Source organism: Bos mutus, chromosome 13 (genome assembly GCF_027580195.1).
Source record: "Bos mutus isolate GX-2022 chromosome 13, NWIPB_WYAK_1.1, whole genome shotgun sequence".
Taxonomy (NCBI): Eukaryota; Metazoa; Chordata; class Mammalia; order Artiodactyla; family Bovidae; genus Bos; species Bos mutus.
This window is the reverse complement of record NC_091629.1, coordinates 47272863-47501289: the sequence shown is the minus strand read 5'-3', so window position 1 is coordinate 47501289 and position 228427 is coordinate 47272863. Positions and strand designations below refer to the sequence as shown.

Genomic DNA, 228427 nt, shown 5'->3' with positions numbered 1-228427 from the left:
TGTCTCTTGTTGAAGTCACCCAGTTCATGGTATTTTGTTATGGAAGCCCTAGCAAACTAATACAGCAGGTAAGATCAAAAAATGGAATAAGGGGCTGGATTCCAATCATTTATTAGCTAAATCATTTTAAGCAAGTTACTTTGTTTCTCTGTTTCAGTTCCCATAATTAGATGAGAATGAATTGGTTAATAAAGCCATTAGGAAATACCTCCTAACATACAGCAAATAATCTGCAGGTGCTCATTAAATAAATTCAGTTTCACAGAGCAAAGGTGAAGAAATAGGACAAACCCTGAGGAACTCAGAGTTACGTACCAAAAAAGTGTCACTGGGCAATGATAAGTGTCCTCATATGGCAACTCTTTACCCCAGGCTCCCTGATGGCAGAAACTTACTAATCTCTGTGAGAAAGGTCTATTTGCTGGACCAAACAGTTTGCCAACCAAATAGCATCTCCTGTTGCCGGGCCATGTGTCAGAGATCAGTGGCTGATTCTTCATGGGAGTAGCAGGTGATATTTCCAGAAGTCCTGTTTGGTTCCTTTCCAAATTTTCTATGTTTTTAAAAAAATTAATTTTCTGCTTCCTGTAGCTATTATCTAACTTTAAGTCTTGTGTGCAAAAGTTTTTAAAACCTGTCTGTGAATTATAATACCTGAAGTTTGTGTTGACCTGTTCCTCCCATATGTTGTATTTGTGTTTTTCTTCATGAAGTCTTGGGTTCCTGGTTATCTCTGACTGTGTGCTGGTGTCACCTTGAAAAATTATTTGTGGTGCTTCCCTGAAGGCAAAGATAAATGTGCCCTCTTCAGAAAGACTTCCCATTTGCTTTTGTCCAAGGTTTGGGGGCATTACCAATCACTTCCAGTGATAATTAGGGGCAATCCAGTTATCACTTCAAACTGGTTTCCCAGTTCATGGCTTGAGAATTCTTGGGCTACCAGACTCTATTCCTTGGGACACAAAAGTACTCATCAATGTTTTCAACTCCCTAAAGAAGGGTTTTTAAAATATTCCCTGCTCCTTTTCCTTCAACTGTTCTGCTCAGGGACTTCTCTGGTGGTCTGGTGGCTAAGACTCTGCACTCCTATTGTAGGGGGCCCAGTCTTTGGGGAACTAGTTCCCACATGCCACAACTAAGAGTTTGCATGCTGCAATTGCTAAAGATCCTGCAAGTCACAATTAAAAGATTCTACAAGCTGCAATGAAGACTGATGATCCTGTGTGCTGCAAGTAAGCCTGGCACAGCCAAAATAAGTGAAAATAATTAATATTAAAAATTAAACCTGTTCTGCTCAGTATCAAGGGAACCTTTTCTTAACTCCCTTCAGGTTGGAGGTGTAGGATGTGTAGCATGTTCACAAACACAAGGGTGAAACCCTTAAGCCTAATGTGAGGAGAGTCTTCTGTTAGGCTCCCCACTTCGGATAGGCCCTGGACTTTTATTTTTGTCCCTCTTGCCCTATGTGGCTAGAGAACTGAAATCCACAGGTTCAACATTGGCAAAAACCCTCAAGTCATAATAGCTTTGGTGCTCCAATATTCCAATCTTCCTGTTAAATATCTGGTTACCAGCTTTCACGTAATAATTGGCCTAGGAGTTCCCCCAGGTTTTTCAGATTTGGTGTTTCTCAGAGCATATTTTTTTTATATTTTATCCAATGTTGCTATTTTCAGAGGGAAAATTAATTGAATAAATTAGCCCACCATTCCCCCCCTCCCCATCCAAAAAGAAACTCCAGTTGTAGTGATAAAATATGCATGCATGCATGCTCAGTCATGTCTGACTCTTTGCATCCCTATGTACTGTAGCCTGCCAGGCTCCTCTGTCCATGGGATTTTTCCAGCAAGAATACTGGAGTGGGTTGACATTCCCTGATCGAACCTGCATCGCCTGTCTCTTGCTTTACAGGCAGATTCTTTACTGCTGACCCACAGGGGAAACCCCAATGGTAAAATAGGGCCAGCATAGTTCCTTCTCACCGACCTCTGACATCATCCTCTGACACTGACCTAGGCAATAATGTTGCAGATAAATACCAGATGGCCCAAGTACCCGGGGAAACCGTCACAAGTCACAGCTACCACTCCGTGTGTAACCGCTATCCAATGACATCTCCACACAGTGACATCATACATAAATGTCACCCCTCAATGTTCTGAGATATCTAGGAAGACCTCTCTGAGGAGATGGCATTTGAGCTGAAGCCTGAACGTTGAGAAGGAGTTAGCTATGGGAAGAACTTGGGGTGATGCATAGGAAACAGGGAGATAAAGAAAGGCAAAAGCGCTCAGGCAGGAGCGTCAAGCTCAAGGAACAGCAAGGAGGCTAGTTTGGCCGAAGAGAAGTGACTGAGAGGGACAAAAGGAGATTGGAGGTGTGGGATTAGAGAGGAAAGCAGGGGCCAGATCATACAGTCTTCTGCGGACCATGAGAAAATGTTTGGTTTTTAAGAACATACGGAAACCAAAAAGGTAAAGGTGCCAAGTCATTTATGGTCTGAGAAGATTGGTAGTCCATGTTAACCAATCAGAATTGTCCTGTGTACAGTTAAGGCCTGGCTCCTCCCCGTGTCACCATCCCTACTCTCCCGAGGGTGGCTCCTCTTTCAAAAAACTTCCAAGCTCACAGGTGACACACCTCTTCTAAGTCCCAGGGAAACTGCTTTCTGATTGGACAAATCCAGGAATACGTTTCTAACCTTTTTGCGGTCTAATTGGACGGAGCCCATTGTAATTGGCTACGAGCTTTCCCTCTCTTCCAATCAGACCGCTCTTCGGGAGAGTGCTTGCGTCCCATTCCCCTGGTGAGTTGAGTGAGCTCTGTGATCGGCCCTGCTCGTATGAGTGACAGCAGACACATCCTATGGGCTCAAAGACCCGGCTGCAATGTCCGGCACCATCCGGCACCTCCAGCCCTACTGAGGGTTGTGCAATAGCACCCCGGCTGTCAGGGCGTGAGTCCTGCTCCGTGTCTACCACCCTCAGCGACGCCTGCATTATGGTCGCCCCACCGCAGCTGCGGGCTCTGCTCTTTGCGATCAACGCACTATTGCGCAAGCGCCGCTACCACGCAGCACTGGCCATGCTTAAGGGCTTCCGGAACGGGGCAGTGTGAGTGGGGTCATCGGGCTGGGCAGGGGCTGAAGGATCGATCTGGTGGGGTTGGAGAAGCTGCCTCTGGGACCGGCGCCGCTGCGCTGTGCGCCCTTGAGCAGCCCTAGTGTGTCTCTAGGTCTTGGTGTCCACTGTCGGCGCAGTGGGCGCTGGATTTTGGGTTCTGTGCGCCTTCTGAGCCGGGGGTCTAACTACGCTTTTTCTAGGCACTCCGTGCTTTGCAGCCTGGCCCTATTGTCTTGACTATTTCCCATGCCAGCCCCTGTATCCCTTCATTTGGGTCCAGTTTCCCCCTCCCGCTGCTGTGTGCCCTTGGGCCTATCTGGCTTCCGTGGCTCCATCTGGACAGTGGGAAGCTGGACTCTGCCTTCTAGCAAGACTTGCGGCTCTGCCTCTCTATGCTCCCCTCATTAAGCTGCCCTGGACTTTCATCCCGCTTCTCATTCTTTTGTAAGATTCTACTGCTAAAAAAAAAGATTCTACTGCTAAGTCCTCTTCTGATAAGCCGCAGGTGTGACCAGTGTAACTGAAGCTGCAAGTATTTGCCAAGCAAACTGATTACAATTTGGTCATCAGACCTGCAGAAGAGGAGGTCATTTCCTCTGGTTGGCGCCAGGACTGGAGCTCATTTTCCTTTAAACTTTATGCATAAACGCTATCATTTATTGAGAGCCTACAATGCCAGAACTGGGAAGCATCAAAGAACAAAGGGAACAAAAATCTGCATGTTCTTGGACTTGGCATTTTAGTGGCAGCATGGCGTGGTGGTGTGGATGTGATCACCTCAGTTTGAGTACTGGTGCCCCTTACCTGCATGATCTTGTGCAACTCATTTAGGCTCTCTAAGCCTCAATATTTATAAAATGGGGCTGATAATAGTACTTATATTGAAAGGTTGTTGCTGAGCCATGAAAGACGCCAGGATTCTTGGCCTCCGGAGGAGAGGAATTCAATCCGGGGCCAGTGACGAGGCTTGATCACTCAGAGCTTTTGTGTAATAAAGCTTTTTTAAAGTATAAAAGAATTAGAGAAAGCTTCTGACATAGACATCATCATCAGGAGTGCTCCCTGCTAGTCTTTAGTTGGATGTTATGTAGCTACTGCTGCTGCTGCTAAGTCAATTCAGTCGTGTCCGACTCTGTGCGACCCCATAGATGGCAGCCCACCAGGCTCCCCTGTCCCTGGGATTCTCCAGGCAAGAACACTGGAGTGGGTTGCCATTTCCTTCTACAAGGAAGACAGAGTCTAGGGTAGATACGTAGTTCATTAACATAGCTTAAGGCAAAGATTTCCATAAGAAAAACCGGATCGGTTAGATCTAGGTTTGAGAAAAGTTAAGTTCTGGTGGAACCAGGTGTTGTCATGGCAACACAGAATTCTAAAAGAAACCTTTTTAAATTTGTATAGAGGAGGGGAAGAAATCTAACACTTGTTTGTTTCCTCCTGCCACTTAAGAGATAGTTTAAAATGTCTGACACTTGTAGTCTGTCTCCTCCATTTGGGGACCCCTGGCCTTCCTGCCTGTTACCCTCTCAATATACTGTTGGGCTTTCCTGGTGGCTCAGAAGGTAAAGAATCTGCGTGCAATGCAGGAGACCCAGGTGCGATCCCTGGGTTGGGAATATCCCCTGGAGAAGGAAATGGCAACCCACTTCATTATTGTTGCCTGGATAATACCATGGACGGAGGAGCCTGGAGGGCTACAGTCTATGGGGTCACAGAATTGGACAGACTAAACAACGAACACTTTGACTTCCATCATACTGTCGAGAGAATTGAATCAATATGTGTGATCAGATCAGATCAGTCCCTCAGTCATGTCCGACTCTTTGCGACCCCATGAATCGCAGCACACCAGGCCTCCCTGTCCATCACCAACTCCCGGAGTTCACTGAGACTGACGTCCATAGAGTCAGTGATGCCATCCAGCCATCTCATCCTCTGTCGTCCTCTTCTCCTCTTGCCCCCAATCCCTCCCAGCATCAGAGTCTTTTCCAATGAGTCAACTCTTCGCATGAGGTGGCCAAAGTACTGGAGTTTCAGCTTTAGCATCATTCCTTCCAAAGAAATCCCAGGGCTGATCTCCTTCAAAATGGACTGGTTGGATCTCCTTGTAGTCCAAGGGACTCTCAAGAGTCTTCTCCAACACCACAGTTCAAAAGCATCAATTCTTCGGCGCTCAGCCTTCTTCACAGTCCAACTCTCACATCCATACATGACCACAGGAAAAACCATAGCCTTGACTAGACGGACCTTTGCTGGCAAAGTAATGTCTCTGCTTTTGAATATGCTATCTAGGTTGGTCATAACTTTCCTTCCAAGGAGTAAGCGTATTTTCATTTCATGGCTGCAGTCACCATCTGCAGTGATTTTGGAGCCCAGAAAAATAAAGTCTGACACTGTTTCCACTGTTTCCCCATCTATTTGCCATGAAGTGATGGGACCAGATGCCATGATCTTCGTTTTCTGAATGTTGAGCTTTAAGCCAACTTTTTCACTCTCCACTTTCACTTTCATCAAGAGGCTTTTTAGTTCCTCTTCACTTTCTGCCATAAGGGTGGTGTCATCTGCATATCTGAGGTTATTGATATTTCTCCCGGCAATCTTGAGTCCAGCTTGTGTTTCTTCCAGTCCAGTGTTTCTCATGATGTACTCTGCATATAAGTTAAATAAGCAGGGTGACAATATACAGCCTTGATGTACTCCTTTTCCTATTTGGAACCAGTCTGTTGTTCCATGTCCAGTTCTACCTGTTGCTTCCTGACCTGCATACAAATTTCTCAAGAGGCAGATCAGGTAGTCTGGTATTGTGAAATGCTCAGCATAGTGCCTGGTATGTATATAACTGTTGGCTGCTGTAATCATGGTTGTACTGGCGTGAATATCTGCCTGGCTCACTCCTTCACCTTCAGGCTTCTGATTGTTACCTCCTCAATGAGGCAATCTTTGAACTTCCACCTCCTTCCCTACTGACTTTGCCTCCATAGACCTTATCACCACCTGACACTTAAGTATTCACTTACGCATCCCTTATGCATCACTTACGCATTTTCTACTCTCTCACTAGAAAATGAGCTTCATGGGGACAGAAGTTTTTATCTGTTTTGTTCCTTAGTATAAGTAGGCTTTTAAATATTAACTGAATGAATAAGCGTATAAGGGAGGAATTGCCACTGTACCCATTTTCTGGATGAGAAGACTGTGGCTCAGAGAGGAAAATTCATAGCTCAGTGGTAACGAATCCACCTGCCAATGCATCAGACACAGGTGCGATTCCTAGTCTGGGAAGATCCCACATATTGTGGTGTAACTAAGCCCATGAGCCACAGCCATTGAGCCTGTGCTCTAGAACCAGGAAATGTAACTACTGAGCCCATATGCCCAAAAGACCATGCTCTGCAACAGGAGAAGCCACTGCAATGAGAAGCCCACGCAGCAACAAAGACCCAGCACAGCCAAAAATAAATTAAAAAAACTTCTTTTAAAGTACAAAAATGTAGGTGTATACAATTTTTTTGATTAAAAAAGAAATGAATCATAATCCTATAATGTTGACTGCTGTCTAGTTAATAGACAGATGGTCCCAGTTGTCCCCTAAATGTCCTCTACAGGAAGATAGTCTAGATAGGGATCTTCCAGGATATCCTACTGCATCTGCCATGGTCCTTCATTTACTTCTCTTTTATATGGAAGAGGACTGAAGGTCTGTATTCAGAGCTGCTCTGACGTTTCCTTGGTCATGACCATTTTGTTTTGTTTTGTTTTTGCCACACCACACGGCACATGTGATCTTAGTTCTCCAACCAGGGGTCGAACCCTCACCTCCTGCAGTGGAAGCGCAGAGTCTTAACCACCGGACTGCTGGGGAAGTCCCTATCATGTCCTTTCAGTCCTTTTTAATGCAGAGCATTCCGTGTTTCAGGACACACAGAGGTCTTGTGAGTGGCAGTAGCTGGCCCCCACCGGAGTCTGAGTTTGGGAAGGGGCCAGGCACATGTAGGCAGTTGGGGGCACTGCTCCATTTGTGTCTGAGGTGTAAGGCAGGGTCCTGTTCACCTTGGCCAGCTGGAGGAGGCCAACGGCCTCTTTATTCAGGGGAAGAAGACATGCCTTTGGAGAAGGCAGGGCAGAAAACTTGCTGGGGGCCAGAGGAGGGTCCTGCCCACCCACCGCTAGGCAGCGAGGAAATAAGCCGTTCAGCCTGGCCACCACATGCAGTAACGCTGCTGTCATTTGATCACACTTTTTATTTGATTTTTTACAAAATGAGGTAGCATATTCACAAAAGGCATAAAAAGTTAGAGCTTTTTAGAAGTTTACACACCTTGCTTTAACCAAGCCTACAGCATATCTAGAGCTTCCTGGTTCACGTACAGCTCTGTGTATGCCACTGGTTGCCATGGGTCCATTATGTGTTTACCTAGTAGCCCCCTGTGGATGGACACAGGCTTCCTCCCAGTCTTTTGCTGCTTCCAACAAGCCTCACAAGGACCTGCCTAGCAGTCCAGTGGCTAAGACTGCATGCTCCCAATGCAGGGGGCCCAGGTTTGACCCTTGGTCTGGGAACTAGACTCCACATGCTACAACTACAACCCAGTGCAGCTAAAATGAATAAATACTTTGGGGGGGGGTTGGGAAACAAGCCTCACAGATACTCATATGACAACAATATGGGGCTCATGACCATTGTCTGAGGGAGACTGTCAAAGATTGTTAGACCTCGTAGCCTGGAAAGGTCAGGGCCAGACAGCTGGAGAACTTGGTGGAACGAGGGCAAGTCCAATAAAGAAAAAAAAAAGAAAGGTAGCGACATTAGTACTGGTTGAATGAGGAACTTTTACATGTGCTAGGTCCTTAACTGCCAGAAACAACTCTGAAACAGGCAATACTTTTTACTAAAGGAAGAAGGGAGACTCAGACATTCAATGATTTACCCAAGTTTATAGAGCAAAACCAGAGAAGACAATGGCACCCCACTCCAGTACTCTTGCCTGGAAAATCCCATGGATGGAAGAGCCTGGTAGGCTGCAGTCCATGGGGTTGCTGAGAGTTGGACACGACTGAGTGACTTCACTTTCACTTTTCACTTTCATGCATTGGAGAAGGAAATGGCAACCCACTCCAGTGTTCTTGCCTGGAGAATCCCAGGGACGGGGGAGCCTGGTGGGCTGCTGTCTATGGGGTCACACAGAGTCGGACACAACTGAATCGACTTAGCAGCAGCAGCATAGAGCCAAACAGGGCAAGGCTTTGGTACCAGATACTATTTACTTTGTATGACCCACTTGGAACCCAGATCTAACTCAAAAGCCAGCGTTAGTTTCCCTCCCAAAATGATATTAGGATTAGGGAAGGGGAGGAGGGGGCACAGGGAGTCAAAGAGAGAGCTCAGAAAGAAACAGTGGTGCAGTGGTGCCTTAACCATTTTCTTTTGTTTCTACAGCTATGGAGCCAAAATCCGGGCCCCTCACGCGCTGGTCATGACCTTTCTTTTCCGGAGTGGCAGGTACCTGTCCCCTCTGCACACCTTTCAAACTGGGCAAGATCGTGCCAGGACTTGCCCAGTAGCCTCCAGGTTGGGTCCAACCTGCCCACACCACCATCTCCTAGAGCACAAGTCTGATTCTACTATCCCATCTTGAAAATTCGCCAGCTCCTGGCTCCTTGATGTTCTCCAGAGAAGCCAGCTTCCAGGTGTGGCATTCAAGGCCCCCTGCAGTCTGACCTCAGGGACATTCCCCCCTCTCTCCAAAGCCCAGCATGGGGAGCCCTTGGCACCAAGACTCGCTGCCATTCATTCATGTGCAACAGGTGGTTCCACCTCTTTACATTTCTCATGAGTACCCACCACACACACACCAGGAATCCCCTTTCCTCTTCTACCCCATCTTTATGCCTTCCTAGCAACCCATACCAGTTCTCTGAGGATCACTTTCTCAGGAAAACTCTCCATGACCTACTTTCTTTCCTTGTTCAAACTTCTTGGCCTTTCTCTGATCTTCCATAACTTCCCTCAAGGAGCTTCTCAAAAACCAACTTGTGTTTTAGTTTTTAATGTATCTAACTTCACCTGGAGTTTATAAGAATCACACATGGACTGCCTGCTGCTCAAATCCAGGTCGTGAAGATTGCTTTCTTTATGTATTTTTCTTTTTTAAATTTATTTTTGTTTTAGTTTTTGTCCTCCAAATTATTTTTTTTCAATTAAACTCATTCATTCCTTCAGTAAATATTTATTGAGCATCTAATATGTGCCAGACACTGTCTTTAGGTGCTGGGGATACAGCAGTGAATAAAACAGAGAATGATCCCTTCCCTCGTACAGCTGACAGTTTAGCAGAAAGGCGAGCAGAAAATAAACATAATAAATTTAAAAAGTATGTGGTATGTTAGAATATTATATGGGCTGTAGGAAAGAAAATGTAGAGCAGGGAAAGGGGATCCAGAGTGCTGGGGGAAGGGCAGGCTGCAGAGCTAAATAGGGAAGGGCTCATTGAGAAAGTGACATTTTAAGTAGAGACTTGAAGGAGCTGGAAGAGTTGGCCACGTGGGTAACAAGGGAAGGAGTGTTTCATACCAACAGAACAGCCTGTGCAAAGGCCCTGAGGGCTGATCATACCTGGTGAGTTTGAGGAGGCTGGAGCAGAGGGATTGCAGGGGAGAGAACAAAGAGAGGAATATTGTGGGGGTAACCGGTTGGAAGTGGTCAAACAAGAGATGGCAAGAGTGAATGTCGACATTCTAGGAACCAGTGAACTAAAATGGACTGGAATGGGTGAATTTAACTCAGATGACCATTATATCTACTACTGCGGGCAGGAATCCCTCAGAAGAAATGGAGTAGCCATCATGGTCAACAAAAGAGTCCGAAATGCAGTACTTGGATGCAATCTCAAAAACGACAGAATGATCTCTGTTCGTTTCCAAGGCAAACCATTCAATATCACAGTAATCCAAGTCTATGCCCCAGCCAGTAACGCTGAAGAAGCTGAAGTTGAACGGTTCTACAAAGACCTACAAGACCTTTTAGAACTAACACCCAAAAAAGATGTCCTTTTCATTATAGGGGACTGAAATGCAAAAGTAGGAAGTCAAGAAACACCTGGAATAACAGGCAAATTTGGCCTTGGAATACGGAATGAAGCAGGGCAAAGACTAGTAGAGTTTTGCCAAGAAAATGCACTGGTCATAACAAACACCCTCTTCCAACAACACAAGGAAGACTCTACACATGGACATCACCAGATGGTCAACACCAATATCAGATTGATTATATTCTTTGCAGCCAAAGATGGAGAAGCTCTATACAGTCGGCAAAAACAAGGCCAGGATCTGACTGTGGCTCAGACTATGAACTCCTTATTGCCAAATTCAGACTTAAATTGAAGAAAGCAGGGAAAACCAATAGACCATTCAGGTATGACCTAAATCAAATCCCTTATGATTATACAGTGGAAGTGAGAAATAGATTTAAGGGACTAGATCTGATAGACAGAGTGCCTGATGAACTATGGATGGAGGTTCGTGACATTGTACAGGAGACAGGGATCAAGACCATCCCATGGAAAAGAAATGCAGAAAAGCAAAATGGCTGTCTGAGGAGGCCTTACAAATAGCTGTAAAAAGAAGAGAAGCAAAAAGCTAAGGAGAAAAGGAAAGATATAAGCATCTGAATGCAGAGTTCCAAAGAATAGAAAGAAGAGATAAGAAAGCGTTCTTCAGTGATCAATGCAAAGAAATAGAGGAAAACAACAGAATGGGAAAGACTAGGGATCTCTTCAAGAAAATTAGAGATACCAAGGGAACATTTCATGCAAAGATGGGCTTGATAAAGGACAGAAATGGTATGGACCTAACAGAAGCAGAAGATATTAAGAAGAGATGGCAAGAATACACAGAAGAACTGTACAAAAAAGATCTTCACGACCCAGATAATCACGATGGTGTGATCACTGACCTAGAGCCAGACATCCTGGAATGAGAAGTCAAGTGGGCCTTAGAAAGCATCACTACGGACAAAGCTGGTGGAGGTGATGGAATTCCAGTTGAGCTCTTTCAAATCCTGAAAGATGATGCTGTGAAAGTGCTGCACTCAATATGCCAGCAAATTTGGAAAACTCCGCAGTGGCCACAGGACTGGAAAAGGTCAGTTTTCATTCCAATCCCAAAGAGAGGCAATGCCAAAGAATGTTCAAACTACCGCACAATTGCACTCATCTCACACGCTAGTAAAGTAATGCTCAAAATTCTCCAAGCCAGGCTTCAGCAATATGTGAACCGTGAACTTCCTGATGTTCAAGCTGGTTTTAGAAAAGGCAGAGGAACCAGAGATCAAATTGCCAACATCCGCTGGATCATGAAAAAAGCAAGAGAGTTCCAGAAAAGCATCTATTTCTGCTTTACTGACTATGCCAAAGCCTTTGACTGTGTGGATCACACTAAACTGTGGAAAATTCTGAAAGAGATGGGAATCCCAGACCACCTGATCTGCCTCTTGAGAAATCTGTATGCAGGTCAGGAAGCAACAGTTAGAACTGGCCATGGACCAACAGACTGGTTCCAAATAGGAAAAGGAGTACGTCAAGGTTGTATATTGTCATCCTGCTTATTTAGCTTATATGCAGAGTACATCATCAGAAACGCTGGACTGGAAGAAACACAAGCTGGACTCAAGATTGCCGGGAGAAATATCAATAACCTCAGATATGCAGATGACACCACCGTTATGGCAGAAAGTGAAGAGGAACTAAAAAGCCTCTTGATGAAAGTGAAAGTGGAGAGTGAAAAAGTTGGCTTAAAGCTCAACATTCAGAAAATTAAGATCATGGCATCTGGTCCCATCACTTCATGGGAAATAGATGGGGAAATAGTGGAAACAGTGTCAGACTTTATTTTTTTGGGCTCCAAAATCACTGCAGATGGTGACTGCAGCCATGAAATGAAAATACGCTTACTCCTTGGCTCCTTGGAAGGAAGGTTATGACCAAGCTAGATAGCATATTCAAAAGCAGAGACATTACTTTGCGAACAAAGGTCCGTCTAGTCAAGGCTATGGTTTTTCCTGTGGTCATGTATGGATGTGAGAGTTGGACTGTGAAGAAGGCTGAGCGCCGGAGAATTGATGCTTTTGAACTGTGGTGTTGGAGAAGACTCTTGAGAGTCCCTTGGACTGCAAGGAGATCCAACCAGTCCATTTTGAAGGAGATCAGCCCTGGGATTTCTTTTTTTTTTTTTTTTTTTCTATATCTTCTAATTCAGGGAGATCAGCCCTGGGATTTCTTTGGAAGGAATGATGCTAAAGCTGAAACTCCAGTACTTTAGCCACCTCATGCGAAGAGTTGACTCATTGGAAAAGACTCTGATGCTGGGAGGGATTGGGGGCAAGAGGAGAAGGGGACGACAGAGGATGAGATTGCTGGATGGCATCACTGACTCGATGGACATGAGTCTCAGTGAACTCCGGGAGTTGGTGATGGACAGGGAGGCCTGGTATGCTGCGATTCATGGGGTCGCAGAGAGTCGGACACGACTGAGTAACTGAACTGAACTGATCCGGGGCCCATCCTGTTCAGCATTAGGTCAAAGAGAAGAGTTTGCCTTTTCCTCTTCTTTTTGTTTAATTTTCTAAATTTTTAATTGGAAGATAATTGCTTTACAATGTTCTGGTGGTTTCTGCCACACAACAATGCTAATTAGCCATAAGTATATGTATGTATGTATATATACTTAGATTTATTGAGCATATACTATATATTTGTGTGTGTGTATATATATATGTATGTGTGTGTGTGTATATATATATCTGTCTCCCCTCCCTCTTTAACCTTCCTCCTACCCCTGTGGCATTTCCTCTAAATGGAATAGGAAATTGTCGTTAAGAATCTGTTTGTGGACATGCCACTATTTGACTTAAATTTAATAGTGAGAAAGTGAAGTGTTTGCTGCTAGGGGTCAAGGGCAGAAATAGGTGTAAAGTAGGAGGCAGTGGCAATAATCCAGCTGAGCAACTCTGGTGGCCCAGACCTTGATGGTGGCATAGAGGTGAGAAGTGTTCAGATTCTAGAAACATTTTCAAGGCAGTATTAGTGCCTACGCTTGGAAAGTAGGAAATGCAGCTTGCCTTAGAACTGGCAGTGGTAGGCCCGTGTCCCCGTGGGGTGAGAGCTCCTGACTCCTAGCTGTCCCCCCTTGCCTGGCAGACTTCCCAGGCCCCAGCTGACACACTTCAAGGCCCTCCTCAGGCCTCGAGGGCACATGTGGTTGCTGGGCCTGAATTGGTCTCCTGGTTCCTCTCCTTGGCTCTCCTCACTGCCCCCTAGCGATTGTGAAAAGATAAGTCAAACCACGTGCCTTACTAAAGGTTCACTTCTCAAGATAAAAGACAAAGCGTAGGACTTCCCTGGCAGCCTGGTGTTTGAAAAGAATTTGCCTGCCAATGGGTTCAGTCCCTGCTCTGGGAAGACTCCACATGCCTTGGAGCAACTAAGCCCGTGTGCAGGAACTACTGAGCCCACACACCTAGAGCACATGCTCCCCAGCAAGAGAAGCCACTGCAACTAGAGAGCAGCCCTGGCTCTCTGCAACTAGAGAAAGCCCTCGAGCAGCAACAAAGACCCAGTCCAGCCAAAAATAAATAAATAACATTTTTTTTTTAAAGACGCATCTTACCATGGTCCCACCTCTCCCTCACAGCCTTTGCCTTACACATTTTCTGCTCAGGGCTTAATGACCTGTCTTTGTTCCTTTACTCCCCACTCTCTGTCCCTCCTCGGGACCTCTGCTCGTGTTGATCCCAGTACAACTCCTCTCCCCTCTTGACCTCTTCCTTCACGTCCTGGCATCATTGCTTGTCAGGGCAAAGTTTGACCTTTGTTTTATGAGTATTCATTTCATAATTCCCTCTCCCACTAGATCATAAACCTTGTGAGGGCAGCAAGCAGATCTACTTTTTCTCAGACTCACATCCTCAGATCCAGCACATAGTATGTAGTCATTCATTCACTCATTCATTCCTTCACATGTTCACTCCAGAAACAAATGTATTAAGCATCCGCTATGTGCCAGGCCTTGCTCTGCGCACTGAGGATGAGTGAGTGAGGTATAGACACCACTCTCTGGGAGCTTCCACTGGGATGAGGTGGGAGTGGGGGGAGGTAATAAACAAGTATGTAAATGTCAGGTGGTGATATGAGCTCTGAAGGAAAAGAAAAGTTGGATAACGGAACAGAATACAGTGGGCATTCTTATACGTGGAGTAGTCAGGGAAGACCTCTTGAAAAAGGTGGCGGGGTAGTCAGGGAAGACCTCTTCAAGGAGATGGCGTGAAGTCAAAGCCTGTATCCAGGGAGGGAGCAGCCCTAAGGGCATGGAGGGCAGAGGCCCGGGGTTGAATGAGCGTGGGCCCGTGGGCTCCTTGCCTGGGCCGGTTTTGCATGCCAGGTGGGTGGATGCCCCGGAGCGGCTGGGCCTGCACTCACGGTGGCTCCTTGTGTCTGTGCAGCCTCCGGGAGAAGCTGCGTGCCATCCTGCAGGCCACGTACACCCACTCCTGGAACCTGGCCAGGTTTGTGTTCCTCTACAAGGGACTCTGTGCCCTGCAGTCCCACGTCCAGGGCAAGACCTACCAGGCACACTCATTCGTGTCTGCCTTCATCGGGGGCTTGCTGGTGTTTGGAAACAACAATAACATCAACAGCCAGGTAAAGGTCTTCCCAGAACGGGGGCTGGGGAGAGGGCTGAGGGATGGGGCAGGATTCAGGTATAGAGTTGGGGATGGGAGTCAAAGACGATGAGCTCGTGGCTCCCTGCCATATCTGAGGGTCTGTAGTTCACCAATCCCTGTGTGACCTTGGGAAGGTCACTTCCCCCTCAACTTCCCCCTCTGTTAACCAGGTACCTTGCTGGAGTACCATGCAGCTCTCTGGGGCAAAGATTTAAAAATATAAAACAAAACACGCCCCCAAACACTACTCTGCAGTGAAATGAGAAAAAAAAAATGAGTAAGATTTTCATAAAACGAAACTTACTACATTTGAAGAATTATCTCTTATTCTGCAACTTGCCCTTTTTCTTGGTTAAAAATTCCATTTTTTAATGAGATAATGATAAAATGCTAACTGTTGCTGCTGCTGCTGTTTTAGCATCCTTCTTGAGCTATATGAAAAGTTGGCAGTCTTTCTAATTTGCCTCCCTCAAATTTCTTAAATAGTCTTAAATTATAAAAATAATTGTTTTATTTTCACATTTTAAGTAATGCAAACTAAGCACTCATTGTGTGCCTGGCACACTTCTGGATGCTTAGGATACATGATGCAATTAGAAAATAAATTGAAAAAGAGTCTCTCTCCCCCTCTAACTGTCCAGCCACTGCCCAGAAACACTTTTTTTTTTTTAATAATTTTTATTGCAGTATTGGGTTTCCCAGGTGGCTCAGTGGTAAAGAATCTGCCTGCCAATTCAGGAAGATGCAGGAGATGTGGGTTTGATCCCTGGGTCAGGAAGGTTCCATGGAGGAGGATGGCATGGCAACCCACTCCAGTATTCTTGCCTGAATACCCCATGGACGGAGGAGCCTGGAGGGCTACAGTCCATAGGGTCGAAAAGAGTTGGACATGACTGAGCACACACACACACATACATACAATTGGAGAATAGTCGATTTACAGTGTTGTGTTAGTTTCTGCAATGCAGCAAAGTGAATCAGGTATACATGTATATAGATGGTCATTTTAACTGTGTTTTGTATAGCCTTTCAGAACTTGTCTGTGCTTGTATCAGTGGTCATAGCAGCAGTTTTCCACCAACGAGATCATAGTACGTTTTTCTTTTTTTTCATGTAACCGTGTATCTTAGGGGCCTCTCTTGTCAGTGCCTCATCCTTTATAACGTGAGCAGAGCTCTCTGCTGATGGCATGGACCAGCTTTGATTTCACAGTGTCCTCTGGATGGACGTTTAGGGGCTCTTCAGTGTTTGACCTCACACATCCACTGTAGTCTACATCTTTGTTGAGACACCTTCCTGCACTTGTGTCGGTCTGTTTGTAAGTTCCTAGACATGGAGTGGAAGAGTCTATGGATATGAGCATTTTGTATTTTGGGAAAGTTTCCCCAGTTTTTTTTTGATAGAAATTTCACTTGTCTATGAACTTCCAAATTCTAGGAATCCTGGATACACCCATTTCCTTCCCCCTTCCCTCCTTTCCCTGACCCCTGGCAACAGCTGCTCTGATCTCCATTCAAAAATGTTACATGATGGACATACAGATGGCCAACAGGCACAGGAAAAGGAACATGAAAAGATGGTCAGTTTCACTAATTGTTAGAGAAATGGAAATCAGAACTATAGTGAAATGTCACCTCACACCAGTCAGAATGGCCATCATCAAAAAGTCTACAAATAATAAATGCTGGAGAGGGTGTGGAGAAAACGGAATACTCATGTACTGTTGGTGGGAATATAAATTGGTGCAGTCACTGTGGAGACCAGTATCGAGATTCCTTAAAAAACTAAAACTAGAGTCATCATACAATCCAGCAATCCCAGTCCTAGGCATATATATGGAAAAGACAAAAACTCTTAATTCAAAAAGATACATATACCCCAGTGTTCATGGCAGCACTATTTACAAGCATGGAAGCAACCATCGACAGATGAACAGATAAAGATGATGTAGTGTACACACACACACACACAGGAATATTATTCAACCATAAAAAAGAATGAAATAATGCCGTTTGCAGCAACATGGACGAACCTAGAAATTATCATACTAAGTGAAATCAGACAGAAAAAGGCAAATATATCACTTACATGTGGAATCTAGAAAAGATGATACAAATGAACTTATTTATGAAACAGAAATAGACTCACAGACATAGAAAACAAACTTATGGTTACCAAAGTGGGAGGCATAAATTAGGAGTTTGGAATTAACACATACTACTATATATAAAATAGATAAACAATAATTAGTAAGAAGTATATTCAATATTTTATACTTTATAATATAAAATTTTTATAATCTGAAAAGAATATATGTACATATATGTGTGTGTATAGCTTAATCACTTTGCTATGCACCTGAAGCACAACATTGTAAATAACTATACTTCAATTAAAAAAAAATTATGTAAATGGAGTCATTATAGTATGTAATCTTTGAGGGTTGGCTTTTTTCACTCAGCATAATTTCCTGGCAATTCTTTCAAGTTATTGTATCAGCTGTTCATTCCTTTTCACTGCTGAGTAGTGTTCCATGGTATGGATGTACCTATGGAAGGACATCTGGGTTGTTTCTAGCTCTTGGCTATTAGGCATGCAGCTGCTCAGAACCTTCTTGTATATGTATTTGGTGAACTTAAGTTTTCACTTCTGTGATAAATACCTGGAGTGCAATTCCTGGGTCATATGATACATAAAGGGTTTTCCAGATGTCTCAGAGATAAAGCATCTGCCTGCAATGTAGGAGACATGGGTTTGATCCCTGGGTTGGGAAGATCCCCTGGAGGAGGAAATGGCTACCCACTCTAGTATTCTTGCCTGGAGAATCTCATAGACAGAGGAGCCTGGCGGGCTACAGTCCAAAGGGTTGTAAAGGGTCAGACACGACTCAGGGTCTGAGCACATACACGCGGTACATATATATTTAGTTTTAGAGGAGACTGACGAAGTATTTTCCAGAGTGATTGTCCTATCTTACATTCCTATCAGGAATATATATGTGATCCAGTTGCTTCACCTTCAAGCTGGCATGTGGTTTGTTACATTTCAGATTTTTGAAATTTTGATAGGTGTGTAGTGCTTATTGTGGTTTTTAAAAAGTTATTTATTTATTTTACTGTTCCAGGTCTTAGCTGTGCCATGCAGGATCTAATTTCCCAACCAGGGATGGAACCTGGGCCCCCTGCATGGGATGATTAGAGTCTTAACCACTGGCTGCCAGGAAGTCCCTCTCATTGTGGTTTTAATTTGCATTTCCCTAATGGCTAATGAAGCTGAACCTTTTTACATGTGTCTATTTTCTTTTTGTGTTAACCTCTTCAGTGAAATATCTGTTTGTGTCTTTTGCCTATTTTCTAACTGGATTGTCTTTTTTTTTTTCACTGTTGTGTTTTGAGAGTTTCTAAAAATATTTTCCAGACATGAGTCTTTGTCAGATATGTATTTGTAAATATTTTCTCTCAGTCTGTAGCTTTTCTTTTCAACCTCTTCACATGGACTTTCACAACTGAAAACTTTTGCATTTTGTTGAAATCCAGTTTATTAATTTTTTTTTCATTTGTGGACTGTGTTTTTTGTCATTAAGCTACCTTTTAGTTTTGAGCCATGTAAATATATTCATTGTTCAAAATTTTTAATTAAAAAGAATAATAAAAGACATAAATAGTGGGACTTCCCTGGCAGTCCAGAGGTTTAAACTGGGTGCTTTCATTGCAGGGGATATAGTTTGAATCCCTGGTTGAAGAACTAAGATCCTTTTTGCCATGCAATACTGCTAACAAAAAAAGACATAAACAGTAATGTTCAAATGCCTGCTGCAAACCACTTCAAATCACCTTGCTCATACTCTGCAAAACCCTGATCCAGTGCACAGGCAGCACTCCAGGGTGGGGCGGGGTCGGGGTCGGGGTCGGGCCCAGTGGCTGGGCCCACTTCTAACCCCGTCCTTCCCTCCCACAGATCAGCATGTACCTGCTATCCCGCGTCCTATTTGCCCTGTGCCGCCTGGGCGTGGAGAAGGGCTTCATCCCTGAACCCAGGTTGGACCCGTTTCCATGGTTCACAGGGCTGGTGTGGGGGCTGGTGCTGTGGCTCTTCGAGTACCACCGGCCAACCCTGCAGCCCTCGCTGCAGTCGTCCATGACCTACCTGTACGAGGACAGCAACGTGTGGCACGACCTCTCGGACTTCTTTATCTACAACAAGAGCCAACCCTCCAAGTAACAGGGCCCCCAGGTGCTCAGGAAGGCTCCTGCACCCCAGTCGGGTGACAGGGGTATCCAGCCGCGGTTTGAGATTGGCTCCACCTGCTAACCATCCCAGAGGCTCCTACCTCTTCAAGATCTGGGGTCTCAGACTAACTTTTGTTAGCCCAGGGCTCCATTTGGCAAAATGGAAGCACTGATTATCAGTTCTCATTAGGTACTCTTGAATAGTGAAACGAGCCACCGAATCAGGCTGAGGAGCCTTGGGCACGGTGATGGCTGCTGACTCTTGAGAGACCAGGGAAGGTCACACCCCACCCTGGGCCTCAGGGATCATCGAGCCCAGACGAGGGCACTGAAGTCTCTTTCTGGTGGGTATGTTCTCTGACCATTCTTCTGTAAAAGAGGGCTTCTGGCTGATGGGCAGTGGGTTGCAAAAATGCATTTTTAGACAATACTCAGTTCCTTGCCTTGGGTGTTCTATTGTAGAAGCTCCAGTGTTTCCACTGTCCAACAGAAACACAGTGTGAGACATATGTGACTGAGCTTTTTTTAGCAGCCACAGTTTTTAAAAAGTGGAGGGAATTCCTGGTGGTCCAGTGGTTAGGACTCCACTGTCACTGCCAAGGGCATGGATTCTATCCCTGGTTGGGAAGCTAAGATCCCACATGCCACGAGGTATGGCCAAAAAAAAAAAAAAAATGTGGGGACAGAAAGAAGCAGAGATTAACCTTAATTATATCTTTGAACCCAGTATTTCTCAAATGTTATCATTTTAATGTGTATTAAATATAAAAATTAATAAGATATTTTACATTCTATTTTTCTTATACTAAGTCATCAGAATCAGGTGTGTGTTTTACACTTTCAGCATTTTTCAATTTGGACCAGTCACATTTCAAGTGCTCAGCAGCCACAGGTGGCTAGTGGCTGCTGTATTGGACAGCACAGATTAGAACGTTCTATCCTCGCAGAAAATTCTAGTGGACAGTGCAGATACAGAGCTGGAGGACCTGGGTTTGAGTCCCCACTGGACTGCTGTGTAACCTTGGGGAAGGTTCTTCTCAGAGGCTCAGTTTCTACTAAAGTGAGGATAATCATAGTAATACCTGGTGTCTACATTGGACTTGTGTAACTATGACGGCTGCTTCAGCTACTAATGACATCCACCTGGTGAACTCCTCCTTCCTCCTTCCTGGGTGCTTTGCACATTATTATTTTTAACCCATACAGTGACCTTGCAGGTACATATTTTGATCTCCATTTTACAGATGTGGAAACTGAGGATCGGAGAAGTAACTTGCCAAAGGCAATACAACTCGTGTGACAGCCAAACCAGATCTATGCTATTTCAAAGCTCTTTTTTTTTTTTCAGTGCCTTAAATTTAGAAACCTAAACTATGCTATGCAAAATTAGCTAGTTATTGGGGTGCACACTCAAATGCCTATAGGGGCCTGGGAAGAGGCATAAATGATGATGTTCTGGGTGCTATGCAGTCGGGAGGGACGGGGACCTGGTGAACTGGAGACTTGTGTGTGTGCCAGAACTGATTTTTTTTTTTTTAAACCACCAAGCTGAACAAATCAAACACATTGGAGTAGGCATACTTTAATTTCTTTTTTATATTTTTAAAATTACTAGTAGAAATATCCACATGAGTCACTGGAGATCTTATTAAAATGCAGATTCTGATTCAATGGGTTTGGGGTGGGGCCTGAGATTCTGGGTTTCTCACGGCTCCTGGGTGATGGCTGCTGCTGTTCTGAGCTTGAGTAACAAGGTGGTAGGGAATGACAGGGTCCAGCCAGTAGTCCATGTGACAAATGAGGAAGCTATGTCACAGAACTGTTAGGTCATGAAGGTGGGACTGGATCTGAGTCTAAACGGTGTATTCTCAGGCACGATGTTGTACTGCCAGCTTAGAGAAGGTAGTCTTGAAGTTCCCTTAGTTCACTCTGTGGAGGCTGAATGAGGCCCTGAGGTTATGGGGAGGGGAGAGGGTAGCAACCAGCAAGTGGATTTTAAAGCAGATGCTGGAGTGCCCCACCCATATCCTGTCTAACTTACCACTTCAGTGCACACCAGCCACCCTGCTGCCACCCTGAGTCTTTCTGCCTGAGGGCTCTTCCCTTGCTCTCGGCACCTGTTCTGTCAGCCTGCCGCAGACCTGCAGTGCTGGAGATGAGTACATCCTGGGAGCAGCTATCAACCAGGGACGGGTGGAGACCCCCACTCCTGCACTCTGATTGCCCCTGGGTGGGATAACTCCCAGGTGCCTGCTCCACGCTGGCTCCAGAGCACCCGGCAAGCCTGAGCTCCGGCCGCCCACAGCGGTCACTCGTGTGATAACACCTCCTCCCTTGTCTCCTTCCTTGTGCCCCTACCACTGCTTCCCGGGACCACTTCCCACAGAAACTGCTTGCACTCAACATCCTCATCTTGGGGTGTGCTCTTGGGGGAACCCAAACTAAAACTGCCCCCGGTGCAGCAAGTTGAGGGGCAGCAGAGCTTGGTGGTTAAGGCTATCAGCTTTGGAACCCAGAGTGTCTGGGCTCAGTTCTGGCTCCGCTGGTTCCTTGTAAGTGACTTAACCATTCAGGGCCTCCGTCTTGTCATCTGTTAAACAGCCATTCTCACGGCACATGCCTTGGAGGGTGGTGTGGAGGATTAAATGATACGACAGCATATAAAGTAAGCACTCGATAAATGCCTGCTGCTGTTTCCAATGTATCTTCCAAATGTAAAAGGAAGCTTGGCCCCAAAGACTACGGACACTCTGCTTTGAACCTGGCCTGCCCCACCCCTCAGCTGAAGGTAAAAGCCTTGGCTGCCTGCCCCCCATTCCTCCCGACGTCCCCCCACTGCCGCTGGGGGTTGGCTGGCTCCCCCACCCACTGTCTCTGCTCTCTAAGAATAGGTTCCCCTCACAGATGGCATCTCTCTGGATCCTGCCAAAGCATCTGGTGCCTCCAACTGCTCACTCCAGGGAGGGAGGTGGTGTGGTCCTCAGGCAGGACTAGAGCCCCGGCTCCTGGGAGGAGTTCCCACTCAGCTCCCTCCTGGCCCAGCCTCCGTGTCTGTAAGACCTGGAAAACTGGGATTGCCAGAGGCCCTTGGCCCACAGTAGGCGCTCCGTAAATGCTAGTTCCTGAAATAGCAGTGTTTTAATATGTGTCAATTAAGCTCCTGCTACTTTCCTATGAGGTCTCTAACTTGCAAAGCTGTAAACAAAAATTTTTAAGCAATAATGCATACACAATAGTGCAAAATGTAAATGGGTACACAAAGGTATAATAAGGAAGAGTCAAGTTCCCCCTGAACCTCAGCTCCACCTACCCACCGCCTCCCCAGCCAGGGGCGCCCCCATCCATTCTAGTGCACCCTTCCTGAGAAATTCTCTGCACAACCACCCATCTCTGTCCTCTAAGAAGCTTTTACATTGCACTGTCATCTCAAGAACTCTTGGACACTCCTTCCTTGTTCTCTGCATGTTTGGTTTCTCTTTGATCAATAATCTGATACAAAAGTGAGTCCTGGAATTCCCTGGCGGTCCAGTAGTTAGGCTTGGTGCTTTCATTGCCAAGGGCACGGGTTCAATCCCTAGTCAGAAACCTAAGATCCTGCAAGCCATGGGGCGTGACCAAAAAAAAAAGTCAGTGTTAGTATTATTTTTTTTTTTAAAAAGGGAGTCCTTTCTTTGAGGCAGTTCCTGTCCCCCTCAACCCCACCCCCAAGTCCCCAAATATCTCGGGCAGATCAGCATGAAGATGAATCATCCTAGATGTCCTGAGTCTTGTCGTAGATGACACCCAACATGAATGCCCACGGAACTCCAACTGAAAGGGGAAGGACAAAGTTGAAGTGAATTTGGGGCCCTTCTGCTGCTCCTCTCCCAAATTAGAGGTTGTTCGGGGAACCCACGTGAGAGTGATGATTCACAAACCCAGGCTCCAAGAAGCTGCCTCCTTGGCTTCTCACGACTGCCGCCTTCCTCACGGCAGGCTCCAGAAAGGATCCTGGAGATGGTGTTTCTGTCCACACTGTTCGCTTCTCCCACTCTCATGATGTGTGTTGGGTTTGTGAGAATCAGACTTTAAACCTGACACTCTCCTAAACCAGCACGTCGTGCTGTGTCTACCTCTTGGAACCAATCTGTGACTGCAGGTGGGTTGCTTTCTATGAGGGTATTTATAAAAAATTGTTTTCCTTCCCTTATCTTGTTGCAGATTCATAGGGATAGAGAGGGTCTTTTTCAGTCTTGAAAAGCATTTTGGGTGCGTGCGTGCTGAGTCATGTCCAGCTCTGTGTGACCCTATGGACTGTAGCCCACCAGGCTTCCCTCTCCATGGGATTCTCTAGGCAAGAATACTGGAGTGGTTTGCCATGCCCTCCTCCAGGGAATCTTCCTGACCCGGGGATTGAACCTGTGGCTCCTGCGTTGCAGGTGGATTTTTTACCACTGAGCCATGGGGAAAGCCCACATTTTGGATGAGAGTGTGTTAAGTTTAACCAGAGGCCTCCTGCAGAACTCACTCTTGGGACTGGAGGCCACAGGGGCCCAGCTAGAGGATAGAGGGAAAGCTGGGCTCCCCTCTGAGTACTGATTTTCAAGAGGGCTTCCTGCTTTCTGTTGCAGGGCTGTGTGTTCATGATTTCATGAACAAGACAGGACCAGGCAGCAGTGAAATGCAGGTCATGAGGTTCCTGTTGGAAGCCTTGCTCTCCTGCTTTTCTGAGCTCTCCCTTCAGCGTCTCATGGGCTGGATGTCAGCTGAGAGAGATCAAAGTCATACGTCATCAGCTCTTTTTTTTTTACCCACGCTCCCCAGCTTGTGGGATCTTAGTTGCCTAACAAGGAGTTGAACCTGGGCCCCCTGCAGTGGAAGTTTAGAGTCCTAACCACTGGACTGCCAGGGAACTCCCTACATCAGCTCTTTCACGACACTCCTTTTTAGGGTGTCTTTTTTATGTGTGTCATGAACCCTTTTGGCATCTGGTGAAGCCTCTAGACCCTTCTCAAGAATTCTTTTTTTTTTTTTAAGAATGCTGTTTTTTAAACCATAAATAGAATTATAAAAGACAATAATTATATTGAATATTGAAATAATAATATTTTTTATATTTGTGACTTAGTAATATTTTTTATGGCTGTGCTGGGTCTTCACTGCTGCTCGGGCTTTTCTCTAGCTGTGGCAAGCGGGGGCTACTCTCTAGGTGCAGCACGCAGGCTTCTCATCGCGGTGGCTTCTCTCGTTGCAGAGCATGGGCTCTACGGTGCGCGGGCTCCAGTAGTTGCGGCGCCCAGACTCTCGAGCACAGGCTCAATAATTGTGGCACAAAAGCTTAGTTGCTCTGAGGCATGTGGGATCTTCCCAGGTCAGGGCTCCAACTTGTATCTCCTGCACTGGCAGGTAGACTCTTTACTACTGAAAGAGTACAGGGCACCAGGGAAGCCCTGTGTGTTCTTTTTTAAACACATCAGATAAAAAGATGGAGTGGCAGGTCCAAAGCTACCAGGATGTCACAGGTGTCATAAGCATGAACAGTATCTTAGGATCCCTGGGGCAGCTGTGATAAGGAACTAGCTGTGATTTCTCTTGGTGATAAAGTCCCAAGTTGCTGCTAATTGGCCTCTGGATTGTTGCCTACATTTAAAATGGAAGGAAATGTTACATTTCAGTTAGAGACTAGTGAAAATATAGGTGTAATTTTTTTTCCTGTCCAAGTTCATGGAACTTGGGTTCATGCATCACAGTTTCAGAACTGCTTGAGGGTGGCTGAAAAGCTATGACAAACTTAGACAACGTATTAAAAAGCAGAGACATCACTTTGCCGACAAAGGTCCGTATAGGCAAAGCTATGGTTTTTCCAGTGGTCATGTATGGGTGTGAGAACTGGACCATAAAGAAAACTGAGCGCTGAAGAATTGATGCTTTCAAACTGTAGTGCTGGAGAAGACTCTTGAGACTCCCTTAGACTTCAAGGAGATCAAACCAGTCAATCCTAAAGGGAATCAACTCTGAATATTCATTGGAAAGACTGATGCTGAAGTTTCAATACTTTGCCACCTGATGCGAAAAGCTGACTCATTGGAAAAGACCCTGGTGCTGGGAAAGATTGAGGACAAGAGAAGAAGGGGGTGACAGAGGATAAGATGGTTGGATAGCATCACCGACTCAATGGACACGAATCTGAGCAAACTCTGGGAGATAGTGAATAACAGGGAAGCCTGGCATGCTGCAGTCCATGGGGTCACAAAGACTTGGATACAACTTAGCAACTGAACAACAACAATCAATATTGGCTGAGTTCTTGCTAGGTACTATGTACCTGGTGATATGGGAGGCTAGGGTTTAGCAATGAAAAAACCAGTTCCTGCTCACCTGGGGTTTACCACCCAGGGAGGGAAGACTAACGAATATACAGTTCAGAGTGGTAGGTGCCAGGAAGGCAGTGCAGTAGAGAGCAGCAAGGTCTGTTTTCCAGGGAAGGCCTCTCTGAGGAGGTGTTGTTCGCTCTGGGATCAAGCCATGCTGAGAGGTAGAGGAAGGCTGTTCCTGGCATAGGAGCTGCAAAGTGCTCAGGCCCTAAGGAGGAAACAGCTGACAGCATTCCAGGGCCTGCAGGAGGTCTGCGAGACTGGGACAGAGTGGCAGGTGGGGGCTTCCTGGAGTGTCGGAGATGGAGTCCCAGAGGCTGGCTGGGCCCATCAGGCCGGCTTTGTGGGCCAGAGTGAGGGGTTTGGGTTTTCTTCTCAGTTTGACAGGCAGCCTTTGGCAGGTTTAATCAGGAGAGTGATGTGGCTGTGATGTGATTTACATTTTGGAAAGATCCTTCTAGCTATGTGTGGGGAACAGAACGTAGAGAGCCAGGCTGGCACCAGGATCCAGTGAGGAGGCCAGGCAGGGGTCCCAGTGAGAGACCATGGCAGCCTGGATCAGGGTGGGGCCTTGGGGTGGAGAGAAGTGGGCAGATCTGGGGTATCATTTGCAAAGTGGCTCAGTGGCCCGGGACTTTCTGGAGGTGGGGATGAGAGAGACGGGTATAGCAAATGACCCCCCCACCCCCGCCCAGCTGAGAAACAGACCTGGATCTTGCCGCCTCCCCTCGCCTCTTCAGCCCCCTGCAGCCCTCCACGGCCCCTCTGGGGCCAGCCACCCGCCCACGGGCCCCTGGCATGCGAGCTTCGCAGCTGGCCTTGATTGTTGTCACTCCCCAGGGAGTCATGGGAACACACTCCCCCTGCCCCCTGCGCCCCCCTCTTCCCAGACAGGGCCAGGCCCTAACAATGCCCCTCAGCCAGCCAGTGGCCTGGACACAATGCCCCTGTTTCGGTTCATTGCCAGCTCCAGGAGGCCTGCTGGGTTTCCTGGCCTGTTTGGCATATATGTAACTCTGGCTTCCAGCAGGGATTTTTTTGTTGTTGTTCAAAAAAAAAAAAAAAAAGAGGAGAGGGAGGGAGAATATCTCAGGCTCCTCCTTTCTGAATATCTTAATATATTATGAAAAGCCTTTCTCTTCTCTTCGTGAGCTCTCGCTACTCCCCTCCCTGACCGCATTTGCCATGTGCTGTCAACCCCGGGACCAAATGCAGGTCAGCAGGTGTCAGAAAAGAAAACGAGCAAAATGAGAGAAAAGCGACTCGCTCCACCGTGGCCGGCCTCAAATGTGCTGGGGAGGCTGGAGGTGATGAGAACAATGAGGCCTCTGAGGGCGCAGGCCCCGGGGCCCGTGCTTTTCAGCCACCTTATCTCCAACTTCCAAGACACCCTCCAAAATGAGGCACAACGTTTTATCTTGAGCCCCTAGGAAAGAGAAGAGCTGCTGACTAAAAATGGGCATGCCATTGATTGTATGCTGCACCTCACTTTCAGAGCTGTTAAATACGAAAAAAGAAAGTTTGAGAGAGGACTTCCCTGGCGGTCCAGTGGTCAAGACTCTGTGCTTCCACTGCAGGAGGCACGGGTTCAATCCCTGGTCAGGGAACTAAGATTCCCACCTGCCCCCTGGTGCAGCCAAAAAAAATATTAATCAATTTTTAGAAAATGGTCTGAGAATCAGTGGAATATAGGATTGTCTCATCTACACACTTCATTGCTGTCCAAGTGTGTTTTTCTCCTTGTCTCTGAGCCTAATAAAATTTGGGAAGCAGTGCATGGATTGCTGCTTGAAAACTCGTTCTGCAGCCTAACAAGAAGTTTTTTTCTTTTCTCATTTGGAAAAATTAGGAGGAGATGTAGGCAAGCTGCTCCCATAATTCAGCCTTCATTCTTAGTAACTGCTGACATTTATTGAGGGCTCTCTACGCGCCAACTACTGCCCTAAGCGCTTTCATAACTCAGTTAATGTCCCAACAGGCCTATAAAGTGAACACTGTGATCGTTATTATTACCATCCCCATTTTACAGGTGAGAAAACAGAGCCCTTCTGCTTTGAGGGCTCCCCAGCCCCTCACTGCAGCACTGGTCAGGGCAGGCATGGCCACCCTGTCAGGTTTTCTTCCTTCTGCTTGGAAAAGCATAATCCCACTGCAGAGGCTGGCGTGATACAGAGAAAGGAAGAGGCACTGGGTGGGCCTTGGAGAGGAGAGGGGGTCCCCAGAGCTGGAGCTCATGGAATAATGGGGGTGCAAGGGAAGGGAGGCTCACTTATGGACTAGAAGCCTAGCCACTTCCACTGACCTTGGACCCTCCGGCTGGACATTTGGACTGGCTGATGACCAAAGACTGAGCCAAGGCCACATAGTCAGGCAACTGCTGGCTGGCACGAAGCCCCATGAACACCCACTCCCCTTCCCTTCCACATCCATGTCTTCCGCAAAGAGGAGCTGTGCTGGTGCTCTAGTAATGTTCCTAAGAGTAGTTAACATTTATTGGATGCTTACTCAGTGCCGGGCACAGGCATTAGGGATTGCAAACTCAGAGTGGCAGGGCAAATAAGGTCATCATGAGAGGCAAGCCAGGCAGGGACACTGGTTGCCTGGAGGGCCAAGGCTCTGGCTAAATGGGGGACAGCACTTGCTCAGTACCCTGATGGCCTACCTGGCATTGCCAGATATTACTTTTTTTTAAAGCCAAACATTTGGGCGTTCCCTTGTAATCGAATGGTTAGGATTCCAGGTGTCAGGGAATTAACATCCTGCAAGCCATGCAACACAGCCAAAAATTTTTAAAAATCCAAATATTTAAAATTTTCTATGCTGCTGCTGCTGCTAAGTCGCTTCAATCGTGTCCAACTCTGTGTGACCCCATAGACGGCAGCTCAACCCAGGCTCCCCCGTCCCCGGGATTCTCCAGGCAAGAACACTGGAGTGGGTTGCCATTTCCTTCTCCAATACAAGAAAGTGAAAAGTGAAAATTTTCTATAGCATGTCCCAATTTAAAATTTGTTTTAAAAACTAATTCATAATTCAGGGGAAGAATACCCTGAGCAAATTAAATCCGGCCTGCGGGCCAGTTTGCAAACTCTGCTTGTCTTGTTTTCTCATTGAACCCGGACACCCATTCTGTTGAGGAGCCCCTGCCCCTTGTTCTACCAAGGAGGCAATCAGAGCTCTTCATGGGGGTAAATCACTTACCCATCTGGCCAAGCCACACGGTAGGGGTCTGCCCAACTCCCAAGGCTTGCTCCTATGTGAGACAGCCTCCCGAATGGGTGAGAGGCCTGTGTTCAGACACAGCCAGGACTGGCACCGTGACAGAACATCTCCAGAGACAGTAAACCGTCAGTCAAACCATTCAGCGTAGTGACAAGGGATCATTCGAGACGAATGTAATGTTGCAGACATAAAACTCCCCACCTCCTTCTGCCAGAACTCAACAATGGATGTCTCTGTGCCTCTTAATAAAATGAAGTCCCCACAGAATCATTTCTCCCAATTATGTATTCCTTATAATAATGGGATGTTCATGTCTGGAGTTTTTTTTTTAAGCTATGAATGTACGTTTAGGGGAGTTGGTGTATGCGGAATAAATAGCTTTGAACTATTTGTGTCGCTTGTCAAACTTCTTAATGAGCATATTGTGCAGATACAAAGAAATCTGACTCTCCCATTGGAGGGTGAGCTCCAGGAGTCAGAGATGAGTGTTTTGCTTTCAGCTGTCCCCCAAGCACCTGGCACAACGTCGGATACATAGCAGGGGCTCAGTAAATATTGAATGGAGACTGGGGAGTGGATGAATGAGTGAGGCTCAGAGGAAGTGAATTGACTTGTCCAAGGTCACAGACTCGGATTCTCGTTTACATCCACCTGATTTAGAAACCCAGGCTATCACTCCTCCACCAGCCTGCCTCTAGGAAAGAGATCTTCAGGCAAAGGATCGTGGCTCCAGGAGCTTCTACCCCTTTGGACTTCTCTTGAGTTAGGACTTGAGAAAGGTGGAGATGGACAGTGAGCCCCTGTTAATTAAGCCACTATCCACATAATACCTTTTGGAAACCACACATTGTACTCTTAACAGCCCTGAGGCTGACCCTGAGGTATTTACAGAGGGGTTGTACATGAAGGGCAGGCCCTGGGTTTTACAGAGGAAGACTTCTATTTTGCTGTGTGACCTTGAGCAGCGAGTGCCCCTCTCTGAGCCTCCTTCCTGAGCCATGTAGATAAATGAGCTTCACTTATTTATCAGGTCGAAAGGAGATCATCAGTGGAAATGGCTGCCCAGTAATTGTGGATTTTTTTTTGAAGCCTGAGAACTGTTGAGAACAGGCTTATCAGGATACCTCGGGCTTGGGGCTAAGAGGCTCTATCTTAGAAAGCCTTTGCGGCTTTCAAGTGGGTATTAATAGATGCAGAAGGCCCTTATCTCTGAGTTCACACTGGAAATTCTGCTCTTTACTCCTTTTTGCTACAGAAGGACAGGAGAGCTTGTGGGAAGGAGGGCACCTGCTTTGACCTAGGAGATTGTGTACTGGAATACTTTAGGGAGGGCAGGGCGTTGAAAATCCCCAGGCTTTGGTCTTATTAAGTCTGAATAATAAGCTTTTTCATTGGCTAGGTAAGCTCATGCCCTTTAGGTCTCAGTTTCCTCATCCTAAAATGGGGCAATAATAATGGTATCTGTCTTCCTTCACCAGCAACCAGTACAGTGCTTGGTATATAATAGGTACCTGATAAATGTTTGCTGAATGACTGTTGGGGATGAAAGAGCTTCACAGAATGAATGCTACTGTTGTTGAGCCCCTTTGGGAATGTGTGAAGGAAGGGAATTCCCTCTGGAGTGGGAATGTTGCTGGCTTCTCTCACCCTCTTGTCAGGATCTGGCTTGGCTATTTAGAGTGAGACCTACCATTCTAGTGGGAGCTTCTCGAACTGAGGAGGGAGGAGGGGGACAGGCCAACCCTGGGGCTGGAAATCCATTGCCTGCCAGATTGTGTCACTGGCTGGTTCACTCCTGAATGGGCTTCAGTTTTCCCTTCTGTACTGTAAGAAGCTTATTTAGTCTCTCTGATCACTTCTAGTGCTCATATAGTCTGGGATTTGCGATGAGTAATTTCACAAACTGCTTAAGAAACTCCTGGTGTGTTCCTAAACCACCTCATCTTAATGGTTTTTGAAACACTTTCAGATTCCTTGTACTTTTCATCCACATGGCAACCCTGGAAGGTGAGGTGGGGGAATGGCAGTGAGCCCATTTTATAGATGAGGAAACTGAGGCTATGAAGTGTCTGCAAGGTGCTGTTATTTGAGGCTGCCCCACACATTTTGGTTATACAAGTACACTGATTTGTTCTCCAGTGTGAATGTACATGAAAACCACCTGGCATGAGGGTAGAAGTTTGCTTGTGAAAATGATTCCTGGGCGCTTAGATTCTAAATTGGCAGGGATGGGGTGGGCCCATAGTTAACAAGCACCCAGGTGATTCTGAAACCTGGGACATTCCAGGTAGCCTCCAGTGTGAGCTTGTTTCTTTTTACAGCCCTTCTCAGCACCTCCTGTGGACCAGGCCAGTGTTGGGAAGAGGCCCTATTGGAGCTCCCAGTCTGATAAGGAAGGCAGATAAAGAGATCCAGTGTGCCCGCTCAGTGCTGGAACAGAGGTTGGGGTGGACAATGGAGGAAGCCAGTAACTTCAATACCTGAGTGCTCCCTGGAAGAAGTGATATTTATATGGGGCCTAGGAATCTCATTCTTGATTGCGTCTTAGCTTTCTTTTTTTTTCCCCTGATGGGTCAGTCCCCACCAGATGGCAGGCAAGTTCATAGAAATCATCAAGCCTTTTACATCTCTGCCCTCAGTGCTGGCACAGAGCCTGGCATAGAGGAGAGGACAGTATTGCTCAAATCAGCTGATCTGAGCAATGAGAAATGGCTGATGGAGAGGTCCCAGGGCCTCCGGATTAAATGCATTTTCATGCTCAGCATACTCACCTCCTCCCTTTGTGAGATCTAACATGGAATTAATAGTGAAAATTCCACATCATGTTGTAAATGCTTGTACCTGTTTCCCTCTTCCCTTTTTCACTATACTGTGAGTTCCTTAGCGCCAGGAGTCAAGAATGGGGCTTAGAGCCAGCTCTCAAAACGTTTGTTGAATGAGTGAATCAGTTCAAGCAGAAATTGTGCATAGGGTACTGGAGTTTCCAGCTATAGGAGGGCTTGTAGAAAAGCCCAGAGCTGTAGTAGGCCAGACATTCCTCCCCATTTTCTGACAGCTCCCTTCTGCTTGGGCTCTGGGTGAGAGGAATAGGGTGGCCACACGATTTGAAAGTGAACGGCTTTGGTGAGGAAGTTGAGGGAGATGGGCCGGAGCTTGGAGGTGGGCCTGAGAACCCAGAAGAGAGGAGGGGCAGTTTCTAGAGATCTGGCCGAGGGTGTTGGGGCCACAGGTGAGAGTTCTCGGAGTCACGTGGGGTCTGCTGACGTTGATATACTTAATGCACATTCTGTCCTCAGTGTCTCCACTTAGAGGCATCGGGCAGATGGGGGTGCGTCGGGGAGGGGGTGGGGCCACCACGCCTCGGACAGGGGCCGTCCCCTCTGAGGGCGGGGAGTGCGAACGCGCCTGGCACCGCCCCGACAAAGCTTGCGCGCGCCCCGACCCCCGATTGGCCGTGCTGCCTCGCGCCGCCGCCCCGTCCCGCCCTCCGCCGCCGGCACGGTGCGCTGCAGCCAATGGGCACCGTCGCCGTCGCCTCCGTCACAGCCCGAGCAGCCAATGGTGGTAGCGCTCGGCGGCTCGTGGCTCTTTCGCGGCAAAAAGGATTTGGCGCGTAAAAGTGGCCGGGACTTTGCAGGCAGCGGCGGCCGGGGGCGGAGCGGGATCCGGAGCGGGATCTAGCCCTCGCCTCGACCTGCCGCCATGGGCCCGCGCCGCCGCCGCCGACTGCCACCCGCGCCGCGCGGGCCGTGAGCGCCATGGCCGTGGCCGGGGCCCCCGCGGGCGGCCCTTGCGCGCCGGCGCTGGAGGCCCTGCTCGGGGCCGGCGCGCTGCGGCTGCTCGACTCCTCGCAGATCGTCATCATCTCCACCGCGCAGGACGCCAGCGCCCCGCCGGCCCCCGCCGGCCCCGCCGCACCCGCCGCCGGCCCCCGGGACCCTGACCTGCTGCTCTTCGCCACGCCGCAGGCGCCCCGGCCCACACCCAGCGCGCCGCGCCCCGCGCTCGGCCGCCCGCCGGTACGGACACCAGGGACACTGGGCCGAGTGCATGCCTTGGACCCCCGCGCAGACCCGGGCGGGGCACGATGTTTGGCCCGGCGGCAGCGGGGGCGGGGGAGGGTGGGCTGAAGCGCCCAGGCTGGGCGGTGCCGAGCCTGGGTTGGGCCTCAGGGCTCCGCCCTGGGGTGCGGGGTGACCTCGGGCCAGTCCTTGTTTGCTGCTCTGTGCTCTGGGCCTCAGCTTCCTCGCCGGAGCAGACTCAATGATAATAATGGTCCACGTGTATTCAGCTGTCGCTGACTGCATGCCAGGCCTCTGGCTGACTTCAAGGCAGCTAAAACTCACATCCATGCTGTGAGCTCGGTGTTGTCACTGTGCCCATCTGAACTGTGCCCAGAGAGGGGAAGTGGCTTGCCCCCTGGTCACAGGGCTGCAAGTGGGATTTAAACTGAGGCCTGCTGGCTTCAGACCAGAACTTGTGGCTGGGTGGTGGGCATGGCTGCTTGGGGAGGTCAAAGGGGGGTGTTCTGGGACCAGACCATAGAAGAACCATTGAGGAGACCCTCCTTCCTGCTTCTGGGACTGCCAGGTGCAGGCCTGGCCCTCTGGGCCTCTGGGGACAGGCTGCCTGGCTGGGAGGCCTTCTCTGCAGGGGCGGGGGTGACTGGGCCAGCTGCTGATCCCCTCCCTCTGCCTGTCCTTCCATCTGCCACCCTCCACCCTCCCAGGCCCTGGTTGCCATGGAACCTCATTAATCAGGCAGGCAGACCCCCGGGCCCCAGTGGAAGTCCTGGGTGGGCTAGGCCTCTGGGAGCTGGAGAGGAGGCCCCCAGTGCCAGGAGAGAGTAAATGCTCCAGGGAGATCCCTTGATAAAGTGCTCCCTGCACAGCAAGAGGCTAAAGACAGTTGAGACTAGGGGGCCCAGAGAGGTGTCTGAATTAGGGGGAGGGGGGAAGGCGGGGGCGGAGGCCTAGAGCTTGGTCCTGTGGGCTGCAGGACAGGGTGTGGAGACCAGTTTGACTGGTGCAGCCTGTGGGTAGAGTTAGGGCATGGATGGGCAGGCAGGATGGGGTCTCAGCACAGTTGGCTGAGCAAGTTGAGGCGGGAGGCAGGGCCCAGGGCAAGGAGGTGGAAGCCCAACTGCTGACGGAGGCCTGGGTAGCAGCTGGTCCCTGAGACATCCCAACAAGGTTCCCCCGACCCCTTTGGCCCCCTGCCCAGTATGTCCGTCCTTCGGAATCACTGAGATGCTAATAATAACAATAGGAGGCACCATTGTTTTGAGACTGTTTTGTGAGTTCGGCCATGTGCCAAGCACTTTACCCAATTAACTCGTTTAACCCTGTCAACAACTTTCCCGTTTTACAGATAGGGAAGCTGAGGCTTAGAGATGTTAGAACCTTCCCTGGTGAGTCAGCTCATGAGTGGTGGGACCAGTCCAGATTTCCTGAGTGGTTAACTGCTGGCATGCCTTACTTCCTGGAGGTGCTACTAGAGATGAAGGAAGCCCAGGGTCCCTTCCTCCTAATAAGTGAGAGGGAGGGAAGTTGCACAGGGTCAGTCCGCTGATTGGTCTCCTATACCCCAGCAACCTGTCCCTCCAGGTACCAGCTTGGAGCCTGATCCAGTAGCCTCTATTTAGCTGATTGACAGGTGCTTAGGCCTAGGGCTGCTCTGCCCTTGGGGAATGGAGCTTCAGGCTTAGAGGGACAGCCAGGGACTGGGATCAGGAGGTTTGCCCTCTGCTCCACACCCCGGGTGTCAGGGGCAGCCTCATTGGGTCTGAGCATTCCATTCATTCAGCAGTTGTTATTGAGTGCCTCTGAGGTTCTAGGCACAGAGGCACGTAAAGAGCCTCTGCCATCACAGTACTTAAGGGCTAGTACGCGTCTTCTGCCGTGAGCAGGGTTAGGGCCTGGTACCACCTTGCTGCTGTTCAGAAACATGGGCTCAGCTTTTGCTGTCCAACACCCCCTAATGTGCCTGTGAGTAGCCGCTGGCTATCTGAGCCGTGGCCTCCACTCTCTGCACTAGCATCTGTTTGGGGGCAGTCCTTGAAACAAGCTGCAGGCTCAGCTTCTGCACAGTGAGCATTCATTGAGTACCTCCTGCCTTCAAGGCTCTGTGCAATTCACCCATTACTCCCGGCTCTTTCTGTCCACGTCTCCCCCGTTGTCATGGCTCTTAAAAACAAACTGAATATAATACATATTTACTATAGAAGAAGAGATGAGAAAGTTGAGGGGGACAAGATCCCCAGCCCCATTCATTTTTCCTTTTTTCTCTTCCAGAGTCTGCTTTTTTTCTTTTTTTAAGGTGGTTATGACATCTTTCTAAAGTTTTAGAAATTGAAGTTTTTCCTTTACTTCTGTGTTCCAATAGCGCATCATCCCCGCTTTAGAGACAAGGCAGCAATTCCTCGTGGTCCTTGCCCTGATACCAAGGTTACTACTGAAATGGATTCTATAATAATACAATCTGAAGCCGAGAAAATGGTTTCATGAGCTTTTTAATCCCCAAAAGGGATCACATAAATGCATTGCTTCATAACCGTGTTTTTCTTGTCAATATGTCTTTGGGAGAGTTTTGTATCAACCTGCCCCCATCCTTCTTGACAGCAGTGTGGTATTCCAAGGGCTGGATGAACCAGTTTTTGTGGCCTCTCCCATGGATAGGTATTTGAGTCATCTGGATTTCTTTCATCCCTGCTTTTTGGGTCCCTGTGCCCGCATCTCTGGAGAACAGCAGCAGAGATGGGCATCCGTCTGCCTGAGTGTGGCATGGATCCACCTTCAGCTTGGGCACCCTTTTGAGGGAGCAGGAAGGAGGCAAAGGGTGCGGTTGGCTGGAGCATGCTAGGGTTCAGGGCTTTGGGGCGAGGCTGGAGAGCGGGTACATTGTGGTTTGGCTTGTGGGAGCCTGGCTTCCGGATGAGCCTCTGCCCAGCCCACTAAGGTTCGAATCCTGACTCCACCTCTCACTGTGTGACCTTTGCGAGGTGCAGACTCCTCAGGAAGTGGAAGTCATCAGAACCCCTGCTGCAAGGCGGCTGGAGGTTGTGGGTGATCACACGCAGGTGAAGCAGTTACCTAGCAGTGCTCAGGACACAGGAAGCACTCAGCATGCATTAGCTCTGATATTGGCAGATACCTGAGAAAATCTATGGGTGCCTGCGTGAGAGGGTGTGTCTGAGTCCGGCAGCATGTGGGGCGGTTCATTCAGCAAACATGCTGATGCCCAGACCTTACGTGCAGAGATTATTCAGACCCAGTGCCTGCCTCTGAGGGGCTCCCTGGCCTCTGGGTGAGACAAACACCTGCAGAAATTTCTGGCGAGAGACCATGTGGGAAACGGTTGCGAGGCTCAGTTTCTATTGCGCGATTGATTGGAAAGACTGAGGTGATGGGTAAGGTGCCTCTCTGGAGGGGGAAGCGTTGGTGTGAACTCGGAGGGAGGGAGGCGAGGGCCAGCCAGGGAGGGACCAGCATGGGCTAAGGCTTGGCGGTGCAGGTCTGTGAAGAAACTCAGAAGCTCAGCAGAACTTCCTGTGGGAGAAGTGGTGGCAGATGAGGATACTAAGGTGGAGGGGACAGACGGAGGCAGGGAGACCAGCGGGAAGACAAGCCGGGTGGTCCAGATAGGAGGTGCCAGTGGCTGTGGTGACGGGAATTTTGGCAGCTAGATGCGATGAGGGCAGTGGGTGGGCCTGAACCAGGTTCTAGCTCAGGAAACCCTGTGGGTGGCAGAGGGGCAGGTATAGCTGGTTTGGGTCAGGATATGAGAGAGATGCCTGTGAAATCCCCAGGGCAGTCTCCATTCTCGTGCGGGAATCCTGGCTCTGGCACTTCCTGCCTGTATCACCTTGAGTCTTTCTGGGCTTCAGTTGTCCTACCTGTAAGATGGGGCCATGATTCTGCTGCCTTATTCACAGACAAATCAGAAACCAGAGAGAGGTAGTTACTCACTCAGGGGATCAGTATCCCAATGGCTTAAAACATCAGACATTTGTTATATGGTTTCTGAGGGTGGGAAATTCAGCCGTGACTTGGCTGGGTGCTTCTGGCTGAGGACCTCTTCTGAGGTTAATGCCAAATGTTGGCCTGGCTGCAGTCATCAGAAGGCATGACCAGGGTTGGAGGATATGCTTCTAAGCCTGCCCGTGTTGCTGTTGGGGGCGGGGCTTTAGTTTCTTGCCACTTGGGCTTCCTTAGGGCTATCTGAGTGCCTACGTGACATGGCCGCTAGCTCCAACCACGAGGGAGGGATCAAATAAAGAGCAAGGAGGAAGCTTTAGTGCCTGTGTGACCCTGTCTCAGAAGTGACATACCGTCACTTCCACCACATTCTGTCCATTAGAAGCGAGTCACCAGATCGGGCCCATACTTAAGGGAACGTTAGGCTCCATCTGTTGAAAAGAGGAGAAGCAAAAAAGTTTGCAGACTACCATAGGTCCCCCAGGGAGGTAGTGGCGGAACTGGGGCTTGAACTTCTGCCTTCCAGTTGAGTGTTCTGTCCTGCGGGGTAGGATCATGCTGCCTGGGACCTCCCCCTCACTCATACTCTTGGGCATCCTGGTAGAGTGACTGGGGCAGGGGGCTGCCCAGAAGCACCTGGTCTTCAGCCAGGTCTCTTGTGGCCCCACTCTCCTGGTTACTGGGCATCCTCCCATTGTTTTTGCCATAGGTGAAGCGGAGGCTGAACCTGGAAACTGACCATCAATACCTGGCTGAGAGCAGCGGGCCAGCTCGGGGCAGAGGCCGCCACCCAGGAAAAGGTACCCCCAGGGCTTGGGCTCGGGCAGGCCCCCTGGCCAGACCCACATTGAGGGGGCGTGGACAGACAGGCATGCTTGCAGAGTAAGCTCTGGTCTGTCAGGCCTGGGTCTGATCCAGGCCTCAGGGGGCCCCAAGGGGCAGCTGGAGTGGCCGCCTGGCATGGCTTCCCCAAGCCCTAGCGGGTGGGAAGTTCCCCAGCCGGAAGAGGAATTCTGTGATTGGCAGGCAGCAGTCATGGGGCCTCCCTGCTTGGCCTCACCAAAGGGAAGGAACCATCTGCCCCCTCCCACCCCCACCCTACCATCCTCCTGCCCTGCCGTTGCCAGGGAGCCCAGTGTGGCTGGGGGTGGTGCTAAGGGACCTTGTCCTGCCTGGCCTCCAGGTGTGAAGTCCCCAGGGGAGAAGTCACGCTACGAAACATCATTGAACCTGACCACCAAACGCTTCTTGGAATTACTGAGCCGCTCGGCTGATGGAGTGGTCGACTTGAACTGGGCGGCAGAGGTGCTGAAGGTGCAGAAACGGCGCATCTACGACATCACCAACGTCCTGGAGGGCATCCACCTCATCGCGAAGAAGTCCAAGAACCACATCCAGTGGCTGTAGGTACCGGCCGGACAGGAGGGTAGGCGGAGGCCCAGGGTGGGCCGGGCCAGAGGAGCTGAGAGCCATACCTGCTGTGGCTGCCTGCATCCCCATCTTAACAGCTGGGCAAACCGAGGTTTAGAGAGGAGAGCTGGCTTCCGTGAGGTGATGGATGCAGGAAAGAACACAAATCTTACATATCTAGCGCAGCTCAACTTTCCATTTCTTCACCTGGGTAACCACCATCTGGATAAGGATAAGGAACATTTCCAGCACCCCAGAAACTTCCCCTGTGCCTCTTCCCAGACACTGTCCCTTCCTCATACCACCCAGGTGACCACTGCTCTGGCTTGTGTTGCCGTTGATGAGCTTGGCTAACACAGCTGTGTTTGTTTTTCCCGTTTTCACCTCTTTCCCCGGTCATCTCACTCCACTCTGACACGTCTGCGTTCTCAGTTTTGGGTAGATACTCCATTCTACATCGATGTGTTCATTTCTTCTCACTTGACATGTCTTACAAATGCTTCCACTTTTGTATCCGATGCGTCCATGTCTTTTTGCACAGCTACAGAGTGTTCCACGGCATGTCTTATCCTTGTGCACTTACCCAGCCCCCTACAAGGGCCACGTGGGTGTTCACAGACATTCAGGCCCAACTCTGAACCCAGCCAGTCTGCCTTGGAAGCCTGGCTGAGGAGCCAGGCCGTGAGGGGCAGGGGGCAGCAGCAGACTGGTCGCTGAGGGTCACAGCTCCAGGGAAGAGGGGCTGGGAGCTGCTGACCCCTCCTGTTGCCTCCCGGCAGAGGCAGCCATGCAACGGTGGGGATCAGCGGGCGGCTTGAAGGATTGACCCAGGACCTCCAGCAACTGCAGGAGAGTGAGCAGCAGCTGGATCACCTGCTCCACATCTGCAGCACCCAGCTGCGTCTGCTCTCGGAGGATGCTGACAGCCAACGATATCCTTGAACTGCCTGGAGGGTCATCAGGGCCCCATCCAAGTGGGAGTGGAGGGCCTTACCCTGGGCCCTGGATTTAGGAGAGGGTTCTGGCTTTGGATACTGGTCCTGGCTCAGCATTCACTCACGATGTGACACTGGACAAGTTATTTAACCTCTCTGAGTCTCAGCTTCCTCTGGAAAAGGGGAAAAACAATCCTATTTCAAAGCTGTACAGATTAAAACCAGAAACGCTAGTATCAGTAATAACTGATTTATTTAACACAGGGATAACATTTAATACAGGGATTCAGTACCTAGTTGTAGCTTCAAGGTTAGAGTTGCTTTTATTTGCAAAAATAGAAACTTTATTTTGAAAGAAGTTATGTTTATACATTTTGGAGATAACGGCTCAGACGGTAAAGAATCTGCCTGCAGTGTGGGAGACCGGGTTCCATCCCTGGGTCAGGAGGATCCCCTGGAGAAGAGAATGGCAACCCATTCCAGTATTCTTGCCTGGAGAATTCCATGGAGAGAGGAGCCTGGTGGGCTATAGTCCATGGGGTCACAGAATCGAACATGACTGAGCAACTTAACACACACACACACACTAATTGACATCAAGGTCATGGGTCTGAATAAATTCTTAGGACTATACCTGGATTTAAGTAATTTTTATGAAATGATTATAGGCAGCTATCATTACCTTGAGATTCAATAGGTAGAGTGATCTCATTGTACAGATGTAGAAGCAGGCTCAAGGGCATGAGATCTGCTTGAGACCATGTGCCAGGCCCTGGAGTGGGCGATGCAGAGGACAGGAGTGACTAGGCAGGGATGGGCTCTGCCTTCTGAGGTGTTCTGGGTGGGTGGCCCCCAAAGGCCAAAGATCATATGGTCCTTGACTCCACCAACCCTGGCCTATGTGACCTGCCAGGACCTTCGTAGCATCGCAGACCCTGCAGAGCAGATGGTCATGGTGATCAAGGCTCCCCCTGAGACCCAGCTCCAAGCCGTGGACTCCTCGGAGGTGAGACCTGGGAGTCTAGACTGGACCAGGGTGGACTGGGCTGGGCTGGTAGTCCAGCTGAGTCTCAGTTTACCCTGCCTGCTACCTCCACCCAGAACTTTCAGATCTCCCTTAAGAGCAAACAAGGCCCCATCGACGTTTTCCTGTGCCCTGAGGAGAGTGTGGGTGGAACCAGCCCTGGAAAGACCCCGTCCCAGGGGGCAGCTTCGGGGGAGGAGGACAGGACAGCTGACCTTGCCACTGCGGTGCCACCACCACCATCATCACCCCGCTCATCCCCTGCCACAGATCCCAGTCAGTCCCTGCTCAGCCTGGAGCAAGGTTGGTGAAGGCTGGGTGGGCGGGGTAGGCTGGGCCCCTTTCCCGGGTGGGTGGGCAGGTGTGTCAGCCCCTCCCCGCCGGGGGTGTCCCCGGCCTGTGATGCTCACCCGTCTCCCCAGAACCTCTGCTTTCCCGGATGGGCGGCCTGCGGGCCCCCGTGGACGAGGACCGCCTATCCCCGCTCGTGGCGGCCGACTCACTCCTGGAGCACGTGAAGGAGGACTTCTCCAGCCTCCTCCCCGAGGAGTTCATCACCCTGTCCCCCCCCCACGAGGCCCTCGACTACCACTTTGGCCTCGAGGAGGGTGAGGGCATCAGAGACCTCTTCGACTGTGACTTTGGGGACCTCACTCCCCTGGATTTCTGACGGGGCTCAGGGGGACCAGGGCCTCCTGAGATGCCCACCCCGTCTCTGCAGCCCTGGAGCCCCCCGCCCCTGGCCGTCCTAGCCTAATTGGAAACGTTTAATTTATGCCCCTCTCTCCTACCTCCAGTGGCTTCTAGCTCTGGAGTCTGGCTCCTGCCAGGAGGCTGAGCAAGCCAGGAAGGGAATTCTGTTTGTGGTGTGTTTGTGCATGCACCCAACCCCCGACGTGTGTGTCCATGGGGTGAGTGGTGTGTGAGCATGTGTGTGTGCATGTCCCGGGGAATGAAGGTGAACACATCTGTGCGTGCACTGAAAACACGCCCCAGTGTGTCCACGTGTGTGTGCATGAGTCCATGTGTGCGCGTGGTGGGGGCTCTAACTGCACTTTTGGTCTTCTTGCTCCAGGGGCCCCACGAGGCCCAGGGTGGCCACCTGCCCCCAGAATCCTGTCTGCTGACCAGGCCAGGTGGCGAGGCCTTGGCCTGCTTGTTGGCAGGACAGCGAGAGCACTTCTATCGTCTTAAAGGTTTTTCTGATTGAAGCTTTAATGGAGCGTTATTTATTTATCAAGGCCTTTTTGGCAAGCTTGGGGCATCAGCAAAGGGTAGGAGGGATGTGGGACTGGTGCCGCGACTCCCTTACCCCTGAGCGAGGGCAGGGGTCCTTGAGCTGTTTTTTGCCCCACTCGGAAGGAGCTGAGGCCTGAGTGGTTTATTTATTCGGAAAGTGAGGGAGGGAGACACAGACTGACTGACTGACAGCCATGGGTGGATTGAGGGGGTGGTCCCTCCCCATGGGGTCACTGCAGGGCCCCAGCTGCCCCCAGGATGGATGTGAGATGGGAGAGGTGAGTGGGGGACCTTCACTGACAGGGTGGGCGGGAGGGGTGGGGTGAAGGGCCTCCCCCCCCAAGCCCAGACCACAGGGGCCCTTCCTGTGGCATTTGAAGTGCCCCCTCCACCCCACTTCTTGCTCTGCCCCACCCTCCAATCTGCACTTTGATTTGCCTTCCTAATAGCTCTGTTCCCTCTGCTTTGGTTTTAATAAATATATTGATGGTGTTTGGGCCCAGTTTGGGGACTGTGTACTGGGAGCAGGTCTGTGGCGGGGAGAGGTCAAGGTTGCTGGCGTGATGACCGTTCCCTACTTTCCGTTTCCCTGTCCCTGCCTGGCTTCATTTTATTTGAGCCTCACAGCCCCAAGAATGATCGGTTTCATCACCTTTTTTTTTTACCCTAATTAAAAAACTGGTCCGCTAAAGTAAGCAATGAATTCCCTTTTTTCCAGCCACAGAGAGGCCACCCTGATCAGTTGGCTATGCTCCTTCCAGATGTTTCTGGACATTTGTAAACAGGCAGCAGATAATTACAACCAGCTGATTCTGTGTCAGATTCTGGGGACATGTGTTCCCTCCCTTTGTGGAGCTCTCAGAATCTGCTGGAGGAAACTCAAATAAATGAGAAAATCAGGGAGAGCTTCCTGGAAAAGGTGGTGTCTGACCTAGAGCTGTAGGATAGTAGAAATTAAGAAGGAAGCAGAAGAATACACCAAGCAGAAGGCAATATGGGCCCAGGACCTGAGAGAAACCAGGGTGGCTGGAGCCCTGAGGTGAGGGCCAGAGTGGAGAGACATTCAGTCTTGGGCTTTATTCAGGGGGAAAGAACTGGTGAGTGTGAGAGGAGTGATGCTCCCTTTTTATATTTTAAAAGCTTCCTCTGGCTGCAGCGGGGGATGATAGATTGAAGAGGGGGCCCCATGGTGGGGGAGGGAAGTCTAAGTTGAGCTTGAGAGTGGAGGGTGACTGGCAGACTGTCCACACGGATCTATTTAGCATGCTCTTAGGTGGGCTTTCTCTGAGCCAACCCCTTTTTTAAGCCCTCACTGTCAGTGCCCACAACAATGTCTTCCCTTACTCCCATTTTGCAGAAGATACTCTCACAGGGGAAGGTGCTTGCGGGTTTTGCCCACCAGGTGGCGCACCGGTGCTTCCGCAGTTCACTGGACCCCGTAAAGATGTGGGGACCCGCCCTCAGCGGGCACGCGCAGCCCCTTCCCGTCCTGTTCGTAGCTGTGTAATATTCCACACCGACCATCATTCGCTCAGCCCGTCCCCAGGAGGGAGTGACCCCTTGGGTGACTTCTCCCCAGTGGCTGCCACCCCCGGAGAATGGGGAGTCGCAGAGGTGCATTGTGTTGGGGTTCTGCATCGCGCGGCTCTTGCCGCCCTAAAGGCTGGAGTTTGCTCCCCTTTTCCAGACGGGGAAGCTGAGGCCTTGGAGGCGGGCGGGCGGGCGGAGGGCCGAGCTCTAGCGCTGGCCGGAGCTGGGCGGGGAGGGGGCCGTCGGCGGCCCGCCCGGCGGGGGCGGAGCTGCGGGGGGCGGGGCCCTCAGCCTCCGCGCCGGCGCCGATGGGCGGGCGCCCCCCCTGCGCGTCCCCCCAAGTCCGCGGCGGCGGCGGCGGCGGCGGCGGCGTCCAGAGCTCGGAGCCGCAGCCGAGCCGGAGCCAAGCGGGTGGCGGCACCATGGCGTGCGCGGGGCTGCTCACTGTGTGCCTGATCCGGCCGCCCGCGCCCGAGCCCCCGCGAACCCCCGCGCCCGCGCCAGCCGCCGGGCCCGCCGGACACGCGCTTTTCCAGGACGTGAGTGGGGAGCGGGCCGGGGGTGCCGGCGCTGTGGCCCTGGGGGTGGTCATTCTCCCGCGGGGTCGCTCCCGGTCTCTGTGGACAGCCTCTCACTGTTTCTCCTTGCCCTCGCTCATTCTGATTTTCCCCGTCCCCATGTCCATGTGTCTCCCTCCAGGTTTGTTGGGGTCTCTGCCTCGGCCTCTGGGTCTCTCACGATTTCTCTCTTGCTCTCTGCTTCCGTGTGTCTCCCTTATCTTTATCTCGCTGCCTTTGTGTCCCGTCTTCTGGCTCTCACTCTTTTCTCTGCTTATATCTCCTTGCCTCTGGTTCAGTGCCACTGCCCCCGCGGCCCCCCCGACCCCAAACCACCCCATGTATGTGTCTGGCCGGGTGGGGGCTGTCAACTCTTGGTCACGGGAGTGGCCACGTTGCCCGTCTCTGGCAGCCCCAGGCTGGACTGACCAGGCAAGGGGGCCTGGGAGAGGAAGCAGCCCCCCACCCTTGACTCCTGACCTAGTGCTGACCCAGATCCCCTCAGATCCCACCCAAGGGCTATGGGATCCCAGAGTTGGTTGGCGCTGCCCACACTCACCCTTTGTGGTCTGTACACCCTCCCCTTGCCTGGCAGGTGGCCCTGCAGCCCCTATGAGCACCTACCTGGAGCTCCCTGGCCTGGCCTGGGTCACTCACCTGCACCCCTTCCCCACCTTTCACCCCTGTGCACAGCCTATCCTGTTCCTCTTGCGTCCCCACTCCCAGAGGTCCCTTTCCGGTGGGAAAGGCTGTTCTCCTGCCCCCTCCCCACTGTCCCTAGTGACTCAGCACCTTGGCCAGAGCCCTCTCAGCTGGAAGGGACCTGACCCTTCCATTTCCCAGATGGAAAAACCGAGGCCTGGAGGGTTAGGGATGTGTTCCAGCTCACACATGGAGGCAGGGGTGCACTAGGGTGTGGCCCTTGATGTCCTCAGTGTTCACTTAGAACCCCTCCCTCTCTCTCAGCCCCCACCCCCACCCCCAGTATGTCTGTCCCGGCCAGGCCACCCTGGGTGGCTCTGTGATCCCGAGTGAGCTGGTGGCAGCCTTCTGTGAATCAGGCTTCAGGCCAGGGAGTACATTCATCCCCGAGAAAGCAGCCCGAGGGGAGGGGCACTCTGAATCTGGAGCAGACCAGGGCTCTCTGTCCAGGCTTTGGCCTGCCCCTCCTTGCCAGACCTGCTGGTGCCCTTTGCTGGGTTGTGTTGGGTGACCAGGGAGTCTCTGGTCCCTAGGGGAGACGGGGACCATGTCTGGACTCCACTTTGCTACCTCTGTTGTCTTTCCTGTCTGTTTCTCCATAAATACCATCTGTCCGCCCTTGCTTTCTGTGCCTCTTACTCCCCTTGCATGTACAACACACACATGCACGTGGGCCTGCCCAAGACCCTTGTACTGAGTCGGCCTCATAGGAAGACCCAGCCCTGGAAGGGTTAACCCTGGGCTGTTCCCCGATATGTTACTGAGTAAACAGGCACCCACAAAGGAAGGGCTAGCCACCGCCAGCCTGGAGTGGGCAGAGTCTGGGACGAACCATGCAGAGTTGGGGTTCAGGTCTGGGATGCGTGCCCGGGATCTTTCGGCCGCATCTTGGCCCGTCTCCCCACCTGCCTCAAGCTGGGACCGTTCCAAGGGCTGATGTATCAGAAAGAACTCAGGATCGACTCGGGGGTGTGGGAGGTGAAGGTGCGGAGAGCCAGCTTGGAGCACCCCCCACAAGGCCAGGCCCTGCGGGAGAAGGGAGCAAGCCGCGGGGCCTGCTGTGCGCTCTTCCCCTTGTTGGAAAAGGCCCTGGAGGGCTGAGCTGGGCAGGGGGCTGGGACCAAGCTGGGCAGGAGGAAGGGAGATGCAGGGGGCAGTCTGGCCAGCTGGGGCTCTGTGGAGCTGGGGGGCGGTTCTGGGCTCCCAGCTCCCAGCTCCCAGCTCTGCCCTTTTGTCCTCTAGGTTTTCCGCCGAGCAGACAAGAATGGTGAGTGTGGCTTCCCCTGAGTCCCATGCTGGGGGTTGAGGGGCATCAGAGAGGCTCCGGGGAGGGTTTGGGGCACAGTTGAGAATGGAGAGAAATCTTGAGAGGACCCGAATCAGAAGAATCAACCCAGGTGTCCTTCTCAGAGGAAATTTTTGTTTGAATCCAGTTTGGCAGGAGGGAGAGTGGAGGAAATGTGGTTTAGCCAGAGGCTGGAAGTGGGGGCTGACTTTCACGCAGTGTCCTGGCCTGCGTGACCTCCTGTTTTCCTCACCACTGCCAAAGTCTTCACCCCATTTCACAGACAAAGGAGCCGAGGCCCAGAGAGGTATAGCAGGCTGCTGGAGGTGCTGGGCCTTGAACCCTGGTCTATGCGATGCCTGTTTCCAGGCTTCCTCTGTGAGGGGCTTGGAAGGGTGTGGTCACGGAGCCAGGGCCATGGGGGATTTTATCGCAGATTCTTAGAGAGCTCAGTAACTTTCCATATTACCAACCACCTGGTTGCAGGGAGGGCGTGGGTGGGACAGAGCTAGGTCCAGGGAGTCAGCTCCCCCAATGCCCTGAGTCCTGGGCAGTCTCAGATGCTGGCCTGGCAAAATCTGGAAAGCTAAAGCATGAGCCATCAGGGGACCTTGCAGGCAGGTTGCTGCCCACAGATGACTCAGAGCAGCCCACGGTGCCCTGATGGGCCAGTGGAGGGTCTGAGCTGAGACCACCTGTCAGCTTTGACCTCACCTTCACCTGGCCTCCTTGAGAGAGGACTGGGTCCCCACCTCTTGCCTCTTCTCCCTGGATCTCCTCAAATTTGTTTCAGCTGGTTGAGCAGGGCACGTGGTCTCATTTGGCTCACAGCATTCCGTCTGGGGAGGGAGGCTCAGGCTCCACTTTCCCACTCCATCTGCTTAGAGACCTCACAGGCCAAATCCCCGGTGCCTCTGGCCAGTGCTCTTATGCTCTCAGCCTCGGTGATGGGGAGGCAGCCTCTGTGATGGGGAGGTCTTTCCCTCCCGAGCCAATCTGCTGCTTCTTACTGGGGCCCTGCTCTTAGGAAGATCTCATCTGACTCCCTGCGGCTTCTCTGTGAAGGGCCTGGGTCCAGAGCACGGAGGTCCCCTCCACCCAGGAGCCATGCGGGCAAAGACCCAGTCCTGGTTCCTCCAAGTGACATCTAGGCCCTGCCATGATCTGACTGTGCCCCAGGCTGTTGTTCATTTATTTCTCCATTTGGCAAACATTGAGTCCCTGCCGAGTGCCACATATGCACTGCCTTGTCCCTTGGGTGCCTGCAGAGTGGGCCCTGTTGCTTGAAGTGGGCACCTCTGGGGGCCCCAACCCTTTGGTCCCCAACAGCCAGGCCTTCTTTCCAGCCCAGAATCCCATTTCACTTGGCTGGGTGGTTATGAGATACTGCGAAGCCTTCAGGGGGTCTCCACTGGGTGGCAGGGGTGCAGCCAGGGCACAGAGATACTGACTCTGCTCCCTGTGCCCACCCCCACCCCTCAGATGACGGGAAGCTCTCATTTGAAGAGTTCCAGAATTACTTTGCCGATGGGGTTCTCAGTCCCGGGGAGCTGCGAGAGCTGTTCAGTGGTGTTGATGGGCATCCTGCCGAGTGAGTATGGGGGTTGGGGTGCACACGCCGCGTGTAGATGTGAGCCCAGGCCGTCCCTGCCCCACTGTGTCCCCTTCTTGCTTGGGTTCCTTATGGAGGATTGGGGGAGCACGGGGAAAGGAGTGCCAGGGCTAAGTGCCAGCTTTACCCGCCTACCTACCCCTTCCTTGGCTCCAGTCCTGCCCATCACACTGCTTCCAGCTGGGACCCCAAAATAGCCAGGCCTGAATCACCACCTATGGTTCAGCCCACAGGCACCCCCCCCAATACTCCCGCTTCCTGCTGAGCGACCAGTGGATGCCTGGGGACAGCTGGGCCCTGCCTGCTCCCACCCATGGATGCAGGTGCTCCCACATGTCCAGGCCTTCGTGCGAATTTGCTTGCCTTCTCCTGCTTCTTCACGTGGGTGCACACGTGTGTGCAGCTATCCCTCCCTCTCCCTTCCCCCTACTCCGCTCTCCTTAAAAGAAATTCTAGGCTCCCATGCACTCCCATTTTCTGAGGCTTGGGCCAGACCTTTGTCTGCACTGCTGCTACCTTACCACCACCAGATACGCCAGTCAAATTCCTTGTCCTTCAAAGCCTAGCTCAGGGAGCCTCTCTTCCAGGAAGCCCTCCCTGACCTATAGATGCTCCATGCCTTTTCTGTGCTTCCACAGACCTGACTTCTCCTTCCCAGATCTAACCACTCCTCTTTGGCCTGTGTCTACATCTGTCTCCCCCAGCCTGAAATCCGCTTGGAGGTTGAGAGTGGGACTGAATTTTCCTCCTTAGACACTGTTTGGTAGGCTGGTAGTACCCTGTCTCTGTCCACTGAGCAGCGTAACGTGGGGTGGAGTCAGAAGTCGCCTCCATGTCAGGCTGAGCTGGGGAGGGAGAGGAAAGGACCGCTGGCTTCAAAGTCAGTCCTAGTTTACCAGCAGGGTCTGAAGGACGCCTTTTCTTTTCCCTGCAGCAATTTGGAGACGGAGAAACTGTGCGGTGAGTAGGCCCATGGGGGTGTTTGTCTCCTGGGCAGGTGGGTGTTGCTGGTGTTCTGATGGAGCAGACTGGGCTGGGCTCAGAGCATAAGGCCTGGTTGGCTGCTGGGGAATTCTAGGTTGTAAATGGGGGGATGTACCCCAGGAAGCTTTGAGTATCTCCTCTGCCCTCAGACTACTTCTCTGAACACCTGGGCGTCTACCGGCCTGTGCTGGCGGCGCTGGAGTCGCTCAACTGTGCTGTGCTCACTGCCATGGACACCACCAAGCTGGTGAGTGGAGGGGCTGATGATTGCGGGGGGGCGGCAGGATGAGGGCTGGGGGTGTCTGCTGTGCTGTGGGAGCCTCCATCATTGGACTCAGGGCTGTGGGGCTGGAGGCCTGGCTTCCACTTTCTGGCTGTGCATCTTTACCTCTCTGGGTCTCAGTTTCCTCATCTGTAAACTGGGCATATTAATAGAACCCACCTCCAGACATTCGTTGTGACAATTAAAGTAGAATGAAGGCAGAGAGTTGTGTCTGTCTTGCTCTCTCTCTGTCTGGCTCACAATAGTCACTTCATATGTGGAGCTGCTGCTGCTTTTATTACTGACCAGACCTGATTGTTGTGGGGTGTCAAGCCCAGCTCCCAACAGGGATGGGTTGGGGGTAGGGCATGCTCACACACATCCCCAGGCCCATGCCGGTGTGTAGAGCTTGGTGGCAGGGGGTGGGGGACAGCCTGAGGGCATGCGTGAGCAGACGGGCATGTGTGCACCATGTTTGTGTACAGTATGGACACGTGCACAGAATAAACGGTGCTCACAGCCAGGGCTCCAGGCCCTTGGATGCTATTTTTAAAAACACCGAAAGCTACCCTTCCCTTTCTGTGTTCCTTGTAAGAGGTGTCTCCACCTCTCTTTATCCCGTAGCTCTAAGTGAGGGGGTGAGGAGGGAGCAGTGAGCAGGCTTGGGATTGTGTCTGACCTCATTTCTACAGAAGGAGAAACTGAGGCTCTTTGTGAGTTAATGATTAGCTGAGGACAGGGCTTCCCCTTCTGGTTGCTTTCACATAGGGTCGAGTAGGTTTTCTAAGGGTCACCTTTGGGGCCTGGCACAGGATAGGGATCCGAATGCTACATGATGGGGGGTTGGTATGCTATGATGACTTACATATCTGTGGCCTGGACACCAGTAGGGGCAGCACCTTCCTTGTTGCCATGGAAACAGGGCCTGGGGGTGGGCAGCTCTACTGGCATTCTCTGAACTGGCACTGGTTAGTGGGAATTCACACTGCAGCTCAAAGTAAGAGCCCCAGGGTTCCTGATCACCCCTTCCTGGCACAGAAAGGGGTAGAAGGTGACCCATCACCACACGACTCTGCCAGCTGTAATCACTGAGGTTTTTATCTGCCACTCGATGCCTCGGACAGCTGTGCTCAGCCTGCCCAGCGTCTGCCTCTGCAGCGCCCCCTTTTATGGCACCACCCCTTCCAGTCCAGCAGGACTCAGTGGAACACTTCGTGCACCAGCCTGGATCCACATTCCTGGTACATGGCCCGGGTCATCCAGCGGCACTGGAAGGTGCGCAGTGAGGCTACCATGGAGCCGCCCGTCCATACCGCTGTCCCGCGCCCAGGCTTGGCCACCAGGCGCGGCTGCAGTGTCCCACAGCCGTGCCGCTGGCATTGGGCCTCCAGCTCCAGCTCCAGGCGCTCAGGGAAGCCAGGGAAAAGCGTGGAGCCACCGGCCAGCACCATGGTGTTGGCCAGCCGTGTCTGTAGTGTCGCGGGCACCCTCTGCAGTGCTCGGAAGGCCAGGATGGGCAGTCCCGGCTCAGCCTGGCCTAGCAGACCCGGCTGGAAGAGGGGTTCTGGGCAGCAGAAGCGCTCGCGGCCAAGGCAGACAGAGCACCCACTGCCTAAGGAGAAACTGACTGGGTGGTGGCGGGCAGGATTACAGAGGTCACCCTCAAAGTCTAGCGACACGTAGCAGCAGCGCTTCTTGAGCTGTGTGATGATCTTGTGGGGCAGGGCCTGCAGTCGGTGATCAGGCCCTGCTGCCACCAGCAGGTCCCGCAGGTAGCGCGACAGGGTGCTGCCAGCCACATCCAGCCGGAAGGTGGCCTTGTGCCACGAGTGGCCTGCATAGACGGGCGTGGCATGGCACACGCCCGCGCCCGCCTCCAAGGCCAGCCCGCTGAACGCGCCGACGGAGCAGAGCGCCAACAAGGCGGTGCTGGCCAGGTGGCACGCGGGCACTGCCAGGGCCTCGAACAGCAGCTCGGCCACCCTCTCGCGGCCCACGGGCGGCGCCGATGGGGAGTCGCTCACGAGCACCGGCCACTCCTCCGGGCACACCCGCAGGCCGCCCACCAGCAGGCGCTCCCACAACCCCTCCAACGCCTCCCAGTCCACCACCACGCCGTGCTTGATGGGGTGTGCCCGCGCCACGCCGCCCGCCAGCTCGCAGCCCGGCGCCCCGGGCAGCACGGGCCGGTCCCAGCTGGGCACCAGGCTGGAGCTCTTGAGTACCAGGCGTGGCTGCTCCTCTCCCGCGAAGCCCGCCTTGGTGAAGCCGGAACCCTGGTCCACGACCACCGCGACGTGGCCCAGCGAGGACAGCCGGCGGACTCGGCGACTATTGGACAGCGAAGCCATCTTCCGGCCGGCAAGCCGTGAAGTCAAAACTTCGGCCCCGAAGGCTCGGACCCGCCCTCGGCCTGAGAACCGAGTCTCAGCTGGCCTCGATGGAGGCCCGCCTTTCAGCTCGCAGCTCTACCTCCTGGGCCCACGTCCCCCGCCTTTCTGGGCTCAGTTCCTCTGGTCCCGAGGTCCCACTCTTCTGGCCTGAGGTCTCTTCAGCCCTTGACTTGGCTCCGCCCCTGGGCCTGAGGGCCGGCCTCTGGTTCAAGAGTCAGATTCCGCCCTCGCTGGGCCCTAGCGGCCTCGGGCCGTCTTCCCCCTCTTCCGGCTCAAGGCCCCACCCTTTCTCTGAGGACCCGCCTCAGGGTGCGGCTCCGCCCCCTAAGCCCTTGCTTAGACGGATGATGAGAGGGGTGGGCCAAATCCTTGAAGAGATTTGAGAAGCCTCCAGGAGCAGCTCTGGGAATAAAAGGCCTTTGTGGCAATATTATCCAGACATCTGTTCCCCTTGGGAACCCAGGAGTCCAGCCCGACCCTTGCGCCTCCAGCGGTCTCCTGGCACTTCTCAACTGGGCATGACTGAAGTACTGTGGTTCCTAGTGGAGGTGGGAGGGGGTGGTCAAAGAAGCAAGGAAAAGAACTTGGATTGGATTCATTGTGACCTCAGTTCTCAGCATCTGCTGTGCTTCCATAGCCTCTACCCAGATGAAAACGCCCAGACCCAGCCTGTCTCCTGGGACAGGGCCAATGGTAATGATTTTGACATTAAGGGATATGGCCTCAGCCACCCAGCTGTGCTCAGTGTTTATGCTCAGTCGTGTCCGGCTCTTTGCGACCTCATGGATTGTAGCCTGCCAAGCCCTTGTGTCCGTGGAATTTTCCATGGAAGAATACTGGAGTGGGTTGCCATTTCCTACTCCAGGGGATCTTCCCAACCCAGGGATTGAACCTGCATCTCTTGAGTTTCCAGCGTTCTCAGGTGGATACTTTACCACTGAGCCACCTGGGGCCAGCACAACCAATTTAATTGCTTCCCCAAACCACTTTGATGACCTCTGGACAAACGTGCAGCCTCTCTCCAAGAGCAAGCTCTTAATCATGGATCTCCAGCCACTCTGAAGATCTCTGTGAGCTTAGCTTTCAAGGGCCCAGGTAGCCCACAAAGGGATCCTACCTTCGGGGCTTACAAACATGGGTCTGAGTTTGTGACTCAATTCTGAGGCTGCCTTCACTGTGTACTGAGTCCGAATCTCACCCTGGGCTCAGTTACTTCCTCTAAAAGGCGGTCATCCCCCAACACAGGAAACAGGCCATGTCATGTCTCTGCAGAGTCTCTTTTTTCTCTTTAGGACCATTATGGTTGCAAGTTGAAGACCTATTCAGGTGAGCTTAAGTTAAAATACGGATTTTATCACAAGAGCCTTGTATGTTTTATATCTACTAAGGGCAAGACTGAAAGCAGGTTTTAGGGAAAGACTGGAAGCAGGGTCTGGCTGCCAGGCTGTGGGGGACTCAGAGGTGCATTGGGCTCTGCATTGTGTTTATATTCTTCTCAAGACTGGCTTCAGCCTGTGCATGTTCCTGTAGAAAAAACTGTCTCCTACATTTCCTGAGGAGGAGAAGGGGACAACAGAGGGTGAGAGATGGTTGGATGGCATCCTTGGCTTAATGGACGTGAGTTTGAGCAAACTCCAGGAGATAGTGAAGGACAGGTAAACCTGGCATGCTGCAGCCCACGGGGTTGCAAAGAGTTGGACATGACTGAGCGACTGAACAACAGTTCCTGAATTACAGACCCAGGGAAGGAACTGATAGGACTGGGCTTGGGCCTGTTGCTTATGCCAGGAGATGTGGCCACATTGAAGAAGGTGGTTACCTTGATTGCAACCATGTGGATGGTAGGAAAGGGTCAGTTCTCACAGAGCAGCGGGGGAGATGTGATGGATAGTGCGACCTCCAGCCTGATGCAGGCGATGTGGTGTTGACACTGACAAAAGTGTACCTTCAGGAGAAGTTGTACCTGTGGTTTTAGTGAGCTGGGACCTTCACCCCTCTGCATCGCGCCCCCCTCCCCAAAGGGGCATTTTGAGATTGATCGCCAGCGGAAAGCAGGCTGCAGGTTTGGCATGGCTGGACGGGACAAGGATGACTAGGGTCTGGTGCTGAGTTTGGGACCCAGGAGTGTGAGAAGCAGCTGGGTCCTGCCCACAGAAAGCGTGCCGGGCCTCTTGTGGATGAACTAGGGAGGTGAACCTTGAATCAAAGACCACAAGTGGCAGTATGGCCAGAGCAGGAGTGAGAGTGGAAGTCATTAAGAAGCCCCAGAGGGGAAGACTGGGGCTGGGGATCTGGGCCTGTACATTCTAATAATAAGTTTGGGTGTTTCTCTGTGGGCAGTGGAGAGCCAGTGTGAGCTTATGAGCAGAAGTGTGAATTGCCCTATAGATAAGTGGTTTGGAAGAAGCCTCTTTGGCTGCAGTGTGGGGAAGAGGATGGGGTGGGGTAGGTGGGGAGATTGGTGATTGAGGTGCCTTGGGGGTCATCAAGCACAGTGGGGTAGGATTGAGGGGTCAGAGGACCAGGGACCCGTCTCTCCTCCTGGGTGCTCACACAGGCAGGATGTGAGTCTAAGGCTCAAACTGTGCTGACTCTGGACCTTCTCAGTTCTTCCCCACGGTGGTGGCTTTTTGCCTGGGACTTTCCCTCAGTTAGGAAAGATTTGAGTGCTGGAGACTCTTGGACTTGCCTGGCCTCTGCTGGAAGCAGGCCCCTCCTCCTCCTAGCGTGGCCAGGCCTAACTTTGCCCAAGCTCTCTTCCGTCGGATCTGCAGGCCTGGTGGCGGGATCTGACCCCGGCCAGGAGTCGCAGGGAGAGGGGAACCCTCGCTCCACTGTGGTAGGGTGCTCCCTCTCCAGGGCGGCACAGGGGCTCTGACACTTGGGTCAGAAGAAAGAAGAAAGCAAAACCAGCCTTGGCCCCAGGCCACGGCCATGGCTCTGCGCCCCGCCCCCCCCCCCCCAACGCCCCCCATTCGCCTTTCTTCCCTGTCTTGCTCTGGGCCTCAGTTTCCCCGACCCTGTCTCGACGCCCCGACGCCTCAGACTGGGTTACAGACGCCAGCGTTGCTATGCGCTCTTTATTGGGCCGGACCAGGGTACGGGGGTCCGGGCCAGGCACTCAGGGCCGCGGGCGGGGACAGCGGCGCCGCTTGCGCGGCTGCTCCTCGGCGGCCTCGGCCTCGCAGTCGGTCTCGCTCTCGGTCAGCAGGCGCGTGTAGAGCCGCTGCCAGCCCTGCGCCGCCTTGGCCCCGCCCCCGGGGCCGCCCGCCGCGCGGCGTCCCTCCTCCTGCAGCCGCGCGTCCAGCAGCAGCAGCAGGACGAGGATCTTCTTCATCTCTCGCGCGCGCGCGCTCTCGCGCCGCTCAGCGCCGTCGCCAGCTCCTCGCAACATGGGTGCCGTCGCCGGGGGCCCCGTGGGGGTGTCCGCCGCAGCCTCGCTCGCCCGCTCCGGCCGCGCTCCGGGCCCCGCCGTCGCCTCGGCTAGTTGCTGCCGCTTGTCCAGGGGGAAGAGCAGCACGATCTTGGTCTGGGGGTAGGGCGGGGGCGTGAGGGGAACGAGCTCCGCACGCCTGCCTCCCGAGGACCCTCACCCACCCGCGTCCTGTCTCCCAGAAGCCCGCCTTCTCTCGTTTCCTGGGTACCCGCTGTCCTCCCAGCCTGGGTAGGGGGAGGTGGGGGAGGCAGGCACCCTTCTCCATCTCCCAAGACCCCTGCCTCCCGCCCTGGAAACCCTCACCCACCCCAGGCTGGCTTCCTGAGATCTGACTCCGATCAAGTTTATGAGATTCCCTTGTCTGCCCTTCCAGCCTTGATGCTGGGACCCTTCACCCACCCCAGGGCCTCATGCCTAGTTGAAGAGAGGGGAAAGTAACACGTTTTGAAGCTGGGGAATGGAAAGCGGGGGATAAGGGAACTCCCTGTGCCCATAGCCCCAGTGGCAGCCGCTAGGGCTGATTCACCATGCTGGGACTTCCCCCCATCTGTCCCGGGTTGGGAGAACCGTCTCCTGCACACCCTCCTAGGCTCCCAAGTCTCATCCACTTCCTGGTTTCTGGGATACCTGTTCTCCCTTCTGGGTTATTAGGACCCCATCCACACCCACGTGGGTTCCTGAGACCTCGGCCTCAACAGGGGTTCTCTAATGCCTTCCATAGGGGCCTCCCAGGTGGCGCTAGTGGTAAATAACCCGCCTGCCAACGCAGGAGACAGAAGAGATGTGGGTTCCATTCCTGGGTTGGGAAGAAATCCCATGGTCAGAAGAGCCTAGTGGGCTACAGTCCGTGGGGTTGCAACCAGTCAGACAACTGAAGCCACTTAGCACACACATGCAACCCCTTCAATTCCCTACATGGCTAGACCCCCAGCATCCGCTCCTGCCCACCTACCTGTCCAGGTCCGCCAAACCCCCCTGCCCCTTGTTCCCTGGACTCACACTGGGCTTCTTCCACTTGAGGTGGTTGAAGAACTGCCGTTTGCGCCGGGCCTTGTCCATGTCAGGTGGCTTCTCCTTGCGGGCCTGCTTGGGCACTTTGGTTCTCTTGTGGGAACTGTTGTTTCCCATGGCAGGGCTGGTCACCACTGGGGACCCCAGCACGTGCTGCCTCTGCCCTGCCCTCTGGCTGGGGGCCCCCTGCCCTGGCTCTGTCCCAGGGACCACATTGTGACCTCATGGGTTGACCTCATCAGCTCCAGGCTCCGAGCTGCTCCTGCCAGAACCCACAGATGAATCTTGACTCCATTTACTCTGTCTGTGACTTCCGGCCTTGGTTTCTCAGTGTAAAACTGGGCTAAAGATTAGTGAGGTGATGGCTGGTAAGGTGCTTAGTGATGGTGGTGTTAGTCACTAGTCATGTCCGACTCTTTGCAACCCCATGGACTGCAGCATGCCAGGCTTCCTTGTCCATCACTATCTCCCAGAGCTTGCTCAAACTCATGTCCATCGAGTCAGTGATGCCATCCAACCATCTCATCCTCTGTCTCCCCCTTCTCCTCCTGCCTTCAATCTTTCCCAGCATCAGGGTCTTTTCCAATGAGTAAGTTCTTCCCATCAGGTGACCAAAGTATCAGAGCTTCAGCATCTGTTGTTCCAATGAATATTAAGGGTTGATTTCCTTTAGGATGGACTGGTTTGATCTTGTTGTCCAAGGGACTCTCAAGAGTCTTCTCCAGCACCACAATTCTAAGCATCAGTTCTTTGGTGCTCAGCCTTCTTTATGGTCCAACTCTTATATATCTATACATGACTATTGGAAAAAAAACATAGCTTTGACATACAGACCTTTGTCAGTAAAGTGAAGTCTCTCATTTTTAATGTGCTCTCTATGTTGGTCATAGCTTTTCTTCCAAGGGGCAAGCATCTTTTAATTTCATGGCTGCAGTCACTGTCCACAGTGATTTTGGAACCCAAGAAAATAAAATGTCACTGTTTCCCCATCTGTGCCACAAAGTGATGGGATTGGATGCCATGATCTTAGTTTTTTGAATGTTTTAAGCCAGCTTTTTCAGACTCCTCTTTCACCCTCATCAAGAGGCTCTTTAGTTCTTCTTCACTTTCTGCCATTAGATTGGTATAATCTGAGGTTATTGATATTTCTCCCGGCAATCTTGGTTCCAGCTTGTGAGTCATCCAGTCCAGCATTTCACGTGATGTATTCTGTGTATAAGTTAAATAACCAGGATGATAATATACAGCCTTGTCATACTCCTTTTCCAGTTTTGAACCAGTCTGTTGTTCCATGTCTGGTTCTAACTGTTGCTTCTTGACCTTCATACAGGTTTCTCAAGAGACAGGTCAGGTGGTCTGGATTCCCATCTCTTTAAGAATTTTCCAGTTTGTTGTGACCCATACAGTCAAAGGCTTCAGTGTAGTCAATGAGGCAGAAAATTTTCTGGAATTCTCTTGGTTTTTCTATGACCCAATGGATGTTGGCAATTAGATCTCTTATTCCTCTGCCTTTTCTAAATTCAGCATCTGGAAGTTCTTGACTCATCTACTGTTGAAGCCTAGCTTGAAGGATTTTGAGCATTACCTTGCTAGTATGTGAAATGAGTGCGATTGTATGGTAGTTTGAACATTCTTTGGCATTGCTTTTCTTTGGGATTGGAATGAAAACTGGACTTTTTCTAGTCCTGTGGCCACTGCCGAGTTTTACAAATTTGCTGGCATGTTGAGTGCAGCAGCTCTTTAACAGTATCATCTTTTAGGATTTGAAATAGCTCAGCTGGAATTCCATCACCTCCACAAGCTTTGTTTGTACTAATGCTTCCTAAGGCCCACTTGACTTCACACTCCAGGATGTCTGGCAGACAGAATAAGCAAGAGCTACAGTCCCACATCCTCCAGGACGAAAACCACAATCACAGAAAGCTAACTAAAATGATCACATGGATCACAGCCTTGCCGTGGCAAAGGGACTTGCGTAACTCAATAACACTGTGACAAAACATGGTCCACTGGAGAAGAGAAGGCCAACCTGCTCTCGTATTCTCCCTTTGAGAACCCTGTGAACAGTATGAAAAGGCTTCGTGGTGAGGAGAGAGGAATTTCTGTGACCTGAGTTTGTACTCTGACACTCGTGTGACCGTGGCCAAGGTAATCCACTTCTGTAGGCCTCAGTCTTCTCATCTGCAAAATGGGGTCAGTGATGGTTCCTGTAAATTACTATGAGGATTAAATGAAGCTGCTTGGAAACAGGGCCTGGCACGCAATGGTGCTCGTGTCAGCCAGGGTCTTTGTAAGCAACAGAGACTGATCAGTCACCGTAAGCACTAGAAAGGGAATTTATCGGACGGATTTCAGGAAGCTCAAAAAATGGCCAGGAAGTCCAGTGGCTCGGAGAAACCACTGACCCGTGTGAGAATGAGAGGTCCCTGCCGCCACTCTGTCTGCCCGTCTGACGGCTGAACTGAGGCAGGTCACAGGCGGGAGACAAAGCTGCCTCTGAGGCCCCTTGGGGAGGGGTCACCTCAGCTCCCTGGGACTCCCACCCTGGACCGAGTGTGTATATGGGGCTGAGGGAGGTGTTGGTGAGGAGACCCTCAGGAAATCTATGACTGTCAGATGTACAAGTGGGCAGGTTTCTTGTTAGTATTACGTTTGACTAAAAACAATTGCAGTGTGGTATGTGGGGTCTTAGTTCCCCGACTGACCAGGGCTTCTTAATCACTGGACCACCAGGGAAGTCCCGTGACAGCAGTTCTTTATTAAGAACTTATGTACCAGATAGCAGGCTGAGCCCTATGTAGGAAATAACTCATCGGAGCCTCTCAGCAGCTCAGTGAGACGGCTGTTACCACCCCTGTTTTATAGGCGAGGCAGGCACGAGGAGATGAAGGTAGCTGGGGAGTCTGGGCATTCCGAGTGGGCAGCACAGGGCCTGGCAATGCTCGGCCTCCTTGTCTCTGCCTGCCTGGGCAAAGGCTAGGGGAAATGGCAGTGTAGACAGGGATCAGCGCTGGGGTATGTGACCCGCTGTCTTGTATCTACAGCTTCTTGTAAGAAGTGCTCAGTAAATGTGGGGTGCGTGGGTGAGTGATTGAATGAATGGATGAATGCCAAGATTGTGAGCTTGGGGCCAGCTGGTGAGTCTGGGGCCATATCACACCGTTTGGCCTCATGTGTCAAAACTGCCTTGGCCCAGCCCCTACCCACACCCAGTCTAGCTATGCCTGGGGCCTTACTGGCTGAAAGTGGTGGCCCCAACAGGGATGGGGCCTTGAGGCCCAGAGAATGGGACACGCTTCTCTGGGCATTGGCCTCATCCCTCCTAGTGAGAGGCCGGGCCCAGACAAGGACGGGCTCTGGGGTTTGCTTGCCCCCCTGGAGTCTCCGGGCCCTGTTAATGCCAAGTCTGCAGGCCTCTGCTCTTTACGTTGCTACTGGTGCTCTGATGGGTAGGGGGTGGGGCGCAGAGGTCAGCTCCCCATTCAGAAATACATGCTTGGAGCCAGGAAATGCCAACTATGCCCCCCTCTTCCCCAGGAGTATGAGCGGGCCTCCAAGGTAGACCAGTTTGTGACACGCTTCCTACTGCGGGAGACGGTGAGCCAGCTCCAGGCCCTGCAGAGCTCGCTGGAGGGGGCGTCAGACACTTTGGAGGCCCAGGCCCATGGCCCGCGGTACGTGAGGCGCTCGGCCGCCTGCACCTGGACCTGCGGGTCCAGTTCATGAATGTCCGTTATCTCCATGTATCGGGTCCCTCAGCTCCCATCACATTCCACAGTTCTGGCATCCCGGAGCCCAAGTTCTTGTTCTTAGGGAAGGAGGTCAGGAGAGGGCGAGAAGGCGTGGCTGGCTTTGCAGCTGGACCTCAGTGTCCTGAAGCTTGGGGCCAGGCCTGTTCTGGGGCCCCAGTGCTTGGCCCCATGGGTCTGGGAGCAGTGGATTGACCCTCCACTCCCCTCAGATCAGATGAAGAGAGAGTGGAGGTGCCAAGCCGGCCCCGAGGCAGCCGGCGGGCAGGGCGCAGGGCCCTGCGGAGTGTCAGTCGGTCGTCCACCTGGTCTCCTGGCTCCTCCAACACAGGTGTGTCTGCGGCGGGGTGGGAGGGCACGGTATCCCCCGGGGCCCCAGCGTTTGCTCCTCCACTCGCCCTCAATCCATCCCGAGAAGCCCCCAGCCTGAGGGGCTCGTGCCCGACCCCCAGGGCAGAGCTCCGAGGCTGAGATGCAATGGCGGCTCCAGATCAACCGCCTCCAGGAGCTCATCGACCAGCTGGAGTGCAAGGTGAGCGCTGTGCGGCTACCACCCTGTGGTGGGGGAACTGTCTGGAACCCACACAAGGCAGGCTCACACAGGGGACCCGGCCCACGCTCTGCATCCCTCACAGGCCCCCCGGCTGGAACCCCTGCATGAAGAGGAGCTGACCAAGGGGCCCAGCTCGGTGAGTCTGGGAGGGGCAGGCAGCTGGTGTGGGGCTGGGAGGAGGCCGTGAAGCAAGGAGGTTCATGGGGCTACCCACCCCTGGCCTCTGTCTTGTACATACAGCCCCTTCTCCAGGCTTGGCCCAGCCTTTGTTCCCCAGGCCTGGAGGGCAGGTGTGGGGTTCTGGTTGTTGCTTCGTGACTCTGCAGCACTCTGTCCCTCCATGGGCATCAGCATCCCTTGCCTACAGTTCTGAAAGCTGGGTGTGTGGAGCAGTGTGGACAGAAACTGAAGGGGGCAGTTGGAAGCGGTGCGGTGCTGCAGGAGAGCCGGCCAGTGGCTGGAGCGAGGCAGTAACCTTGGCAACAGGAGGAGGATGGAGCCAGGAATGCTGGGGGTTGCGTGGGGGCAGGAGCCCGACCTCAGGGCTGGCTGGGTCTGGTGCAAGCCAAGAAGGGCAGGGCCCTCCTGAAGGCCACAGCAGGCCCTCACCCACTGCCCTGCCCCACCCCAGCTGACCAGGCTGCTTTTCTTGCCAGCACATCCTCGTGGCCCAGAGGCAGGTGCAGGTGGCAGAGGAAGCCCTGCAGGACTTCCACCATGCCCTGTGCTGCTACGTGGACTTCACGGGGTCCCAGAGCCACTGCCTGCAGTGAGTCCTCAGCTGGGTGGTGGCCAGCCAAGGTGGGGGGTGGACGGGCAGGGAGGAATGCTGGGCTGGGTGTCCTGGGCCAGGGCTCTCATTAGACACCCCTGGTGAGGCGGGTAGGGGTGGTGGCAGCCCAGGCCTGGCCTGGCCTGGCCGTCTCTTTGGCCCTGCAGTGTGTCTGCCCAGAAGATGCTGGACAAGGCTTCCTTCACCCTGTACGAGTTCTGGCAGGACGAGGCTTCCTGGAGAAGGTAGGAGCGGTGGTCTGACGTTTATTGTGGGACCTCGAGTGAACCACGCCTGGGTTCAAGTCCTCTCCTAGTCACTGGCTCTGTGACGTCAGGAGAGCTACCTAAGCCCTCTGAGCCCCAGTGGCCTCCTTTTGAAAATGGGAGCGATGCTAAGTCCATCCTCTTGTCACCCTTACGAGCTGGCATGTAAAGAACTGAACACAGTACCCGGTGCCAGGTAGGTGCTCGGTGCATACACACAGCTCCCACCACGCCACACCCCACGCCACGTGCCTTGTGTGTGACTGCATGTAATCCTCATGGTATGAGTGGACACTGCACCCCATTTCACGGAGGAGAAAACTGAGGCTCAGAGCCACTACGAGGATGGACCGAGATCTGAAACCAGGCAGCAGGGCCGGGCGGGAGTGGGGCGCTTCTAACCACGTGGTCCCGGTCACTGGGACCAGCTCCGGCCTCGGTCCCCTCTGCGGCCCTCCCCAGGCACCAGCAGTCCGCTTGCAGTAAGGCCTTCCAGCGCATCCTCATTGACCATCTGCGGGCTCCAGACACCCTCACCACTGTGTTCTTCCCAGGTGGGCAGTGGCCACCAACCCTCTGAGGAAGGGCAGTGGGCACCTGATGGCCTCTGACTCCCAACCTCTGACCCGCAGCCTCCTGGTGGATTATGAATAACAACTGAGCCTGATCTGCACAAGCCAAGGACCCCAGAGCCCTGCCTGCCTCCTCCTGGAGCTTCTGGACTGGTCAGCTCCACTCAGCTCAAGACCAGGATGCTGCCACCTCCATAATTGGGGCCTGGCTCTCAGAGCCTCCCAGAGCCAGCTGGTGGAGAGTCTCACAGCCCAGGAATCAGAGACTGGGCTGCTTGCTTCCTCTTTCTTTAACAGTGTGTTTTATTGCTTATAGCTTCGGCCTCTGAGATACTCTGGCCTCAGGAGGCCTGGATTCTGGTCCCCTACGCCCCTGCCTTGCTGTGTGACCAGGGCAGGTCCCTTCCCTCTCTGAGCTGGCCTGGGGCTGTCTGGCTACCTAGTGGGTGCCTGCTTTCTTCTTGCTGTTTTGGGACTAGGCTTCTGCTCTTCCCCAGCCAGCAGCAGAGCCAGGGCTGATGCTCAGGAACTGTCCTCCACCCCGCCCCCGACCTCGATCCCCAAGACTGGGCTGGATCAGTCTGCTGTGTGGGCAAAGGACCTGGGGGTCCCCACCCCCTTCCCGGGCCGGCAAGCTCCTGACGCTTTCAGCACCCGTGGCTGCACCAGAGCCCTCCAGAGGATCCTGGATTGGTTTGCATGTTATTTGCATATTATTTGCATGCTTATTCCCACCCTTACTCAGGGCACTATGGGAAGCCCCAGGGTGACCTTGCTAGGTAGCAATAATTTGGGCCCAGAGTCACCTGCTGCCCCCAGATACCTCTGAACCCCAGCCCAGAGGCAATAAAGGCAGTGGTCACCTCTGGCATTGCTTCCATTCTCTCTCTCTCAGCAAGGCGGCCTGGTCCCCGTGCCCGTGGATAGTGGGAGCTTAATCATGGCCAGTCCGGGTTCCCTCAATTCAGGACCTTCTCACTCCACAAAGCCTAGCTCTGAAATCTTTCCTGGGAAAGGAGAGTGGACATGGGCTCTGCCATAACCCCCCTAAAATCCTGGGGGTTCTAGCTTCACCCCCTTCCTTTACCAGCAAGGTGTGGTATGAAGGTGGGGACAGACCACAGAGCCCTCTCAAGGCCTAAAGAGCACGGCTGGTCCCTGTGAGAAGGCCTGTCCCTAGACAGAACCCCCCCCACCCCCGCCCTTCCCGGCTGGACTTGTCACCAGCCCTGCTGCCTGACAGCGCCAGAGGGCAGTTCCCGGAGAATACTGGATGAGTCAGTCCTCCAGCGACATGGACCTCCTTCGAGCCGTCCTGAGGGAAGGGACTTGGGGCATGGAGGGAAGTGACTGACATGAAGAGGGGTGGGAGAGGGCTATCCAGGTCGTGGGCTCTAGCGGGGAGGCACATGGCCGCACAAGAGCACAGGTTGGCCTCTTGACCTGGTCTGGAGGGTGTGGGGTCAGGAGCATTTAGGCAGAAGAAATGTACAAGTTGAGGTTCAGAGACTGGGGAGAGCTTGCCTCACTGAACGGAAGGGAGCCCAGAGGTGGGCTGAGGTCAAGGCCAAGGCAGGGAGGCAGCCGGGCCTCAAAAGCACTGCATCTTGCGGAAGCTGCGGTAGGCTTTAAGGGGTGGCTGGCCAGTGGGCTGAGTGCCATTTCACCAAGGCACCTGGCTGCCCTGCTGGTGCCAGTCGTGGCTGGGCACTGAGGCACGGCCAGGAAGGCGGTTTGGATGGTGCCAGCTCAGGATAGATGCCCTAGGGTGGGAGGTTTTTCTACAGGGATCCCTGTAGGAGTTCAGACTTGCAGGGGACAGACAGCTGCTCCCACTGGCCTAGCTGCCCAGGCCAGGAACCAGCACAGGGGTCTCTGGGGGCCCCTGGCCAGCAGGCTCCCACACTTCCTGGACTCCAGGCAGTTCCTAGAAAGTGCTGCCAGCACCTGAGTCACTCAGGTCTGGGTGGGTGGAGGAGAGTCAGGGTCTATCTTGTTAGAGAAGCCCATCTAGGAGGAAGTAATCTGGCTGTCTGCCCAGTTCTGATTCCTTCTGTTTCCTCCACGAAAACGGCACCAACAGCAAACCCTCAACACTAAAAAACTTCCCATTGCCTTTGAACCAGAATGCTGAAATTCTTCAGCTCAGGCTGACATCTCAAGTGGGTGCCTGTTTCACCCTGTGATGGAGTTCGGAAGTTAACACCTTTTTTATTTAAAAACAAGAAAAAGATGGGTTGCATCCTTCCTCCCTGGCTGAACGTTTGGAGTGGGGAGGGTCCTGGCGGGGGAGGGGAGGGTCAGTCCTGCAGGGTCTAAGGCCACTTGGAAATGGTGATGTTGGGTTAGAGCGGTGAAAGATGAGTATGGGTCTCCAGACAGAGGTGAGGGGTAGACAGGCAGGGAGAATGTTCCAGACAAAGGGAGCAGGAGGAGGAACAGTGGAGTGCAAGGGATAGGAGGGGGGCAGGGAGACCAGGTTAGCAGGGATGGGGGGCAGGCAGGGAGACCAGGTTAGCAGGGATGGGGGGGCAGGGAGACCAGGTTAGCAGGGATGGAGGGGGGCAGGGAGACCAGGTTAGCAGGGATGGAGGGGGGCAGGCAGACCAGGTTAGCAGGGATGGAGGGGGGCAGGGAGACCAGGTTAGCAGGGATGGAGGGGGGTAGGGAGACCAGGTTAGCAGGGATGGGAGGGGGGCAGGGAGACCAGGTTAGCAGGGATGGGAGGGGGGCAGGGAGACCAGGTTAGCAGGGATGGGAGGGGGGCAGGGAGACCAGGTTAGCAGAGATGGGAGGGGGCAGGGAGACCAGGTTAGCAGGGATGGTGGGGGGGCAGGGAGACCAGGTTAGCAGGGATGGGGGGCAGGCAGGGAGACCAGGTTAGCAAGGATGGGAGGTGGGCAGGGAGACCAGGCTGGGGGGACTCCGAATGATCAGTCTCTCAGGGAATGGGGAGCTGGGCGTCACCAGACAGGGGAGTGCTGTGGGCAGGGTGGAGCTGGACAGGAGGAGTTGGGAATTCCAGCTACAGGGAGAATGAAGTTCTGAGCCGGGGCTGTGGGGGCACGGAGGGCCCCAGGCCTTCTCGTGTGTCTACTGAACTCTCAAAAGGCCACATTCATTTCCATCCTGCCCTCCCTCTAGGCCCCCAGGTCTTGACCACCTTCATCTCTGGTTGGGATGACTGTGGCAGGTTTTTCTCCGGGTTTCCCTTCTGCAGTTCCTTCCCCAGAAAGGAACAGACGGGTGGGGGGAAGTGTTTTCAGACATTGCTGTGGTGACCACACCCTTCTGGCTAAGACCTTTCAGTGCTTTTAGCATCAGATCAAGTCTGATGTCTCGACTTGGCATTCAAGGCTCTTAGCAATCAACACCCACTCCCGTTACGTGCAGCCTCCTCTCCCTAAAACACTCCAGCTGAGCTGGGCTGTCTGCAACCTCGGCCACTCCCCTCGAGGCCTTTGCTCCCTCCCACTCCCCTACCCGTCCACTGCCTCCTTAGCCTTGGAGCAGCAGGTCAAAGCCATCAGGTCTGACCTGCTTTCCCACTCCTGGCCCTCAGTGCCCCACTCTCGTTGGCTCTTCAGCTCATTTCAACAACCACTCGGCCCCTGCTTTGGGGATGGTGAAATGTCCGAGGCTGGTGACAGCACCCGGGGCAAGAGCGGGCAGAGCAGTGAAGCTGGGAGATCCCAGCTCCTCCTGCCAGCTGCCACACCCACCCTTTCACCCACTCCCTGCACCTGCCTCCTCACCTTCCTCCCACCTGTGGTGACTCACCTTCACACACCAAAACCTGGGGCCTGGCTCGGGGCCAGGCCAGGTGCTGGCGAGACAGCAGCAGTCTGGGTGGCTTCCACTCCCCTCCAGCTTTCAGAGAGAAACATGCACACCAAGTCCCCTTAACAAAGACTCGGATGGCTCACAACAAAAGGCCTTCAAGAAGGAATTCCCTGGCTGCCCAGTGGTTAGGACCCTGTGCTTCCACTGCAGGGGGCATGGGTTCCATCCCTGGTCGAGGAACTAAGATTTCTTTGCATGCCTCGAGGCGTGGCCAAAAAATGCTATCCCTGAAAGGAATACGACTTGAGGAAGACATCAGCCTTCAAGAGGGATACTGGGACAAAGGTGAATCCTCAAGGATGTCACATATTGGCAGAGAGAGCAGGTTGTGATGGCAGCCAGCATTCACAGGGGCTTCCTGGGTGGTGGGCCTTGTGCTGGGTAGTGGTGGTGTAGTCACTAAGTTGTGTCTAACTTGTGACTCCATGGACTGTAGCCTGGTGGACTCCTCTGTCCATGGAATTCTCCAGGCAAGCATGCTGGAGTGGGTTGCCATTTCCTTCTCCAAGGGATCTTCCCAACCCAGGAACAGAACCCAGGTCTCCTGCATTGCAGATTCTTTACTGACGAGCTTCGAGAGCTGGGGGTGACTCCCATTTGATCACATTTCACCTCACAACAGCCTGGTGGCGAAGGCAACATTAGCTTCCCCGATTTACACGGGAAGAACCAAAAGCTGAGCAAGCAAGTGCCTGCTGTGAGTCACACAGCTGGGTCTGCTCCCTGGCACGGAGAGCTGCTTGCTGTCAAACGTGAACATCGCTGAGCTGAGTGAAATCTCCCACTTTCTCTGGTAACGGAAATCAGGCTGGGGCTGGAGGACAGTGGCAGCTTTGACGAGGAAGCGAGGCCAAGCCCTGGGGCTGCAGGACAGCAGAGGAGACGGCAAGATCCATGGAAGCATATCGCGCGAGGTGGAGGGGGCATCTGATGTGGGTTTTTCAGAGCTCAGCCCTTGGAAGGTGGGGGTGCCGAGTCCTGATCATTTCTGGAACTCTCTAGGCGGTGCCCAGAGAAAGTCAGCTGAATTCATGGGGCAGATAGGCAGCCTCAGAAAAGGCTTGTGCGAACGGGGAAGGGGAAGGGTGCAGGGATCCGCTCCCTGGAAAGGAAGCCGGCTTGTGGAGGGAGGTAGCAGATCTGACTCTAGCCACAAGGGGGCGCCTGGCACCAGGCAATGAAGCTGCTCCGGAGAAGGTGGGAGTGGTTTGTTGCTGGTTCCCCAACGGTCTTGGGAGGGAGGATGTGGAGGAGGGGATACATCGAACTCACTACCATGAAATTCCAGCATCAGGAACAAGCACAGACGAACAGGATGGTTTAGATCAATGCATGTCTGCTCATTCTGAGACTGGATCATCTCAGGCCAGCTATTTCCCTTTATACTGAGTCAGTAGGGTTCTTGGCTGCATTCTTGGTAAAATTTGGAAGGGCTGTTTCCTTGAAACCTACCTTCCAAAAGGGGAACAACTCTTTTTTCCATCTCCTTGTCTCTCTCTGTCAAGGACACGTACAGCAATGCTTCACTCATTTTGATTCATTTAATCTGCTGTTCAATAGTGCACAGAGTATTTATTTCAATGATTGTATTCCCCTATCTTCAAAGCCATGAAATTAAAAGACACTTACTCCTTAGAAGAAAAGTTATGACCAACCTAGATAGCATATTGAAAAGCAGAGACATTACTTTGCCAACAAAGGTCTGTCTAGTCAAGGCTATGGTTTTTCCTGTGGTCATGTATGGATGTGAGAGTTGGACTGTGAAGAAGGTTGAGCGCCGGAGAATTGATACTTTTGAACTGTGGTGTTGGAGAAGACTACTGACTTGATGGACGTGAGTCTGAGTGAACTCCGGGAATTGGTGATGGACAGGGAGGCCTGGTGTGCTGTGATTCATGGGGTTGCAAAGAGTCAGACACGACTGAGCAACTGAACTGAACTGAACTGATCTTCAAATCTACCTAGTCAGTCTCTTACTTTCTGCTATTTTTTTCCCAGCACGATCTTAAGGTTCCATAGTTATTTTATATTCTGTATCTGATAATAACAGTATCTGAAGTCCCAGATCCCAGGGGTCTAAATAAAAATTTTTTTTTTCTGTTCAGGAAGCACTTTATTGTTTCTCCAAGATTAAGAATTAAAAAAAAGAATTTCCACTGACAGAAAATCTGCATTGCTTTGCTCAACTTCTGAATGTTGACTTTTGCAGACATATTTCTCTCCAATCATTCCACCCACGACTGACGGATCAGTCTTAACTTCCAGTTTCAATACTTGGCCTTTACTTAGAAAGCTCTTCAGGACCTTTCCTTCTTTTTTTAAATTTAGGCTATGTTGGGTCTATGGTTTTTCCAGTAGTCATGTATGGATGTGGAAGTTGGACTGTGAAGAAAGCTGAGCGCCCAAGAATTGATGCTTTCCTTTGAACTGTGGTGTTGGAGAAGACTCTTGAGAGTCCCCTGGACTGCAAGGAGATCCAACCAGTCCATTCTGAAGGAGATCAGTCCTGGGTGTTCTTTGGAAGGAGTAATGCTAAAGCTGAAACTCCAGTACTTTGGCCACCTCATGCGAAGAGTTGACTCATTGGAAAAGACTCTGATGCTGGGAGGGATTGGGGGCAGGAGGAGAAGGAGATGACAGAGGATGAGATGGCTGGATGGCATCACTGACTCGATGGACGTGAGTCTGGGTGAACTCCGGGAGTTGGTGATGGACAGGGAGGCCTGGCGTGCTGCGATTCATGGGGTTGCAAAGAGTCGGACACGACTGAGCGACTGAACTGAACTGACGTTGGGTCTTCATTGCTGTGCATGGGCTTTCTCTAGTTGCAGCGAGCAGGGGCTACTCTCTAGCGGTGTGCAGGCTTCTCACTGCGGTGGCTTCTCTTGTTGCAGAGGGTGGTGTGCAGGCTTCAGGGGTTGCAGCTCAGTAGTTGTGGTTCACATGCCTAGCTGCACCTAAGCGTGAGGAATCTTCCCGAACCAGGGATGGAACCCATGTCCCCTGAGTTGGCAGGTAGATTCCTAGACACTCGACCACTAGGGAAGTCCCTAGGACAGGTTTTAATTCAGTAAGAGTAGCTTCATCTAAGGCAACGGCACCCCACTCCAGTACTCTTGCCTAGAAAATCCCATGGACGGAGGGGCCTGGTGGGCTGCAGTCCATGGGGTCGCTGAGGGTCGGATACGACTGAGCAACTTCACGTTCACTTTTCACTTTCATGCATTGGAGAAGGAAATGGCAACCCACTCCAGTGTTCTTGCCTGGAGAATCCCAGGGACGGGGGAGCCTGGTGGGCTGCCCTCTATGGGGTCACACAGAGTCGGACACGACTGAAGCGACTTAGCAGCAGCAGCAGCAGCTTCATCTAAAGGAGTTGCAGTGGAAACTGTATAAGGTCCTTCTCTGCAGTGGAGACTCATCATAGTAGCAATGGCTCCAGGGAGGATTGTTCAAGCCTTTACTGCAAGCAAGTTGACCCAACTGGTTGAGAGGGGAGAAAACCTTTTTTGCTATAGCATCACTTAGGCTTTTTACCTTAATGTAACGCTTTACATAAGGATTCATAATAGAAGCAGCCTTTTCAGGTTCCTTCAAGGTTTGTGACAATCTCAACAATTCTTTTGCTACTCACTCTGATTTATTGTTTACATGCAGCAGAATAAAGAGCAGTGGCGCAGTGACCTTCGACACCATACATCTGAGCAGGTGGCCTCATAAGCTTGACGAATGGCCTCAGCACAGATGTCCTGGAGCATCGCCCCTGCCAGGAAAGTCCAGACACTGCTGGGGTGGCTGTCCTCTCCCGGGCACCTCTGGGTCAAACCCAAGTTGTGTGCGTGTGTGCTAAGTCATTTTAGTCATGTCCGACTCTTTGCAACCCCATGGGCTGTAGCCCACCAGGCTCCTCTGTCCATGGGATTCTCCAGGCAGGAAGTGGGTTGCCAGACCCACCTCCAGGGGGTCTTCCCAACCCAGGGATCGAACCCACGTCTCCATCTCCTACATTGGCAGGCGGTTTCGTTACCACTAGCACCACCTGGGGTGAGCACTCAATCAGTTTATTGTTCGTGCTGCTGTTGCTCGTAACAGCTCATTTGCTTGGATACGAACTTTAGTTCATGGACAACTTACACTTGGTTGATATGTAATAATATGATTGTAGTTTTAATATTCTTCCCTACAGGATTTGCATTTTTGCTTCTGCCAGATCCCAGGAAATACAAACCTGGAATCATCTTAATTCTTCAGTCCAGGTATTCTTTGACCTCTGGAGTAAGGAGAATCTGACCTTAGCCCCAGGAGATAGCAGACATTAGAGGCTCTGGTCAGTTTCCCCTGCTCGCCTTCTCACTGAGGCCAAAGCCAGCGCCCTGGCTTCACGGAGAGGTCCCGGTGGTTTTGTTTCATTTTGTACAGACTCAAAGCCGAGTGCCACAGTCCCTTAAACTTCTGACTTTTTGGAATTTCTTTTGCCCTCATGGAGCAGTTTTCCTCTACTGAATTACTACTGTGGTTTTAACTTAACAGTCACAGGCTTGAGATCCCCTGGGTGGTGGAGGACAGTGCTGGGCAGCTGATGAGAAAGACTGGCAGTTGGCACCATCTGCATGAAAGATCATACAGTTAAGCCCCCATCTTGCCTTCTAGGGCCAAGACAATCCTTTTCCCAACCCTGAGATCTAGTAACCAACTCCTCCCTTTGCATTTCGGGGGCCCGTGAAGCTGATGGCGCCAACAAGCCTCTAGGGCGAGGCTGCTCAGTAGGAGTTCTAGGGCTACTTACTTTCCAGAAATGGATATCTGGGTGACAGGAGTGAGGCTGGGGCCAGTCGGGCCCATGGGAAATGGTCTCTGGCCAGGAAACCGGACAGCCCAAGACCTCACATGCACAGGTGTGCCTGCAGCAACCTTCATGGCTCAGCTAGTCAGGTCACCTCAGAGCCATCGGACCTGTTGGAGGCACAGCAAGCTGGTGAGCTTTCAGGGGAAGCAGTCTGGACACAGAGTCAAACACCCAAGAAATGTCCAGTTCCAGAAATCCCACTGGAAAATTACCCCAAAGAAGGAAATCATGCTTAGGAAATGTTCACTTTAGTACGTGAGGGAAAACCTGAAAGCAACCCAACTGCCCCACAGGAGGTGAGGCGTTAAGGACAACCATGACCCTGAGGGAACTCTCTGGCAGTCTGGGGGTTAGGACTCCATGCTCACAGATGAGCACCGGGGTTCAGTCCCGGGTAGAACTCAGATCCTCCGTGAGCCGCGTGGTGTGGCCAAATCAGACAAACAAAAACACGGCCTTGATTAGATCATACAACTAGTAAGCAAATAAACATGAAGGCAACAGTGAACTTATTTATGATTTAACATCAGTGTAAAAAGGAATATTCCCAAATCCAGGTATGTTAAAAAATGTTTAAGGAGCTTTTCCAGTAAGCGGCCTGAGGTGACCCCTAAAAATGGTGCGCTATTCACTTGACCCAGAAAATCCCACAAAATCATGCAAATCAAGAGGTTCAAATCTTCGTGTTCACTTTAAGAACACTCGTGAAACTGCCCAGGCCATAAAGGGTATGCATATCCGAAAAGCTACCAAGTATCTGAAGGATGTCACTTTAAAGAAGCAATGTGTGCCATTCCGTCGTTACAACGGCTGAGCTGGTAGGTGTGCACAGGCCACACAGTGGGGCTGGACGCAGGGTCGGTGACCCAAAAAGAGTGCTGAATTTTTACTGCACGTGCTCAAAAATGCAGAGTAATGCTGAACTCACGGGCTTAGATGTAGATTCTCTGGTCATTGAGCACATCCAGGTGAACAAAGCCCCCAAGATGTGGCTCAGGACTTACAGAGCTCACGGTCGGATCAACCCCTACACGAGCTCTCCCTGCCACATTGAGATGATCCTTACTGAAAAAGAACAGATTGTTCCTAAACCATAAGAGGAGGTTGCACAGAAGAAAAAGCTATCCCAGGAGAAACTGAAGAAACAAACTCTTATGGCCCGGGAATAAATGCCGCAAAAAATAAGTGCAAATAAAAGTAAAAAAAAAAATGTTTAAGGAAAAGTTATTGGAAAAGAAAAAGGACCTACAGAGCCACTATCCTACTCTTCAAACGTTCTCTGGTTATTTTCCTCATTGAAAGATCACTTAATGGTGAAGGGCTGACACGGAGCTGGGAGATCTGTGTGCTGTTGTTGGCACTTGGCTTCCCACAGTTCCAGCAGCCGGAACCACCTCCTAGCAGATCGAGGAACAAGGCAGAGGGGATGTAGAAACCTGCGGGCAGGATGTCTTACACAAGTCCACGCACCACCTTCCCTCTTAATCCCATTCCAGCTTGAGTCAGAAAAGGAATATAGCCTTTTTATTGACTACTTGAAGTAGAACAAACTAAATACATATTTAACAGTTTTGGTTCATTTATACAGTACCTTAAATAAGTTATGCACAGAGTTAAGTAACAAAAGTTCCTACCAGAGTAAAATGACAAAGCACAGAAAAAAATCAGCTCTACCGCATCCTGTGGGTGGTTTCACATTCATCATCCCCCTTAAAAAAACCACGCTTGGAAGCTCAGTTTTGGATTTATTTACATTATTGGCTTTCTCTGTGGATGGAGCTTTTGTAGCCTCATCAGGAACTTGGAAAGCTGTGAAAGTGGACTGAAGGCCTCTGAGCCAAACAGCACTTTCAGCCATCCGCCTAATGCTTATTGCCGCTTCTCTCTGCCAACTCCAACGCAGGCCCGGGGCTGTCCCTGCCAGCCGCCAGCCGCACATGCCCTATTTGGTATAAGCATCAATGAGTGTACACTGGGCAGTTGTGGGTCTGACCAGATGGGGTAGCAGGGGAAGCGCCATCTCTGGGGCTATGGAGGCAAAGCGGGAGGCAAAGGCCGCCCTCAGGCCTCAACCTTCTCCTGGCTCATGATGGAAAAGGTTGCCTGCACCATCGTCTTTGGAATTGAGCACGTCAATGCATGTGGGCAAAGAGGCAGGTAGTCAACATTTTGGTTTCACAAGAACTACAGACACGCAGAGTTGGAAAGGGCCCTATTCAACAGCTTGCCCAGTAACCCCCCCACCCCACCCCAGACGGAGTCCCAACAGCTGGCTGGTTGGCCCATGCTGGAACAGTCCATTTCTCTCTGGTTTTTCTTACATTTGGTTTTTCTTACTGCTACCACCCAGTTCTCTGTAAATTGCTTAAGGAAAAAAAAAAAATCTAAGAAATCTGGCTTAGTCTATTGTCCTGGGAGCCTGGAAATCAGTTCTGAAGAAAGCCTCGAAGATGAGTTCTATTTTAAATGATTTACTCAATCCATAATCTCATCTACAGTTTCCAGGACAAACAGCCATGTGGTCATTATTCATGCTTTCATCCTGAAGAACTCATGACCACACAATTTTAATTGTGCTGTTGGAACTTCAAGCCCACTTGCTGAGATCTCTTCTGGAACTGCCCACAAGGTCTGCCCTTTGCAAGCAGGTGACAGACAGCACTGGGGATCCATCTGACTTTGGGACAAGGCTGTACAAAGTGAAGTGTAGATTTTCTGTCTAGAAGCTGAAGATGCTCACGTTGACACCAACAAGTGAGGAGCTCCAGGTGGAGCCACTGGTCCAGATGTGCAAAAGTCATCTACACGGCAGAGGGCCCGCAGCAGCCAGCGCCAGGCATGGACCTTTGCCAGGGTGATGGGTCTTGTTTCCAGACTAAAATCCACTGAGACACACACAGGACTCAGCACTGTCCAAGAGAAGGTGCATTTGCTCTGTGACCTCAGGGTGGCATGACTGAGCCCCATCCTGAGAGCTGCAAGGATGCCCCCAGGGGAAGCTCTCACATTCAGGAGGAGGGCTGCTCACTTCCGAGCAGGTGGAATGAACCTGAGTCTGTTTTCACCACTGGGTGGAGCAGGCAGTGGGGGCCCAGAGGATGATTGAAGCTCTGAGGATCCGGCCCTAAAGCTTCCCTCAGAACATTTAAAACAGCTCCCATGCTGGCTACTTCCGGTCTTCTCTGGCTCCTGCAGCCATTCCTCACTAGGCAGAGGAGAGTGATGTGCCACCGCTTGTCACACTTGCCTTTGATCCCTAGGATAACACGAAGAGCCCAGGACCACTCGGGCAAGACCTTCAGGACCACCACTATGTCTTGTCTTTGCCCCCTTAAACTATAAAGGTTGGTCATCTAAGCAGTCTGATTACAGTAAGATACTTTAAGTCTAACTAGATGAAAGGGGGAGCCTGAATTTGCACCATCAATATGGTTATCAGCAGACACGGAAAACAAGTGGGGAACCTGGACTCAGCCCTGGCCCTCCAGTCCCCTCACTGCATTCCAAGACAGTGTCCCTTCTCCTCCCAACTCCAACCAGAGCTGAGACTTTCAGAAGAGAGGCAGCTGGAGAAAGGGATTCTTTACATATAAATAGGAAGTTCTGGACAGATGCCCTAGCAACCGACATGTGAAACTGACCAAAATGAATACAGCACCAGGCCTGAGATCTGAACCACAATGTGGAACACTGCAGAAATCTTTAGCTTCGCCTCTGGGTGGCACATGAGCTGTTCTAAAGCAGTTTAGAACAGCATTACAGAAATTCTGAAAATAAAGCTGTCATTGGATCCACAGTCCACAAAAGTCAGCTAGGACCTACCTGCACACTAAACCTAAACCACAGCTGTAGAGACTGACATCCAGTCTGACAAACAGTATTCGGTTGGCTTTGGCTCTTTATTCCAACCCGAAAAAACCTGAGCTACCCTGGCTCAGCCACTGAAGACTTACAGGACACACCTAGGTGTTCATCTAACTTGCTGACAAAAAAGGGAGCTGAGGTCAGACCCAGTGGACACTGTGAGACACCCTCTTGCTGCCACCAGATTTATAGGCTCAGTGACCGCCTCTCATGGGACATCTCTTCTCAGGGAAACGCAGGCAACTCCTGTCTGAGGTTCTGATTTCATCTGTTAGGCAGGATACCTCGACTGCTGCAACTAAAGGAAAGCTGAACAATAAAGCAACTATTCTGTTATTCTTTCTCTGGGTATACCTTACTTTACACAGCAGAAGTCTGGGTATTTTAATGGTGCCTCATACTGAGTTTAAGACAGAAAATCCTTGAGTAAGATAAATTAGGGACTTACCGTTTTTATTTATTTATTTACTTGGCTGCTCTGGGTCTTAGTTGTAGCTTGTGGGATCTAGTTCCCTGACCGGGGATTGAACCCTGGCTCTCTGCATTGGGAGCACAGAAGCATAGCCACTAGACCACTAGGGAGGTCCTGGGACTTAGTGTTTAAAGTAAGATATACCTGTACGTAAGGATAACGGTACCTATGCTGATACCTTACTGGGAGCCTTCGATTCACTCTGGGCAATGTGCAGAAAATGGCCATCTAAAGTGGAGCTTTCAAGGGTCGGCAGGAGCAGGGCCAACCAACTCATTCCTTGGTGCAAGTGGGTGCTAAAGGCTTGGAGTTGGACAGGGGGAGGGTCAGGGTCCTTGGGCTCCCAATAAAACTTGAATGGCAAGGAAGAACGTGTGTGGCAATTCCTAACATTTTAAAGGGAGTACAGGTGGTGTCATGTTTGGAGAATCAGGTAAGCAGCTGGAAAAACTCCCTGAAGACAGGAAGAAAAATTGGTCAGGCTCTCACAAATGGTTGTCACATTTCAGGAAACTTTTCTTAGCTCAAAGAGGGTAGGTATCAACAAAATTAGAGAAGGGAAACAGGATTGTATGCCCAATAATAAACTGACATAGGACACATAATGACAAAGTCTGAAGAATTCTTTCAGGTCCAAAAGGTTCGCTCAGAAGTGACCAGGCCTTGACTGGTGAGGCAAGTCATAGCCACACCACATCACATCCTATGGGTCAACTATGGCTTCAGAGGCGCCAGACAGAGACCATGGGAAGAAGATCCACCCAGTGATCTGGACATGCGTGGTCTGAGAATAAAAGGACACGGAACAAGACGACTGTGCAAAGAGCCAAGTGGTGACAAAAGTTTCTGCATTTCCAACAGATGATCCATTCAATAATGTGATGACACTAGTTTGGCCAACATGCTCAGAGAGAAGAGACAATCCATAATTGAGTCTCATTCTCCCTCAGACCAATCCATGCGCTGAAAACTATTTTCTGCATAAGCAAAATCAAAAAAGAGAGAGAGAAAAAAAATGGGTCCCAAACTAAAACAGCCAGCCAGGCTGGACAATCTTGTCCAACATGATCTGTGATGCTTGGTGGAAGTTTTATTTTTTATTATGGGTGTTTTTACTGAAATGGTGACTTCTTCCTGTGGTTTCTGAAAATCTTATGTCTGAACGGCAGGGCCGACGAGGGTGTCCTGAGTGCTGCTTTCTGCCTGCCCAAGTCCCCAGGGACTAATCAGTGGCACCTGCTGAGGGTGGAAATGGGCTCAGGGAACTGTTCAGGGGCAAGAGGAGCCACTCGCTGTGGGAGAGAGCCCTCCTTCCCAGCTTGCTATCAGTCTCTAGGCCTCTGTTGCGGGAGGACGTTGGAGCAGCAGACGGTGAAGGGGTGAGCTGCTTCCAGCCTGACTGGGCACACCTGACAGTTGGCTTGCTCACAAGGCAGGGAGGAGCTGGCAGTCTACATGGAAAAGTGGCTGGCCGTGCCAGCTTTAGCTGGGAGAAGAACAAGCTTGGAAGCTATGGAGGAGTCAGGTCCAGCCAGTGGCCATGCACACACAGGTGGGAAATGGACAAGTGTGTGGACAGGCTGGGGCTTCAAGTCTGCCTGCCTCCACTTCTCTTCTGGATGATGACCCAACAGCGACTGGCACTGCTTCACATAGCCAGCCTTCCGTGCGGAGTTCTGTCGTGCTCTGAGGTTGCCGGGGGAAGTGAGTCTGGGGCTCAGAGTCCGTTGGTGTCGATGGCTGTCACAGAGGCTGGTGTGGAGGAGCGTGAGGTGGTTGCCGAGGTCTTGTCCAGGGCTGGACTGGGGACGCTGCAGTCGGCGGACCGGGCTGAGGAGCCCCTCCCTCCAGGAAGCAGGGGCCGGCTTTGGCTGTGGGGACTCTGGCCGTGCAGGTTCTGGCCACAGAGGCGGTGGTGCCGCTCCCAATCCTTATGCTGGCAGAAAGAGCCGCAGTATCGTGCGATGTTGCAGCCACTGCAGGTTTCACTGGCTTTGCGGCCACAGTTCCAGCAGTTCTGCAAGACACAGGCATCGGTCAGCTGCTGGGATCCTGGGGGGCACACTTGTCATCACGTGCCAGCTCCTCTGCAGGAGAGGCGGCGGGGCTGTGTGGGGAGGGTGTGGGCTCTGGAGCTGCGCACACCTGTGCCTGTGCTGCCTGCCCTGCTGCTGCTGCTGCTTACTTCTTCTGTGTTACAGGAAGACCACCTGCCCTGGGCTGCGGGGACAGCGACATGAGGGGATGTGAAGACATGTGCACACAGCACTGTAGGGCAGGAGCAAGTCCTGCTGAAGGCAACAACTCCTCGTTTTGACTCATATTTTAATCCTCAATGACCAAACCAAACCAGGCTCCCACATCATAGCTAGCTATTCCAAGACCACAAATGTGCTTGGACAGTTTTCCTTCTTACCCTTTGCAATGCAGAAATGATCTTGACTGTGTTCACTGACAACACCTGAAATCTTTAAAAAAAAAGGTCACCTGCGTGGGTACTAGGCTGGGTGACCATGAGTGTGGGAAGCTGTGCTACTCGCTGTGCCCATTCTCCGTTCAGTGATACATCCCATCAGAGGTGGGCTGGGGATCATGGGACTACTTCCGGTCTGTTTACAGGAGCCCCTGTAATACCTCAGAACCTAAGGCCCCAAGGTCTATGTCAGGGAGTTTTCTTTCTATTTTTTGCTCCCACACCTGCCCCTGGGTACTCACCTCCCTGACACACGAGTGTTTTACACCGAAGGTCTCCACGACCCACTTATGGATCTCATCAGCCAGCTGCGCCCTCCCCTGCAGGCTCTGCAGAATGGCAGAAGCCAATTATGAGGCCTGGCCTGATGATCAAGGAAGAAAGATGCTGTCTCTTCCTCAAGTGTAAAAACAACTAACAAACAACAACAACAACAACAACAAACAACTGATAAGAGCAAACAAGGACCTTGAGGTCCCCCACCTCTTGCACTGTATAGATAGACGGGACACTAAGGGCCAGTGGGCAGGACTTGTCTGAGCTTGTAAAATGATCACGTGGCTATGCAAAGCCTGGGACCTGGACCTCCTGGCTCTACTATTCTCAAGGGACACACTTAGTTTCAAAGAGCAACAGAAAGGACTGAAGATCCCTTCCAACACTACAGGCTTCTCAGGAAATACACTCCAGGGACTTTCCCAACCTTGCTAACACCAACACTGGAGAACCAGAATCAGGGACAGAAGTCATTCTTAGGATCTTCACAGATTCTTAAGCAAGCTGTATTCCTGAAAATTACACACTCTGGTAGGTTGACTCCAGACAATGCTTTGGTCAAACAGTATTGTTTGTGGGGAATGTGTTTCATGGAGCTGCTGTGGAAACATAGGCCTCTACTTCCTCTGTCCAAGTCTGCAAGAACATCTCAAACTGGGCCAGAGGATTAAAGCAATGGTGCTTTCACCTTGACCACCACTGAGAAGCCAGGGTGAAAAGGACAATTTGCATTCCCTGTCTCTGTGGCTTTGCCCTGACTTTACCAAAAGGCTTTGCCAAGAAACATGATGAAAGGTTTACTGTGGTCATCACCCTTCAAATCAGCATTCCTCAAAGATGGAGCAAAGTACATGGCCAAACAGGCCTTATAATTTATGGGGGAAGGTTATAAATCTTCTGAGTTACTGGCCAGGGAAGTCAGAGATGGTATTCCAGAATATCCTTTGACAAGCAGGGGCCATCAGTTTATGTCAGTTACTACTCCACGTGTAGCCTGGGGAACACCTGTATCAGAATGACCCAGAGCCCATCCCAAAGTTTCCTGACCTTATTTCAAACCTGGCTCCAAGGAGAAATGATTCTTATCTTACACTCAACTGCTAGCCCATCACGTTTGCCAGGAAATCTAGGCTGGGGACAGAAGGGGACCTCTACCTGAGATGTCATTCCAAGGGAGATGCTTGGGTCTGGCCTCAGAGGAGGCAGCTGCTCTGCAAGAGTAGGAGCTGCCACACCGATGGTGTTAACAACGTTAAGAAAATCCTTTCTGTCTGAACAGTGCACTGCAGTTTAAAAACACTTCCACAACTGTGATCTAATTGTATCTTCCTTAAAAAGTATGAGCCCAGCAGGACAGGGGCTGCTACCCACCCACTATACAGAGAGGGAGCTGACCCCTGAAGGGAACGCTGCTAGTGTGAGGGGAACTGGGACGAGTGCTCAGGGCTCCTGGGCTCCTTCTGCTCTACCGAACTACCTTTCACAGGATGACCGAAAAACTCCAGGGGTTACCTCTAGATATCAAGCAGAACTTTCTGAGTGAACTGGAGGAAACCAGCCCTCTTGGTCCAACATAAACTCACTCAGAGCATACGCCCTGCTATCCTGCCTTGTTTTGGAAGGAAAGTTTGCAGGGATGGATGCCAATGTGTGCCTCACCTGCAAGTCACTTTGTGCCCTGAATATAGATATTGATATGGGTGGCTATAATGAATCCAATACACAACAGAAACAAATAGGAGAGGAGAAGGGAAAGGGGAGAGTCAGAGGAACTACTTTCTTCCAATTCAGCTGGAAAGGCTGCAACAGGACTTGCCCACATCCTTTCTCAACGGCCACATGATAGGCATGTTCATCTTCACATCATCATGCTTAACACTGTTCTTTGAAAAAGATTTAAGGAGGATGAGACAATAAAATTTCTGTCGTTTAAAAAACAAACCACCACCAACAAAAAAGCTCAGTTCTTTATAACCTTAGGAATATCCCAGAGAGTACATGGGGTTTACCTACTTATAGAAACAGGCTTGTTTCAGGACTTAAAAGTTTGCCTTAAACCTGAAAAGTAACTGAAATCAAAGTTACAGAAAAATTTCATTACATTTGAAAGGGCTGTTAGGATGTTTCTGTCATGTGCCTTTTAATTATTTTTTTCCTCATAGTAGTACAAAGCACCACCATGTCCCAGGGCAGTCAGGCAGGCCTTCCGGATCTATCCCCTCAATCCATGAAATAACTAGCCTCTTTGTAAACAGACTGGATACTGCAGGACCCTGCACTGCCTTTCTCTGGCTTCAGTGATGTGGGATTAGGTCAGTTAAATTCCCAAAATCACAGTTTCCTCACTGGTAAAGCCAGATTCCAACAACACCCACATCCCCCTGTGAGGATCACAGAGACCACACACACGCTGAGCTCTGTGTGTGGCACCACTCAGGCAGTGGTGGTCACTGTTGTCACGTAGTTCCCCAAACTTGAGAGAGACTTCTCGAGAGAGACTTCTCGTAACTTAAACCCATATAATGAGCCAATATGTAAGAATATAATAATTGAGAAACAAACCTCTCTGAAACTGAATAAAAATTATAATTCTCTAGTTCAAGAGAGGACTGTTGGCTCTTACTGCCCAGCACCTGAGAGGAAAGCAGTGGGCTTGGTCCCCTCAGCCCCAGCCCCCAGCGCTCTGACCTCTGTTGACTCTTCCTGCTCGTTTATGACGAGAAAGGCATCCTCTGCAGCCTGCCGCTTGACGTCCGCTATTGTCTGCTCCATTCGAGCTCTCTCGGTTGCAATCACTTCAAAGGCTTTTTGCTCTGCCTCAGCAACAGCTTTCTGTACTTCTGACATGGCCTGAATTTTCACCTTATTCACAGCTTCTTCTGGAAGAAAGTGACAGTAAAATCAACTGGCCGAGAAATCTCTCCCCTCCTACTCCACATCATTTCAAAGAAGGGACAGAGGTGAAACATGATTTTTCTTCTAAAAATACTTATGACAATGGCATTCACTTTTATTTTTATCTTCACTTGTCTATTCATGCGATCATTTGTTGGGTCTGCAGACCCAATCACTTGTCAGCACTGTGCAAGGTGCTGAGGAGACCTTGGCAACTGAGATGTAACATATTTTCACAACCGTGATCAAGTGTAAGTGTGGCTGAGGGGATATGATACTTGTCATTATCAGGGACAAGAATTCCAAGGGGAAAGGTGGTCAGGTCTGTAGGTGGCAGAGGAGGATCAGGAAAATGTGTCATGGTTAAGATGGTTGGTGGAAAGGAATCTTCTAGTCTTGCATTTCAAGCTAAGGAATTTGGCCCTTCTTCTAAAGAAAATGTGAAACCCTAAAGGGATCTACACACAATGAAAAGAGTGAGGGCAGAGACACCAACTGAGAAGCTGGTCAATAATCTGGCTGATAAGTAGAGATTCTGAATGTAGGTGGGAGCAAGTAACACAGAGGAGGGGGTGAGATAGAATGAGGCTGGTGCACCTAAGGGTCTGGAGGTGAAGATGGAAGTGCTGTGCATTGAAACAGATAATGAGCAAAATGCTGGTGTGGAGGTAAGCAAGAAGGCTGAGGTGCATCCAGGTACCAATCACCAGGAGGCAGTTAGGTACAGAAGACTGAACTCAGTGGAGAAATGCTGCCTGAAGATATAGTTCTGGGAAGGTTGCTAGGTGCTCTGGGCTACAAAATCCCCAGCTGCCATTACCCCAGCTGGATCCTGATCAGTTCTTCCCATCAAACCCTGCTTAGTTTACACAGGAAGTATACTCCAGGTGACATACGGTATGCACCTGAGCCTCAGTCCTGGGTCCCAGCGTGAATGATGTTCCTTCCGAGTCCACAAGACTGGACAACCGTGAAGCCTAAGGAAACTCCCTTACTGCTTGGTTCTTGCACATGGCCGAGGCTCAAAGGGGGTTCACACAGTGTTCTAGGCTGCCAACCTAGAACTTTCCATCATATTGCTCCAGCCAAGAAAAGCTTTCACCCCAAATGTCAAGGGTGATGCTGATAACTATTTTCATTTCCCATAATTCTACTTTATGTCTTGGTAATATAATACACACCTCCCCACTGCCAACTGCAAAGATTTTTCTGAAGTGCTATGTAGTTTTCCAAATTAGTTTTAATGGTAAGATAATATTCCGTGGTGCCACACTGTAAATTCAAATAATCATTCATTGACAGGTGGGCATTTCCTAGGTTGCCTTTCCCTTGCTCCAGTTCAGTTCAGTCGCTCAGCTGTGTCCGACTCTGTGACCCCATGGACTGTAGCATGCCAGGCTTCCCTGTCCATTACCAACTCCTGGAGCCTACTCAAACTCATGTTCATTGCGTCAGTGATGCCATCCAACCATCTTATCCTCTGTGGTCTCCTTCTCCTCTTGCCTTCAATCTTTCCCAACATCAGGGTCTTGATTTTCAATGAGTCAGTTCTTCGCATCAGGTGGCCAAAGCATTGGAGTTTCAGCCTCAGCATCAGTCCTTTCAATGAATATTCAGGACTGATTTCCTTTAGAATGGACTGGCTGGATCTCCTTGCAGTCCAAGGGACTCTCAAGAGTCTTCTCCAACACCACAGTTCAGAAGCATCAATTCTTCGGCACTCAGCTTTCTTTATAGTCCAACTCTCATATCCATATGTGACTACTGGAAAAACCGTAGCTTTGACTAGATGGACCGTTGTCGGAAAAGTAATGTCTCTGCTTTTTAATATGCTGTCTAGGTTGGTCACAGCTTTTCTTCCAAGGAGCAAGCGTTTTTTAATTTCATGGCTGTAGTCACCATCTGCAGTGCAGTGATTTTGGAGCCCAAAAAAGTCTCTCACTGTTTCCATTGTTTCCCCATCTATTTGCATTGAAGTGATGGGATGAGATGCCCTGATCTTTGTTTTCTGAATGTTGAGTTTTAAGCCAAGCTTTTCACTCTCTTCTTTCACTTTCATCAAGTTCTCCTTCACTTTCATCAAGTTCTCCTTCGCTTTCTGCCATAAGGGTGGTGTCATCTGCATATCTGAGGTTATTGATACTTCTCCCAGCGATCTTGATTCCAGCTTGTGCTTCATTCAGCCCAGCATTTCACATGATGTACTCTGCCTATAAGTTAAATAAGCAGGGTGACCATAAACAGCCTTGACGTACTTCTTTTCCTATTTGGAACCAGTCTGTTGTTCCATATCCAGATCTAACTGTTGCTTCTTGACCTGCATACGGATTTCACAGGAGGCAGGTCAGGTGGTCTGGTATTCCCATCTCTTGAAGAATTTTCCACAGTTTGTTGTGATCCACACAGTCAAAGGCTTTGGTGTAGCCCTTTTTTATATCACTGCTTCTTTAACAATTTGTGTCTAAATCTGGATCATTCCTTACAACCATGGATTGTAGGGAGTCATTCCATATCGTTACTGTTATTTAAAAACTTATTTATTTATCTCTGGTTGCACTCGGTCTTCGCTGCTGTGCACGGGCTTTCTCCAGTTGTGGTGGGTAGGCTTTTGACTGCAGTGACTTCTCTTGCTGTGGAGCATGGGCTCAGGGGTGCGTGGGCTCCATAGTTGCCATCTTCGGACTTAGCTGCCCCCACCGCATGTGGAACCTTCCTAGACCAGGGATCAAACACATGTCTCTTGGATTGGTAGGCCGCTTCTCAACCGCTAAACCAGTCAGTCTCCTTTTTATGATCATTTTTAAATTCGTTTTAATTCTTTTGGCTGTGCCATGCGGCATGTGCAATCTTAGTTCCCCAACCAGGGATCAAAGCTGTTCTCCCTGCACTGGAAGCTCTGAGTCTTAACCACTGGACCACCAGGGAAGTCCCTGGATCATTTCCTTCTAAAAGGAAAGAGTCAAAAGCATGCAAGTGAGAAATGATTTCAAAATACCCATGTCTTCACAGGTGGTAATACTTAATAATTCATTAAGTATTATTATTCATTAATTTTTAATCATTAATCTATTAAGAATTATTTAGTGAAATTAACAGGGTCCTCTAAAATTTTGTCAATAATTAGGTGTTAAAGACTTTGGGGGCTAATTGGTCAGGGTTGCATTATCTTGTACTTTCTTGACTGTCAGTGAAAATAAACATTTTGCAATAGAGTTATCTGTATTTCTCATAACGTGATGTGTCTGTCCATTTGTTTATATTATGGTCTTAAAATTAAGTGGGTATTAATCTTTTTGTAGAAATAAATTTTTTCTCAGGGAGAAACCCCAAAACTATTAATTTCACTGAGAAAGGGAGGCAAGAAGGAAAAAAAGACTAGTATTTGGATAAGGTAATAGGAGGTTAGCATAATCCCCGTCCTTCCACAACAAGCAGTTCCTACCCTCCCTTATTCTTGTAGAAAATGACACCTAGCAAGAACAGTCTTGATGAAGCTAGAGACAGTGAAGGTGAAAGGAAGAGCAGACTGAACCAAATGTGGGAATGTGAGAAGACAGTGATGAGGACAGGCAGAAATGAATTAAGCTATACTTCCAGAAATGGGGCATATAAATAGGGAAGAGTCGGTTACTTAATGCCTCCCAGTAGAAGCGATGAAAAGGACTTGGGTGGACTGTACAGAGTCACTACAAATTCTCAACCAGCAAGGAACACAACAGGCAGTCCAGAAGTGGGGACACCTAAAGGGGGAGAAGCAGGGGCCTAGAGCTTTTTGCAGAGGGAGTTATGAGAAAATCACCTTTTCACAAATATGTACTCTACACTCAAATCAGTGAGTACATGTGACCCCTAAGCAGACAGACATACCAGTCTTTTTCCAAAACTCCACAGGTACATATCCTGTTCCCGGCCTACTGTTGAATTCCCGCTGAGAATCTACAGAGAGAGAGAGAGAAACAGCATAGAGCAGAACTGTCTATAATTGGCATGTTTTACTTTTGTGGAAAACTCTCATTTACCACTTAGATTCAAACATATACACTCATTTACTGGAAAAAATATTCTGACAAGAAATAAAATCAGGTTATAATAGTACACTTAAATTTTAAATGCTCACTTGCTAATCATTGGAGAAAAGCAAATTAAAACCATGAGATGTCACCTCACACCTATCAGAATGGCTATCATCAAAAAGACTACAAATAACAAATGTTGGTGAAGGTGTGAGGAAAAAGGGAATCCTTGTACACTGTTGGGGGGAATGTAAACTGGTACAGACATTATAGGAAACAGTATGGCAGTTCCTCAAAAACCTAAAAACTGCCATATGATCCAGCTACTCCATGCCTGGGTACATATCTGAAGAAAATGAATACAGTAACTCAAAAAGATACAAGCACCCCAACGTTCATAGCAGCATTATTTACAATAGCCAAGATATGGAAGCAACCTAAGTGTCCATCAACATATGAGTGGATAAATATGTGGTATCTTCATGGTATTTCCAGAAGTCAAAATTTTCAGCTCATTTACTAAGAAAACTAGAGTTTCAGAAGCTATTAATCAAAGGTCAGACAGAGAATGCAAGTATTTGGATCAGAAGTGCGGGACAGAAAGAACTGTGGTTCTGTAAGAGGATGCTCTAGTTCTTAGGAGAAACAGAATGAAGCACTTGAGAAAGCCAACATGGCCAACGTGAACTAATGGTGAACTGAGGCACAGGGCACCTGCCTGGTCACTGTGCTGCTGCTCTCTTAGTACTTCTACGTGTTTAAAAAACTTCAAAACAAAAAATTGAGAAACAAATTATCTTTAAGCATAGGCATACAAAATTTCTTAGGAACACTAATTTGCTAATAAGTGGAGGAGGTAAAAAGTGGGATAGGGAAGATTTCCACATTCTATATGTTTCTGTACTGCTTGACATTTTTGCAACGCAGTTCATTCTTTTAAATTCCATTAAAAAAAAAAAAGAAAGGATATACCCAAGAAAATGAAGGGGATCTAATATTACCAGATATTAAAACACATTCTGAAGCTATAATAATTAAGTTTGATATTACACTGGGAAGCTATCCTAATTGCTAAGCCTGTATGCTGGTCTGGAATAAACTTAATAAGCTGTAGGACTATTTATGCCAAGTTTCTAACTTATTTAAGCCTCAGTTTTGCCATCTGTAGATGAATCTAATGGCAGTTCCTATTATCTCCATGGGCAGGCTTGAAAACACATATAAAAGGCTTATTAGCACTGGCAGGAACACAGTAAGAGTCCATACAACTATTATTACCAAAAGTGATAACTAACATAGTCAGAAAAACTATAATACTTAAGAGTATAATATTTAAGTATTAACAAAATTATCATATGATAGTTATTTCATTTTAACAGGTAAAGGATGGGTATCAATTGATGGTAGGAAAATTTAAACTATTTGGAGAATTTAAAGTTGGATAGCTAATATGCAAACACATAAAAGTTGAATATAGATGAAATTTATTGTGCCCTGGGAAGGGATCAAGTTCAAGGAAAAACTACAAATAAAATGTTAGATTTGACCCCATATTAACTATCTCATCCATTAAACAAAACAAGATCAAGTGAACAAAACGCCTGTATCCATAACTCATTAATTTACAGCTAAGGGTATCCTGAAGGAAAAATTCCCACCTATAAAGATTTTATATATTATATCACTTACCATAAAACAAAAAATAAGCAAAAAACCTTTAGTTCAACAATAAGAATGGCTTAAAAAAATAATAGTATATTTACATGGTGGAATATTGTAGTAGTCATTAAAATGTTGTTTATAAAATCTTCAATATGAGAAACATGTTTAATACACAGTTATGTTTTCAAAGAAATCAACAGAAAGTTGTAATACAGAATTCTCAGATACATTCCAAAGTTCTTCAGTGTGGGATGATGAACTAGTAAATTCTTTATATGTTTCTGTATTTTCTACAATGAGCCATACAGTTTGACTGTTAAAAAACAAAAAACAAAACAACTTCATGAGGTTGCTCCAAACAAAAAGAAATGGTTCTCCACTGTGGGAGACCAGGTCCCATCTCAGCCAAATTAAATCAGAACCTCTGGAGCTGGGGCCATGGCATCGGGAGTTTTCCAAAGGTCCTTAGATGGGTTCTGAGGGGCATCCAGGATTAATGACTGAAGAGAAGTGCCTGGCCTAGAACCCACTGTTCACAGTTAAGGTCTCCCAAACCACACTAGGAGCATCACCTCTCTGTAGGTCATGTATGTACACATATATATACTTTCTGCTGTAACAATGGTAAAGTCCTTTTCAGCTGATTCTTTCAATATTGGTACACCTTGATCTTTCAGTTGCAAGCATTATTAATTGATTAAACTTTTCAGTGGGAAGGAATTTCATTCTTTTTTCAGCCCACCAGACATAATAAAAATTTCCTTCTTCCCCTCCCCCAAATAAATATACTCAAATTCTGTTACATCAATAATTATAATTGAATTTGTAATTATTTCAAATTCAATCTCAAACTCTATTCCTGTGGTGTCAATACATTATAAATTCCCTTTTCTTGAAGAAATCTCCAGCCAGCTTCTGGGCTATTCTAGTCTGAACTGGCTACTTTCCAGGCTATTTCAGCCTGGAAAGTCCCACTGTTGTTTGGGATCCTCCCAAGTAGCCCAGGGATTCCCTTCCTCCATGTCTTTCCACTTTATGGTTTATTTCCTGTGTTAGGACACATATGCCTAAAGGCACATCCTACCCAGATGTGGCAGATACCACAATGAAGGCATATGGGAGGTGATTCCCCCCTCACCTCTAAATCGTGGGTTATTAATCTAACAATTGTTTTGTTAGAATTCTAGGTGAAACAGTCTGATCACAGGTGGCCCCTCATTTAGCCATGCCTTTGGACAGGACACTTTTTCAGCCACTAGGTGAATGCAAGGGAACATTTTTGGAGGAATAGTTTCAGGTGGTATCCTGGATATATCCTGGATTGAGAGCTCAACAATTTTCATCTCTACTGCTTCAGGAGTATGGGAAAAGGCAGGAAGGGACGACCCAGCTTGGTACAGTAAAACTACTTGGTTTTTTGTCCAGGCAGAGGTTGATAAATGGTTATTTTTCGAGACAGGGAATGGGGAAAAGCAGACGGAAGCTGAGGTGAATATTTTGAGGGCTACTATAAGGAATGAATGAATGTGATATACATGAGATGTCCCAAATACATTCAGCTAGTAAGTATTCTTGCCTGGAAAATCCCATGGGTGGAGGACCCTGGTAGGCTGCAGTCCATGGGGTGGCGAAGGGTCGGACACGACTGAGCGACTTCACTTTCACTTTTCACTTTCATGCTTTGGAGAAGGAAATGGCAACCCACTCCAGTGTTCTTGCCTGGAGAATCCCAGGGACGGGAGCCTGGTGGGCTGCCGTCTATGGTGTCGCACAGTCAGACACGACTGAAGCGACTTAGCAGCAGGCTTAATTTAACGTTCAAACACTCTCTGAACATCACCCCATACTTATATACAGTATAGAGTTGAAAACAGAATAAAACAGAATAAAATCATTCTATGTGGGGAAGACAACATTTCTTGAACATATCAGATACTGACCAAGTTCGTGACATATTTTGTGATTTACTGTTCATGATTCCCAAGGTCTTTATAATTCCACAATCAAGTACCATCTTCCTTTTAAAGAAAAATATAAAAAGCCTCAAATATAAAAAATAGCAACAAGAACAAAAGATAAATATAAAAAGCCTCCCTTGCCAACTAAAAAGACTCTCCCCTTACCATTGCTGAGAGAATCTGCGCTCCCAGGACTGTGCTGCCTGGAGACCAACTCACTCCCTGTTTTCCTCATCTCTGTGTTTTCGTTGAATCGTCTTTTCCAGTAGTTGAGTTCTTCACGGTCAGATTCTTGACAGCGCCGCAGGACTGCCATGGAGCGCCTTGTTTTCTCTACCATTTCCATAATGCAGTTGAGGGCCTGAGCCAGGCAGGAGGTCAGGTGGAGCCACAGAAGAAGGACATCCAGACAATCAACATTGAATATCGAGGAGAGGTAAACAAAATACACAGAGTAAAGGCTTGAGAATCTTACGGATTTAGCAACAGAGTTTACATTGGAAAGCCTATCTTACTGTTTCTCTCTAAATATATACACATACTTTTCTTTTTTTTAAGATTTCAAACTAGTATTTTTTTTATTCTTCATGGTTGAAGCAGCCAGTCTCATTATAATATGATTCTTCAGAGTATGGTGAAAGCACAGTATAATCTTTGCCCAGAGCAGCTTTATGTAAGAAAGCAATCAGAGAAATTAGGTTCAGAGACAACATCACTCAGAAAGAAGCTACTGTATGTATATTTTAAGGAACTATTACATCCTCTCTTCACTTTTAAGTGAGAGGGGAAACTCTCTTTTCCAGTGGAGCAGAGAATTTAGGTTTACATTCTGTGCCAGTGTACTAATTCTCATTTGTATTTAGAAAAGCTCCATTTACTATACCAGGCCCTGTGACAAGCACCTTGTATATCATTCTAACTCCCCTGTAAATTCAAACATAGCATTAGTTTTTTTAATATATAAAAATTAAGCCTAAAAATGGTAATGGGCAAGTTCCTTCACCATTTTTAGACTTAATTTTTCTATCTTCCTACCATTGCCAAGGTAGGATGTGGCAAAGCTGGGACCTAACACTCATAAACCTATATTTTTTACCATTATACTACAGAGTTTCACTTGGTTATGACCTAAAATGAAAACCCACCACAAAGATTTGGGACTTATTCTTCACACTTTAGCTTGGGGAGTAGGAGATAAATCAGCTACTATTGCAAAGACATTGGAGCTCTGGTTAAGTTCACTTCAAGCATATACACTCTTACTCTCAGTAATATTTAGGATGAAAAGTAGTAAGTAGTTAGGAAAATTATACACTGTAGAATTCTTACATGATCAAGATGTTTCCATTCATCAGCCCATTCCCTTTCTGTCAAACGGTGGTCTACCAACTCATCTTGATAGCCTCCATTTAGACCTATTAGAAATTAAATTAGAAGATACAGGGAAGAATACAGTAAACAGAATTCTACCAAGTAAATACATTGATTCATACTAGCTATGAGCACACTGTTAAGGCAAATGATTCACAATGACTTAAAACCACAAAATGACATAAAACCAACAAGAAATCACTATGCAGAGTATATTAAAAACTCCTACAAATCAATTATGAAGGACAAGTAGGCCAAAAGAAAAGTAGGTAAAAGAAAGAAATGGTACGTCCCAGACAAAAAAAGCAGAGATGACTTAAAACCACAAAATGACATAAAACCAACAAGAAATCACTACACAGAGTGTATTAAAAACTCCTACAAATCAATTATGAAGGACAAGTAGGCCAGAAGAAAAGTAGTTAAAAGAAATAAATGGTTACGTCCCAGACAAAAAAAGCAGAGATGATTTATAAACATATGAAAAGATATTCAAACAGTAGTAGTCACATAGTGTAAATAAAATGTTCACGAAGATAATTTGACATCTCTATTGGAAAAATTGTCATCCATACTAAGTACTGGCAAGGTTGCAGCACAATACACTTAGTCGCCATGAACAGAGTTGGTGCTGTACCAAGTATTATTTGTCGCATGGTTTTGCAAGAACGCCATGACTGTGTGAATCAAGGGTATACTGAATTATCCACTATTTTGAAAAATCATGTCATCTATGTCACCACTACTCCTGGTCTCTGAATCATCAATGTAGCACAACTGTGTGCGTGCTAAGTCACTTCACGTGTGCCCAACACTTTGTGACCTGTCATCAGTCTGAATTTACAGGCGTTGTGTTCATAGTGAATCTGCATTTGTGCAACCATCTGCTGACTTCATCATATCTTTCTGTGAAGTCATGCCTGAGCACTAACATATTATAAAATACTCTGTTACATATTAATATCCTACTTTAGAATACTGATCCTAAAATTATGGCACTAAGGCAGGCTATGTAGTAGTAGTGGTGCAGTTGTGTCTGTCTCTTGCTACCCCATGGACTGTAGCCTGCTAGGCTCCTCTGTCCATAGGATAGTATCCATAAATTTTATTTTAGGAGAATAAATTAGGGGAGTGTTACAGTTTATTTGTTTAAAAATGAGGGGTGGGAAATGATTAGGTACGAACTATTTTATTATGGCATATGTTTTCAAAAGAGGACTGGAGAAAATTACAGAATCTGCCACAGGACTGGAAAAGGTCAGTTTTCATTCCAATCCCAAAGAAAGGCAATGCCAAAGAATGCTCAAACTACCACACAATTGCACTCATCTCACATGCTAGTAAAGTAATGCTCAAAATTCTCCACGCCAGGCTTCAGCAATATGTGAACCGTGAAATTCCTGATGTTCAAGCTGGTTTTAGAAAAGGCAGAGGAACCAGAGATCAAATTGCCAAGAACCGCTGGATCATGGAAAAAGCAAGAGAGTTCCAGAAAAGCATCTATTTCTGCTTTATTGACTATGCCAAAGCCTTTGACTGTGTGGATCACAATAAACTGTGGAAAATTCTGAAAGAGATGGGAATACCAGATCACCTGATCTGCCTCTTGAGAAATTTGTATGCAGGTCAGGAAGCAACAGTTAGAACTGGACATGGACCAACAGCCTGGTTCCAAATAGGAAAAGGAGTACGTCAAGGCTGTATATTGTCACCCTGTTTGTTTAAATTATATGCAGAGTACATCATGAGAAACGCTGGACTGGAAGAAACACAAGCTGGAATCAAGATTGCCGGGAGAAATATCAATGACCTCAGATATGCAGATGACACCACCCTTATGGCAGAAAGTGAAGAGGAACTCAAAAGCCTCTTGATGAAAGTGAAAGTGGAGAGTGAAAAAGCTGGCTTAAAGCTCAACATTCAGAAAACGAAGATCATGGCATCCGGTCCCATCACTTCATGGGAAATAGATGGGGAAACAGTGGAAACAGTGTCAGACTTTATTTTTCTGGGCTCCAAAATCACTACAGATGGTGACTGCAGCCATGAAATGAAAAGACGCTTACTCCTTGGAAGGAAAGTTATGACCAACCTAGATAGCATATTCAAAAGCAGAGACATTACTTTGCCAACAAAGGTTCGTCTAGTCAAGGCTATGGTTTTTCCTGTGGTCACGTATGGATGTGAGAGTTGGACTGTGAAGAAGGCTGAGCGCCGGAGAATTGATGCTTTTGAACTGTGGTGTTGGAGAAGACTCTTGAGAGTCCCTTGGACTGCAAGGAGATCCAACCAGTCCATTCTAAAGGAGATCAGTCCTGGGATTTCTTTGGAAGGAATGATGCTAAAGCTGAAACTCAAGTACTTTGGCCACCTCATGGGAAGAGTTGACTCATTGGAAAAGACTCTGATGCTGGGAGGGATTGGGGGCAAGAGGAGAAGGGGACGACAGAGGATGAGATGGCTGGATGGCATCACTGACTCGATGGACTTGAGTCTCAGTGAACTCCGGGAGTTGGTGATGGACAGGGAGGCCTGGCATGCTGTGATTCATGGGGTTGCAAAGAGTTGGACACAACTGAGCGACTGATCTGATATCCAGATTGGAAGACAAATGGCTGATTGTAAAACAGAACCATCAAGGTAGAGGATTAAAAGATCTTTCGAGCAGAACACTTCAAGATGAAAAAAAAAAAACCTCTTTCTAAAACTGGTAGAAATATAAGGAAAACCTGACCAAAATGCACTTATAGCTAGTTTGTGGCATACTTCTCTCTAACGGATTCAAATGGCAAAAAAACTTGTATGAATATAGAAGAAATCAATAGGAAGTCTCATTTTTAACAAAATGAAACATACAGAACAGCTGCGAAGGGAGGCATCATAGCATACTGGGAATATAGCCAAGCTCTCAGCATCAGACAACTGGGGTCAGAATCTTGTTTTTGCCACTTTCTAGCTATTTGATTCTGGCCACAGTTCTGTCTATTTTCATGTATAAAAAGATGTAAACTCCATGGAGCCCCATGTGTGAGGATTAACTGAGACAACCGACATATACCACAATCTAAGTACTTAAGACTCAGTAAATGTTGGCGGCTGAGAACATCACTGCTGTCACGGCCCTCACCATTCAGCTACCACTGCATGAAGCCAGAGCCCTACTGTGGTTCAAGTCTCTGAAAGATGACAGGGGACAGGCAAATGTTTCGCAGCTTTTTACTCCACAGGGCAACCCACAAATGGAAATGTATGGGCAATCCTGGAAGCTAGTAGCCCTCTGGTTCTCTGCTCTGACACACCTCAGCAGAACAACTGCAAAGAACCTTCTGCAGTAAAGTTACATGAGTACATGACAAAGAGCTTTGTTCAAAACTGATCTCACTCTGCATTTTCTGAGTCTCTTGTAAATGTTATCATACTTTCATAATTGAAAAAAAAATTTAATTAAAAAAAAAAACAAAAAAAACAAAACTGATCTCAGGTGAGGTTTGCTAGGGGACTTTTTGTTTTTTTCTTAAATTTAATGGTTGCTGAGGACGCATATGCCAGGTATTCCTGGCACATGACAATGACCCAGCACAGGGGGTGGTTTTCTCTCCATTTTAGAAATGAGTAAGCTGAGGCACAGAAAGCCTATGCAACTTGCATCAGATCACACAGCTAGTTATAATGCAGAATCAAGATTTAATTTCAGGTATGCCTCACCTCTGACCTAAATGTCTCTGTACCTTTCACCACGTTTTACATCTTTGTTGTTTAACTTCTAAAACATTTCACTCTGTAATAAACTCAGACTTACAGAAATGTTGCAAGAGTAAAGAATTCTCATATACCCTTCACCCAGATTTCCTAAATGTAATTTTATCTCTTTGCCATTCTCCATTTCCCTTCTGAAATGTATCAGAATAAATAATACCCCTTTATTTTTAAATGCTTTTCATTGTGTATTTCCTAAAATATGTTTAGCCCACTTCCACCCTATAATGATAATAGAAACAAAGTATGAATTGAGATAAATTTCAAATGAGAATACTGTAATTCTAACATTCTTTTCATGTATGATATTGTTTTATCAGTGGGAAAAAAAGCAATGATGATAGTATTTTATCACTAAGAAGGAAAGAAAACCACGAATTCAATCTGAATTTAAATCATTATCGTGCTGTTTATGCCACTTACTAAGATTGTGGTGTCTATCACGAACTTCTCGATGTTCTATCATCTTGCTGGGCTCACGATATAGGTGGGAAGTTGCGATATCTTCTAAGGTGTAGTGCTGAAGAGGCGGAGGAGTAGGATGGAACTGGCCCCCAGGATTCATGAGGGGCACAGTGAGGGCAGGACTGTGCCGGGGAGCAGGGCTAATGGTACACACTCTCTTGGCAGGAGGCTCAGGAGCAATTGCGTCTCTTTCAAAACTGCTCTCTTCCCGCCTGTAGAAGAACGGGCAAGTACACGTCTGAGCCTGTCAGTGAGTGTTGGTGCAAACATTTCCTAGGCACCTACTGTGTGCTATGTATCGTGCATTTTCACAAACAGGAAGATGTTAAGAACAGTGTGAGATGAGGCATGAACTGAAATGTCTTCAGGGGCCAGGCAGATAAAGGCAACCACTGATTTATCCCAGCATAAGAGGAGAGGTCAAACCCATCCACACCAAGCAGAAACATCTCAACCTCATGAAGCAAAGGAGAAATTAAGGAGATGACACATTTTCTTACTTGACAGGACTATCGAAGATTATGGGTTCAACTATGTTTAGAAATGCTGTTCAATGTCAAATTTGCTACTGTGGAGGTCAGTATTGGAAAGAGACAATTCTCCACACAGGAGGAAAAAAGCTCACATAATTAATATACTTGTGATTTGGTAGGATTTTTAGTCATTTGCTTCAATTGTAGCAAATTTTCCACTGTTATTAAAATGTTGCTTCCTCAACAAACCATAAAAAAGTGTTAGATACTCATACATAAATTTCCAGGATAAATTAAATTAATATAATTTCAATTTTCAAAGTAAAGTGATTACACGTTTATAAGACTTTACATCAGAAAAAAATGCCTTAAACAAGATTATATTTTCTATGGTTTTGGAACAGTGGACACACAGAATACTTGAGAGCAGAATTTATCAGCAGGGGTGTACAGAGTCATTTGAAGAGTTGAAAAGCATTCTGCTGCCTGATGCTGTGACAAAGCAAAACTAGCCTTAGAAATTCTGAGTCCATACCTATATATAACCACAGTCATCCAGTTCTTTTTCTTTCACAAGAAAGGGAAAGCTCAGAGCCGTTCCACAAAATCAAGGACAAAGCAGCTCTTCTCGGCTTACCTTTCTGGACTGGGCCTTTTTCCATTTCCATGCACTTCCATGAGCAGCTCAGAAGAGTCAGCAGGAGACGCAATACTTGTGTTGAGCAGAAGGTGTTCGTGCTGAGCCAGGTACTGGGATGGGGTCTGCTTGGCGGCCCGAGCACAGTGCAGCAGTTCTCGCTGCAGCAGAGGCAGGTTGGCCTTGAAAAGAAGAGGCAGGGGCTGGAAGGCAGTTTTCCCAGTGTTGGGCCCTACACACAGGCCTCTGTACCTCCAAAGGCTTTCACAAACAGGATGACACAAAACAAAAGCCCTTCTCTCCTTGTCAGTCCAATTTTCATATGACATCCATTATACTGAGCTTAAATTATTAACTTGTCTACTGTCCCCACAAGATCTAAATCCCTTTAAGCAAGAAACTGTGCTTTATTTATCTTTGTGGCCCCAGTACAGAGTCAAAGCTCAATAAAGGTTTGTTGAACATAATAGTTGCAAAACTTAAACATTTTTGAACACTTTGACCAGTTAGAGAATTAGTAATGCCTACATGGAGAAGGCAATGGCACCCCACTCCAGTATTCCTGCCTGGAAAATCCCATGGATGGAGGAGCCTGGAAGGCTGCAGTCCATGGGGTCGCTGAGGGTCGGACACGACTGAGTGACTTCACTTTCACTTTTTACTTTCATGCATTGGAGAAGGAGATGGCAACCCACTCCAGTGTTCTTGCCTGGAGAATCCCGGGGACAGGGGAGCCTGGTGGGCTGCCATCTATGGGATCACACAGAGTCGGACACAACTGAAGTGACTTAGCATATACATAGCATATACACGGGAATAGGAGGCACTCACTCTTTCCTTTCTCATTTTAAGTCCTGGTTCCTACAATGCAGGAGACCCAGGTTTGATCCCTGGGTTGGGACGATCCCCTGGAGAAGGAAATGGCAACCCACTCCAGTACTCTTGCCTAGAAAATCCCATGGACCAAGGAGCCTGGTAGGCTACAGTCCATGGGGTCGCAAAAAGTTGGACACAACTTAGGGACTTCACTTCACTCTTTTCTGAATCCTAGGACATTCTGATAGCACAAAAACCTTGCCTTCCCGTTCTCTCTTAGAGCTGCCATGGAATTCTGTAAACAGCAATTATTCTGGCTTAGTTGGAACATGGGGTCTTGAAAAAAGTAACAGGAGTGACAGGAACGGGGCAACAAGCCTTAGACTAGTGTAGTATCTGAGTATACACAGGTGTCCCACGGGCAGAATCTATTTCTTACTGTGCTGCTCCATTGAGCACATTCCCTTATTTTGTAAAAGGATAATTCTTGATGTACTGATTATTTTTCCTTCTCCTCACACTTAAACCTCTAATGAGACAAATCATACAAAAAACCCTGTGCACCTTTAAACTTAACTATAAGTCCTTCATGTACAAAATATACTTTCCCCATACTTAATTAAAAAAATAATTATATTTTCCCTCAAATTTTAAAACAACTCAGACTGAGCTCATAATAAGCCTTTATCCCAAGGGAAACAGACGAGCAAGTGAAAGGAGAGTTTAATACATGCAAGTACTCATCCCTTTACCAACAGTTAATTTAGCAAGCACCATAATTAGTGACTGTTTTAAAGCAGAAATAAATTGACAAAAACCCAAATGCTAGCCAAAAAGCTGCCAGAACAACCTACCTCATGCTGTTTTCCAAAATAACTAGTTAAGAATAGAGAATTTGATGATATAAAACACTTTTAAAGTTTTCTATTTTATAACTTCAATCTTGTAGCAACTGTAAAAACTTAATTGGAAAATATACAATGTTAGATCTCTACGCTTATGACATGTGCCCTTTAATGAATTTTTTAAAATGTTAATTGTTTCCTATTAACACAAATTTCCAAAATCTCTCTGATTCTGGAGTCTTGGGGGAAATAATTATCTACTGGCTCTGATATACAGAAAAGAGACCAAGATAGAACTCACACAGCTGTTTCAAGGCTGAAAAAGGCATCTCAGACGGCTCTGAGAGCCCAAGGCGTCAATGCCATCAGAAAAGAGCCCAACACAGGCTGTGCATGGAGACCTGTGCATTTCCTTGCGTGTCTCTAACGTTCTCATTTAAAAAACCCCAAACACTAGAATCAGTACTTCAGTAAGTTGACTCAACCTTTTGATGCTATTACATTTTCTTAGGAAATAAAGAAGGTACAGGGGCATATTTATTTTGTCGAGACAAGAACTGATATTATGTGAGTACTCACATTGTGATAAAGGAGAGAAATTAAATTTCCACAAATACTGTATTGACAAAAGTCAAAATATAAAAAATTTGAGTTCAGTTTTTTTTTGTTTGTTAATAGTCTACTATTAATGAAAAGAATGAAATTCATTTGCTAGCGATGGACTGAGGATAACATTTTTAGCTTATTTGGGGTTGAAAATAAGTATTTCCTATCATCAAACCGATCCCAATGTTCATCTGTAAAAATCATTCTTCTTTCTAGCGCTTGGTAAAACCATGTAGTGGGCTGGATACGGGTCATTAGTTTCCAAACTGTGCATGGTCTAGAATACAATGGTGTCTGACCCTAGCCTTTCATTGCCTTTGACCTATTTTATAACACTGTCAACTTAACCTTTCGATGGCAATGCAAAAACTTGCTGTCTGTGAACGTGCATAAAATTACACGCAGCAAAGGTTCTAGGGACTTTTCCCTTGCCCCACTGTAGAAGCAGCCAATTTTACTTTTGTTTGCATTTTTTATTTTGGCCACACCTTGTGGCATGCAGAATCATAATTTCTGGACCAGGGACCGAAACTGTGCCCCCTGCAGTGTGGAAGGGCAGAGCTCTAACCACTGGACGGCCAGGGAATTCCCTGTTTGCATATTCTTAGCAACAATCCTGATCTATAATGTATATTCTTTGGCTTCTCTCCTGAACAGGTTATAACACTTTATAGATTCCCTCATTAATAATGAGTTGAATTAAATACAATTCAAATTGTGTCACAGACACAGGTTCAGTTTTTAAACATCTTTATGAGTTATAGTATCACTTGTTCTTTTTTTAATTTATTATTTAATTGGAAGAAAACTGCTTTACCATGTTGTGCTGGTTTCTGCTATATAACCACTCTAATCAGCTGTAATTCGAGGTCATCAGAGCATCAGGCTTGGCGCCCTGTGTTATACAGCAACTCTCCACCATCTATCTATTTTGAACATGATAGTGTATATATATCAACACTACTCTTTCCATTTGTCCCACTCTCTCCCTTCAACTGTGTCCACAAGTGTGTTCTCTACGTGTGCACCTCCATTCCTTCTCTACAAACAGGTTCATCAATACATGTATATGCATTAATGTGTCTCTTGTTTTTAAAAATTACTGTTTAATAGGGAAAAATAGCACCAGTGGCACAGCACCTTTACCAACTAATCAAAATCAACACCACCAATTACGAGACAAATGAACATCTATGTCTCCTGACAGCATGCAGTGATAAATGCATAACCTTGTTGTAATCATAAAGCACCATCAGAAAAACCCAAATTGAAGTATATGCTATAAAATCACACACTCTTTAAAATCCAGATCATAAGAGACTGAGAAGCTGTTCCTGATTAAAATGAACTGAAGGGAGACATGACAGTGTAATCCAACATGTGATCCTGAATTAGATGCGGGACCAAAAATCAGGACATTTTGCTAAAAAGGACATTTGTGGGACATCTGGTGAATATGAATAAGATCTATAGATAATACTGTATCAATGTTACTTTCTAGATTCGATAATTATACTAAAGTATTCATATGTATCATGCTTGCAGCTTATTCCAAAACATTTCTGTGGAAAAAATTATAGAATAATAATGATGTGATAAAATATTAACATTCAGAGAATCTGAATTTTACTGTACCATCTTAAAACTTTTTTGTGAGCACAAAATTAATTCAAAATAAAATTGTCATCTTTTATATGTAAATTTAACCCGGACTCACATATCAGGGATGCACAATAATTTTAAACAATGTCCCCAAAAGGTATGTTCCAGAGGACAATTAATTTCAGAGGACATAATTAGAAACTAGACTAAATGGGGGGAAGAGAGAAGCAAATAATGACTTCCCACATGCTCTTCCACATACCCTTAGGATTAGTCCTAACTGCAAAGGCCTCTGTTTTGACAGCCTCCACTGATAACACACACTCTTTACCCGGTGGCCACAACCAAGAGAGTGTTCAGTTACTTCTTCTGCCAAGAGCCCAACCACCGTGTCATGCACACACCTCTAGCCCACCCACTCCTGTTCCCCACCTCCCACCTGCTCCTTCTGTGTGTCATCAACAGTGTCTGCATATAAACCACAACTCAAGGCTTTTGCAACTCTCATCTCACCAAACATGAACCTTATCTGAAAACTGCACTCACATTTTCTCTAGCAGCCTCCAATAAAACAAAGACATGAAAATGTGGCAAGCTGCCCTGATGGAGATCGTAGAAGAAGGATCAGTAGCAGCTTTGAAGAAATGCTGAAGATAATTTACAATCAGTAGTTATAAAAATTACCTTGAGGAATGGAATAACAAAAGGACGAAGAGGAAAGTTTGTAGCCTCCTGGAGCTTGCAATGGAATTCTTCAATTGTTACTGTTGAGTTCTGAAAAAAGAAAATAACACTGTTCAATTTCAAAAACTGGACAGTGTTATCCTAACATAAATCTGACAGTGCTGAGCCCTTTGAAATAATGAGGATAATTCCAAGAGCACTATTGTGAACCCAGATCCCTCTCAAAAGTTAACCAGATTCTGTTTCCTTTATGAAAGAAATCCAGCCTCTTTGATTTTCTTCTCAACTGTCCCAAATCTAGTAAGTTCCCCATAAGGTTCAGCAGCCTAGGCAAAATAGGGCATTGCATTCCTCCCGTGAAGAATGGCACTGAGGTCCCCTGTCTTGAGGGGCTCATCACAAGTCACCTTAGGTACAAGTAACCAAGGGTACAGTGTTTCCAGTTGAACAGTTCCCAAATTAGTCCACAGTATCAACTTAATGACTTGGAGCCTCATTTCTTCAGTTCGTTTCTTCATTGGTTCTGCCTACCTCCTAGCATCAGTTCCCTAAATCTTCTAAGCTGGAAGTTAATAACAAAAATAGGTGCTCTTCAAGTGGTCTGTTTACAAATCAGAGTACCTCCAAGTGAGCAGACTTCCACTAGCTAAATTTTAGTATTCCCAGGAAACTTTTCAGCATTTCCCCAGTATTTTTTCAAGTCTTTCTTTAAACTAGGATTCTCAGCTTCTCTAAGAGGAATATAACAATACAAATATTTTCTTCAAAGTTCACAAACCATTTTTATTTTTACTTCAATTCCTTAAAACACAGCATACTAAGTTAAAAACAAAACATTAATCTGAATTCTTGCTTGCCTAAAAGAACAATGACAACTTCAAGGATTTATTTATATAAAATCATCAAGTGTTCAAAGACGTAACATGTACCGCACAAATTATTCATCAGCAAAGTATTGCTTCTTAATAAGAAGAGATGGAAAATATATAGGTCCACCAACACAATACTGCATTAAAAATTATAATGCATTTATTATTATTTATTATTAATAATGCATTATTATAATGCATAATACATTAGAACACTTAGGGTGGTAGATTTGTATGCATAAATGAAGCAAGATACCTATAATATACTAAGTGAAAAACCGGTAACATAGAGGTATATTCTAATAATACATTTTTGAAAAAAAAAACACACATTTATATAATATTTTAAGTATCTGGAAGGAAAATTACAACAGTAGTTATTTCTAGATGTGAAATTATGTTTGATTTTCCAAATATAGCATACAATAGAGTAAAAACTAAAATATTTCTTTAGAAAAAAGAATGTATCAAATTTAACCAGGTTAAATGAAAATGTTTGAACAGCTTATCCCATTTCATATAAAAAAATTCCTTTTAAACCTGAGTGCCTGATTTTGTAAATGACAGGTATATAATGCAACCAAATCTACTGACAATCAGGGAACAAAAATTAAGTATAAGAGAAGGGCCTCCCCGGTGGCTCAGACAGTAAAGAATCTGCTTGCAATATGTGAGACCCATGTTCAATCCCTGGGTCAGGAAGGTCCCCTGGAGAAGGAAATGGCAACCCACTCCAGTGTTCTTGCCTGGAGAATTCCATGGACAGAGCAGCCTGGCGGGCTACAGTCCATGGGGCACAAAGAACAGGACATGCAGCTTGTGGGGTTTTCTAGTTCCCCAGCCAGGAACTGAACCAGGGTGCTCAGCAGTGACAGCATGGAGTCCTAACCACTGGACCACGAGGGAATTCCTCAGATGTGATGTCTCGTTTGAGGTCTACTCAGCTGTTGAATCTATAGATACAGGTCTTTTGTTATATTTTCAGCCTTTATTTTAGCCCCACATTCTTTCTTTCCTCCTACTATGACTCAGACCTCTTTCGAATCTCCAAGGTTCTATTCATTTTTTTTTAACTTCTCTATGTTGTATAGACTGGGTAGTTTTTTCAAGTGCTCTAGCTTCAAGTTTACTGATTCTTTCCAGTCTATTGTTGAGTCCATCACTGAATTTTTATAATTTCGTTATATTTGTCAGTTCTCCAATTTGCATTTAGTTCTACTTTATACCTTCTATGTCCTTGCTGAGACCTTTGTATTTCTTCATTTGTGTAACTGCTCACTGAAGCATTTTTATGATGGCTGACTCAAAACCCCTGTCAAAAAATTCTGTTTTTGAGGCATCCTCCATCACTGTGCTGTTGAGAACAGGAGAATCTCTGAAACTGCCAGCTGCGGTATAATCCCAAGTTTCCCACTCAACCTGTTGATCAGAAGAGGAAGGAGGGGTTCCTTACTGATGGGCAGTGGTGGGAGCTCAGACTCCCCACTAGGTCTCTTATGGGAGAGGGAAGGTTGTACATTATTATTTTTTTTTTCCTGAGCTGGTTGACTACAATAGAGTGATTTTTTTCTAAAAGTTTTCTACCTTACTTGGAAGATCCTTTCCTAGTCCTTTGGCTAGAAAGAGGTGGGTTTGTTGTGGTGGTGGTTTTTGGTTTGCTTTTGTCTGTGCTCATCAGCATTTCCTTGTTACTGATTTCCCCAGACCACAGTCCAGGATATATGATGAAAGCATAAAACCAAGGGAACTCACTGCTATGTATTTCCTCGGGTCTCAAGGTCACTAGCCAATCTGCTTTCTTCTATCTTCAAGAGTCTTAATTTTGCTTTATGTAACTGTTCTTTTTTTTTTTTGCTGTATTTGTCAGGAAGAATAGGTATACTTTACCTTTCTGTTGGAGCTTCCCTGGTGGCTCAGATGGTAAAGGATCTGCCTGCTAATGTGGGAGACCTGGGTTTGATCCCTGGGTTGGGAAGATCCCTTGGAGAAGGGAATGACAACATACTCCAGAGTTCTTGCCTGGAGAATTCCACGGACAGAGCAGCCAGGTTCGACTCGCAGAGTCGGACTCAACCAGAGTGACTTACACACACCTTTTTTTTTACATCTCTGAATCAGACTGGACATGACCATATCATATTCCATTAAACTGAGGTACTGTCATTTACTCAGGCATTTATAGAACATTTAGCTGGTTCTAATTTTTTTTGGCCTTATAAATACTGTTAGTGCACACTGGTTGTCATTTTCTTAGGATGAATGTCAAGGAGAAATACTGCGAAGTCAAAGGAACTGTCTAGTTTAAGGCATAAACTACCTTCCAGAATGTGTATTTTCCAGATAAGTAGCCAGAGTAGAAAACATTTATCTTTACCTTGCAGTGGAAATTGCCACCCTTGCTTCCTGGTATAGTTAAGGACAACCAGGACCTTACCTCTTACACAACAGAAATACCAAATGCACACAGGTGAACTAAACTCTGGCTATGCTACCTATGTGATCTTTTCTGACTTTGCTAAGCAAGCTTTCTCCACATGGAATGACTGTGCATTTATATATGCTTGCCAAAATCTTAACCATTCCTTACGTAAATAGAAGATCAAATAAGGCTTTCATGGATTGGGGAAATATAATAATCTAAAGGTGTTAATTTTCTACCAAATTAGACAAGTTTTCACCAAGAGGGTAGAAAAAAAGAAAAAGAAAAGGGAAAAAGGAAAAAAAAGACAGGAAAAAGAACAGACTGGTAAGCTCAAATGCAACATGCATAAGACAATCATTTTATTTACAAATAACGACAGTTTTGTTTATCTTTTTCCAATCCTTATATCTTATTTACTAGGCTATAATGTTCAGGTTTACAGAGAATAGACTTTCTATCTGGTTCCTATTATCTGAGGGAAAGCTTTTGAAATTTCACCATTAAGCAGAGGTCTGCTGAAGGTTTTCGGTTTATACATACAACTGTCATCAGATTAAGGAAATTCCTGCTAGGTGTGCATTTTTTAACAACAAATAGATATTAAATTTAACAAACATTTGTCTCCAAATATAGTTTCAATACCAATTACTATAGATTACATGTTTCCGTAAGCCCTCAAAATTTCTACACTGAAACTTCATTTCCAATATTTGGAAGCACAGCCTTTGGGAGATGACTAGGTCAGGAGGACAGAACCCTAATGAATGGCATTAGAGCTCTTATAAAAAAGATCCCAGAAAGCTCTCTTGCCTCTTCCGCCCTGTGAGGACACAGTGAGAAGACCATCTATGAACCAGGAAGTGGGCTCTCACCAGACACCTAATATGCTGAACTTTGATCTTGAACTTACCAACCTTGAGAGCTGTGAGAAATGAATATTTGTTGTTTATAAGCCACCTATTCTTTAATACTCTATTATAAGAGCCCAAAAGGACTAAGACACTCATCTTTTTAAAAATCTATTTTAATTAGAGGATAACTGCATTATAATCTTGTATTGGTTTCTAATGTCCGACAATGTGAATCAGCCATAAGCAGATATATATCCTCTAACCCTTGAGGCTCTCTCCCCACCCCCGCCATCCTACCCCTCTAGGTTTTCACAGAGCAGCAGGCTGAGCACCCTGTGTTATACAGCAATATCCCACTAGCTATCTGTTTTACACATGGTAACGTATGTATTTCGATGCTACTAAATTTGTCCCACCCTCTTCTTCCCCCACTGTGTCCACAAATCCATTTGCCTATGTCTGCATAAAATGCTGATCTTTTTTTTTTTTTTTAAATAAGCTTATTTATTTTTATTTATCTATCTATCTAGTTTTGGCTATTCTGGGTCTTTGTTGCTGTGTGGGCTTTTCCCCGGTTGCAGCGAGTGGGGGCTATTCTCTAGTTGCAGTACACAGGCTTCTCATTGCAGTGGCTTCTCTTGTGGAGCACAGGCTCTAGGATGTACCAGCTTCAGCTGCTGTGGTACGTGGGTGCCACGTTGTGGCTCCCAGGCTCCAAGGCATATGTGCAAGAGTTGTGACACATGGGCTTAACTGCTCTGCAGTGTGTGGGATTGTCCCAGATTAGGGATTGAACCCGACTCTCCTACACTGGGCAGGTAGATTCTTTACCACTGAGCCACCAGGGAAGCCCCAAGATGTTAGTGAAAATCTCAATATGTGAGAATATAAACTGGCATAAACTTGGAAAAACAATTTGGCTTTATATACTAAATTTACATACACGTATACCCTATGATTCTTGCCTGGAAAATCCCTTGGATGGAGGAGCCTGGTAGGCTGCAGTCTATGGGGTCGCTAAGAGTTGGACACAACTGAGCGACTTCCCTTTCACTTTTTACTTCCATGCATTGGAGAAGGAAATGGCAACCCACTCCAGTGTTCTTGCCTGGAGAATCCCAGGGACGGGGGAGCCTGTTGGGCTGCCGTCTATGGGGTCGCACAGAGTGGGACACGACTGGAGTGACTTAGCATAGCCTATGAAATCACAATTCCACTGTTCAGTGCAATGCTTGCATACATGTACTATACATAAAAATGCTCATTATTTACAATGGCCTTTGTACAGAATAGACAATATAGTTGGTCAACAACTGCTAACCTTAGGAAAGCCTGCTTGCAAGGTTGGGGCACTGACTGGTGTCTAGGAACTCATAATTTCCTACACTGATACAAAACTTTTCATAACTGAAAAAGTGAAAGCATCTCAAGTATTCATCAATGGATGAAGGCATAAGCAAAACATAGTGTGTATGTGTGTGAGTGTGTGTATAATGAAGTATTAACTCATAACAGGGAGAAAATTGTAAGACATGCTACAACATGACTCTAGACTAATAGGGTGAACTTTGACAATATTATATAAGTGAAATAAGCCAGCCACAAAAAGATAAATACTGTGCTTTCACTAATATGAGGTACCTAGAGTAGTCAAGTAGAATGATGGCTGACAGAGCTGAGGAAAGAATGAAACAGGGAATCATTGCTTAAGGGCACAAGTTACAGTTCCAAAAGATAAAAAAACTTCTGAAGGTAGATGGTGGTTGATGTTGCACAACAATGAGTATATTTAGTACCAGTGAACTGTGCACTTAAAAATGGTTAAGATAAAAAAAACAGTTAAGGTGGTAAATTTTGTGCTATGTGTATCTTACCACCTCATGATCAAACAATTAAAAAATCTGAAAGAGAAAAAAAACGAAACTTTAACCCAAGCACAACCATTTAAAAGAGACAATTGGCTATATCTACGTTTGGCTCAGATGGTAAAGAATCTACCCACAATTCAGGAGACCTAGTTTCGATCTCTGCGTCGGGAAGATCCCCTAGAGAAGGGAATGGCACCCTACGCCAGTATTCTTGCCTGGAGAATCCCATGAACAGAGGAGCTTGGCAGGCTGCAGTTGATGGATTTGCAAATTCAGACATGACTGAGCAACTAACACTTTCACTGTCGAGGACTAGCAAACCACTCCACTGTATCCTCAAGATGTTTTCTCTTCAAGTCTTCTCTGCTCTCCTTGAGATAGAGACTCCAAACAAACAAACAAAACGTATATTTTCATAGCTCATAGCTGGAAAAAATTCGTTTTGTGTGTGCATGCATGTGCAAATGAGCTGTCATTTTTTCCTTTTACTCTTGAAATTAAGCAGATGCTACTTAAAGTAATTTGCTGCTGGAAATGGCATCAGACAAATTCTGATGTCTACTTTGCTTCCAATTATGTTCAAACTCATTTTGACATTTAAGGTAAATTTTATTAGTTTAGAGTCAGAAAGACTTTTCCATGGTACTCTAAAATCTGACCAATAAACAGACCCCCCGTCACCCCAAACAAAGAAACAAAAACACCTTCCCTCAATGGATGACAGTACTATTTTTACAAGCTCTGATTTATGCTCAACACTAACTTTCCTTCTAGGAGTCTGGAGTTTCATACATGCTGCACAGAGTGCCTATGTGCCCACTCATCGAGTGTTTAATGGGGTTCCTTGGGTAGAAACATCACACATATGCTGCTGTTATCTTCACAGATGGGATACAGGGGAAAAAGGAAGCCTACACATGGATTCCTCCAGATCCTGACTGTGTCTCACCTTTCTGATCCAGCTGTGTATTCTTATTATATTTCTGTATTAAATCTCAGCTCTGGGCACAACAATATGCCAAATCCCGAGAATTCTAGCAAATCTCGAAACGTGGGAGTGGTGTTGGGGGACGTATGATGCTGCCTCAAAATGTAAGAAACTCAAATGTCCATTGAAAACTATAAACTGTGGTTAAGCTGCCAATGCAGGGGACACAGGTTCGATTCATGGTCCAGGAAGATTCTACATGCTGCAGAGCAACTAAGCCTGTGCAAGACAACTACTGAAAGCCTTGCTCTAGACCCCATGTTCTGCAACAAGAGAAATCACAGCAATGAGGAGCCCATGAATTGCAGATACAGAGTAGTCTCCACCTGCTGAAACTAAAGAAAGTCCTTGTGTGGTAACGACAACCCGACACAGCCCCAAAAAAATATTTTTATACAGTATAAATTGTGGTATATTTCTACAATGAAACATTATACAGCAATGATAATGAACCACCACTAATAACCACAGTTGTACAAAACAACAGGGATAGAATCTAACATGATAAAGAAGTCATTTATTACATTTTGCCTTGTATGAAAGTGGTTTCTTCTACACAATACTGAGTAATGTTTTAAAGCAGCAGTTCATAAACTTTTATAGTCTCGTAAACCCTCTAATTATTGTGGGTTACATCTATCAATAATCACTATCTCTGAAAATAAAACTGAGAAGTAAAAACAATTGTTATGGATACAAACTTTTGTAAGGAAATAAAAACCAAGTCTGCAAACGCATGCCAGACACTACCGTAGAACAGTTGGCCCCTGTTCCTTGGATGACGAGAGGGGAGTGCACTCCTGGGATGCATAGGATATCTCCTACAGAGAGCTACTTCTCCAGAATCAGGAAATGTAACTAACCTACCACATACAAAAAAATACAAATAGAAACGTAGACAAAATGAGGCAACAGAAGAATGTTTCAGACAAAGGAACAAAATAAAACCCCAGGAGAACAGGTGATGTAGAGATAGGCAATCCACCCAAGAAAGAGTTCAGAATAATGACTGTAAAGATGATCAAAGAATTTGGGAGGAAAATGGATACACAGAGCAATAAAGCAGAACTTTTCAAGAAACAATTAGAAAATAATAAAAAACAACCAAAAAGAGGTGAAGAATACAATAACTGAAATGAAAAATTCACTAAAAGGAATCAATAGTAGACTAAATGAGGTAGAATTATCGATAAATGAGCTGAATGACAAAGTATGGAAATCACTGCTACCAAACAGAAAAAAGAATGAACAGAAATGGAGACAGTGTAAGAGACCTCTAGAACAACATCAAGTGCGGTAATGTTTGCATTATAGGGGACACCGAAGGAGAAGAAAGAGAAAGAGACTGAGAAAATATTAAGAGTTGATAGCTGAAAACTTCTTTAACCTGGAAGCCCAGGAAGCACTGTCCTATACAGGATTAATCTACAGAAAAACACACCAAGACACATTTGTAAACAAAATGACAAAAATTAAAGATAAACAGAGAATATTAAAAGCAATAAGGGAAAAGTAACAAATAACATACAAAGGAACTCCAGTAAGGCTATCAGCTGATTTTTTAGCAAAAACTGCTAAAAAAAGAGGAGTGGCACAATACACTTAAAGTGATGAAAAAATTAGGAAATGGAAAAGCTTACTGGTAAAGGCAAATATAAATAAAGGCAAGAAATCATCCATACACAAAGCTCCTGGAGGGTGGGGTAGACTAAAGTAGCAACATTTCCATATCCACAATAAGCAGTTAAGGGACACATAAAACAATTAGATGTAAAATATAAAACCCAAAACAGTAATCATGAGGGGAGCAGAGTACAAAATGCAGAGTATCTAAAACTCTTCTGAAAGAAATCAGCAACTTAAAACAAGCATGTGCATATATATATAGAGAGAGAGAGAGAGAGAGAGACCACTATACAAAAACCTAATGGTAACTGCAAAACAAAAATCTGTAATATATCTACACACAAAAAAGGAATTCAAACACAACAGCAAAGATAGTCATCAAATCACAGAAGAGAACAAAAGAAGAAAGGAAAAAAAGGACCTAAAATACAAATCCAAAAAACAATGAACAAAATGGCAATATAAGCATATATACTGATAATTACCTTAAATGTAAATGAACTAAGTGCTCCAACCAAAGGACAGACTGGCTGAATGGACACAAAAACAGGACCCATATATATGCTGCCTAAGCCTGGCGGGCTACAGTCCAAAGGGTTGCGTACAGTCAGATAGGACTAAGTGACTGAGCATGAGGTATGTGTCAGATCTCGAGACACATATAGACTGAAGGAGAGGAGATGGGAAAAGGTATTCCAAGCAAATAGAAATCAAAATAAAGTCAGAGTGGCAATACTCGTATCAGACAAAATAGACTTTAAAGACTGTGACTGGGAATTACCTAGTGGTCCAGTGGTTAGGATACCATGCTCTCACTGTCGAGGGCTCAGGTTCAATTTCCGGTCAGGGAACTAAGATTCCACAAGCTGAGTGGCATGGCCAAACCTCTCTCCCCCCGACCAAAAAAAAACCCCACCAAATATAATGATCAAAGAATCAACCCAAGAAGACAGAACAATTGTAATATATATATGCACCCAACACAGGAGCAATATAAAGGCAAATGTTAACAGACACAAAGAACCTTAATACTCTGTTTAATCAATGAACATATCACCCAGACAGAAAATCAATAAGGAAATACAGGTCTTAAGTGACAAATTATACCAGATGGACTTAATTGATATTTATAGGGCATTCCATCTGAAAGCAGCAGGATACTCACTCTTTTCAAGTGCTAATGGAACATTCTGCAGGACAGATCACATGCTGGGCAATTAAAGCATCAGAAAACTGAAATCATATCAAGTATCTTTTAAAACACAAACACACAGAGGTTAAACAATATGCTACTAAACAACCAATGGATCACTGAAGAAATCGAAGAGGAAATTTAAAAAAAATACCTGGGGACAAATAAAAATATGACACCCCAAAACCTATGGGTTGCAGCAAAAGCAGTTCTAAGAGGGAAGTTTACAGTGATACTAATTTACCTCAGGTAATATGAAAAATCTCAAATAAACAACCTAAGCTTACACCTAAAGCAGCTAGAGAATGAAGAAAAAACAAATCCCAAAGCTAGCAGAAGGAAAACAGCATAAAGATCAGAGCAGAAATAAATGAAGTGGAGATTTTAAAAAATGATCAATGAAACTAAGAACTGGTTCTTTGAAAAGATAAATAAAACTGATAAACCTTTAGTGATTAATAAAAAAAGAGATGGCACAAATCAATAAAATAAGAAATGAAAAAGCAGAAGTTACAACCAATACCACAGAAAAATGAAAGGCTGTAAGAGACTATTAGGAGCAACTATATGCCAACAAAAGGGACAACCTAGAAGAAATGGACAAACTCTTAGAAACATACAATCTGCCATGTGAACTATGGAGAAATAGAAAATATGAGTGGGCCAATTACCGGTAATGAAATTAAATACGTTATTAAAAAACTCCCAACAAACAAAAGTTCAGGACCAGGTGGCTTCACAGGTGAATTATACCAAACATTTAGAGAAGAGTTAACACATATCCTCCTGAAACTATTCAAAAACTTGCAGAGGAGCGAATACTTCCAATACATTCTATTAGGTGACAATCACCCTGATAAAGATATTACAAAAAAAGAAAACTACAGGTTAATACCACTGATGAACATAGATGGAAAAATCCTCAACAATACTAGCAAACCAATTCCAACAATACTTTAAAAGGATTATACACCATGAATAATTAGAAATCAATCAATGTAATACATGACATTAACAAACTTAAGAATAAAAATCATATTATCATCTCAATAGACTCAGAAAAAGCTTCTGATAAAATCCAATATCTGTTTATGATTAAAAACTATGTCTACCAAAGAGGAAAGTGGGAGAGGGACAGATTAAGAATTTGGGGTTTACAGATACACACTATTATGTATAATACAGATATACAAACCTCTCTGCTACATAACTTAATAAAAGAGAGCTGGATTCTTCTGCATTTAATGTGTTGCAATATCCTACATCATATAATCTCTAGAAAATTTCATTGAACAGTCATGAGAGAATTAAGAGTCAAAACGTAAGTAATACTTTAATATTATTATGAAAATGCTTTTGACCTCCTGGGCTTCCTGAAAGGGTCTTGAGAAATCCAAGGGCTCACTAATTACACTTTGAGAACTGCCAAGTTGTGTGAATCATCTTTATTACATAAGAGGCTAATATGCAGGAGCACAGTGTGCTTTTAGTTGAGGTAAATCTTGAGGAATTCAATTTACAAACATTAAGAACTGGTAGCTCTTCTCTTACATATACTGAGAGTTGAACCCTCCCAGGTGTCAATGTAAGAAAATCTCTAACTTATAGTATGGATTCGTCCCTCAGTATAGGTAAAAAAAAAATTATGTGTACCTTGAAAATCCTAAAGAAACTGTATTTGTATGAGGAAACAATGCACCAGGCACTGAATATATTATTAAGTAACAAAACTTAGTGGAACCTCAGTGGATCTCTTGAAACTTAGTTTTAAGACAAATTCAAAGTTGCTTAAAGGAATTAAATTGATAAACATTATCCACAACTGAAATCCATGATTCAATACTATTCTACAAATTAATCTAGACTGAAGAATTTACCACACTGCTACAAGTTTGGGAATGAGGAGAAGTATGCGCAAATTTCTCTGCTGGCTTCAGTTCTGAGCCACATACTCAAAGCAGTCATTGACAGTGATGCCGTACTTACCACCAGCGCTAGAACAAGAGTCCGCACCTTCTCCCCAATCTCAGGTGAGATGTCGTTGCCAAACTGCTGCAGAGTGGTGAGGAAGCGTTTCAACTTGCTGAGCTGCCGAGCACCACAAGTGGCTGGCAACTGTTGGTTAGTTAGTGCAGATGATGTGGAAGAGGCAGGACCATTGCTGAATCTTTGTGGTGGTGATGGGGCGCCGTTAAGGGTAGGAGGAGAATGGTTGATGCCATTGCTCACTAAAAGAAAAACTTGGTTTAAGTGCAAATCACAATGATCCCTGTTAATTTCTTATTTTTGCATTCTCTTTCATTTATTGATTTGAATTTTGTAATTCACATGATAAAAGCATATAGAAGACACTGATTCAGCCCTCAACAACACTGCTTTACAATGAGACAGACTGCCTGATAAAAAACGGTAACAGAGTAACACAGACATGTTGAGAGGAGTGTTGAGAGCCACAAGAGCAAAGAGAAGGGACATCTAACTTCTGCAGGTGTTGGGGGTGGGGAGGAAGGGTAGCTTTTAAGACTTCTTGCAGTGGGTTGCATGAGCAGAATCTGGTAGAATCTATTTCCAACAGGAGATTGATCCCAACTTCAGACTCCCAAAGAAGCAAAGCGGTCAATTAAATATATAGCATTTGAACAAGATTATCAGAAAGCAGAGAGTTGCATTAATATGATATTTTTTTTCCTACCCCATAGGTTTATTGATTTATTCCTACAATGAGATATATATGTATCTCTTTGACCATTCAGAATATTCACGTTCATCAAAATCTGTTTTTCTCTGCCTTGATAGTGCCAAGCGTCTTCTAGATACCGTATGGGATACTTCCATTCTATATTTCTGCTCTAATGATAATATATGTGATTAATTAGTTTTCCTATTTGCCCATTGTTCTGAACACTGATTTCTTGTAGTTTTAATCTGGAACACAGCTCTAGAGCTATGGTCTTGGAGGCAAAGTCCCTTCTTCCCTGATGAATGAAATAAATATGCCTAAGTGTCAATAGATTTTTATTTAGTCATTTCCAAGCCTGAAAATTTAGCAAAATAAAACAATGTCTAAAAACACATCACCTGTATTAAGAAGCATTATTTGACAGACTGTGTGACAGAGGAGCCTGGCAGGCTACAGTCCATGAGGTCGCAAAGAGCTGGACATAACAAAAGCGACTCAGCACGCATGCATGTTGCTCCTACTAGATTTCATAACTTTTCTGTGCTATGTACATGTGCCCCTTATTTTACTTACCAAATTATACTTAGTTCTTGCTATATTTGCACTGCCTTGAAAGACTGTCCAATTCTTGATAAATATACATCTGTGTTTATCATAATTAGCTATCAAAGCATATATTAAAATGTTGCTAAAAGGCTCACTGCATAGAGGGTTAACAGGCTGAGAAAAAAGATGGTAATCTTTCTACTGTCTTCCAGGAAAGGACATTAGAGCTACTACTGGCAAGGAAGGTTTAACACTCAACCTCAGCAATTCAGAAAATTAGCTGCAAAGGTGTTCACAGAAAGGCCCACTGCTACTGGAAAGCTGCCCTCTTTTGAAGCAACTCATAAATATAATACATTACCATGCTTTTGGCCACTCTGATACTTACTTGGCATGATCACATTTTCTGAAATAACACATATTCATCCCTAAACAGTCAAGTATGGAGGTCAAAAGGGCTCAATTTAGTTAAACATACAGATACACATAGAATTCTACAGCGTGTATCTTGAAATCTGATAGTCTAGATTTAAATCTGCTTCACTTCAAAGATAGTACCTTTATCTAAGGCTGTTTAACTGTGAGATAAAATTACAGAAATTAAGGGGAAAAGATACCAAACTTCATATCATAAATTCTGGCTCAAATTGCTCCAGTTGCCAGTTACTTAACTTCAAATGTTTTGGGACTATAAATAATTAAATCTTCTTTTTAAAATTGAGGTTTTAGGGCTAAATTTGTTACAGGGTTTGGGGAAATTCAGCTTTAGTAGATAGTACCAAAAAACGTTCTTATAAACAATGTATTGTTCAAGTTGCTTCACACATACTCTCACCAAGACTTGATGTTCTATTTCATTCTGAACGTTCTTGGGTGTACACAATACTACACTGGTTTTAGTTCCTTTTTGACTAATAAGGCTGAGCAACTTATTATACATTTATTGTCTTAATAGGATTGTTATGGACTAAATTATATCACCCTCTCAAATTCCTGTGTTGAAGTTCTGATCACCAGAGTACCTTAGAACGTGACTGTATTTGGAGACAGGGACCTTAAAGGTTAAATGACGTCATGAACCTACGTCGTAATCCAACATGACTATTGTACTTATAAGAAGAGGAAGAAGCATCAAGGATGCACACGCACAAGGAAAGGCTATGAGACGACAGAGCAAGAAGGCAGCTCTCTTCAAGACAGAGAGAGAGAGAGCCTCTGAAAAAACCAATCTGCTGACATCTTGATCTTAGACCTCTAACCTCCAGACCTGTGAAAAAATAAGTTTCTGTCGTTTAAATCACCCAGTCTTTGGAATTTTGTTAAAGCAGCCCTACTAAACTAATAAAACAATCATTTTCTTTTGTAAAAATACCTTACCATGACACTCGTGGAGTAGTTCAATAATTTTATAAAATTTACTTTGAATCCTATGAACCAGTATAATAATTGAAAATTCATCCTTTTAGAGTCAAAGAAATTAAAATAGATACTTTTAAGTCAAAAATATGAAAACAAAATATTTATACTACTAAATTTCCAAGTACCTGAAAGAGTTATGTACTATTCTCTGAGGGAAAAAGAAACAACCAAATATATGTGTGTATTGTTAATAGCCATTAAGAAAATGTTGAGCAGTGAATATAGAAGACTTAATGACATTCATTTAGATCCAAACATCACTGTAAACCACAAACCCAAGCAACTAAGAGGTCTCACGTGCTGTAGGAGTGAACGACACAGGCCTGGGTCCTCCGGGATTTATTGGTGGAAGGGGCGGCATGGTGGGAGGGGAGGATCTTGACTGTATCTTCACTTCCACAGGAGATCCAGGCATCGCTGGCACCCTTTTGTCAGCACCCACTGTAAAGAATAAAAGGAATGGAAGTCAGAATTTTCTATAATAAAAACAGTGACAACAATCTGAAATATTATGTTGGTGCAAATGTAATTGCCATTTTTGCATTGTTGAAATTTGCTGTTTGATAGTGGAATACAATGGCACCCCACTCCAGTACTCTTGCCTGGAAAATCCCATGGATGGAGGAGCCTGGTTGGCTGCAGTCCATGGGGTCGCTAAGAGTCGGTCACGACTGAGCGACTTCACTTTCACTTTTCACTTTCATGCATTGGAGAAGGAAATGGCAACCCACTCCAGTGTTCTTGCCTGGAGAATCCCAGGGACGGGGGAGGAGCCTGATGGGCTGCCGTCTATGGGGTCACAAAGAGTCGGACACGACTGAAGTAACTTAGCAGCAGCAGCAGTGGAATACATTCTTAAATTAATGAACACACAGTGAGGGGGTGGATCAAGTTTTGCAAAGCAGACGAAAGCCTTGAAGATGAGGAGTGCAGTGGCCAGCCATTGGAAGCTGACAACGACAACCGAGAGCAATCAGTGAAGCTGATCCTCTTGCAACTACATGAGAAGTTGCCCAAGAACTCAACGTCGACCATTCTATGGTCATGTGGCATTTGAAGCAAATTGGAAAGGTGAAAAAGCTTGATAAGCAGGTTCCTCATGAGCTGACTCCAAGTCCAAAAAAATCGTCATTTTTTGAAGTGTTGTCTTCTCTTATTCCACACAATAACAATGAACCATTTCTTGACTGGATTATGACATGTGACGAAAAGAGGATTTTATATGACAGCTGGTGATGAGCAGCTCAGTGGTTGGACCAAGAAGCTCCAAAGCACTTCTCAAAGCCAAACTTGCACCAAAAAATGTCATAGTCACTGTTTGGTGGTCTGCTGCCCGTCTGATCCATTACAGCTTCCTGAATCCCAGCCAAACCATTAACAAATCGATGAGATGCACCGAAAACTGCAATGCCTACAGCCGGCACTGGTCAACAGAAAGGGCCCAATTCTCTACAACTTCCGACTGCACGTTGTACAACCAGTGCTTCAAAAGTTGAATGAATTGGGATATAAAGTTTTGCCTCATCCTCCACTGACCTCTTGTCAACCAAATACCACTTCAAACATCGACAACTTTTTGCAAGGAAAATGCTTTCACAATCAGCAGGAGGTAGAAAATGCTTTCCAAGAGTTGGTCAAATTCCGAAGCACGGGTTTTTCGGCTACAGGAGTAAACAAACTTCTTTCTCTTTGGCAAGTATGTGCTGATTGTAATGGTTCCTATTTTGATTAATAAAGATGTGTTTGAGCCTGGTTACAATAATTTATATAATTCATGTTCTGAATCTGTACTTACTTTTGTGCCAACCTAATACCAACATATCTACCTAGAGGACTAAGAAGTTATGAAGATGATTACTTAGTATAATAGGCTGAATGGTGGTTGCCCAAAATATGTTCACCTCTTAATTCCTTGACTGTGAATGTTTCCTTATTTGGAAAAAAAGGTCCTTGAAGACATAATTAAGGATCTTGAGGGAAGGAGATTATCCTGGATTATCTGAGTAGTTTCTAAATCCCATGTCCTTATAAGAGGAGGGAAAAGACAGACAGAGGGAAGTCTACCTGAAGACAGACCTAGGCTCACAGAGAGAACACCATGTGACAATGGAGGCAGAGATTGGAACAGTGGCATCTGCAAGCTAAGGAATGCCAAGAACTGTCAGTAACTACCTAAAATTAGAAGACAAGGATAAAAAAGATTCTTTCTCTGAGGCCACGAATGAATCAACCCTGCTGATACCTTGATTTTGGACATCTGGCCTCTTGAACTGTAAGAGAATAGTGTTGTTTTAAGTCACTCAGTTTGTGGTACTTTGTTATGGCAATCCTAGGAATCTAAGACAAGGCAGCGAGGTCAAGGGATTATGTGACACAAGGGTTAACAGTGAGAACAGTGGCTGGGAAAGAAAGAAACCAGCTTATGAATTCAGCTTATCTCAACTGCATTCTTTCTTGACTTCTAATAAATTAATCAAAGTAGTGGGGAGTGGATAGCTAATTTGGGACTATCCAGACAAGTGAACATCAACTGCAATAGAATGGAAACAGAATCATAGTCAACTGTATATAAATTACTATGGATGATGAAATACATGTTTATATATATCAACTATTCTAAATATGAAAAAAGAGTGGAGATGTTGTCTCCACTCCAATGTCTCAGACAACATCTCTGATACCAGGCATGTCATTTATGACGAGTGTCCAAAAAATAAAATAAAAGTAGCTGCTGCTGCTGCTGCTAAGTCACTTCAGTCGTGTCCAACTCTGTGTGACCCCATAGATGGCAGCCTACCAGGCTCCCCCGTCCCTCGGATTCTCCAGGCAAGAACACTGGAGTGGGTTGCCATTTCCTTCTCCAATGCATGAAAGTGAAACGTGAAAGGGAAGTCGCTCACTCGTGTCCGACTCTTCACGACCCCATGGATTGTAGCCTACCAGGCTCCTCTGTCCATGGGATTTTCCAGGCAAGAGTACTGGAGTGAGGTGACATTGCCTTCTCCAAAATAAAAGTAGAGGTGATCCTAAACACAGGCTACTTCATCCACAAGGACAATTTATAGCTGTTTGACAATACTCGATGGCAACAAATCCCAGAAAATCAGATTGGGTAGATTAAACTTGACATTAGAATTAGGTCTGAGCTAATATGAATAGGACTTGAAGAGTAATGTTCTAATACCTTCAGAGGGTTATTTTTCCCATTAAAGGAAACTTGTTACCTACTTGGTTAAAATAGGGTCAGGGCTACCATAATATCCTTTAAGTTGAGCTATGTTCCTCTCAGCCATTCCAAGCTTTTCACTTAAGTACCATGCACTTATTCTCCAATAACTGCTAAATTCAAAGTACAAGAAATAGAAAAATGAGAATATTACATCAAAGTTTTCCTTCACTGAGATCGTAGTTATAAATACAGTATATCTAAAAGCATTCATGACCCTGGCAAAAAGGCAAATCTTTGTACACTGAAGGGCACGTTCTCATGAGGAAAATATCCCTCCAAAGAATTTTTCTACTTTAGTTTGCAGTGGCCACATTTTGGGGAGAGAGAAAATGAGTATGTACAGTCAATCAGGGTAGCAATCCCAAGTTACAAATCCCCTGACAAAAAAAATCCTCTTTGAGAGCCATGTGGGCAACACTCTGCCAGCCCTTCCATCTCTCTGTCCGGGACATTTTCACGATGAAATTGATGGTAGTCCTGTCTGATGAGTGGACTAATTAGCTATCACGTTTGCCTTTTTCTTCCTGACAGTATTTTCTCAATGCCCTTCAGAGCGCAGTTGACATGCTTCCAGCTCTTCCATCTGGGCCCAGCTTTCTGGAGGGTGAGAGGAGAGAAGAAGGGAGGAGCTGACAGTTGTCTCGCACTGTTGTGTGTTGTGTACAATGTGCAACAACCTAGAGGGAGCCTTTCTTCAAACCACCTGCCTCTACAGCAAGGGCGCCAAAGGCCCGAGGAGGGCTTAGCAGTGAGATGTGTTTTAGCACTAAGCACTTGGCAGAACGAAAAACTCAGAGCAGCCCAACTGCAGAACACTGAATTATATACCAAGTGAAAGCTTAGACAATGGGAAAAACCCAAACTCCAGAGTATTGTTTATAGGTTAAAACTACCTATCCTTTATTCACATCACTACTCCCAAACCTGCAACACTAGTGGTATGCCTCAGGTTTCAAGCAACAACACTGTCTAGTCGGAAGAGTGTGGGTACAGAGATGGAAAGGTTTGGTGTGAACCGTCATTCTAACAGCCTGTGTGAATTTTATTAAATCACTTCACTTTTCTGGGCCTCATTCTGTTGTAAGGATTAGAGATAATGCTAGTGCTGGATATAAAGAAGCTATTTTAAGAAAGAATACTAATAATGATTAGAAAACATGAAGACTAGTGCCTGATTTTATCACTTAACTCGTCTTGTGACTATGTCCAAGTTAATATTGACATTTGTTCCCCACAGAAAATGAGCATACGATCAACAGTCCATGCGACCTCAGTGATATTGTATGGAAAAAAATCTAAGAATTAACAGTTGCAAAAGTACCAAGTATAATGTAAGATGATACTGTGTTGGAAGCTGGGCAGCAAGACTGCACCTGATAACATGAGAGTTCTATCCTGGTTCATAATCTGATAAATGCAACAGTTGTTCAGATGGTGGATAAGGAGTATATTCCAAAGTAGGCATTTTAACCCTCTGCTTGGTGGCCAGTCGCTTTTAGAATGACATCATTTCTGAATTTTTTTAAAACTGATGTTTTATAAAACATCTAGCTGGATCCCTTGAAAGAATCAACCATATTTTGAGCTCTTTTCAATTCCAGAGAACGTTAAAGTTCAAACAGAAGAAATTCTATTTTCTTAAGCGTGACTTGAGCCCATAAACACCACTGCCTGAACCATTAAAGAGACAAAGTATTCAGTCCTAGAAAATTAAATTAACCCTTAGTTTTATCAGAAAGGTTCAACTAGATCTTAAAACACAGATTCTAAAGTTCAAAGTAATTATTCAGTCACTCTATGAGTTTGTGCTTTGATTATTTAAAATATCTGGATATATTGGAAATGTGATCACATGAATTTGCAAAACCACTGATGGTTCACCACCTAACAACATAACGCCAAACAACTTAAGCTAAAGAAGAAGGACAAACACGGGAAACTATGTCTGGGTAATGATTTTACCCCTCCACTGTGAAAGGTGCTAAGCGAGTCACGAAAACAGAAAACTGACAGAAAGAAAAAATGATGAACAGTTCTCTGGGTGAGGGTACTGTGATATCCCCCACATAAGAAGCTGAAGAATCAAACATGAAACTAAAGGGCAGAAGTATTCTGTAGCTTTAAGAGAAAGTAATGCTAAACACAAACATAAACATCCTGTGTAACTAAGTCCTACTTGGGAAGAATCTTGTATGATAAACTGCCCACAAATGAGGGCATTTACAAGTCATTATAAACTGCTTTTCCGTTAGTTTTTTTTTATTACAGTTTTAAAAAAATTACTTTCAGGTTGATGAAGGAGCAACAAATACAAGAAGTATAAATAAGAGAGAAGACAAATGCCAACTATGCGAGGGGAAGGAGTGCCCACAAACAACTGGAAAGAGGTGGAAACCCCAGAGCTGCAAAGGGGAATGAACTTTAGCTGAAAGAAGGTGAGCTTGATATGAAGGATGCTCTATCACTTACTTGCTGTGTGACTATGGTTTCTGACATATCCCCTCCCAATAACCCTGTTAATGATTTTACTTGGCCATTGAGATGTTAATCTATGCTAAGTTCTAGAGAGAAGAAGATATGATCAAGTGCTCCTGATTATCATCTCTGAGAAAAATAAGCTGAATATAGATCTTACTATACTATAGTTATACTTTCTTACCATAAAGAAAGCTGAGCACCAAAGAATTGATGCTTTTGAACTGTGGTGATCGATAAGATTCTTGCGAGTCTCTTGGACTGCAAGGAGATCCAACCAGTCCATCCTAAAGGAAATCAGTCCTGAATATTCATTGGAAGGACTGATGCTGAAGCTGAAACTCCAATACTTTGGCTACCTGATGTGAAGAGCTGACTCATTTGAAAAGACCCTGATGCTAGGAATGATTGAAGGCGGGAGAAGGGGACGACAGATGATGAAACGGTTGGATGCCATCACCAACTCAATGGACATGAGTTTGAGTAAACTCATGATGTTGGTGATGGACAGGGAGGCCTGGCATGCAGCAGTCCATGGAGTCAAAGAGTTGGACACGACTGAGCAACTGAACTGAAATGAACTGATAGATCTTTGAGATGAATAGCACAGGAATACTGATCATTCCAAACAGGGTGAACCAAGGAAGTCATTACCAATTCTTTAAAACAAATCAGATTCCTAACTAAGAAACAACTGTCATAGTTTAAACAGAACTATGGGGGTGGGGTGGGGTGGGCAGAGGTTAGGTAGATAATTTTCTTTTTTGTATGAATAAGCATATATTTGTATTGTTCAAAAATTAATATATGATATAAAAAGAAATACTCCCTGCTCCTGTCCCTATATACCCCACATCTCACTCAAAACCACTTAAATCTGTTTCTTGTATATCCACCCATTCTTTCTCTCTACAAATGAGCTGATCCCCAAACATCTAAGAGCCTAACCTAATGAGTATGATCTGTAGGTAACTGCTTGCAGACATATGAATAAATGAGCACGAGCAAGAACAGAACCTCTTGTCTCATGGATTTATAAGCCACTAAGGTTTAGCATGGTTTGTTGTAGCATAAAACAACAGGCAACTGATCTATACTACATACAAACTGTATTGCTCCTTGTTTTTTTGTTTCATTTTCTAATTTAACAGCATGTCCTGAAAGTTCTAATTCCACAACTTTTTTTTTTTAAATAAACAAATGAATGATGGGTGGGGGAGGGATAAACTAGGAAATTGGGATTGACATATACACACTACTATATATAAATATATATAGTATATTTAAATATCTATGGTATATAGTAAATATATATTGCTAAGTCACTTCAGTCGTGTCCGACTCTGTGTGACCCCATAGACGGCAGCCCACCAGGTTCCCCCGTCCCTGGGAGTCTCCAGGCAAGAACACTGGAGTGGGTTGCCATTTCCTTCTCCAATGCATGAAAGTGAAAAGTGAAAGTGAAGTCGCTCAGTCATGTTCGACCCTCAGCGACCCCATGGACTGCAGCCTTCCAGACTCCTCCATCCGTGGGATTTTCCAGCCAATAGTACTGGAGTGGGGTGCCATTGCCTTCTCCGGTAAACATATATAGCATAGTATAAATATATACTGTATAACTAATAAGAACCTACTATATATAGCACAAGGAACTCTACCCAATACTCTGTAATGATCTATATGGGAACAGAATCTAAAAAAGACTGTATATAAGTATAGGTATACTTATTCACTTTGCTGTACAACAGAAACACAACACTGTAAGTCAACTATACTGTAATTAAAAAAAAATCAATTCATGACAGTTCATTGTGGGAGTGTACCACAGTACATTTGTATTGAAACAATTCTCTGATATATAACTGAACTATTTGCAATCATTTGTAGCTGAATTTTGAGGTGCTCTAGTTTCCACAATACCAACTGCCCTGTATCTGCAAGACTCTGGGAGAGAGAGAAAGAAGACAGGACCCTGAGTCACAGGAAAGACAGATATATTTAAATGTGTACAAAATACTAAGAAAATAAAGAAGTAGAAGCATTACTTAATTCATGAAGGCCAGGGAAGTCTTTATAGACCATTAGGTAGTTTACTGGGAAGGCTACATGGGCTGTCCTGCAGCACATCTGGACAAAAAGCATGAAGTGTACGGTTTGAATGCTGTCCCAAAAGTGGGTATCAGACCAAGGAAAAATCAGGAAAAAGATTTTCTTGACCACAATTTCTCTTTAACAATTGCCAAGGATAGGTAAATGTTCTAAATGTGTAACCATCAGGTAAGAAGCATCTCCAAAACTGACTATTTTAATCTTTTAAAGATCATGGAAAGAACATCAAAATTACTGTCGCACTTATAGGCTTTATAAGGATAAGCATTTCCCGTTCTTGTAGCTCTGCCACAAACCTGACAACACATTCAACTTTCTAACAACATGCAGGCTTCATATGCAGTGATAGCCAGGAATAACTGTTTACAATGAGAGATAATTTATTATTCAACAAAAACAGAGGCATAAGTATTCAGGTAAAGAAACTACTAGAAAGTATTTTACAAGGGACTTTGAAAACAGAACCCAACTGAAACAAAATAAATGCTTTACCATATACTAATGATAAGGATTGAAAAAAACAGATGTTTCCATTCCACATTCATAAATACATTGAAAAATTAATTTAATACATTTCTACAGTTAGGGATCAGCAAACTTTTTCTGTAAAGGGCAAGACAGTAAATATTTTTGGCATTTTGGGCCATATGCTCTCTGTCACAACTATTCAACTCTGCTGTGGTGGCACAGTAGACAGTATACAAAGAACTGGGCTGTGTTCCAATAAAACTTTATTTGCAAAACCAGGCAGTGGACCACAGTTTACTGATCTCTACTATGGTTGATTAAAAAACTGGAAAAATTCAAATGCCTAATTCTTAGTTTATTTTTTATTTTATGCCTATAAACCTTTTGGTAAAAAACCACATCCACCAAAGTGGCTCATCTGAATAATGTTTTATTTTCTAAAGCCTGGATGTGAAGAGACTTCTACTATTGACAGTGAAAGAAAATAACATATAAAAATTATTTTAAAACAGAAAAAAAATTATTTAAAGACAAAACACTAACAACATGAAGCTGAAGAGCTGCAAAAAGGAGGCTAGTTATCTGATGTTCTTCCAAAATTCAGACAGATCTAAATGGAGAACCTCAAAGATGACCAGCATACCTGTGAAGGACCACTTGCTTCATGACTATGCTCATTTCCCTCTTAGTCATCCCACCTTTCCCTGTCTTCAACTAGTGCCATCTGACACCAGAAACAAAGATAACCCAGAACATATAAATAACTCTAACAACTTGATGATAACAAACAACCCAATTTTAAGAATGCACAAAAAGATGTGAAGGAACAATTCTCAAAGAAGATATATAAATGGCTGGTGAGGACATAAAAAGGTGTAAGACATACTAGCCATCAAAGAAACACAAAGTGTAACATATCAACGAAAAGGAACATACTACCATCCAACAACATGGCCGAATGCCAGAAGCATTAGGCTAAGTGAAAGATGCCAGACACACAACAAAACTATATACTATAGTATCCTAGTTATATGAAACTTTAGACAAGACAGAACGAGTGACAAAAAACAGATCAGTGCCTGGTACCGATGGGAAGAAACTGACCACAAGGGGCACATTAGGAGGCATGATAAATCTTTTTATGGTGATGGAAATATTCCACATCTTGATGGTAACGATGTTAAAATAACTACATACAATAGCTAAAACTCAAATTTTTTATATTAAATGAGTGTATTTTATTATATATAAATTATCTCACAATAAAGCTAAGAAAATTAGCAAACCAAATCCAGTAACGTATTTTTTAAAAATTACAATCAAGCTGAGTTTATCTAAGAATGTAAGGATAATTTAATATTAGAAAGTCCAATAATTCACCACATTAACAGATTTTTGAAAAACACCTTAAAAAGAATGAAATAATGCAGTTTGCAGTGACATGGATAGACCTAGAGATTGTCACAGTACTGAAGTCAAATATCATGATATCGCTTATATGTGGAATCTAAAAAATGACACAAATGATCATATTTACAAAATAGAAATAGTCACTGATGTAGAAAACAAATTTATGGTATCCAAGGGGGAATGGGGTAAATTGGGATACTGGAACTGACATATACACACTACTAAACATAAAACAATGGCACCCCACTCCAGTACTCTTGCCTGGAAAATCCCATGGATGGAGGAGCCTGGTTGGCTGCAGTCCATGGGGTCGCTAAGAGTCGGACACGACTGAGCGACTTCACTTTCACTTTTCACTTTCATGCACTGGAGAAGGAAATGGCAACCCACTCCAGTGTTCTTGCCTGGAGAATCCCAGGGACGGCGGAGCCTGGTGGCTACCATCTACAGGGTCGCACAGAGTCGGACACGACTGAAGTGACTTAGCATAGCATAGGTAACTATGGGAGAAGGCAATGGCTCCCCACTCCAGTACTCTTGCCTGGAGAATCCCATGGATAGAGGAGCCTGGTAGACTGCAGTCCATGGGGTCTCTAAGAGTCGGACACGACTGAGTGACTTCACTTTCAGTTTTCACTTTCGTGCACTGGAGAAGGAAATGGCAACCCACTCCAGTATTCTTGCCTGGAGAATCCCAGGGACGGTGGAGCCTGGTGGGCTGCCGTCTATGGGGTCGCACAGAGTCGGACACGACTGAAGCGACTTAGCAGTAGCAAACATAAAACAGATGACTAACAGGAACCTACAGTATAGCACAGGAAACTACTCAATACTCCGTAATAACCTAGATGGGAAGAGAATCTAAAAAAGAGTGGATGTATAAATGTAACTGATTTTTTCTGCTGTATAGCAGAAACTAACACAACTGTATACATCAACTATACTCCAATAAAAATCACTTTTAATAAATCCACCTTAAGATCTCTCTACAATTATAGAAAACCAGTCAATAAAACCCAATTCCATTTATAAACATGAATAAAACTAGAAATAGAAGATCAATTCCTTAACTTGATAAAGGGTCTCCTCTAAAAACCCATATACTTATTGGTGAAATATAAGCATCACCTTTCAACTCTCAAAGAAAAAGATGTCCATTATCAATGCTTCTTTTCAATATTTACTCAAGAGTTAAGCCATAGTAGGAATCCCTGGTGGCTCAGCAGTAGAGAATCCACTTGCAATGCAGGAGGCCACCTGCCATGCAGGAGAAGTGGGTTCGATTCCTGGGTCAGGAAGATCCCTTGGAAATGGAAATGGTAACCCACTCTGGTATTCTTGCCTGGGAAATCCCATGGATAGAGGAGCCTGACAGCCTACAGTCCATGGGGTCGCAAGAGTCATACATGACTTAGTGACTAAAACACCACCACCACAAGTCATGGCAGCAGGACTGTTAGCCAACCGTAACAGGTATAAGGACTGGAAAGAAATAAATAAAATGATCCTTTTGCACACACAAGATAACATTCTATGTCGACCCAAGAGACTCTACCACCCAGTATTAGAAAAAAAAATGCAGGTTTAGGAAGGGTACTAGATAAAAGCCTAGTATTTTAAAAATTAATTGCATGGAGAAGGAAATGGCAACCCACTCCAGTGTTCTTGCCTGGAGAATCCCAGGGACGGGGGAGCCTGGTGGGCTGCCGTCTATGGGGTCGCACAGAGTCGGACACGACTGAAGTGACTTAGCAGTAGTAGTAGTATACTGTATTGGTGTTTTTCTTTCTGGCTTACTTCACTCTGTATAATCGGCTCCAGTTCCATCCACCTCATTAGAACTGATTCAAATGTATTCTTTTTAATGGCTGAGTAATACTCCATTGTGTCTATGTACCACAGCTTTCTTATCTATTCATCTGCTGATGGACATCTAATTCTTTAAAATCTCTTGCCCTCTGATCAGCAATGGGGATTTGGTTTTTTGGAACATGAGTCCAGCTTCTTCCCAGGATTGTCAGCTTTCCCAATAAAGCTATCTTTGCTTTTGCCCAAAAAAAAAAAAAAAAAAAAAAATTAATTGCATTTCTGGGCTTCCCTGGTGGCTCAGTGGTAAAGAATCCGCCTGCCAATGCAAGAAACACAGGTTTGATCCCTGGACCAGGAAGATCCCACGTGCAACAGAGCAACCAAGTTCGTATGCCACAACTGTTGAGCCTGTGCTCTGGAGCCCGGGAATCGCAACTACTGCAGCCACATGCTACAACTACCAAAAGCCAGCATGCCCGAGAACCCAGAGTCTGCAACGAGAGAAGCCTTTGCGCCGTAACCAAGAGTAGCCCCCCGCTCACTCCAACTAGAGAAAACTGTGCAGCGAAGATGACCCAGAACAGCCAAAAATAAATGAACAGCTTTAAAAATTACATTCCTATGTACCAGCAAATAAACAGTAATTTCAAAAAGATACGAATACACAACAACAATTATAAACCACTTAGAAATAAATATAACTCAAGATACATAAAATCTTTATAAAGAATATGAGTAGACTGAAAGACATGAAAGGAGACAAATAATCGGAAAGATCTGTCGTACTTATGGGTGGAAAACTCACTAATATTTTCACTTCACTTTAATTAATAAATTCAACGTAAATCTTACTACATGCCCGCAAGACTTTTGGTGTAACCTGATGAGCAATTACTAAAATATACAAAATTTACATACATAAATGTCCAGCAACAGAGAATAGACAATTGTAGCTTATTCATAAAAAACAGTGAAGACTGTTAAAATAAGTAAACTAATTAAAGCTCTGTGTATTGAAAAGTTAAATCCCCAAACAGTGTAGCCATACTTGCTAAAGAGTATGTTGTATGGAAAATAGGGATAGTAGGATACTTCTATAAAAACCATTTAAAATTATGTGATAAGGGACTGATTTACATTTACATATGTATATGTAGTAAAGTACTTTTTTAAGCCAAGGGAATAATAAACATCAAATTCAAGATAATGATTACTGCAAAGGGAGGAAAGGTATGGAATCAGGCACAGTCACAAGCTGTAGTTCTAACATTTCACTTCTTTAAAAGATCTGAAGCAAATTATAAGACAAAACATTAAAATCTGACAAACAGTGGGTACATGGGTGTTTGTTATACTGTTTTTTTCCTATTTTGTAAACTTGAAATATGTCCTAAGAAAAGAAAGATCACTAGCTACAGTTGGGGAAATGGTGAGATCATGATACAGGAAGAGACTAACTTACAAGGTTATTATAGTGGGAGACGACTGTGGCCTTGGATAGGAGCAGCAGTAGGAATGGAAAAATGGGGATGGATTTAAAAACTATTTAGTTACAATAAATAAGATTTGTTGACTGTTTAGACAAGTATCATATGACAGCACTTATACGTGGAATCTAAAATATGGCACAAATGAACTCTTTTATGAAACAGAAACAGACTCACAGACACAGTCCACAGACTTGGGGCCAAGAGGGAGGAAATACGGGGGAGGGGTGGATGGGGAGTTTGGCAGACCACCGTACAGAGAATGGATACACAACAAGGTCATACTGTATAGCACAAGGAACTATATTCAATATCCTGTAATAAGAATACGAAAAAATATTTATGTGTAAAACTGAATCATTCTGTTACATAGCAAAAACTAACACAACACTATAAATCACCTATACTACTAAGTCGCTTCAGTTGTGTCTGACTCTGTGCGACCCCACAGACGGCAGCCCACCAGGCTCCCCCGTCCCCGAGATTCTCCAGGCAAGAACCCTGGAGTGGGTTGCCATTTCCTTCTCCAGTGCATGAAAGTGAAAAGTCAAAGTGAAGTCGCTCAGTCGTGTCCAACTCTTAGCGACCCCATGGACTGCAGCCTACCAGGCTCCTCCATCCATGGGATTCTCCAGGCAAAAGTACTGGAGTGGGGTGCCATTGCCTTCTCCAATATAAATCACCTATACTTCAGTGAAAAATAAATTTAAAAACAAGACAGTGACTATTTATACACTATATACTCATTCATACTTTAATAGTTTACGCACATCCTCTTCTTCAAGTTACTAATCAGTTTCTTTGGATTAGTCATAAAGTCAAAGGTTTATAGCATGTTTACAAGCTCCTCACTCTCACCATTTCCCACGTTCTGCAATTTGTCCATACTGTTTCACAGAACATTCTACTTTGCATTTCTCTGGTGATATTTTCAGCTCCCAGTTCTGGACAGCCACGATTAGTCACCCATGTCCATCTTCTATTTACCAAAGCCTTTTCAGTGCAAATCGATTCTCAGGGGAAATATGAATAAGACAACAAAGGAGGGCAGAAAAAAGGACGTGGTAAGAAAGGTGTTATTTCCCTACACTGGAATATTAAAAAAAGCGTATGCATGTGTGTTAGGCCACTTCAGTTGTGTCTGGCTCTGTGCGACCCTAAAAAAAGTGTATAGCTGAATTTTATGGAACTGTTCTTTTTGGCATGTTAGTTTGGCTGTCATAACACAGTATCACAGACTGGGTAGCTTTAACAACAGAGATTTTTCTTTTCTCACAATTCAGGAAGCCAGAAGTTTGAGGTTTTGTCAGGGTTGTTTTTTTCTGAAGCCCCCCTCCTTTGTATCTTTCTTCTCCATGTGTCTTCACATGTTCTTTCTGAAGACATCTGTGTTTCTGAATTCCCTTCTTATAAGGAGAGCAGTCATATTGGATTAGGGACAACCTTAATAGTCTCATTTTAACTCAATTACCTCCTTAAAGACCCTACCTCCAAATTCAGTCACGTTCTGAAGTACTCGGGGTCTGGACTCCAACAAATACATTTTTACAGTTCAGCCCTTTAATAGTGGAGGAGGTTGAGCAACTTTTCCTGATCTGAATTTTAGTGTTCTCTCATTCATTCATTTGAAAATAGGTGAGTATCTATCCACAAAGTATCCTACTGCTGAGGACAAAGCTCAAGGAACAATTTTGAGATTTTTAGCCTGTGCAACTGAAGAATGGAGTTGCTATTTTCTGAGAAGGGGGAAAATGTGAAAAGAAGACGGGGTGGGAGGTATAGTTTGAGATCATAACTAACTTAGACATGCCTAGTAGATATTCAAATGGGGATGCTGTACAGGCAGGTGGATATAAAAGTCTGAAAATGAAGTGGGAAAGTGTGAGCTCGTGATTAAATGTTGTCAACTGATGATACACAGATGCTGTTTAAAGCTTGAAACGTTATATTAGAGTGAGTGAGTAAAGAACAGAGGTTCAAGGACTGATTTTTAGGTATTCTAATTTGGGGGATCATGCAAGATGAGAAGAAACTAAAAAAGGAGACAGAAAATGAGCAGCACTGTGTTGTCATTTTGCAGAACACCTTAAACTTATACAGAACTGCATGTTGATTATATTTCAATAAAAATGAAAAGAAAATTAAGAAAAAAAAAGAAAAAAGAAAATGAGCAGCCAGGGAAATGGGAAAAACACAGAAGCCAAGTAAAGACTATAGTCTTTCAAACTGTAGACATTGTGAGTTTCAAAATTAAATATACAAATATTCATGTAGGAATATATTCTTTTAATAAACAAGAGGGCCCTAATCAAACTTAAAAACTCATACATAGCAAAGGAAAACTTAAGCAAACTGAAAACACAACCAAAGAATGGAAGAAAATATATGCAAACAATGAAACTGATAAGGGATTAATTTCAAAAATATACAGACAGTTCATACAATCTGACAACAAAAGAACAACCTAACTGAAAAATGGGCAGAAGACCTACAGAGACATTTCTCCAAAGAAGAAATACACAGATGGCCAATAGGCACATGAAAAGATGCTCAACTAATTATTAGAGAAATGCAAGTCACAACTACAATGAGGTGCCACCTCATTCCAGTCAGAGAGCCCTCATTAAAAAGTCTACAAATAACAAATGCTGGAGACGGTGTAGAGAAAAGGGAATCCTACATTGTTGGTGGGAATGTAAGTTCAAATGTAAGATGCTGTGCAAAAACAGTATGGAGCTTCCTCAGAAAGCTAAGAGCAGAATTACCATATGATACAGCAATCCCATTCCTAGGCATATATCCAAACGAAACTATAATTCAAAAAGACACATGCACCTCTGTGTCCACTGAAGCAAGGAAGCAACCTAAATGTTCAGTGATAGATGAATGGATAAAGAAGATGTGGTGTATATATACAATGGAATACTACTCAGCCATAAAAAAGAACCAAATAATGCCCTTCACAGCAACATGGATGCAACTACAGACTCTCACATTAAAGTGAAGTAAGTCAGAAAGAGAAAGTCAAGTACTATACGATAGCACTTAAATGTGGAATCTAAGAAACAGAAATGGGGACATAAAGAGTAGACTGGTGGTTGCCAAGAGGGAGGGGTGTGGGAGAGGTTTGCATCGGGAGTTTGGGATTCGCAGATGCAAACTGGTACAGAATAGACAACAATCAGGTCCTCCTATAGCACCGGGAACTACAGTCGCTATCCTGTGATAAACCATACTGGGAAAGAATATGAAAAAGCATGTATATATCAACATGCCACTTGGCTGTACAGCAGCAACTAATACATTATAATTCAAATAGACTTAAATAAAAAATAAAAAAAGAAAACACCTTTCAAAACCGAGTATTTAAAAACTTCGCCTTTTGTCAAACCATCAACAAACAAGAAAAAATTACAAAGAAGCCTAAAACTAATGTAGTATTTGTAGCAAAGATACAAAGGCATTTAACAGACTGTACATAAATCTCATTTCAAAACTTAACTGGAACAAGTCAAGCACAATGGTTAGTGCTTTAGGCCATATCAAACAGTTAATATATAATCTTCCTTCCTCTCGCAAATTAAGACTCTTAGTTGAATCAGAATATATAACAAAGACAAAAAGGCTAGTTTGCAGCAAAGGTAGGAAGAAAAGGACAGTCTGACAAATGGACCAAATTTCAAACCAGCTGGAGATTTAAGTCTTTGTAGAGTCAAAAGCAGGCTATTGTAGCAGAAAGAAGACTGGGCATGAAACTACAAGATGTGGCTTTGAATCCTAATTGTTCTGCCAATTTATCAGCCATGGGACCTTGTACAATTCACTCCAGAATCCAGTTTTCCTCATCTGTAACATGGGAGGGAGGTGTCGAAAAGCCAAAGAAGTAACAACTAAGAAAGTGCTCTGTTACATGACTCATGTATGAGATATCATTAGACAGCTATCCATCAGCAATGTATTAACAATCATTATACCACTACATGTTGAAAGTAACTGAAGGGTGTCTTCCAATGCTAATGATTTAAAAAATTTAAGGATATGTTTTAATTGCCTGCCAACATCAAAACTGTGTTGATAACCTTAATGCAAGTTAAAAGTAGCAGCAACACAGCTGACTTGATAATGTAAATAAGGAAAAGTGAAATATGGATTGTTTCTTCTCAGCCTCCACAAATGTTTATTTGGAATAATAAAGTTATCTATTTCAACGGCACACCATCTGTTTCAAGTCTCGATCAAGTTAATATTTTTCACATGAACAGAATGACTTAAAATTACATTTGATCAGCATCACGCCTTGAGGTGAAGGTTACCCCTACTATATACAATCTAAAACTCAACCTCTCAAGCTGGAATCAAGATTGCTTGGGAGAAATTTTAATAACCTCAGATATGCAGATGACACCACCCTAATGGAAGAAAGCAAAGAGGAACTAAAGAGCATCTTGATGAAGGTGAAAGAGGACAGTGAAAGGCTGGCTTAAAACTCAATATTCAAAAAGCTAAGATCATGGCATCCAGTCCCATCAGTTCATGGCAAGTAGATGGGGCAAAATGGGAAAAGTGACAGATTTTAGTTTCCTGGGCTCCAAAATGACTATGGACAGTGACTGCAGCCATGAAATTAAAAGATACTTTCTCCTTGGAAGAAAAGCTATGATAAATCTAGACAGCATATTAAAAAGCAGAGACATCACTTTGCCAACAAAGGTCCATCTGATCAAAGCTCTGGTTTTTCTAGTAATCATGTATGGATGTGAGAGTTGGACCATAACGAAAGCTGAGTGCTGAGGAATCGATGCTTTCGAATTGGCTAAGTCAAAGATCTTTCTTGGTAAATGTTACATTGCACTTGCAAGTATGTGGGTTCTGTTCAAATACATTTTGATATTGATTTCTAACATAATCCCACAGTGATATGAGAACAGACACTGAATGATTTTAATACCTTTAGACCAGAAAATTTTTGCACCTTGTTTTATGTCCCTGGGTATGTTCAAGTGTCTCTGAGTTTATAGTCTATGAGAACTTGAATAGAACTTGTATCCTACTGTTGCATGAAAATTGTATAAATCTTAATTATGCTAAATTGGTTTATAGTGCTCTTCAGGTCTACTATATCCTTCTACTTCTCTGTATACTCATTCTATTAATTTTTGAGAGTTTGAGATTGAAGCTCAAAGTCTTCATTTATCTACTTAAAAAAATAATTGTAATATATAGTAGAACTACATGTAACATTGTTCTATACTTTCCAAGTCTCCTGTAAATGTGTTATCATATTTAAAAATATGATAATTATGATAATCTCATAATTTAAAAAGAAAAAATGAAACTAAATAAATTTAATATTTTTTTAATGAAATTACCAGAAAATTTTACATTATGTGCCCCCTATTATAAGCCTACATGGCATGCATTGTATTTCAACTGGACAGCTCTGATGTAGAAATATGACACACCAAGAAAAAACAAACATGGTCTGTGGATTCAGACAGATTCATATTCAAACTGAGGTTCTGTTACTTTTCTAACTCTTTAATAGTAGGAATAGTTCTTCCTGTAAAGTCTCCGTTTCCTTGTTTATAAAATGCTGTCAATACTGTCCAGCTGCTGGGCTGCCGCTGACAAGCGAAAATGAAATAAAAATAGAAAAATCTAGCACAAACTGCATGCCACAAAAAGAAACTCAATTAGAGAGAAATCTGAACAATAATGAACTAGCACTGTTTGGGCTGATCAGTTAAGGGCAGGATAGTTTTGGGAATTCCCTGGTTTGATCCCTGGTTGGAGAACTACAATTCCAGCCCGCATGCCACACAGCATGGCCAAAAAAAAAAAAAAGCAGGGGGGATAGTTTTGATTTATTGTTCCTTCTTAGTTCCTTTAAGCTCAAAATAAAAAGAATTTATATTAACTCATCATTTTATGGGCCTAAATCTTAAAAAAATGCAATAAGATATATATATAAACAAGATGCTTTATTACAACGCATCTGGCAGAAACAGAATCAAGACTAATAGCCCCACAAAGGATAAAGATTAAAGGGGGTGTTTCCTCAGCCTCCTCGTGATATTTGTGTCTGGGCATTTGACTTCTAACCCTGAAGTTCTACATCAGTATTCATTTGTGTGTTTCCCATGGCCCCAAACTGTCCTATGTTTGTCTTCACCATCATTAAGTTTCAGTTCTAGTTAAAGCCATACATTATACATTTACACCCTTTAAGTTTCTATCAACAACAAATTTCCTTTTTATTTGTTTCTATTAGAAATAGGTCTTCAGTTTAATCGAACACTTTTTTTATGTGGGGAAAGGATCTATTTATAGAATTTTTTTCCCTCCTTGAAGGCCTTAATGTCGAACCATCCGTGCATGATGCAATCACTTTGCTTGATTAGGGTGTACTATTATTACTCTTAAATACAGTGTTGTTCTTAATAATAAACTGAGGAATAAAGAAAAAGATCAGGCAGTATAAGCCTTTCAAACAGGCCAGAAAAAAGGAACAATAAAGAAATATGAGCTGAATGACAATGGTAATATTTTAAAAATGTGTGTGTCTATTTATTCACACCTAGATTTCTATTGAAATTACAGACAACACTCCCTTTCAATGAGAAAAAATGGTTCACTCTAAATTCCTAACTTCATCACTATAAAAATTTCTAGTGTAATTTAACCTACATGAATGAAACAATGTTTGGAACAAATGGTCCAGATGTGAGCATCTGCCTCTCATTTGCCTTGGGATACAAATGTTAAGATTAATGGCTTTAAATGCCAAAACAGCCCAGACATAACAAGTTAAAATGAAATACATGTAAAACAATTCAACTTTAGGTCTTGGAAACATCTAAGATATTTTCCATACAAGTTCCACTTAAGAGAATGTAATTAAAACTAATTCCAGTAAACAAAGGCAAAGAGTATTAATCACAGTTTAGTAGTGAAGTTTAGACTTAGGTAGAGACAATTCTATGAGACTATCCCATATACTTTTACGAAGCTAGCAATCAAGTACACAGCTTCCACACTGAGATAATCCTAAATTTATGTGCTTTAATTATGAATATTCTAAGGAAAAGAAAACTTTAAAGAGTCAAAATACATACCATTGTGGGGACAGGACAGGACTCTGTGGGGACTTTTTCCTGACTCAGGGCATCTTTTCTATTTCTCCTTCTCTATATCAGTCCCTATGGCAAAGTACTTTTGATTTTAGAAACTCCTGACTATGAAGGATCTTAAGATTTTAACAATTTTGAATCCATGCCCAATGAAAGGATCTGCTGTAAGATATGAATGACTTTCATGAGTCCAGTGTCTGCTTAAAACCTTCAGAGAAAGATATGATGAGCATTTTTTCACTGTTTTGGGCAAAGAGCCAATACCAATAGGAACCTCAGTTTACTCTAAAATATGTACAAAAATAATAATACTTAACTGCAGTGTTGATAGGATTACATGAGCGTGTGTGTATATATACCTGCAGTCTGTCTGCACATGGTAAAGTAAGATACCCATTAATATCGACCTTTTTAGGGAAAGGGGGCAAACAGTCAAATAGAGTCTTACACGCAACGAAGGACGAAAGGATTAAATCTGTATTTCATAATTAACCATGAAGAGTAATCATGCCTTTCTTCTATTGTTAAGCTTTTCTTCTAAAGTTAACTTTCAATTTGCCACAGGCAAGGTTTTAATGCCAATTTTCCACGTTTCCTCAGTCAGCCAGTCCTCCATCACTCTGCCAAAGTGTAAGAAAATGGCTAGTGATGCTGGGAGAAAATACTGATATATTTCCAGCTCATACTGTAAGGCTTTCTGGACTATCTATATGCTTGTTATCTTCCTCTAGTTCCAGTATCTGATTAGTAATGTACTAGAAAGAAAAAACACAGAAATAAACATATTTCCAAGTACCACTTCAGCTACTGGGGTTAAAAAATGATTTCTTTGCCAGAAAAATGTTCATACCATTTGACTGTGTGACCCCACTCCTGGGAATTTGTTCTTAAGAAAATAACTCAAGGGATAAAACAATCTATGCCACAGAGGAATGGTTAATTAAACAATGTGAATTATGAAGCCATTACAAATTATAATTATAAAGATCATTCAACACTTGGAACATGAGTACAAAATAAAACTATGGAGGGGGAAGCCTTCTATAAAGTTATATATGCGGTATGATTACAATTATTTATTTTAAAAATTGATTCACATGGACACAGAGTATGTAAAGGAGCATGAAAATGAAACAGAGGATATAGCAGGCACAGCAAGTAAATACCAATTTCTTGAATTCTTTTGGAACACCGCTTATGAAATATTTTCATTTACTCTCCTCACTAGATTTTCTTTTCTACAGAGGAATCATAAGATACCCAATGAGCTGCCAAGCATTCCTAACATATTAAGTCTTCTTTTACACACAAGCAGTATGATCTAGTTACAGTGACCTAATTACAGAAACAAAAATTTTGACAAACACTTAGGGTCAGGGAACAATGGGACAGATTACCTGAAATAGGAAGCATGACAGGAAAACCAAGACTTCAAAGTCAGAAGCCCTAGATCCCAGTCCTTCTCCACATGAGCAGCACAGATGGGTAAAAATAGGTTCTTAATTCAGACCAACTGCCCTAGGTTATAATCCCAGTAATTTGGTTGTATGACCAAAGGCATGCCAGTTAACCTGTCAAAACTTCACTGTGGATTTACAGGGTATCATTTTCCTGTACACAGTAACCGCTTAAACAAATAAGCACGCCTAAAACAGTAGTTCACTGTCTACGTAAAACCGACAATGACATCTGCCCCTCTCTACAACCTGTTTTGTCATCAGGAAATGAAGTGAGTAGTCCTGTTCTAAATTGCAAACCATTTAACAAAAACACCAACATTGTCATCATCAATATCATCCACTATTATTGTTGTTACTAACTCTACTGTTCCTACCAAGAAGCCAGCTGAAGAAGCTGGCTACAGTTTACCTAATGGGTTGAGAAGAAATCTTCTAATCCAAAAATGATACTTAAACACCTCTCCCCTCAAAAAACAACAACAACAACAACTAAGACTAGAGTACACAATCAAGAAGGGGAAATAGAAAGTTCATAACTAATGCATGGTATGGCTGGTGGAAGAGGGAGTACAGGAAAGTGCTTATAGCATTTTTCACAGTTGTCCTCTGCAGGTGGAAATAAATGCATACTACAGCAGAACTCCCTGCAGAAAGAACACATCTGATGAAATGGTTTCAAAATGCATTGCTGGTGAACACTTGGTTGCCACCTAAATCCAAAGAAGGTGACTTAGGGCTTTAAATATATCCAATCAACATCCCTCTATGACTCATTATTTAAATCCAACAAATAATTCATTCTCAATTATATGTAATTTTATCTTTTTTTAGAAACAAGGTGATTTCAAAATATTTACTATGCTTTATGAAACATAAAATATGAAGACATTGTATAAACATACTCAACTCAAAAAGAAATATCCTAAAACCTTATTAAACATTGTATTCAAATTATTGATTCATAAAAATAGTTCTTATACTTGACTTGGCTCAGCAGTAAAGAATTCACCTGCAGTGCAGAAGCCATGGGTTTCACCTCTGGGTTGTGAAGATCCCGGGGAGAAGGAGGTGGTAATCCACTCCAGTATTCTTACCTTGGAAATCCCATAGACAGAGAAGCCTGGTGGGCTACAGTCCATGGGGGTGGACAAGACTTAGCAACTAAAACAACAACAATAAAATAGTTACCCCTCCCAAAATAAGGTGTACAAAATTAAAGAAATTTAAGCTAAAAAGCCATATAGGCAGGCTGTCCAGACAAAGAAAATGAGACCCAGACAAGACTTTGGAGCTTGTGGCTCTGACCCTGGGAAAAGCCTATTACCATGTGGCTAGAACAACTTTATGGTAATGACTAAACTGAAACAAAAGACTTCTCAAATTAGTACCATAGTATTCTTGTATAAAAGACTGGTAAATGGCAACAAGATTTCATGGAAATAATGATATGTGATAAAAACAAGGCACATTATGAGTATACTTTTCTACTGAAATAATGACAACATAGTAAGGCCTTAAGGTAAAGGAAAAGAGAATATACAATGTATTTATGGAAGTAACATAAACTTAAATAAACATAAATACAATTGTAGGCAAAACTGGAAGAAAATGTGGAAAAAACAGAACTTGTTTTTAATAAAAGGTAATGCTGGGCTGGAAGAAGCACAAGCTGGAATCAAGATTGCCAGGAGAAATATCAATAACCTCAGATATGCAGATGACACCACCCTTATGGCAGAAAGTGAAGAGGAACTAAAAAGCCTCTTGATGAAAGTGAAAGAGCAGAGTGAAAAAGTTGGCTTAAAGCTCAACATTCAGAAAACTAAGATCATGGCATCTGGTCCCATCACTTCATGGGAAATAGATGGGGAAACAGTGGAAACAGTGTCAGACTTTATTTTTCTGGGCTCCAAAATCACTGCAGATGGTGATTGCAGCCATGAAATTAAAAGATGCTTACTCCTTGGAAAGTTATGATCAACCTATATAGCATATTCAAAGGCAGAGACATTACTTTGCTAACAAAGGTCCGTCTAGTCAAGGCTATGGTTTTTCCTGTGGTCATGTATGGATGTGAGAGTTGGACTGTGAAGAAAGCTGAGCGCTGAAGAACTGGTGCTTTTGAACTGTGGTGTTGGAGAAGACTCTTGAGAGTCCCTTGGACTGCAAGGAGATCCAACCAGTCCATTCTGAAGGAGATCAGCCCTGGGTGTTCTTTGGAAAGACTGATGCTAAAGCTGAAACTCCAATACTTTGACCACCTCATGCGAAGAGCTGACTCATTGGAAAAGACTCTGATGCTGGGAGGGATTGGGGGCAGGAGGAGAAGGGGACGACAGAGGTTGAGATGGCTGGATGGCATCACCGACTCGATGGGCATGAGTTTGAGTGAACTCCGGGAGTTGGTGATGGACAGGGAGGCCTGGCGTGCTGCAATTCATGGGGTCGCAAAGAGTCGGACACAACTGAGCAACTGAACTGAACTGAACTGAAGGTAGTACTGCCATTTTTAAAGCAAGAGGTTACCATGATGATTCATCTTATCCATCACTGCTAAAGGCTAACATGACCCAAGTACTGTACTAAGTGCTCAGAATACAAAATGAAGTCACACTTCTAACCCAGAAAGAGTCCATGGTATACATGGATGACAAGAATGAAAGGAGGGAACCTCAAATAGAAAGAGAGTGGGTGGTGGTTTAGTTGCTAAGTCACGCCGGACTCTTTGCGACCCTTTGGACTACAGCCCACCAGGCTCCTCTGTCCAAAGGAATTTCCAAGCCAGAATACTGAATGGGTTGCCATTTCCTTCTCCAGGGGATCTTCCTGACCCAGGGATCAAACCTGGGTCTCCTGCACTGCAGGCAGATTCTTTACCGACTGAGCTACCAGGGAAGTCCAAGATGGAGTGGGGATGTACACAAAAAGGAAGATTTAGCTGAATCTTATAAACACAAATCATATTGTACTATCAGCTTAAGATCCTGTTTTGGCTCATGGTCACCACTGAGAATCAGCTAAAAATGAAGACTTCTGTCCACCAAATGAAGAGTATATACACATATATTAATGCTTCTACAACCAAATCCAGTGGTGTCCACATATAGATCCCAAATTACAAGTGTCTCTTCTAGAGATTTCATTCAGCCTACCTTCCTAATATACATCTTAGTTCAATGGTTTGAAAATCTTAAGGCTAACTTCATTCAGTGTTTGAGAACAGGGAACAGATGGCTCACACAGCATAAACTCTCCCAAGAACTAATTTTTACCAATCACATGTGGTTAAAACCCAGATTTATACCTACAGATTAGTGAGCAAAAGAAACCCTCAGAATGACTTGACAATTATTCAGTGTGACAGCTGTTTGTACCACTATCAAATGTGAGTTTTAAAACACAGGCTAACACCTCTGGTTCCTCTGGATTAAGACAAAACAAAACCAAAATTAAAAAAAATAAAAACAAAGAACCTGAGATACAATACCAATCACAGTATAAAACAAGTCTTTGTAAAGAGAATTTAGAAAGTGCAAAACACTAAGTAACTACATAATAGACAAAGAAAATTGTAGACATACACACGCACTCATTCCAATGTTCATGCTGTATACCATGGCTTCAGGCCTTATTTTCATTAAAAAACAAAACAAAAACACTGCAATGTTATCTATGCTGGATATTGTTCTACCCAAATGGCAAAAAAAAATCACTTCCTTAGGTGATGGTTTTGATGTTTCTATCAGCTGCCTGAAACAAAGAACATCAAAAAACTTCTGTTCACAGTCACACAGTCCCCAAATGCATAATTTGTCTTTTTTCCCCCCCCAGAAGAGGCCAGCCTCTGTCTCTTATACAGTAAGCCCCTTGAAAGTTGGGGCCCATGGCTGTCTCAATTACTGCTATATTCCCAGTGCCAAGTCCAGTACACACTTGCTTATTTAACTTTAAAAAACCTGTTTAAGTCAACTCTCAGGCATTTGTTAGTGGGTTACAAAGAATTATTGAATTTTCCTAATAATGGAACAATTAGGTTAAAAAAAAAAATCAGGATGGGAAATTAGAACCCAAACTTTTCAACTTGGATTTAAATCCAAATAAAAACAAGGTAAATGTTAGCTTTGCTTATAATGGGAGATAACTCAAAACACTCTTCTATTTTAAAATAATTTGTCATATGCCTTTATATTTTAAGCACAAAAGAAATTATACTGTGCAACAGCATTCATTACTCTACAACTTTTCGTTACAACCACATAAAAAGTATATTCTCAATTTTATAAGTTTTAGAAATTTAAGAATATCTCTGCATTAAAAAACAAAGACAAGAGGGATAGACACTAAGAACTTATTTACATGATATGTTATGCATTTAGAACAGTCAAAACAACCTCAAAAAAAAAAAAAAAAAGGTTAGAGGACAAACTACTCAAAGGCAAGTGGCTGTTAGAAAAGGTACCAAATCAATTCAGTGGGGGACACCCAAGTAGGAAAAAAAATAAAATCTCCATTTTATGTCAGTCCATTCACAAACACAAGTGCAACATGGAGCTCAGACTAACACCCAGGGTCACAAAGTTCCTAGAAAAAGAACAGAAGAATATCTCGGTGACCATACGGTAAGCAAAGAATCCTTAGGCAGGTCACAAAAGAAAAAAAGCACAAACTATAAAAAAACTATTAAAAAATCTTAAATTGATAAATTAGACTTTATGAAGTCAAGGTTTTCTATTCATCAAAAGATGTCATTAAGGGTTTCGCTGATGGTCCAGTGGTTAAGAATTTGCCTTGCAATGCATGCCACATGCTGGGTGATGGACAACTACGCCCATGCGCCACAACTACTGAAGCCCATGCACCGCAACTAAAGAATAGCCTCTGTTCTCTGCAACCAGAGAAAGCCAAAATGCAGCAACAAAGACCTAGCACCACCAAAAACAGGGAATTTTTTAAAAAGACATCACTAAGATAATGGACAGATGGGCCATGCATAACACAAACTATTTAAAGCTCACATATCTAACAAGGGACTCATATCTAGAATGCACACAGAACTCTGACAAATTAACAATAAAGACACAAATAATCTACATTTTGACAATGGGATTTGAATATAGATTGTGCAAATGGAATAGATTAATATATCTTCACAAAGGGAGACGTAGCAAAGTCCAATATATACATGTGGCCAACATCATTAATCAAGGAAAAGCACAATAAAATCACAAGGAGCTACCAAAAATAAACTCACTAAAATTGCTAAAAAAGATGAAATGGTAAGGATATGAAGCATATGAAATTCTCACAAATTGCTGGGAGAAGTGTAAATGGTACAACTACTTTGGACTACTAAAGAACTATTTAGCAGTTTCCTATAATGTTAAATGGGCTTCCCTGATGGCTCAGTGGTAAAGAATCTGCCTGCAATGCAGGTTAGATCCCTGAGTTGGGAAGATCCCCTGGAAAAGGAAATGGCAACCCATTCCAGTATTCTCACCTGGGAAACCCCATGGACAGAGGAGCCTTGTGGGCTACAGTCCACGAGGTCACAAAAGAGTCAGACAAGACTGAGCGACTAAACAACAACAAACATGCATACATCTACTCAAGAGTATATTTACAAAATTATATAGACATTTATAGGAGCCAGAACTGGAGACAACTCAAATGTCCATCAATAGGTAACTAATTGAAATCTACCCAACGGAATACTACATTAAACATTAAAAACAAATGATCCATTGATTTATGCAATTACATGTATGAAACTCAAAACCAGAATAATCAGACATAGAAGAATACACACTGCATGACTCCATTTAATGGAAATACAAGAGAAGAAGTGAGATACTGGTTATAGGAGATACATAGAAATTTTCTGGTAAATTAAAATGTTCTAAAATTGAAGACTATAGTTCCACAATGGAGAAGGAAATGTCAACCCGCTCCAGTATTCTTGCCAAGAGAATACCGTGGTCAGAAGAGCCTGGTGGGCTGCAGTCCACAGGGTTGCACAGAGTTGGACACGACTGGAGCGACTTAGCATGCATGCATACATTAGAGAAGGAAATGGCAATCCACTCCAGTGTTCTTGCCTGGAGAATCCCAGGGACAGAGGAGCCTGGTGGGCTGCCATCTATGGAGTCGCACAGAGTTGGATACGACTGAAGCGACTTAGCAGCAGCAGCAGCATAGTTACACAAGAGTAGACAACTATTAAAAACTCAATGGACTGAACACAGTATCTGCACATTTTATGTTAATCAAATCTATTTTAAAATCAGCAAGAAAGGATCCTACTACCTATTCCACTGCCCGCTCTAAGGACAGGTTCTGCATGCAGATGTTATGATATCTTCTTGGCATGTGGAAACCACTCAGACTGTCTCTGTACATCAAGTCTCTGTACATCTATCAGAGGGTCTTTCACATCTTTTGCTCAGCCAGCTTATGACACCCTTGCAATTTCCTTAAGTATGTCACCCTGAAGAGTGAGCCTGATAATCGGCTGCCACTCTTGCATTCTGACTGACCAGCATTCACTCCTAATCAATAACAGATGTGGGAATGGTGCCAAGATAGACCTTATGCCAAAGTAACAATTTTTTCTCCTGTTCAAGAGCAAATACCTTTCTTTAAACTCTAAGTCATCAAATGACATCTGGAAATAACACTACAATGCCATGTGTTTGGCCCCTTTGGATGATAGCTGTAGGCAATGCAAGCAGAGAGTTGCTATGCCAGCCTTGTGATGCTGCAGAATATAGCAACTCCACAGCCTTGCAATATGGATAAAGTGCTGAAAGCTCAAAGGGAAACTAACAAATGGGTGCACGCAGAAGTTCATTTAATAAAATTCCCCTGACTATGGTTCTTTTAACAAATAAATAGTTGTTGTTTATCTCATTTCCAATTCAACTTAGGCCCCAGTTATCTATTCTTAGATGTGACTTCTCAATTCTTTACTACTCTCCTAGGATCTATTTTTAAAAACTAATTATTTCCAAGGAAAGCAATACTCTTAAGTAAATTCAATCACATAAACTGCTTTGAAAACATTACAGTTTTAGAGGTGTGGAAAAACCTGAATTAGGTGTACGAACACCAAAGTAGTCAGCTATAAAGGAAAGGAGTGGGGCAGGAGAGAGGTCATGTACTTTTGATCTTACCTTGTTTTTTCTGTAACAGTTTGCATTATTCTTACATTAACTTGTGATATTTTGATGTTATTTGTATCATGCAGCCATCCACTTTAACAATGGATATAAACATAAGCAACTGATAACAAAGGAAAACTGATTTAAAAGCCTTCAGATGCCCATGTTCATGGGCATCTGATTTCTTAATTCATACTGATAAGGAATCAGGTTTCCAATTTATCCAATATATTGAGTTCAGCCAGGCTTTCTTGCTCGAAAGGAGAAGTCAGGAAGCAAATTTTGGCAACAATAATATCTCCCATTACCCTCTATTTTCATTTGTAAATGATAACATAATATTTATTATGTGCAAAGAATTGTACTGAGCATTCTATAAATATTTTCTTTATGCAACACCACCAGAATGACAGGAAAAACCATCATCATTACTCAATAGAAACTAAGGCTCTGGGGAAGTTACACTATGCTCAATGCCATATACAGTAGTTAGGAAGTGACAGCTTGGGAGTTCCCTGCTGGCCTAGTGGTTAGGACTCTGGGCTTTCACGACTGTGGCCTGGGTTCAATCCCTGGTTGGGGAATTGAAGTCCTACAAGCTGTGTGTCAAGAACACTACCCACTCCCTACCCCAAAAGAAACCATAGCTCTGCTGGACTCCAGAGACCATAACTATAACATAAGAAATCTAAACTGAAAGATGCTGGAAGAACGAATTATTAAAAGGCTCAATGAATTTTGCACACTGTAACAAAGTATTGAATACAATAAATGAACACTCATCACAGCACACAGACTTCATATTCTTCTAGAGTACTTGACATCCTCACAATTATATGATGGTAACTATAAAGCATCTGTAGCTGAAGTGGGTCCTGGGGAAGTGAGACTGAAAAGTAAAAGTTATTATGTAGGAACCCATTTACGTCTTCAGCCAAAATCAGAGAGGCTTCTGATAAAAGACGACCCCCCCCAAAAAAAAAAGAGCTCAAAGAATTAAGAAAAAATAAATGTCCTAGACCCTCATGTACTACCTGACATCTACTCATGACAAAACAGGAAAGAAATTGTTTTATTTCCATGTAACAAATTACCACAAATTTAGCAGATTAAAACATACGCACTGATTATCTCATTAAAAAAATTTTTTTTCAGGATTTTGAAACTGTTAACTCCACACCAAGATCATCCTTTTCCTCCTAAAACAACTCCTCAAAACTAAAAATCCAATAAGCCCTTTTCTTCACTATTTTCTAAAATATTCAAGTGTGTGTGTGTGTGTGAATCTCTCAGTCTTATATGACTCTTTGCAACCCCATGGACTGTAGCCTGCCAGGCTTCTCCGTCCATGGGATTTTCCAGGCAAGAATACTGGAGTGGGTTGCCATTTCCATCGTCAGGGGTTCTTCCCATCCCAGGGATCGAACCTGGGTCTCCTGCATTGCAGGTGGGTGCTTTTACCATCTGAGTTACTAGGGAAGCCCAAATTCCAAGTACCTTTACAAAAATGGATAAATACAATGTTCAGATACAAATATAAAGGGTCAACAGCCATTACCACTCATTGAAATGACTCTTTTATCAATGATACCCTAAAACATAACCAAGTATTGTGTTTTCCAAGAGAGCCTGAAAGATAGAACAGATCAAAAGCAACTAGAAAACAAAATCTCTTTGGCAAGTATCACAGTGATGCAATTAGCACCTACTCATCTGTTAAGATAGCTCAATCTTATTCTGGCATTAAACTAAAATTGGTACAAGGAAGATGGAATAAACATAGCAATAAATGAACTGGGACAACTACCAACTATGGAATCTCATGGACAACTCTACCTAACACAGAGTAGAAGTCCTAGTGACATATTCTTGTATATTCTTATATAGTCCCATTTCTCCTCCAGACTCAGTGATTCCTCACCAAGTGTGAGCAGGTACATAAATACACTGTGACCAATGACTAGAGCTGCAGCTTGCAGATGTCAGACTGTTAGCTCTGGGATCGGCAACCATGCCGTCTGCTTTGCTGACTCCCCCCTGGTCACTGCCCTAGCAGTCCGCACTCCAGCTGTGCCCAGAGGTTCTTCCTCTTGGACAGCACCCTCTGTAATTAAGCAAAGAACAAAAACTGTATCTAGGAACTGACAGTCATCACAGAGGGATTTCTCTTCAGGATTCTATTCCTGCTTCTTAATGACCTGGAAAACAAAAATGCTGATATGATGATGATGTCTCAGCTTTCTCCTCCATAAAAATAAAAAGACTACCACCTGTTTTTTATTTCCTGCCCCTGGGGAGCTGTTATGGGGGGATAAAAAGCTTTGAAAATTAAAAGCACAACACAAATATAAGTCTGGATTAGAGTAGGGACTGAATCCAAACAACATAAATGGAAAGTAAATGGGCATTTTGGCAGGGCAGATAACTGTATCTGCCATTAGAGCAAACTTCTTACGTTTCAAAATCTTCTTATACAGTAAGAGGAGCAAGATCTCTGACAGAAACTGAAGATGCATAAAGGCTGCAAACAGGCTGTCCTCTCTCCCTAAACTGCCCTGTCTTCCCTGTTCTCAGGAACTCTGTCCTCCCAGATACTCCTCAACTGCAACTTGACAGAATTAAACTTTCCCACAGCTGCACTCTCACGACTCCTTATAAACACTGATAAGATGTCATTTGTTGTACTGTACCACCTAACTTTTTTTTGTGTGCCCATCTCTCTCCACTAGCCCATGTGAGTTCTTTTGAGCTCTTCATTGTCATATCTGATACACGCTATAGACCATAACTCTTTCCTAACTTCAGCTAACTAAAATGCAGCGTTGGCGGGGGGGTAGGGAGGAGGGTTCCCTGGTGCCTAGGATCCTGGGTTTTCACTGCCATGGCATGGCCTGGGTTTAATTTCTGGTTGGGGAACTGAGATCCTGCAAGCCACACAGAGCAGCCAAAAAAAGAAAGAAAGAAAAGCAGTATAAGAATCTTTCTATAAGGCAGTTTCCCCAGCTGTGTGGCAAGGCACACTGGAGAGGTATGAATGGTCATGAGTGTACTGAGGTATGATTTACTCAGCCTGGGATGGCCAATCAGAATTGATCAGTTTCTCTGTGTGCTATGATGTGAAAAGGTTAGAAAGCACTATACAGATTAAAGATTTAATTTTTAAAAAGATTAAATAAACAAGTAGGGTTAAACATTACACAAAGAGTAACATCAACTGAGACATCAAGAAAAAATACAATTACTAGAGTAGTTGCTTCACATACTGTTCACTAGAAAATAAATGTTTCAGAACATGGCATCAGGTTAAGTATTATATCGTGAAAGAGAAAAATAATGCAGCTACCTTGTGTAGCAGTCAGTCTGTGTAAACACCATATGGTCTGCTAATTCAATCAAAAAGAACTCTAGGATTTACTTTTTCATCTTGCAGGAAAAAACTGAAAATAAAGTTGCTAGAAATATTTAGAAATTATTTTGCCACCCCCAAATATCTAACAAAATACATACAGTACCGAAGGTTTATTCACCCTTTTAAACCTCCTTTTTTTTAAAAATTTTTATTTATTTTTTTTATTTTATTTTTAAACTTTACAATATTGTATTAGTTTTGCCAAATATCAAAATGAATCCACCACAGGTATACCTGTGTTCCCCATCCTGAACCCTCCTCCCTCCTCCCTCCCCATACCCTCCCTCTGGGTTGTCCCAGTGCACCAGCCCCAAGCATCCAGTATCGTGCATGGAACCTGGACTGGCGACTCTAACCTCCCTTTTTCATAAAACCCTTCATAGGCTGCATTTAAAACAACAACTGATTGGCTCAGTCTTTTCATTTATATTTTAAAACCAATCATTACTTTGCATCCTCCACCCACTCCCTGCCAAGTTCAAATCCTCTGGCCCTCTCTACTCCATCTACAACAAACAAAATACAGACCTTCATCATCTCTTGCCTATACTACACCCATCATCTCAAAATGGTCTTCTCAACCCTAAGATTACCCTCATGAAATTCACCTTTTGCCCAGAAGTCTCCATCATCAAAAATGACAAACAAGTTATACTTTCCTGCTTTAAAATTTTTTTAAAGGAATCTTAATCTCATTTTCTACAGATTATGTTGTATAATCTAGACATCAGTCTTATATACTTCTGAACTCTAAGTTTACTGGGACTCTTCACCTTTTCCAAAAGAAGTGACCTGGGTATCATCTTTTCATGACACACCTTCCCAGATTCGCTAAGCCAGGATAAAAGGCTCTCCTAAGCATGTATCCTCTATCCAGATGATGAGAAGTCAACACCTAGGGGTTTTCCTTTTCCTTTTAGCTAAACGTTTAATGCAGCGCTGAGTGGCAAGAACTTAATTCCACTTAGGATACTTGTCCAAAATCCCTGGCTCTTAATCTGCCTTCTTTTTAATCTTTCATTGTATGCCACTTCAAACCCCATTTGGATATACATGAATGTCAAAGCAAAAAGACTTTGCAAGTTGTTTCTAAAGAAGAGTATATTTCTGTTATTAAATTACCCCCCAACTATTTATGAATGTTTCACACGCACCAAGACCTATACTTCTTAAAGGCTCACTCCAAATACTTTAGGCTCTTATTTGGTGAGTCCTTGCTGCTACTGCTGCTAAGTCGCTTCAGTCATGTCCGACTCTGTGCGACCCCATAGATGGCAGCGCACTAGGCTCCTCTGTCCCTGCGATTCTCCAGGCAAGAATACTGGAGTGGGTTGCCATTTTCTTCTCCAATGCATGAAAGTAAAAAGTGAAAGTGAAATCACTCAGTCGTGCCCGACTCTTAGCGACCCCATGGACTGCAGCCTACCAGGCTCCTCTGTCCATGGGATTTTCCAGGCAAGAGTACTGGAGTGGGGTGCCGTTGCCTTCTCCGTTGATGAGTCCTTGCCTATGCTCAAAAAGATGAACACAACTTCACAGAGTCAAGACTGTACTCCATAAACAACTATCATCTTCAATCTTCATGATAATAAGTACTCAAAAAGTGAGAGGCACAACGTGCCGCAAAAAAATGCTGAACTTTTATATTTATTACCTTTGCATTCTCAAAACCGTTACCTTCTCAGCAGGGACCTTCCTTAACTACCCTTTACACACACACCCACACCCACTCTCCTTAACTACCCTTGACACACACACACACACCTGCCTCAACTTAGCCTGGATCTTCTTAAACTCTTTCCCTTATTCCTTAGCACTTCCCATTTTTGTAACATATATTTCAGACATTTTAAATATATACAACATATATAGTTGAGGTCACATATATTACTTATTAAACAACTTTACCATTTGTCTCTCCCAGTAGAATTTAATTTCCACAAGGGCAGGGTCTTTGCTTCATTCACTGATATAACTTTAATGCCTAGAAGAGTCCCTGGGCACACGATGGGTACTTAATAAATATTTAAATGAATGGATGAATAACAATGAGAACAAATGTGACAATTATTTGAAAGCACTCTTCTCTCAAAATTCAATACACTGACAAATTCAGAAAACTCAATTTACATCCAAATCATAATCAAATCATCTCCTGTCTATCTCCCAAGTCATGAACATAATCCAAACTTATTTTTTACTTCTGGCCTTGTTGCTTTCAGTCATCCCCCCCAGATAGCTCCTTCTCCTTATCACAGGAAGAATAACCCTCATAAAGTATAAATCAGACCACATTACAACCCCACTGATAGCCCTTTCACTATTACGAACAAGATCCAAATTCCTCACCCTGATTTACAAAGTTCTACAGGAGCTGTCTCCCTATTTCTCTAACTTCTTTATCCTCTTCTCTTCATCTGTGCGTGCATGCTCAGTAAGTAGCTCAGTTGTGTCCGACTCTTTGCAACCCTAAGGACTACAGCCTGCTGGGCTCCTCTGTCCATGGGATTTTTCAGGCAAGAATGCTGGAGTAGGTTGCCATTTCCTTCTCCAGGGGATCCTTTCAACTCGGAAACCGAACCCATGTCTCATGTGTCTCTTGCATTGCAGGCGGATTCTTTATTGCTAAGCCATCTAGGGAAGCCCTTCTTATCATCTACTCCATTTTAACTACACTGGCCACTTTTCTACTCTTTAAACGTATCAAACTCATTCACTAAGAGTTAACTCGCTGGAAAACACCCTGATGCTGGTGAAAGATTGAAGGCAGGAGGAGAAGGGGATGACAGAAGATGAGATGGTTGGATGGCATCACCAATTCAATGGACGTCAGTTTGAGCCAACTTCAGGAAATAGTGAGGGACAAGGAAGCCTGGTGTGTTGCGGTCCATGGGCTCCCAAAGAGTCAGACACAACTGAGCAACTGAACAACGTTACCAAGTAAGAGAATATTTTCAGATTGAATTCAAACAAAATCTGCATATTTGATATTCATAAGAGTCATGTTAAAACCATAATAATACTGAAAGGTTAAGAAAAAATCATTAAAAAAAGACAAATGAATTAGCAATATTAATACTGGAGAAAACAGATTTTAATAAAAAAGACTATTGGGGACAAAAAAGATCATTATCTAAATGATAAAGAAATGAGTCCTAAGGAAAATATGATGATCCTGGACAAAGTATGTACACAACAACACAGGTTCAAAAACAAAATCTGACAGAACTGCAAAGAGAAACTGAAAACACAGTGGAAAGTGTTAACACATCTTTCTAAAAACTAATAAAACTGGGAAATTACTACAGCTGCAGTATACTTGAGCAACACAGTCAGCAAGTCTGCCATGTGGAAACAGTCATGAGGCAGCAAGATGAGAGGATCCTGGAGTTCAAAAGACAAACATGACTTAAAGTGTAACTTTAGGAGTCATCAGCATATAGATGGGAGTAAAGCTACAGGAAGATGACATAGAAGGATGCAGTTAAAGGATATTAAACAATCACCCTCAAAAAGGCAGGAAATATGCAGCGTGGGATATTCTCTCATGTCTGTCCTCACACTGCCCATAATTTCAGTTATCCTATTAACTGTATATATTGTGTATGCAAAATATGAGGGGAAAAAATTAAGTGGTACATTAAAATGTAACAAACCAAGAAAGCTGAACGACCTTCAAAAACGTGCACGAAAGTGTTTAAAACAGACTCCCAAAATTAAAGTTCCCAAGGCCAATCACAGGTTCTCTTGCCCCCCTTCCAGATACACCTTTAAAAAAAAAAAAAAAGATTCTGGTTGCACTGATTTTCGGTGCTGTGTGAGGGCTTTCTCTAGCTATGGCAAGCGGGGGCTACTCTTCACTTTGGTGCACAGGTGTCTCATTGCAGTGGCTTCTCTTGTTGCAGTGCACAGGCTCTAGGCAGCCCAGGCTTCAACAGTTGCAGAACTTGGGCTCAGGGCCCATGCGGCACATGGGTCTAGTTGTTCCGTGGCATGTGGAATCTTCTGGACCAGGGATCGAACCCATGTCTCCTGCTTTGGCAGGTGTATTCCTATCCACTGTACCATCAGGGAAGTCCCTGATACATTTTTTAAAAATTAGGTGTAAGAGTTTGTTCCCTTAGCTGAGTGCCTCCCTTAGAGAGTGCCTCATATTCTTCACCTAGGCATCTCAGTTGCCTTACCCCAATCCCAGTCCTGTTGAAGAATCTCTATCATAAATGTGATCTGAGCAATACAAGCATACATGGTCACTTGCCATGCTTTTCTACTTGGGGCAACCCAAGAACACTGCTTTTGAAATCACAGTTCTCATTCAAAAACAAAGCCAGTGCCAGCTTCATCATGGCATTGGACCCGTGAATGGTATAGGACAATTTACATCATTAAAAGGGATGAACAGAAAATTTATCTCATACTAGACTGCAAATCTCTTTTATTTTTTTATTGAAGGATAATTGCTTTACAGAATTTTGTTGTTTTCTGTCAAACCTCAACATGAATCAGCCATAGGTACGCATATATCCCTTCCCTTTTGAACCTCCTTCCCATCTCCCTCTCCATCCCACCCCTCCAGGTTGATACAGAGATCCTGTTTGAGTTTCCTGAGCGATATAGCAAATTCCAGCTGGCTATCTATTTTACATATGGTTGCAAATCTCTAAGACAGTAGAAGAAGAATCATATTTCTCTCTTCAGAAAGGCCACTAAAGGAAAATTCTGTTCTTCCAGAGCGTCAAGAAGAAAAACTAATAAAGGAAGAAAAACTAAGAATACATACGCACACTCCAAGACAGTAACATCTGCCATGCTTACAATCAGCCTTAACTTTTACTAGCCCCACACTTAATCTGGAGTCAGAAGACTCAGTTTCAAACCTCAATCCTCTCCTTTCTTGATCTCTCTAACCTTCTATTTCTTCATTCCTTAAGTGAGGGACAAATCTAAACGCGCTCCAGAGACTCTTCAAAAATGACAAATCGTAAACCATTCTAAACACAATCATACAGCTTGACTTGGAGCCTTGCCTCCAAAGGAGCTATCCGGTAAAATGTTGGCTGCCAGGGCCTCCAGGAACTTTTCAAGCTTCAAATTCCTGAAGAGAAAGGAAAAGGAAAAAAGGAAGAAATGCAAAAGGACACTTCTCCAACAGAAATGGCTTTATGTTCTGTAATTACTTATGTTATAAGCACCACAAAGCTAAATTTGAAACACTGAAATTGGTACTTTATATATCAGATTAAATAACTTAATTTGAAATATTATAAACTCAAGAGTTTACCTTAAGACTGAGTTGACACATCTAAATAATCAGCAGTCAAAATACCTTAGTCAATTATCCCCGCCTTGATTTTTCTGAGTTGTTTACTTGTAAAGGCCACCAGGACCAGATTCTCTTTACTGATAAGGGTAGTGACTTTGTCCATGTAACAATTTTGATTTAGAGTTTTAAGTCTGGTAACTTGTTATACATTATAATCTTGATTTAGTCCAATAACCAAAATAGAACACTTAATTTATTGATGAAGGAAGAAAAGCCCAGGAAGCCAATCTCCCCTCTGTGGTATTTATCGGAGTAAATAAACTGGAATAAAAATTTGTGCAAACATAGTGGGGCAAACAACAAAATGATACAAAATTAGAGGACTTAGCTAGTTCTAAATGTGTGCAGTTTTCCACAAAATATATTATTATTTAAAACTAGGTCCCTTTACTAACATCCTGCCTGCCCTGACTAAATTTAATAAACCAAAGAGCAGATGACCAAAATGTTTGTGTCCCCCCACCCCCACCCTAGGGGCCTACTGGGCCATGGTTTGCTTGAATGTTATGGGTGTGGTATGAAATATTTAAAGCAATGACTAAAATTTTCCATAAAAGCCCATCCAAAATCTAAAAGCTTTCCTACTCAGAAAGATTCTTCTCCAGACATTTAAAAGATTTACTATTCCACAATGACATTCTGGTTTTTTACATTTAATATTTACGTAGGAGGTGGTAAAGGGGGAGAAAGAGGGCATAATTAGTTTTGCTTGTAAAACGTTCATCACAGTTGTAGTGCCAACTGAGCTATACAGCCTATTGGGGGTCTGATAGATTTCAGGGTATTACACTTTGAGTAATAGAGGTGGGGGTTGTGGTGGAAATCAATAAATGGCTACTACTTCTTTGCACAGACCCATATGGAAGTAATCAAGCGCAAGGGTGGCAGCTGGGGCCAATAACAGTCACCTGCAGTTGAGGGACATGGGGGTTTCAGATGGGTTTTTAATGCTAATTTCCTACAGAAACAATGAGCTAGAAAGAGCAGAGTAACAGACGAGGCCGGATGAAGAGAGACCAGCCAGAACAATGGCTGCACCTGGTGTTGGGAGCAGAGGGACAGAGCCGGCACGCGCCCGCCGGCAGCAGAGGGCACATCTGTCACCCTCAAAGAGGCCCATCCCCCAGCTCTTCCAGCAGGGCAAGTAACCAAGGTCCCTAAGCACTAACAGCTTGCCACACAGCAACAGGTTTGAGTTAAGGCTGATGCATTCTCTCTACACACCCTTCTCCCATGACTAAGAATTAGTTAAGGAAGCAGGGCTGGCTCCCTGTCAGCTTGAAGCGAGGCTTATTAAAAATGCAAGAAACACATTTTAACTGCAACTTCAATGTTAGGGGAACTGAGAAAAATCACATGGTAAGGTAAATCTGATTGAGTATTTATGCTGCTAGTATCATGCTTGCTACTTTCTAACTTAATTCTTACAGCCCACAATAATAGCTACCTTTATTCCCATTTTACAAGGGAAAAAACTGGGGGTCAGTAGTGATGGTTAAATTTGCTCATGGTTACACAGTCTAATGCCAAAGCCTACATATCTTTTCACTGACTTTCCCCCACCTCTCCTAACTAGCATAACCAAATGAAAATACATACCCTAATTACTCCAGAACTTCAGCTATGAGAAGCAACTGCAGACATATGCACATATATATTCCATATAGACCTGCACTCCACCTTGCCAGGCGTCTCTAACAAGCTGCTCAAGACTGAATGATAACAGGATTTCTGCTAGCCATTGCTTTAAACAAAACACAAAGAGTGGCTTTTGCAAGTTTTGGCATGCTTGAGAAAAGTAAATCCATATGCATTTTAAGTTTCCCAGCATAAATATGACGCCACATAGATCTTAAAAGGCAAACACTGTTTGGAAAGCCCATCAACCAGTGAGAATATAAAAACCCAGTTATAGTGGGTTGTTTTTCTGCAAGACACAGCCACTCCTAATTCCTGTATTTATTGACTTGAACTTGGAGGGAAAATTAAACAACTCACACAGTCCACCTAAGTAGAAACCTTTTAAATTATAGAGTTCTTGTATAAATCTTAAGTTTAAAAAGGGGGTAGGGGGTATCATGTATATAGATAATTATCTCAGAAAAAAACAATTACTCTTGGATTTGGAAAGGCAGCAACAACAGCTAGGCAAATTGAAAACACAGTAGAAATTAACACTGTGTAGTTATGTATCTGACAAAGTCTGAGTTAATGCACTTGGAGCTAATGAAAGGTGAACTTTTTCATCTATCCACTGTGCTTCTTCCAAAAAAAAAAAATGAGGAGTCCAACTTCTTCCTGTCCTTCTAAATTCTAATCAAACGCTAACTCTTCTTGAAGATTCTCTTGATTGCCTGAGTTGGCAGTAATTTCCAGGACTTACTCATTTGAGTTCATTTTACTTCCTCTAGAAGACTTTTTATCTCTTACCATATTATCACACACAATGGGCAATGAAAAACTGTAAAATCAACGTCCTGGAAACTCAGGATACAATGCCAGTCCAAGCTCAGTTACCAACCAGGGTAATAAACGCTGGGCCAGGCTGACTTTTTACCACTCTATCACCCTTCCTCAACTTGCCTTATCTATAAAATAATGCAACTGACTAGATTATCCTTAAGATCCCTTTCAGTCCTAGCATTCTCAATAGGTATTCACTGGGGACTTATGAACATTACTGGCCTTAAAAAACCTTCAATGCATGATCCAACTAGACTTTCAGATCAACTTGAATTTTTCCAGTTACGTATAAAGTATATTCATTCAAACTTAAAAGCACTCTTCCTTTATGTTCCAAAGATGCAATTTAAATGTCATTATCTTCTTCTCTAGTTTACTGACATTATTGTTGTAAATACCTTCAACCCAACATGGCCCCTTGCTATAAAATAAGCCTTGGTTGGGTCATTCCCGGGGCTTCCCTGGTGGCTCAGAGGATAAAGCGTCTGCCTGCAATGCAGGAGACCCAGGTTCGATCCCTGGGTTGGGAAGATCCCCTGGAGAAGGAAATGGCAACCCACTCCAGTACTCTTGCCTGGAGAATCCCATGGACAGAGGAGCCTGGTAGGCTCCAGTCCACAGGGTCGCAAAGAGTCGGACATGACTGAGTGACTTCACTTTTTTTTTTTTCAATATATATATATATTTTTTTTAATTTAAATTTATTTATTTTAATTAGAGGCTAATTACTTTACAATATTGTATTGGTTTTGCCATACATCAACATGAATCTACCACGGGTGTACATGTGTTCTTTTCTTTCTTTCTTTTGGGTCATTCCTGGAAGCCAATTTAGGTGGTTTCCTCTTTTTACAGTAAGAAAGTTTCTTGAAAGCTTTCACAGTCTTCAGAAAGATGAACATCTTCCATAAGATGTTACCGAAAAACCCAAATGAGCTTTTTGGCCAACCCAATACTATAATTTTCTCTAATATTCAAGTCAAAAATATTGGTTATTGCCTTAGTAAGAAGCAGCTATCCTCCTGAACTGTGTTGGCCCTAGCAGGGTATTTAATAAGCCACCCTTATTTGCAGTCAGAGTAACTCCACATATTAAAATGCATATTATTTATCGTTTCATATGCTTCTTGAAACTCTAGCATCAAAAGCATCCCTGGTAAGGACATGCGGCAGTATGAGAATGACTTCACAGTAGACCCTAACCTGTACTACACTTCAGCATTAAGTCTTTTTCTCTCCACTCAACCTAGGAGCACGTCATTTAGAGTACAATGAAAAGAGCTTGCTCACTGAAAGAGTATCAATTAAATTCAATATAAATCCTATACCCTCTCAAATATTCAAACAAGTCTCCAAAGATTCTGAACACCGGAACCTATCAAAAAAAGAAACTCGAAATTTGTTACTAAATCATTTAATCAACTGGGTGTAAGAGAATATGCATTTTAAAAGTTCATTTACAAAGTCTCCCCCCAGCTAAAGAAATCTGACTGCAAAACTGAAAGAAGAAAATGAACAGTATTGTACTAATACTGTGCTCTTAAAATAATTACCCAACTAACGTAAGTGAAGACTGAAGAATTTTTAAGGAATAAAGTGCTTTTTTAAGTTCCTATTTGCATTTTGAAAGAAAAGAAATACAATTTAAAGTTTTGTTCTGATATAATAAAACAGGTTCATTTGCATTACAATATTTAGAATACTTTCCAAATCATTTATAATCACAGTGAGAAAAAAAGATGGCATACAACATTTGTAACAGAAACAAATGGTCTGGAAGGTAAGTAAAGTGAGAGGAAAGTACCCTGAAAACTACATAGATAAGATCTATTCTTAGTCTAAGAGCCTGAAGTTAAAAATGCAGAAGATTTAGGAGACAATCACAGCAAAATAATGAACATCTAGAAAGTTCTGAAACTAACTTGTATGCCTTCTATGTGCCAGACAAATCTCGCCAATAATGACATAAGGCAGGAATTTCAGAAAACAGACTCAAAGAGAATAAGTAGCTTGCTTGAGATTAGAGAACTAGCAAATAAGAGCTGTACAGTATGTCTAATTCCCAAACCCATGCTCTTCTCATAGTTGTCCAAATTAGGGGGCCTGGAAAAACATGAATACAATGTACAGAAATAGCCAAAAAAAAATTAAATTATGGATCACAAACTAAAAAGGACTACAGAACACAGTAGCTAACTACACATGAATTTACTGCATCACAAAACTACTCCAAACTTACAATTCAAATCAGGTTTGTCGATGTTATTTATTTTGCATGTAGGAAGTAAGCAGAAGAAAACAAGATAGGAAGAAATTATGAGAGGAAAACAAAGAGCTAAATACATTAAAATTATCTTTTAGCTGTAATTCACCCAAATATGTTGAACTAAAATGTGACAATAAGAAAGTATTTTATGAGTCATTTTTTTAAACACTATTCGTATTATGCATACTAAAGGAGAAAAAAATTTCCCTCAAAATATCACAGAAAGACTCAATGTAGAATACCTTAAAGAAATATTTGTGGGACTATATCTAGCCATAGAATTCATATGTAACATCTGATTAAAGTTTCCATTCAAGAAAGCATGGCATTCAAATATAAAGGTGGAAGTGAAAAATGATACAGTAAAAATATGAACTAAATGAAGTATCAAAATAACAGTAGCTAAAGGCTAAACTCTCATCAAATATCAAAAGATTCATATCATCATAATCTGAAATAAATAATTGCCCAAGTTAGCCCCCAAAACTAGAGTGTACTTACCCCAAATGCCCAGATTGTAACAATCCAGAGTCTTAAAATATACCAAATTTATTTGAGATAGATACAGAAAAGCTCCTCTTTTTCTCCTCCTAATCTTCAAAGCCCAATGTGAGACCAGCCTTCTTCCTTCTTTCATTAGCTGGACATGTGTCAGCTCTCTCACATCTGCGATTTCTCACTGACTAGAGCTGCCTGTCCCATTCCAGGGAAACACAGATGGATCCCAGATGGGAAGGTCCTGCCAAACAGACCAGCTCTTCACCTTGCCAGAATCCCCAGATACAGTCAGTCTCTCTGTCTCTCTCCTTTTCTCCCTCCCTCCTGCTTCCTCTCCCTCCACTACCCTTCCAACCCTCCCTGTTACCAGGGCTCTTTGCCAGCTGATGTCACTAAGTACACACCTCCCAGTGGCTCCTGGCCAATCTGACATTAACTTGTTAAATACGTGTAATTTGTTTATGGCTGACAATAACAGCAAGGATATTATGCAAAACCTATCTGTGCAAGTCCCTAGTGGAATAACATGTAGAAACACACACTGACACAGAGACTCATATTTTTGGGAACATTCAAATGTTTAACAATTACTATTTAAAGTCCTACATATTGTCTGGTTTCTGCTATTGTTTAATAGCTTCTGCTCTTTGAACCAGTTTTAAAATTCTACATATGAAAAATTCCTTCTTAAAACGAACATGTAATTGGATGTAAAATGCAAAGTTGAAAATTAATTTGGGGAGCTATATTAACAGAAATATATGTAAATGAATCACACAAGCCGCCTCTCAGATCCAGACTTGGTAGCACTGCAAAACTGGCACGTGATTAAAATAAGACAATGCAGGCAACATGGTTCTGATGCTGTAAAGATTATAAATGAAAGACGGAGACACAATTCAAAAAATTGTTTTAAAACAAGGCAAATATGAATGTGAGAAATAACATAATGCTTAACACTAAGGAGCCGCTTATGCAAGCTTCAACAATGAAAAGACAAAACATACATTTAGAAATATTAACAATGAGAACCCAAAGAGAAGGACTGAGCTGCTCAAGGTCAGAGTTTAATCACTTATACCTCCAAATACTTAGCATATAACAGCTGCTTAGTCAATTATTGCTAAATGAAAATTGATCATCAAAAACTGACATTGTACTCGACACACAAAATATTACCATTGAGGTAAACTGGGTGAAAGGTCCACGGGACCTCCTTTTCATTTTTTTAAAACTCCCTGAAAATCAGTATTTTAAAACAAAAAGTTACCAGGGGGAATGTTTGGCTGATTCCTGGTCACATTACATCAACACGTATCTGCACTAAAGTCTCCATGAACACAGATTAAGAATGAAAGATCCTCCATGTACATAATCAAAACAGGTGTGGCTATGATTCTCTAACCCTTTTCTATCATACTTGGAATATCTGGAATCTGTAAACAATTTTTCAGTCATGGCAATTTTGGGCAAAGAAGAAGAAAGACTATTTCTGTCAAGGGCAACTTACTGATTAGGTTTCATGTCTGTAGTTCCATCCCAGTGGGGGTGGTAATAGAAGCAACAGCAGCCGGCTGAGTGCTTACCATGCGTATTAAACGCCAGAGACAGTTTTAATTGTCTGAATCTTTACAAAGACCCTATATTATAAAGTTTCTAAATATTATCATTATCGCAAAGTTATAGCTAAGGAAAATAAGGCACAAAGAGTTACATAACTTGGTTATTTAGCCCACAAAGCGAGTGTCAGCACCAAGTAGTCTGGATTCACAGCCAGAAAACTATAGCCTATTGCCCAGTAGAAAAATGAATCAAAAGATGCCACTGGCTATCCTGGATCACTAGCTCTGGGAGAAGCCAGCCACCACGTCATAAAAACTTCAGCAGCCCTAAGATGTCTATATGGTAAAGAACTGAAATCTCTTGCCAACGCCAGCATTAACTTGTTCATATAACTAACCACAATCACCCAATTAAAATACCTTGGAATTTTGACCTATAATAAGTGCAGGAGAGAATAAATAAATCTAGTATTATTTTAAAAAGGAAAAAAAGATGGTTCTTTCACTTCTAGCACCCAGACTACAGTTCCTAAATACCATTTCCCACTAAAAGGAAGCAGAGCTCTTTAGAAAAACAGTTGACTCCAGGTATAGGGCAGGAAATATACAAAACTTGTCATATCAGAAATCAATTAAGCTATCCAAGTCTTTTGGAGTTAGGTCCAAGGGACTTAGAAGCCAACCTGAAGAGACTCCCACTAACTAAAATGTGATAATTTGGGCATCAGTAAAATAGTAATAATAACTGCAATGGATTGAAACAAAGCAAAATACTTACATTCATGACTTTAGAATAGAACTTAGAAAAAAACTGATTTTTCACCTTTTTGAGGATACTAGGGAACCAATTCATTATTCTGAAACCAGTATATATCAAGCATTTTACCTGCTTTCCTATATGAGCTGTACCTCTAGGAAATGAAAGCTGATCCCTATTGAAATAGTCCAATTAAAATGAAAAAATTATATACAGGCATAACTCATTTTATTGCACTTTACATATACTACTCTTTTTTTTTAAACAAAGTGAATGACCGGCAATCTTACATTGTCAGGTGATGTTAGCATTTTTAGCAATAAACTATTTTTTTTAACTTATATCTGCTCTTTTTTTTTTAATTTAAATTTATTTATTTTAATTGGAGGCTAATTACAATATTGTATTTGTTTTGCTATACATCAACATAAATCTGCCATGGGTGGGAGGGGGGGTTCAGGATGGGGAACATGTGTAAACTATTTTTTAATTAAGGTATGTACATTTTTTAGGCCTGATACTCCACACTTTAAATAGACTACTGTTTAGTGTAAACATTAATATGCACTAAGGAACTAAAAAATTCATGTGAGTCACTTTATTGTGATACTCACTTTATGGGAGTGGTCTAGAACTGAACCGAAATTATCTCTGAGGTACGTATGTACTTACAATACAATCATTTTGCAAATCCGTGTTGAAAAAAATTAATCTAGGTAATAAATCAATTGCCACTCATATGAGATGAGAGATATATGGACATTGATGGTCCATTAATACTTCCTAGAGGAAGTATACCATCACCTGTGAAGCATTCATGATTAAAAAAAAAGTAAATACAGGGACTTCCCTAGTGGTTCAGTGGTTAAGAACCCACCTGCCAACGCCAGGGACATGGGTTTGATTGACAGATGGTCTGGGAAGATCCCACATGCCATGGAGCAAAGAAGCCTGTGCCCACAACTACTGAAGCCCACCCAGACTAGAGCCTGTGCTCCACAACAAGAAAAGCCACTGGAACAAGAAGAAAACGCACCGCAACTGGAGTAGCTCCCGCTCGCCACAACTAAAGAAAGCTTGCACGCAACAACGAAGACCCAGCGCAGCCAAAGAAAAAAAGTAAGTCTGAAGCTGATTAAGCCTTTGGATCTAACAACAGATTTGCTGGACATTGAGAGAATATAGGAACGTGTTAATGACAGCATGGAAGTACAATTAGCAAAGTCCAGAATGTGAAGAAATCTATAGTGCAAACAACCTAGATTTATAGAAAAAAGGGTGAGACAGAGGAAGGGAACTGGAGGAGAAACCTATAAATAAAGAGAAATAAAAGACTTAAACGCACTATGTGGACTTTATGTGGCTTCCGACTTGAAAGAACCATAAAAAAATAACCTATGACTGGGAAATTTGTAAGACTCACTTGAAATTTAATTATACTAAAGAATTGTTTTAAATTTTTTATTATTTATATTTTTAAGAAAAGTATTTCATAAGAGATATACAGAAATTTTGTTTTGTTTTACAGAAATTGTTATTGATAAATTTATACGCTATCTAAGATTTCCTTCAAGAGAAGCTGAGTTGGTGACTACTGCAGCATGGTGTTTACTTACATGAGGGTCCATTTTTAGGTCTGTTTGATATTTTCCATAACACAAAGTAAAAAATAAAGACAGCATTTTTTTTAAAGTGTGCCCAATTATGGGTGAAATGGGCAGGCTGATTTGAACAGTTATACTGGAGCATGCTTGCTGTACAATGCTGTGTTAGTTTCTACTGTATGGCAAAGTGAATCAGCTATATGTATACAGATATCCCCATTTTTAAAAAATTCCTTCCCATTTAGGTCACCACAGAGCAGTGAGTAGAGTTCCCTGTACAATACAGTAGGTTCTCATTAGTTATCTGTTTTATACTTAGTATCAACAGTGTGTGTATGTCAATCCCCATCTCCCAATTCATCCTATCCCACTTTCCCCTGACCTTCCCCCTTGGTATCCATGTCTAGAGACAGTTTTTTAAAGCAACTCAGACAAAATGAATTGAAGTCTGACATGAGGTTTAACATTTACTTCACTGACTACATCATGAGTTGATATGTCATCAGCTTTTAAAAATAAAGGATGATAGTGCAATCTATCAGGAATAGTGAACACAGGTACTAGTTGGTTGCTTTACAATGAAATTTTCAAAGGATTTTTTTTATGTCCTCCCAAGACTTCCCTGGCTGTCCAGTGGTTAGCACTCTGTGCCTCCACTGCAGGGTACATGGGTTCAATCCCTGGTGGGTGGTGGAAACTAAGATCCTGAATGCCACACAGGGCAACCAAAAACTTGGGGAGGAACAAACATTTTTTTTAATGTCCTCCTATAGGAAAATTAGAATATGCCCCTGGATATTAGATTTGAATTGGAGGTATCAATATGAACACATGGCTATTATATTATATATCACACTATATTACAAATTTTTATAATAAAAACATATAGACATAGGAATACACACACAAACACATTCATACATATACTTCCTACCTGTTTACTCAGAGTCTAGAAGCAATGACACCTTGCAGCGATGAACATATCTTAAATCCAGATCCTGATATCTAAACCACATTTTCTAGTAAAACCAGAGCTCCCTGGAGGAATGGCTGATCCAGGATTGGGCAGGAAAATACAAAATAAGCAGGCAACATCTTATGTAAGAAAATAAAAGACTACTCAGAAATGATGAGGGCATGTCAAAAAGATACTGATGCCAGTTAGAAAGGGCTACTGTGGTCAACTGTGAGACAATCTGAGCATCAAAATAAATGGCAATAATAGATTAAAGCATAACATGTGAAATAAAAATTGAATTTTAAAAATCCATCAATATATAAGGAAGAAAAGAAAGCAATCCCTTCTAGCAGATGTCAACCTATAAAAACAGAAAGGATGATGGAAGCAGAAAATCACCATGGTAGACGAGTGAATAGAAACTTGATGAAAAACAGGATTATCTAGACACTGTCTCATTTAAGTATTGGAGGCAAGAGGGACATTGTTTCACATATTCTCAGAGTGGTTTTAAAAATTATATATACCTAATACACACACAATGATGATAAAGCAAATGGGACAAAATGTTAACAAGTGGTGAACAAGGGTCTGTTTTATGATTCTTGCAACTTACTATAAATGTTCTATAACACCAAATAAGCACTTATCAAAAAGGAAAAAAGTCCCCACTGACAACAAAACAGTTTGAAAACTCTGGGGTATTAAGTGAACATGTGCAGCAGTCCACGGGGTTCTAACGAAGATGCTCATGACAGTCTCTCCTTTGGTTTCTTACTCTGATCACAACTACTGCCATGGTGGTGGTACTGAACAGTAACTTATTTTAAATTGTTATTTTTAGTGATGTATCAGTAATAATGTTCATTTCATATCTATAATGGGCCACTGCTGAAAGACAAAATAGGGATTTCCCGAGTGGTCCAGTGGTTAGGAGTCTGCCTGCTAATGCAGGGGACATGGGTTCAATTCCTGGTCTGGGAGGATCCCGCTTGCTGAGGGGCAACAAAGTCCCTGTGACAACTACTGAAATCCGTGCTCTAGAGCCCCTGCTCTGCAACGAGAAGCCACGGCAATGAGAAGTCAGCACACCGCAACTAGAGCAGCCTGCCTGCCACAGCTAGAGACAGCCCGCACAACGAAGAGCCAGCACACACAAAAATAAGTAAATTTTAAAATTGTTTTTTAAAAAATATATAACATAAAATTGAGAAGCCTAAAAATGATACTACAAATATGCTTGTAATCCAGACCTTTGAGTTGGACTCATTAGATTAAAACTATCTCTCATCCAGCACATAAAGATGACTCTAGATCCTCAAAACAATGGTGTCAAAAAATAACAATAAAGACTGATGCTTACAGTCAACTACATTTTCATTGTGGATGGTCTTCTTTTTTTTTTTTTTTGGCCATACCATGAAGTTTGTGGGATTTTATTTCCCTGAGCAGGGATTAGCTGTGAAAGCACGGAGTCCTATCACTAGACTGTCAGGGAATTCCCCACTGTGGATCATATTTACTTGCATATTTGGAATCTTCTTTGTCATTTAAAAACAATATTATATTTCATCTCAAACATCAGATTATATATATTTTTTAATTTAAAACATTATAAAATTTCAAACTACACTTTACCCCAAAACCAAATACTTTATTCTATTCTACTTTGCTGCACAGCATGTGAGATCTTAGATCCCTGACCAGAGTTCAAACCTGTGCCCCTGAAGCGCAAGCAGAGTCTTAACCACTGAATTGTCAAGGAAGTTCCCCCAGTTTTTATTTTTAAATTAATATAAAGAATAATGTTTTACTTAAACAGAAATGTAAAATTAAATGTACAAGTATACTTGCTAAATTGGGGAAAGCAAAAAAATATAATACAAGTAAATAGTAAGAAAATACAAATCTTAAAGATTATATTTTGAAAGAAAAAATATTTTAACACCAGTCTTTTAAAAAATCACTGCTCTAACATGTACTATACAAAAATGAAATCATCTAAAAAACCTTTCGGGAAAGTTTGCAAGACTGCATAATGAGAGAACTTTCAGGTCCACAAAAATAATTTAGAAGATGACTATTCGGAGTGGGGATCAGCAGACTATAGTTTTGGTAAATTCTTTATTCCTTTGGTAAATAAAGTTTTACTAAAACTTATATAGCTCATTTGTCTATGTATTGTCGATCTATAACTGGTTTTCCATGACAACAACAGAGTTGAGACAGAGATTGTATTAGCCCATAAAGCCAAAAATGTTTACTATCTGGCTCTATACATAAAACTATGCTTCTACGGTCTCATTGCAACAGAGTAGATTTAGAAAGACTCAGACACCTACTTGGGCCAGGCATTATGCTATATGTTGGAGATATAACAGTGAACAAAAATATAGTCTCTGTCCACAAAGAGCTTGCAGTCTGTTGGAGGGAAAAGTATTCTAATTATCATACACATAAATATATAATAAACAGTAAATAAAGCAGGAGTCCCCAACCCCTGGGCCATTGGATCAGGACCAGTCCATGGCCTATTAGGTACCCGGCCAAAGAGCAGGAGATGAGCGGCGAACAAGGGAAGCTTCTTCTGTCTTTACAGCCATTGCTCTCATTACTGCCTGAGCTCTGCTACTGCTAAGTCACTTCAGTCATGTCCAACTCTGTGCGACCCCATAGACAGCAGCCACCAGGCTCCCCATCCCTGGGGTTCTCCAGGCAAGAACACTGAGAGTGGGTTGCCATTTCCTTCTCCAATGCATGAAAGTGAAGTCGCTCAGTCGTGTCCGACTCTTAGCGACCCCATGGACTGCAGCCTACCAGGCTCCTCCATCCATGGGATTTTCCAGGCAAGAGTACTGGAGTGGGGTGCCATCGCCTTCTCCGGCCTGAGCTCTACCTCCTGTCAGATCAGCAGTGACATTTGGATATAGATAGCATGGTCCTTACGAGAATCTAATGCCTGATGATCTGAGGCGGAGCTGATGCGGTGCTGATCAACAAATGTAATATACCTGAATCATCCTGAAAGCATCCCCCAGCTCTGACTCATGGGCACACTGTCTTTCATCCTGTCCCTGGTGCAAAAAAAGGTGGGAACCACTGTTATTAACATAAAGGGGAAAAAATTAGAAAAAGACTGGAACTATGGACCTCCCATCAGGGGATGAAGTGAGAGTTAGTGAGGGAAGTGAGAATTCTCTGATAAAGTGAATAATTAAAAGATATGAAGTGAACTAGGCTTCTTTTTCAAAAGGAGATGAAGAGTATTTCGAGTGTTTCAGGCAGAGGGGATGGGATATATGCGAAGAGGCATGCATGGCATGACAAACAGATTCAAGGGATTAGATCTGATAGGGTGCCTCAAGAACTATGGAGGGAGGTTCGTGACACTGTACAGGAGGCAGTGATCAATCAAGACCATCTCCAAGAAAAAGAAATACAAAAAGGCAAAATGGCTGTCTGAGGAGGCCTTACAAATAGCTGAGAAAAGAACAGAAGCAAAAGGCAAAGGTGAAAAAAAAAAGATATACCCATTTGAATGCAGAGTTCCAAATAGCAAGGAGAGATAAGAAAGCCTTCCTCTTGATCAATGCAAAGAAACAGAGGAAAACAATAGAATGGGAAAGGCTAGAGATCTCTTCAGGAAAATTAAGAGATACCAAGGGAACATTAAGGAGTTCATCAAGGCTGTATATTGTCACCCTGTTCATTTAACTTCTATACAGAGTACATCATGAGAAACGCTGGACTGGAAGAAACACAAGCTGGAATCAAGATTGCCGGGAGAAATATCAATAACCTCAGATATGCAGATGACACCACCCTTATGGCAGAAAGTGAAGAGGAACTAAAAAGCCTCTTGATGAAGGTGAAAGTGGAGAGTGAAAAAGTTGGCTTAAAGCTCAACATTCAGAAAACGAAGATCATGGCATCTGGTCCCACCACTTCATGGGAAATAGATGGGGAAACAGTGGAAACAGTATCAGACTTTATTTTTCTGGACTCCAAAATTACGGGAGATGGTGACTACAGTCATGAAATTAAAAGACTCTAACTCCTTGGAAGGAAAGTTATGACCAACCTAAATAGCATATTCAAAAGCAGAGACATTACTTTGCCAACAAAGGTTCATCTAGTCAAGGCTATGGTTTTTCCTGTGTTCACGTATGGATGTGAGAGTTGGACTATGAAGAAGGCCGAGTGCCAAAGAATTGATGCTTTTAAACTTTGGTGTTGGAGAAGACTCTTGAGAGTCCCTTGGACTACAAGGAGATCCAACCAGTCCATTCTGAAGGAGATCAGTCCTGGGATTTCTTTGGAAGGAATGATGCTAAAGCTGAAACTCCAGTACTTTGGCCACCTCATGCGAAGAGTTGACTCATTGGAAAAGACTCTGATGCTGGGAGGGATTGGGGGCAGGAGGAGAAGGGGATGACAGAGGATGAGATGGTTGGATGGCATCACTGACTCGATGGACGTGAGTCTCAGTGAACTCCGGGAGTTGATGATGGACAGGGAGGCCTGGCGTGCTGCGATTCATGGGGTCGTAAAGAGTCGGACACGACTGAGCGACTGATCTGATCTGACGGGAACATTTTATGCAAAGATGGGCTCAATAAAGGACAGAAATGGTATGGACTAACAGAAGCAGAAGATATTAAGAAGAGGTAGCAAGAATACACAGAGAACTGTACAAAAAAGATCTTCACGACCCAGATAATCACGATGGTATGATCACTCACGTAGAGCCAGACATCCTGGAATGTGAAGTCAAGTGGGCCTTAGGAAGCATCACTACGAACAAAGCTAGTGGAGGTGATGGAATTCCAGTTGAGCTATTTCAAATTGTAAAAGATGGTGCTGTGAAAGTGCTGCACTCAATATGCCAGCAAATTTGGAAAACTCAGCAGTGGCCCCAGGACCAGCAAAGGTCAGTTTTCATTCCAATCCCAAAAAAGATAATGCCAAAGGATGTTTAAACTACCACACAATTGCCCTCATCTCACACACTAGCAAAGTAATGACCAAACTTCTCCAAGCCAGGCTTCAACAGTATGTGAACCAAGAACTTCCAGGTGTTCAAGCTGGATTTTGAAAAGGAAGAGGAACCAGACATCAAATTGCCAACATCTGGTGGATCACCGAAAAAGCAGAGTTCCAGAAAAGCGTCTACCTCTGCTTTATTGACTATGCCAAAGCCTTTGACTGGTGGATCACAACAAACTGTGGAAAATTCTTCAAGAGATGGGAATACCAGACCACCTGACCTGCCTCTTGAGAAATATGTATGCAGGTCAAGAAGCAACAATTAGAACCAGACATGGAACAACAGACTGGTTTCAAATTGGTAAAGGAGTACATCAAGGCTGTATATTGTCAGCCAGCTTATTTAACTTCTATGCAGAGTACATCATGTGAAATGCCAGGCTGGATGAAGCACAAGCTGGAATCAAGATTGCCAGGAGAAATATCAATAACCTCAGATATGTAGACGACACCACACTTTTGGCAAAAAGCAATGAACTAAAGAGCTTCTGATGAAAGTGAAAGAGGAGAGTGAAAAAGTTGGCTTAAAACTCAACATTCAGAAAACTAAGATCATGGCATCTTGTCCCATCACTTCATGGCAAATAAATGGGGAAACAATGGAAACAATGACAGACTTAATTTTGGGGGGCTCCAAAATCACTGCAGATGGTGACTACAGCCATGAAATTAAAAGATGCTTGCTCCTTGGAAGAAAGCACATTAAAAGCAGAGATATTAGTTTGCTGACAAAGGTCCACCTAGTCAAAGCTATAGTTTTTCCAGTAGTCATGTATGGATATGAGAGTTGGACTATAAAGAAAGCTGAGCACCAAAGAATTGATGCTTTTGAACTGTGGTGCTGGAGAAGACTCTTGAGAGTCTCTTGGACTGCAAGGAGATAAAACCAGTCAGTCCTAAAGGAAATCAACCCTGAATATTCATTGGAAGGAACTGATGCTGAAGCTGAAACTCCAATACTTTGGCCACCTGATATGAAGAACTGACTCATTTGAAAAGACCCTGATGCTGGGCAAGATTCAAGGAAGGAGGAGAAGGGGACGACAGAGGATGAGACGGTTGGATGGCATTACCAACTCGATGGACATCAGTTTGACTAAGCTCCAGGAGTTGGTGATGGAGAGGGAAGCCTGCTGTGTTGCAGTCCGTGGGGTCGCAGAGTTGGACATGACTGAGTGAACTGAACCTGATGCATGGCTAGTTTGAAGAAGTGGAAGGAGGTTGGCATGACTAGACAGCATTAAATCTGCAGGAGGAGACTGAAGTTGTGTGACAAGCAAGGGGTTAGACCACACAGAGCTTTATTGGGTGTAATAAGAAGATAACACAGGCCAGTTTGTCTCAGCTTTTCCATGTCAGACAATCCTGCAAAAACCTCAATGGACAAAAGCTGTCTCTCTCATCTTCAGTTCCATGGGACGAGACAACAGATGTTTAAAGTTTGAAATATACAGCTGAAAAAAAAAAAAGAAATATACAGCTGATCTGACTATGGAGTGTCCTCTTTTTTAGGTTATTTACAACCATTTTAAGAGATACTAATTTTCTCTCACAATTCTATAAAAATAGCCTGGAGTACCTGTGCCAATTCAGCTACTAAGTATATTATCTAAATCATTAACCCTCTCCATCTGTCAAATCAGATATCAAACTAGGTGTTAGGAGGTCTCATAGCTTTGCTTCTTGCTTAAACTTCTTTGTTTCTATGTCTTATTTAAATTTATTTTCCATGTAGTCTAGTAACCTGAAAATAGCCTGAAAATGAAAGAGATGTTTGGAGGTTCTCCAGAAACAAGATATTCTAACTTTCCAGTTTATGTGACTACGTATAGGTTCCTGTTTTACTATTATTAAAAATCTCATAATTTCCTGATTATTTGCTTTACATAGTTACCATTACAAAGCTTATAAGAATTTTGTGTCAACTTTAAAAGAAAAAACAGAGGAGCAATCAAATTTACAAGAGATCTTGAAAACAAAGCTGAAACAATTCTCTTGATGTTTGAGTCATCGACCCTTATGGGACCAAATCAGACTGTAACAAGCTGTGGATCATTATTTAAAATCAAGAATTCAATGTGATTGTGATAGTAGATTTTTTTAAAGTTGATGGATCAGAGGAACAGAAAATAAATGAAACAGGAATTTTCATTTGCTAGAATAAACCAACACATTACCCTGTATTTTAAGGCACGAGGGATGATACACAGGTATTCTACTCAAATCAGAGTACCAACCATTTTCCTTCACTAAGAGCACTTCAAATAAGCTCTTCTCTACATACCTGGGAAAGGATTTATCTTTTAAAGACTTATCTTAGAGGCCTTCCCTTATGGAGAGATGATTCTCAAAGCAAGCAGAGTTGACAATCGGCCCCTCACAGTGCTGTCCAAGAAGCCTAACATAATACCACACTTGTACTTAAGATTTTCTGTTTTTTGTTGACCTGAGTCTCTATTACTATTCTCTGAGGACAACTGGTATATTTTGATCAACATACTCAATGTTTATTTGTTAGATAAACTGAAATTTCCTAATTGCTTCAAAAATAATTTAACAGGATTGAACCACAGAATATCAATGTTAGAAAGAATCTAATCCAATTGCCACTTTGGGAGTCCCTGCGTGGTCTGCTGGTAAGGACGTGGTGCTTTCACTGCTGTGGGCCTGGGTTCAATCCCGAGAACTAAGATCCCACAAGCTGCACGATGTGGCCAAAAAGAAATAGCAAAACAAAACAAAAATCCAACTCGTTCATTTAACTAAAATAGAGCAAGGGCGACTCCCTGGTGGTGCAGTGGATAAGAAACCACGTGTCAACGGAGGGGACACAGTTCCCGAGAGCCAAAACTACTGAGCCTGTGTGCCACAACTGCTGAAGCCCGCGTGCCTAGAGCCTGTGCTGCCTAACAAGAGAAGCCAGTGCAATGAGAAGCCTGTCCACTGCAACGAAGAGTAGCCTCACTTGCTGCAACTAGAGAAAGCCCCTGTAGCAATGAAGACCAGCACAGCCAAAAATTAATTAAAAAAAAAAAAAAAAAGTTTTAAAAAATAGAGCAAGGAGAGGATAAGTTCTGAAAAGTTGGATTAAATTCCTATTAAATATGCTGTGGTCAAATCAAGTTATGTTCTCTCCAAGAATTTTTATGGGAAAGCTACTGTTTTGAAATGGCAAAAACTTTTAATAATTTCAAGACTACTTTGTTAATAACTACGAAAAACTACTAGCTTAGAATTGGTTTCTCCAAACATTTTGACCATTTTTGCTACCCTTGCCTTGTCCCAGATAAGGTATCATTCATCCCAGGGGTGAATACCTAGCAAGAAGGTACAAGAGCTGTCAAGTTACTACAATCTACAGCTCTATCTTTCAGAAGACTTTATGTGAATGACAAAACTCAATGTCCAAATTCTTGTCAGGTTTTTTAAAGTTGGGTATTTACTGAATCCTATTTTATAAATTTAAAAACATACAATGTTAGTGTCATTGAGGTGCCTAAGATCAAACAAAGCCAGTGCTCTATCTCCTGCTGGCCTCAAGCTCTCAGAATACCTGAATTGAATAGGCCGAAAAAAAGCCATTTAAGTCAACCCATTTGCAGAAATGTGCTATACTTGGGCCACTCCTTTAGAATGGTGGAGGTAGGGGGAACCCAATGTAAGAGTTTTATTGAGGTATAGCATGCTGCTGCTGCTGCTGAGTTGCTAAGTTGAGTTCAACACTGCCATCCCATGGACTGCAGTCCACCAGGCTCCTTTGTCCATGGGATTTCCCAGGCAAGAATACCAGAGTAGGTTGCCATTTCCTTCTCCAGAGGATCTTCCCGACCCAGGGATCAAAGTCTCCTGCCTGACAGGTGAACTCTTTACCACTGCACTATCTGGGAAGTCCAAGGCATAGCATACTTACCATAAAATTTACCTGTTTTAAATGTATAATTCAATGATTTTTAGTAAATTTATAGAGCTGTATAACCATCACCACGATCTCATTTTAGAACATTTCAATTGCTCCCCAGAGATCCTTTATGGTCCTTTACATGAAATCCCATTTATACCCACAGTTCTAGGAAACCACTAATCTGCTTACTCTGCTCCTATAAATTAACCATTCCTGGACATTTCAAATAAATGGAATCATAATATGTTGTCTTTTGTATCTGACTACCGTAACTCAAATACAATGCTTCTGAGGTTCATCCAAGTATCAATATTCATTACTTTTTACTGCAGAGTGGTATTCTATTGGTGGATGTACCACATTCTTTATATTTACTAGCTGATAGATATTTGGACTATTTCCAGCTTTTGGTTGTTGAGTAATGCTGCTGGGAACAAGCCAGGACAAGTTTTAGAATGGCTGCTTTTAACAATTCTGCCCAGATTTAACTGCAAAAATTTGAGAGGAAGGAATTTGCCAAGCCCCTTACTCCACCATTCAGGAAGTTTCACCCTTAAACAGGTTTTTAAAAATATATCATGGTAATTTCTCTTGATTATTTTGAGGCGATTATGCTCTTACAAGAAGTTTGCCTGATTTTGATGTCATGTTTAATGTGGGAGACCTGGGTTCAAGTCCTGGGTTGGTAAGATCCCCTAGAGAAGGGAAAAGCTACCCACCCCAATATTCTGGCCTGGAGAATTCCATGGACTGTACATGGAATCACTCTTTGTGACTGTAGAGTCCATCGAGTCACAAAGGTTTGGACACGACTGAGCGACTTTCACTTCACTTAGAAAGATTTAAAAAAATACATCTATATATTCTTCAGGTACTCAAATTTGAGGTTGAAAAGCCTAAAACATGAGTTTTATTAGTATTAAGACAAGTACCTATTGCTGAAGCCTGTCTATTATTACCTGTACATGTACTGAGCCGCTTTAGTCATGTCTGACTCTTTGCAACCCTAGGGACTATAGGGTTCCTCTGGCTCCTCTGTCCCTGGGATTCTCCAGCAAAGAATACTGGGGTGGGCTGCCATGCCCTCCTCCAGGGGATCTTCCAACCCAGGGATTGAACCTGTATCTCTATGTCTCCTACACTGGCAGGTAGGTTCTTTACAACTACCATGACCAGGGAAGCCCCTATTACTACCTAGAGGAAACTAATGTCCAAAAACCACACAAGCAGTTAAAGAGATCTAAATTCCCAGTTCTCAAGGTAAAAGTGAACATAAGGTACAGATTAAAACTCACAACTGGTCTAGCACTTATACAACAACTGGAATAATACAAAGATGCTACTTTCCTTATGATTTCCCACTTGATACATTGGGATTATTTCTTTTTACCCTTCAGGAAAGTGTTTCTGGTTTTATACCAAAAGTTAGTCAGAAAATAGTCACTTCAGAGAAATTTTTTACAACTAGTTCTGTTCAAATTCTTTTGCTCAAATGTGGGAGTGACCATAACAGATTTTTATATACACCTAAGTTGAATTTCTGCCAGGTAGTCTTTTTTTTTCTATCTTTTGATAACTTAGGAAGCATGAAACATAAGAAAACTTAAATCATTCGGTATTTCAAGCACACAATCAATATTTCAGTTGGAGACACAAAATACTAAGGTTAATGATAGCTTTCTACTTTTATAAAGTAACTACAGAATCTACAGATAAATATATAATTCATACATTCTGCTGGAAAACCTTACAAATTCTTCAGTTCATCCCATTTTTCTCTTGCATTTTCATTGAAAATTTTACTTTTATCACATTCCCTGAAAACTCTCTTAATAAGTCCTGGTATTTCATATCTTTAACAAATTCTAGCTCTGAAATGAAACTAAAGAGAGATATGTAAACTTATTTTCCTCTGCTATTACAAGTTGTAAACTTTTAATTGCAAAGAAAATACAGCAATGAGCTAGTTTTCTAGAGTAAACCAACAGAAATGCAAAATTCATATCAATTGAAAATTCCTTTTCCTTTAGCGTATGGCTATTTCTTTTAAAGTTTTAAGTAAAAAAACCATCAAAATATAAATGTTCTATTATGGAATCACTGGAAATATTCAGGAAAAAGAAAAGAAAAAGTATCAGCCACTAACAGACAAGATATATTAGCCATCTTATTAAAGTTTTATGTATAAGTAAATACCCCCTCCCTCAGATAAACAATTTAAGTGATAGAAAATTTGGTCTTATTATTTCCCAATCATTATTAAGTGTTTACCACATGGTAGGTTTGCAGAGAAGACACAGGCCTTTGTAGGACATTTAACAAAGCATCCTCCTACAGTAATACTTTCATTATTTCATTTGGCACATGGCAGATTATGTTAACAGATTTATTTATTGACTAAGTCTAATCATATTTCCTCAGTTGGCATCAATATGATATCTACTATTTACGTTTGCTTAAACACTGGATATTTGTTCAAAAGTCTTCCATATGTGATTTCTACCACAGAATTCTGGGTTTCAATGAAATTTAAGATTTTTTTATGGTAGATTACAAGAAGATAAATAATCTTAACGAGAGCTAAAATAATCTGGTTTGTGAGTCCACTTTATAAGCCAAAGAATTTGCTTTTTACTTCAAGGAAATGAAACATTATGTAATTAAAGAGTTCCATAGCAATGATTTAAGACCCAAAGTGACCTAACAGTATTTTTCAAAAACTGGTCATATCATCACCTTTCCTGGCACATGCATGCACATGACTTTTTTAATATTTTACAGTTTTCCTTTCATTCAAAACATAACTCAAGATAGCATTGTCTTTAACAAACACTGCTTCCCAAAGCTTAAATGCCTATAATTTCACAAAGATTCTGAATTACACATACTTAAGCCAAACCAAAAAGTAAGGAAAATGTAGTCAACTTCATTTAGAGAAAGCAAACCACAAACTGAAAACTGCATGAAAGCAAGGATCACACGGCTACTCTGCTTCCTCTTCCATTCACTCATTCAACAAATATTTACCGAACACCTCCCATGCGCCTGACAATGTTCTAGGCAATGGAAATATATCAATAAATAAAACAGACAAAATCCCTGTCCCCTTTGGAACTTACATTCTAGAAAGGGGATACAGACAATAAACAAAATAAGTAAAATACATAGAAAGCGATAAGCTGGCCATGGGGAAGGGCATACAATTTAAAATAGGGTAGCTTGGTTGGCCTCATTGAGAACGGAAGTGAAGAAATGAACCACAGGGCAGGTGAACAAAACGCAATCTAGGTAAAGGTCCTAACACAAGACAAGGACTAGAGTATTGAAAAGGGAACTGCAAGAAGATATGTGGCTGGAGCTGGAAAAGTATCAACAGTAGGGTATGAGTCTAGAGATCAAGGGGGAGTAACACATGGGTGTAGAACACAGAAAGCTTGGAAGTCTCTGCTTCTGGCCACACCACACAGCCTGTGGGATCTTAGCTTCCCAAGCACAGATTGAAGCCATGTCCCTGGAGTAGATGCACTGAGTCGTATCCACTGGGCCACCAGGGAAGTCCTTGAAAGTCTTTTTTAAAACTCTTGTTTTATTTTGAGTAAAATGGGAGTCATTAACAGGGGTCTAAGCAGAGAATTTATAAGACCTGACTAAACTGAATCACTCTGGCTGCCATGTTCAAAACCTATCGAGGGGCAAGAATGGAAGCAGGGAAAACAACTAGCATGCAACTCTACTAAGCCAAGTCAGATGTGTTTGTGGTTTGGACCAGAATGGCAGGACTGAAGTTGTTATTTAGATTCTGTGTATATTCTCAAGGTGAAGCAAACATGATCTCCTGAGTCAACGTGGGTAATGAAAATAAAAGTTACACAGAAAATTGAACATTTTTGTTTAAAAGCTAGGTAACAAAAAAACATAAAAAATTAAAAACTTTGTACATAATACACTATCCACAGAGTAAAAAGGCAACCCACAGCATGGGAGTATGCAAATTATATATGTGATAAGAGATTACTACCCAGATTAATATATAGGACTCCTAACAACAACAACAAAACAAATGACCCAATTGAAAAATGGGCAAAGGACTTGAACTGACATTTCTCCAAAGAGGATATACTGTGGGTGGGAATGTGAAATGGTACTGTGGAGAACAGTAAAGGTTCCTAAAAAATTAAAGAGAATTACCATTTGAACCCACAATTAATTCCACTTTGGAGTATATACCCAAAAGAATTGAAAGCAGAGTCTTGAAAAGATACATGCATCGTATGTTTATAATAGCATTATTCACAAGAGCTAAAAAACACAGAAGCAATCCAAATGTCCACTGACGAATGGATAAGCAAAATGTGGTATACCCATGCAATGGAATACCATTCAGCCTTTAAAAGGAAGAAAATTCTGTGATATGCTACAACATGGAAGAACCTTAAGGACTTTATGGTAAGAGAAGTAAGGAACTCACAAAAAGACAAACACTATGCATTTCACTTATATGGAGTACTTGCTGCTGCCACTGCTGCTAAGTCGCTTCAGTCGTGTCCAACTCTGTGCGACCCCATAGATGGCAGCCCACCAGGCTCCTCTGTCCATGGGATTCTCCAGGCAAGAACACTGGAGTGGGTTGCCATTTCCTCCTCCAGTGCATGAAAGTGAAAAGTCAAAGTGAAGTCGCTCAGTCGTGTACAACTCTTAGCAACCCCATGGATTGCAGCCTACCAGGCTCCTCCGTCCATGGGATTTTCCAGGCAAGAGTACTGGAGTGGGGTGCCATTGCCTTCTCCAACATGGGGTACTTAACAGTAGTTAAAATTAGAGACAAAAAGTATAATTGTAGTTGCCAGGAGTTAGGGGATGGGGAGAATGGGAAGTTACTGATTAAAAGGTACAGAGTTTCAGTTTACAAGATGAAAAGTGTTATGTGGCTGGATGGTGGTGACTGCAGCCCAACAATGTGAAAGTATTTAACACATCGAGCTTAAAAATGCTTAAGATGGTGGGATGAGGGGGAGGGAAGGGATATAGCTGATTCATGTTGTTAAACAGCAGAAACTAACACATCTTTGTAAAGTAATTACTGCTGCTGTTGTTTAGTCACTAAGCCTGCGACCCCATGGACTGCAGCATGCCAGGCTCCTCTGTCCTCTACTATCTTCCAAAGTTGGCTCAAATTCATGCCCATTGAGTTGGTGATGGTATATAACCATATCATCCTCTACTGCCTCCTTCTCCTTTTGCCTTCGATTTTTCCCAGCATCAGTGTCTTTTCCAATAAGTGAGCTCTTCCCATCAAGTGGCCAAACTACTGGAGCATCAGCTTCAGCAGCAGTCCTTCCAATGAACATTCAGGACTGATTTTATTTAAGATTGACTGGTTTGATCTCCTTGCTGTCCAAGGGACTCTCAAGAGTTTTCTCCAGCACAATTCGAAAGTGTCAATTCTTCAGTGCCCAGCCTTCTTTGATACTCCAATTTAAAAAAAAATGGTTAAGATGGTAAATTTTATGTTAAATGTATTTTAATACATATACTAAAAATCAGAGATAACTCCAAGGTTTCTGATTAAAGGCCAGGGAAGATGGAAGGAAGATGTGATTTGAGGAGAAAGGTCAGAAGTTCAGATTTAGATATTTTTTAGTTTGAGACAGCTATAAGATATCCAAGTAGAGATGTCATGAAGACAAGTGGACAAACCAATCAAGAGTTCTGGGAAGGGATCTGGGCTCAATATATAAATCTGGGAATTGTCAGCATAGTATTTAAAGCCATGAGTTCATGAAGGGAATAAATATAGATAAACACATGAAATTTAAGGACTGAGCACTGGGTTCTAGGAGCCCATAAAGAGATCAGGAAGAAAAGAAGGAACCATCAAGGGAAACTGAGAAGAAATAGTTTCCCAGTGAGATAGGAGGAAAAATAACAGTATGGTGGTACTCTAGAAACTAAACAAATAGTATGATCAATTGAGTCAATTCTTCTAGTAAGATGAGAACTAAGAATTGACTACTAGATATCCTCAGACATGTACTCATCACAATAAATATGGTTTCAAGGAATATACAATACAAAATTATTATATTTAATTATTATTCCAACTTCTCTTTTACTTCTGAAAATGTACTGTTGAAAATGCAAACTAAATATGTACTAATGAAACATCAACTCTGTCAAATTAATAATTCTTTTACAAAAAAAATTTGGTTTTAAACTTTCAGATTATCACAGTTAAAACTGGGAACTTTCAGTGCTTTGACACCTGGTTACCGTAACACTACCTGTCTTTTACTTGGTAACACTGGAAACATCCCAATGCTGAACAAACAGAAAGAGTAGGGGGTGGGGTGGGGAGACCAGTATCTCACCTGACACTTCCTTTTCTGGGCCTCCATTTTTTTTCATCTAAAAAATGAATCTTTGTATGTTTTTCCCTCTTAGGATGCCCTACTCCTCTCATCAAATTCCAGAATTCTTCAGGTTCAGCTCCTGTTACCTTCTCAGGTTCTCAAGTCTCTTTCCAGGTTCTCTCTCTTCTCTGAACTCCAGTAATTACTTACCTCTATTATACATGGACAATTCATTTGGTCCCACAACACATACTGCCTTACGTGTTCCCTTTGCTAATTTAATGTTTATCTTAAGCACCCACAGTGCACCAGAAAAATCTTAAATTATACTTGTTTTCCAATAACTAATACCACATTGTATCCATAGAAATTATTTAATTAGGCAAGTTAAGAATTATAAAGACTTCTATTAGTTCCTACAAAGTCTGAATGTATTGTTTTCTGTAAGAAAGCTATGCTAAAGACAGCTTATTTTTAGAAGACATAGATTAAAAACAAAACTCAAATGCATATATGTCTATAATCAGCTTTCAGCATAGGATAATTGAGTGACTAATCAGAAATTTTAAAAAATAAGTCAAAGGGCACTTTAAACTGAGGGTCCAAAGAGTTCATACAACTCACCAAAATCTATAGAATATTAGGTAGCCAGGAATAAAATAAATCTTGACAGATTTTAAGATCACTTCTAGTAGATATACCAATGAGTAGATTATTGGTTTTGACTGACCACTGATTTAGTTACTCAGTCAACAGATCATATTATATGCTCTGAAGAACAAGACAAGGTACTGAGCTTGACAGATGCTGTAAACCATAGGGGACCCTAGCCCACCTGCCTAACTAAACTCTCTCAAGGAGTCTGTTAATATGCATGTTCCCAGGCCCATATTAAATCCAATGAATCAGAATGGGGAAGAGCAGGTCAAGAATCCAAACTTTAATAAGTTCTCAAGACGATTCCTCTATACACTAAAATTTGAGAATATCATGGCACTAAGATGCAAAAATAGTTAAGGCAAGTCCCTGCCTTCAATATGACTATAAGATAATAGGGAATAAATATACATATAGCACCAAATATAATAATCTGAGATATAAAATAAAAATCACCAAAAATGACAAGAAAAGTCTGTTCCAACTAAGCAAAAAGCAAGTAGTGCTTCATGGAGACGAAAGATGGGTCCTGAGTTCAGTTAAGTAGGGAGAAATGCATCTATATCCAAGGGTAGTGGAAAAAACTAAGGCTAGGGGAAAGCCGGGGGTTTCATGCAGTAAATATATCAAAATGGTTGGGCATAAGCCTACACTAGAATGTACAGGCCATACTGTCTACCAGTCAAATCACTGCTTGAGCAATGGGCAGGAGCAGAAACTCATCATCATCCTTCAGTTCAGTTCAGTCGCTCAGTCGTGTCCAACTCTGTGACACCATGAATCGCAGCACGCCATGCCTCCCTGTCCATCACGAACTCCCGGAGTTCACTCAGACTCACGTCCATCGAGTCAGTGATGCCATCCAGCCATCTCATCCTCTGTCGTCCCCTTCTCCTCCTGCCCCCAATCCCTCCCAGCATCAGAGTCTTTTCCAATGAATCAACTCTTCGCATGAGGTGGCCAAAGTATTGGAGTTTCAGCTTTAGCATCATTCCTTCCAAAGAAATCCCAGGACTGATCTCCTTTAGAATGGACTGGTTGGATCTCCTTGTAGTCCATGGGACTCTCAAGAGTCTTCCCCAACACCACAGTTCAAAAGCATCAATTCTTCTGCACTCAGCTTTCTTTACAGTCCAACTCTCACATCCATACATGACCACTGGAAAAACCATAGCCTTGACTAGATGAACCTTTGTTGGCAAAGTAATGTCTCTGCTTTTGAATATGCTATCTAGGTTGGTCATAACCCTCCTTTTAATTTCATGGCTGCAATCACCATCTGCTGTGATTTTGGAGCCCAGAAAAATAAAGTCTGATACTGTTTCCACTGTTTCCCCATCTATTTCCCATGAAGTGATGGGACCAGATGCCATAATCTTCATTTTCTGAATGTTGAACTTTAAGCCAACTTTTTCACTTTTCTCTTTCACCTTCATCAAGAGGCTCTTTTTTAGTTCCTCTTTACTTTCTGCCATAAGGGTGGTATCATCTGCATATCTGAGGTTATTGATATTTCTCCCGGCAATTTTGATTCCAGCTTGTGCTTCTTCCAGCCCAGCGTTTCTCATGATGTACTCTGCATATAAGTTAAATAAGCAGGGTGACAATATGCAGCCTTGACGTACTCCTTTTCCTATTTGGAACCAGTCTGTTGTTCCATGTCCAGTTCTAACTGTTGCTTCCTGACCTGCATATAGGTTTCTCAAGAGGCAGGTCAGGTGGTCTGGGATTCCCATCTCTTTCAGAATTTTCCACAGTTTATTGTGATCCACACAGTCAAAGGCTTTGGCATAGTCAATAAAGTAGAAATAGATGTTTTTCTGGAACTCTCTTGCTTTTTCGATGATCCAGCAGATGTTGGCAATTCAGTCTCTGGTTCCTCTGCCTTTTCTAAAACCAGCTTGAACATCTGACGTTCACGGTTCAGGTATTGCTGAATTAACCATATAATCAACTAATCATTTTAGCACCTATGATACATCTGAGCAAGGCATTTTGAGGAATACAAAGATGCTCAAAAAGAGTCCCAGTCTTTAAGTTCAGGAAGAAGTCAACTTAACAGGGATGTAAAGACCAGAGGGAAATGAGTAACTAAAGCAAACTTAATTGACCCTGAAAAATGAGGAAGGATTCAGAGGACCTGAAAACCTATAGGGGTACCCTGAGATGTGAGAACAACATTAACAACAGTACAGAATACGACAATCAAGCAAGTCATCAATCAAATGATACTTAAGAACAAAACTCTTTAGCTGCAGATGGTATAGACAAGCCAATGAAATCTACAAAAACGCTATTATAGTAAGTGAATTTATTTATTAAAGTTGTAGGATGCAAGATCAATATACAAAAATCAATATACAAAAATTTGTGCATAGTAGCAATGAGTAATCAAAAGCGGAAATTTAAAAAATGGTCTCAAAAATTGTAAAATACTCAATAAATGACAAAGATGTGTAAGACCTATACTTTGAAATTTGAAAACATTGCTAAGAAAAATTAACAAAGACCTAAATAAAAGAACCTAAATACTATGTTCACAGATGAGAAGATTCAATATTGTTAAGATGTCAATTCTCCTCCCTCCCCACCCAAAAATTCAATGTAATCCCAAGCAAAATCGCAGCATGCTTTTTTTTTTTTTTTTTTGGAAACTGACATTGATCCTGAAATTTATTTGGAAATGCAAAGGACCTAGAACAGCCAAAACAATTCTGAAAAAGAAAAATACAGTTGGAGGACTAACACTACTTGATTTTAAATTATGGTAAATCAAATCCCATGGAAGAGGCATAAAGACAAGCATATCAGTAGAACAGAACAGAGGGCTTCCTTGGTGGATCCAGTGGTTAAGAATTTGCCTACACGGCAGGGGGACATGGGTTCCATCCCTGGTCCAGGAAGATTCCACATGCTGCAGAGCAACTAAACCCCTGGACCACAACTACTGAACCAGCGCTCTAGAGCCCGAGAGCTGCAACTACGGAAGCCCACATGCCCTACTGCCTTGTGCTCTGCAACAAGAGAAGCCACCACAAGGAGAAGCCCCTGCACTCTGTAACTAGAAGAAGCCCATGCACAGCAACAAAGACTCAGGGCAGCCATAAATAAAGAGAGTCCAGAAATAGACCCACACATACATGGACAGCTGATCACTGGGAGCACGGAGTCTTAGCTACTGGACCACCAGGGAAGTCCCTGGACAACAATTTTTGACAGAAGAGTAAGGGCAATCCAGCACAGCAAGTTCAGCCTTTTCACAAAACTGCCACTGAAACTACACATTCACTGCAAAAAACTGACCTTTGATGTATACCTCACACCATATGAAAAATGAGCTAAAAAAGGATTAACAGACCCAAATGGAAAACCAAAACTACACAACTGCTAGGAGAAAGCATAAAAGAAAATCTTTGCAATCTTGAGTTAGGCAAATATTTCTTAAATATGACAACAAAAGTATTGCCCAGTCCATAAAAGAAAAAATTGACAAACTGCACTTCAAATAATTTCTAAGCTTCTACTCTTCCAAAAAAAAAAAAAATCACTAAGCAAACAAAGGGCTTCCCTGATGCCTCAGTGGTAAAGAATCTGTGTGCCAATGCACAGACTTGGGTTCAATCCCTGGGTCAGGAAGATCCACAGGAATTTGGGGAAGGGAATAGCAACCCACTCCAGTCATCTTCCCTGGGAAATCCCATGGACAGAGAAGCCTGGAGGGCTATAGTCTATGGGGTTGTAAAGAGTTGAACACTACTTAGCAACTAAATACCACTACCAAGAGAACAAAAAGACAAGCTACGGACTGGGAGAAAGTATCTGCAAACCATATATCTGATAAAGGACTTTCACCCAGCATAAATAACTCAAAACTCAATAAGAAAATAAACAACTCAATTTGTTAAAATGGGTAAAAGATTTAAATAGACATTTCACCATGGAAAAAATATGGATGGTAAATGTACATGAAAAAATTTTGAAAAAACAGTTTGGGCCACTTCTTGAACAGTTAGACAACACTCACACGATCCAGCCATGCCATTCCTGTGTACTTACAAAGGCAGCCTTACTTACTTACAACAGCCAAAAACTGGGGACAATTCAAGCATCTGTTAAGAGGGGAATAAACAAACTAATGATGTATCCATACAAGTGAATACTAAAACAATAAAAAGAAATAAACTACGGATACATAAAACAATATATTAAGATAGTTATGCTGAATGAATGAAGCCAGACAAGGAAGAAAGAAAGGAAAAGGAGGGAGAGAGAGAAGATACGCAGTATTATTTCATTTATATAAAATATAAATATATGTAAAATTCTAGAAAATGCAAACTAATCTATAAGCAGATTTGCCTAGAGGAGGAGCTACTCTTCAACAAAGAGGCACAAGAAAAGCTTTGACAGTGACTGATATGTTCACTATCTTGCTTGTGGTGATGGTTTCACACGTATAACTATAAGAAAACTCAAACAGTACACTTTAAACATGTTTGGTGACTGTATGTTCATTATACCTCCACTTCTTAAAAAGTAAAAGAACAAAACAAGGTATATGTAAGAAAAAAAGTCCACGGGGTCGCAAAGAGTCGGACACAACTGAGCGACTGAACTGAACTGAAGGAAAAAAGCAGTAAAAAGTTTTAAAAAGAGTCAGGAAGAAGCACTGTTTGTTCAGGAGGGAGTGAGTAGATCCCTGAGGATTCCATGCAGTTAGAAACAGCTGGATATGAGAAGACAGTGAAACAAGCCAAACATCTTCTGCAAGCAGAGAGTAACATGGATATGAAACACAAAGAGGAGTCATTCCTTGAGAAACAACAGAGGACAGAGCACAAGGCAGAAGGTGCTGGGCTAGCTCCATACCTCATTCATCTATAACACGCTGTTTACGGTGCACTCCCCTTGGCCTGTCAGCTTTCCAAAATGCAAAAGTCAGACTGCTCTCCTGGCTTATTTCACTGATAAATACAACTGAAACAAGAGATCCCGACAAAGCCCACATCCTCTCACAAGTCCTGTCCAGACAATCAACTTGGCTCAGCTTGCTTGAATGGTATTTCTCAAAAGAATCTAACATACCTTAAATAATTTATCTTAATATGCATTCAAGGAGACAGACAGTTTATCAAAAAAATATCTGAAACTGACTTATATTTCTAAATTGCTTAAAGCAGGAGGAAAAGCTCATCTAAAATATATCTTGTGTTAGAAATAAAACAAAAATGTCATGTTCTGAACAGTCCAGTGAAAAGAACTAATAGACTGCTTACACTGCTATCTGGGATCAGGAATCCAGTCCATACTCCCATGCCTCAACCTTCTACAGTAAATTCAAAATGCCACTTTCTCAATAAAGCCTTTCTAAGCCCTCTCCACAGTGTCCTCCCTTGACAGAATTAATCACACTATTCTGCCCTCATAACTATACTTAAACAGCAGTACTTAGTTCCTTGAGCTATTATTAGAGATTAAGGACTGCCCTACTCCTCAGTGTTCTATACAGAGTAGGTGCTAAAACAGAGAAAAGAGGAGTTTGATGGCTTAAGGCTAAAGGTGACAAGACCTAAAGAGGCCTGAAAACCAAACCCAAGGCTCAGCAGAGTTCTTTCTGGTTTCCGCTCATTAAGTGTGGTAATTGCAGCTTACTGGGGCTGAGGGGTAAGGTACATGGAGGTTCATTACACTATTCTATCTACTCTATGTATGTTCAAAATTCTGCACAATACATTGTTAAAAAATAATAATAAAGAGTAGGTGAAGATAGGATCAAATCCTTTTTGCTCTTACTTTCGTACCTTTGAACTTTCTTTTTTCCTTTAAATATGATCTTTGCCAGCCTCCTTCCTCTGTTGTCAACAGGTCCACTGGGTCATTAGCCATTTAACAAATGTTGGTTTGGAGGATAAAAGACAGACCCTTTGCACAGGCAGTGGAATTCCAAATGCTAGACTCTTGGCTCCACAATGTCTGATTCAGAAGAACTGCTGGGAGCTATTAGTTTAGCCTGCCCACCCAGGCATATGAAGACTCCTAGAGTTCCTCTTACACCACTCCCATATGCCTCTCATTTATGCCTACACAGCTTGTGTGCTTTCACTTAGCACAGGAACAGATCAGATCCAGTGTGACCACAGAAATTATTAGAAAGGTCCAAGGATGAGGAATCCAGAATGAAGCAGTTCAAATGTGGAACTGCAACAGACTGAAATTTTTTCCTAGTGGGGCAATAATCCAACGAAAATGCATTTTCGAAATCCCCAGACACAAGATCAGGAGGCTATACAATAACAATATGTCTAGGTAGTATATGAGATACATGTTGGCCTAAATTAGAGCTTCTGTCATTCTGTACAGAAAGCACATATCTTGTGCTTTCCTACCTCTGAGCCTTTGCTAACATTCTCCCTTAATATGACTGCTTTCTTCTTTCTTGATACAAAGATAGTGGCAGTAATCTTATGCCTAGTTTTTTTCTTTTACTTTTTTTTTAACTCGCAACGAGAACAAAGTAAACAGGGGAGATGGGAAGATGTCCTACAGTAATAAAACTAGAGTTTCCAGAGGAATGGAAGATTACTAAAAAGAGCATGAATATGAGAGAAATGTTATAATCTGAAAATAACTAGGCCATGGGCAGTGCAAGTTAGCGGTGGAGGGGGCGGGGGTGGGGGTGGGGAGAAAGATTAAAACATTTCCTCACACCAGTCAACTGGTGGCACCATGAGCCTAGATATGGATAATACCTTGGTATTGAATACGGGCTAATTAAGTTTGGTTCTTGAGCAAATTCCTCAAGAGTGGACATCTTCAGGAAGACTGAACTTAGTTATATACAAAATACTGGCAAAAAGGTGTAAGAACCACTTAAGAAGCAACTTATAAGTCATAAAGTCTTAATTCTACACACAAGTATTGGGGGCAAAAATAAAACTTAATACTTGCATCAAAGGTTGATAAAGGCCTCATCTGGGAATCCTCTGATTCAAAGCAGAAGGAAAAGCAGCCAACTGAACAAATCAAGCCAATCAAAAAGCCTGGATTCCACTCATGATCTGCTCTTTGAAAGCTATCCTTCAAGATCTGATTCAGATGACATCTTCCACATGCAACTTTTACTGATTATCTCTTTTATTCCATTCATGTGTCCTCATCTGAACCGCACTTATTTACTTAAGTGTACAGGCCATACACCTCTCACAAGGCATCAAGTTTCTTAAGACCTGAAAAGCTTGTCTTCTGAAGAACTCCTAGCTCTCTGCTTTTCATGAAAACTATGCAACATATATTTTGTTTGCTTTTTAAAATCTGGACAACTCACAAATATCCCAAACTCAGAAATAAAATTTAAATAACCAGTAAACACACACTTATTATAAAAACACAAAGTAAATGATCTATAATAACTGTAGGTAGGAGATAAAGGAGAATAATTTCAAAAGGCTCCTGGATTTAGCAAACTTTACCAAATATACATACAAAGAGGTAGTGGCTCAACAAGGTCCCATAAGTCTTGTAATAATAACACAGCTGAAGACCTGAACAAGAAAGCAGCTTACTACCAACTGATCTTACAAAATTAGGAAACGCTGGGGTGATTACACACTCAGATATGGCAAGTGTGGAAATCTGCCTTATTCAAGTGTGGAGTTGTGTACCATTCAAATACACATCTGTACTCCCTTGAGTATGTGGCTCTGTGGCCCAACTCTGACCCTAAATATTGCAATGCAAGCTAGAAAAGCAAAATGGAGAACGTTCTAAGTCTTCCAACCACAAAGAAGCAGACTGGGCTAAATTCCTCTCAAAACCATACTGAAAACACAGTCCTCTTTCACATGGAAATACGGCTTTAAGAGGTATACTTCCTATATTACAATCAATTTGAAATTTTTAATCAATAATCAATATCTTGCAAAAAGCTAATTTATAACTCTGAATTTGGGTTGTTGACAATTTAAAATTTTCAGTTTTGACATAAATTTATTCATCAAATAGATGTTTTGATTTCATTAAAAAGTCATCTTTAGGAGTCCCACGTGGCCCAGTGGTTACGATCGGCACTGTCACTGCCATGACCTGGGTCTGATCCCTCGTTGGGGAACTGAGATCCTGCAAGATGTGTCGGCATAACCAAATATATATATATATATTGTGTGTGTGTTAGTCACTCAGTCCTGTCCAACTCTTTATGACCCCATGAACTGTAGCCTGCCAGGCTTCTCTGTCCATGGAATTCTCCAAGCAAGAATCCTGGATATTCCCCCTCCTCCAAAAAAGCTATCTTTGGGGCAAAGACTAGAAATTTCTTCAAAGAAGATGTATGAATAAACACATGAAAGGATGCTCAACACTGTTAGCCATTAGGGAAATGCAAGTCAAAATGACAATGTGACACCACTTCCAACCCACTAGATGCCTATAATAAAGAAAAAGACAGATAATAACAAGTATTGGGGAGGATGTGGAGAAACTGGAATCCAAATATACTGCTAAAGGGAATGTAAAATAGTTGGCTACTCTTCCAAAGGGACCTGGCAGTTCCTCAAAAAGTTAAACACAGAATTACCATATAACCCAGTAATTTCACTCCTAGGTATATACCCAAAAGAACAGAGAATGTGTGTCCATATAAAAACTCATATACAAATGTTTATAACAACTCAATTCTTATTAGCCAGAAAGTTGAAACAAGCCAAATTCCATCAACTGATAAAGATTTAAGTAAAAATGAGACACAGCATATACTCATTTTCACAGTAGTTGTGTTCTGTAAAGCTACTGCAAACATTGAATTACCAAATACCAAACCACTGCTCCCAGGGGAAATAAACACAGGGTTAGGTTCCTTCGAGTCTCTGGTCAAAACACTTCCATCAATGGATCAATATATAGCCTTGTTTTATGTGTTTCTGTTTAAAGCCATCTGATTTAATATATTGTTGATTCACTAACACTGAATTCATTCCCAACAGCAATATAACTCATGCCTGAACAAAGCTTATTTAACATACATCTATTTCCCTTAAGGCATATCACAGTCTTCCTTAGGAACACCAGACAGCACTTGGGGGCCATTTTAAACAGAAAAATTACCAACAGCAGAAAAATGTGGCACTAAATAGACCACAAAAAGAACTTGTTTGGGTAAAAAAAACAACTTGTTTGCAGTATGAGAACTAAAGCAAGAAAGAAGGCAGAGTGTTATCATGCATGTTGTTCAACTGGGAATGTGAGTGCTGGGCAACTCAAAATTTTTCACTGTTCATGTCCAAAAATGACCACCTCATATTGATTTTTGGATACAAACATTTTATCAGGTATACAGTTTCACACATACAGAATCTGTGATTGATGAGGACTGACTGCGTATCATACAATTAATATTTTCAGTCATAAAAAGGAATGAAGTGCTAACATGCACTACAACATGGAAAAACAAAAAACATCATGCTAAGTGAAAGCAGTCAGTCACAAAAAACTGACAGTCACAAAATACTGTAGTTTTCCCAATCCTAAATATTGACAAGTAATTCAGAAAAGAGTTATAATACAAGCCAAAGAATGTTTCTAACACTTTATATGCAATGTTCACACAGGCAAATCCAGTGACAGAAAATAGATTAAGGGATGGGAAAGGGGGAAAATGCAGAGTGATTGTTAATGGGTATGGAGTTTCTTCTGGGGATTATGAAAATGTCCCGGTATTCAATGGCAACAGCTGCACAACCTTGTATACATACTAAAATTCATTACACTGTACACTTTAAAAGAGTATAGTATGTGAATTACATCTATTATAAAGCTGTTAATGAAAAAACACTATTCCCTGTATTATTTTCTGACTTATGCATAGCAATATGCTTATGACCTGCTTCTCAAATTAATACCAAAAGAAAAATTGTGCCTTATCATACAATTACTTGGGTATAACTTAACCAGTTCACTTCTAGCAAAGCAAGCCTAAAACTGGCCCTTCTCTAAGCACACACTTCTTTCCTATTAAGATAGAGCCTTGGGGTATTTTTGTTTGTTCTCTTTTTTGGCCAATGCCTATGGATGAGAGGGAAAAAACCTAAAAATGAGTTTGCAACAAAAGTGTTTTATTTGAAAATGAGAACATTTGCATGTTTGTAGCACATCCATCTAAAACAAGTTCCAGAAGAAACAACAACAAAGGGAGAGAAATGTTACCGATTACTCAAGAACTCAGTCTGAAAACCCCTTAGATATTCCAAAGCCAATCCATGTAGATAGTTAACATAAGCAACAGAGTAACTCACTTCTCTGTTCAAACCCGGATTCTGAATTCCAGGAAGTCACAGTATTATGAAAAGGAGAAAAGAAGGAACATTTTTAAAAAGTCATCTAAAAGTCACCTTGTCTACCTAGATTCCACTATGGGTTTTCCTGTGGTCATGTATGGATGTGAGAGTTGGACTGTGAAGAAGGCTGAGCACCGAATAATTGATGCTTTTGAACTGTGGTGTTGGAGAAGACTCTTGAGAGTCCCTTGGACTGCAAGGAGATCCAGCCAGTCCATTCTAAAGGAGATCAGTCCTGGCTGTTCTTTGGAAGGAATGATGCTAAAGCTGAAACTCCAGTACTTTGGCCACCTCATGCGAAGAGTTGACTCATTGGAAAAGACTCTGATGCTGGGAGGGATTGGGGGCAGGAGGAGAAGGGGGCGACAGAGGATGAGATGGCTGGATGGCATCACTGACTCGATGGACGTGAGTCTGAGTGAACTCCGGGAGTTGGTGATGGACAGGGAGGCCTGGCGTGCTGCGATTTATGGGGTCGCAAAGAGTCGGACACGACTGAGCGACTGAACTGAACTGAACTAACCCAGTACATCTCAAATATTTAAGTACATACGAATTACTTGGGGAAATCTTATTAAATGCAAATTCACTAGATGTGTGACACAGCCTGAGATTCTACATTTTTAAAAAGCTCCCAGGTGACAATGATGCTGCTAGCCTCAGCACAGACAACGTGTATTTACTTTTCTCATGGCTAAGGTAAAGTTGATGTTGCCTGACCATCTTGTCTGAAGTGAAGAGGCATACAGCCAGCCAGCTTCTGCAAAAGGCCTATCAATCCACCATGCATGCTCTTCTTCAATCGGAGTTTCTTTTTCTTAATCACATTTAGGGATCTTCTTTGAATCTCTCAAATGCTGTTCACATAGATCTCTTAAACTGAGGTACATAAATATTAAGTTAAACCTTAGGTAGGAAGGAGCAAAGTCCTGGCTCCCTTCATGCAACCCAGTGGGATGATTCTGTCCGAAACAACACCAATATAAGCTCATTTTTAGACTGCAGTCTCAGATGAACTGAAATTATGTACATAACTAGTTGCTCCCTATATTCAGTTGGCTCATTCACTTTGCTATCTCTTTGTAAAATACCACTGGATTTGATCCACTTTTTCAGAATTACAAGTTACTTTGAATTTTAATCCAGTTCTCTAAGGAATCAGGCTCTGGTACTGAGGAATTATTTTCTCTTAGTCATAGTTTTGTTACATGTGAAACAGAAATAATTCCTTGTAAGTCTATTCTAAGAATCTATGACTCTAGAGCTTTTTATTTCCCTTCCAATATTTAGTGTTTGAGATCTATGACATTTTGCTTTATTTTGCTTACTTCCCAGTTCTCCAGAGAAAGGAGCCTGCATAAACTATATATAGACATTACTATATTTAACTATCCTTACAAGGAACTCTCAGAGAAGTTAATATGATAAACTGGAAATACTCTCAAGTAAGTAAAAACAAAAATAAAAAGTAAAAAAATAAAACCTTAAATTATCCTTCTCAGTGCCAATCCCCAAAATATACAAGCAGCCAAATGTACACTTTTTTGTTCACTTGGGTTGTTGCTGTTTTCCTGACCAAAGGCAACATCTGTGCACAGGTAAAAGCTGTGCTTAAGTGTAGGTGACTGGAGAGAGCTATAGCTGAGGAAAAGCAGTCAATTACCTCGTCTCATAAGTCTCACCAGCTGTGTTTTCCTGATGACACAGACTCTGTCCACCTGCTCCCACAGACGGCACAGCTGCACTTAGAGTGAAACACCTGGTTCTGCACACCCATTACATGCAGCGTGCTAGAACCCTAGTCACCAATCAGGCAAGCCCAGGGCAGCATTTTCATCTTATTGCCAAAAGTAAAGACCAACGTCATCTTAACTATAAGATGTTAAAATATATTTTTCATATCCAAAACACAAATACAACAATGTCAAAGAAGTTAGAGTAATAATGCTAAAGAATTGTTATAAAGTGTGAAATCCTAGATTACAAATTTGGTTATCATTAACCACTTCACAAACTACTTAATTCAGAGCATTTAAAGGAAGATAATCCTAGTAAAATGAGCTCATTATCTCCCAGCAGTCAGTGCATTATATTAAGAATGGCAGTATCAATACTAGTAAATGTACTCAATTAGGAAATAACGCCAAATAAACATGTGAAAAATGAGAGTTTCTTCCTGGTTTTACACTTAAGAAACTTTACAATTGAGATTTTTTTATTCTCCCCATGGGACTTTAAATTAGGTGTGTATGTGCTCAGCCACTCAGTCATGTCCAGCTCTGTGATCCCATGGACTGTAACCGGACTGTCCATGGGGTTGCAAAGAGTCGGACACAGCTGAGCAACTTTCACTTTAACTCTACTTCAATGTCCTATATCAAAATAATTTTTCCTCCCCCTAATGCTTTCTCCATTTAGATTTGGATGGTCTTTATCAGGTTTAGATACTCTAAATCAGTATTTCTGAAAGTAGTCTTTAGACCACCTAAAAGAACTTAGGAAGTTTGATGAAAAAACACAGATTCTTGACCTGATCCTAAATTCTGGAATTTAAATTTCTGGAAGGTGAAGTCCCAGAAGCTGTATTTAACAAGCTTCCCAGATGCCTGGGATGCACACAAAAGTGTACGTGGCACGTAGTTATTTTTTCCTCCTTAATCATTATTTTAGTAAGCCTATATTTACTAGTTATTTGAAATGTTAATTTTGGGGCAGATACCATGATTCATTGGAAGGGCTGATGCTGAAGCTGAAACTCCAATACTTTGACTACCTGAAGCGAAGAACTGACTCATCCGAAAAGACCCTGATACTAGGAAAGATGGAAGGCAGGAGAAGGGGACAAGAGAGGATGAGACGGTTGGATGGCATCACTGACTCAATGGACATGAGTCTGAGTAAACTCCAGGAGTTGGTGATGGACAGGGAGGCCTGGCGTGCTGCAGTCCATGGGCTCGCAAAGAGTCAGACACAACTGAGAGACTGAGTTGAACTGAAGTGAACCGTGACAAGCATCATATCCACCTTTTGCCTTTAATCCTTCCCTTTTAAGTTAGATATATATCCTCTTTTACAAACTAGGAAATTGACTCAGATCTCATGTGTGAGTGCTAAGTTGTTTTGTTAGGGGAAGTATGCTGACTGAAACCGCCCACCCTGGCCAGGCACTATAGTAACCATTTGCATGAGTTGTTTTAGGACAGGAGGTCCTGGTAAGGAACAGGGAACTAATAAGCCTCCATCAACCAGAAGAGTTCAGGAAAGGTCAAAAAGAGACACCACCTGTCCAACCACCTCCCAGAATCCTTCTCTGGCATCTACCTTGGCTGAACAAGGCGTGCACCACCAGGAAGGACTCTGAGTCAGAATGACTGCCTAAGGACAACCCAGAAACTAATCCCATCACCATAAAACCAAGACTGCAAGCCATGTGACAGAGCAGTTCTCCTGGGTTCCCTTACCCTCCTGCTCTCCACCCGGGCACCCTTTCCCAATAAAATCTGTTGCTTTGTCAGCACACGCGTCTTCTCGGACAATTCATTTCTGAGTGTTAGACAAGAGCCCAGTTTCAGGCCCTGGAAGGGGTCCCCTTTCCTACAACAGTTTCAGTCGTGTCCAATTCTTTGCAGCCCTATGGACTGTAACCTGCCAGGCTCCTCTATCCATGGGATTCTCCAGGCAGGAATACTGGAGTGGGTTGCTATGCCCTCCCTCCAGGGGATCTTCCCAACCCAGGGATCAAACCCCCGTCTCTTATGTCTCCTGCACTGGCAGTTGGGTTCTTTATCATTAGCTCCACCTGGGAAGCCTTAAAGGTGGCAGTAGGATAAATCGGGAGTCTGGGGTCAGCAGATACAAACTACTATACATAAAACAGACAAACAACAAGATCCTACTGTCAGCAGAGGAGGCTACATTCATTATCTCGTAAAAAACTATAATGAAAAAGAATATATGTATAGCTGAATCACTTTACATAAGAAACTAACACAACATTGTAAATCAACTGTATTTCAGTTAAAAAAACAATAAATAAATAAAAAGCAAAATGCATGATCTGTCATATGTATTAGTTTACATTGGTGAAAATAATCACCAAAATACCTTTATGGCATTAATGAGCTAAAAATGGCAAGATTCCTGTGACTGGCCTGGAGAGTTTGATCCATCTGAAGCTTTCCTTCTCTACGTCATCAGTAGCAGAAAGGACCTATTTTCACTTCTGGCACTGTTCTATTTTAGTTACAAGTTCATTAATTCCTTTTTCTACTACCAGACACATGGAGAGACATCATCTACAACTACAGGTAACAGGCGCATCTGCAAGAGCCAGCTGCTCCGAAGTGGACCAGCCTGCACTTTCTGAGAAAGGGAAAAGGATCTGAACGGTTCTTGGCAACCTCAAGAAGCAATTGGTCATATATTTGCCTTTTTCACAGAGCATTTGGAAAGTTCTCTGAGATGAAAGGTATGATCACTTTGAAGACATCTCACTACTAACACTGAACAAATCAATACTGAAAGCTGCAGTCATTCATAAAAATATGTTCCAAGGTACTTAAGATAGCAGAAGAGATAAATGTCTTTGCTCTTGTTTAAAGCAAAGGTCTGACAGAATGGTTTTGTGGATTGCTCATCTGACTGGAAATTAGAAAGACTCCACAAAATATTATGATTCCATTTATAAAATAAATTATACATTCATATGTCTTACAGATGTCTGTAAAGGTATTCCAAGAAGTCTGGAAATACAAACTTTCAGTGATGAGGTGAAATGGTATTTTTACTTTTGACTACAATTTGCTATAAATTTTTTATGAGACTGTCAAGTTACTTTTGTAAACTATCTTTCAAAATTATATAATTATAATAAATTAAAATTTATTATAATAAATTATAGTTTATTATAATAAATTATCACAGATTCAGCATAGCAGAGAAATGGAACATGGTAGCTAACAGAGTTAGTCTATATAATTCTGAGGAGTTCAGGTCCTGTCTCTACTACCTAAACAGAGAGACATGCCCTGAGTGTCAGTTCATTATCCATGCAGCCTCTGTTTTCTCAACTGTAAAGTGGGATATGGCAACAGTACAAATCAGCCTGTTGTGAGCATTGAATAAAATAATCTATATGAAATCCTCATGTAAACCACTATTTTTCAATGTAGGTACGAATTACAAATATGTGATAAAACATAAAGCTTTATGTTTATGGTTAAAGCTTTCTTCCTTCAAATAATTCACAATATACTTAATAATCAAACAGATCTTCTAAGGTCACTATGATCATTTTACATGGAATAACCGACAATATAAACTATGGTAGAGTAGATTAAATCTACAATGAGTCCGTGCTCAAATGTGTCCAATTCTTTGTGATCCTACCAATTGTAGCCCGTCAGGCTCCTCTGTCCATGGAATTTTCCAGGCAAGAAAACTGGAATGGGTTGCCATTTCCTCCTCCAGATGATCCTCCAGACCTAGGGATCAAACCCATATCTCTTGCATCTCCTGCAATGGCAGGTGGATTCTTTCCCACTGACGCCACCTGGGAATTGCCAATTAAATATATACAAAGTCTAATAAATTTCGGCCACAGATTTTGCAAAGAAGAACCCAGGAACTTTCTCAATAAATTCCTAATATATTACTTCATTGTCAAATAGCTCTCACAAAAACACCAGAAAAGTCTGCATAATCTAAATTCCAAATAATTTGCTTTACAAACATTCATATGATAAAGAGAATTCATCTGCTCACTGCAAAGGTCTTGTTAGGTCCAGTCTCTATTTTCATTCACCATTTTTTTAAACTGAGCTGTGTGGCTTGCAGGATCTTAGTTCTTCAACCAGGGAATGAACCTGCCCGGGCAGTAAAAGCACAGAGTCCTATCCACTAGACTGCCAGGGAATTCCCCATCATCTTATTCACATAGCCTGCTGTCTACTCAACATCTCCAGTTGGATATTTAACAGATACCTCATATACAAAATGCTGCTGCTGCTGCTCAGTCGCTTCAGTTGTGTCCGACTCTGTGCGACCCCATAGACGGCAGCCCACCAGGCTCCCCCGTCCCTGGGATTCTCCAGGCAAGAACACTGGAGTGGGTTGCCATTTCCTTCTCCAATGCAAGAAAGTGAAAAGTGAAAGTGAAGTCGCTCAGTCGTATCCAAATCTTCGAGATCCCATGGACTGCAGCCTTCCAGGCTCCTCCGTCCGTGGGATTTTCCAGGCAAGAGTAGTGGAGTGGGGTGCCATTGCCTTCTCCATATACAAAATGTCCCATTTCAAATTCTTGGTTCCCCCATCCCAGCCTAAACTTACCTGGGGCTTCAACCATCTCCCCAGTCTTTCTCAACACTCGTTTTTCTCAAATCAGTAAAGATGCAGTTTAAGTCAATAATCTTGGAGTCATCCTTGACACACAATCACCCACTGAGGCAAATTCTAGCCAAGCCACTGGGGCAAATTCTATCAGCTGCACCTTCAAAATATCCTGAATTCAACGATTTCTCCTTACCTCCCCCATTAATAAATATTCTGATCCAAATCAACTTCTCTCTCTTGGCTCATAGCAATAATTTTTCTTGTTCTTATATTTACAATAGTTTGAATTTACATTCCTGCTTCCACCATTGCCATTAGTATTTTCTCCAAGAGCAGAGTGAACTCTTTAAAAGATAGATAAAGGAGATCAAGTCTCCCCCTACTCAAAACCCTCCAACAGTCTCCTACCTCATTTAGAAAATCCAAAATCCTTCCCTGACTCTTCAGACCCCACACGCTCTGATTCCGCTTTACCTTCTGACATTCTACCTCTATGGCCCCTACAGTGTTTCCAGTTTGTTGGGCAAACCAGCCTCCTTGCTGCTTCATGAACTTATCGAGCATACCCCTCCTCAGAGCTTTAGACACTTGCTTCCCTTTGCTGACTGCTCCTCTTCCAGATATCCACATGGCTAGCCTATTTTCACTTTCATATTGGAGGAGGAAATGGCAACCCGCTCCAGTGTTCTTGCCTGGAGAATCCCAGGGACGGGGGAGCCTGGTGGGCTGCCAGAGAGTTGGACACGACTGAAGTGACTTAGCAGCAGCAGCAGCAGCCTATTTTCTCCAGGTCTTTGCTCAAATAGCATTTGATCACAGAAGTCTTTCCTAACCATTGCATCTAACTGCACTCCCCACCACCCTCTTCTCTCTAGCTAACACACTTAGTTAATACTTAATCACCACCTGAATATATTAATCAATTAATCAGCAATCAGTGCAAAGAATAAGAGGAAAACAATAGAATGGGAAAGACTAGAGATCTCTTCAAGAAAATGAGAGATACCAATGGAACATTTCACGCAAAGATGGGCTCAATAAAGGACAGAAATGGTATGGCCCTAACAGAAGCAGAAGATATTAAGAAGAGGTGGCAAGAATACACAGAAGAACTATACAAAAAAGATCTTCACGACCTAGATAATCACAGTGGTGTGATCACTCACCTAGAACCAGAATTCCTAGAACGTGAAGCTTCCAGGGAAGCCCCTAAGTGTTAAGAAAATCCCTAAAGATCCTTTCTCACTACACAATACTGTTAATATCTAACTAGATACAAGGACCTATTCAAATGAGAAAAATTTACTCATCTGTTACTGACAGACCTTTCCCCAATGGTTTCTATTTTCGAATGTCAGCATTCAGGGTAAGTTTAGTAAAACCTTTAGCCCTGTTTTCCCCCTTAATATGTGGAACCAAAATCAGTGTCATGTTCTAATATTTAATTGGCATCAATTGTCTGCCTGTTTTCCCTATAATTGAGAATCGGGTTCATATGTAAACAGGACTGATCTCACAAATGCATAAACATACAAAGAGATCCTTTCCTTAAAATAAATCTGTGCTCCACACACGGCCAAACCCTTGCACAATAAATTAACTCTTCAGCAGCCTCCAAGTAAAAACTGAAGTGAAACCAATTAAGCCCTAATGGGATCCCAATTTCTTATTTCTGAAAGAAGTCTTAATAGATCCTTCTAAGTTTATAATCTTTATCAACCATCCATATAGCCCTGTTAGACTTAGTTCCAAATCTGAAAATGTGCTACAATCAAAAAAGCTTTGATTACTGCATTTACAGCTTTCACTGCCACAACCAACATGTGCTTTAAAAAACTGGGAAATTTCAATTGCTTCAAAATGGAAATAACAGCCTTAATTAGAAAAGATGGCACTTCTCTGTAAAAACACCAAATGGCAGATGACGCTGGTGCTGTGGGAGGGCCCAGAGGAGGCCCCCGGGGGCCCTGGAATGGGAGGCCATGGTAGCTTCTGCGGAGGCTTGGCAGTGGCATCTGGGGCCAGGGTTGAGGCCAAGGCAGAGGCCGTGGACCTCGCAGAGGCAAGGCCGAGAGGACAAGTGGCTCCCCATTACCAAGCTGGGCTGCCTGGTCAAAGAAATGAAGATCAAGTCCCTGGAGGAGATCTATTTCTTCTCTCTGCTATCAAGGAATCTGAGATCGCTCACTTTTTCCTGGGAGTATCCCTTAATTAAGCAGACCTGTACTGACCAGCAGACCAGGTTCAAGGCATCTGTCACCGTCGGGAGTTACTCAAGGGCATGTCAGTTTGGGCATCAAGTACTCTATGGAGGTAGCCATCATCCTGGCCAAGCTCTCCATCATCCCTGTGTGATGAGACGGCTACTGGGGGAAAAACATTGGAGCCCCACATGGTCCCTTGCAGGGTGACTGGCCGCTGTGGCTCTCTGCTGGTGCACCTCATCCCTGCCCCCAGGGGCACTGGTACTGTCTCAGCCCCTGTGCCCAAGCTCCTGATGATGGCTGGCATTGATGACTCCTTCTCCTCTGCCAGGGGCTGCACTGCCACCTTGGGCAACTTCACCAAGGCCATTTTTGACACCATTTCCAAGACTCACAGTTACCTCATCCCTGATCTCCAGAAAGAGACAGTATTCACTAAGTCTCTGTATCAGAATTCACTGACCATCTTGTAAAGAGTCTCTGTGCAGAGGACCCAGGCTCCAGCTGTAGCTACCACATAATTTTATATGAGAAGAATAAAGTGAATGAAGCTAGAAAAAAAAAAACATGACTGATAAATTGTTGTCTCCAAACTTTGCATGCCCTAATAGTCTGCATAGTTATCCTATTCACTTTGGCCACCAAAAGGAATAAAGAAGCAGTTGTTAAAGGTTGTCAGATACCATGTCTGGTGGATGGTCTGAGGATTTTATGTTGAGGGTTTCCTCAGGATTTATTGCCTTTGAATTCATGGACACACAGACTGTGGAATGAGAAGAATCTCAGAGATCCTTTATCTGTTGAATTTCCTATATTTAGAGCATTCTTTTCCCTCAACAAAAACCTGCACACCCACTGTGTACACATAAGGTGCTCAAAATGAGTTCAAGGACTTAGAGGCAGCAAGAGCAGAGTACCTAGTCTTGGTCTTTGTGCTGATAAAAGCAGTTTCATAAAATGAGATGTTGTTGTTTAGTCACTGAGTCATGTCCAACTCCTTGTGACCCCCCATGGACTGCAGCCCACCAAGCTCCTCTGTTCATGGGATTTCCCAGCAAGAAGACTGGAGTGGGTTACCATTTCCTTCTCCAGGGGATCTTCCTGACCCAGGAACTGAACCCATGTCTCCTGCATTGGCAGAGAGATTCTCTACCACTAAGCCACCAGGAAAGCCCCGGTAAGTGGGTAAGACCTCACTCAGTACTTCATGCTAATATCGGGCAATTCATCAGCAGTATATGCATGCAACACAAATGTCTACACAAGACAGCTCTCCCAGCCAGGCTTTTTACAGCTGATAATACAGTAAGCTTACAGTACCAGGCAAAATGTCACCATCTCAGAGTCAATATGATAGATGATTCCTCAGTGAGTCTAACCTAGGAACAAATTCTTTAGCTTGATATTCAAAGTGTCCCACAGTTCTGCCTCAACCTGCCTTTACTCTTGCTTGTATTAGTACATCCTGTACCTTCCAGACCAAGAGTTAGTAACTAAGGCCATTTCCCATCCCACTCTTATACAAACCTTGCCCATGGCCTATTTCAGTAATGGCTATAGGCTAGCAATTTCTATATTTTTAAAGTTGTTAAAAAAAAAAAGAGGAGGAGAATATGTGACAGAATCCATTATGTGTTCCATAAAGCCTAAAATATCTACTATTAAGCTCTTTATAGAAAAAGTTTGCCTATTGCTGGCTTATTCCAGTATCAGGCCCTGGCATGATTTTCTTTATTCCATTTCTCCCTCTTTGTATTTACCAATCCAAGATGGACCCACCCATCAAAATGCAACTAAGTAATATTCAGTGAAGCCTTTCTTGCTACTTTCAGTGAGATACACTCTTCCTCTTTTAAATCCATATCCTCTATCTCCCTTAGCACACTATATCCCTTCTAGTTTCCAAACCCCAAACTGAAACACATGGTCTGACAAAGCTATTGCATTAACCAAAATTATTTTAACTGCTTCTGTCTTGCCTGTTCAAATGCAACTTCACAGAGCCACCAGGGTGCTCTACTTAGAATACAATTGTAACGACGTCATTCCCTCATCCTTTCTGTTGTTCTCCATTAGCTACGGAATAAAATCCAAGCATAAACCTGTTCCCTGCCTGGTTCTCTACTCTCATCTTCTTCTACCCTTCTTCACCTAGCACTTTATACTTTAAATAACATATTTTCAATCCCTCCCCCAAAACCTGGTCCAGACTCAGCTTTCCCATCTCTTACCCTTTCTTTACTTGGGTCACACACTTTGTTGTTAGAAGTAAAAACAATTGATATATCATCTCTGGAGAGTAATTTGGCAACATCTATCAAAATTATACAAATTGTACCCTTTGTCCAAGCAGTTCTACTTCTAGGAATCTAGTCAGCAGATTTATGAAATGGCATCTTTTACAAAGCTATGCAGCACTGTTTCTAACAGCAAAAGATTGGCATGTAAAATGTTCATCAGTAGTGGACTGTAGAAAAAAAAGTATTATGCATCCATACAATGAAATACAATGCAGAAAGAGGAAGTTCTTTTATCTATGGTATTATACGGCCTACAAGAATATATCTGCAAGGATACAGTAGAAACTAGTAATGCTAGCTGCCTCCAAGGAAGGCAAGTGTTGGCTGGAGCACAGAGGTGAAGGAGACAGTTCACTAAATAACCTTTGTACCTCTTAATTGTTGAATTATGTAAATATACTACCAGACCAAAACCTGATATTTTTTAAACAGTTGTTGGAGAAGCCTTTTCTGAAACACACCCATACATACATGCACATACGTTAGGTCAGATGCCTATCGGTGGTGGTTCTTATCATGCTATTATTACTGCTTACCATTGATAATGAAACATCAATCTGTTCCTCCCTCCACCACTGAACAACTTTTAAACTTCTCTGGCACTTTAGAATTCTCTTTATATCTGCCAGCGTCCTGTACTAGGGGCTTAATAAACGTTCCCCTGGTCAGGGAACTAGATTCCACATGCCACCACTAAATAAACAAAATATCTTTTTAAAAAAAGTTCACCTTCTAGTATAACTAGCTTGGGTCACAGTAGAATACAGATATTAGTGAAAGTGAAGTCGCTCAGTCGTGTCCGACTCTTTGCGACCCCGTGGACTGTAGCCTATCAGGCTCCTCTGTCCATGGGATTCTCCAGGCAAGAATACTGGAGTGGGTTGCCATTTCGGCCCCTGAAATAAATGATTTATTGAACTCAATTAGCAGAATAAAGAGAACCAAGAGACTCAAGAAAAAGATAATCAACAATTGATTCTAGGATTTCAAATTTCTATTTAAAAACCATGGCTTTAATGGAAACTCTCCTTATTTATCTAATCATTCCTTAGAGTCCAACAGCCACAAAATTAGCATGGACTATTTAGAGACCTATAGGACGCTCAGAACAATTCAAGCATTGGTATCCATGACTACAGTTAATGTGCTCAGTGGCTCGGAGGCATGTCTGGCATCCCATCTCCTCCCCAAGAAGTTCACTACCTCCATCAATTGAACCAGAATCTTTGCTTCAGTATTTCCCAATACAACTCTCCCCAACAGCATCAGTTATAAGAGAAAAAGATGGACAATCACTGTCTGAACTTAATTAAAACCCAGTTGTCAAAGCTTTCACCACAAGAGCAATCAACAAAAATCTATGTTAGGACATACAGGGCAAGACAAACTGGAAGATCTTTTTTTTTTTTTTTTTTTTTTGGAAGATCTTTGAAGACAGGGACTGAATTTTATCCACCTGGGAAGCCCCTCAGCACCTAGAACCATCCCTGCGGCTAACGGCTCCACAATATAGTTGTTACATGAACAGCTTCACTTAAGACTATAAAGGGGATTTTTACTTTATCTGTATTGTTTAAACATCTAAAATATATTCATGCATTACAAAATCATTGATCTAATAACAAATAGTGTCTAGAACATGCTTTTACAATTCCTCAATTGATTCTCATCTTGTCAGGTAGACAGGGATGGTATAGCTGTCCATTTTTCACAGATGATAAAAGCCATTCAAAATCCAAATATGAATTGTCCAAGGTTGCACTGCTTGTGAGCTGAAGATAAAAGGAAGCACTGGGATGATACCCAGGTTTTCACTTATTATACATCTAACCAAAAAGAAAACAACGTCCCCTCACAGATTCAACTCCCAAAAACCTACACCCTTGCATTCTATCTGTGTGATAGTGACCAAATCACCTTACTCCTGAACTTTATATGAAATAAGAGGATGAGAATACTACTACTCACTGATTGCTGTAAAAATCAGATGTGTGAAAACTATTCTGACATTTAAGTGGTAGTTGCTATTATTTCTGTTAATGATATGTAAATAAGAAATGACTGTGTTGACTCCAACAGAAGACAGACTCTATATTATAAAAGAGAATATGCCTTTAAGTAGAAACAAGACAACCAAAATTGATTTTACCCAAATACACTGTTTCTTTAACAACTAATTCTAAAAGTAAAACACCCAACAAGCAAATGGAACTCTCATAGATCTCTAGTAAAAATGCAAAATGGTACAGTGCAGCCACTTCAAAAAATACTTTGGGCATTTCTTAAGATGTTAAACACGAAATTACCTAGAACCCAGCAAACCCACTCCTAAGTATTTACCCAAGAGAAATGAAGACATGTGTGCAAAAGACATAAATGTTTAGAGTTTCATTCATATCATCAAAACAGGAAACAACACAAATGTCCATTAACTAGTAGACAGACTGATTTAAAAAATTACAATATATCCATACAGTGGAATACTTCTCAGCAATAAAAGGGAACTACAGACATATACAACATGGATGATTTTCAAACAATTATAGTAAGTGAAAGATATCAGATACAAAGGCTACATATCGTACAGTTTCATTCATATGACATGGAAAAGGCAAAAAACTAGAGAGAAAGATAGAAACCACTAGAGGGGCAAAAACTAGTATAGTAGTTAGCTGCTGCTGCTGCTGCTGCTAAGTCGCTTCAGTCATGTCCGACTCCGTGTGACCCCATAACGGAAGCCCACCAGGCTCCCCCGTCCCTGGGATTCTCCAGGCAAGAACACTGGAGTGGGTTGCCATTTCCTTCTCCAATGCATGGAAGTGAAAAGTGAAAGTGAAGTTGCTCAGTTGTGTCCGACTCTTCGAGACCCCATAGACTGCAGCCTACCAGGCTCCTCCGTCCATGGGATTTTCCAGGCAACAGTACTGGAGTGGGGTGCCATTGCCTTCTCCTATAGTAGTTAGTAGGGGCTGCCAAATGAAGGGAAAGGAGCATGAGGTAACTATTGGGGATGATGGAAATAATCTATATCTTGGTTGGTGTGATGATTACAATTGCATCTATTTGTCAAAACTCACAGAACTGTACCCTTAAAAAAGAATAAAGTTTACTATATGTAAATTATACCTCAAAAACATGACTAAAAGAGAAAGAAAAACTAAACTACTCCATTTACACATCTGGGGGAAAAAGGAATAGTTAATTATCACAATATTTATGCTTAGTTTGGTTCAGTATTTGCTTAAGAAATTTTAGCTAAACCACCTAACAACTGCTGGGTTAAACCTCTCTGAGGAGGCTTTACAGGGATACCCTGTTTTCAGAGAAACCATTCTCTCTCTTTAATCATTAGTTTCATTATTTTGACAGTGCTCACTCCAGCAGTCACTACTACTTGACTTTCATTCATAGCCACCTACTTCCTTCCAATGCTCTCCCCATTCCAAAACTCCAAAAAAGGCAACCTACAGTTCTCACCTACAAATATATCTGAGAAATGAGCACTCTTAAATTCCTTACTTGGAATTTCAAAGGCCAAACCACTCAACAGCAAATCACTCTGCCTTTTTCACAAGACAAAAATATTTAAATTTCACTATGTGCCAAAACCAACCAGTCACATATATATATGCTGCTGCTCAGTCGCTTCAGTCGTGTCCGACTCCATGCGACCTCATAGACGGCAGCCCACCAGGCTCCCCCATCCCTGGGATTCTCCAGGCAAGAACACCGGAGTGCGTTGCCATTTCCTTCTCCAGTGCATGGAAGTGAAAAGTGAAAGGGAAGCCGCTCAGTTGCGTCCAACTCCTAGCGACCCCATGGACTGCAGCCTACTAGGCTCCTCCGTCCATGGGATTCTCCAGGCAAGAGTAATGGAGTGGGGTGCCGTTGCCTTCTCCAACGGGTTGCCATTGCCTTCTCCAACATACATATATATATATATAGACACAAATAGCTGTCAAAAGACGGGAAGCAAAAAGCAAAGGAGTAAAGGAAAGATATACTCATTTGAAAGCAGAGTTCCAAAGAATAGCAAGGAGAGATAAGAAAGCCTTCCTCAGCAATGCAAAGAAATAGAGGAAAACAACAGAATGGGAAAGACTAGAGATCTCTTCAAGAAAATTAGAGATACCAAGGGAACATTTCATGCAAAGATGGGCTCAATAAAGGACAGAAATGGTATGGCCCTAACAGAAGCAGAAGATATTAAGAAGAGGTGGCAAGAATACACAGAAGAACTATACAAAAAAGATCTTCATGACCCAGATAATCACGATGGTGTGATCACTCACCTAGAGCCAGACATCCTGGAGTGTGAAGTCAAGTGGGCCTTAGGAAGCATCACTACAAACAAAGCTAGTGGAGGTGATGGAATTCCAGTTGAGCTATTTCAAATCCTGAAAGATGATGCTGTGAAAGTGCTGCACTCAATATGCCAGCAAATTTGGAAAACTCAGCAGTGGCCACAGGACTGGAAAAGGTCAGTTTTCATTCCAATCCCAAAGAAAGGCAATGTTTTGCTTTGAATGCTCAAACGACCTCACAATTGCACTCATCTCACACACTAGTAAAGTAATGCTTAAAATTCTCCAAGCCAGGCTTCAGCAATACGTGAACCGTGAACTTCCAGATGTTCAAGCTGGTTTTAGAAAAGGCAGAGGAACCAGAGATCAAATTGCCAACATCTGCTGGATCAAAAAAGCAAGAGACTTCCAGAAAAACATCTATTTCTACTTTATTGACTATGCCAAAGCCTTTTACTGTGTGAATCACAATAAACTGTGGAAAATTCTTCAAGAGATGAGAATACCAGACCACCTGACCTGTCTCTTGAGAAACCTGTATGCAGGTCAGGAAGCAACAGTCAGACCTGGACATGGAACAACAGACTGGTTCCAAATAGGAAAAGGAGTACGTCAAAGCTGTATATTGTCACCCTGCTTATTTAACTTATATGCAGAGTACATCATGAGAAACACTGGGCTGGAGAAAGCACAAGCTGGAATCAAGATTGCCAGGAGAAATATCAATAACCTCAGATATGCAGATGACACCACCCTTATGGCAGAAAGTGAAGAAGAACTAAAAAGCCTCTTGATGAAAGTGAAAGAGGAGAGTGAAAAAGTTGGCTTAAAGCTCAATATTCAGAAAATGAAGATCATGGCATCTGGTCCCATCACTTCATGGCAGACAGATAGGGAAACAGCGGCTGACTTTATTTTCCTGGGCTCCAAAATCACTGCAGATGGTGATTGCAGCCATGAAATTAAAAGATGCTTACTCCTTAGAAGGAAAGTTATGACCAACCTAGAGAGCATATTCAAAAGCAGAGACATTACTTTGCCAACAAAGGTCCGTCTAGTCAAGGCTATGGTTTTTCCAGTGGTCATGTATGGATGTGAGAGTTGGACTGTGAAGAAGGCTGAGCGCCGAAGAATTGATGCTTTTGAACTGTGGTGTTGAAGAAGACTCTTGAGAGTCCCTTGGACTGCAAGGAGATCCAACCAGTCCATCCTAAAGGAGATCAGTCCTGGGAGTTCATTGGAAGGACTGATGTTGAGGCTGAAACTCCAATACTCTGGCCACCTGATGCGAAGAGCTGACTTCTCATTTGAAAAGACCCTGATGCTGGGACAGATTGAGGGCAGGAGGAAAAGGGGACGACAGAGGATGAGATGGTTGGATGGCATCATCAACTCGATGGACATGGGTTTGGGTAGACTCCGGGAGTTGGTGTTGGACAGGGAGGCCTGGCGTGCTGCAGTTCATGGGGTCACAGAGTCCGACACGACTGAGCGACTGAACTGATACATCAAATTTCTATAAGTTGAGTTACATCTATTTTTTAGTATGTTTGTTACATTTAATTTTTTTTTAAATTTATTTTAATTGGAGGCTAATTACTTTACAATATTGTAGTGGTTTTTGCCATACATTGACATGAATCAGCCATGGGTATACATGTGTTCCTCATCTTGAACCCTCCTCCCAACTCCCTCCTCATCCCATCCCTCTGGGTCATCCCAGTGCACCAGCCCTGAGCACCCTGTCTCATGCATCGAACCTGGACTGGTGATCTGTTTCACATATGATAGTATACATGTTTCAATGCTCTTAAATCACTGAGAAGTTATCCCAAAGTAACTTCTGAGTTCAATATACTGACCACATACCCTTAGACTAAAGACAAAAAAACTATAAACAAAGAGGTTTACAAACTGAATTTCATAGTAACATGGGTTAGCAATCTTGGAGCTATTTTCAGTATATTCTAGGTTTGGACAAATAAATACATTATGGATTATGTGAGTCGGGTTTACAATCCCTAGGTAAGAGAAGGGGCTTAAAAATACAGAAAAAATAAGATAAAGGCTAAATAAACTTTGTGGTATTGGAGGTGTTAGTCTGAACACACAATTCTGAAACCAAGTTTCCTTATCAAGTTTATGATCAATCTCTCTATCCAAAATTTGATTCCCTCTCTTGTAGTACTCAAGCTTGTGCTAACTGAACACTAATCAACAAAAGTCAGATGACTAAAACTGCTATTACTGACAACATCATTAAGCAACTAAAATTGCTATTATGAACATCATCATTAACGTACAAACTCAGGTTGCTTCTCCAGCACAAGATGAATGGTCCCAGAGCCATGGAGCACTTTGGCTGGAGAATCATAAACCAGAGACATCCTGACTTCCCAAAACTACAAATAAGAAATGTCACAGTAATGCCACATAACAATTAGTCCCAGCCTCTTTGTTCTTCCTCTAAAACATAACCCTAACTCAAAGACCAGGTGGGTTTGAAATCCATACTTTGCTGCAAACTCCTATTGTCAGAGTTTGGCTTTCAGTACTGCGGGCATAGGAGCTCTCTGCTCAGTTTCAGTTTTTATTATATTTAGATAAAAATAAAAATAAACTTAGATATATGTGTATATATATGTATGTGTATATGTGTGTGTATATATATATGTGTGTATATATAGACATAGATTTCTTAGCTCTGCCCATTGAAAGGATCTGAAAGCAATGACAACCTATAGCAATGAGCATACATAGGAACTAGATCTTGATTTCTAAATAATTTTCTCCACTAACAGAAATTAGGAGAGAAACACCTTAGAGAAATAGCTGATTCCAAAGTTCAGGTAGGAAGATAAGCCTGGAACATCTTTTTTGTGCCAAAAAGGAACTGGTTCAAGAATGTTAGGAACTTGTCAAAAGCTAGCTTGAAGGGGTTCCCACTGCCGAATCTGGGACAATGTGAAAACCACAAAAAATAATGACAGTAACAGATTATGACCTACTGCATAAAATATGAATCCATATTAATACATACAAATAAAGGTAAGAAAATGCTCTCCAGCAGAATATTAACCAATAAGCAAAGAATAAAACTGATAAGCTGAAAAGCAAAAAATAAAAACTGAAAGCACAGTTCTGTAATATGAAAGCACAACCATCATAGTAATAACTGACTCAGGCAAACATCAACAGATGTTACAACTACTGGATAAAAGTTTGATGAAATCAAGGTATTTACATGGACTCACCGTCTCCCATAACATTACTAATTAAAAAGGAAAACATTAAACTCTATAGTGGAAAAACCTGACAGACATCATCTTAAATAAGTGATCAAAGTTAACATCATCAGTACTGAACAAATGGATATCAAATGCTTCCTGATATGATGCAATGGGAAGGATATAACATTACTCTGCAATATTCCCATCAAAATGCATAATCTGAATCTATTCATAAGGAAGGCAAATTCAAATTGAGAGACACTCTTTGAAATAAACAACCTATACCATTCAAAAAAGACAAGATCATGAAAGATAAGTCTGAAGGGTTCTTTCAAACTAAGTAGACTGGAGATTAAACAAATATTTTATGCAGATTCTGGATTGGATCCTAGATTAGAAAAAATTTTCCCTATAAAAAACACTGAAACAAATGGCAAAATTTGAATAAAGTCAGTATATTAGATAATAATATTATAACCAATCTGTATTTCCTGATTTGGGAAAGAACATTGTTGTGGTTACATAAGAGAATGTCTTAGTTTACTGAAAATATACATTATCATATTTAGGGTAAAGAAGTATCATATTTGTAACTTACTCTAGTTTCAAAAATTAATATGCATAGGTAAAAAGAATATAGGGACCTCCCTGGTGGTCCAGTGGTTAAGAATCCAGCTTCCAGTGCAGGGGATGGTGGTTCAATGCCTGGTGAGGGAACTAAGATCCCACATGCTTTGGGGCCACTAAGCCCCTAAGGTGCAACTGCTGAGCCCAAGAACAACTGCTGAACCCATGAGCCACAACTAAAGAAAAGCCCTTAAGGAGGAGCTTATGAAAACTTGAACTCCTAAGCTCCTAGCAGCTCCAGGCAGCTAGTGAATGAATGCCAGAGGAGCTAAGACCATCATCTCCTCTTCCCCACCTCAGAACCTGCCTCTTCTAAGCCACTGCTACTTTTAATTTAGGCCATTAAGACTTGCTTTCTGCCAGCTTCTGCCCTGTAAGGTTGATGCAACTTCTCAAGAGAGAAACAAAATGAATCATAATCACTTTCTCAATATTAAGGACAAAGAAATACTGCCAGATTTTTGGTGGAAAAAAATATCACTAGTGTTTTAACTTCTATGGGGGATGGGAGAGGGAGAGGATAGTGGTAAGGAGACAGTAAACCAGCTAAAAACTATGTGAAATAGAGGAAATGGTGATTTTGATTAGTGAACCTCTAGGGATATAAGGTAACAATGAATAAATCTGTGCTATCTGAATGTCTGTTCTCATGTGGCTTCAAAAAATTAAAAGCAGGCAGGACCTTTGCATTGAGATGGCTAAGTTAACAAAGGAATAAGGGAAACATCTGTATGAGAGGAAAAGGTCAAAGCAGTGTGTCAAGGGAACTCTGCTATGCCTGGTATTAACATTTCACTTGAATTGCTGGAGAGGTCAGATTACATATTTGTCGCCATCAGCTAATTTAATTGAAAGGTCTAGCCAACTCCAAAGCTATCAATTCAGACAGAAGGATACCTAGCTTCGAGTACCTCTGAGTTTTACTTTGATTTCTGCATTTAATTACAGGAATATAAAATAGAGGGGCAGAACCATATTTTAAAGAGCCACATTCCAAAGTAAAGGTTCACTGTATAGTCCATATACTATATTTGATGATCCATATTTGACAGATCCTCACAGGGCCATGCAAAATTAGCATGGACATTTCTTGGGCTTTTGATGTTCACTGCCATCATGTGCTTCACTGCTAAAATCAGGAAACATATGGGATGAATTGGTAAAGGCTGCTGAGAGTTTCTGCTGCCTTTTTGTTTTCTGTTTTTAATTCAGGGCTAAGGCCAATTCAGAATACCTCTAAACAAGACCAAGATCTAATACAGCACTCTTTAAACCATATCCATTCCCAGGATATTTTTAAATAAGAAAAGATGTTAGGGAAAGAAAGGTGTTGAAGAAAAATGACGGGAAATCAAGTATCTTCAGGGAACACTGGGATCCTTGGGAACATATGTCTAAAAACGTATAGTTTAGCTAGTGAAAAGAAGAAGCCACATGGCAGAGAGTGAAAAACGTGGGTTTTGGACTCAGATCTCAGTGAATTCAGTTATCAGGACTGAAAGAAGTGTGAATAGTGTGTCTGCTACTGGTTAACTCTGTGACCTAGGGGAATTTATTTAACTTCTCTGAGACTTATTTTCTCATCTGTAAAACAGAGATACTAACTCCCTCTCAAGGATGTTTTAAGAATTACAGAGATAACATACATGAAAGGAGGTTCCCAGGTGGCATAGTGGTAAAGATTGGCCTGCCAATGCAGGTGACATAGGTGGCTTGGGTCTGATCCTGTGTTGGGAAAATCACCTGGAGTAGGAAATGGCAACCCGCTCTAGTATTCTTGCCATAGAAAATTCCATGGACAGAGGAGTCTGGCGGGCTACAGTCCATGGGTTCAAAAAGAGTTGGACACAACTGAGTACAACATATATGAAAAGTGCCCCCCAGCAGAAAATCTAGCAAAGACTTTTTTGTTAAAGAATTCAACTGGACTTAAAGTCAGATTCAGTTGACATATCTGCTATAGACTCATTTTACAAGTTTAATTTATGATACCCCAACTGCTATAATTTCAGATAGCCTCAAGGCCTTGGAGAGGCCTGAGACAAAAACCAGAGACAGAGGCAAAAGTTACTTAACCAGCCATAATAAAACCCAGAGACAGACTCTGTCACATGTAAATATACTAGCTCATATTGCACATGGGGCCAGTCAATACAGCGCCAGAAAGACCCCTCCTCTTTGTAATTTTACTAAAGCAGAAACGATAACTAGGGGAGAGAGTCTCCCTCAGCCTTTAAACTTTCAGGGATCTTAAGTAAATCTTTACAACTGAATGATCACTTTCTATGAAGTTCAAAACAATACCCTAAAATTAAGAATTGAGGCTAAAACCAGCAGTAAGAAATTTTACTTCCTCATCTTTCCTCCTGTTTTCCTTACCCTGGAGGAAGTATGAACTCAGGGAATTAACTCATCTTTATCCTAGTGCTACATGCATCCACTGTACTCTTATTTAAACCACCTTTCTGGTTTAAAGGCTTCCCTGATGGCTCAGAGGTTAAAGTGTCTGCTTGCAATGCAGGAGACCTGGGTTCGATCCCTGGGTCGGGAAGATCCCCTGGAGAAGGAAATGGCAACCCACTCCAGAATTCTTGCCTGGAGAATCCCATGGACGGAGGAGCCTGGTGGGCTACAAAGAGTCGGACACGACTGAGCGACTTCACTTTCTTTCACTTTCCAGTCTAAAAGCTTTCAGCAGCTACCTTAATGTTAAGAAGTCAGGCTCTGTGGTCACAAAAGATCTAGATTTTAAACTGTTCATTTATTAGCTCTATGTATTTCCAGGTGGCACCAGTGGTAAAGAACCCACCTGCCAATGCAGATAGATGTAAGGGATGTGGGTTTGATCTCTGGGTAAGGAAGATCCCCTGGAGGAAGAAAAGGCAACCCACTCCAGTATTCTTGCCTAGAGAATCCCATGGACAGAGGAGCTTGGCAGGCTAGTTCACAGGGCTGCACAGAGTCGGACATGACTGAATAGACTTAGCATGCACAGGTGAGATCTGAGTCAATTTCCTAGTTTGTAAAACAGGATATATAAACAAAAGTATTAAAAGGCAAAAGGTGGCCCAAAATAAACATTCAATATTAGTCATCATTATTATGAGGCAAGGGTTAACCTCATTTATAGATCAAATAAACCAACAACTGAGTCTCAGAGGTAGAGTAACTTCCCAGTAGAATGGAACCTCAAACCCAAATTCTGCTTTTTCCATTATGCCAAACAACCTATCTCATGTATGAAAGTGAAAGTCGCTCAGTTGTGTTCAACTCTTTGGGACCCCATGGCCTATACAATCCATGGAATTCTCAGGCCCGAATTGTGGAGTGGGTACCCTTCTCCAAGGCATCTTCCCAACCCATGGATTGAACCCAGGTCTCCTGCATTGCAGGCAGATTCTTTACCAGCTGAGCCACAAGGGAAGCCCCAGAATACTGGAGTGGGTAGCCTATCCCTTCTCCAGCGGATCTTCCCAATCCAGGAATGAAACCGGGGTCTCCAGCATTGCAGGCGAATTCTTTACCAACTGAGCTCTCAGGGAAGCCCTATCTCATGTCTATCCCTGTCGTTTTAAACAGGCTACTAACTGCAATTTACTAGTCTTTATTGTGTGGTCACAGGTTATGGATGTTTTTAATCTTATTCCATTTTTTCTTTTCATATCATGATAGTCCGGGAGGAAAACTGACTGAACACACCAGTGTGCCACAGCAGGTGATGACCCAGGGGAAAAGACGAGACCCAGTTTCTCCTTGTCAGTATTCTTACCTGGAATAGCCTCTCTCCTCTCCAAGTGCATTTGCTGCTTTTAAATCTGCTATGATCTGGGCTCGAATAAGTACCCTAGGACTAGTGAGGGTACCTTTAAGCCTGAAGAACAAAGGAAATACCAACTTTCCAAACCAGAAGGAGCGAGTCATGCATGTAGGGAGAACTACCTTCAGAAGAATAACAAGGGACACAGCTAGACACAGACAACACTCATAGGAAGGGAGCAGGATAATTAAATTCCATATCCTCAGATGGGAAGAAAGCCAGCTGATGTAGTCTAAGTAAGTCAGCTTCCCAGGGTGGCAAAGGATGGAGAGTGGACCTGGAGGAGCCAACAGAAGGGACCTAATTCTACCTCAGAGAGTCTTCCTGGTGCACTTTCACATCTCTTCTTTCATCCTAATGGCTAAGTGCCAGATAAGGAAAGAGTTACTGAATGGGACAGTTCTCACCCCTTTTGAAGAGTACTGCTTATCTACCATAAAATATTTATGGGTGAGTTTTTCACTAATTGAGTATGGTCATTTATCATCCCACTTGTAACTGTTCAGAAATCTTTTAGGTTCAAGAATTTATGTATCTTTCTCCACATTTGTGGATTTTGCACTTACCTACTAGGCAAATTAAATCACAATAATGCAGATACTATCACAACCCTCAAGGAACTTAATACTTAGGAGTTTACACTCATATCTTAAGATATGGTAAGAAGACAGAATGAGTGCCACCAGAGAGGAAAGAGCTGTTGTGCTGCGAAAAGTTCGAGGACAGGTTTCGTTGCCATCCAGCCCCTGGCAGGCATAACTTCAGCCAGAACTCACTGTTATCTATTAACAAGGTTTCCCACAGGTCCAGATCTGGAGAACCACTCACCAAGCCCTCAAGAGCCCCCAGTTTCCACTCTACACCCTCAGCCAATAAGGTTCATGCCTCATTCTCCTGGAAAAAGTCCCTCTCCTTCCAAATGTCACCTCCTTACCTGAACCTTACTTGGACCCTCAAAGAACAATTACAATGTGCCTACTCTGCATTCCCAAAAGCCTTTACTTTGAGAACTTAAAGCACTTTATCATTATCCATGTATTTGTACGGGACCTCTATTAGATTGGGGCTTCCCTGGTGGCTCAGACGGTAAAGAATCTGCCTGCAATGTGCGAGACCTGGGTTCAATCCCTGGGTTGGGAAGATCCTCTGGAGAAGGGAAAAGCTACTCACTCCAGTATACTGGCCTGGAGAATTCCATGGACTGGGGTGGCAAAGAGTCGGACACGACTGAGCGACTTTCACTTCACTTCACTTCTACTAGATTGTGAGATTCCAAGTCATCTGTATCCTTAGCCACTAACAGCACTCAAAACAGTATGCCAGGCCCAGTGTAAGTATTCTACATATATTAACACATACATTCTACTAATATGTACATCACAGTAAGTCATCACAGTAAAACTGAAAAGGAGATGACAGGAACTCTCTTCTCAATTTTACAAGAGAGGAAAATTAAGTGCACAGGAAGGTTAAGTAGTGCTGAAAGTCTCAAAGCTAGTAAGGACTAGACCCCAGGATTTCAATCTAGGCACAACTTCAGAACTGAATTTCAACAGACATCATGGGTTGAGGGGAAGGTCGAACTACAAGATCAGTGGTCTCCACCACAGGGAGCACAGTTACTATTCATACATTGGGGTGTGGAAAGCCAAACACTGGAACTTCTACTTATATTTGTTTCAGTTCATCCTTTTGTAAAACGTCTATTTTTGCACGTTATAAAATGTACATAATAGACAGTACAGTCAACACTGTAATAGTAACTTAAACACACATAATGTGTGTGCATACTCAACCATATTTACTGATACAAAGAACATTAAAACCATTTGAGGCCACTATTCTAGACTATTTCCTCCAGGGACTCAGTTCCTCCATTCTCTCTGCCTAGCACTTTAGTTAAAAAACATTAGCCAATCAAGATTATAGGTGAACTTCAGAGAGGTAAGAGTTTGCTCTTATTTATATTTGGAAGCCCTACATCAGCTCAAGGTCCCGGTGCTTAGCAGATGGTCAATGTATCATGAGATACATTGTATCATGAGAACCTAACTGTATCATGAGAACCTCATTTTAAAAAATTCTCTTCAGGAAAAAAACAAAGTCTCTCAACATTTTAATGCAACTTATAAATACTTCTGGATTAAAAAAAAAAAAAACATACTAAGCACATTGCCTAGAAATGTTATATAGAATTCTCTTAGGAAGACTATAAACAAACAAACAAAAAACAAACCTCAGTTACATAATAGAACCAAAAAATTGTACTTTAGAGCTTAAACAGAAAACTGCATAAAAGGGATGTGGGCATTAAAAAAAAATCTAAGTTCATATTAAAGGTCCTTCCACTATACAGAGATAGTGTAACTTTGTCAGACCTAAAGGTCACCTCTGCTAGTCTCTGCTGAGTTAAACTCCAAGAGGAATAGATTAAACTTTCCAAAGCAGCAACTGCAGACTTGACTATGAAGAGGCATTAGCTGGGTCCACCTACCTACTCTGCATTTCTTCAATCCAACATTTAATGGGCATCAAACAAAGAAGAGAGGCTGTGTAAAGCCCCCCTTTTATGGGTGGAAGAACCTGAGCTCTGAGGCTAAATCCACAAGGTTCCTCCCGTCCTCAGCTTCATCCTCTGCACAATGGGCATATACAAATACTTAATTCTTATCTATGTTACCAGGATTAAATGACAGAAAACATGCAAAACGGATTTATCTGTTTCCTCATTGAACGTGTCTCTCTCCCTTCCCCCAGCTAAAACTCAAATCTTGAGTCTGGTTTATCTAGTTTGCTGCTATATTCCCAGGGCCAAAATGGTTCTTTTTATTTAATAAATGATTTAGTAAGTACCAAATGAATAGAACGCAAACTGCCTGTTGCTCAAAAAATGTTGGCTATTATGGCTATTATTGCTAACAAGAAACAATGAAAATTTTATTAAGAGACCCACACCTCCTCCAAAGATCTCACATTTCTAGGAGGTACAGTTAATAAATGCTGAAAAGGAGAAATGAAGGTAAGAAAAACAACTGGATCATAAAGCAGGACTAACCTAAAATAAAATTAAAATCTCAAATAAATACACAATCAGAGCTGAATTTCGAGCTCTCCCGAGTGAGGTTCACCCTGGATGAGGTTTAACAGCGATTACAGTAATGACAGTTTACACGCCTGTATGTGCCAGAGTCCGTATCAAGCCTCCTATTTGGCCTCACAAAACCCTGAACCGGGGTGGGAAGGGCTGGAGATGTTCTTCTCGCCTTCATTTTGCAGAAGGGGGAACTGAGGCTCAGAGAGACCCAAGGTCACCGTCTGTAAGCGGAGGAGCCGCAATGTGAACCCCGGCAGTCAGACCCCTGAGCCTGCACTCAACAGGCCCCTCAGAGGGGCCATCCTCGCCTCTTCCACCATCCGCCACACATCCCTCGAAATTGGATGTGTGTAATATTTCTCTAGGGCCGGACTTAGTGGCCCCGGCGCCAGGAGAACAAAACAATCCTTGTCCGCCGGCAAGTTAGATGGACGCCGGCCCGGCCGGGTCTCCGAGGCCGCGGTGCCCAGAGACTCGCGCACACCACGAGCTCCGAGCTCTCGAGCGGTGCAGGAGGCTCCTGGGCGGCCCTAGGAGCCCGGGAAGGCCCGGCCTGCCGGGTGACCTTGGATCTGCCGCCCTTCTTGGGGCCTCAGTTTACCAGCCTGGCCTCGCGCCGGCTCGCGCCTGTGGAGCTGCAGGCCTTCACACGCCCCCCTCAGCCGCCCGCTTTCCCGCCCCGCTTACGCTGGAAGGCGGCCGCTCCAGGGACGCCCACCATCGCCCAGCGCCGCTGCCGCGCACCTCCGCCTCCACTCGCGGCCCGGGTCCCCCGCAGGCCCCGCTGCGGGACCTGTAGCCGCCAAGCTAGCCGACCCCAGAGACTCTGCTGCCGCCACCGCCGCCGCCGCCGTTAGGCCGCGCGCCGCCCCGCCCCCTAGTTGGCCCCGCCCCGCCAGCCGGGCACGCCCCCGCCGCGCGTTCTCGCTCGCCAGACCAACGCACGCGGAAGCCTAGCCCCTAGACCGACTCCCGCTAAACCTCGCCTCCTGACCTGCTCCGCCCCTTCCGCGCGAACCTACTTACCCTATCCCGGAGCACCCTGCTTCTCAGTCCAGGCCCCCTTGCGTCACGCGCGCCCATCACGTGCAAGTTCCACTCTTCAGGCTTAGGGATTCCAGCTGTGGCCAAGGCAACTGCCAGAACCCAGAGGCGGAGCCCTAGGGGGCGGAGCTTAGGGGGGGAGGGCGCAATGCCTCACCTGAGTTCTCCAGGTTAAGGTCCTTTCGCCTTTGCGCCTGTCTTTAGGCAACTCACTTCCCCCGAAAGTGTTCCAAGTATTTAAAATGTCATGATCATAATGTTAATAACTGTTAGCTGTCATTATTATTACCGAGCTATTTTTATACACTCCATCCCGTTAATCCTTACAATGAGCAAGAGAAGTATTATTATTCCCCCTCTTCTATACAAGCGAATAGGGCTTTCCCACCAACCAGGTTGCTCACTGGGTACAGTTAACAAATAGCAGAGATGGGATTGGAAGCTAGGAACTTGTGACTTAAGACCCAGTACTTTGAACTACTCTGAAGTATTCTGCCTCCCAAAGTCTCTAAATTAAAACAAGAGATTAAAATTTCCAAACTCTTCTATATACAAAGATACCAAAAGCAAAGTTCTTTTAGTTAGACTTGTCTTTTGCAAGCAAAAGACTGAGATAAAATAGTTGCAACATACTCAACAAAAAATCAATATTCAAAATAAATAAAGAGCTTCTTAAAACCAATAAGAAAAGTAAGACAATTTAATAGAAAAATGGACAAACAATAAATAGACAATGCACAGAAAATAAAATCTGAATAGCTAATAAACATTTTTAAAAGCTGCTCAGTCTTTCTAATAATCAGGACAACACCAAACAATGAGTTGCCATATTTCATGCAATAGATTGTAAATTCCACTGTGGGTCTCCATCCCAAAGAAATACTAGCTCATGTGCACAAAAAATTGTGTAGGAAAGAAGGTTATGCCAGAATTATTTACAACAACAAAAAGTGGAATTGACTAGAATGTCCAATGTGGAAAACTAGTAAAACAAACTATGGAGACTAATATGCAACATTTAAAAAGTAGGTAAATCTACTTGTAATAAAAGGTTGCCAAGACATACTTGTTAACTGAAAAAGCAAATTCAAGTTCCATATAGTTATTCTTTTGCTTTACTTCCAAGTTTTGGATAAATGGATAATTTTTCTTAACACCTACATACTATGTACACTCTAAAATTGTGCTAAATCTAAGCCCACATGCCAGAGCCAGACAAAGTGGATATAAATTATAGCTCCATACTTACCAGCTATACAGCCCTGGACAAGTCATCCTACATTTCTAAGCCTAGGCAAGTAGTTCACAGTAGTACCTAGCTTGAAAGATGTTGCATGAAAAGTACAATGCCTGGTACATTTTTTAAATGTTATACTTATTACTATAGGCACTTTCTTTTTTTTGTTGTTAATCTCTTTTCCCTCCCAGTACTGAGCCTCTACCCTTCATGCCTGGAAGTTGTTAACACAAAGTAGGTGCTCAAAAAAAGTCTTGCTAATGCATTCTATTACCGTTTGAATCCTGCTGTATACTGCCTTGCCTTGTCTTGGCACTTAGCTATTTGGATATAATAATTGAGCAACATTTGAAGTATTTTTATGATGTAGATATTTAAGAAATTTTTGCTGAATTAAAGGAAAATTCAGCAGAAGGAAGGAAGGAAGTAGGGACAATAATTAACTTGCCTAAGACCACATACTATGAAGCGGTTGCCTGGTCAAAGAGGCTAAACAGAATTTTCTGCCACAATATCACATTCAAGCTGATAAGTATGAATTTATTTACTAAACATGTAGTGAGAAACTAGCCCGTAACTCAGTGGTTCTCAAAGTGGGCTACTGTCAATGTCATTTGGAAATGAGAAACTGATTTAGAAACACACATTCACAGGCCCTGCTGATCAGGAAAGCCCCCAGGTCTGGAACCACAAGAGCTCCCCTCCAGAGGTAGAAGGAAAGGAAAGGGGCTTCCACTTCTTTCCAAGGCTACCCACTGCAGTATTCTTGGGCTTCCCTTGTGGCTCAGCTGGTAAAGAAGCCACCTGCAATGCAGGAGACCTGGGTTTGATCCCTGGGTTGGGAAGATCCCCTGGAGAAGAGAAAGGCTACCCACTCCAGTATTCTGGCCTGGAGAATTCCATGAACTGTACAGTCCATGGGGTCACAAAGAGTCAGACGCAACTGAGAAACTTTCAACTCTTCCCAAAGTCTTGTCTGTCGTTGCCAAGTCAAATCTGGCTTACTTCTATGGCAGCCTCTCCATTGCTCTGAGGCTGGTCAGACAGGATGTGATTCCCATTGTGTACCAGGTCTCTAGCCTCATGTCGCCTCTGGGAGCCCCTTCTTCCCTCCACACTACCAGCCCCCACTTTACACCTATACACCCGTTAGGCATCATCTCATCTAGTACTTCCTCAGAGAAACCCTCCAGACCCGTCAGACCTCCTAGTGTCCACTCCTGTAGTACTATGCAGCTCTTCTTCATAGCACAGAATCCATTTGTCATTTTGCATGTATTTTTCCCGTTCTTGGATTACTATCCATCTTCCTCTATAGACCTCAAGCTCCATAAAAATTTCCTTTTTGTTGTTTTCCACTATGTCTCCAGTGTCTGGGACAGAGATGGCCCACCGTAAACACCTGTTAAATAAATAAGGGAAATATTAAAGTGGAAGTAGGCACAGGCATCTGTGAGAGTACAAAGAGCCTTTCTAGTCAGCCCCCTTAACACCCTTCCCCAACACATGCCCTTGGGAGTCATACAAGCATCGTTAGGAAAGGAGAGAATCAATGCATTCACTAAATAAATATTTATAAAAGAGAAGACATCTGGAAAATTCCCAACCACTTGAAAATTAAAATATATAGTATTTCTAAATAACCAGTGGGTCAAAGAAGAAGTCACAGGAAAATTAATAAGTATTTACAATGCAAAAATCCTCAACCAGATATTAACAAATTTTATTCTACAACATACAAAAAGGATAATATACCATGGTCAAATTGGGATTATCCTGGAAATTCGAAGCTGATTTAAAAACTTATGTTCACACAAAAACTTGTGCATGGTTGTAAATAGCAGTTTTATTCAAAATTACTAAAAACTGGAAATCTAAGTGTTCCTCACCTAGTGAATGGATAAACTATGGTACAATCATCATTCAAGCAAACATTATTCAGCATTAAAAAGGGACACATTTCTGGTAGGCACAGCAGCGTGAATGACGGTAGTGGAGGGATGGACTGAGTGTTCAGGGTTAGTAGATGCAAACTGTTACGTATAGAATGGATAAACAAAGTCCTACTGTATAGTACAGGGAACTATTCAATATTCTTTGATAAACCATAATGGAGAAGAATATTAAAAAATTGTATAGGGACTTTCCTTGTGGTCTGGTGATCCACGCTTCCACTGAAGGGGTCACGAATTCCATTCCTGGTTAGGGAACTAAGATCCTGTATGCTGCAAAAAAAGATTGAAGATCTAAGATTCCATGTGCTGAAACAAAGGCCTAGCATAGCCAAATAAAAAATGTTAAAAAATAAAAGTGAAACCATTGAAGTGCAAGGTACATACACACCAATATGCACAAATCTCAAGCATACACGTTGATGAATTGTTTCAGGCTTAACACCCTGTAACCACTACTTATACCAAGATAAAGTTCATTTCTACCACACTAGAAGGCTCTGTACTGTCCCTTTTCAGTTAATACTCCACCCGGAGATCATCACTGTTCTATCACTTTAGCTATATGATTGTTTCTTAACAGCTTTATTGAGATATAATTCATATACCCTACATTCACCCATTTAAATGGCATAATTCAATGGTTTCAGTATACTCACAGAGTTGTACAACCATCACCAGTACCTAGCTTTGAACATTTTCATTACCTCAAAGAGACATGCCCCCATACTTAATAGCAGTCACTTCCCATCCTGCACTCTCCAGATCTTATGATTGCGCTTTTAAAAAATCAACTTTCTGGGGGACTTCCCTGGTGGTCCAATGTCTAGAATCTGCCTTGCAATGCAGGGGACACAGGATCAATCACTGATCAGGAACTAGGATTCCACATGCTGCTGAGCAACTGAGCCCACAAGCTGCAACTAAAGAGCCCATGAGCAGCAAGGAGAGATCCCACAAAAGACAATGAAGATTCCATATACTGTAATAAGACCTGCCACAGCCAAATGAATTTTTTAAAAAAATCAACTTTCTGGGACTTCTCTGGCGGTTCAGTCGTTAAGACTGCTTCCATTTCAGGGTGCAGGAGTCCAATCCCTGGCCAGGGAACTAAGATCATGAGAACCAAATCTCCTTGCAATCCAAGGGACTCTCAAGAGTCTTCTCCAACACCACAGTTTAAAAGCATCAATTCTTCAGCACTCAGCTTTCTTCACAGAACAACTCTCACATCCATGCATGACTACTGAAAAAAACTATAGCTTTGACTAGACGGACCTTTGTCAGAAAAGTAATGTCTCTGCTTTTCAATATGCTATTTAGGTTGGTCATAACTTTCCTTCCAAGGAGTAAGTGTCTTTTAATTTCATGGCTGCAATCACCATCTGTAGTGATTTTGGAGCCCAAAAAGATAAAGTCTGACACCGTTTCCACTGTTTCCCCATCTATTTCCCATGAAGTGATGGGACCAGATGCCATGATCTTCATTTTCTGAATGTTGAACTTTAAGCCAACTTTTTCACTCTCCTCCTTCACTTTCATCAAGAGGCTTTTTAGTTCCTCTTCACTTTCTGCCATAAGGGTGGTGTCATCTGCATATCTGAGGTTATTGATATTTCTCCCGGCAATCTTGATTCCAGCTTGTGCTTCTTCCAGTCCAGCGTTTCTCATGATGTACTCTGCATGGAAGTTGAATAAGCAGGGTGACAATATACAGTCTTGACGTACTCCTTTTCCTATTTGGAACCAGTCTGTTGTTCCATGTCCAGTTCTAACTGTTGCTTCCTGACCTGCATACAGGTTTCTCAAGAGACAAGTCAAGTGGTCTGGTATTCCCATCTCTTTCAGAATTTTCCACCGTTTATTGTGATCCACACAGTCAAAGGCTTTGGCATAGTCAATAAAGTAGAAATAGATGTTTTTCTGGAACTCTCTTGCTTTTTCCAAGATCCAGCGGATGTTGGCAATTCAATCTCTAGTTTCTCTGCCTTTTCTAAATCCAGCTTGAACATCTGGAAGTTCACGGTTCACCTATTGCTGAGGCCTGGCTTGGAGAATTTTGAGCATTACTTTACTAGCGTGTGAGATGAGTGCAATTGTGTGTTTGAGCATTCTTTGACATTGCCTTTCTTTGGGATTGGAATGAAAACTGACCTTTCCTGGTCCTGTGGCCACTGCTGAGTTTTCCATATTTGCTGGCATATTGAGTGCAGCACTTTCACAGCATCATCTTTCAGGATTTGAAATAGCTCAACTGGAATTCCATCACCTCCACTAGCTTTGTTTGTAGTGATGCTTCCTAAGGCCCACTTGACTTCACATTCCAAGATATCTGGCTCTAGGTGAGTGATCACACCATCTTGATTATCTGGGTCTTGAAGATCTTTTTTGTACAGTTCTTCTGTGTATTCTTGCTACCTCTTCTTAATATCTTCTGCTTCTGTTAGGTCCATACCATTTCTGTCCTTTATCAAGCCCATCTTTGTATGAAATGTTCCCTTAGTATCTCTGATTTTCTTGAAGAGATCTCTAGTCTTTCCCATTCTGTTGTTTTCCTCTATTTCTTTGCATTGATCACTGAAGAAGGCTTTCTTATCTCTTCTTGCTATTCTTTGGAACTCTGCATTCAGATGCTTATATCTTTCCTTTTCTCCTTTGCTTTTCGCTTCTCTTTTCACAGCTATTTGTAAGACCTCCCCAGACAGCCATTTTGCTTTTCTGCATTTCTTTTCCACGGGGATGGTCTTGATCCCTGTCTCCTGTACAATGTCACGAACCTCCATCCATAGTTCATCAGGCACTCTGTCTATCAGATCTAGTCCCTTAAATCTATTTCTCACTTCCACTGTATAATCATAAGGGATTTGATTTAGGTCATACCTGAATGGTCTAGTAGTTTTCCCTACTTTCTTCAATTTAAGTCTGAATTTGGCAATAAGGAGTTCATGATCTGAGCCACAGTCAGCTCCTGATCTTGTTTTTGCTGACTGTATGAGCTTCTCCATCTTTGGCTGCAAAGAATATAATCAATCTGATTTTGGTGTTGACCATCTGATGATGTCTACGTGTAGAGTCTTCTCTTGTGTTCTTGGAAGAGGGTGTTTACTATGACCAGTGCGTTCTCTTGGCAAAACTCTATTAGCCTTTGCCATCCTTCATTCTGTACTCCAGGGCCAAATTTACTCTACGTGTTTCCTGACTTCCTACTTTTGCATTCCAGTCCCCTATAATGAAAAGGACATCTTTTTTGGGTGTTAGTTCTAAAAGGTCTTGTAGGTCTTCATAGAACCATTCAATTTCCGCTTCTTCAGCGTTACTGGTTGGGGCATAGACTTGGATTACTGTGATATTGAATGGTTTGACTTGGAAACGAACAGAGATCATTCTGTCATTTTTGAGATTACATCCAAGTACTGCATTTCAGACTCTTTTGTTGACCATGATGGCTACTCCATTTCTTCTAAGGGATACCTGCTCACAGTAGTAGATATAATGGTAGACTCAGTAAACCTAAAGAATTGCTGGGGACCCTATTTCTTGTCCAAACCAAATGAATTATTCTTCTTTAATTGGTGACAAGGAAGATGAAGATGGGTGGCAGAGAGAAATATTCGCTGCCTGCCATCTGCCCTGACCATGCCCTTCCACTAACATAGGATAAACACAAGGCCTGGCCAGATGACAGTCAACGAGGGGAAGCAATTTAAAGGTATATGATCCTTGTTGGGTAAACAGGAGTCTGAAATGCTCATGGTGCTTTAGAAAGCCTATCTATACACCAGAGAAATACCTGGTATGGCTGGGAGTTTTCTAATAAGCAAAGTTTTTTCTCCATTGGAGGCTGAAGAGCCCAAGAGTTCCCTGAGGGAGAGATGAACAAGGCAAGTTATATCATTAAAATTCACTATTGTTTATGATTGAGGAGGAAGTGAGCAAACTCAAGGTGAGGAATTTGAATACTACATAACACGGTCTGGAAGAAAAGGAAAACCATTCAATTCTCAACACTGAGAATTAAATTTTTCTCACCATTTCACTGTACAGTCTTCTCAGACCATGCTGTTAATGTGTTCTGCATCCAGCTTTTTTTCACTATTATCTTTTTTTTTCTATCTGTATTTTTTCATGTCACTATCAGCATTTTTTCATGTCACTAGAAACTACTCATTAACATTCTTTGATGGTCTCATAGTATTCTTCTTGTGGTAGAATCCAATTTTTTCAATGACAAATTATGCCTTATTGAACACCACTGTGCATTAGCTTTTCCTCTTTTTTGATTCTTAAAGTAGGTTTTTCAGAGTGGAAGTATTGGATCAAATAATAGCAGGATTTTCAATTTTAACAAATCATTTTTTCCACCTGTAGGGTTTGAGCATGCTCATCCAACAATGGGTATTACAATTATTTTACAGCATTTCCGAATTTATAGATGAAACTGCGGACAATTGCTAATGGCCAATATCCATTCCCGAGAGTGAGTAAATCCCCAAGACTCAGAAGTGCCCAATAGAAGTAGATGCTACCCCAAACCAGTGCACCTCCTGCCCGACAGGCAATGAGAGAAAGGCTTGCTCCTGTCAACGTCCACAACCAATCACCATTCCATTGACATCACCAGTAAATGCCCCTGAGTCCATGCCTTCCTCTTTATACTTGCTTCCACTGTCCAGGGTGGACAGTGGAAAACTTCTTTTTTTTTTTTTAAGTTTTTATTATTTACTTTTGGTTGTGCTAGGTCGAGCTTCCCTGGTGGCTCAGATGGTAAAGCGTCTGCCTGCAATGTGGGAGACCCGGGTTTGATCCCTGTGTTGGGAAGACCTCCTGGAGAAGGAAATGGCAACCCACTCCAGTATTCTTGCCTGGAGAATCCCACGGATGGAGGAGCATGGTAGGCTACAGTCCATGGGGTCGCAAAGAGTTGGACACGACTGAGCGACTTCAATTTCACTTTGTGCTAGGTCTTCATTGCTGTCCATGGACTTCTCATTGCTGTGCTTCTCTTATGGCTTAGGGGCTCCAGACCTCAGTCGGGCTCAATAGTTGTGTTGCCTGGGCTTAATTGCCCTGTTGCATGTGGCATCTTCCTGGACCAGGGCTTGAACCCACATTCCCTGCACTGGTGGGTGGATTCTTAATCGTTGGACTACCAGAAAGTCCTCTCATCACTTCTTTATTTATTTTGGTCTCTTTTTAGACATTTTATTATGAACTGCATCATACCTATAGAAATGCACACTGCATTAGCATGGTTTCTAGCCCAGAGCCTGTGTTTCCTTCTTTCATACACTGAACATTGACTTTGTGCCAAGCATTGTCCTGAGCACTGGGGTTACTGCATCGAAGAAGACAGAGAAGGTGAGAAGGAGTCAGATTCAAGGTATATTTTGAAAGCAGAGCCAACAGTATTGGCTGATGGCTTCTTTGTGTGTGTGATTAGTCAGTCATTGTGTTCAGCTCTTTTGCGATCCCATGGACTGTAGCCCACCAGGTTCCTCTGTCCATGGGATTTCTCAAGCATGAACTGGAGTGGGTTGCCATTTCCTTCTCAGGGGTTTTTCCCAACCCAGGGATCAGCTTGGTATCTCCTGGGAAGCCAGGGCTCCTTTGTAGGGTGGCGGAAAGAGAAGGATCAAGGTTGATCTGAAGGTTTGGGCTGGGACAGCTGAAAGGATGGGGCAGCCATTGCCTAAGCTGGAGACAACTATAAAATGAACAGATGCCTCCTGGAGACAAGGGTGAGTTCAGTTTTAGGGATGTTGATTTGGAGATGACAATTGACAGTCACATCAAGATTTATCTGGCTGGCCCAGAAGTTCGTTTGGGTTTTTCAGTAAGCCAGGATGGAAACCCAAACGAGCTTTTGGGCCAACCCAATACATTTCCAAATAGGAAAAGGAGTATGTGAAGGCTGTATATTGTCACCCTGCTTATTTAACTTATATGCAGAGTACATCATGAGAAACGCTGGGCTGGAAGAAGCAAAAGCTGGAATCAAGGTTGCTGGGAGAAATATCAATAACCTCAGATATACAGACGACACCACCCTTATGGCAGAAGGTGAAGAGGAACTAAAAAGCCTCTTGATGAAAGTGAAAGAGAAAAGTGAAAAAGTTGGCTTAAAGTTCAACATTCAGAAAATGAAGATCATGGCATCTGGTCCCATCACTTCATGGGAAATAGATGGGGAAACAGTGGAAACAGTGTCAGACTTTATCTTTTTGGGCTCCAAAATCACTGCAGATGGTGATTGCAGCCATGAAATTAAAAGACACTTACTCCTTGGAAGGAAAGTTATGACCAACCTAGATAGCATATTGAAAAGCAGAGAAATTACTTTGTCAACAAAGGTCCGTCTAGTCAAGGCTATGATTTTTCCAGTGGTCATGTATGGATGTGAGAGTTGGACTGTGAAGAAAGCTGAGTGCTGAAGAATTGATGCTTTTGAACTGTGGTGTTGGAGAAGACTCTTGAGAGTCCCTTGGACTACAAAGAGATCCAACCAGTCCATCCTAAAGGAGATCAGTCCTGGGTGTTCATTGGAAGGACTGATGTTGAAGCTGAAACTCCAATACTTTGGGCACCTCATGTGAAGAGTTGACTCATTGGAAAAGACCCTGATGCTGGGAGGGATTGGGGGCAGGAGGAGAAGGGGACGACAGAGGATGAGATGGCTGGATGGCATCACCGACTCAATGGACATGGGTTTGGATAGACTCTGGGAGTTGGTGATGGACAGGGAGGCCTGGTGTGCTGCGGTTCATGGGGTCGCAAAGAGTTGGACATGACTGAGTGACTGAACTGAACTGAACTGAGTACATTTCTTGCTATGGTTGTTAAATCCCAGGACCACCTGGTTTGAAATAGTCTGAATGTGACCTATTTCCGCCTTTCAGTCTCTGGTGCAGCTGAGCCGTGGCTTGGAGAGGTTGCTAATCTTCCCCTCCCCCTGCACTCCAGGCCTCCCATCTGGCACACCTTCCTCAGGTGTCAGCTGCGCTGGAAGCTGCTCATCTGAGGCGCTGATCTGTTGTGTGACCTTAAACCACCTCTGGGTGATGGTGAGGATGGAAACCCGGAACCTCCCCTCCCTCACCGACATCCGGGCTCGTGGAGGCTCCTGCTGGTGGCCAGCACAGAGCTGGGTGCAGCTGTTTGCTTTAGCACAAGGACAGTTTGCGCCCACCCCCTCGGTGCTCCAGGGCACAGCTCCACACCTGTTCTCCACCCTCTATCCCAGGTGCTAAGAACAATAGAACACCCACTCACCAAGGTCATTACCTTGATGGGGGCAGGGAGAAAGACTGCAGAAGAGAGAGCCCCCTTGGGGAAAGCGAGAAAAGCTCAGGGGAGTTAGAGGGCCTGAATCAACACAGTCTAACCTTTCTTTGCTAATGGGGATGTTTAATATCTGTGCTGCTCAAGACGACAGCCACCAGAACACAAGGCTAGTGAGACTGAGGAACTCAAGTTCCAATTTAATTTAATTGTTGTTCAGTCACTCAGTCGTGTACAACTCTTTGCAACCTCATGAACTGCAGCACGTCAGTCTTCCCTGTCCTTTACAATCTCCCGAAGTTTGTTCAAAGTCATGGCCATTGAATCAGAGATGCCATCCAACCATCTCATCCTCTGTTGTCCCCTTCTCTGGTCTTCAGTTTACCTGTAATTATAATTTAATTGTGTTAAGTTGCTCAGTCCTGTCTGACTCTTTGGGACCCCATGGACTGTAGCCCGTCAGGCTCCTCTATCCATGGCATTCTCCAGGCAAGAATACTGGAGTGGGTTGCCTTTCTCTTCTCCAGGGGATCTTCCCGACCCAGGGATTGAACAAGCATCTCTTATGTCTCCTGCATTGCAGGTAGATTCTTTACTGCTTGTTTAACTTTAAATAGCCACACATGCCTAGTGGCTGTCTTATGGAACGGCATCAGTTTTAACAGTTGGCTCTTAAGACATGAGGGTGCTACTCTGTTTAAGTAGTAACAGTTGGGCCTTCCCTAGTGGTCTACTGGTTAAGAATCCACCCTATAATGTAGGAGATGTAGGTTCGATCCCTGGTTGGATAACTAAGACCCTATGCACCACAGAGCCTGTGCACTCAGGAGCCCATGTGCCACAACTAGAGTGTCCATGCATCCTAACCCAGGCAGCAACTAAAACTCGATGCAGCCAAATAAATAAATATTTAAAAAACTGTCATATGTTGAGCACATACTTTATGCCAGGCACACTGCATGCATTCCCTTACTTACTCCTCTGCTGTTTAGTTGCTCGGTTGTGTCTGACTCTTTTGCAACCCCATAGACTATACCTACCAGGTTCCTCTGTCATGGGATACTGGAGTGCGCTGCCATTTCCTTCTCTTCCTGACCCAGGGATTGAACCTGCCTCTTCTGCGTGGCAGGCAGATTCTTTACCATGGAGCCACCTGGGAAGCCCCTATTTACTCCCCACAACCACTCAATAAGAAAGGCGTTATTGTACCCATTTTACAGATGAGGAAACTAAGGATCTGAGTGGCCAAGGTCCCAGAACGAGAAAGTGCTAAATGCTGAAAGGGAACACCCAAAGTCAGCTCTCAAAACCCCTCGCAAATAAAATAAACCCAAGGACCCTGCTGGCTTTGCAGTTGTCTAGCCTCTACAAAAGAATAGGGTGTGCAAATTGCTACAGGAATGCAAATCAGCCTATGGTCTGGGGGACAAAAGCTCAGACCCTCTGGTCACACCCTGACTCTAGGCTGCGGGTGGGTGGGGATGGAGGCTGAGTGACAAGGAGGGACCTGGGAGGAAGGAGTACTGGATGGGGGTGGGGCGGGCCAGCTGGTGTCGGGACTCAGGACATCAGCTGGCTGGCGGGCGGCGGGCTCAGACAATACGCGGGGGGCCTAGTCAGAACCCTCCTCCCCGCACCCTGCCAGCTGCCGTGGGTACCTTCTCTGTCTCCAAAGTGGCCTGTGGGGAGCAGGAGAGCCTGGGAGGCTGGTGGAGGATGCTAGGGAGGTCTATCTCCAGTGACCTAGGCTGGGTGGAGGCGGGGTAGAGGCCAGGGGAGGTTAGGATCTTCTATGGAGGTCTTCTGGGTGCCAGACTTTGTGCTGTGGGATTTGCATATGTCCTTCCGTTGGCTCCTCCCAAAGTCCCCCTGGTAATAATAATAATGATTATTATTAACAATAGCAGCCCAGTGGCTCATGCTGAGCCCGCCTGGCTGGGTTGAAGGCGTTATCTCAGTTAATCCTCAGAACTGCTTTGGGAACTAAGGACTTCATTATCACCCTTTTCCAAAGGAGGAACAGGAGGCTGCGAGTGGTTAAGTGACTTGCTCAACCTTGCAAATTTAAACAAAAATGCCCCTTCTTCACTTCCATCTCCCACCTTTTCCACTTAAAACTTTAATGTTATAGCTGCTTGCTGTATTGTACTGTTTATACCTTTTAACTGTTGAACAGACCAAAGTCAGATGTTACTTTAACATTTGAGACTTATATGAAGTTTATAAATTCTGACTTCTCCGGTGGCTCAGATGGTAAAGTGTCTGCTTTATAAATTCTATTGTATATTATATAATAGCATCCTTAAGTAAAGTTTTTGGAAACACATCCATGCTTACTGTTTACATATTGTTTATGGATGATTGCTACAACAGCAGGCAGGCTATGTTTTACTATCTGTCCATTGACATATGAAAAGTTTGCTTACCCTATCCTCCCCTTAACCCTATAGATAACTCCAGAGGGAGCTTTGGTCTCCTGAGGGTCTTTCTTCCTCTGACATCCCCTGACCCTTGACAGCTATTGATCCTAGCATGTCACTTTCCATTCTGCCAGCAGGAGTGTGATACGGTGTTCATACGTTCATTTCACAAGTATGTTGAAGCACCTTCTGTGTGCTATGCACTGGTCCTCGCATGAGGTAAAAAACAGATGTGGTCCTTATCTGCAGATATCAATCACACAGCACATCTCGAAATACAAATTAAGTACAGAGTGCTGTGGACAAGGTGCATGAAAGTTGAAGAGCATTTGACAGGTGAGCCAAGTTAATTTGGCCATCAGGGAGAACTTCCTGGAGGAGGTGATGGTAACATTCGAGGCCTAAAAAATTAGTGGTTCCTGATGTAGTGGAGGTGATAGAATTCCAGTTGAGCTATTCCAAATCCTGAAAGATGATGCTGTGAAAGTGTTGCACTCAATATGCCAGCAAATTTGGAAAACTCAGCAGTGGCCACAGGACTGGAAAAGGTCAGTTTTCATTCCAATCCCAAAGAAAGGCAATGCCAAAGAATGCTCAAACTACCGCACAATTGCACTCATCTCACACGCTAGTAAATTAATGCTCAAAATTCTCCAAGCCAGGCTTCAGCAATATGTGAACCGTGAACTTCCTGTTGTTCAAGCTGGTTTTAGAAAAGGCAGAGGAACTAGAGATTGAATTGCCAACATCCGCTGGATCATGGAAAAAGCAAGAGAGTTCCAGAAAAACATCTATTTCTGCTTTATTGACTATGCCAAAGCCTTGGACTGTGTGGATCACAATCAACTGTGGAAAATTCTGAAAGAGATGGGAATACCAAAACACCTGATCTGCCTCTTGAGAAATCTGTATGCAGGTCAGGAAGCAACAGTTAGAACTGGACATGGAACAACAGACTGGTTTCAAATAGGAAAAGGAGTACATCAAGGCTGTATATTGTCACCCTGCTTATTTAACTTCTATGCAGAGTACATCATGAGAAATGCTGGACTGGAAGAAACACAAGCTGGAATCAAGATCGCCGGGAGAAATATCAATGACCTCAGATATGCAGATGACACCACCCTTATGGCAGAAAGTGAAGAGGAACTCAAAAGCCTCTTGATGAAAGTGAAAGTGGAGAGTGAAAAAGCTGGCTTAAAGCTCAACATTCAGAAAAAGAAGATCATGGCATCCAGTCCCATCACTTCATGGGAAATAGATGGGGAAACAGTGGAAACAGTGTCAGACTTTATTTTTCTGGGCTCCAAAATCACTACAGATGGTGACTGCAGCCATGAAATGAAAAGACGCTTACTCCTTGGAAGGAAAGTTATGACCAACCTAGATAGCATATTCAAAAGCAGAGACATTACTTTGCCAACAAAGGTTCGTCTAGTCAAGGCTATGGTTTTTCCTGTGGTCACGTATGGATGTGAGAGTTGGACTGTGAAGAAAGCTGAGTGCTGAAGAATTGATGCTTTTGAACTGTGGTGTTGGAGAAGACTCTTGAGAGTCCCTTGGACTACAAGGAGATCCAACCAGTCCATTCTAAAGGAGATCAGCCCTGGGATTTCTTTGGGAGGAATGATGCTAAAGCTGAAACTCCAGTACTTTGGCCACCTCATGCGAAGAGTTGACTCATTGGAAAAGACTCTGATGCTGGGAGGGATTGGGGGCAAGAGGAGAAGGGGACAACAGAGGATGAGATGGCTGGATGGCATCACTGACTCAATGGACGTGAGTCTGAGTGAACTCCGGGAATTGGTG

General features: G+C 43.7%; 5 protein-coding genes, 1 non-coding gene and 3 pseudogenes across 14 annotated transcripts; 6 read left to right on the top strand and 3 right to left on the bottom strand.

The window, feature by feature from the left end:
- Positions 1-2862: 2862 nt before the first annotated feature.
- On the top strand, positions 2863-37841 carry PXMP4 (peroxisomal membrane protein 4). Of its 4 annotated transcripts, XR_011466587.1 has the most exons (6): positions 2873-3113; positions 8560-8622; positions 14617-14815; positions 18796-19411; positions 37325-37415; positions 37799-37841. XR_011466587.1 is itself a non-coding variant. In XM_070381598.1 (4 exons), the coding sequence occupies exons 1-4, from the start codon at positions 2866-2868 to the stop codon at positions 17987-17989; spliced, it is 537 nt and encodes a 178-aa protein (XP_070237699.1). In that variant the 5' UTR covers positions 2863-2865; the 3' UTR covers positions 17990-18452. The 4 variants fall into 4 exon arrangements, 3 of the variants coding, with proteins under 3 accessions (XP_070237699.1, XP_070237698.1, XP_005896987.2); XM_070381598.1 differs by lacking the exons at positions 18796-19411; positions 37325-37415; positions 37799-37841 and adding an exon at positions 17963-18452 and having other exon boundaries at positions 2863-3113; XM_005896925.2 differs by lacking the exons at positions 37325-37415; positions 37799-37841 and having other exon boundaries at positions 18796-24079.
- On the top strand, positions 32246-42800 carry E2F1 (E2F transcription factor 1). Its single transcript, XM_070381596.1, has 7 exons — positions 32246-32658; positions 37325-37415; positions 37799-38018; positions 38805-38957; positions 39852-39966; positions 40062-40287; positions 40407-42800. The coding sequence occupies exons 1-7, from the start codon at positions 32398-32400 to the stop codon at positions 40652-40654; spliced, it is 1314 nt and encodes a 437-aa protein (XP_070237697.1). The 5' UTR covers positions 32246-32397; the 3' UTR covers positions 40655-42800.
- A 246-nt stretch (positions 42801-43046) lies between these two features.
- Positions 43047-61637, top strand: NECAB3 (N-terminal EF-hand calcium binding protein 3). Of its 2 annotated transcripts, XM_070381594.1 has the most exons (13): positions 43047-43292; positions 45255-45279; positions 46780-46888; positions 47844-47869; positions 48043-48140; positions 58533-58669; positions 58957-59075; positions 59197-59276; positions 59380-59433; positions 59954-60066; positions 60237-60314; positions 60798-60889; positions 60968-61637. In XM_070381594.1, exons 1-13 carry the CDS (start codon positions 43062-43064, stop codon positions 60994-60996), a joined length of 1191 nt encoding a protein of 396 aa, XP_070237695.1. In that variant the 5' UTR covers positions 43047-43061; the 3' UTR covers positions 60997-61637. The 2 variants fall into 2 exon arrangements, with proteins under 2 accessions (XP_070237695.1, XP_070237696.1); XM_070381595.1 differs by lacking the exons at positions 58533-58669; positions 58957-59075; positions 59197-59276; ... (3 more) ...; positions 60798-60889; positions 60968-61637 and adding an exon at positions 49344-49991.
- On the bottom strand, positions 53670-55676 carry C13H20orf144 (chromosome 13 C20orf144 homolog). The gene is made up of 2 exons (XM_070382147.1): positions 54984-55676; positions 53670-54077 (listed from the first exon to the last, which is right to left on the bottom strand). Exons 1-2 carry the CDS (start codon positions 55110-55112, stop codon positions 53670-53672), a joined length of 537 nt encoding a protein of 178 aa, XP_070238248.1. The 5' UTR covers positions 55113-55676.
- Positions 61638-66386: 4749 nt separating the features above from the next.
- Positions 66387-69232, bottom strand: LOC102274575 (ATP synthase subunit O, mitochondrial-like; annotated as a pseudogene).
- Positions 69233-70182: 950 nt separating this feature from the next.
- On the top strand, positions 70183-70780 carry LOC102270301 (large ribosomal subunit protein uL22-like; annotated as a pseudogene).
- Positions 70781-71093: 313 nt separating this feature from the next.
- CBFA2T2 (CBFA2/RUNX1 partner transcriptional co-repressor 2) lies at positions 71094-213536 on the bottom strand. Of its 5 annotated transcripts, none has more exons than XM_070381591.1 (11): positions 213375-213536; positions 113223-113366; positions 110267-110508; positions 98465-98554; positions 93912-94093; positions 92760-93013; positions 88539-88624; positions 87375-87570; positions 83444-83512; positions 79370-79560; positions 71094-75949 (listed from the first exon to the last, which is right to left on the bottom strand). In XM_070381591.1, exons 1-11 carry the CDS (start codon positions 213406-213408, stop codon positions 75650-75652), a joined length of 1788 nt encoding a protein of 595 aa, XP_070237692.1. In that variant the 5' UTR covers positions 213409-213536; the 3' UTR covers positions 71094-75649. The 5 variants fall into 5 exon arrangements, with proteins under 5 accessions (XP_070237692.1, XP_070237694.1, XP_070237693.1 ...); XM_070381593.1 differs by having other exon boundaries at positions 213432-213528; XM_070381592.1 differs by lacking the exon at positions 213375-213536 and adding an exon at positions 192170-192264.
- On the top strand, positions 153313-153384 carry TRNAC-GCA (transfer RNA cysteine (anticodon GCA)). The gene has a single exon. It is a non-coding gene; the product is annotated as a tRNA-Cys (tRNA).
- On the top strand, positions 195026-195968 carry LOC102269740 (small ribosomal subunit protein uS5 pseudogene; annotated as a pseudogene).
- Positions 213537-228427: the final 14891 nt, after the last annotated feature.

Bases quoted from the DNA above. Each gene is read 5' to 3' on its own strand.
- PXMP4 (XM_005896925.2), top strand. From the start codon at position 3,001: ATGGTCGCCCCACCGCAGCTGCGGGCTCTGCTCTTTGCGATCAACGCA. The intron at 3,114-8,559 runs GTGAGTGGGGTC...TTGTTTCTACAG, and splicing joins GGCTTCCGGAACGGGGCAGT to CTATGGAGCCAAAATCCGGG. The intron at 14,816-18,795 runs GTAAAGGTCTTC...TCCCTCCCACAG, and splicing joins ACAATAACATCAACAGCCAG to ATCAGCATGTACCTGCTATC.
- E2F1 (XM_070381596.1), top strand. From the start codon at position 32,398: ATGGCCGTGGCCGGGGCCCCCGCGGGCGGCCCTTGCGCGCCGGCGCTG. The intron at 37,416-37,798 runs GTACCCCCAGGG...CCTGGCCTCCAG, and splicing joins AGGCCGCCACCCAGGAAAAG to GTGTGAAGTCCCCAGGGGAG. The intron at 39,967-40,061 runs GTGAGACCTGGG...ACCTCCACCCAG, and splicing joins AAGCCGTGGACTCCTCGGAG to AACTTTCAGATCTCCCTTAA.
- NECAB3 (XM_070381594.1), top strand. From the start codon at position 43,062: ATGGGCGGGCGCCCCCCCTGCGCGTCCCCCCAAGTCCGCGGCGGCGGC. The intron at 58,670-58,956 runs GTACGTGAGGCG...CACTCCCCTCAG, and splicing joins GCCCAGGCCCATGGCCCGCG to ATCAGATGAAGAGAGAGTGG. The intron at 60,315-60,797 runs GTAGGAGCGGTG...GGCCCTCCCCAG, and splicing joins GACGAGGCTTCCTGGAGAAG to GCACCAGCAGTCCGCTTGCA.
- C13H20orf144 (XM_070382147.1), bottom strand. From the start codon at position 55,112: ATGGGAAACAACAGTTCCCACAAGAGAACCAAAGTGCCCAAGCAGGCC. The intron at 54,078-54,983 runs GTGAGTCCAGGG...CCCTACCCCCAG, and splicing joins TCAAGTGGAAGAAGCCCAGT to ACCAAGATCGTGCTGCTCTT.
- CBFA2T2 (XM_005896923.3), bottom strand. From the start codon at position 155,757: ATGAAAGAAGGAAGAAGGCTGGTCTCACATTGGGCTTTGAAGATTAGG. The intron at 79,561-83,443 runs GTATGTCTGTCT...ACTTTCTTCCAG, and splicing joins GGAGTTTTGGAAAAAGACTG to AAGAAGCTGTGAATAAGGTG. The intron at 75,950-79,369 runs GTCAGAGCGCTG...TGTGTCTTGCAG, and splicing joins AGCAGGAAGAGTCAACAGAG to AACTGCTGGAACTGTGGCCG.